The sequence below is a fragment of the Sus scrofa genome, chromosome 11 (assembly GCF_000003025.6).
Source record: "Sus scrofa isolate TJ Tabasco breed Duroc chromosome 11, Sscrofa11.1, whole genome shotgun sequence".
NCBI classification, from domain to species: Eukaryota; Metazoa; Chordata; class Mammalia; order Artiodactyla; family Suidae; genus Sus; species Sus scrofa.
The window spans coordinates 78,402,338-78,660,435 of NC_010453.5; the positions used below are offsets into that span (position 1 = coordinate 78,402,338).

The following is a 258,098-nucleotide window of genomic DNA, read 5'->3' on the forward strand; positions in this document are numbered from 1 at the left end:
GCAGGAGGCCCCGCAGGAGCAGCCGCGCTGTCTGGGCCGGAGGACCCGGCCCGCTTCCCTGGGGCGCGGTGCGCAGAACGGGGACTCGGCGTTAGATGACCTTGTGTCCGCCTGTCCACCCCCCACCTCCAGTGGCTCCTCAGCCGTCCATCTGGATTCGTCCGCTTTCCGTCCAGACTCTGCCCTGGTTCAAACCCCAGGCCCCTGGGCAGCTCCGTAGCCAAGCCAGTTCTGGGTGCCCCCTGGTTCTGAGGGTCCAGCGGCCCTGCCTCCCCAGCCCTGCTGCCCTCGGCCGCCCCCTCCAGCTTCCTGTCTCTCAAGATCTAACCTCAAAAAGCACCACGCGAGTTCCCTGGGGCACCATGGGTCAAGGATCCTGCACTGTCCCTGCAGCGGTTTGGGTTGCTGCTGTGGCTCAGGTTTGATCCCTGACCCGGGAACTTCTGCATGTCATGAGTGCACCCCCCAAAAAACAAAAACAAAACAACAACAAACCTGCCACAAATGTCTCATTTCTGGGATTGCGACTGGGCCAGGGCCCGGCCGCCCCTCCACGGCTGACCTCACTCGCTGGCTCAGGGCTCTGGCTTCAGTGGGTGCGGTCCTACACTGGGGGCCTCCTTCCCCCCCAGTCCCTCACACGGCCCGGCTGGGCAGCCTCTGCCGGCATAGACCACACACCAGCAGCCACGGCGAACCGCAGGGACCGCAGGCCAGTGGGGTCCCGGGGCTGCTCTTTGCTGTGGGTGCAGTGTCCACACCTGCCTCAAGAGACCCGAACGTGTGACCTCCCTCTCGCTGGGAGCGGGGGTGGGGGGGCATCTGGGTTTGCGGGACGCAAGCCCTCTGCCCCCTGGGCCCCCACTTGAGCACCACCTCCATTATCGAGCTTCCTCTTTCATGGAGAGATCTTGGAAACATAATTTCTAATCTCTTTCTCGGTCTTCAAGGGGCTGCCCCTGAAACCGCGTCGTCACGTTACCGTCCCCGGGGAAAATGTTGAGCTTTGCACGTTTCTGTCCTGCGGACGGTGTTGGAGTAGAGCAGGCGCGTTTAATCGGCACATTTCTAACTTGGGTCGAGATAGAGTCGTTGGTCCTCACCGGGCCCGACGGGCCGCAGAACCCAGAGGCCCGTCATCTTCCGCGGGGGGAGGACGTCTTTCTTACTGAAGGTTCCAGCGCACAGCCGGTGCGCGGGCCTCCCGCCGAAGGGCACCTCCAGTCGGCCCTTGCTGCCGGGCCCCAGAGCAGTTCACGCTCAGGACCCCACGGCCCAGAGTTCAGGTCGCATCTCTTCCTTCCGCGGCCCGTGCGCCCCGCTGGCCACAGGTCCTGAGAGGGGCCGTGCCTGTGGAGGGCCCTCCCAGTCTGCTTCTGAAAACATCAGCGAGAAACACGGATTCCTGGAGGTGTTACTTATCAAGAGCATTCTCATCCAGAGTTCCCGTCGTGGCTCAGGGAAATGAACCCAACCAGGATCCATGAGAATGCAGGTTCCAGCCCTGGCCTCGCTCAGTGGCTCAAGGATCCAGTGTGGCCGCGAGCCATGGTGTAGGTCGCACTCGCGGCTCAGATCTGGTGTGGCTGTGGTGCACGCCAGTGGCCACGGCTCTGACTGGACCCCTAGCCTGGGAACCTCCATATGCCACAGGTGTGGCCATAAAAAGACAAAAAAAAAAAAAAAAAAGCCTGGAGTTCCTGTCATGGCGCAGTGGTTAACGAATCCGACTAGGAACCATGAGGTTACGGGTTCGGTCCCTGCCCTTGCTCAGTGGGTTAACGATCCGGCGTTGCTGTGAGCTGTGGTGTAGGTTGCAGACGCGGCTCGGATCCTGCGTTGCTGTGGCTCTGGCGTAGGCCGGTGGCTACGGCTCCGATTGGACCCCTGGCTGGGAATCTCCATATGCCGCGGGAGCGGCCCAAGAAATAGCAAAAAGACGAAATAAATAAATAAATAAATAAATAAATAAATAATGACACATTAAAAAAAAAAAAAAGCTTTATTATCCTTTAAAATGAGCCAAACAGGGTCATAATTTGAAAAAACCCTCGTCGGGCCCGTGTTCACTCAGTTTTTACAAGATCCAAAGAGCGGAGGGGTCTTGAGATAAAATCAGGACTACAACTTCTGAGACGCCATTTTAACACCTTTGCACTTTTAAAAAGACCCACTACAAACAGTCTCGAGATAGGAGTCAAACATCAAAATAACCACGGTGCTTTGAGGAGCTGAGACTGTTTTGGTCGTGAAAAAGTACAGTTTCCACGTCTTTATAAACTAGTGAGCAAGACGCACGGGTGTTGTCAGGGCAGGCACAGGCCCGGGACACTGAGTGCATTGACCCGAAACCCTGCTGGTGCCGCGGGCAGTTGTAGCTTGTCTTACCATGGTCAAGGATAGTGGGAGAGAACCACCAGGGGGCACGGAAATGCCCCCCAGGTGCAGATAAATCTGTCTTCTACCACCTGCCCGCCCACTCTGGCACCTGGGGCCACAGCAGCACCGCGGGCCTCAGGCTTAGACACAGGAGCTGACTGGCCCTCGTCCTCGGAGCAGAGGTCGAACGACGGGTGTGCACAGGCTGGTCCCCCTGGAGGTCCTGGTGTAGACACAGCCCCCCACGCCTGCCTCCACTTCACAGGGCCTTCCCCGGTGCCCTTTCTGTAAGGGCACCAGTCACCTTGGGTTAGGGGCCCAGCCTGATGACCTCACTGTAGCTTCACTGTCTCTGGAAAGGCCTTATATCCTAGGGCGGGTCACATTCCGGGGAACTGGAGTTAGGGTCTCAGCATGGCTTGGGGGAGACTCTGCCCCCAGTGGTCTGGGGGGCTCCACTGGGGCCCTGGGTCTGGCTGAGGGGCAGTGAGCAAGCACAGAGGCTATGCCCTGGGTTCGAGCACAGAGGCATGGGAGCAGCAGAGGGTGGAGCGAGCTGACTGTGCTCAGCTGCCCCTCGCTTACAACTCAGGGGCTGCACAGGGACTAACTCAGCGTGACCTCCACGTGGTTACCCTGCGGCGTGGGCTCCGGGGGTCCCCCCTGCACTGGCCGGGCGCTGAGTCTCCTCTGCCCTATCTCGTCTGTCTTCACAGCAGGACTAAGACACTGGAAGGTATGTTCCGTGGCCTGGGGACAGGGCCTTGTCCCTGGTCAGAGCAGCCAGGGCCACGTGGCTGTGGGAATAAAGCCCAGGCCTGGAGGCCTCAGGGCCCATTCTTGGGGCACTGGGGGGGGTGGTCTGCGGGGCAGCCCCACCTTGGCTTCCAGAAGCAAACTTGGAGGAGCCCTGGGGTGGGGCAGGCACTCGTGGGTGACAGGTGACAGTACCTTAGTCCAGGAGAATAGCAGAGGGAGGGTGTCCACTGCTGGCAGGGTCGGGCAAGGTTGCTGCCCATTTGGGAGCTGGTTTGTCCACCAGGCCGCTTCTGAGGGCCTATGTGCGGGTGGGGAGGCCCCCAAGGCAGGGCCCATCTGGCCCGTGTCCCAGCTTGCCCCCCACCGTGGGCCCGGCCTTAGGGGGCCCCTCTCTTCCTGTCCCATCCCTCTCCTCTGCCTTGTAAGGGAGCAGGGCCCATTCCTCACCTCTGGGGTCAGTGCCTTTAATTCAGACTTTTTAATTCAGTTAAGCTTGAAGGGCGACGTTCCCCCCCACCCAAGGGCCATCAGCACAGTGACTAGTGGGTACCTTCCCGGGGCGCCCCCACTCCTCCTGGGGTCCCATCTCCAGGCTGCCTTCCAGCCTCTGGGGGCTGAGCAGAGGCTGGTAGAGCCCACCGGCCGGCCAAGGATGCCCCAAGCCTCACTCTAGGGGGACCCCCTGGGAGCAGAGGTCCCGGGGTGAACTGTCCTTTGCGCCTCGCAGCTCCCAGTTTGTGATGGTAACTTCCTTGCTCCACACAAAGGCTCCCCAGGCCCCGCCAGCCTGAGCTTTTGTTCTGGAGCTGGTCTCCCAGCCACCTGGACCTGGCATCAGCCTTAACCAGTTCCGGCAGCACGGGCACCTGGGGGTCTATCCACCCCCCCCCCCCCCACGGCCGGAACCTTCGTGGGGAAGGAGAGGGGCTCTGGGTCGGCTGGTGTGGCTCCGGGGAGCGGCTCCCCAGGCCGGGGTGGGTGATGAAGGGAGGATACCTGCCCTGGGGCTGATGTGCTTCAGGCTGGCACCCTGCAGCCTGCAGACACCCTGACCCCGTTCCCTGGTTTCCAACTGGCCTGTCTGCATGGCCTGCAGAGCCCCTCCGAGCAGGCCCACGGCCCCTCCTTCTGACTTAGGAGCGAGGAGATGACACTTAATGCCACCTCTCTCAAAGCCTCTCTGTGACCTCGGGGCCGCGAAGCCATGGGAAACGGGGACCGAGGCTTAACAGAGCAGGTCAGGACTCCGCGCTGGCACCACGCTGGCTCCTCTGACCTGTCTTGGGTCTCAGGGCGCCCGACTACACCCACAGGCTCTCCGAGCGTTTCCAGTGGGGCCCCTCCGTGCCCTGTGAGGGAGCCTATCTGCTGAGGGGGTTCCCTTCCTCCACCCTCCTGTCCCCTGGGAGCCCTCCTTCCCACGCCCGTCGCCAGGCCCCTCAGAAGCCCTGCTCTCAGTGGCACCCACCACCTCCCCCGGGGACAGCCTGGCCGCCCTGCCAGCTGCGCCGGCCTCTGCTGGGGCTCCAGGGCACCCGTTAAGTGCACCCTGATTTCCGAGGGGCCCTGGTGGTGCCATGACGCTGCGAGGACCACACTTGAGGAGGAGCAGCCGGCCGCGGGCAGTGCTGCCCCCTCCCCTCCAGGCCAGTGTCTCCCTGGGGGCCTGGCTCAGAGGTAGCGGAGTCCCCCCCACAGGCTGCGTCTGGCAGCTTTATTTACTGCCTTTTTGGCAGGACCCCGTTTCTGTTTTGCTCAAACGGACCTCCTTCTGTAACTCACTGAAGCCCAGCTAAACAGTTCACACCCAGGTCAGCGCTTGAGACGTGCAGCCTGCGCCACTTCGGCTCTCTGGCTTCTCCTCAGGAACTTGTTTCCCCTGAACCTTGGAGGAGCCGAGGAAAAGGCAGGTCCTCTCCCTTTTCTTGCCAACGCGGGCAGGGGTCTAGTCCCCCGCAGCTGGCAGCGCCCAGGGCCCCGGGCCTGTCCGGGGCGCCGCCTCACCCGCAGCCACTGCGAACCGGAGCGAAGTCCCAATAGACGGCGGGCCGAGTCTCTCCGGACCCACGCGCACCGGCACCTGCTTCGCGCAGGCACCGGCCCTCCCGCCCCAGGCGCCGCCTCTGGCCACGAGTGACCCTCCTCGCGGGTCCGTTTCTGAGCGCCCCGCAGGTGGGCCGTTTAGGGATCACGGGGGGGCGGGGGGGGTCAGGGTCTCCAGAGCGACGCACGCGGGGGGGGGGGGGCAGGCGCCCCGGCCCTTGGCTGCTCTCAGCTGCCACCCGGGGCTGCGGACACGCGAGGGGAGGGGAGGGGAGGGGGGAGGAGGGGGGCGGGCTCGGGCTCCTCCCCTCCCCCTCCCCCTCTCCCCCTCCGGCCCCCGCCCGGACCTTTACCCCCTTTCCCTTCCCCCGCCCCTCCTCCTCCCCCGGCCCCGCCCTCCGCAGCGCGACCTCCGCGCCGTCCCCTCCCCCCTTACTCCTGACCCTCTGCCCTCCCCGCCCTCCTGCCTCTGCCCTCTTAACCCTCCCCCCAGCTCCCCTCTCCCTTCCCTCCCTTCTCCCTCCCCTCCCCAGGCCGAGGAGGAGGAGGGGCATCAGCGCGGGCACCTGCGGGCGGAGGACGAGGACGCGGGGAGGACGGTCCTACGGCCGGGCAGGTGGGTGGGGGCGGGCAGGGTGGCTGGGCGGAGGGCGGGGGTGGGCAGGCGAAGGCGGGGAAGGGGGAGGAGGAGGACGACGGAGTCGGGCGGGAGCGCGCGAACTCGGTCCCGGAGGCCCATCGCGGTCTGGGTGGCTCTGATCGCCTCCCGCCCGGCCCGCGCCCCCGCCCCACGTGCTACCCCAGAGAGCCCGGGGGACGCCGGCACCAGGCATCGGAGCGGGGGCGCCGCCCGTGGGTGTCCGTGACCCACCGGGCCGGAGCGCGGGCTCCACGTGCAGGAAGCCCCCCCCACTATTGTCACTGGCCGGGTCCCTCACACCTGGCCCTCTCCACCCGGGTCCCCTCCGCCCCTTCCAGAGCCACACCCCAGGGACCCTGAGCAGGTGCCGGACCGGTGTGGGGACAGGGGTGAGGGGGACAGCACAGGGCGCGTCCACACCTGAACCCTTACCTCCCTGGCGGCTGCAGGAGGCCTGGCAGCAGTCTGGCTGTTTTGCTTTTCAAAGGGCAGCGGAAAAGTACTCGGCAGTTTAAAAATAATGTCCTTTGCTCTTCAGCTCTAAGGGGTATTCTTGCCAGGTTTTGAGAATCAGCACTCGATTGCTCCCCTGGGGTCTAGACTCTTAACTGGGAGCCAGGCCAGGGTTGGGTCTCGAAGGAGGCTTTTTTCTGGAGCAAGTGCAGCCTCTTGACTTTCCAGGAAACAGCCCGACCAGGGCCACGTGGCCCCCTGCCCCTCACCGCTGCCTGCGGGCCTGGACAGGGAAGGGGTTAAGGTGACCCTGAGGCCCAGGCCGGATGTGTGGGAATGGCCGTGGGAGGCCCCAGGATGTGTGACACTGGGAGGGGCAGGGCTGCACCACGAAAATAGAAGTGCTGCTGGTGGTGCGGTGTCCCAGCCCCTCCCTCCCAGCGGGTGGGCAGGGAACCCCAGGGCCAGGTAGGTGAGGGGCTGCTGCCCTGGGGGAGGAGGGTCTTCTAGAACGCAGCTCCCAGGGGATGGCTGGCCCAAAGCTGGTCAGGGGGCCTGAGCTCTGAGCTCTGCCCCAGCCTCCTGGGATGGGCTGCAGCAGGAGAGACGGCCAGCCTGCCTCCTACCCCGGGAGGGTGCGCCCTCGTGGGCCTGGGCAGGGGCCTGGGTGCAGCTGTGGCCTCTGTGAACCTCAGCTCTGCCTCCTGCCAAAGGATGTAGCCTCCCCTGGGCCTGACAGCCGAGCTGTTGTAAAATCAAGGGATTCAGGTGAGAGGCTGCGGCGAGGGCAGAGGGCAGAGGGCCTTGGGCACCGGAAGCCTAGTTATGGCCTCCTGGTTGCGCTTCTCACTTGGGGGGGTGGGTGGAAGACTGGTTATGGTCTCCCCGGTACCGTTCCCACTTGGGGTGGAGGTCACAGGTGGACACTTAGTTATGGCACTTGGGGGGTGGGGGCGGACGACCCTTTCTCTGAGGAGTGATGGAGGCACGGTCTCCCACGGAGACCAGTGGGGCAGGGAGAGGACCGCAGCCAAACTTGTAAAGGTGATGGATTTGCGGGGCTCAGCGCACAGAGGGACCTGTGCCTGAGAGGCAGCGTGAAGTCCCGTCCTTCTCTTGAGTTTGCACCCCCTCGTGGATGGTTGCTGGGCTTCTGCTGAGCTCAGGTCACAACGGTAACCAGTGGTCCGAGCTCAGGCTTTGTGCAACTCCCCCTTTCAGAGGTTGGGACTCCCGTTGTGAAAACTGGAGGTTTCTATCTTTGAAGCAGCATCTTGACAACGCGAAGTGAAATCACAGTCACTTAGAAAGAAGAGCTTTCTGCTGATAGGTGTTTAAGTACTTTTTGTAAAATGGCAGAAAACCTGCAGTTGAAAGGGAGGGAGGAAACCGGAGTGTTTGGTGGGAAGGAACTGGCCCCACGTTCCCATCCGGGCATCTGGCCACCGGTTTCGTCCAGTAGTTATCCTAGGAGGCTCCAGGAGAGGGCGCTAGTGGGGCAGAGACAGGGAGGTACCTGCGAGCGGGTAGCCTCCTGTTCCCTTGTGTCACCCTCATCTGAGCTCACAGGACTCAGGCAAAGCCTTTACCTGGCAGGTGAGAGAACTGGCTGAGCCCTGGGTGGCCCCTGGTCCTGGCCAAGGAGGCCCGGGCTGCGTGGGGTGCCGCCGCCGCGGAGGCTCAGCCCGCTTCTGCAGCAGAGAAGCCAGTTGGCGGTGGGGGGCGGCGCAGGGCGTCTGAGTCTGCCCGCCGGGAGGGTGGGTGGCTGGGCGCGGGGCGCGGGGTGCCTGGACCGCCCAGCCGTGTGGAGGGTCGCGGTGCCTACACCACAGGTCCCAGCACTTCGCCTCGGGGGCAGCCGCATCCTGTTTCCTCGGCCTCCCAAGTAAACTGCTGCGGCCTTCCAGCCCCGGGAGGGTCCTGGACGTTCCGTGGAGAAACCAGTGGCCATCTGGAGCCGGACCTCTTGACTCTGTGGTCAGGGCCTCCCCATAGCCCCATCGGCTCCAGAGTCCCGGGAACCCCGTCCCGGCTGCTCGTCGGGCCCAGGCAGTGCGTGGCTTGGGGCTCGGCGTTCCGCCAGCCTCCAGAGCTCTCAGGTGAGCCGCGGGCAACGACAACCACGTGGGCCCGGGGTCTGGGCTTGTCCTCGGCGCGCTCAGGCCCCCCCCCCGCCCCCGCGAGGCAGCACGAGGCTGGAGAAATCCTCCGCAAGGCGTCTCAGGCCCCTTGGCGAGGCCGCTGCCTGGGCAGCTGGAGAAGTCAAATCACAGTGGAAGCTGGGGGCCCCCCTCCCCAGGCCCCTGGCAGCTCGGCTCTGGGTGGGAGGCTGAGCCCGGGAGGGGCGGCCTGGACCTCGTCCTCTGAAGCGGGGACCTCGCGTTCCTGCCAGGGCAGCTGAAGGACACGTTTCTGCTGCCTTTCAGAGCAACTCACGCGGAGCAGCCTTGGATCTTGCACTTGTGTTTGAGCCCCAGTGACCACTGATCCCCGTGGGACGGCCTTCTTGCTGGCGGCAGGCCTGCCCCAGAGCCCAGGGACAGCGTGGCCCTGGGGACGAAGTGAAGGCAGACACAGCAGGCCTTTTCTCTTCCTTCGGGATGTTTGCGTTCACAGTTAACCTGCCCCTGTTGGAACTTCTGAGTAGAGTTTGGAAGAAAAGAGGATGGGGTGGGGGGGTTGCTTTTGTTTTTAGCCAAGGAAATCTTTCTTCCTACTTTCAAATGTCCAAACTAGAATGAAGCCACCGGAAGTCTGTCACTCTGGGTCAGACTGTGCTCCGTGTCGGCGCCTTCTGGATCGCCCGTCTGGCCGGGTTTCTTGGAAACATGGGGCAGGACCAGGGACCAGGGCTGAGGTCCTGCTGGAGGAGAGGGTGTGGGGTGTGGCTCCTTCTCTCCTGTCACCTGGAAGGTCCCTGTCCCAGGGTTATGCAAGCGAGTTTGCTAAAACATTGCAAAGGCCTGCAGACGTGCCCGGGAAGGTGACCTGGAGATGGGCGCGGGTCACGGCACCTCACTGGCCGGCGGCGGCAGCGTTGATAAAAGCGAAGGAGGTGGCGTGGACGCCAACAGGCTGGGCGGTCTCGGCAGGAGCGTGGGGGGAGAAGATGCCATCTCTTCTAGTCACCTTGAGCCCCCGAGCCTTTGGGACCTGAATTGTGTGTCCCGCCCTGCGCAGCCCCTTCCTCCTGGGGGGGGTGGTCGAGGCCCCGAGCACATCGGAGCCGCTCCCCAGGGGCTGCGAGCGAGGACGGGCCCGGCGGCCACCTGCGTGAACAGTGCTGAGCTCAGGCATTGCGTGGCCAGGGGCTCCGGGCTGACCGGACACCGAGGGGCTTCAGCGAAGGGAGAGAGGGAAAGGCATGGAAACAGGAGGGCCTCTGGGGCCGGCGGCCAGGCGTGGCCAGAGGCAGGACGCGCGAGCCCGCGTGGACAGAGCAGCGGCCAGAGGCAGCCCATCCCGGACGAAGGAGGTGCCTCTTTGTCGTTAAGGACAGGGCCCGGCCGGCTCCTAGGCCCCGGGGGCGCTAATGAGCCAAACACGTGCCCAAGGACCGAGTCCTGAAAGGAGACCTTGGCAACCAACCGCCCACCGGAGGCGACCATTGGCCCGGCAGCCGACGCCACGCGGCCTCGGTTTGAAATAGAGTCACGAGCGGTCTCTTTGAATCCCCGATCGCTTCCAAAACTTGACTTAAGTTTCTTTGCCAGGTTTTCACTGGCGGCATCCGCCGCGCAGGTTTGCTCTGGAGCTGGGCCGACGCCGCTTTACCTGGAGGCCGGGGCTCTTCTTCGGCCACCCTGGTGCCGCACGTCTGCCAGTTCAGTGAAGTCGACGGTGACATTAAAACCGGCAGAACCAGTTGCCTGTAATCCTTGCAGCTGGAGCCCACGTGTCAAGGGGGAAATCTGGGTTTTCTGGGCCGAAGCAGCAGAAGTCAGGAGCGCTTCGCTAGCGCAGCGCTTTATTCCGCCTCACGGGCACGAAGGAAGGTTGCTGGTTCAGCTGCGCATCGACGCAGCAGAGATGCGTTGAGAATGAACTGAATTTTAAACGCACCGCATCCACTTCAGAATAAACAGCGCCAAAGGCCCTCTTAGTGATTCGGGTTTTGTTCAAAGAATCGTCGCGGGTGTCCTTGGGCCGTGAGACCTCATGTTCCTTTTAAAATCTGTTTTTCACTCTGCAGACTCATGTTTGACTGTTGGAGGTTCATCCTGTGCCAGAAAGCTGGAGGTGACACCTGTCCTCCTGAACAAGGGTCCAGGGAGCCCAGAGAGGAGGAAAGTGGTCCTCAGGTGGATGTTTCTGACGTCATCAGGCTTGTCCAGGACCGGGGGGGCGGGACGCCCATGTCCACAGGTAGGCGGCCTTCGCCTTTGGGTCCGTAAGCTGTTCTGGTTGCTCCTCTGGTCCTTGTGGGAGACCGACGGCTCTTAGACCTGGGGGACTGTTTACCCCTGGCTCCCGGGTGCCCGCAGGGGCGGCCGGGTCCGGCTGGCTCCCACCACGTGTGGTGGGTGGTGAGTCTCTGGATGTTGGTCGTTTGGCTTCCTGGCGGCAGACCCGTGAGCTTGGCTCTGGGGTGGGATCAGGAGAAACGTGTTTGGGTCTCAGGGGAGCACAGTACACCCGAGTCCCTGTTCCCAACCTCGCCCTGGGTCCTCGCCCTGGTGCTTGAATCTGATGCCCCGTCAGATTGAGGTGCTGACCGAGTGTGTGCCCGGGCCCCAGGACATGCTGGCAGCGCACGCCGCCCTCCTCAGAGCTCAGCCTGACCCTCACCTGGCCCGGGACGCTGTCTGCCTGTCCCTGGTCACCTGAGAGCTTGCCCCTCACATACTGGGGAAGCGGCTGGCTCCCCGTTCCTACCTTTGCCTGCGTTTAAGTGCCTGTTGCCGTCCCTTCCCAAGCCGGGAAGCGGTTGCCCCTGGGCCAGGCGAGTGCGTGCAGGGACGCCCAAGGACAGGCGTGAGACCCAAGACCTCTGTGCTGTGTCCCCAGGCCGCCTGCTCAGGCTGTGTCCAGGGCTCTGGCCGGCCACAGGCACCTGGGGCGGGGGATGGTCACTGCAGCACCTTGGGAACCCAGTCCTGCCCAGCCTGCTTGTGCAGAAGGTGCCCAGCCTGCCGGCGGGGGCGGCGTCTGGTCCCCAAGGTTCTGAGCTGAGCTCGGCTGGTGGCCCTTGTGCGCGTGAAGACGCTTGGCTGTTTGACCGGCCGGGGGTCCTGCATTCCCAGGCTGATGGCCCTTCCGGCGTCGAGTGGTTTTGTGGTTCGGGCAGGTGATTTTTGCATGTCCATCATTGGAGCCTGCTGCCCACAGGGGCTGGTGCCCTCAGGGCCGTCCTTCCAGGGCCCGTCCCTTCCCGCTGTTGCCGCCTTTCCTGGGAAAGAAGCGAGGAGAGAGCCCAGGTGGGGCGGGGCTGCAAGGCCCCTAAGGGTCCGCTGGAGCCCTTTGACCTCTGACCTGCAGGGCACCCCCCGACCCCATGAGGCCTCCGGCCCCCACCTCAGCTTGTTGGTGGAAGATTGTCACGTCAGCTCCAAGGCTTGAAGCCTGGTCCCCCTCCCGGCAGGGGGTGAGGGGCTGCGGTAGGGGAGACCCCCACCCCGAGCCTCCCCCACCATCCCCACCCCAGGGCCTCCCCCCATCACCCCCTGGCCCCCCACCCTGTGTCCCGCTCGTCGCCCTGGGTCCTGATGCTCCTGAGCGGCTTTAGACACTCTCTGGGATGTGACATCTGATTGTGTCAAAACTTAAGTTTTTGAAACCACTCCGATTTTGAGTGTGGAAAAACGCACGTCACATGAAATTGACCACTTTGCTTTTGAGTGTGGGGTTCGGTGGCTCGAAGTACATTCAGGCTGTGGCACTGCTGTCGCCACCATCACCTCGGAACTTCTTCACCTTCCGGCACTGAGGCTCTGCCCCATCAGCCCCCAGCTCCCGCCCCCAGCCCCCGCCCCACTCTGCAGTTTTTGTATTGAAATGCCACTTTCATAATACCAAAAATGTTAGGAACCGTGGTTTTGCTTTGGGAAAAAAAATGTTTTGAAAAAATAGAAAGCCAGAGTTCCCGCCGTGGCTCAGTGGTTAACGAACCCGACTAGCATCCACGAGGTTCGATCCCTCGCCTCGCTCAGTGGGTTAAGGATCGGAGTTGCCATGAGCTGTGGTGTAGGTCGCAGACGCAGCTCGGGTCCCGCGTTGCTGTGGCTCTGGTGGAGGCCAGTGGCTACGGCTCCGATTCGACCCCTAGCCTGGGAACCTCCACATGCCGCAGGAGCGGCCCTAGAAAAGACCAAAAAAGAAAGAAAGGAAAAAATAGAAAGCCTATAAACTTCGAATTCTGATTGTAATTATTATTATGTCCGTTTTCCTTGGTCTGCATTTGTAGTCTTGCTTTGGCGGCTTTAAAATCTGACTTTGACGCTCGGCCGGGCGGCCTTTCAGTCACTCTTGGGAACAGCATTCGCTCGTTCTGCCGGCCTCCACTGCAGCCCTAAGCGCAGTTTTTCATGGGTTGCATTAAGTAGACCGTGAAATAAATTCGAGATGCCGTACTCCGCTTCTCCACGCTCCACAAGACGCACGGCCCGGAGTTTCTCTATTTCGTTTCTCCTCCTTGGATGTCGAGGCGTGGCTGACTCTGCGTCTTTGATAACTGTTTCTCCTTCTCATAAACAAACAGACCCACCAGGTAATTTTATGTTATGGCCCCAGCATCTGAGGTCGCTGTCGTAAGTTCTGCCACCTCTCCTGACCTGTCCGTCCCCTGTGCAGTCAGGACCTTGTCTGTCTTCTGAGGTTGGAGGCGGGAAGGAGGTCCCCGTACTGGACAGCCGGGTGTTTGAGGGAAGGGTCTGGCCAGCACGCCCAGCGGACTTGCCAGCCTGCAGGGGCAAGCGCCGGGATTTGTGCTCTGGGCAGCGGGGACAGTTTTGAGGTTATCTGAGAGAAGCGTGCTCCCTGGGGAGGCAGAACACAAAAGAAAGCTTCACCCAGCAAGCCCCTGTGCCAGCAGCACATGGGTGTGGCCGCCTGTGCATGTGGCCAGTTCAGGACACCCCCGGGCACCGTGACTCTTGGGCTGAGCTGGTCCCTGGTGTAGGTAACAGATGACCTGATCCTGCAGCCAGCGGGTTGGAGACTCAGGACCAGTGCCTGCAGGGGAGATGCCCTGAGTACAGGCAGCTGTTACCCCGGGGCTGGCTCACGCTGGGGGGGCGTGGGGGGTGGCAGCCTCACCCTGGGAGGGAAGCAGCCTCATCCTGGGGGGGGGGGCGAACTCAGTGGATGGAGGGACAGAGGAGCCCCACCCAGGCTGAGGGACATGGCGCCGTGTGCACGGCCTCTGCTCTGACAGGTACAAAGGGGGACTCACCTGCCAGCAGATGTCAGGAGATGGGGGGAGGCCCAGGTGCCTCACAGCAAAGCAGATAAACCAGAAGCTGACCTGGGGGCAAACCTGACAGTTTGCAGGAAATACTGGGAACAGGCCACGTTGAAGGCCGCGGCCCAGGACCGGCAAACGCCAGACCGGGGGCGCTTTACGGGACCAACACGTGAACTGCAAGAGAAGAAGGAGCTGGAGAAGAACCTGAGATCAGAGGAGCCAGAAACAGCAGGTGTGCGGGGACTTCCCGGGTCCCCGCCCAAACGCACCTTTGTCGACGGGACCTTGAGTCCGCAGAGCTGTCCCTGCGTCATGGCGCCCGAGCGGCCCACGTCCAGCGTGTTTGGAGGAGGTGGTGTCTGGGTTCGCCTTAGGTCTCACGTGGCGGCGTTTAGGCGGTGGGGGGTCGCAGGAAGGATGTGGATGTGACAAGAGAGGCCCACTCTTTGCAGACGTGTGGTCAGAGGAGGGTCGGGGCTCCAGGCAGGTGTTCGCAGGTGGGGAGCAAAGCTGATCAGGGAAGGAAGCCGAGCCAACTTCCTCTGTTGACAGTTAACGACGAGGCGAGAGTGAGTGTTCGCCTGTGGAACGTGTTTAGAGGCCTCTCCCGGCTTTACCGTTGAGGATGGTGGGAACAGTGTGTGTTTTTCTTGGGGCGTCACCCTCGGGGCAGGGTCGCTGAGTCCTGGAGGGTCACAGGCCTGATGCTGCAGCTCGAGGGGCCAGCTCACGCCCTGGGCCCCGGCTGCCCTCACACCGCCCCCCCCACTTTGGCCCCCCGAGACGTCAACCCCCACCTTATGAACAGGCCGACCTTCCCCACGGGCCCCTGGCAGCCCCCGACTTCTCAGTCCGGGGTGTTGATGGGCCTTTGGAAAGTGTGACCAGTTTCCTGGCCCCAGACACATGCGTGTTTGTTTCCCAACAAATACCGGCTTTGGGCCACGTGACAGGGTCACAGCAGCGGGTGGAGGCCCTGCGTCATCCCCGCCCCCAAGGTGCCTGGGTTACAGTCCTGAAGCCAGCACCTCCAGTCGTGGCCTTATTTGGGATCGGGCTGTTGCAGGTGTAGTTAGGAAGGATGAGGTCTTGCTGGGGCGGGCTGGTTCTGACCCAGGATGGCCGGTGTCCACATAAAAGCGGCCACCAGACAGGCTCGCAGGGAAAAAGCGCAGCGCAGGTGTGTGTGAAGACGCAGGAGAGACCCCGGGACGCTCCCACCAGCCGAGGACGCCAGGAGCCCCCAGGGACAGACCCTCCCCCATGGCCTCAAAAGGGAGCAGCAGCGTCTGACCCGGGACCGCTGGCTCTGCACTGCGAGGAAGCGGTGCGTCGTCTGTGGACCTGTGTTAACAGCGGCCACGGGACACGCGTGGTTCTCCTGTCGGCATCTGCCTCTTGATGCAGTGAACAAGCTTTTGGGGAAAGCCTCTGATCTGGGGCTGTTTGTTTGGAGGAAGATGGTTTTGGGGGAAAAGTACCAACAGGAAGGGGTGGGATTTATTTACCGGTGGCGGAAAGTTCATGGACATTTTGTCGTTTACCTCAAACTGATAAAAGATTTCTCCCCATCTGAAAACAATCTGAAATGTGTGGTTCAAAAATGTGTGCTTCAGCTGCTCTAGGAAACAACTTCTTAGGTGTCTCTCGCAAAGGACGGACGCAGGACCCTGATTGCACCTGGAGGTTCCTGTGTTTCTAAAGTTAACTCTTCAAAACTCCAGTTAAGAAGGCTCAAAGGAGTCGAGGAGAACAGCAGGGGACGTGCCCTGTGACAGCCGTTGTCTTGGGCAGGAATGCAGACTATTTTCCTGACACCCTGTTGGATAATCTCACAGAGGCAGTGGCTGTAAAAACCAGCGGCCTTGTGTCCACGGTGGGGGGGTGTCTTGGAGGAAAGGGGCTTTGTTTGGTTTTAAAGGGAAACGGCCACTCTCCTGACCTCAGCTCTGTCGTCCTGGTGTCCACTGTTAGGGTGAGACACCCACCTCTGGTGTGGCTTATGCAACAGCCAGGTCACGCGTCGCACACACTGACGAGCCCGCCTCCTCGCTGGCGGGAGCCCCGTGGGGGTCTTCCTGGAGCAGGGGTCCCTGGGCCTCAGTGGAAGCCGAAAGCTGGAGCCCCGATTGGGGGCCGGAGATCCAGCCCCTCTATGAGGACAGAAGGAGCCACAAGCACAGAAATGACAAAGTGTCAGCAGCCTCAGCGTCTAAGAAAGAAAAATCACGCACGTGGAAGAAAGAAAAGTGTCACCACTGAGTTTCAGTTTCTAGGTGCATCTGCGAATGTCAGTGAACAGCAGGTAGAGAATTTGTTTTACGCTCTGAGGAAAGTAAGGTCAAGTCATGTCATTTGAGGGGCTGCACCCGGGAGCCGGGCGGGAGGAGCAGGCGAAGATCGGCGGGGTCCGGGGGCTTTCGCAGCCCCAGCAGTGCCGAGAGCGACCGCTCTGGCCTCTGTCTGCTTGATGCCGGCAGCGCTGAGTTGTGACCACCGGAAAGGTCTCCTGCCGCTGTCTGGTGCCCCAGGTTGGTGGCAAAATCACCCCCAGGCTCTGATAAGAGATGAGCCCCCAAAGCAACCTGGCTGTGCAGGGCGGGTGGCGTTGCCGAACTAGGGCCTCACGCCTGCACCCGGGGACCCCGGCCCGGAGCCCACCAGAGGCTGCGTGGGCGAGCTCCCAGCCGGGGTGGGACTACCAGACAGCCTACGACCGCCTGCGACAGAGCTTCCCTTGCAGGCCACCCGCAGCTGACTTGCAGGTCTGTCAGGTCCCTTAGGCAAAGATGTCGTGGCCGGCTGTCTCACATTAAGCGTTACAAGCACTTCGAAAGCTCATGGTACCCTTCCCCATAGATCCCGAAGCTCTTGGGTTCCCACCGTGAGCGACTCGTGGATTATTTTGACACCATTACAGAGGCTGTCGCAGGTCAGTTTCCTGATTGTCTATCTGGGGCGCAGAATGTCCTTGGTGACCTGCCTCCCACTGACCACCAGGCGGTTGCCATGGACACTGGCATCTCGCGGGCGCCAGGGGATCCGCTGGCCTCCAGGGCCGGCGCTGCCCGTGGTCCGCTGTGGGTGGGGTTCCTGATGTCCCCGTGTGTCTGTCGACGCTAGGTCGGCTCTCAGGGGTTCGGGCAACGTGAAGTAGCCTGACTTATTATGACTTTGAAACCTGTGTGCTAGTATCTGAACATGCAAACAGCAAAGGGAGTTCCCGTCGTGGCGCAGCGGAAACGAATCCGACCAGGAACCATGAGGTTGCGGGTTCAATCCCTGGCCTTGCTCAGTGGGTTAAGGATCTGGCGTTGCTGTGAGCTGTGGTGTGGGGTCGCAGACGCGGCTACAGCTCGGATTAGACCCCTAGGCTGGGAACCTCCATATGCCGCGGGTGTGGCCCTAAAAGGACAAAAGACAAGGAAAAAAAAGAAAAGAAAACAGCAGAAATGCTGCTTGGTCATGTGTAAAATGCAGGGTTTCTGGGCTCGGAGACGTGCACTTGGATCGTCCCTACTCGACGTCCCAAGGGTGCAGGACAGACGGTGCTGGGTGCGGTTGTCCCCTGCAGGACAACCTGAAGCTCCAGTCCCCCGGCCGCACAACCTGCACACGCCAGCAGGTGGTGCTGCTGAGCCGGCCAGGCTGGACCCCTGCGTCCCTCCCTGTTGGCGAAGGGAAAGTCGGCTGGAGGCTGTGGCCTCTCAGGATGATGGGCCACTTCAGGCCAGTGCAGTTTGGCCCTTTGGCCCAGGGCCGCCAAGCCTGGCGGACCTCGGGCAGGCCTCGGGGACTGGCTTGTGCACAGCGCGGGAGTCACGCAGGTGAGATGACCTGCAGGCCGGCCTCCAGGTTGCTGCACCGGAAGCAGGAGGGAGTGACTGGTGGGGAGCTTGACCCTGTCCAGGGAGGGCTGGGGTGTGTGTGGATTGTCTGGTTCGCCATTGACTTTATTTTCCCTAACGGCGCTATTTGGGTGTAACTTGTGGACGCTCAGGCTTAGAGACGTTGCGGGTTCGGTTCCAGGCCAAGGACAGTAAAGCACCACCTCTATCAGGCGAGTCGCAGGCGTGTGTTGGCTTCCTGGTACGTGTTCAAGTTACGTTCACGCTATGCTCTAGTCTGTTGAGTGCAGGTAGCATTATATCAAAAAAAAAAAATACGTAATTCAATTTAAAAATGCCTTACTGCTGAAAAATGCCAGCCCTCCCCCGACAGCCCAGGGCGGCCACAGACCTTCACGCTGTAAAAACGCAGTATCTGCAGAGCGCAGTGACATGAGTGTGCCTGTTCGTCACTCCTCACCCTCTCACGGCCGTCACTGGTTGTTCGTAACTCCGAGGTGGCAGCCCCACCACCATCTGATTCTAGACCTTTCTTTTCTCCAAAAGAAACCCCCACCCGTGGGCTTTCACTCCGCCCCTCCGCATCCCCTGCAGCCGCTGACCTGCCTTCCTCCCTGTGGCTCTGACTGTTCTGGACGTTTCTTATCTGAGGAATCCCACACGCAGACCTGTGTCTGGCTTCTTCCCCTTGGCGTGTTCTTGGCGTGGGGGGGTGTTGGGTGGGCGTGTTCTCAGGGAGGGTTTGTGTTCTCAGTGGGTTCGTGTTCTGGGGGGTTGGGGGGGCGTGTTCTCAGGGGGGCGCGTCCTCAGGGGGTGTGTTGAGCGCGTCCATGAGCCTGCATGGCTGGGCCTCGCTTTCCCGTCAGCAGGTGGGTGTTTGGGTTTTTTCTGCGTCTCAGCTGCGGTGGGCACGGAGGCTCACCCGTTGGCTGTGCCTTCGCCGCTCTCAGGCGTGGACCGGGGTGGGGGGGCTGCCATCACGTCGCCCCCAGCAGCCACCCCTGTCGCCTCCGGCACCTCTCCGTGCCTGCCCAGCCGCCCTGCCGGGAGGGAGGAGGTGTCTCCTGTGGTCTGAAGTGCTTTTTCCTCCTGACCCACGAGTTTGCCAGGGCATGGGCTGGAGGCTTCCTCAAGGTCAAGGGCCCCTTTTATGTGGGAAACTGAGAGGCTGCCCCCTCGGTTGTCTCAAGAGTTTTCCTGACTGAACTCACTCGGGCCAGGGTGAGGAGCGCATCAGAGCCCAGTGAGTCAGAGGATGCTTTTCCCTGACCTAACTTTAAAGATGAACCCACGAAAGCCCACGTCCGGGAAGGTGGAGCAGGCCATTCCAGGTCCCACCAAGCAACCCCTCTGAGCTTCACACGTGACAGAGGTAACATGATTCCAAGGAGGAGACCAGCCAGGGACCCCAGGGCCCGGGAAGACACAGCGGCAGGTCCCGGGTCTTCTTCCTCAGGAACTGCAGGTCAGAGCTGGAGGGACCAGCAGCCAGAAACACCAGCAGGAAAAAACCTCAGAAAAGCCCCCACCAAAGCCTGCTCTTGCCGCCAAAGCCAGAAAAGGAAGGACAGAAACTTCTGGATGATGCCTACTCTGCCCCAGCCAGACACCACGGGAAAACTGCGGCCCCCACTCTGGCTCCGAAGGCCGTGGAGCCTAGACCCCTCCCTGAGAAGCGGCCTGGGCGCTGCTGTGGTCTCGGGGTGGCAGAGACCAACTTCCACCCACCGGGTGGTGACGAGCCCCATGCCGACACTTGAGGTTGGCGGAGCCCACATAGGGGGGACCGCGTGAGAGGACCACGTGGGCAGACAGTGTGTGGGGACCTCGTGGGCCCTGGACGCCCTCCCCGCTGTGGGACTCAGAAGCAGCCTAGTGGATCCAGGACTTTCATCACCCCCCCGGGGGACGAGGCCACCCCACCACAGTCATGGTGGGAACACTTGGGGAACAGAGCAGGACACCCCAAACCCTCCCGGCCTAGCGGGTAGCCAGGACCCCTACCCTCTGCCCCAGCTGTCGGCGGGGCCCTGAGCATCAGTGGCGGGAACCCGGCTCTGTCCCCTCCCTGCCCCCCCCCCGGGGCACCCGAGGAATCCAGCCAGAACAGCAGGTTTTTAAAATACAGTCTCGTAACATGATACGAAAACGTTCACGTTTCCACTGAAAACCAGTCTCATCAGGAACCAGGAAAATCGCAAGCTCTGTGAAAAACAGCAGATGCAACAGAGAGGAGAGGGCTGGCAACCCCGTCTGGCACGGGGCTGAAGCAGCCACCACGGACGCGTCCCCAAGCGATGGTAGACCTGCTTTAAAAAGGAAAGCGATTCGACCCCTGGCCTGGGAACCTCCACATGCCGCAGGAGCGGCCCAAGAAATGGCAAAAAGACAAAAAAAAATAAAAAAATTAAAAGGAAAGCGAAAACAAGACAGCTCAGCCACGAAGTAGGAGAAGAAAATGAAATTTCAGAAACGAAAACTCAGTCACTGAAGTAAAACGTCTCCATCAAATAGAAGGACCTGGGGCCTCAGCAGCCGAAGAGCGAAGAGCAGGCGGTCCAGCCAGAAAACAGGAAGCAGGTGAGCAGCGCGTGCTGCCGGCGGTGCAGCCCCGCCAGGTGGCGAGTGGCTGCAGATCTGCCCCTCACCTGGCAGGGCGGTGGCACTAGAGGATGGCAGCGCCCGGTGCCCAGCGCTGGCGAGGATGCTGAGAAGCTGGGCGTCTGCGCTGCTGCTGGGGCTCCAGGCGTCTGGAACCGACCGCCAGTGTCTTTTCAAACGGACCTGCAGCTCTCCTCCGACCGGGCAGTGGCACTGCTGGGCGTTTATCCCAGAGAAAGGAAAACCCATTCGCACAAATCCGCGTGCATCAGTGTTCAGATTCGTTTTATTCAGAGGAGCCAGAATCTGGAGAGGGTGGATGGTCAGAAAAGGCTGTGGTCCCTCTACTCCGGGGACGCGAACTGCTCGTCAAGCAGGTTCACGAAACCCCCGGGCGCGTCCCGGAGTCAGGCTGAGTGAGGGCCAATCCCATGAGGTTATGAGCATTTAGAGAACATTCTTGAAGTGACGACTCTATGGAGGTGGAGGACAGACGCCTGCTCGCCAGGGTTCAGGAGGGGGTGGGGGAGGCGGGTGTCCGGGAGGGGACCGTGTGGTGATGGGGAGGCCTGAGTGTGGCTGTGTTGGCGTCCGTGTCTGAGTTGTGACATCCTGCTGTCGTTCTGCACCTTGTATCGTTGGGGTGGGGGGAGAAACCTCTCTGGATTATTTCTTATAGCTGCCCGTGACTCTGTGTTGTCTTTTTAAAAAAGGAAATTAATCCCCAGCCCTCTTTACTCACTGCCAGGAAGCTCCCACACACGTGCTGCATTGGAAGGGCTCTGCCAAGGTGCGGCGTCGTGCTTGAAGTGGGAAGGAGGGAGGGAGCCTTCCTTTCAGGTAGCTTTGACCTTGACTGGCTTAAAATAAGGATTCGCTGCAGAGTTGCATGTCCCCAGAGTTACTTTTTTTTTTTTTTTTACCATTTCTTGGGCTGCACTCACGGCACATGGAGGTTCCCAGGCTAGGGGTCGAATCGGAGCTGTAGCCACTGGCCTACGCCAGAGCCACAGCAACGCGGGATCCGAGCTGCGTCTGCAACCTACACCACAGCTCACAGCAACGCCGGGTCCTTAACCCACTGAGCGAGGCCAGGGCTCGAACCTGCAACCTCATGGTTCCTAGTCGGATTTGTTAACCACTGCGCCACAACGGGAACTCCCGACCTTCATGCTTAAGTAGATGTCCAGGTAGGTTAACCCAGTTTCAGTGACCTTGATGGTGCGCTTGGAAAACACTGCCTCTAAGTTAAGGCTTGAATAAATGACATTTCTGAGATTGGATCGGGTGCGTGTGTAAACAGTCGGCACCAGACAAAGGAGGAGGAGGCCCCGCGATTCCAAGGCCACGGCCACTGCTCCCATGGGAGCCTCGGCAGGGGCTGGGCGTGAGCCCCCTGCCCTCCCCGCCCTCCCCCGCTGCCCCACGGTGGTCGGTGCTGCTGGTGTCACTTGGTGCGTTTCACATACACACCGGCCTCCGGGTTTGTTTCCTGGAGGGCTCGGCCATGAGGCGCTTCCTGCGTCGTCTTTTCCTGCCGGGTCCCTGGGGAGAGACGTGAGGAAGCCCGTTTTCCTCAGGACGCCTCTCCCGCGTCCCAGCCCAGAGGCTCTGGGCCCAGGGACCCGGGTCCTGCAGAACCTGCGCCCGAGCCCCTCCTCCGGGCCGTTTCTGTTTTGCGGATTTGGGGTGCGGAGAATCGGAAAACGTAGGCTAAAATCAAATTTAAATGTATTACTATTAATTTTCTAAACAAAGGAATAAACCCACTTCCTAATTACAGCTTGGCGCGTCCTCCAGTGTTTGTGGTTTTGGACCAAAGTCCTGCAGCGCCGGAGTGTAAACAGCCGTCTGCCCGCCCCGCCTGGTGCCGCTCAGAAAAGGCCCCTTATCGGTCCCATCGCAGCCCTATTGTTAGCGGCTTCCTCTCCACTCAAACGTCCCATCCACCTCCAGGGAGAGCCCGGCAGGCGACAGTTACACGCAGGTCTGGGGCGCAGCTTGTGTCCTGAGGAGCAGCTGACCCCTGGCGGGCGGAGGGGCCTCGGTGCCAGGGGGGTGGAGGGTGGGGTTCAGGATCTGCCCAGCGCCCAGGCTGAGAGCTCTGCTCCGTGCACGTAAAACCATGTCAGGGCAGGGCTCACGCGTTCTTACCACAGTGAAGGGGCCACAGGGAGCTCGGTGTGAGGGCTGTGCCTGTCCCCACGCGCTCACGTCATGCGGACTCGGCGCTGAACTCATTAATGGTGCGGTTCGAGCATCTCAGCCGTGTCCCCGGTTAAGCCGTTTAAAAAGGGAATGTGTGAGGCGGTCCCGCCTGGCGCAGTGGGTTAAGAACCTGACTGCGGTGGCTCAAGTTGCTGCAGGGGCGGGGGTTCCATGCCCAGCCTGGCGCAGTGGGTTCAAGGATCCAGCATTGACCTAAGTCGCGGCTGTGGCTCGGATTCAGTCCTTGGCCCAGGCACCTCCGTAGGCTGTGGGCGTGGCTGTTAAAAATGTTTAAAAACTAGAAAAGGAAAAGCGAAGTAAGAGAGCAAACACTGAAACGCTGTTGGTGGAGCCTCTTTAATTGTCACCCTTCCTCCGACCCTCCTGATCCGCCGGCCTCATCTGGAATCCACAGAGGCCGCGTGGAGGCTGGTCCCCTCTGACCACCGTTCTCCGTGGCCTGAGCCTCTCCCCGCGTTGCCCACCCCCAGACTCTGGTTTGGGGGAGCTGGGCCTCAGGAGGGGGGTGCCAGGCTCCTGGGTCTGTGTGCTGCTGCAGGTCGGGCACCCAGCTTTGCTCGTATCTGCCGGCTTGTGTGAGGAGGTGGTCCTGGGACCCGTAGAGCTGCGCTGTGTCACACCCACTGGGACCTCTGTGCCTGCCGAGCCAGCGCCGTCTGGGGGCCTTGCTTCCTCAGACCTCGGCATCAAGGGGACACGGCCATGACCTGGGCCTCGGACATGGAGGCTCAGACACGCGCTGGATAAATGGACCCACAGGCAACCTTGCATCCCTGCCGGGCCTCGCCACCATGGGTCAGGGGAGCCCAGGGCCCCTAGGACACCCTGAACCCGGGGACACGGCCAGCAGCGTGTCCTGGCTTTTGTGGCTGACTATGGGTATTACACGCTTGTTAATGTGGACACGGTGGGTACCACGTGCCAGGCGCTGCTCTAACCATGTCCACGTATTTAACCCTCAGAACGACCCAGGGATGGAAGAGCATTGCGGGCCCCATTTACAGACGGGGAGACCGAGGCAGGGTGTGAGCAGTGATTTCTCCAAGTCACCCACCTGGAAGTAGCCAAGCTGGGACTTGAGCCAGGTAGCTGACTCTGGGACCCAGCCCCTGCCCCACGCTGCCAGGCGGAGTCTCCACAGGGCCGTTCCCGTCCCTGCAGCCCTTCCAGCGCGCGACTTTCTGTGGGGAGGGTCCCTCTGGAGGCCCGGATCCAGGCTCGAGTCTGGGGTGGCCCACACACCCTGACGTGTGGGCCTCCGGGGGCACAGGCAGGCGAGCCCCAGGGCCTCGGAGAATGAAACCAAGTCGAGCTCCAGAACTGAGCTGGACACGGCCTCGCGTCCCAGCCGGGGCCCCGCCAGGCCCTCCGAGTGTGTGCATGGTCTCACCCGGTTTCTTAGAAGGGATCTGAGATGAAGGAACGCAGCCGATGCTGCAGCCTTTTGATCCGTTTTCCTCCTTCCAGGGGGCACGGTTACCGGGGCGAATGAACAGCCAAACACAGGCGCGGGGTCGTGCCGCTGGCGCTGTGCCCTGACCCCGAGGGTCGGAGTCGCTGCTCTGATGGGAGGTTCTGTCCTGAGACCCTGAACTGAGGTTCCCGTGACGAGAGGAGAGCATTCAGCATTTTGCCTTTTAGAACTGCCACGTCTCTGCCCGTGCTTCCAGACACGCACCCCAAAGCCCGAGGGTGCATCACAGCTGCTTACGAGTCTGTAACGCCCTTGTTAGACCCTGGTCACCTGCCTACGTGCGTGGGGCCGCGTGACAGCCGCGAGTGACCTGGGCGTCGACTGTCCTCCGGCTGCCTGAGCACGTTCCTTGCACAGTGTCTGTGGCTATTGGGCTGGAGAAGGTGGCACCCAGGTGAGGTGGGGCAGGTGTGTCGGGACCAGGGCTCCTGGGAAGCCAGGCGTGCTGAGCCTAAAGCCTCAGCCCACCTCATGGCTCTGACGGCGGGCGCATGTCCATCGAAACAGGACACCTGACACTTAAGGAGTTTTCCTTAAGTGCCTGGCTTGTCTGCTGGGCTCTCGTTTTCTGTGCTTTTGTGTGACATCTGGGGATTTTGTCAGCTCCCAGGTGGGTGGATCCTGCCATCCTCACACCAGGCAGCCTGGTCACACTGCCCTTCGGGGACCTTATGGAAGCATCGCGCTCGGGTTCCTTCTCTCACCCTCGGCAGCCGAGTGACACAGGCCTCGTGACAGCCGCTGTCCCAGGGGACGGAGCAAAGAGGACCTGTGGTCCAGGAAAACGCAGCAGTGACCCCAGGCACCAACGGGCTGGCCGCAGGCTGAGAGCTGGGACTGAGGGGCTGCTCTGCTGCTGGGGGCTCTGCTCCCGGCCCTGGGCGCCTTGCTCCGAGCTCCGGCTCTGGCGGGTGTGGCCATGCCCATGGCACGCAAGTTCCCAGGCCAGGGATTGAACCCGCCAGCCCACCAGGGAACTCCCCCGGTGACTTTTTGAGTCCTGAACTTGTCTATTATTTTTTGTCCTTAAAGTAGCTGCAGTTCAGGAGTTCCCTGGTGACGCAGCAGGTTAAGGATCTGGCATTGTCACTGCTGTGGCATGGGTTCAGTCCCTGGCGTGGGGAATGGTAGGCGTGGCCAAAAAAAAAAAAAAAAAAAAAAAAAAAGCCTCACTTGAATTTCCCAGGCTCAGTTCTGGTTTTAGAGTCAGGAGTCAGTGTCCCCCTCCCTCCCAGCCCGGGGCTCCCTCTTCCCTCCCCAGGATCTCCCTGGGTGGGCCAGGCCTCCCATTGGGGCCCCACTTCTAGCCGAGCTGGTGGCTGCCCTCCCCTGGAGCTTCTGCACCAACCCCGGCCATGAGGTCCCTGCCCCCATTTCGCCATTTGCCCGTGTGCCCTGCCGCGTGGCCCCGCCACGTGGCTGCGACATGCTGGCTCATCCACAGGCTGCCCGTGTGGCCCCGTTCGCCTCGTGTCTGGGAGCCCTGCTGTGCAGAGCATGTCTCTGCAACGGGGCTGTGTGACCCCTGGACGCTGTCACAGCCTCATGTCCGTGTCCGAGGGATGTGCCCACCGCCGAGCCCGTGCCATCCCCTTGGGGCTTGCGTTCTTGTTGGCGGTCAGCCCACGTGGAGTGAGCCCCATAGGGGCCGGGACCCCCACCTGCTCAGCGCTCTCCCGGAGTCAGCACCCAGGGGGACGTTGCCCACGAGAGGCGGGTGTGTCCTGAGGCCCCCAAGGGCCCCAGTATGTCCTTGTCAAAAGGCCGCTGGCCCTGCGCCCCAGCTCACAGGCAAGGCTCTCTGTCCAAGGCCGTGGCTTTTTTCCGGGCGTCCTTTCCAAGCCTCGCCCTGTTCCCTGCCCCCGCACGGGACAGGACGCCCAAGAGGCAGCTGCACCGGGCCTGGCGGCTCCCGTTACCTCCCCAAGGCCCCACCTGTCTCTGGAGGGTGGCTCTGGGCCACCGGCTTCTCAGAGACCAACTTGCACACCCTGCAGCTCTCCTGTTCTCACCTTCCTTTCAGGGCGGACTTTCCGGAACGGTCGCTAAGAGGATGTGTTTGGTATCCAGGGATAACGTTACTTCTGCCTCCCCACCTGGGCGCCGCTGCCTCTGCATTCCAGGATGGGCCCCTGCGCCTGGGCCACGTGGGCCAAGATTCTGGTGCCATGGGAGGCTTGGGACCATACCTGTCTCTTTTTCAACCGTAAGGGACTGGGGGCACGACATTCTCCTGAATACATGATGTTTCTCTAAAGCTAACATTTATTTTTATTTTTAAAAGTTATTTATTTTGGCTGCACCTGCGGCACCTGGATGTTCCAGGGCCAGGGATCAAACCCACGCCACAGTCGTGACCTGCACCACAGCTGCAGCAACGCCAGATCCTTAGCCCACTGCACCACAGGGGAACATCCCAAACACTTGCTTTTAGGTCTGTGTTTATAGGCTTTGAAGTTTGAATCCTGCTTCTGCCACCTTACCAGCTGTGTGACCTTGTGCAAGTTACTGGACCTCTCTGTGCCTTAGTCTATAAAACAAGGTAGCACTAATGCCTGCCTCCTAGATCCTTGGGGAGGTTAAATCAGTTCACACTGTGTAAAGTGCTCAGGAGGCCCCTGGTACCCAGCAGGCGCTCAATAGTTCTGAGTGGGATTGTCATGATTGCCGTACTTTGGGCGACATTATATGGTTTTTAGCAAGATAGCACCACGTGTGCTGAAACTTAAGGAGCGAGAAGAGGTTCATTGTAGACCGGGTGAGAGGAGGAAGGTCAGAGGGGTTGGCTCTCGGGATTGTGGAGGCCGGCAAGTCCCAAGTCTGCAGGCTGGGGCCCCTGGAAGAGCTGACCCTGCGGCCAAGTCCGAGGGCGTCTGGAGGCAGAATTCCCTCTTCCTCGGGACCCTCAGTCTCTCCCTCTTCAACTGATCGGACGAGGCCCACCCGCAGCGGGAGGGCGGTCGGCTTCACTCAGAGTGTGCTGATCTGCAGGTGAATTATGGCTCCAGATCCCCTCAAATTACATCTGGGTGGTTTGAGCAAACACCCGGGCACTGAGGCCAGCAGCCTCCGCCCTGAAGCAGCGCTGGACTTAGCGGCTTGGTCCCAGAAATGCACCAGCAGAGAGGCTTCAGGGAACAGAACGGATGACACGGGGTCGAGGGAGGGAGGCTGGGAGGGAGTGGGGGCAGCCGACTGATGAAGGGAACCGGAGTTGGTGAGCGCGGCACTGCCGGAAGTTTCGCCCTTTCCTTCGTTTTGGTTTTGGTTTAACGATGGGCTGGACTCTGACAGTGATTCTCAGGGTGCAGCCCACTTTGAGCACCTGGGATCCTGCTACGAATGCACATTCCCGGGACCCCTGGACTCCTGATGGGAACCCAGGGGGCGGGGGGCGCTGGCCCTCTGGGGTGAACAAGCCCTGGGGGGGATTCCAGTGCAGCTCAAGTTTGAGCACTACCTGGGGCCTGAAGAGGGGGCGGCCAGGCACAGGGGAGCTGTAGTGCCTGGGAGACAGGCGGCTCGCCCAGGTGTGTCTGCCAAGACCCCAGGGGATGTGGCCTGGGGCCAGTTTGACTGAAGACAAGTGTGGCTGTTGTTGCCCTTGGACCCGCGTGAAGGCAGGTGCACCCCTGCACTTTGGGGGCGCAGGCCAGGTGACCGAAGTCGGAGGTAGAGGTCGCAGTGGGGAGGGTGGGAGGTTGCCTGGGCTCGCCGGCCGCGGGCACAGCTGGGGTTTGCTTCAGGTGCAGCAGCCCAGGGCATGTGTCCACAGGGACAGGCCCACCGTCTGCCCTGCGGTCACACCGTTGGGACACCCCCCACCCCCCGCTTCGGGCTCCCCTTCGGACCACACAAAACTGCTGGCATTCAGTGGGTATTGATGTAGGAGGGAAAGGCAGCCAGTTCTTGGTTTTACCCCCACTCTCCACGGGCGGCCGTCACCTCCACATCGTGCAGCCGTTGGTCTGCGTTTGTCTGGGGGGCTCTGAGCTCTGGTGCCGACGCTGTTCTTCTCCCCCCCCCCCACCGTCATCCCAGCCTGCTGGGTGCTGACAGACACCCCCCAGGACCTGAGCAGGGTCCACCCGGGGTGCCTGCTTGAATTTCCCAAACCACCTGGGGAACTGTGTCCTCCTGAAACACTTCTGTAAACCCAACGGCAAAGGCTGGCCAGACCCCCCGCAAGGACAGGCCCCTCAGGGGGCACAGGCTGTTCTCGCGGGTCGGGGGATGTGGCCGCCATGGCTGTGCACACGCATGACTGGCATCCGCGGGGCGCCGAGGTGTCGAATGTGCTGGTGGCTTCGTGCCAACCCTGGTGAGGTCGCAGGGCCCCAGCCTGGGCGCGCGCTTACTCCTGCGCCTGGCGGCGCCGCGGGGGGAGTGGCTGGTGCACCGCCGCCACCTGCGGACCCACCGACCCCCTCCCCGGGGCGGCCCGGCGACATGCGGCGGCGCGGGCAGGGCGTGCTCGGCTGCTGCAGCCTCTGCACCTGCCCCGGGGCGGCTGGAGGTAAGGGCGGCGGGCACCCACCCTCTCCCCCGGCTCCCCCTTCCTCTCCCAGGAGGGAGGGCGCAGGACTGGGCTGGAGGGGCGAGCGGCGCCGGTCCTCCGCGGCCAGGGGGATGGAAGCGCTGCAAGCCGAGGTCCCCGCGGAGGAATCTGACCCGCTGCCAGATGGCCGCGGAGGTGCACTCGCCCAGCGCCCTGGTCACCGCAGGGGTGCGCACACGGGCCGGTCACCCGCACTCTGGGCTCCCAGGTGACCGCGGGGGGTGCACTGGCGGGGCTCCCAGGTGGCCGCAGGGACGCACCGGGCGCGTGCAGCTTCCGCTTCCGCCAGGCAGCCCCCACCCCCACCCCACGCAGGGCGCGCCCCCTCGGCGGGGCTCGGGGACCAATCCTGGGAAGGCTGCGCTGCCGGGCCCCCTCCCCACGGCTACCCCACCCTAAAGCACCTCTGGTGCGGAGGAAAGCGGGGCTGCAGGACCATCCCGCGCGCAGCCGGAGGATGAGGTTCTGGCTGAGAAATGAAGAGATGGCCCTGGAGGAAATGGTGCAGCGATTAAACGCCGTTTCCAGGCGCACTGGTAGGAGGAGCTGCTGCCCTTGAAGCCTGCGATCTTGAGCTTGACATGTGCTGAATCTAGGGAGATGCGTGTCATTTCGGAGTGGCCGCCGCGTTTCTTTTCCTAAGCAGAAGGATGGCGTTGGCCAGGCAGCTGCCAGGCTCCCTGGCCGGTCAGCATGAGCCCGTTTGGCCTGGGGAGGTGAACAGAATTGCAGATTGGTGAGCTTTCTGGGAGACCCCAGGTTTGTACGTGGAGCCTTGTCTGAAATCTGCTCGGCCTGCATTTCGGCTGCATGTGCGGTGGCTGCAGTGGAGAAAGCCAGAAAGCGTGCGCGTTTGTGGATGTGGAAAACAACGCACGCCCGGGGCTTTTTGAGCTGGTGTGGGGCTGGTGGAACGTCAGAAGCGCATTTGAGAAGGGAGAATCCGGATGTATCCGGTAGCTCTTTTCTCCAGATAGAATTTAAACGTTCGAAAGTGGTCCATGCAGGGCGGGAGGATGGCGTGACTGGCGTGCGTTTTCCGTGCTAACCAAAGGATGACTCGCACTAAGCTTTGCGGGCAGTTCCAGCGGGGCCTGCACTGGCCAAGCCAGGCACCTGCATTCGGCTGGTCCCTTAGGAGGCTTTCGTGCTGTGTGCGCAGGGCACCTCGGCCTGGGCCGGTTTTCCTCGAAATGGAGGGAAGCAGTCTGATGTCACTGAACACGGGTGGCCAGGGTCTTGCCTGATGTTGCTGTGCTGTGTTACGGGCCATCAGCTCGTTGTCTAAGTGAGACTCAGATTAGCTTTGGCCGGTACGTGCGTTAGCCGTGAGGGCCCCTCCCATCTCTCTTCTAAGTGTGAGCCCCCAGCAGCTTCTGAGAGCAAAGCAGTGACTCAGTCAGTGTCAACATACCGTGTGTGATGGTCTCACCAAGACTTTGGGAGACATTCAGTTTCCATGGTGATTTCTGTGGTTAAAGCTACTGGATTTATGGTAGATTTATGGCTCAAAATCGAATAAACCCATTTTATACCATCTGGCCCTTGTTCTTAGGAAGGTGGCTCTGTTTTCTGCAGCTCCAGTCACGTTTTGCTTGGTGCAGGATGTGGCGTGAGGCTGAGGACCGGGGAGCGCCTGCCGGGGGGAGGGTACACCCCATGCCCTCTGCGCTGGCGGAGGAGGTGACAGAGCAGTGGGAACTGCTCCAAAGAGTGATGTCATCCCTGGGTTTTGGGGACGGAGGCTCCTTCCTGAGCAGGGAGCTGCGTCTGCAATTTGAATGGTGAGCAGGCTGCCTCCCGGGGGCAGGAAGGCACCGGCCACCCACCGAATCGTGTGGCAGGCCAGGCCCTGTGTGGACCACGGTCTCGCTCTCAGCGGCAACCCTCGTGCGTGTCCTCCGACGTGTCTGCCAGGATTTCACCCAGCCTCTGAAATCCAGGGGACCGACGCACGGCTGGGCTGGGGCGAGGCTCCCTGCTTCCTCCCATCACCACTGCTTCCTCCCCCCTTCAGCTCAGGCCCACTTTTCACTCAGGCAGCTCCGGAGGCTGGGCGACATGGTGCTGGCTGTGTGTCACGAGGTGTTGACACACTGCTGCCCGCTGAGCGTGGGCGGCCGCACAGGCTCCTATGGGGATGGGGTGCAGGTCACGGAGACCACCCATCTCTGATCCACATCCGTCCTCAGAAGAAGCCTCGTCTGTGGCTGAATGGCTTCTGCCTGGCGGTCACAGTGGCCACCGGGACGTGGGTCTGCTTGCTGGCGTCGTGCTTCAGGCAGGGCTGCGGAGCTGAGGGTTTGCGGGGCTGCTTCAGGGCCCAGAGCCGGCCCCCCTGCACCCCACCCCGGGCCAGCAGTGTCTTACCTCCGTCTGCTGTCTGGATGCGCTGCCGCCTGGGTTTAGCTTCAGGTTCAGTGCTGACCCTACTCCTCCCGGACACGCGTGATCTGGCTTAGGTGCCTCTGGAGGGTAAAGCTCGCTGCCCGTGGGGTCTGTGATTCTGCATCTGTTGACCTTGAAAATTTAAATCCCCTGTACTCTCGAGTCACAAGGCCGGGAGCCCGCTCCAGCGGCCAAGGTGCCCCCTCTACGTGGTACGGCTCCTTTGCCAACATTTTCATAATTTTGGTTTTGTCCCTAGATTTGCAGTAAGTGGTGAAAGAGCGGGAAATACTTGAGAGACAAAGGCCGACGGGTCTAGTGAGCACTCGCAAAGGCAGGAGAGCAGCGCCTCAAGCTAGAGCACCTGTATCCTCGGAGGGGTCATCACAGCTTCCGGGGGGGGGGGCAGGGCCTGGGAATTCGCATTTTCAAGTTCTCAGATGAAGCAGAAGGTGCTAGTCCAGGAACAAAACTTGGAGAACCACTCAGTGGAAGAATCTGTAAATCTGGTGTCACCTTCTCCCCTGATTGACCTTGAGGGAAATACTAACTCCTGGTATGGAGCGATGGGTGGGTGGACGAGGATGGACGGGAGGATCGAGGGACGGGTGGGTGGGTGGTGGGTGGGTAGAGGGAGGGATGGGTGGGTGGGCGAGGATGGACGGGAGGATGGAGGGATGGGTGGGTGGATGGAGGGGTGGGTAGCTGGAGGGATGGAGGGGTGGGTGGATTCAGTGGATGGAGGGATTGGGGGATGGGTTTGAGGGAGGGACGGAGGTGGATACATGGATGGCAGAGGGGTGGGTGAGAGGAGGGATGAGGATGGCTGGGTAGGTGGGTGGCGAGTGGACAGATGGGTGGGTGGGTAGGTGAAAAGATGAGGTTGCTAACAGACAGTGAAAATATAAGCTATATCCTATTTCAAAGTTTTCTCCCTCCTGAGAGGACCAACCCCTTTCAGCTCTTTGCACGTTGAAGGAACGCATCCTTGTCCGCCTTGGGAAGTAGGTGATGCCCCCCCCCGCACCCGGCTGCCGTCCAGCCGCGGGACTCGGACTCTCCTGGTCTTCCTTCCCGCCCATCTGGCCTCACCTCCTCTTTTACACTAACTTGACCACAATCTAGGAAGCTAGATGTGTCAGACGCTGGCACTGCCCTTGTCCTCTCTGCTCCCTGACATGCGCCCTCCCCGCCAGGGGCTCCTCTCCTCCTGCGTATGGGGGCTGGGATGGGGGGGCTCCCTCCCTCCATGTGGCCCGTCCATGCTCACCCCTCCCCCGGAGCCCTGCTTGGCGCCCATGCCCTGCAGTTGGCATCTCCATGCTGCCCTCCCCTCTCCCTGCATCAGCCAAAGTCCTACACCTGTGAGGAGCCCCCCACCCACGTCAGCTGCTGCCAGGCGGGAGGAGTGAAGGTGTCTCCTCGCGTCCAGGGGGCAGAGCCAGGAGCAGTGAGTCAAGGAGGAATATAGGAAGCAGAGTTTGACTAAAAGGGAATATTTTCCCAAAGACTCCAGAAGCGGCACAGCGCTAGGCACTGGGGTGCAGCTGGCAAGGGCAAGGAGGCCCTGCCCAGAGGGAGCGCCCTCCTGGGACCCACAGGGGCTGCTGGTATTGCTTCCCTGCTCCAAGTGTTCTGGGACAGGCTCGCTGAGTCCCAGTCCCACCGCGTGGGCATCAGCTGAACCCCTGCTGGTAGAGGCACCCATGTGAAGAGCAATGGGGCCCGTGCACGTGGTCTCTGAGCTTCGAGCACTGCCAAGAGGCCGGCTCTGTTCGGATTTGGGGAGATGAGCCACACGCGGCCTTTGCTTAGCTTGGCTGAGTAGCCCTTGTTTAAGCAGAATATAGGACTGGTTCCTTCAAGTGGGTCGTGTGAGCTGCTGCCAGATCAGCGAACCAGCCCCTCTTGTCCTGTTGTCAGCGCCCTCCCGCTGCTGCTGCTCCTCCCTCCCAGGTCTGACTCCCGCTCCAGCCCTGCGCCTCCCCTCGCAGCCCTGAGGCTTTTCATCGCGAGCTGTTGGCGTGTCTGCTGATGGCTTCACAGCCACCTTGCCCTCGACTGCATGAGATCTCCCTAAGAGCGGGGACCCCGACCCGGACCCTGCGTCCCCACCCCAGGGCCATGGCGCTAAGTCCGCCCAGAGCACCCAGGAGCCCTGCGCTTTCACTGCCGCCATCGCGCGGACGGCCCGTCTCCGGACGGCCTGCCTGGGGCTCGCGACCCCGCCTCCCGACAGGAGGGCCTGGCTCTGCGGCCTCTGCACCAGCTTCAGAACACGATTCGCCCCAGAATCAGATGCTGGGGCCGGTGAAAAGCACAGAAAACGACCCGGGAGCTCCTCCTTTGTTATAACCGGTGGCCACGAGTAAACTTGGCAATGAAATCTTCCCGAGCCTCCTCCTCCTGGGGAGCGGCTGCTGTGCCTGGCACACAGTTTCACCAGGAAAGGGTAATTTTCAGGTCACTCGGGGCCCGCTGGTTCTCGCTTTACCCCGGCATCGCAGCACTGCCGCCTGGCTCGCTGCACCCTGTTACCCCCCATCTGGGCGCTCCTTGCATCCGTCTGGACCCACTCGTCCCCCAGCACCGCCGTCTCCGAGAGGGGACACCTGCCTTTCCGCGATGGGATCTGTCCTGTGGGAGGTGGTACCTTCGCACTTCGGTGTTTCTGATCCTCTGAGGATCACCCGGCCGCTTCTCTTGTGCACCTCTGGCTGCGGAGAAGACTTGTTGTATCTTGCAGAATGTTTGCCAGCCAGTTTCCTAAAGCATCTAGTAGCTTCCATTAGAATTAAGTGGAGAGAAAATGCAGCACCTGGGGTGCCCTTTGGGTGACATGTGGAGTGAGGATTTCTACCCTGGGGCGAGGATGACGGCGCGGTGGCCCTGGTCCCAACCCCAAGGCCAAGCCCATCAGCACGCAGGGCCTCACCTGCCCCCCACTGTGGAGCGGGTAATGTGAGGCACCGCTGGGGAGCGCCCGGCTCAGGGCTCGGCACCTCGACGCCGCTGTTAACGTCCTAACTGCATTATTCAGCTGACGCTCCGGTGATGGGGAGCTGGGCCTCCTCCAGAAGGGGAAGGGGAAGGGGAAGGGGAAGGGTGCGGCCCAGGGAGAGAGGGACCGGGCGGGGGCCCCGACGGGCTCCTCCGAGGCTCGGCCGGTGCGCGGAGAGCAGGCACCAGCCTTGCAGGACAGGCGTCCTTTCTCAGCCCAGACCCAAGGCTCAAAGCATGGAGAGGTCCGCTTTGGGAGAAGGCTTCCGAGACAGTTTCAAGTGGAAAGTACGGAAGAGCCCATTGTTCCTTCCGGTTTTCGAGACAAAGCGCCTTTTGTGCATCTGCGCTGGGGCTTCGGCGGGCGTTCGGGCTCTGCTTTACTTCATTGTTAATCGTGGGACAGAAGGGAGTCGGTCCCCAAGGCACGACCTGTTTCTCATCTTCGTTATCACACCAGCAGCTGTGACACTTAATTCCCTGAGGGAAGGAAGCAGGATTTCGGTTCATCGATGACGTTTGGCGCAAGGTTTTAGGGCCGCACGCCAGGGCCAGCGCGATGCCCTTTGGTCAGGAGCCTTTGTCTTTAAAGACAGACCTGTTCCGTGGCCAGACGCCTGCTCTTTAGGAAGGGTCACGTCATTTGATATTTAAATGATAACGAAATGTGGGAATTGTCCGTCGCGCATCAGTTTCACAGCGTCCTGCCGCCGCAGCTTCCCAAAGGCCTGACGTCTGCGCCCCTCTCCCGTCTGGGCCTCGCGCTGCGGGTCGACGGGTTGACGGCGTCCCTCCCTCCCGTGGCCGCGTTCGTCACTCACACCCTGGGGCTCGGAGAGCAGAGCCCAGGCGGGGTCAGCACGAGGAGGTTCTGCCTGGATCGGAAGCTTCACGGGACACGGTCCCCCGACACGACCCCCGCGTCCCGTGCCAGCGTCCGCCTGAGCACTTGGCGGGCTGCACGCCTGCCCCCAGCCCGGGGAAAAGCCTCGTGCAGAGCTGGGCCCAGCCACGTCCCGGTCTGTCTTGGAAAGGGTATCACAAACACAGCCTAGAAGGGACCTTGTCGCCCGTCATGTGTGTTTCAAGAGATTTCTAAAGTCGTACGACCGGGGCGAGGGTGCCAGACGTTGTCACGACTGGTCAGCTGGTTGTACTGTAGCCTTTATTTATTTTTATTTTTGTCTTTTTTTTTTTTTTTTTGCTATTTCTTGGGCCACTGCTGCGGCATATGGAGGTTCCCAGGCTAGGGGTCGAATTGGAGCTGTAGCCACCGGCCTACGCCAAAGCCACAGCAACGCAGGATCCGAGCCGCGTCTGCAACCTACACCACAGCTCACGGCAACGCCGGACCGTTAACCCACTGAGCAAGGGCAGGGATCAAACCCGCAACCTCATGGTTCCTAGTCGGATTCGTTAACCACTGCGCCACGACGGGAACTCCTGTAGCCTTTATTTAAAGAGACCAAGCTCCTCACTCAGACAGCTCGTTTTTAAGAGTAACCAGTCCCAGATTCTAGAAAGGCCTGTTTCTCCACAGTGGCTGAATTATTGCGTTGCAGGGGCCTCGGAGTTTTAGATTTTCTCTCCATTGATCGTCCAGCTCCCAGCGCTCCCCTCGTTAGACAGACGGAGGGGCGGGCCCTGTGACGGGCCCTGTGGCTGCCTCGGGAGCGTCACCTGCTAGGGCCACAAGGCGGTGGCTGAGGCAGCGCCCGGAGAGGGGGGCTGGGACCAGGCCAGGGGGGCTGGGACCAGGCTGGGCACGAGGTGGGGGGCACGTCCAGTGTGTGGCTGCCTGTGGACCTCAGGGCTCACCAGACATGGAGACCCTACCTGGGAGAACGGGGCACCCATGCACAGCTGCAGGGAACCAGGCACCAGGTGGAGCACACAGCAGGAAAGGCCGAAGTGGGAGCTCGGCGGGCTGGGCCGTGTGGGGGAGGCGTGCTCGCTGGCCGAGGCCCTGGGAAGAGAGGGGCGCGCTTCTTGCGCCTGCGTTTTGAGCGCGGCCCGAAGCTTCACCGCTGCTGCCACTGCTGCTCCCGGTCACGTCGCCCCAAAGGGGTGGGATTTCAGCTCCCCGCTTGGCTCCAGACCTTCCCTGAGTGACTCCCTGCCTGGCATGGTTGGCTGAGGCTCTTCCTGCCGGAACCCACGCCGACAGGAATTTCTTCGTAACGCGAGGCCACGCTGTGCGCAGAGCTCCCTGGGTCCAGGGGCATTGGTCCTGTTCCCGAAGGGCCTTTAGCTCCCTGGCCTGGACGGGGACCCGCAGACCGCGAGGGGGGCCCTTGTGCCGAGCCAGCTTCCGGACAAGGTTTCTGTTTTATTTTATTTTATTTTTTGCCTTTTTAGGGCCACACGCCCGGCACGTGGAGGTTCCCAGGCTGGGGTCGAATCAGAGCTGTATCCACCGGCCTACGCCGTGGCCGCAGCAACACAGGATCTGAGCCGCGTCTGTGACCTACACGACAGCTCACAGCAACACCAGATCCTTAACCCACTGAGCGAGGCCAGGGATCGAACCCGCGTCCTCATGGATGCTAGTCGGGTTCATTAACTGCTTAGCCACAGCAGGAACTCCCTGGACAAAGTTTTAATCAGTAACACTGCTCAGCGTTTAGATATTTTAGGAGAAACTGATGACCCCCAGCCCCTCACATCACAACTGCCTGCACATCCTGACTCACCAGCCCCCACGGTGGCTCCCAGGGTCGGGAGCACTACATGCCCAGGCGGGGACAGCCAGGCCCACGGCTCCTGGCTGATTCCAGTCCCCCGTGGTGGCTGCTTCCGTGGCTTCGTAGGGCTCCCTTTTCCACGTGGCTGTTCCCAAGGCACCGCGCCCTGGTCTCGGGAAGGAGCCCGCGTCCCGGACACCACATCAAAGGCGCCATCTGTTTCCTCCGGATTGTGGGCTGGGACAGCCCGTCGTGGAAGCCGGCACGAAGGGGAGAGAAGCGAAAGTGCGGGCGGCCCTGCTCAGGCTTGGGTCTGGTCCCGGACACTCTCAGGAGGGGGGCAAACAGGCATCCTCGTGCCGCACCGTGGGCCATCGGGGGGCTCTCAGCATGCGATGCGGCACTTCATCCTCCGGATGCCCCCGTGTTGCACGGCTTAACGGGTGCGAGCTGAACTGCCAGGCAGCTGCCTGTGAGCCCTTGCGACGGGAGGGCTCCCGGCTGTCATGGAGGAGATGCAGCCCCGGGACCGTCCTGCGGCTGCGGGCGCGAGGCGGGCTCAGCCTCTCTGTGCAAAGTGTCGCTCGCCAAGCCAGGCAGCATCTCCGTTTCCTCTCCGAGCTGGACAGCAGGCAAGACTAATAGCCGGAACTTCCCAGTTTATTTCCAGGGAGCCGGGCCTCCCGCCTGCGGTTGTCCTCTGGAACATAAGGCTTCCTGAGCTTGGAAGGTGTGTTTGGCTCGCAGAGTCCCCGAGGCCGGGGGTGCAAAGCCCCCGCTAAGGAAGGAAACGCCCAGGACTCGTGAATCGATGGGCCAGGCCCTCGCCACACAGGGGCCGTTGTCTGACACACAGCCGGCTTCTCCTGTGCTGAGGCCTGCGAGGGTGCCAGGCGGGCAAGGGCTGCAGCGGCCTCTGTGGTGTGCAGGTGGCAGGAGGTGGATTCCTCTGCCTCCCAAGTGGCCCGTGGGTGCCGGGCGTTACGGGGACTGTGGCCCGGACAGTCCACTCGGGGTCTTCAGAAGCCGTGTTGCCCGCCTAGCGTGCAGCCAGCGCCCGGGGCCCCACCCCACGTGTCTGGAATCTGCCCGGGTCTCAACTCCCAGCGGATCCCTGCTCGTGCCCTCAGATCGGGTGTGGCTGTTGCGTGAGCCTGTCCTGAAGACCCAGAGCCTCTGCTGCCCGTCCTGGTGGGAAGACGACGTGATGGCCAAGAGGGGAGCATCTCCAGGGCCCCCCCAACGGTGGCTCTGCCTGTTGCCCCCACTGCGGCGCTGGCGGCGCCGGGAGGCCTCGAGGGGCCCACCGCCGGGTGAGCCAGGAGGGGGTGGCGCTCTGTGGGGTGTGGGGACAGGCACCTGGTGTCCCTTGGCAGGCAGACACCTCCCTGTATATTTCATTCGCCAAAAACTGCTTGCCGCTCACAGGACGTAAGAAAGGTTGGGATAGAAACGCCGCGCTCTGAGGCTGGCCTGCAGTCTCACGGCGTTGACCTTGTCTCCTGTCCTGAGCGCCCTGCACTCTGCAGGGACAGCGGTGACCGGGGGTGGAGGAAGCAGTGAAGGAAATGCAAGATTTTAGGAAGTGCCTTCACTGGAGCAGGGCCTCCTCGGGGCCTGTCTCTCTTCTGCTCCTTCGGCCTAGGAGCCGCCCTCCTGCGGGGACCTGGAAGCAGGGACCTGCTGATGTGGGGCCACAGCCGGCTCTGACCGCAGCCACGCAGGGGACACGTCAGGGTGCCAGGGTGGACTCTGTTCTCTGGACAGACATCTGTGTGTGCTGCATGCGGGACGTCAGAAATGACAGGTCGGAGCCGGTGGTCAGCACCTGGGAGGATGCGCGTGGCCGGTGCCCGGGGGCGGCTCAGCCGCACGCTGCTGGCTCTGTGACTGTGGTTCTGGGTCAGCTCCTCAGCGCTCAGGACTCCAGGCCCTGCACCAGGTCCACAGGCTGCCGCCCTAACTCAGCACGAGGGGCTGTCACAGGGCTGCGTGTGACCCCGCCTCCTGCCTCTGGCGTCCCCCTCCCAAGCCCGCTGTCCCCCAGTTACCTGACCGGACACGCCCCGGCCTTGGGGGTCTGAGCTCTGGGTGTTAGGGTGGCATCCAGGACCCCTGACCCTGGAAGGACTGAACTATCCTGAGGCCTCTTGGGGGCGGGGGCGAGGCCGGGGCCTGATCCTGCCCCCCACTCCCCAGCAGTGTGTGCAGGGCAGGGCATCTGGGGCTCCAGGGCTGTCCCCTTACTGCCAAATGGGACCCAAAGCATCCTCTTGCTGAGCGGGGGCTGCAGAGACGGGGGTGGGATGGCGTGTGACCAGAGCAGCTTCTCGCGTCCTCACGCGCCTGGCAGACGCCTCGTTCTGTGCTCTGCCCGTTGGTCAGCAGGATCCGGGGTGGATGCTGGGAGTTAAGTTCTTTGTGACCTATGTGGCCTTGGTCAGTGTGGTTCCCTGTACCCCACCTCCTGCTCTGTCCCCCCACCTCCCTGCTCTGTCCCCCCTCCCTGCCCTGTTTCCCCCACCTCCCTGCTCTGTTCCCCCACCTCCTGCTCTGTCCCCCCACCTCCCTGCTCTGTCCCCCCTCCCTGCCCTGTTCCCCCACCTCCTGCTCTGTCCCCCCACCTCCTGCTCTGTCCCCCCACCTCCCTGCTCTGTCTCACCTCCTGCTCTGTCCCCCCACCTCCCTGCTCTGTCCCCGCTCCCTGCTCTGTCCCCGCATTTCCAGGCTAGGTTTTCTCTACCTCACTTTTTCCTGCTCCAGAAGCATCCCTCTGCAGCTTTCCTTCCTGCCCGGGAGTTTGTCCTGGTTCCTTCCTCGCCACCCCACCCCCCCATCATTCCTAGGTCAGGCTGGCCTCTGCGTCCCTGCGGACATACCTCCCACCACTTTCCTTTGGGTGAGCGTGGATGGTTCGGGTCTGTTCCCAGACTTCCCTCAGCAGGTGAGGGCCCAGGGAGAAGCGCGGCTGCGAGGCCGTGGTTTCCTTTGCCCGCCAAGGGGACCTTCCTGCTGCCTCCAGTGTGTGTGGGGGGCCCTGCTTTGGGGCGTTTGGGACTGGGTCTCGGCAGGGCAGGAAGACCAGCCGCAGGACTCAGAACTGAGGGTCTTTGTTGGAACGTGTTTCTGGTTATCAGGGACAGTTTTATACAGAAGTGGAACTGACGTTTAAAAAGCAGGATAAGCGGGAGTTCCCATGGTGGCTCAGTGGTAACGAACCCAACTAGGATCCACGAGGATGTGGTTCCATCCCTGACCTCGCTGGGTTGAGGGTCCAGCATTGCTGTGAGCTGTGGTCTAGGGGGTAGATGTGGTTCGGATCCCGCATTGCTGTGGCTGTGGTGGAGGCCGGCGGCTACAGCGCCAATTGGACCCCTAGCCTGGCAACTTCCCTGTGTTGCGGGTGCTGCCCTAAAAAGACTAAGTAGAGGAGTTCCCGTCGTGGCGCAGTGGTTAGCGAATCCGACTAGGAACCATGAGGTTGTGGGCTCCATCCCTGACCTCGCTCAGTGGGTTAAGGACCCGGCGTTGCCGTGAGCTGTGGTGTAGGTTGCAGATGCGGCTCAGATCCCGCGTTGCTGTGGCTCTGGTGTAGGCCGGCAGCTATAGCTCCAATTAGACCCCTAGCCTGGGAACCTCCATATGCCGAGGGAGCGGCCTTAGAAAAGGCAAAAAGACAAAAAAAAAAAAGACTAAGTAGATATATAAAAAGCAGATAAATAATACACTTGAGACACGCAGGTGAGCGAGCGGATTTGCTGCAAGCGGACACAGAGTTTCCCTTGGCGCTTCCTGGCAGCTGATGAAAAAGAGGGAACTGTTTGAGCACAAGGTCACATGCAGGAAAAAAAAAGGGTATTTCTGGAGGAAAGCAGCCGATCAGCTGTCTGGCCCAGAAGCACCAGGACACAGCGGGTGATGCCTTCGGACTGTTTCTTTTCTTTTGGAAAAGAACATTGAAATCAGCCCTGAGTTTCAGTGAGGCCCTTTCAGAGCCTGAGGCAGCCGCGTGGTTCCAGCGTCTGCTCGGGCTCTGCCACCTGTTCCAGGAGAGCCCAGTGTGAAGACCTGGCCCACTGTTCCTAGCACGCCACCATCCTTGCTTAGCTGGACCTGCTTGGGACACCAGGTCTCAGGGCGCAGGGCTGCCGTTCCCATGGCCCTGGGACCTGTGTCTGTGCCGAGGCTAGAAGTGGGCGGCCAGGGCCTTCTCAGAGCGGCTGAGAGCGAGCCCAGCTTTGGGAAGAGTCGACACCGGCCCTGGGTCCTTTGGGTCTCGCCCATAGCGGGCACCATCTTTTCGGGAGTAACAGAAAGTGGGGGCACCCTTGCCCTCCCTGTGGCTGTTCTGCTTGGCTCTTGGAGCTCGGCCGAGCTGGTGGCGCCCTGGACAGAGAGGTGCCCTTGCGGATAAAGCGCCTTGGGGGGAGAGGGCTGCCTGGCGGCGTCTCGTTCCGGGCTGCGTGGAGCCCTCTGGGTAAGACGCTCCACAGTCTGAGGGTGTCTGGGGATGCTCGTATTTTTATTATTTTAAATTTCAGGAAACTCGATGGAAGTCACTGCTCTGACTGCCCCAAGCTCCCCGATGCCCCCAGACCCGAGGAGGGTATCAGGCGGGGCTCAGGCGTCTGTGGGTTCTGGGCTCCGAGGAGCCCTGGGGCTCTGCCCCGCCCCCGGCCCCCAGGCCCCGTGGTCTGAGCAGCTTGGACTCCAGCACCTCGGGGAGTCTTGCTGGGCATCTGCTGGTTGGGGTCTGCAGACTCTGCCCCGTGACCTCTGAGCCCTGGCCGAGGGGCTCCCCTTGGGCCCCGGAGGGTCTCCAGGTGGGGCCGAGGCTTCACAGCACAGCCTGGAGGGGACGTCTGGAGGGGACGGGAGGGGGAGGGGAACCCAGCCCCCGCGTGCCCCTCGCTCACCCTCCTTGAGCAAACACGGCCTCCGCCTGTTTGTTCCTGGCTCCAGCAGACGGGACGAGGCAGCGGCGTGCTGCTGCTGGCGGTCAGTGCCCTCTGATTAACGTTGCCAGCGCCTCCGGGCGGCCTGGAGCGTGAGCCTCGTCAACCTCCCACCACTCCCCGCCCCCCAGAAAAAGCACAGGAGGCCTCGCCCGCAGAGGGGCCCTGGTGCCTGGACCCAGGGCCGGGCCAGGCCGCCCTGCCCGTGTGTAAACGCGCGGGGTGGGGTGACAGGCGCTGGCCATGGGAGCGTCACTGCCCACGATGCTTCATCCGGGTCCGGGGTGAAGTGAAAGTAAACCCCACGGGCCCAGGCGGGTTTTAGGAGCCAAGTTCAGCGGCTGGGGGCCGATGGCCGCGGGGAGCAGCTCCGTCCTTGGGAGACGGGCAGCTGCCTGGATCTCTGTGGCGGAGATGAAAAGCTACTACATTTACTGCGAGTGGTGCTCCTGGCTGCTGTCTGTCGCCGAGGGTGAGTCCTCCAGGGTCACTGGCGGCGGCGTATTGGGACGGGCAGGTGGCGAGGTGGCCGCTGTGCGGCATGAGCACGGTGCTCCTGGGTGTCCTGGGTTGACCGGGGAGGGCGGCCCCGTGGTCCCGGGTCATCTGCCTCCCCTTAACACTGTGTGAGCCTCTCACCCGCTGTCCCTGCATGGCTGTGTCGGCTCCTCTGACTGAGCCTGGCACAGCCAGCACCGCGCCTGTCAGAGCTGCAGCCCGACACCCTCCAGGGGGCTGGACGGCGGAGGCCCCCAAAGTGCAGAGCGGAGCCATCAGCTCCGTGGCACTGACAATCCCGTGACAGTGGCACAGCCGGTGACTCATTGGAACTTCAGCTGTCTCGTACGTCCAAGGGTGATTCGATGACAAAGCTGCTTTGGGGTCACCCTCCTGGCGGCTGCAAGTCCCGTGGACCCTCCTGGGCTGTCCTGGCAGGACCTGGTCCACCGCCGGCCTTGGGTCTCCTGTCTGTGAGGGGGCAAGGGGCGGGGACGCTGCTGCCCTGGGCTGAGTCCGTCCCCTCTGTGGGGAGCACCCTGGGCCACTGTGACCGGGACTGGTCCCAGCCAGGCCTGTCGCCGCTGGCCCTGGCTCTGAATCTCATGGCACTTAGAGCTTTGCTTTTGTAAGCCTGGCGTCAGGGCGCCCACTTCACAGGCGAGTCGGGCAGTCGTCAGAAGCAGCATCATTTGTCCTGCACAGTCGGGGCGCAGCCAAGGGCAGCCCCTCGGCCCCAAGTGTGAGGTGTGAAGGTCACAGCATGGAGAACGGTTCTCGTACCAAACCGAACTTCTGGTCACCACGGCACCGGGTGAGCCGACCTGGTGTGTGGTTCTGTCCGGACGCCTCCCTGGGCCGCAGCCCTGGTTCCCTGGAGGATGGCCACCGCGGGGGCGGGGACGGGATGGTGGAGGGGCTGCCGTGGGAGGGGCCTGGGCCTGGGGGCGCTGCAGGGTCTCTGCTTGCGTCTCATCCAGGTGGAAACTCCGAGCTGTTCGCATGGAGGGGTGGACGCCGTGGCCGCGGGGCGGGGTGGGCACTGCCCCAGACGCAGCCCAGGTGCCCCTGAGGCTCCTGGCCTGAGGTTCATCCAGGCAGCAGCTCCCGTTTGGATTCTTTTCCCTCTTTTGTTTAATGTCCGCCTCCTCCTCCGGCTCCCTTGGGACTGCTGCTCACGGGACAGCAGCACCCACAGAGCGGGTGTCCTCAGCTAAAAATACTCAACTGGTGACTGAGAACGGAGTCAGAGTGGCCACGGGGAAGCGAAACTCAACCTCTGGGGCCTTGGGGTTGAGCCTGAGTCTCGGAAAGCTCAGCTCTGCCCTGAAACCAGGCGGCCCCGAGGTGGTTGGACGCGGCCCTGCTGGCGGCAGGTGGGCCCAGAGCAGCGGCCGGGGGCTCAGAGCTGCTGCCGAGGCGTGGAGGTGGGCGCAGGTGCGTGGGGAGGGCATGGGCTGGCAGGGCAGGGGCGCCAAGGGGACCTCTGTCAGACGGTCCCACGTCCCCCCGCAGGCGCGGAAGTGGCAGAGGTGGCGGCTCCCAGGAGTCTGTGTCTGGGGGGGCTGCGGGGGTGTGAAGCGAGGCCAGAGCTTCCCAGAAGGTGTGCCTGTGTGTCTGGGGTCCACACCGCGACTCCTGCTGGCGCTGCTGCCGCATCCGTTCGCGGGCTCGGAGGACACCTGGCAGGCCGGGCTGTTTGCTCTGCGGGCGGGGCTGCTCTGCACAGGGTGTGGGGTGTGGGGTGCTTTTCAGATGCTTTACCTGCCACGTCCACCGTTCTTCCTAAGGTGACAAGGGGGCAGAAAAGGTTGTTAGGGACAGGGTGTGGGGTGGGTCTGTGCCCTAAAGGCGCGTGCCTGAAACCTACCAAAGAGCAGGGAGGAAAAGCAGCGGGAGTGTCACCTGTGCCTCAGCGCTGGGGCCTTGACTTAGAGCCTGGCAGGTGTGTCCTGCAGGCTGGCTCTGTGTGTGCCACAGAGCCTTGAGAGGGCCCTGGTGCCAGGCACTTACCCCCACGGAGTGACCCCAGCTGCCCATGCCAGCTTCTCCTGAGCTGGAGGGGCTGTGGGGCAAGTGGGCGCCTCGCTCGGGTCCTGCCACTCACCCGAGCTGGATGTGGGGCAGCAGGAGGCGCCCCTCCCATGAGGTCTCTGCCCCTCCCAGGTCCCAGCCCTCCTCCTGCCCCACAGTGATCCTGCGTCCCCGCGGAGCTCAGGCTGGCCCAAGCCCCCAAGGATGTTTTAGTCAGGTTCTGTGCCCTAAACCGTGTTCAGGAGCTCTTGCTGTGGCTCGGAGGGTTAAGGACCTGATGTTGTCTCTGTGAGGATGTAGGTTCCATCCCTGGTCTTGCTCCGTGGGTTAAGGATCCGGCCTTGCCGTGGCCCTGGCTGTGGTGTGGGCTGAAGCCGCAGCTCCGATCCAACCCCTGGCCTGAGACCTTACAAATGCTGCAGGCGCAGCGTGTAAAATAGAAATAAATAAAACAAAGCATATGTTTCCTTCAGAGTTTAGCAACATAAGCGGAGTTTTCTTTAACCCGCTGTGCCGGGCTGCCGATCGAACCTTTTCCCGGGTTCCCGGTGGCCGAGTAATGACATCCCAGCTGAGGGTCCCCCACCGACACATCCAGCTCCTCCCGCAGTTTCCCCCGTGCCCCCACGCAGACCCTCATACCTACCCCCGGACCCGCGCGTCCGGATCTGGCGCCCGCCCCACGTTCCCCAAGCCCCCGCCCACCAGCCAGTGCCTTTCCACGTCTTGGCACCAGTCAGACGGGCCTCCTGCCTGGAATCTGAGCCGCCACTTCCCGCCCACCACCCCCAGGAAGTTCAGACACGCCCGCCCTGGGCTCAGGCGGTCCCCACCCCACACCCTGGTTCCTCCTCGCCCGGGGCCCTGCCATCCTGTGAGCGTGTGGGTTGTGAGCCCCAGAGGGCACATCTCCTCGTCCCAACAGCTTGGTCAAGAGGACAGACCAGCTCAGGGGTCGGATTTAGAGTCCAGCATCCCGAGAACACTGTCCAGCCCAGAAAAGTGTGTCACTTCTGTACCAGTCCCAAACTCCCCAGCCAGAGCCCCTCTGCCCCCAGGTGTGGGCGGGTGGGGTGCTGCTGCCTTTCCTCTGGGGGCAGAGTGGCCCTCTGAGCCCTGCGCCCCAGGGCGTCCCTGAACCAGGTGTGGCCAGCCCAGCGTCCCCGCCCATCCTGGCTCAGGTGGCTCTCATTTAACCCAAGGCCCAGCTGTGTTTGCTCTCTGCCCTGCACCTGCCCTCACGCGGCGTGGACTGATCAGGTTTGTGACACAGAGCTGTGGATCTAGAAGGACGGGCCATTTCTGTCCAGGTCACAGCTTGTGTAGAACAATCAGAGCATTGTCCCCGCCCGGGTGGAGGCGGGGAGTGATGGGCCCCGCCCGGCCCGCCCCCGCCCCGGGAGGCAGCGATGGTATCTGTTTTTCCAATCCGGCAAGAGATTCTTCCTGTTTCGCTCCTGGAGGTGGCTGGGCCGCTCAGCCCTGCTCCTGGCCCTGCGGGCGGTTCCCCTGTTTCCTGAGCTGTGGGAAGGGGTCCTGAGCCCCTCGGGCTGCCCTCCCTCCGTGTGGCCCCCGCGGGCCTCCCTGTGACTCTGTCCTCTTTCCGCCCCTGGTCCCTGAGGCCAGCACGGAGAGCGTTAGGGCACCTGTGGTGGGACTTTCTGCACAGTCACTGTGCAGCAGGAGACACCAGCCAAGAGTCAGCATAGAGAGCGGGCCTGGAGCACAGCCCTCTGTGACCCCCGACAGGCCACCCCGAAACGGCTGGGCTGTCCCTGCCTGACGGGGTCAGCAGATGCACTAAACTAGCTGGAGCGCAGGGCACGGAAGTGCAGGAAAATTCCTGTCCAGTGGTGTCCAGAGGGAAGGCGGCTGGGCGGCCCTGAGGGACGAGGGACTGGGGGTGCAGCCCTGGACAGTGATCAGGCACCAGAATCGGGTCGAAGTCACATCTGAGGGACACTGGAGAGAAGCGGCTACCCTGGCTAAGGTGCTGTGGTCCAGCTGGGCCCCGTCCTGGGCTCACGGCACTGCCGCAGTGGTGCCGGACTGCAGGGTGGCAGGTGGTTGGGTCTTTGTTGCTCTGGGGCTACGTTTGGCCCCTGATTTCACGTGTCCCATCTGGGGCTGCCCATGACTACGTGCACCTGGCAGAAACCAGTCCTTCCCACGAGAGGCGGTCAGACCTCCTGATTGCCTTGGCGCTAGAACCCACAGACCGGGGTCGGTCGGAGCCCGTATCCAGCGCACGTCCGCAGCCTCTGTGACCCCCACGTCACAGGAAGCACGTGTCTGAGGTGTGCGGGCTCAGGGCCAGCCAGGCGCCTCGGTCTGGAGCTCCTGGCCGCGGGCAGGCGGGGGAACCCAAGGTGCGGAGGGAGCGGCCGCAGCAGCCGTGAGCCTGCACCCTTCACCCAAGGGGCCATGTGACCCGGGCCACAGCCTGGTGGCTGCCCTCCTGGCACGTGCCATGACCACATGCCCACATCCCCTCATCTTTGGCTGGCTCTCAACTCTGGCCCAGAGGGCGCCTTGGGTTGAGGACGAGGAAGAGACGTCCTTCCAGGGTCCGAAGTACGTGGACAGGGCTGAGCGCCGGCGTGGGGGGCGCTCGTGGGGGTGGGCGGACCCACCTGCCTTCACAGGAGACTGTAGTCCAGGCTCCAGACCAAACCAGGGGCATTGGGGAAGCCTCAGGGTGGGTAACAGGGTCCAGAGGGAGGGACTGCGTGGGGCCTGGGATCGGGCGGGACCCATAGACCCCGAGCCGGGACCTGGGACCTGGGGGTGGGCAGGAGGGGGTGTCTTCCACGAGCACTAGTTTAAGACTCGAGTGGGCAGCCGCAGACCCGCTCGCTGGGTACAGGGAAGCGTGGTGCCCCCATGAGCTGACTGCTTCCCCGGGGCCCAGCTGCCCACGAGCCCTCGCCTGGTGGCCGCCCAGCCTCCCTTCGAGTCCCGGGGTTAGTGGCACGTGGCCCAAGGACAGGGCTCCAGCATGCCTTGCTGGGGTCACAGTGTTTTGTGGCTGGAGCTGGTGTGGAAGCCCGGGAGGGATGGGCAGTGGTGTCCAGCCAGGAGGGACCCCCGTGCTGGGTCAGCTCCTCAGGGCCTCCCGTCACCCCAAAAAGCTGCTTCTTGTCCTGTGACCACAGGTTGACCTTGGGGGCAGGGATGGTGTGGTCAGCTGAGAAGAGCCGAGTGGACGGGGTGCAGGACCCAAGAAATAGGGCGGAGCCTCAGGGGCGGGGGGGAAGGGGACGGTGACAGAACATGGAGGGGAGGGGGAGGAGACAGAGAGGACGGGGAGGATTTGGCAAGGGGACAGGGAGGGGACGGTGACAGAATATGGGACGGGGAGGGGACAGTGACAGAACATGGGACGGGGAGGGGACGGTGAGGACAGGCAGGGGCTGGTGGCCAGCAGGCATGAGGAGGACCGCTGTGTCCAGCTTCCCTGCCGCCCGAGGTTTGCTGAGCAGGGACACCTGTCTCACTGTTGCCATGACGATGAAAGAGGGCCAGGTGGGGAGGGAGGCCTCAGCAAACAAGGCGCACCTGTGCGTCAGGGCCAGCCCCTCCCACTTTGTCGCCTGTGGTTGTGGCTGGAGAGCTTGGCGCCTTGGTCCTGCTCTCTGCATGGCCGGGGGTCTGGAGCCTACTAGAAGGTTCTACAGGTATTTCTCTAGGGTTCGAGGGAATGCAGTTTCGCCTGCAAGGAGCCTGTCGGATGCCTTGGCCAGCGCCTCTCGCCTCCCTGACAACGAGGGCCTGTTGCCGGGTCCTGCGCTTGTCCAGGACCAGCTGGGGAAGGCAGGTGCAGCCAGGGTGCGGCCGGGCCCACCGTCTGGCTCGCACGGTGCTGATCACGCTGTGTCCTCAGCATCTTGTGACCTAGATGCACTTTCTCGGGTAAACACGCCCATCACAGCGGCGACTCTAGCTAAGGAAGCCCCTGCGGGTCACAGGGACCCTGGACCTCCCTGTGCGCCAGCTCCTGGGGGCAGAGGCCTGCCCTCCTCTTGGGCAAACAGCCTTCAGGCCAGAAGCCGTTTCTTTCTTTCTGTTTTGGACGGAAGCATAGTTGGTTTCCGGTGCTGCGTTCGTTTCCGCCGCGGAGCAGAGCGCACATTCCCGTCCACGTTCTCTTCCAGGGAGGCTCATCCCAGGGTGTTGACTCCAGCTCCCTGTGCTGGACGCAGGACCTTGTCCTTTATCCGTCCCACGTAAACCAGGTTGCCTTTGCTGATCCCAAGCTCCCAGTCCGTCCCTCTGCCACCCTCACCCCTGGAACCAAGGCTGTTCGCCACATCTGAGTCTGTTTCCGTTTCATAGGTAAGTTCAGTTGTGTCATTCAAAAAAAATTTTTATGGCCACACCCGAGGCACATGGAAGTTCCCGAGACCGGGATTGAATACGAGCTGCAGCTGCAGCCACATCAGACCCTTTAACCCACTGCGGCTGAACAGGGATCAAACCCGCACCTCCATAGCAACCCGAGCGTCTGTAGTTAGATTCCTAACCCACTGCACTGCAGTGGGAACTCCTGTGTCATATTTAAATTTCACGTATAAGTGATGTCATGTGGTATTTGTTCTCTATCAGACTCACTTCACTTAGTACGAGATTCTCTGGTTCCATCCATGTTGCGGCAAATGGCATTATTTTGTTCTTTTTTATGGCTGAGTAGTATTCCATTGTGTGTATATGTACCACAGCTACCTAATCCAGTCCTCTGTTGATGGACATCTGGGTTGTTTCCTTGTCTTGACTGTTGTGAGTAGTGCTGCAGTGAACCCAGGGCTGCAGGCATCTTTCTCCAACTATAGTTTTCTCCGGATGGAGGCCCAGGAATGGGACTACGTTCCCACCAGCAGTGTAGGATGGTCCCTTCAGAGGCCCTTTCTTCACTCACCGGCCACCCCTGCAAGGCCCGTGTCTGCCTGGGCCCATGGTCGGCAGCTCCCAGGTTCCTGCAGGACCGCCAGGACCACGTCCTCCCTTCCCTGCTGTCTCTCCTGCTGCGGCTTCTTGCTCCTTCTTGCACTGGTTGCGTGCGTGCCTGTACTGCTGGGTGAGGCCGTATAAAATTACCCTTTCTGAAGGTCAAAAGGTTTGAACATCTGCAGAATCACCTGACCTGACACCTCGAGGACGCTGAAGCGAATACATCCTGGCCCAGCCCTGGCTCCATACTTGGGGCACGGGGCCTGGGCGAGCTTGGGGGCCTGAGCTGGCTCCACGGTGCATCTGCCGAGGGGAGGTGTGACGAGGTCTGGGACTTGGCCCGTTTTCGAGGCAAGTGACCAACTGACCATCAGCTGATCAGGGCTGATGTTACAAACCCCTCACCCCTTGCAGCGAGCTGCCCACCAGCCTAAGAGCCCCGTGTTGGGTGTGTCTGGGCTCCACTCTGGGCTCCGGCTCAGCTGCCCCAGTGCCGTGTGTCCGGCAGGCTCTCCAGGGCACTGGCTACAGAGCCGTCCCCAGAGCAGCCGTCAGCCCCGCGACTTCGGGGAATGTGTGTGCGCCCTTCGTCCCCTTGCTTTTCGAACCCCCCGCCCCGTGCGTGGCCCACTCTCCAGAGCACAGCACCGGGTGGACGTGAAAACCAGGGATCGGAACGCATGGTCCTGAAACTGTCAGCGCAGTGAGAAAACCCCGGTGGGCTGCGAGGGGGAGGCAGCCCCGGTCTGGGGTGGAGGCTGTGGCCCAGGGCCACGTGGGGAACCAGTGGGTACGCAGGCATGGGAGCAGAGACCCCAGGCCCTAGAGAGCCGCCCAGGTGGACCTGTGGCCCTTCCTGCCCCAGCCTGAGTTGCTGTGGGCACGTCCCCTGGGCAGGTGGCCAGGAGCGCCAGGCAAATGTGGCAGCCCCTCCAGACTCGGGATGTGAGCGAGCTTCCCCGGCAGAGACCCGCCGTGCCGTCCCCTGCGCCAGCAGGTGGCCCTGGCTCAGTCTCAGCGGCCATGTGGCTGCTGTCGCCTCCTGAGAACAGAGCCTGCATGTGGTGTGACTGCCCGAGAGACACGCGGTCTTGGCCTCAGAGAGACTGCGGCGGCACAGACACGGGGCATGGAAAGAGGGGGGCAGGGGGCGGCTTCCGTGCCCTCCCTCTGCCGCGTCCTTGGTGAAAACCACGCACTCCTGGTGAAAGCGAGTCGGGTCCCTGAACGATCCCCTCTTGGGCTGTTGGTCACTCCCTCAGCAGGCGTCCACCAGCAAGGTAGAGGCACGAGGTGTCCCTGGAGCTCCTGGGGCAGGAGGGCCAGCCTTGGCCGTGTGGCCTGTGGGTCCAAGAGGTCGGACCACAGCCGCCCCGAGGGTGACTCTGGAGGCTGTGCTCAGGACGGGATCTGCCCGTGCTGTGAGCGTCAGGCGTGAGCACCCGATCTGCCCGGTGTTCCCGGGGTGACGGCACAAGGGCTGTGCCTGTGGGATTCGTGTGCTCACGTCAGTGGGAGGCCGCAGAGGAGCCAGGGAGACGCAGGAACCGTCCAGCAAAGACTGGGTCAGACCCAGAGCTGCGCGACAGACCACGGGCGTGTGGATGCGGTGCGTCAGCCGCCACAGGGACCCGAGCCCCCGGCCTGAGCCGCAAGCGCCACAGCCTCCACTCGGGTTCGCGGCCGGGGCCCAGGCTGGGTGCGAGCACGTCCACGACGTGTTCCCGGGATGGAGAGGACAGGCCGTGTTCGCGGCCGCCCAGCCAGCCCTGGCCCAGCCCACGGTCGGCTCCTGGCTGGACCCGCCCCTCGGGTCCTTCCCGGGAGAGCAGCCTGGCGTCCTCTCCTCGGAGTCCCCCCAGAACCAAACCCTGCATTTTAATGAGGTCCCCCGGGACCCCCTCGCCCGTGGCCACGCCCCCTTGTCACATTTTCCTTGTTCTTGCCCCCCGGGGGCGGCGCTCCGAGGTCTGGCTGTCAAGGACCTGCCGGCACCCAGCACGGCGCACGCAGCCCCGCGGGAAGGGCCTCCGGGCAGCGCCGCCGGGTCCAGGCAGCCGTGCGCCCTCCCCGCCCTCCGCCGCCGGCTTAGTGGAGACGCGCTGCGCGGGGCCCGCGGGGGCTGGGAGGGCGGCCGCGGGAGGGAGCGACGCCGCGGGAGCCCCGCCACCCCGTCCCGCGGTGAACCGGCCGCGGCTGCGGCCTCGGGGCGAAGCCGAGGCCCCGGGGAGAGCGGGGAGCGCGGCCCTCGCGCTCTGGGCGGGCGGCGCAGACATGGGGCCCGGCCGCCTCCCTTTGTGCGCCCAGCACCGGCGTTCCGGGAGGCAGGTCGCCGCCTCCTGACGCGGCCGCGGGCGACAGCATGACCTTAAGCCTCCTCTCCCTGCTGGCGCGGGACCTCTCAGCGCTGTGGCTGCTTCTGAAGACCCGCACAGGTGCGCCAGCCGGCGGGGGATGGTGCTCGAGGGGGAGGGGACCTTGGGGGGACAGGGGACCTGGGCTGCGGGCTGGGCGCGAAAGGAAGCCTCCCGGGTGGGCATGCGGGCGTCTCCCCTTCCTTGCCTGTCCTGTCCTCGCTCCCATCCCTGTCCTCCTCCCTGGAGCTCAGTCCCCAGCTCACCCAGGGCCGCTCCTTTGTTCTAGAGAGGGACATGGGGGCGGGGGGGGGGGGGGGCGGTGCTGTGCCCAGCGGAGCGGGGGGTGGGGGTGCCCTGGGCGCCCGTGGACGCAGGGCTGGGCAGACGGGGTGCCTGGCTCCGTGGGCCTCCCCTGGGTGGCCTCCCCTACCTGCCCGGCTGGGGGAGGGTCAGGGGTCTGAGAACAAAGACGGGCCCAGGAGGGACGCCTGGTCTCCCTCCCGAGTCCCTGTAGGAGGCTGGGAGTCATCGTCCTAGTACGTTTTTCCAGTAGGTGCTTCTGCCAAGGATTGATGAATAATTCATTAAATAAGCGTTTTGTAAATTTTAATGAATCAGCCGCACCTTAGCTTTTGGTGTGTGAAGTTTCTGATTTTGTAACAAGGAGACTGTTGTGTGGGGGGGGTGCGTGTGTGGGGGGGGGGTGCGTGTACACATGCGTGTGGGGTGCATTTACATGTGTGTGCGTGGTATGTGTGCATGGGGGATACGTGTGTGTGTGTGTATGGGGGTGCGAATGTGTGCGCACGTGGGGGGGTGCGTATGCGTGTGTGTGAGCATGCGTGGGGGGGTTCATGTGAGGCGTGCGTGGGCATGTGTGCACGTGGGGGTGTGTGCGCGCATGTGTGTGTAGGGTGAGTGGTGAGACCCTGGCGCTGGGAGCGCCCAGGCATCCAGGTTGGAGCCTCTGTGGCTCGCGTCTACACCCGGACGTGAGCTCTTGTGTGTTTGCTTTGTGATGGAGGGAGCACCTTGGCGACTGGACTGGAAGGTCCCTAAGTGGACTCCGGATTCGGGGGCTGCCCTGGCATCTGCTGGGGTCCCTCCTGCTGCCGCCGCGTGGTCTTACTGTGTGCGACCCTCCCTGTGGCCTTGCGGTCACTGCAGACGCTGCTCCTCACCAGCTCCGGCTCTTTGCACTTTCCTGTAAAAATCCCAGGTGTTCCTCCCTTTTAAGATGAATGAGCTCTCGGATAAATGGGCTTGGAGGGCTTCTTCCCTCACCACCCCCCACCCCGCCACCCCCGGTCGCTAGAATCAACCTGCTGTTTTCCTGCCAAAAAAAGCATTTGTCCAGTTTCCCAGAGTTGTTTACCCTGTGATGTAAACTCCTTCGGAGAAGCTGTGGAACACCTGCCGAGGGGGCCCGTTACCTGCTGTGCTGACCTTCATTAGCGCCTGCTGTTTACAAACAAGGTCACTCCTCAGGCTGCTTTGGGAGGAGGCGGGAGGCTGGCGCTGCTGAGCTGGAAGCTGGGCCTCAGCAGACCGCTCTGCAGATGAGGGCAGCGTGGCGAGCCCAGGCTCCATCCCCCTCAGAGGCTGAGCCTCTCTCCCAGGCCGCGGCGTCAGGGCCTTCTGTCCTGTCACTCGTGAGATCAGTGAGGGACGTGCTGTATTCGATGCGACGCTGCCAGCCAGACCCCTAGCCCCTCTCGGCCGCTCCCCTCCTTTCTCCCGCCCTGTCTCCGTCTCTCTCTGTGTCTCTCTCTGTCTCTGTCTCTGTCTCTCTGCTCTTCTCCGTCTCCCGTGTTGTTGGTCCCTGAAGGGCCTGAGCCTGTTAGGGAGCCTCCTGGGTGAGGCCCATGAGCTGACCCCGGGTGTCATTGTGTCTGGGGACATGTTTGGGAAAAGGTTAATGTGGTTCCATGGTTGGTCTTAGATTCATGGAGTTGCCGGTGCTAGAAAGTGGGGTTCAAGTGCACGTCTCCCGTCGGCAGGGGGTCGGAGGGCTCCTGGGATCCCTGGGGAGCTTGGTGGGTGTTGGGGCCGCGCTGCCTCCCTCGTGGCCTGTCTTGTGGGCCGCGACCGAGGGCAGATCTGGAGGTGCCCTGCGCGGCCCTGCCCACCTTCTGCCCTCAGAGGAAGAGTGGCCGAAGGAGGTGGAAGCCCCTGAGCCTTCCCAGAGGCATTGTTTTCCTGCTGTGGATGAGTGCTTATTTTAAAAAAAAGCTATCAAAAATCTCCTTTTTTCCAAACAGCAGTGTGTATCTCTGGGGTGTGTGTGTCTCTGTGTGTGCTGTGTGGTGTGTGTGCAGCGTGTCCAAAACGTGTCAGCCACACCTGCTACTTTGAAGGCAGTGGAGGTGCAGAGGCCCAGAAGGCCGCGAGGCTGCTGGGTGCGCCAGCTCCCACGACCCCAGCCCCATTCCAGCTCAGCCGGCCCAGGGCAGGGGCACGGGGGCCCGCGGGCCGCGTGGCTCCGCCCGCCGCGGTGTCACCTCCGGGGCTTCGTGGGCGATGACCTGCCCTGTGCGGGCGACCCGGTCCGGGCAGGGAGAAGGTCACGAGGAGGAGCCGCGCGGACGGTGAGGGTTCCCAGATACCCCGCGCGGGGACTCCACGCGGCCCCCACCCCGATGCAGCGGCTTGGAGGCTTCAGCCACGACCCCCCACCCCCTGGTCCCCCCCCCCAGCTTGTTTCCTGGCCCACACGTGGCGTCTGGGGCTCTGGGTCCTGTCACCCGACACTTGGAGACGGACTTCGGAGACCTTGTCGCCACATCTGGGTTTCCGAGCGCACACGGCGCGCACGCAGCCCCACGGCCGGGGCAGCAGCGGGTCCTCCGCTGAGTGAAACAGGAACGTGGGCCTGGCATGGGAATTTCGGCCGAGGAGGTCCCTGCAGTCCCTTGGCCTCTGCCCCGGGTTGACTCGTCGTCTCGCATGGGTGATGCCTGCGGCCGGGAGGACCCCGCCTGCAGGGGGTCCGTGAGGAGAGCGGGCGAGAGACCCCGGGCGGCCAGGCGGGAATTAGCAACGCACGGGGCGGCCGACCCCGCCCGGAGCACCGGGCCACAGGCACAGAGGAGGCCCTGCCCATGCAGGCCATCCCTTCAGGTGCTCCACGGTCCCAAGGCCCCTTGTCGAGGGGCCCCCCAGGCCCCAGCTGCAGGCCCCCGTGCCATCCCAGCACGGGGCCCCAATCCCAGCTCCACCCAGGGCAGCCCGGCTCTGCGAAGGGAGGGGCAAGTGGTGCGGCACCCGCTCCCCCCCAGCACTCTCTGGTCCACAGCTCAGGTGAGACCCTGGGCTGGGCCCTGCGGACCCGAGCCGCTTGGAGAGGCCCCAGTCAGGTCACGCGGGGCTGCGCTGGCAGCTGTGCCTGCTGTGTGCCCAGCGGGGTGGCCATGTGGCCCGGCCGCCCTGCCTGCTCTCAAAGCTGAGGGGCAGGGAGGGGACCCGCCACACGTCCAGGCGAGGCCTCTGTGTGTTGATTCTACACAAGCCTCGCCCAGGCCCCCAGGAGCTTCACCCCCACGCAGCCTGAGCTGCAGACACACGGGTGTGGGCTGTGGCCTCGAAGGATGCAGGTCTGCGGTCTGCCCGTGGGAGGCTCTTGGGCCTCGTCTGCACAGATGGTGCCCACAGCTGTCCCACGGGGCTTCCTGGGCTCCGCCCAGGGTCCCCCCTTGCACCCACGCAGGGGAGACCCCTTGGTTCCTGCTGGGTCTCGCGGGATGTGGGAGCCGAACCCTTGGTGGGGATGCTGCGTCTTTTCCTAAGGAGCCTTTTATTTTAAAATACGTGAGGATTCGCTGTCCGAGATTAGGAAATCGGGGAGAACATGAGTGAACTGAGTTAACTATGTGTTGCATGTGCTGTGAAAGGTTCGTGCTAAGCCAGTGGCAGAAAACCCGTTCAGGACGCCCAGAAGGGGCTGTGGGGAGGATTCAGCCCCAGGCAGGCCAGGTCTCCAGCCGCCTGAGCGGCTGACCCCCGGGGCGCCGTCGACGCTGAACAGCCGCAGAGTCGTCTCTCCCGCCCCGCGGAGGACTCTGGGAGCCGACCGGTCCCACCCTCGGGGTCATCTCTCCGTCCCTCTGCACACGCGCTGCTCTGGTTTGGAGGGTCCTGCGCGGGGCGCCGGGGGTGGGGTCCTGCCCCCGTGAGCTGGTGCAGCCACCCCTCCTCCCGCCGTGGGCTTGAAGGGCATCACTGCTGTATTTTGATGGAAGATAAACAAAAGCCTGGGGTGTGGACGTGCAACCGTGTGTAAACGCGGAAGGGAATTAGCTCGTAATAGCCTCAGCAGCCTCGCCGCCCGGGCCTCTCAGCGGCCCACCCTCCTCACGCTCCCGCCTCCCCTCAGCGAGATCCAGGGTCACTGGCAAGACAGGGACCTGCCTCCAAACCCAGGCTCCAGGCTCCCGCGGGTGCAGTGGGGCTCCCTGACTGGACCTCCGCCACCTGGACACACGTTCTGGGGTCCCAGGCGCTCTGGCCCAGTCCCCGCGTGCGTTCCCCGCCTAAGGCTGCAGGAGCAAGGGTCCAGGCCAGAGGCCCTTCCCATGGACGCGAGGGCTAGACACTACCTGCTCTGCACACAGAGTCCTCCTGGAACAAAGCAGATCCTCCGTCCGTTTGCGAGAGGGAAGAAGTCTGCTAGGGAGTCTGACTCTGCGTCCGGGCGAGAAGGTGCAAAGATGAAGGAGCCCCTGGGTCCCAGACAAGGCAGGGTCCAGGGGACGGCGTCAGCATAGGCTCCTGCAGGTGGGGTTCCTGCCCCTCTGTCCCCGTAGAACTGAGCTGGGCCCCAGGACGGCTGAGACACCGTGAGCCCAGCAAGGGGTAGTTCCCACTGGCCCCCGAGCGGGTGCAGCGTCTGTCCCCTGCAATGCTCAGACAGAGTGGCCTTTCCAGATGGGCTCCCGTGCCAGGGGACAGGGTTGGCTGGCAGGCCCCCAGCCCCCACCCCTGCAGGGGGGCAGAAGGGAAGTGCTGGCCTCTGCCCTGTACCCTCTGACCCTCAGGGTAATTGCCTGGAGACTCCGCAGAGTCTGGCGACAGGAGCCTGGAACTGGTGGTTATCTGTGCGGCATTGTGCTCGCACAGAGCTGGCCTTTGCTGACCCTCGTGCTGAGCTGGCGGGCAGGGCGACCCCGCTTCCTGGCCAGACCTCTGATGGACGGGCGGCCGGATGCGTACACGGGGCAGGCTGGGCACCCCCCTTCCTGCTAGGCCAGCGGTCGCCTGCAGCTTGAACGCACGATTTAACGCAGGGCCTCAGGGCCTCGGTGGGAATGAAGAAGTGCGTGGAAGGGACGCCAGCGTGCCTGCCGTCCGCGGGAGGGTCACATGGCCAGCGGCACACGTCCCCACCTGCGTGCAGGCTGGAAACAGCCCTGGGAGGGGCGGCCAGTGAGCGTTTGGGATAACTGAGTTTGGGACAGTCCATGGGCACAATGCACACCCCGCATGAAGGAGCCCTGCTTTTGAACCTTAACTGGGGAGTTTGAGCTCAGGCACGATATTAGATTGGTTTTGCTCCCAGCAAGTCCACAGGGTCAGCAGCCTACACCCACGGGGCCTGTGGCAGGCGGAGTTCTGGGAGCAGCCTGTGTGCAAGTCCACCCACTTTGCCGAATTCGGCAGACTCTAAATGAAGCTCTGGGGAGGCATCTGAGCTTCGATGGCTCAGCCCAAGCTTCGAGCTCCTTCCCTGGGCTCAGGCAGCCGTGGGGGCCACGGGCGGTGAGGGCTGCAGGATGCTGGGGCCCCGCCAGGCTCGAAGCCGGGAGAGGCCTTCAGAAGAGCAGACATGTCTGCTGGGAGCTGAGTGAACCTGGACCAGCAGGCGGAGATGGGGAAAGTCACCGAGGGGACAGCCTGGGCAGAGGCCGAGAGGCTGGCAGGACCTCAGCCCATCGGGAACTCGAGGAATGTGGGGGCAGCCCGTGGCTGGAGAGGATGGTGGCGGCGGCGGGGGGTGGGGGTGAGGCCACAGCGCCTCCCTGGAACCAAGTTCACGTGGACAGTGGCCAAGCCAAGGGACGGTGACCCTGTCACAGAACGTGCAGGGTGGTCAGTGGAAGCAGCTCTGCCCTCGCACACGCAGACTCACCCTCTGCCATCCACAAGCTGGACATGGAGCAGAGGCCAGGCCATGGCAGCAAGGCAGCAAGGTCAGGACGCACGGGGTGGGCTGGCAGAGGAGCCACCCTGAAGACCCTGTTTCTGGTCGATGACTCCAGGCTGTGCCCTCCCCCCCCATCTAGCATTTGCAGCCTCTTCGGGATCAGTGTCAGACAGGGCGAGGCCCGGCGTCCGTGTCGGACCCGCGGCGGTGGCCAGGTTTCTGCTCTGACAGCAGGTGAAGGCTCAGGGGCGGCGCTCACAGGCCACAGTGGGTCTGCCCCCAACCGCTGGTGTTGGGGGCCAGTCCCCCAGCTCCCAGCCCTGCTCCACTTCCTGGGCCCCCTCCGCCTGCCTGTCCCCCCTTCCCTCCCCCTCCCTCGTCTTTCTCTCTGCCTCTGACTCATGCATTTAAATACTAGTGCATCACCAGCCTTTTCTGCTCTGAGAGAGAAAGCAGGTTTCTGCCCTGGAAGCTGCAATCCTTGGGTCCCCTCGGTGTCTGCGGTGGGGCTGACCCGGGCGGGGCGTGCGGGGCGGCGTCCCCGAGTCACAGCGTGTCCTTCTGCCCCACTCTCCCCGCAGACGAAATCATGCACCAGGACCTCAGCCCGCTCTGTGCAGCCGACATCCAGGAACAGCTGAAGAAGCGCTTTGCCTACCTGTCTGGTGAGTGCAGGGCGGGGCAGAGTGTGGGCGTCTGCTCAGGCAGGTGGTTGGCCTCCCTGGGCCTCGGGACCAGGTTGGGGGGCTGGGGACATCCAGGGGCTGCTGTCTGCTCTGCGGCACACGGATTCCCGTGACAAGGAGCCCCGGCCAGTCGGCCGGCACCAGCCAGACGTCACTGGGTCCCCAGGGGGCTGCATCCTCAGTGCTCCTGGCTGCCCCCTGGATTCCAGAGCCTTCAGGGACAGGGGAGTAGGCACAAGTGTGGCACAGCTGCCTTCTTGCAGCACCCAGGGCCGGGGGTCTGGCTTCTGCAGCTCTGTCGGCTGGAAGAAGGCCGTGGGGTTCAAGTGATGAAGGCAAGGGGCTGGCACTGCCCTGCCAGCCTCTCCTGGGGTCACTTTGTGTCCCCGGCCCCTGTCCACCGGCCACCTTCCCCTGGGGCCCAGGTTCTGCCTCTGCTCCATGAGGACATCCTGCTGTTCTGTCCTGCCTGTCCAGCCGCTGGACATGCTGGCGCCTTGTGCTGCAAAGGCGTGACCACTGCAGGAGGGCCCTGCCCAGAAACAGCATGGTCACCCTCGGTTGAGCCGACCTGCCTGCTAAGGCCACCATGTGCCGGGGGCCCTGCGGGCGAAGTCTCACATCCTTCTCTCCTGCCTGCCTGCTGTCCCCCTGGTGCCAGAGCTGCTCCCCAAGCCGGGCCCTGTGTGGCTCTGGCCCATGTGCCACCCAGCGTGCACCCATGCGTGGCTCGGGAGGAAGGAGAGAGTGCAGGGCTTCCTTCAGAGAAACCAAAGTCCCCCACGAGACGGGTCCCAGCCACGGCAGCGAACTCATGGCCTCGACCTTTCTCCGGGTGGTCACGTCGCACCTCCAGAGCAGACCCAGGACACCCCGACCCCAGACCCGCCTCTCCCGTTATTCGGAGGCGGAGGACGCTCAGGAGGGCTCTGCAGGAGCTGCCTCAGGGGCTGTAAGGCCACGGTGCGTGGGGCCGACAGACCCCTGAGCCCTCAGAGGCCCAGGCCCTGCACGAAGGGTGCCCAGGACCAGGGAGGCGATGTGACAGTTTCCCGTGCTGGCCTGGGCAATGGAGGGGTGCCGGGGGAGACCCCAGTCCTGCAGCTGTGGATGCTGGATGCTGCCAACCCAAAGGAGCCTGGAGGACGATGCCGGGCCCGGGGGGCTCACAGGCCAGGCCTGGATCTCCGCCAGCGAGGCCCGGGGCAGAGAACCTCCGAGCCAGCCTCGACGCCGGCCTGCAGATGGAGAGCTGCCAGGCGGAGCTGGTTCACATCGCCGAGTTTGGGAATCTGTTAGAAGACCCCACGCCTTGAGCTTAAATGTGCACGGCCACCCTGGAGTGTCATGGGTTCTCAGGGACCCCGAGCCCTTCCCAAGCAGAGGCCGGAGCCCCACGGCCCCTCCGTACATGCGGACACCTCCCGTTGTCATGGTGCCACTGCCCGCCTGGCCCAAACAGCCATCACCCTGCGCCAGGGGTGCCTGAGCGGGACGGTTGGTGTGGGGGCTTCTCAGCCCTGTACCGCAGACATTTGTGGCTGAACAGCCCCCCGTGGAGCTGACCCACCCTGCAGCACCCTCCCCTCCACCCACTGGAGGCCAGCAGCCCCACCCAGAGTGACCCCCAGAGCTGTGCACATGGCCAGTGGCCACCAGAGCGCCAGGCATGGACAGAGTGAGAAGGCCCGCAGGGTCGGTGGGGCCTGCCCTCGAATCGGGGGCCCCGGGTGTTCGCCCCATCGCGCCATCTGCCACCGGCCGCCTGTGGAGGTTCACCGTAAAATTTCCACCTGCAGGAGTTCATTTCCTTGCTTTGAGCTCTGCGCTGTCACTCGCGTGGTGACCAGCTCCTAAGCGGGAGCTCTGTGGTCTGAGGTGGGCTCAGCTCTGACCTGCAGACCAGCCCTGGGGTCACGTGGCATCGCCCCATTCCCACGATGGCCAGAGCAGGCCGCCAGGCCAGACCCGAGGAGGGAGAAGTGGACCCACCCGGGAGGAGCAGCGGTGGCCGCCTGCAGCCGCCCAGGGGACCGCCTGTGCTGTCCTGGCCTCTGCGCCGCAGCTCCGGGTTGGCTGTGAGGCGGCCCGGATGCGCCCGGCCCTGCTGGCGGCCGACTCGGTGAAGCCGCGCTCACCTCCCCAGAAGCCGGCGCTGCCTGGTGGTTCCTCGTGAAACGTGTCAGGTGCGCCTTCCCTGGGAAACTCCCCTCCACCTGGACGTCTGCCCCCGATGCCGAAGGCTGACTCCTGTCGGAGGGAACCGTCTGTCCTCCCGGGCAGAGGCCGAGGCCAGACTGTAGCCAGAAGGCACAGGCGACGTTCAAATGACCGTCACGTCATCTGCAGAGCTCACACCGTTAGGAGGGAAGCAGGACGCCAGCTTTCTGTCCCCACGTTCCCAGTGACGCAGAAGGGTGCGCAGGGGGCGGGGGGTGCGGGGATGTGCCCGCACAGAGGCCCAGTCGCAGGTGCCTGTCCAGTCCCGCTCACCTCGTCCCACCTGCTTCCATCACCAGCACATGCTCCTCCCACAATAAAAACCTGGAAAGCGCGTCTCTTGGTGCTTCTGGGAAAGGACTGTCCTGCTGAGACTCAGGCGCGCCCCCCGCCCGGCACTAAGTGCTGCCCTCTCTCCCCAGGTGGGCGGGGGCAGGACGGCAGCCCGGTCATCACCTTCCCGGACTACCCGGCCTTTGGCGACGTCCCGGACAAGGAGTTCCAGAATGTCATGACCTATCTCACCAGCATCCCCAGGTGCGTGGGAGCGGGGACGGTGCCTGTTTTACTGCAAGCGGAACGAGAGCCTGTCCTCCAGGAGGCAGGGAGCCTCCTTTGTGTCCCACGCCGTGCTGGGCAGTGTGGCATCCAGAGCTGAGGGGCGGGGGGCTGGCACCGTGCAGCCCGGGTGTTGCCTCCACACACCCCTCAGAAGGGGTGAGGCTGCAGACCACCACTGGGGATCTCGGTTAGCCCAGGGCACAGCCCAGCCTGGCAAACATCGCTGCTCCTTTCCATGGTCCCAAGAGAGGGCGTGTAGGGAGCAGCCTGCAGCGCGAGGATCGGCCTGGGCGTGGTTGGCACTGTGCCTCCCGCGAGTTTGAGCGCTGGATCAGAGCTCCCCAGGGCAGCTGGTCTAACTAGGAAGCAGACCACTGACCCCTGGCCTCGGAAGCCCTTCACCCCTGTCAGGGTCAGAGGGGGAGGTCACGTGGCAGAGCAAGCTGGGCGCTGCTGCTGGTCGCGTCTCCGACCCTCTCGGTACCCGACTCCCTGGGGCAGGCTCTGGGCAGCTGGGCTGAGGGGAAGGCCGGCCAGTGTCCCGGAGTGGGTAGCCGTCCTCGGAGCCCTTCCTTAAGGGCCCTGGGGGCTTCGCGAGAGGCCTGCGATCCTGCAGTGCCCTACGTCTCTTTTCTCCCTCGGCCCTTGAAATTACGGCCAGGAGGGCGGGTGTCCTTGGACGGGGTCCCTGGACCTCAGGGACATGGCTTGAGTAGGATCACGGGTCTGGAGACTGGCAAGGAGGTGGAGGGGTCCCTCGTGGAATGGCTCTGAGGTGGGTCCTTGGGGTGGAACCTCGCATGGGGCCCAGTGCTTGGCACACCCAGCAGTGAGTGCAGAAAAACTGCAGGGCCCTGGGGAACACGAGAGACAGGCCAGCAGGAGGGCGGCTGCACTCGGCACTGGTTTCAGGGAGTCCAGTGATTCAACAAGGTGGCAGCGGGGCTGTTGGCAGGTTGGGCGCCCCAGGCCCTCTGGCTGGTTCTCCAGAGGGCAGCCTTCGGGCAGCTCCCCAAGAACCACTGCCATGGCCTCTCCCAGGGGTGGGCGTTCCACGTCCAGGAAGGGCATGGCCCTTGTCCTTCCCGTGGCGCCCTCCCCCGACGGCCACCCCCCGACCTGTCTCAAGCTGGGCATTGGAGCTCAGGGCTCAGTGAGATCTGTGGACGCTGCACGCAGAGTGGTCAGAAGTCACTGTCCTCAGTCTAAGCCTGGGAGCTGTGATCAGGGCCGGCCCTGCCCTTCAGTGAAACCTCTGCCAGTTCCGTGTCAGAGACCACAAGGAGGCCAGCAGCCCCTCGCTCCCTCCTGAACCGTGAGTGATAGAGTCAGAGGCTTGAGAGGCGTGCGGAGGGCTCTGTGCCTGCCCTGGGGTCCAGCCCCGGGCCCCCCTTCTCTGCCATCTTCCCACCCCGTTCATGGACCTACAACCCGAAGCCTGAGGTTAGAAGTTGCCAGGAGCTGTGTCTATAGTTAGAGCCACAGTCCCCAGCCCCGGCTGAGTTGGTGGACAGCCCTGGACTCGGTGGCCCGTGGGTGGCCTTGCTTCAGTGGCCACTCAGCACTGGCTGAAAAGCAGGCCTGGGGACCACAGGGGCTGTGCGCCCACCCCCGCCACCTAAAGTGGCTCAGAGGGGTGAGCCCTTCCTTGCCTGTGGTTGGAACCGCAGGTTTTCAGGTCGCTCTCGGCTTGAGAAGGTCAGCGTCGTTCCAGCAGCAACTCAGAAGTGAGGCTGCTCCTGGTTGCCCTCTAGGGTCACCCCCCTTCAGGGGTCCTGCTGGTCCTCGAGCCTCCTGGCCTCAGGCCTTTGCACTTGCTCTGTCAGCCCTGGTCGCTGGAGATGGCCGTTCTCAGGCTGCAGGCTGCCTCCTCCAGGGTGCCCTCCGTCCTGCCTCCCACCCCAGGCCCAGCCCACCGGCCCCCCAGCTTCACAGGCTTACCCGGAATGTCACCGGCACCTGACAGCTCGGTGTTGGTCTGCCTGCTCTGCACGCAGGTCCCCAGAGCAGCATGTGGCCCCTGGGTAAACATTTCCTGGACAAATAGGCTTTGTCCGCCGGTGCAGGCCATGCGGTCTGGCGGGGCGGAAGCTCCCTCTGCACCCCTCATCCGGCACACTTACCCCCTCTCCGGTAGGACCAGCGCCTTGGGTTCTCTTCCGTGTGAGGGTTCTTACCCGGCAGAACGGAGCCTCTCCAAACCCCGATGCCAAGGTCGCACGCGGTCCTGCACGAGCGCGAGGGCAGGAAGCGGGGCTCCCTGTGAAGCTGGGAGGGGAGCACGTCACTTGCGTTTGGAGGGGCTGTGCGGCCGAGGACGTGGCCACCGGGCGATTTGAATGTGTGCGGCCCAGACCCGTGGGCCCCGACTCCGGGGCCCTGTGTGCTGTGACAGTCAGCGTGTGCTTTGTTCGGGCGTCGCCTCCTCCGGGTGCAGGTGCTGGGGTGCGGCCTGCGGACCCGGCGCCCTTTCGTCCGGACAGAAACTCCCACGTGGTACGCGCGCCCCGGTTTCACAGCTCGGAAGGGCCGGCGGGGAGGGCGGGGTCCCCAGGCCGGCAGGGACGGGGTGCACCGTCGCCGGATCCTTGGGGTGTGGTGGGGGTCGGCCTCATGAGAGGGGAGATTTGGGGGACCTCCTAAACAAAAGTGCTCTCGCCCAGTGGCGCGTGCACACTCATGTTTCTAGAAGATGCAGCGCACGTTTAAAAGGTGGGGGCGAAACACTCGGTGTGCGGGTGAAGCCACCGGCCCTGCCCGCGGAGGGTGGGGGAGCCCCTCCCGCGGGAGGCTGCAGACGCTGGGGGCCGCCACCTGGTGGGCACAGCCAGCGATCCTGGCCCAAGTCCCCCGAACCCCTGGAGGCAGGAGGAGGCAGGGAGCTGAGAAAGGGGCTGGGTTTCCCTGCACAGCCCGGTAGCAGGAAGCTAGACCTTTGGGCAGGGGTGCGCCAGGGCTCAGACCTCACCGCAGGGCTGCTTCGAGGGGCTCGTCGTCGCTGACCCTGACCCTTCATCCTTCCAAACGTGGGCTCCCCACCTGAGACCCCCTCAGTTGTACGCGCAAATGATGGGAGCCCCAGTTCGGCTGCTCCAGCTGATGAACAATTGTGGGTCATTTAGAAGCACTTTGGCGCATCAGACGCCCATGGGACACCCGGGCTGGCTTCACACAGGTGCCTGTGACACTGCAGTTCCCTTGGGGCTCCATCGCCACCTGCCAAGCTGGTGTGGGCAAGTTCAGGGCATGTGACGAGTGACCGTGAGCCACATGCCCTGCCCAGAGGGTGGCCGGGACCCTACAGAGCTCGTGGGACGGGCGAGTGGGAGGGAGGGGCTGGGTTGCATCTGGGAGGAGTGGCTGGACACACTTGAGACCCGGCGGGAACAAAGGATGAAACCGTGCATCCGATGTCCCAGTTAAATAGTTCCCGAAGGTGCGGATTGTGAAATAGGACAATCGGAGAGAAAGGAGCCCCGAGGGCGACTCCAGGAGGGAGACCTCCGTGACGGGGGACGGTGCTCGAGGACCCCGGGGGGCCCTCAGTCCCAGGGGCAGGAATTAAGTGTGGCCTGAAGACTGGGGGTGCTGTCACCTGGAAGGGAATGGGCAGGTGGGGCGCTGTTTTGAGCTGTCAGATGGTCTTCAGTGGGGGGCTGCCTCGTCGAGGGCAGGGTCTCGGATGGGGTCTGTCTGGGGACAGAGCAGGGGGCTCCAGCTGGGGGAGGGGTCTCGGGCGGGAGGGGCCTCTGGGCCTGTGGGCCGTGTGAGGCTCCCCAGAGTTGAAAGGTGAGTGGGGGGACGTTCCACCTGCAGCCACTTACGTCACCTCCCCTTCAGATGTCCCACCCAGACTGTTCCCTGGACGGTCACCTACTGATGGGCCAAGTAAGGTGAGGAGGAGGAGGGCGGGGTCCCCGCACCCAGGCCTTGGGGTGAAGGGGAATGCTGCCGGGCGAATCGCACAAAACGCATGGAGAGGGACCTGAGTGGAGGCAGAGACAGGGCACCCACGAGGGGTGGGTGGCATTTTCTTTTAAGGTGAGAGAGAGAACGGCGTGTTTATGCTGATGGAAGTTACCCGATGAGGAAAGCTTGTGACGCTTCTTTCACCCCTGCCTCGCGTCTGAGGGCAGGGCCCTGGGTCCAGCACCAGGCGCACTGCGAGGGAGACACAGAGCTGCCCGGCCGGATGCTCGGGCGCGGGTACACATGGAGGTGCACACACCACACACATGCACATAAAGGCATGTGTACACTTCGCCACGCACGGGCCACACTCGAGCATGGGCGTGAGCACACTGCATACCTGTGCATGCACACCACACACGTGCAGTTTGTATGGACTGCGTGACAGCGGAAAGCAGGGTGCGTGTGGATGGCACAGGGCTGTGAGGCCACTCCTAGGCTCCCAGCCACCCGTTTGGGGACACGCCTGATGCGTTAGTTCTGGGAGGCCCCTGCAGTCAGGCCGTCATGCTCGCTAAGCTTTAGACGCACCCTGGCTGGCAGGGCTCGGCAGCCCCGCCTGCTCACGGTGGCTGTGACTTCCATGCGAGGTTTCAACTGACTCTTGGTTCAAAGATATAAACGTGGCATGAGGTGCACCGAGCAGCTCAAATGTGCCTGCAAGAGCAGAAGCTTTCACGCCGCCCCCTTCCCTCCCCACGGTAACCGCAACTCTGTTCTTGTGCAACCACCCCCCCCCCCGCAAACAGGGCAGCACAGACGTCCCGCCACAGCCCTTCCTAGTGGACAGCATGTGGCAGGCAAACCTGTGGACAGCGCCCCCCTCGTTCTCCGGTGGCTGCATCCCAGCGTCTGGTGTGGACCAAGCAGGGGAGCCCGGTGGTCGCCTCACCAGCAGCCCTGTTCCCGGCCCAGCGGGTCTGGTCCTACTTGTAGGACCGGACACCTGGCAGCCAGTCCTGTGTGTAAAAGCTCTCAGATGCTCTGGCTGCACAAGCCTTTTTCCGCTTGGGGGCATCGGCGGCTGAAGGGCTGTCCTCACCGCATGCTGTCTGGTGGCCTCACTTAGCCCGTTGCCCCACGTGCTCTGAAGCCCAGGGACCCTTGCCCACTGGGGCGACCTCCTCCACCTGCGTCCCGATCTTGCTCTCCTGGGGGAGCTCATCTCAGATGCCTCCTTTGCTGGAATGATCTTTCTCTGTCTCTGCCATCCAGTAGCACAGCCACTGGTCCCGTGTGGCCATTTAAACTGAAAAATTAAAACTAAGTCCATGTAGAAGCTCAGCTCCTGGGCCAGGCGAGCCGTCCTTCAGTTCCCGGGCCAGCAGCTGACCTCCTGGGCAGCTCAGACGTGGAACGTTCCCATCTGTGGGGACGCGCAGGCTGGCATGGGGCAGGAGCCACATAACAGCTGTGCCCTTCATCTGCGGAGAAAGGCCAAGAGACCAGGGGTGGGGGGCTGCTTGGAAATGGTGACAGGTCCCTGTGCAGGGAGCTCAGGGATGGGTGAGCGTGGGTCCCTGGAGGGACCTTGTCCGAGTGGAGTCAGACGGCATTGGTCCCTTTGCGTCCCTTTGTGTCCGGCCTCGTGCCCTGAGCGTGGCGTCCTCCTGCTTCAGCCGAATGGTAGGGGTGTGGGATGGCCTTCCCGTTTCAGGCAGGACAGCTCTCCGTCGCCCCAAGGACCGCAGCACATCCATCCAGCCTCTGCTGGAGGAAGCCGCGTCTCTGAGCCGATTCAGGTCAGTCTTTGAGAACCTGCTCAACAGTCGAGTTCCTTCCCTCACAAGGCGGGTCCCCGGCCCAGGCCACCTGCCAGCCCCCCCAGGGCGCACGCACGGCCCCTGGCTCCACCTGTGTCAGTTCAAATGCATCTGAAGAGCGTTCATGGTGACACAGAGAAAGACAACTGCAAAGAGCGAAAAGTCTAGTTCTCAGGCTCTTTGGAGGAGCCTCTGTGTTTCTGTAGGAGGCGCGCTGCTCCCCTTGGGTTGTGAGGAAGGGCCTGCTGTGTGGCCGGGGCTCCTGCCCAGTCCCCGCCCCTCCCCGAGCACGTGGCCGCTGCAGCCTTGAGCACAGGCCCATGACACTTACCAAGGGGGGCAGTTTTCAGAGAGTTTGACGCTTTTCTCGCCGCTGTGCTTCAGGGATGAAAAGCTGACCAGTGTTGGGAAAAACGTGGCACAGGCGACACGGTGACGGGTGACGCTTTTGAGTCCTAAGCGGGACGAGACAGCCAGGAAGCAGAGGTTCAGGCCGGATTGCACAGGCCTATGTCCAAGGTCACGGGGACGGGTGCCAGCCTGTGCGCCTCCTGCAAGGCCTGCCGGCCCCACGCTGGGCAGGTCCCCTCACCCCAGCGCCAGGCCGGGTGGGCCTCCTCGAGGCAGCGCTGAGCCCTCACATCACCCCGGTCCTGAGCCGCCGAGGCGTCCCGTCTGCTGTCCTTTCCCACGGTGAGGGCCCCACAGGCAGAGCGAGGCCGGGCCCAGGTGTGCTCAGAACTGCTCCCTGCCGCCCGCTGTCCGCTCTCTCACGCACCTGCCGCCCGCTCTCTCCTTGCTCTGACCTGCGGATGTTTATTCTGGAAAACCGCTGAAGGACGCAGACCTTGCTCGGCTGTGCTGGACCGCGGGTCCTGTCCCCCTCAAGGGCTGGGCCCTGCCCTGGCCAGCAACAGGCTCTCCGTGCAGGGAGGGGCGACCCTGAGGCCTGGAGAGGCTCCGACTTCTGAGATGTCCACCCCTGGAGCCCCTAAACCAGCCCAGAGCAGGGCCGCCGCGTTGGCCTCCTCTGGGTAGGAAGTGGGTTGATACATGCACATTTATTCTGTTGATTAGAGACTCTGAAATAAGCAATGACAGCCCCATGTGAGCAGCAGCCTCAGAGCAGAGGCAGACTGCGGCGCTCAGCACACGACGGGGAGCACGGCACCCCACCCTCGAGGGGCTGGGCAGCCGCGGGGGGCGGTGGGCTCTGGCCAGCTCCCTTTCGGGGTCGGCCCTGCAGCTGGGGCCACGCAGGAGACGAGGCTGACGTGCCCACTTCACCGTGGTCCTTGGTTCATTGGCTGCGCTGGGAGCCGGGCCTGGGCCAGACAGGGTGCAGCCGGGGGCGTGATGGGGGAGGTCAGGGGTGAAAGCGGGGCTCTCAGAGCCGACCCTGGGTGACCGTGGCTCCCGGAGTTCAGGGTTCCTGTAGCAATAGGCCAGCGGGCCTCTGGTGGCCGCAGAGGTGGTGACCAAGGGCCCCCCCTGGTGCGGGAGGGCAGAAACAGCTCGGTGCATGGGGTGCTTCCCCAACGCCCTACAGCCCAGGGCGCGGCCCACCCGGGAGACCCTCCAGCGGGAGGGAGGCCAGTCCTGCCCAAGCTCTTGCAGGCAGTGGGGCCCCGACTCCTGACTCCGAGATGAAGGCGGGGCCAGCCCGGGGCTGCTCTGTGACTGGGGGTGAGAAGCACTGTCTCTCGAGCCTCAGGGTTAAAGCTCCCCCACCCAACCCTTTGGCAGCCCCTGGGGCGCAGGGAGCGGGGACTCTTGGTGTGGGCAGGACTGGGGAAGGGGCAGAGCCCCCAGCAGGGGGGCAGGAGAGGCCCCGGCCCAGGGGTCCCTCTGAACTCGCCCCACCCCTACCCCGAGTTCAAACCCAGGCTGAGCAGAAGATCCGTGCCCACAGCAGGGACTCCCCCCAGAGCTGGGCTGACACTGCTCTGCCACTGTCCTGGCACTTGGACCCCTCAGCCCACCATCCTTGGTTCATCGGCCACGCTGGGCGCCAGGCCTGGGCCAGACAAGCTGCAGCCACGGGGGATGCAGGGTGGTCAGCCCCCTGAGTTAGAGCCTCGGCTCTGAGCCCGGGGTCCATCCCAGCAGGAGGGGACCCTGCAGCACGTCCAGGGCGAGAGAGGGTTGTGGGCTCCCCAGCTCACTGTCCCCACCACCTCGCTGACCCTACGTTACTGCACACGAGAGCCAGCCTGCCCCCCATGCCTGTGGGGCACCCCAGTGCCCAGGTCGCACTGGGCATCCGTCTGTGACTGCGGTGGTCTGACGCCGACGCGCCCTCCCCCTTGCTCCTGCCTCTGGTCACTGCTACAGGACACTGCCCCCCAGATACCCAAATCCACAGGCGCTCAGGTGCCGCCGCAGGTGGCGGGGGGTCTGCGTGCACCTTGCATCGCCCCCGTGTGCTTTAAAGCCCTCAAACCACCGCTCGCCGGAGCACAGTGGAAGCGCAGTACAAACGGTTGCCTGCTCTCAGCAAGTTCAAGTTTTGCTTCTTGGAACCTTCTGGGTTTTTTCCCTGAACATTTTCTGAGGTGGAATCCACGATGTGGAACCCTCAGATGCAGCAGCCAACTTACTTAATTTATTCCTACAATGAGCACACAGCACGCCCTAAACTATGCGTACAGCCGGCTCTGAACCCCAGGCTGTGGCAGGTAGCTGCCCTGCTCTGCCTCCTGCAAGCCTCCTGGAAAAGAAAGCCGTGAGAAGCTGTCAGGCCCGGCCCCTCCCAGCCCCACAGCCCTGCAGGGAAGGGGCGTCCCCCCACCTGCCTGCTTACCTGGACACCCGCCCCTCAGACTTCTTCTCAAGGGCTCCTCCTCTGAAACCACCGTCAGCCCCTTCTCCCATCAGCCACCCACGGCTCACCTCCCCTCTCCACCCCCAGCATGAGCCCCCAGACTCCCAGGTGGCCTTCCATCTGCGCCCTTGGCAGCCCTGCTGTCCACCTCGGCGATGCCTCCTTCCTGGGTGCAGGAGGAGGGCACGGCCCTCACTCACTTCCTCCTGACCCTGCCCAGGGGGGACCTGCCCCCAGGTCCGACCTCCTCCCAGGCTCTTGCTCTGGGGCAGAGGCGCTGACGTGGCGTTTCTCTGATCACAGAAGGTCCTCAGGGCTTGTCTGTGGGACCTGCCACTCCCAGTGGTTCTCAGACCAGCAGCACCAGAAGCCTTGGGGACTCGTGAGGCCACGCAAGGGTCCCCACTTGGGCCTCCTCGCTCCAGTTGGTGTTGAGCAAACCTCGGGGGACCCCGGATGCACTCAGGTGCCCCCCCATCACCTGGTTCTCTGCGTCTCTGCCCACCCCACTCTGTCATGTGACAGGTCTTAGAACAAGATGCAGCTGGACCAGGGATGGACGAGGTGACGGCGCCCTCAGGCCGGGTAGCACCCTCTCCTCGTGCCTGGACTCCGCATGCTGCTCCTGCCTGGTGATGGGGAGGTCAGACCACAGTTAACCGGGCCCCCAGACACCCAGGGCCACCCCGGAGGTGTTAGCAGGCCTGGGCTCTTAGAGACAGCACCAGTGTGTGAATCCCACAGCCAGAGTGAGACGAGCTCTGTGCCTTTTTTGGTGATTTGGGCCAAAAGTGAGCTCATCGGCCTCTCAGCTACCGGGCAACCATCCAGGAGGCCCCCAGCCAGCTGCTGGGTGGCTGGGGGCCGCCCTCTGTGTGCAGGGCACTGCCCAGGGTCCTGGGAGCAGGTCTGCGTGGCCGCAGCTTCTGAATCATTTGCTCCAGAGTCTGCATCTACCATCTCCGCCCGAGGCCTGGAGCACGGTGGTGGGGGAGCCGGGGGACGGCCTCTTGCGAGATCCTCGAGTGAGCTGCCCCCTCTCCCCGGGCATGTGGGGTCAGGGAGGCGGCGTGGGGGGCAGGGGCGGGGGGAGCCCAGAACCTCTTTAGCGAGGTGGAGAGGGAGTGAGGGGCCCTGGCTCCTGGGGGAAGGGCAGACCCAGGGACTGGCTCTGGGGCTGCGGTTGTGGGGGCAGAAGGGCCTCCCTGCTGTTGCATCTGTGTGCCCCTGAGTTTCTGTTCCCAAAATGTGGGAGGCACAAGGGGCAGGGCAGAGGGCTCTCCGCCTGGGGTGCTTTGCTGTTTGTTTCTGAAGAGGAAAAGCCCTGCCTGGCCCCACTCGGGGGGCGGCCCAGGGGTGGGTGGACAGGAGAGGCAGCTTCTTCCTGCAGATGGACTTGGCCTGGGGGGTTTGGAGTCAGAGCCAGACCGTGTGGCTCACCCGCCTGTGCTCACCAGCTGTGTGACCCTGGGCAGGCGACCCAGCCTCTCTGTTCCTCTGTCCCTGGACTCTGTGCCTGCCTCTTGGGTTGTCATGAGGGAAAGGAGAGCAGCCCAGTGTCAGGGTGGTGCCCACCAGGAGAGAGGGCCCCAGGCTGAGCCACTACCTTACCAGGCACCTTCTGGGCAGCAGCAAAGTGACCGCAGAGCTTGGAAGCACGTGTTTTCAGGCACCAGGAACCGGAGTTGCTTGAGCGACAGCGGCCTCACTGGGAAACCGCCATCTGGGCCACCCTCCCTTAACTCTAAAAGGTCTCGTCTTTGGTGGCTCTGCCTGTTCGCGCGGTCGCGGTCGAAGCTGCTGGCGATGCTGGTTGTCCTGCTGCATCATGACCGGAGGCTCTGGTGTTACGAACTCCTTACCCTCCAGGGTTCAAATGCACAGATCGAGTTAGAGATCCCAAAGGGAGGTGTGGCAGAAGCCATGGAGGCCATGCGGCGTTGGCGCAGGAGGGAGGCCCTGGACCGCAGCTCGCCGCGAGTGCCCAGGCTGCCGGCCCTGCCTGTGCCTGCGTTTTGCATAAACGTAACCCACAGAGGAGAGCAGCAGGGTCCGTGCAGGGGCCACCCAGCCAGGCTCCCACGTTTGGGCACAGAGAGTGTTCCAGCTCTGAAGCAGGGGTGACGCCATAAGGAGGGGATGGCCCCTGGCCCCACAGCGTTTGGAGCTCAGCTTCCAGGAAGGGGTGGAGCGTGGCGTTTGCGGGAAGCACGGCTTTCCCTCACAGCTGCCTGAGGGGTGGGCGCTATTTGGGTTCCCATTTTTGCAGAGAAGGGACTTGAGATGGTTCTTGGCTGAGTGGCCTGTCCAGGCGGCCCTGAGAAGGAGCCCCAGCCCAGCTGGTGAAGACAGGCCTGCATCCTCCCCACACGTGGCGGGCAACCCTGCGGGCAGGCAGCCTGGGAGCCCTTCTCAGACCCTTGTGCCGGCCAGGCCCACGCCTGCGGGTGGCCGTGAGCTCAGTGGAAACCCGTCTCGTCTCTTCCCCTGTAGAAAGAGCGAGACCCGGGGGTGGGGTCTCAGCCCCCGACTGGCCCCCCAGTGTGGACCACGGGGTCTCAGCCCCCCAATGTGGACCACCAGGCCACTGGCCTGCGAGAGGGAGGGAGGCGGTGAAGGTGGGGAAGGTGCAGACTCTGGAGAAGGCACGTGTGGGTGGTGTCAGGGGACAGCCTGTGACCTGTCCCCTCGAAGGAGGGGAGCCACCAGGAGGGATGTCCCACAGAGCGCAGGCTAGTGGACAAGACAGGCTGCCTCTTTCCGTCCAGTCCCAGGCTGCAGCCGAGCCTGCATGGGGCCCCAGGAGAGGCCGTGTGCCCGCGACACTGAGGGGCCTGGCTCCCGCACCCGCCCAGGCCAACCCTGGACCAGGTTCTGCACCCGCCCAGGCCAACCCTGGACCAGGTTCTGCCCGGCCCAGCTCCCCACGGCCCACCTGGCCTTGAGCCAGCCCCAGCCTGCTCTCCGTGTTGCGCCCCCTGCTGGGGAGGGGGCGGGGAAAGAGAGCTGTGATCCCTGGTTCCTGGCACTTACACTCAACTTACCTCCCTGAGAACCGAGCCAGACCTGAATCAGTCCTGTCAGGGGCGCCCGCACAGCTGCCAAGAGCCATTGACTCGGCGGTGTGTGTGCACGCGCGCGGGGGCTCGGACGTGGGCCCAGAGATGAAATGTGTGCATTTACCCGGAAGTCCTGTGCCGTTCCTGGACCTGGGTACCCGGAACAGGTGGAGGCCTTCTCTCGCACAGGTGCATGAGGACTTGCAGTCAGGTGCACACAGGTGTGCGGCGCCCTCACAGGTGTGACTACGCATCTCCAGCCCCGGCGCCGCTGCTCGAGAGTCTGCTGGAACTGGGGCTGGCACACCCTGGCTTGGCTGTGTCCTGTTCCCGGCAGGCAGGGCACCTCACAGTCTGCAGAATTGATATGTATTCCGCGTATTTCTGGGCTTTATTTAAGCCCAGAAGTGCTGCCTTGATTTGTTCAGAGACTTGGAAATTAGCAATTCAAGTCAGAGCTGGGTTCCTTCCTCGTGATTGGCTGGCACGGGGCTGCTGGCGTCGCACAATTGGCTGGAGCTGGATTGTCCAACGGAAGCACCTCCCGTTTCTCCACCGTGACTCAGGCGCCCGCGTCAGGCTGAGCGGACGAGGCTGTGGCTACAGGGCGCTCAGCGCCTCCTCTCACAGATGCTGCCGTTGCCAGAAGCCTCGTCTCCTCTCCCGTCTCCAACAGATGCCCATGCACCTCCGGGCGCCTCGGGGGCTTGCGCCCAGAGTTGTGGCAGTGCCATCAAGAGGGATTTGATAGCGTGGATGAGCGAGGGGGCCTCAGATGCTAGGACTGAGGCGGCGTGTGGGTCGCAGGCTTACTTTGAAGGGCTCAGCCAGCTGGTCCACGTGGAAGGAGAACTGCGGGCTCTGAGCAGAGCCGCTGAGCTCTGGGGAGGATGAGCTGTGCCAGGACCTCTGCGCCGTGAGCTGGTGGGTGTCAGGCTGCGGAGCAGGCTGCACAGACACATCCGCCCGGCTCAGTCAGGGCGAGCTCTGGGAAGTGCCTGCAGTCGGGGAGCTGGTGCAACTCGCTAGATGCTGTCCTGGCACCGGCTTCCTACGCGGTGCGGGAGCCGCCTGAGGATCACAGGAGGAGCCGGGTTACCCAGGCCTCCTCAGGGCTGGTGGGGAGGCACATGCTCCAGATGCCCACGCTGACCACGGCTCTCTCCTCTCAGCTTGCAGGATGCTGGCATCGGCTTCATCCTGGTCATCGACCGGAGGCAGGACAAGTGGACCTCGGTGAAGGCATCCATCCTGAGAATAGCAGTGAGTGTTGGTGTTGGTGCCGGCCCGCGCCCCCCACCCCTGCTCTGGGCTGGGCGACACAGTCTTTCCTGCCTGGTGGCACTTCGGGTTCTGGCCGGTGCTGTGCCGTGGGCTCCGGGCTGCGGTGGGTGCCAGCTCGGAGCAGCAGCCTGGGGCCAGGGGTGCCGGGGAGCCCACACCTCCCTGGGCTGCTCCGATGGCTAGGGCACGTGCGTGTGCATGTGGGGGTGTGTGTGTGTACACGTGTGTGCATGTGTGTACATATGTGCGCATGTGTGTGTGCATGTGTGTGTGTGTGTGCATTCTCAGATTGTAATTTGAAGGCAGCTCTGGCAGCTGCCTGTTTTTGACACTGAGAGCGTGAGGCGCCCAGGGCCACATGCTCCTGCTAAGCAGGGCGGTGAGAGTGTCACCAGAACCTTCAGGCCAGAAGCTGGGAATTAAATCCAATAGCCTCTTCAATGCGGCCGTCTCCTTTGCTAATGGCTGTTTGTTCTGTGGTGTCCTGATGAAGTCAGATGCCTTAGCTCTCCTTGGTGGCCTGATGGCCTCGGAAGTCACCTTTCTGTCCTCCGAGGTGCTGACTGGGCTGCCCTCCAGGGCCGAAGAGCACGGCTTGTGCGCGTTGCTGGCTGTTTTTAGCAGGAACCGCTGAGGAAGGAGGGTGCAGTCAGCACAGAGCTCCCGTCTCACTGGCAGTGGCGGCTTCCACCCCCGCTCCCCAGCTGGGTGTGAGCGCGTCTCCCCGCTCTGTCCCACCCACTCTCGCCACACGGTAGCCCGAGGACCAAAACAATCGCTCTTCTGCACGTAGGGCGATCGGTGGCAGGGGACCTGGGCTGTGACCCTGCCCTGCCCCTGACCCCCAGAGTGAAATTCCCCCTCCCCCTGCCCTGGGTCCTGTGTTCAGCCGACAGAGGTTGCTGGTTTCCCGGGGCTGCGGTGCTGGGGCAGGGGCGGGGGGGGACCTGGCCCCTCATGATGTCGTCCAAAGGAGAGCTAGAGGCTCAGGGTCTGCTCTGACCCTCCAGCCTCGTGATCCTGTGCAAACCTGCCAGCTGTCCGGTCCTGCCTCGGTCTTTCTCACCAAGCGTCTCCAGGGGCAGGTCCTGTTCCCTGTCCCCCCCACCCCCCGCCATCACGCTTCTGAGACAAATGAGAACACTACAGAATGTTTTAAAAGAAGCATATCACGCTGCATGTGGGTTAGTAATCACCTTTCCTCAGGGTGTTGATGCCTCATCATCAGGTAACAGCCAGAGTGTCTGTTCCAGAGAGTGTCCGTTCCATTCTTTTTAATTTTAAAATGAATCTGTGGGGTTCCTTTGTGGCTCAGCAGGTCAAGGACCCAGCGTCATCACTTCAGCGACTCAGGGCGCTGCGATGGCGTGAGTTTGAGCTCTGGCCCGGGAACTTCCACGTGCTGTGGGTGAGGGCAAAAAAGAAAAATAAAAAATAATAAAATAATAAAATAAAATGAGTGTGTACGTGATGTTAGGTGGCAGGCTAGATTAAGAATTAAATGAGGTCAGAGGACTGACAATAAATATTTCCTGAATCAGTTAGTCCTGGAGTTCCCATCGTGGCGCAGCAGAAACAAATCCAACTAGGATTTGTGGGATTGCGGGTTCGGTCCCTGGCCTCGCTCAGTGGGTTAAGGATCCAGCGTTGCCATGAGCTGTGGTGTAGGTTGTGGCTGTGTCTTGGATCCTGCATTGCTGTGGCTGTGGTGTAGGCTGGCAGCTGCAGCTCCGATTCGACCCCTAGCCTGGGAACCTCCATAGCCGCAGGTGTGGCCCTAAAATAAATAAATAAATAAATCAGTCAGTCCTGGGCCGGATGCCAAGAAGCTTCCGGCCAAGCCTGTTGCTGTTTTCCACGGTAACACTGTAATAGTAACAGTGTCTCCAAATCTAACGATGCGCCCAGTTCTGCATCTGTCACTGGTTGACCTGCCGCCCAGGTGCTTCCTGGTGTGTGCAGCCCAAGAGTCATGGCATCCCTGGGGGTCCTTGCCGGAAAGGGTTTCAGTGCCGTTGGCACACACGCCGCCCCAAGAATGCCCCCAGCGCCCCTGCTTGACCTGCCTTCCTGGAAGTGCACGGTCGCTGCGTGCAGGCCGTGGTCCCAAAGGCCAGGGCCAGCCGCGTGCGTCGTTCTGTGGCGGCCCCCAGCCTGTACGCATCTCTCCAGCTGGTCAGTCGCCGCTGCTCAGAGCAAGAGATCCTCAAAGGCAGGGTTTTGTTCACCCCCGAGCGGCTCTGAGACGGCCGAGCCGATGGCAGAGTGGCCCGGGTCTGCAGCTCTCACGGCCGCATGGAAACACCGCTGCTCTCCTCCTCGGCTTCATAATCAGATGATTTTCCAAAGAGATCTGGCTCATCTTCAAAACTTCGTTTTGTGAAACTCGTAACTGAAAAGTTAGAGTTTTGTGTTTGCCTGCTTCTTACACAGTAAAAACGTGGGGTTTTTTTCCCTTAAGACCTGGTGCTCCGCAGTACTGCTTTGGAAACCTCAGAAGTTAGCATTTTTCGGCAGAATTGCCAAAAATTCTCTTTGGGAGTTCCCATGGTGGCTCAGTGGTTATCGAATCCGACTAGGAACCATGAGGTCTCGGGTTCGATCCCTGGCCTCACTCAGTGGGTTAAGGATCCGGCGTTGCTGTGAGCTGTGGTGTAGGTTGCAGACGTGGCTCAGATCCGGTGTTGCTGTGGCTGTGGCGTAGGCCGGCAGCTACAGCTCCGATTCGACCCCTAGCCTGGGAACCTCCATATGCCGCGGGGGCGGCCCAAGAAAAGGCAAAAAGACAAAAAAAAAAAAAAATTATCTTTGAACTCCAATGCTTTTTTTGTGACAAGAATTTACTGATAACATTGATAGAAAAATTCTGTTTATGTATCAGACACACTTGCTGACACCCTGCTGTGCGCCTGGCACCAGGGGGCCGGGGGCCTGGAGCTAAGCACTGGGGACCCAAGTGTGGCGCAGACGGCTGGTGTCGCAACAGGGCGCTGTCGCGGGGGCAGGGAGGTCACCGTCTCCATCCCGGCTCTGAGGTGGGGGGAGGGGGCACTGGCACACAGATGCCCCCCGCTGTGGACCTGAACCACCAGCCTTGGCTGGCCAGTGCTTTCAGTCGAGGGGGCTCTGGGAGAGCACCTGGCCCTTGGGGGCATGCCTGCATTCCAGCCTGGACGACCCCACTGGGCCCGGGCCACCTTGGCTGCAGGTGCCGCAGAAGCAGGCCTGTGCCAGAGAGGCTGTGTTTATCCAAACGTGTTTGGCCACCCGTGAGCCTGGCGCTTACATAACGCGCTGTGATTCGGGGCTATTTTAAGCCCCCTGCGCTGTCTCATGCACCAGGCTTGCTGTAGTCCGGGGTGCTCTCTTTCTTTCTGGGATCCTTCAGCTCGGCTTGGAATAGAAAAACAAGACATTGGAGGGTCCAGGGTCCCTAAAATCCCCGTCAAGAGTGGGGCCCGAGTTGGCTCTGACGGGCATCAGCACGACGTGCGTGTTTGCCTGTCACTGTTCACGGTCACAACTGGCCACAGGACCCACAGCTGAGGATTTAGCATCACTCTGTGTCCAGCAGCAGGTCCAGGGTCTGGACGGTCCTTAGATGGGTGGACCTTTCATAAAGTGCCACGTACGTTCTTCCGGGGTTCTGTGAAGCACCTAAGAGGAAAGGGCTGGGCGTCACCTTGAGTCCAGACCCCGTCCTTCCAGAGCACACCTTCCATGAGGTGTGATCAGGGTATGAAAACTGTGCTGCAAGTTGGGAAAGCGTGACCCTGTGTGGCCTCCAGAAAGAGACCCGAGGAGGTTTCCCTGAAGTGGGGAGGCAGCACCCGCCTGGGCGGGGTCCACACGGCCCTCCTGCTGCTGGCACCCAGGGCCCACCCTCTCGAGCTTCCTGCTTTCCACGTCTTTTCTCTGAGTTGACGTCTCGGCTCGGCTCTGTCCACAGCACTGGGCAAGCGCCAGGTCAGCTGCGGTCCCCCAGGGCTGTGATGGCGGTGCCCAGGTGGGCACCCCTGAGGGCTGCAGGCAGGAGGGCACACGCCCCCAGCCCCTCTGAAGGCAACATCGCTAAAGGCTGAGCTGAGGTGCAGAGAGGACCACGGAGGGGCCGGCAGGCAGGAGACGCCGCTCAGAGCCATGGCTCAGAGCCACGGCGGGTGCAGAGGGGCTGGGGGAGGGGGAGGAGAGGCTGGGGGTGGAGTTGCTTGGCCAAGGACCCCCCGGCCTCCGAGCACTGAGCAGACACAGGGCGGCGTGTGGTTGACTCGCGGGATGAAGCTCCAGTGGGGGGATTGAGGGCCCAGCATGGCCTGGTGAGAGCAGCTCCAGCTCGGCTGTGGGGAGACCCTGGGCAGGAGGGTGCCGGGCAGCCGTGCATAGGGCTGCGGGACCCGACGGCAAGGTCCAGCCTGGGCGAGCACGGTGTTTGGAGACGGGGGTGATGAGGCAGGGCTCCTGGAGAATACGCACTCCCTACGGAGAAGCAGGGTGGCTGCCCACGGGTGGTGGGAGGGCGGGCCCTGGCTGCATGGGCACGGGGCCTTGCATGTCAGGTTCGGGGTAGGTGGCGGAACCCTCAGGGTGGGGTGGGCCACGGCCAGGCTCCGAGGCCCCTCTCACCCAGCGACACGCCAGGCAGGGCCCAGAGGAGGGAGCGACGGGTGTGAGAGCCAGGTCTGGGCGGGCGCAGGGTCAGGGGCCACCGCAGGCCGTGGTCAGGACTCTGGGTTGGTCTTTGGCGAGGGGGGTGCTTCTCCGGATGTTCCGGGCAGGAGGGCATGGTGACCAGCGGACATCCTGCGGGGGTCACGGTGCTTCCATGGCACGTCAGACAGGGCCGTGCGGGAGAGGAGCAGGAAGGCTCCGGGCCAGCTCGAGGGCCGGGGCCCCGGCTGCGGGCAGAGCACAGCCAGCACCCTGGCCCTTGTCTGTGCCCCCGAGAGACCCTGCCCTCCCCTGCCAGCCAACCCGGGCCAAACGGCCAAGGCCTGACCAGGGCCCACCCCGCGGCCTCTTTCTCCTCACTCTTCCCTCACATGAGGGACTTGGTCTGGGTGCTGGATCCGGGTTGGGGCCCCGGGGGCTTGCCGCGCACCCGCCTCAGCCCCGGTCCAAGCAGGGCCCGAGCGTCAGGGAAGCAGGGCACTTTGTTACCCGTTTGCGGACTGGGAGACCACGGCCTGGAGGGTCCGCTTGTCCCCAGCACTGCCTTGTAAGCACCTGCATGGCCAGTGGCATCTGATCCTGTAGCCACACCGACGCTCATCTTCGTCTCGTTTTAGGTCGCACGTAAGCACGTGTTTATGTGGCTTTGTCCTCACTGGACAAGGACCTTGGTTTTCTGGGGTTGTCGTAACAGGCACCGCAGACTTCAGCTGAAACAAGGAAATTCTTGTCTCTCAGTCACACACAGAAGCCTGAGGCCAAGGTGTCAGCAGGCTGGTCCCCCTGGGGCTGTGAGGTAGCATCGTGGCATGGCTGCCCCCAGCGTCGGGGGCTCCTGGAGACCCCAGTCCTCACGCAGCATCCCCTGTGGGGCTCCACGCCCAAACGTCCCCTTTTATTTACAAGGATGCGGTCGTGTCTGGTTGGGGGGCTGCCCTGGTGACCTCATCTTGCTCGGTCACCACTGTCAGCGCCCTGGGGACACTGATGCACCAGGGGATTGGACTTCAGCCTGAGAATCTGGGGGCACAACTTGGCCATGACAAGAGCTCCAAGCTTTTGACCTTGAAGTTTATGAGCAGCACAGGGGCTGTAGCCAGCAGGACTTTTCCCTTTTCTTTGAGCAACGGCGATGCTCGAGCCGAGCCCAGCGTCTGCCCTAGCCTGACGGTGGCTGTTGGAACCGGGGAGCCGCAGGCCAGACCGTCTCATGGGGGCTGCGCTCAGCTGGGCACCCAGGCCGCCTGCCGACTGAGCCGCGCCCTTGTCCCCACAGGCATCCTTCCCCGCCAACCTCCAGCTCGTCCTCGTCCTGCGCCCCACGGGCTTTTTCCAAAGGACCCTCTCCGACCTTGCCTTCAGATTCAACAGAGATGATTTTAAGATGAAGGTGCCGGTAAGTGGCCCCGCTAAGCTCCTGCGGGAGCAGCCCAGGTCTGCTAGGGGGTGGGGGGATCAGGGGAGTGGGTGCAAGTGGCCCCCGGGTCACAGAGAGGCCCCTGCCTCCTCCCGCCAGCATGGGCAGCCCTGGCGTCTGCCAAGGTACCCAGAGAGGGGCTGCCAGGTAGCGGGAGGTGCCAGAGGGACAGGACAGAGGGCGCTTTGCCCAGCAGTTCGGCGGCCTCCATCCTTGGAAAATGGGTGTTCCCGTCGTTTCTGGGGTGTCATGGCCTTGTTTCTGACAGTCCCATCCTGGGGACGAGTCACGACAGACTGAGGAGGACAGGGCCTCCCTACTGCAGGTGCTCCCGACATTCTGGCCACCAGGCTGCTCCCAGCAGCCCCCTGCCCTCCCCCCGCAGATCCACCTCCCGGGCGGCCACGTTTCAGGGCCCCGGTGAGACTGTGACGGGGGAGCGTGCGGTCTTTGCCTTTGTTTGGCACGTGACCCTCGCCAGCCGTAGCCCCTGTGTCAGAGGAAACAAGGCTGGGGTACCCGCCCCAAAGGGGCCGGTTGCCCTGCGTGGGGCCGCGGCCAAAGCTGTGAGTTCTTGAAGCCCGGCCTCGTGGGCTCCACGGCTGGTGTGCCCTGGGCACTGGCCACCGTAGATGATTCTTGATTCCAGAAAACATCACCTCGGGAGGGCTGCCGATAGCGCGGGTGGTGCGTGGACCTCGGCGCTGAGTAGGAAGTGCTGAGGACGGTGGATTCTCGCCTTTTCCGAGGTGGCTCGGGGCACGCAGAGCAGGCGGGAGTCACAGGGCTCCTCAAGCCTTGGATCTCGAACGGACCCGTCTTTGGTCCCATTGGCTGCAAGTCAGGGCGATCGGGCGAGCAGCCTGGCTGGACGGCAGGGCGAGGGCAGACCACCAGCGTTTTCTTAAGTGGAGGTTACGTGGCAGCCCCTCCCCCACGCTGTGACAGTGTGGACTCCAGGTCAGATGTCCCCTGGGGCAGGGCTGCCTGGGAGCCCCGGTGAGCAGTGTTTAATAAAACAGGAGGTGTCCAGTAGCACGTGGGCCGAGCCTCCCAGGACCAGGGGCAGTGCCTGGCAGCTTGCAAAGCAGAGGCCTTGCTTCATCCAGCGCTCACGGATGGAATGACCTCAAGGGCAGGAGCAAGACGGGGAGTAAAACTCGTCCCCATGCAGAAGTGTCTCCTGGGCCACCCGCCTCCACCTCCGCACAGCCTCCCAGATCCCAGCCGCAGTGTGGGCAGGCCGGCGGCTTTGGGGTCTGTGCAGCTCAGCCCCATGACCACACGGGCTCCCTTACCTGGCAGATGCCAGGTGTCAGGTGCCAGCTGTTGGCAGTACGCCCAGCTCCACCCAGGGCTCTGCTCGCCCAAAGGCTGTCACCCGTGTCACGGATTGGAAAGCTGAGGCCCAGGCAGTGCCCTGCCTGATGGGGTGGCCTCGGCCCCTCCTCCAGGGTCTGCGGGGCGACCTGTTGACACAGCGCTCTGCCCCCAGGTCATCATGCTGAGCTCAGTACCCGAGCTTCAGGGCTACATCGACAAGTCGCAACTGACTGAGGACCTGGGCGGGACGCTGGATTACTGCCACTCCAGGTGGCTGTGTCACCGCACAGTGAGTCCCCCAGGGCCACCTACAATCACTCCTCTTGGGGACTCTTGTTCCCAAGCCCTCTTCCCGTTTCCCCGAGTTTATCCCCAAGAGTGAGCCGTGGTCCCTGTGGACCGTAGCTGTCCGAAGAGGTAACAGGAGTGGCTTGTGCGTGGCTTACTCTGGGCTCAGGGACAGGCAGGGAGAAAGGGAAGCGGAGCCGGGTTCGCGGCGCCCTCGTCTCGGAGGAGGAGGAGGAGGCCCCGGCGGTGGGGGCCTCTGTTCCTGCAGAAGCCGCCAGGCTGGGGCGGGGGGCAGGTCCACCTCTGTGGACCAGGCGTGTGGCCTGGCCTGCGACGATGCCCCAGCGCTGGCGGGCGCGGTGCCCGCGAAGCTTCGGGACGATGTTTTCCTGCCTTCCAGGCGATCGAGAGCTTCGCCCTCATGGTCAAGCAGACAGCGCAGATGCTGCAGGCCTTCGGGACCGAGCTGGCCGAGACGGAGCTGCCCAACGACGTCCAGTCCACAAGCTCCGTGCTCTGTGCCCACACGGAGAAGAAGGACAGAGCCAAGGTGCGTCTGCGTGCGGGGCGGGGGGCGCCAGGTAAGACGGAGCCCAGGAGGCCCCAGGTGCGTTCCAGACCCCTGGCCCCCGGTGGCAGGCGGGGGGTGGGGGGCTAAACCGGATGAAGGGGTTGCTGCAGGTAATCTGCTTCCTGATAAGGGCTGGCACACGCGCTCCCCAGGTGGGCCACACGCTGCAGCCCTGAGTTAGTGGAGGCCATGACCGCTGCTGGTCCTGGGGGCCGCCCCCTCCCTGCCAGGAGAGCCCCTCGCCCCTCTGACCCGGCCGCAGGAGCTGGTTTCCTGTTACTCCCCCTCGACCCGCTGCCCGGGAGACCCGTAACCCAAGCTCTGGCCCATCACAGCGGGCAGAGCGCCTCCCCACGCCAGCCACCTCCCCCGGCGCCCGGAGAGCAGTCAGCGGACGGTCTGGGAGGGCGTCCCAGACTTCAGACTGGCTGTCACCCCTCCTCCCCTCCCAGGGCCGGGCCCCTCGGAGCCCATGACCTGCCCGGTGTCTGGGGCCCGGCCCTGGGAAGGTGCGCTCTTCCTGCAGGAGGACATGAGGCTGGCGCTGGACGAGGGGCGGAGCGTCCTGGAGAGCATCCGCGAGCCGCTGGCCAAGAGCCCGGAGCAGAGCCTGAACCAGGACCAGCTGGACAGTCAGACCACCGTGCAGCGGTGAGGCCGGGGGGCCCAGGGCAGGATGGGGGGTAGCTGGTGGCCCACAGCAGGTGCAGTACTGCTTCCTTGACCCTGAGCTGAGGTTGTCAGGAATAAGCCCAAACCGCTACCATCCCAACCTTTTAAAACAGCACCCTCAGCTCAGCCAGCAGCTCTGAGCCACCCAGCATGAGGGGTGAAGGCAGGGCCTGGGGAGGCAGACCTCAGTCCCCCCCAGGTAGAGACCAAGCCCCCCACCCCCTTGGTGCTGCGGGGGGTGGGGGGCTCGCCGCGCCCCACCCAGCACGGCCGTCGCCTCTCCTAGGCTCCTGGCCCAGCTGAATGAAACCGAGGCCGCCTTTGATGAGTTTTGGGCAAAGCATCAGCAAAAACTGGAGCAGTGTCTGCAGCTCCGGCATTTCGAGCAGGATTTCCGGGAGGTGAGTGGCCCGAAGCCTGGGGTGGGGGGACCCTGCAGGTGAGCCCCTGGCTCCCCATAGCAGGAAGCCTCCAGCCCAGGGACCCCGTGACTGCCATCAGTCACGCGGAGCCACAGGACCCGGGGGAAACGTGTGACCGCCGAGTAAAGCGTTAGCACGATGTCCGTCGGCTGCGTTACTTGTGACCGGATCGGGGAGCCTCGTGCCCCCTTGCGGCCCCTTGTGTGCTCTTCCTCCAACGAGGGTGCCCGCGGGGCCCAGGCACGGGGTAGCAGTGGGAGGTGCACCCACCCTGCGCTCTGCTCCGCGGGGTCAGACGTCGGCTCTCAGGGCAGCTGCTCACTCGTTCGCGCTGGAGACGCGCGCTGAGGCCTCCCCACGCGAGGCCGGGGGCGCCCTTCCCACCCAGGCTGCATCTCCCCCAGCAGCACCTCCATCTCCGCGGCCCAGGGCCGCCTTCACTGTTGCAGTTTGCGTGTCCTTTCCGTGCTCCTGACCCCAGTCCGTCGTCGGCCCGTGGCTTGAAAACATCTTTGGCGTCTCTCACTTGCCTTCCTCCCTCTCGACAGGGGTTTTCACGAAGGAAGGTTCTAAAGCTGGACTAAGTCCGGTTTGCCGGTTTTTCCTTTTAGGATCACACGTGTGATGTCAGTTCTACATTCCAGGTCCCAGATGTACTCCCCGAAGCCCTTTTTCCTGCAAGGTTGTAGCTTGGCACGTACTTCCATGGTCCATTTCACGCCTAGTTTTGCGTCAAGTGTGAGGATTCGGCCGAGGTCTGCCTTCTCCTCTCCGGGCGCCCCCAGCATCCCTGTTCAAAGGCGGTCTTTCTCCGCGGGGTTGTTTCCGCTTTCGTCAGACGTCAGTTGTGCACACTTGTTTGGGTCTGGGTGTAGAGCCTGTCCGTCTGTCTGTCCCACGGTCCTGCTCCGGCAGCTGTGCGATGCCTTGAAATCCGGGGGGCGGGGGGCTGGGTGAGCCCCTCCTGCTTCCTTCTTCGCAGTTGTTTCGGCCATCTTGGTTCCTTTGTCGCTCCGCCTGAGTGTCCACAAGTCCATCCGGTGGGCATCTGGCCAGGGGTTGTGTCGACCTGGACGTCGGTTTGGGGAGGATCAGCACGGAACACAGCACGCGCCTCCGTTAACTCAGAGCGCTTCTAGATTTTTCACCAACGCTGTGTGGGTTTCATCAGTTCAGTACATATGTTTGATTCACACACATGCGCTGCGTTCTTTACGCACTTGTGGATGGTGTTGTGTTTTTCCTTTTGGCATCTGCACGTTCACTGCTCACATAGAAATACAAGAGATTTCTGTAGGTTTATCTTGTCTGTCCTCAAACCTCACGGAACTCCGTCTGGGCGCTGCTTCTTGGAGTTTCAAGGGCTTCTTTCCACATGGACGTTCAGGCCGCATGCAAACAGGACCAGCTTCATTTCTCACTTTTCCTTCTTGCTTTTTCTTTTTTTGGGGGGCGGGGGGCACACCTGTAGCTTATGGATGTTCCCAGCCTAGGGGTCAAATCGGAGTGGCAGCTGTTGGGCTGCACCACAGCTCACAGCAACCCTGGATCCTTAACCCACTGAGCCAGGCCAAGGATCGAACCTGCGTGCTCATGGTTACTAATCGGGTTTGTCACCACTGAGCCACATGGGGACACGAATTTCTCGATTTTCCACCTGCAAGTCTTTGTTTCTGTGTTTAGGTTTTTGCTCTACCGCCCTGGACACCGGCTCCACTGTGGGGGTGATGGTAGTGCAGGGGGCTTCCCAGGCTGGCGGGGGGGTGGGGGCGGCGGGGGCGGTGTTTCTCACCCACGTGGTACCTGAAAGGAGGGCAGTGGGAGCCTGGGTCTGCTCCTGTCAAATCCACCAGCTCCCCTCCAGCCCTGCTTCCCAGAGGAGGTCCCTTCTCCCTGCACCCCAGTTCTAGGGTGTCTCCCCTTCTTCCCACAGTGGGGGCTGCTCTCACTGCCCCGTCTCTCCCCCCGCCTCTGTCACAGGTCAAAGCCGCTTTGGACGCGTTGGCCCAGAAGGTGGCAACCTTTACGGACGTGGGCAACAGCCTGGCACACGTGAAGCACCTCCTGCAGGACCTCACCAGCTTCGAGGAGAAATCCAGGGTGAGGGCGGCGGCCACGGGGCCCCTGAGCCATGTGGGCAGCAGTGGGTTGGCAGTCTGGCCTGCTCGGATCCCCCCCCACCCGCTGCATCATGCCCCCTCCTCTGACTCACCTCCCTGTCACCCCCTCCCTCCATCACACCCTCTGCCTGTCACGCCCCTCCTCGCCACTCCCCCCACCTGCCCGCCACGTCCTCTCCCCCAGCACACTCCTATCCCCCCCGCCCCACACCCCTCCCTCGCCGACCCCAGCACCTGGAGGTGCACTCTCTGCCCCAGCACCTGCACTGAGCTGGGCCTTGTCGCCGCAGGCAGCGGTGGAGCGGGCCCACGCCCTGTGCCAGGCAGGTGAGCAGCTCATCGAGCACAAGCACTACGCCGTGGACTCCATCCGCCCCAAGTGCCACGAGCTCCGGCACCTGTGTGACCAGTTTTCGGCAGCCGTCGGGCACAGGAGGGGGCTGCTGAGTCAGTCCCTGGAACTGCACTGCCTCCTGGAGGCGGTAGGTCCTGCACCCCACCGCCCCACCCCTCGAGGACCGAAACACCGGCACTGTTTGGAAAATGCCCCCAGCCCCTGTGGGCCTTTCTTGTGGCCCAGACAGCCCGGTCCTGGCGCAGGGGCCTGTTTCTAGGACTCACCCGCCACAACGGACTGTTTCTTTAAGAGGCCCAGAGACTGACCGTCCAGCCGGTTCCCTGTCCTCAGTGTGCACGTGTCCAGACCTGGGCACTTCGCTTGGTTTCAGGCCGAGCCCCCCAGGGAGCCCTCTGGCCATCGTGCCAGGACCTGGACCATAGGTGACAGTCCCACAGCACAGGGGTTGGCGGGCCGCGTGCACCCGCCAGGTTGGCTGCTAATGTGCCTCCTCCCCTCCAGTCCATGAAGTGGTGCGATGAGGGGATTTACCTGCTGGCCTCGCAGCCCGTGGATAAGTGCCAGTCCCAGGACGGCGCCGAGGCTGCCCTCCAGGAAATCGAGAAGTTCTTGGAGACAGGGGCGCAAAACAAGGTCCAGGAGCTCAGTAAAATCTACCAGGACTACGAAGCCATTCTCACCCAGGACCTGCTGGTGAGGAGCCGAGCTTTTCACCTGCAGCTCACCTGTCCTGAGGCACTCTGCCCGGGATGCCGGGGCACACCGGACACGCGAGGTGGGGGTGACGGCACCCGCCTGCCCCAGCGGAGGGCTCCCTGCAGGGCCGGCCTGTGCTCATGCGGGCAGCCCTGGGGCCCTGCTTCCCGCCAGTATCGCCCCCTCACGGCCCCTTGAGCTGCTGCGCCCGGGGGCCACGGGGGCTCTGGGAAGGCGGCCTGCTCACCAGCCGCCACCCGGCCCCGCAGGAGCACGTGCAGAAGGTCTTCCAGAAGCAGGAGAGCACAGAGGAGATGCTTCACCGCCGGCAGGCCAGCCTCAAGAAGCTGGCGGCCAAGCAGACGCGGCCCGTGCAGCCGGTGGCCCCCCGGCCAGAGGCGCTCACAAAATCGCCCTGCGCCTCCCCAGGTGCGTGCACACCCCGTCGGGCAGCCCGTCGGTAAATAAAGTTCTTTGGGCTTTCCTCGCTCCTGCTGCCCCCTTGCTGTGGCTGACCGGGCCCGTCACCCACGTCTGAAGGCCTCCTCCCCAGAGCCTCCGGGTCCCCAGGCGCAGCCCCTCTGGAAGGCAGAGCTGGACCCGTGGCCTTTCCCGAAGGCCCTCCTGTCACCTCCCGCCCCTAAACATACCGTGCCCTGCTGGCGGGTACAGCGCGGTGCCCGGCGCTGGCTGCAGGCTGGCGAGAGCCCTTGAGCCCAGCGTGTGGGGCCCAAGCGAACGTTATTCTCAGGCCCATGCAGAGGCCTCTGGGCGCGGAGCTGTCCCCATCACCAGGAGCAGGAGCCCCGCTGGGAATGACCCCGCCAGCCAGCCCCGGAGGCGCCCTCGCCCTGTCCCCCTCCTCGTTTCCCTGCGCCTTCTGCACGCTCCTGGGCTGCTCTCCGCACCTCCTCCAAGAGCCGAAGAGAGCCGCGGCCCCAGGCGCACGTTCTGCCTCCGGGCAGAGGGTCACGCCCGCCTTCTCCGCTTCTCTCCAAACCAGGCATCCGGAGAGGCTCCGACCACCACAGCACCGAGGGCAGCGCCCTCCGGAGGGGGCCCTACAGAAGAGCCAAGGTGATCCTGCCCCGCGCCCACCCCTCCTGCTCCCCCTGCCCCCTCGGCCCCCCTCGTCCTGCCTGAGGGCCTCAGATCCTCTCAGACGGGGACGAGAGGCTGCGCCTTCCCAAAAGCTCGACACGCTGCCTGCTCTTCTGTCCGCAGAGTGAGGTGAGCGAGGGCCGCGTGCGGGGCAGCTCCGCGGGCGACGAGGAGGAGAGCCTGGCCGTCCTGCGCAGGTGGGTGGGCTGCCTTCCCCCAGCAGCTGTGAGGACAGGCGCCACCACCCGATCCCGGCCCCGGGGTCTGAATGTAAGGGAGGCAAAGGCGCGGGATGGCCAGCCTCACCCACGGCTGCAAAGCGGGAGCGGGGAGGCCTCGCCCGTGGCGCCCCCAGCAGATCCCCACGTCCGCGGGCACGTCCACACCTGAGCAGGGAGAGGGCCCCCGGAAAGGCTCCGTTTTGCCCTGGCTTTCTGCCGGGACCCGGGAAACTCCAAACAGCCGGTCACCCCTCCCGGAGCCCAGGGGAGAGGACTGGTGCCCGCCCTGCCCAGCCCGGCCCTCCACGGGGACGTCCGGCCCGCCAAGCCCCTCCACCCCCACCCTGTGTGGAGCCTGGGCACCTTGAGCTGCACCAGGACCTGGTGACATGCTGGCCGTTGTTTGCTGGACGGTCCCGACCCTTGGCTCCGTTTTCTGTGTGTGAAAACGGGCAGCTTGGCCGTGGGTGGGGAAAAGCTGATCCTTGTCCATAAAGCGAGAGCTGACCCGCTGGTTTGCGAGCCCGCCCCCTCCTGGGGGTCCGGCCCCCAGAGGCTCCCTGCAGACCCACTGAGTGCGGGAGGGTGGTGCCTCGGCTAGAAGCTGCTCCTGGGGAAAGGATGTCGGGGGGCCCGGGGGAGGGAGGCCGGGAGTCGGGGCTCCTCTGAAGGGGCCTCTGAGCCCGGGGTCGGGGAAGCTGCTCCTGCATGAGGCCGTGCCCCTACAGGCACGTGATGAACGAGCTTCTGGACACAGAGCGGGTCTACGTGGAGGAGCTGCTATGCGTCCTGGAGGTGAGGGCCCAGGGATGGGCCGCCCACGGCTGTGGCCACCAAGCAGCTTATGAGGGAGGGTTCCTGGCTGCTCTGCGACAGCCCGGAGCTGGAAGACGCTCTGCTGCCTGTGCACAGGATGGGGCGCGTGGGTGCAGGCGCATTCGCACCCGGACAGCATTTGCAGCAGAGAAAGGGCGGCCACTGCGTGAGCGCATGCCTGATCCAGGCCCAGAGGGTCTTCCGGGTGCTGGGATGTTCTATCCTGGGACCTGGGCCTTGGTTGCAGGGGTGCAGGCAGCAGCAACCCACAGATGCAGCCTAAGGCGTTCCCTTCTTGGAGATGAGCCGAAATTGAAAGGTAGTCAGATGGAACCCTCCCCCAGTAATTGAGGCTGCTTATAACTCACTCATGTTTGGGAGTTCCCGTGGTGGCGCAGTGGTTAACGAATCCGACTAGGAACCATGAGGTTGCAGGTTCGATCCCTGGCCTTGCTCAGTGGGTTGAGGATCCGGCCTTGCCGTGAGCTGTGGTGGAGGTTGCAGACACGGCTCGGATCCCGCATTGCTGTGGCCCTGGCATAGGCCAGTGACTACAGCTCCGACTGGACCCCTAGCCTGGGAACCTCCATATGCCACGGAAGCGGCCCAAGAAATGGCAAAATAATAATAATAATTCACTCATGTTTGCGGTGCTTGTCCAGAGAAACGCCCTACATGTGGTGAATGAATTTGAGGTGGATTCAATTTCTGAAACCTGAGACGGTGTCACTTTCCCACATGGTGGCCACGTTGAGACCCAGCTTCCGTGGGGGGGCCGGCAGGGCTGCTGTTCAAACAGCCGCAGCCCAGGAGCCCGAGGCCACTCCCTCCCCACAGGGCTACGCCGCTGAGATGGACAACCCGCTGATGGCACGCCTGGTCTCCACCGGCCTTCGGAGCAAGAAGGACGTCCTGTTTGGAAACATGGAAGAAATTTACCACTTTCATCACAGGTCGGGCCTCTTTCCGGTCGCCCGGGCTCCACCTGCCGAAACCCGGAGGCCCAGCCTGTGCTTTGCCGGCAGAAGATCCCTTCCTCCCTCTCGAGGGCGATAAGCAGATGGGCAGCGGGTTCGGGTGGGACGTGCCCAGGGTGGCCCCTGGCGCGTGGGGGGTTGCGTAGGGACCACCCCCTGGGCTTCGCTTTGGTGGCACTGAAGCCACATCCCTAGCGAGGCCCCTGCCAAGCCATCCTTGTAAAGGAAAGCAGCACAGCAAGTTCCTGCCTGCCCATCCTCTCGGTGGGAGCCACCTGTGGCCTCTCTGTGGCTCTGGGGGAGCGTGTGTGGTCCTTCCGGGACCGCTCAGCCCTGGGAGCACCTAGGAAACATGAGCAGTGCCCGTGGAGCCAGGGACGCAGAAGGCTGGCAGGAGTCTGCGGCCTGAGGAGAGGCCGCTGGTGCGGATGCCTCCCTCGCTGCCCGCAGGCCCGGCCCCTCCTCCGCTGGGCTCCAGGAGGCACTGGGCTCCTGTCTGACCACGTGCGCTTGGCCTATCATTAGCCCCGATACTGCCCACTTAGAAAAGAGGCAGCAGGTCTCAGCTTGAACCGCAGCCGGATCCCTTCCTTGGGGATTAGAATGAGCTGGTGGGTAGGTCCATCAGCCTGGCCGGGGGTCTCAGCCTGGCCTTGGCCTGGCTTGGGGCACGCCCGGCAGGATTTACTGGATGGGCAGGTGCAAATCAGAAATCTAGACCCAGGCAGCACTGCAGCACTGCAGGAGGAGGGTCCCGGAGCAGAGCCAAGCCCTGTTAGGTCTGCAGAAAACCCGCGAGGGCTGGGGTCCTGGGGCCTGGAGACGCTCCGGCCTGCAGCCCCTTTGCCCACGTCTCTGTGTGACGGAGCTCTCCCAGCTTCTGAGTGAATGCCAACGCCAGAAACAGCACCCGCAGGGCCACAGCTGCCCAGAGCTGAGCCCGGGGCGGTCGGCGCATCGGATGGCACAGCCCCGCTCGCACTCTCCCGTCCAGAGGCAGAAGTGTTACCTGGGAAAGAACATCCGTGATTTGTGACCAACGCCTTCTCAGTCTGGTGGTCGTTTGCATGACCTAAGGCAACTTTCTTTGTCTAGAATATTCCTGAGGGAGCTGGAAAACTACCTTGACTGCCCAGAGCTGGTCGGAAGGTGCTTTCTAGAAAGGGTATGTCTCTCAAACACACACTTGGCCACACCCAGCTTCTTAAAGTGACTCCTTCATGCAGCAAGGGCTTTACGTTCCATTCCGATCCCATCCAACCCGCCGAAAGCACACGCTCGCATGTTCCCCGTTTGGCTGAGGTGTTGTGATGCTTTCTGGTAGCGCCCGAAGATACGGTTTTGTCCAAAGCCCAAGAACCAGCTCAGAAAGGAGAGAAAGCACCGGAAGGGTAAAGCAACGAGGTTTGGGCCGCCGGTGTAGACGGGGCTGACTCTCCCTCTTGCTGGTGTTGGTTTCATGCCCGTGAGGACGCCCTCCTTTACTCGCCGACCCTGGACGGTCGCGCGTGCTCTGAGGTGGATGGGCTCCTGCCGGCGGGACGAGCCCCAGGGTGGGAGTGGGTGCCAGGAGCAGGAAAGGGCTGCTGCCTCTTGTGACCCTGTTGGGGGCTGCCGGGCTCAGCAACGCGGAGACACATGTCTGCCAGCAGCAAAAGTTGTCCTCGCAACACGCCAGAGGCGGGGCCCATGGGGCCCTGGGGGTGGGGCGGGGAGCGTCCGCTGTGGCTCCGGGTTGTCAGCAGCATCAGCACCTCCCGGGGACCTGGGACCAGAGCAGGTTCTCAGGCCCCCAGGTGAGGCAGCCGGGGCTCTTCTGACACCCACGCGGGTTTGAGCATCGCAGCAGAGCTGAGCCCTGGCGAGTCTTCTCAACATCTGGGCGGGTCCTGTGTTATTTCCACTCTGCTATCTCTGAAGCCAGAGCCACATGGAGCTGATCTTTATAAAAGAGGTGCCAGGCCTCGTGCAGCCCTGAGCACCCAACTTCTGGGGGCTGTTGGCTGGCTGCCCCCCAGTGAGAGCCATGGCATCTGGGGGGAGCCCAGATTCGGGGAGATGGGCTGGGGCAGGTGCCAGGCCCGGGGGAGGGGGTGACCCAGCCTGAGTCACCCCTCCTGCGCTGGGCGCTGAGGCCCACGAGAACGCCGTGTGACCCGGCCTCTGTCCCGCCCAGATGGAAGAGTTCCAGATCTACCAGAAGTACTGCCAGAACAAGCCGCGCTCCGAGAGCCTGTGGCGACAGTGCTCCGACTGCCCGTTCTTCCAGGTGCGTTTCCCGGCCCCGGAGCGCGGGCGTCCCCCAGAGCTGACTGGCGACAGGGTCTAAGCCAGCGGGTGGGCTTGCAGGAATGCCAGAAGAAGCTGGACCACAAGCTGAGCCTGGACTCCTACCTGCTGAAGCCCGTCCAGAGGATCACCAAGTACCAGCTGCTGCTCAAGGTGAGGGGGCCCCCGGAGCCTTTCCCACCCGGGGCCCTCCTGGCTGCGCCCCATCCGGTGGCGGCTACCCCCGCCCATCCCTGAGCCGTGGTCTCCGGGCACCTTCCTCTCATCTCCGCGAGGCCCTGGCGCTTTGCTCCCCTTTGTGGAGGGCCTATTGTGCCTGCCCACGGTCAGGGTCAGGGACACGCGGCACATGCTCCCCAGGGCCTGAGGGAGGGCATGAAGAGCTGTGACAGATGCCCGTTTGGGTCAGAGCTGGCAGGACACAGTAACGGTGGAGATGCAAGAGCCACACGGGGCTGCTCAGCCGGCCTGGCACCACAAGGGGTCCTCATTTGCCAGGCTCCAGGGACGTCCCTGATGTGCTGGGTGGGGCCCCAGGGGGTGAAGGCAGCTTTCTGGGCAGACAGCCCCTCTCAGGAAGCTTGTGAGTGCCCGTGTGTGGTCTTGTCCCCGCTGGTGACAGCTGCGCAGGGAGCCACACTCATGTCCCAAGGGAGCGTGCGGGGGCACTCGGGCCGCCACGGCGGGAGTGGTGGGGCTCAGTGTCTGGCGGCGGGACCTCCCCCAGGAGATGCTGAAGTACAGCAAGAGCTGCGAGGGGGCCGCAGACCTGCAGGAGGCGCTCAGCTCCATCCTGGGCATCCTCAAGGCTGTGAACGACTCCATGCACCTGATCGCCATCACGGGCTATGAGGTGAGGACCGGAGGGCGGCTCCCACCCCACCCCCACCCTGCAGGAAGAGGCCCAAGAGCCTGGCATGGGATCAAGGTGGCCAGGTGAGGCCGGCCCATCGCCCGTGCTGGCTGTGCCCGCACATCACCCAGAATCCTGTCAAAACCCAGTTCTGGGAGTTCCCGTCGTGGCTTAGTGGAAACAAACCCGACTAGGATCCCTGAGGATAGGAGTTCGATCCCTGACCTTGCTCAGTGGGTTAAGGATCTGGTGTTGCCCTGAGCTGTGGTGTAAGTCACAGAGGTGGCTCAGATCCTGCATTGCTGCGGCTGTGGCGTAGGGCGGCAGCTGCAACTCCGATTAGACCCCTCGCCTGGGAACCTCCGTAGGCTGCAGTGCAGGCCTAAAAAAAAAAAGAAAAAAAAAGAAACGCAACGAAAACCCAGTTCTGACTCAGTGCCTGCAGCCTGCCTGGGGCTCAGCGAGCGCACAGAGAAGCAGGAGGTTGTCACCCGCGGACACCTCCCCGTGCGGACCTCACGCTGGTCTCTCCCTGATCCCTTCGCTCTGCTGCTGCCCGGGGGCGTGACAGCGACTTCTGTGCGTCCACACCAAGGCCTCCTCCCGCTTCCTTTCCTCTGAGTCCACTCGGCGCTCCTCCTGTTTGTTTTATACTGATAGCCTGGTTTGGGGAGTGGTTTGGGGTTCATGGCAAAACTGACAGGAACACCCAGGGATCTCCTGCACATGCCGCCCACCCCCCACCTCCCCACGAGAGACGGGCATTTGTCACAGTCGGTGGGCCTCCACTGACCTGTCGCCTGGAGTCCACTGCGCACGCTGGGTCACTCTGTGGGACTGGGTGGATGTGACCTGTGCCTGCCACCGTGGTGTCACACAGAGTCGTCCCCTGCCCTAAACATCCCCACAGACCCCGGGACCCCCGACCTTTTCTGGCTCCGTAGATCTGCTTGGCCGCGTGTCAGGCGGCCAGACCCCACAGGATGCAGCCCAGCCTCCCGGGCCCGGCCTTTGCCTGCTCAGCAGCCCGCGCCGAAGGCCCCTCGTGTGCTTGGGGCTAACCGCGCTCACACCCTTATTTAGGGGAACCTGAGCGACTTGGGGAAGCTGCTGATGCAGGGGTCCTTCAGCGTCTGGACGGACCACAAGAGGGGCCATGCCAAGGTGAAGGACCTGGCCAGGTTCAAGCCCATGCAGCGCCACCTGTTCCTGCACGAGAAGGCCGTGATCTTCTGCAAGCGGCGGGAGGAGAACGGCGAGGGCTACGAGAAGGCCCCGTCCTACAGCTACAAGCAGTCCCTGAATGTGAGTGTGCGGCCCGGCCCAAGGAGGCCCAGCCTGTCCAGCCCTGACGCCCACCCCTGGGGCGAGGGGTGCCTCGGCTGGCGGCCCACCGTCCTCTCCCTGCTCCCCCAGATGACGGCGGTCGGCATAACGGAGAACGTGAAAGGGGATGCGAGGAAGTTCGAGATCTGGTACAACGCCAGAGAGGAGGTTTACATCGTGCAGGTAGGCCTAGCGCTCCGGGCCAGGCCGTGGGGTCCGTCCGGCCCCTTACAGATTCCTGGTGTCTAGAATCTTCAGGACGTTTTATGCCTTGGAGGCCGGGGCTCTGCTCTTCTCGTGGGGCTGCCCTGGGCCGTCGGTAGCTGAGCTGAGCCGGGGAACAGGTACAGGGGCACTGTTGTCTGAGCCACGCACGCGACCCGGCTCTCCTGGCGGGAAGCATATGTCCTCCTCGCCTTGCGGGGCTGGAGCTGTGAGCGCATTGTGAGCGGGCAGGTCCCTGCCCCGTGAGGCTGCGCCCGTGGTGGAGGAGCCTGGCCTGGTGGCTCTTCCCAGCTCTGACGCCCTGATGGTTTGGACCCAGGCGACCCTGAGGCATGCGGGGCCTCCACAGCCTGCACCGTGGTCACAACACGCAGGCCGGCTCGGCCAGCGAGGGGCCACAGAGGAAAGTCAGGAGCTGCCGGGGCCTCGAGCTCATGGAGGCAGGACAGCGGCCCCAGCTACACTCGTTCACGCCTGGGATTCCAGGCTCCAGTGTCCCTGTCACCTAGGGCGACGTCAGCACGGCTCCCCAGAAAAACCACTCTTGGGGGCAGTTCCTGCTACGGGGTTTCCCGCCGAGTCAGACCTCAGAGACATGCAGGGTGTCGGCCTGGGGGTCGGTGCACGTTCCCCCAGGCCTGCCCATCGCACCCTCGCCCGAGGGGGGTCCCTTCTGTCTCAGACTCGGTGCGGTCATCACCGATTCCTGAGTGTCCTTGGGCCTCTCCGGAGTGAAAGTGTCCTTAGGGACGCGGGCCCTCACTGCCCACTTTGCTTCCGGCTCAGGCACCGACTCCGGAGGTCAAGGCGGCGTGGGTGAGCGCCATCCGGAAAGTGCTGACCAGCCAGCTGCAGGCCTGCAGAGGTGAGGGCCTGGGAATTCCTAACCCTCGGGGCAGCAGAGCATCTGGACGGCGGGTGCTCAGTTCAAGTCCCTGAGCCTCGCTGGGCCCTTGTCCCCGCAGAGGCCAGCCAGCACAGAGCCCTGGAGCAGTCCCAGAGCCTGCCCCTGCCCACGCCGGCCAGCACCAGGTGAGCAAGCCCGCTGGGAAGCTGCTGCGGTGGAGGGTCCCCAGTGGGACAAGCCATGCCCCTGAGTCATGTGGCCCTGGGGTCTCCAGGTTAGCCGGGTCCCTCGAAGTCTGCCCAAAGGCCCCCGGAGCATGTGCCCTGGAATTACAGGCCGGCAGGCCAGCCCCAGCGGTCTGCATCCAGGCCCAGGCCAGCCTCTGACGGTTACCGTCTTGGGGAGTTTCTCATTACAAGCAGCGCACAGAGCGCGGCTGTTCCAGAAAGCGGTCCAGCGTCAGCATTTCAGTGTCGGCAGCGCCCCAGGTAGACAGGACCCTGGCCAGGGGCTCCGGGCTGCACTTGGGGTCCTCAGACAGACGGACGCGGGGGCACATTTCGTGTTGGCCTCGGCCTCAGCACGCCTTTTCTGCCCTTTTTTCCTCTCTGTTATTTTATTCGGTCCCTGTGTTCTTCCTGTTTCTTATATAAGCCACTCTGACCATTCACGGAGTAGGATATGGCCTAAATAAACAAACCACAGAACAACAGCTTTTATGGAGAAAGGACGCCCTCTCCAGGGGGCCGGGGGGTGGAGACCAAACCACCTCCTACTTAAAAGCAAAGGAGGTGGGTTTGTTCTCACCGGCTCCGCTTGGCTCCATCTAGGAGCAAGTGACCTCTGCCACCGGAGACCAGCCCTGGGGCTGCCGGAGCTCGGGGAGGTCCCACGCCCCGTCTTCATCCTCGGAGAGCTTTGCAAACTAACTGGGCAACTTTTTCCTTCTTTTTCGATGCGTCTGATGTCACCAGTCCCTCAAAAGGGAACACAAGAAACATCAAGAAGTTGGAAGAAAGAAAAACGGACCCGCTAAGCCTGGAGGGATGTGCGGGACAGATGCCATTGCCAAGGCCCCCCGAGAAGGCCAAAGGTGGGTGTGGGGGCCGAGCCCGGGGGGCCGGGAGCTGTTCGCAGGGCCCAAGGCAGCCTTTCGGGGCCGCAAGCCTCCCTCGGGCACAGGGAAGGTCCGTGAGTGTTGGCGGGTCCCAGCCGCCTGCAGGAGCCCTGGCGCGGGCACAGCGGCCAGGGGACGCGCCCTCTGCACTGTTCCTAATTTCTTCCTTGTAGATGACGCGGTCCCTAGCTCTACCTCCGAAAGCGCTGCACTTTCCAAAAAGCGCTTCGCTCTGCAGAGCTTTGCTGCCCTCAAAGGTCAGAAAGGTAAAGGCGTGCCCAGCGGGCTTCGGGCCAGCCCGGCGCCTGGACGCCCAGCCACGCGTGCCGCGCCCATCCGAGCGGGCCGGCTGCCTCTCGGGGGGGAGCAGCGGCCTCCAGATCCCCCAGGAATCATTTTCCACTGAATCACTCTGTTACTGAGGCTGGTGTGTCTCTCACCGGTGCGGCCAGGGCCCTGCTTTCAGGGCCTTTTCTGGGGAAGGGGGCGGCGAGCCCTTCTCCCCAGGGCCTGCCCGTAAACTCCAGCTGTCCATTGGTTTGTGGTCCTGCTCCTCCCAGGCGCCTTCCCTGCGGGCATTACTCCCCCTGCTCGGGTGCGTGGCCTCCCCCCGCCTCCAGGCGGGCGCATGTGGGAACAGAGCCCCGGAGCTCTCCGAGAGCTTTGCCTCTGCTCCCGGCATGAACATGCAGGGGTACGCCCAGATAGCGCCCGGGCGAGCCCCGAAGTCTGGGCAGGTGGGTAGAGGGCTCCCCTCACCCCCGGCACAAAAAGCCCGTCTTGTCTAGGGGTCTTTTCATCAGTGAAAAAAACTGGAGGTCTTCCCCAATTTATAAAATGCTTTTAAGCTGGCCTCAAGCTACAGCAAACACACAAGCAAAAGCAGATGGACAAATCTTGGCACTTTGTCCTTTGCCGGGCTTGGGTCACACGCGTCCTGTGCAGACTTCATGCAAAGCTCAGAAAACAAACCAGGAGGCTGCTTCCTAAAAGACACCAAAGGCCTGAGTCACGCCCTCCAGTCTCTCCCCTCCTCCTCCGTCCGGCCTCCCCCTGCACCTCAGGGGCCCCTCGGCCAGCCCGTTTTGCTCCCAAGAAATGGCTCCTTGAGTCAGTGGAGAGCAGCCGGGCCGCTGCGTGTGTCCATCGCATGAGCCCGCCCCCCGTGGCCTCGCGCGCGCGCCGCCGCCGCCTCACTCTCCGCCTTGTGTCTCTGCCTCTTCCTCCTCTGCAGCTTCTCCTCCCAGCCCTGACAAAAAAGCTAAGCGACACCAAGTAAAGAGCGACCCAACGCCTTTTGGTTTACGAGGTAGAGTGGCCCAGCTCTCTGGACGTAGCCTGACACCGTCCCCGTCGGGTTAGGGACCCTGGCCTCCCAGCTGGGGGCAAAGTCACTGTTTTGTTCAAAGCCTGACCCTCTGGCAAAAGATGCCATGGTGACATCATGCTTCTCGGTGCGCGTCCTCAGGCCGGGTCTGCCCAGGACCTGCAGAGCTGCCCATGGGCCACGAGGTACAGGCCGGCGAGCCCTGGCTGGCACTTGGGTTGAGCTGTGTGGCTGCGGGGCTCCCGTCCCAGGCCCGTCCGTCCCATGGCACCACTGTCCCCGCGCTTCTGGGTCCGACCGCGTTTCCCAGGACCCAGATGTGCAGACAGATGGGGCCTGGCCTCTGGCCCCTCCTCTTGGGAGAGACCCGCCCAGCGGCAGGTCTGAGGTGCGCACAGAGGAGCTCGTTTCGTGAGCATCCCGAGCGTCCCAACAAGGTGAAGCTCCCCAGGGCGCAGCCGTGCCGGACCCTCTGCACCTAGAGGCCACCCGGGGCCAGTCTGCGCCCTGGGGACCCAGGCCACACCCTCCCGCTGCCCCAGCTCGAGAGCCATCACCAACAGTGCCCGCACTCAGTCCTGCGAGGCCCCGGGTGTCCGAGAAGAGCGTCCCCCTTGACCGTCTCCTGAGGGGGGCTGGTTTGGGCCATTTTGGTTCCTGCTTATGACCCAGGGGTGCCAAGCCCCTCCCTGCTCTGCCCACTCTCCTCCCTGGAAGCTGCCCCCTCGGCTCAGCTTCTGCCGCCTTTGAGCCCAGCTGAGTCACCTCTGCAAGCTCCCCTGTCCACCAGAGAGACTGGGCCACTGGTGGCAGTAGAGGAGTGTTAGGGCCTTGAGCCAGCGCCACCCCTCTTTTCCCTCCTCCTCCCCCTCCCCGCCCCCTCCTTCCTCCTGGCTCCCCCTGCCCCCACCCTCCCCATCAATCACTTCCATCCATAGCAGGTGACGGTGAGCTGCAGGCCCTGGCCAGCACTCTTTAAAAGCCAAGTGCTTCCTCAAGGCTCCAGCAGCCTGTTGTTTTTCAGCGTCAATGGCGGTGACTATTTTACAGGACCTGCAGGTGTCCACGTGCACAGTCACCATGTGGCCTAAGGGCCTCAAAGCCCCCAGCATCTGCATGCATCTAGAGTTGGCGAGGGCCTCAGGGTCTTCTGGTTACTCCTGGGTCTCTGTCCTGGCAGGGACACTCAGGCGGTTACAGCAGCGTCACCCAGAGGCCAAGGGTGGACAGACCCCAGCTCAGGCGCTGCTGTGCGGCTAGAAGGCCTGTTCTCTGGGCCCGCAGCTCTCATCAAGGGCTTCCGTGCATCTGCCCGGCCATCCTCCTTCAGACTTAGGCTTTGTTTTGCTGGAAGCCCCATCTTATTGGTGCTGGACTGGAGCGGCCAGCCGTTCGTGGCCAGCTGCCCCGCGCCGGGGCCCCCGGTGGCTCCCACTCGGTGTCCGTCTGAGCGTTCCGTACTGGGCAACTGCAAATGTGCCCAAATCAGGCAGGGAGGTTGGTCTGTGGCTGGAAACCCTCTGCTCCCGCTTCCTGCACAGACACGAGCAGCCCCCATGAGGCAGGGCCAGAGGGTCTCCAGGTGTCAGGCCTGGCGTGGAGCCAGGCTGCTGAGGTCACACGTGTTTCCTTCCAGGCTCAGCGCTCTACGGCTGGGTGGGCTTCTGAGTCCCAGCTCCCTTTGCTGGGAAGACAGAGGTGGCCCCTTTAACACAAGCTTGTCACTGCTGACCTTGGCAGCCGGCCTGTTAGACAGCTGCCCCTTCACCCCGACGGCTGGGGTAGTGGGGACCTTCTGCTCATGTCTGTCCCCAAGTCACACTTCCAGGAAGACGTGTGCTTCCGGCCGGAGCAGGTGTACCTGGGAACTGGGTGTGAGCATCTGGCCTGGTCCCCTGCCCTCTTGTCCAAATGCCACTTAGCGCAGAGCAGCGGCGGGGACCCCAAACCACAGCCGTGTGGTTTCAGCCTCACACTTCCTTTCTGGATTTGGTGTGTTGGTTAAGAATCAGGACTCCGTCCCCTCCCATCCCCCCAGCACACACCCATTCTCCCCCCAGTGGGAAATGCAGTGGCTACTGTGGGGACACAGGACGGTAGGGAACGCCGGTGATGGGAGTTGTGAATTGTATGAAGCCCAGGGCGGCATCTCCCCTTTGCTGGCCCAGCGGAGGTGGAGGTAGGTGTTGCCTCTGGGGCCAGGTGGCCGGCGTTGGCATCTCAGCCTCGCCCTGTGGCCCTTAGTGCCAGGGCCACCCCCTTACCAGGCTGGAGCGCTCTCAGCAGGCCCAGCGTCACGTGAGGAGCTGGTCTGGCCAGCTGATGGGCATTGACTGGAAACACCTCCCCCAGCCCCTGGACAGTCTGCCCGGTGGCGGCAGACATCTGCAGGTGTCCTGCCTGTCTCTGTGCACCACTGGGAAGGGCAGGCTCCCCCAAGCGGCACATTGTGGGCCACCCTTGACGTTGAGGCTCAACCTTGAGGAGGTCCTCACCAGAGCCCGTCCCTCTCTAGGTTGGAGCAAAACATCTCACCCCTCAGAGGGCCCTGAGGACAACGATGGCTGGTCCAGCGCCGAGGATCCAATTAACTCCTCAGACGCAGAAGAAGAGGGCGGAGTGGGCCCCCGGAAGCTGGTAACCTTGGCTCCCGCCAGCCTCGCGTCACCAGCACTGCTGGTTGGGGGTGGGGTTCCAACAGCTGCACCTCTGGGTCCTGGGGCTCCCGGGGCCAAGGAAGGGACCCTCAGGGGCCAGGTGTGTCCGCAGCTGGTAGGTCACCATCAGGCCACCTCACAGCAGGAACAGCGCGCACCTCCACGCTTCAGATAAGCTTTCTTAAAAGTGGTGTGTGCACCTTGGGGTCACTTTTCAAGAGAATCGCCCCGTCTGGGGTATGGCTTTGCCTTCTAAACAAGTCCTGTTGAGCGTGAGCAGCTGAGACAAACCATTTACATCGTAAGTCATCAGAGTCAGCGTCGTACTGACAGCTGTTTGCTACCCTGTTCACACCTGGCTCACTGCAGCAAAGAAAGCACCCAGAGTGGGAGGGGCAGACACGGGTAACCGAGGAAAGAGGAAAGGGAGCCTCGAGCGCCAGGCGGCCTTTCCCCAGGAGGCCCGAGAGTGAGAAGAGCTGGCCAGGGTATTGGGGCACCAGGGGGAGACCTGGGCCGGCGAGCAGGGAGGCTGGACAGGCCCCGGTGGGTTTGCACTGTGCTCTCGGTGTGGCCGGGGGTTGCTGCTCAGGGCCAGTCAGGGCCAGGGCGGGGCGTCCAGAGAGGGTGTGGCTGCTCCCATGAGGATGACGAACACTGGCCTGGCAGCCCCCGGTGCCCCGAGAGGCTGGAGCCTCCACACTCCAGCAGAACAGCCACCCAGCTCAGGGTTCGCCCTGTACAGCAGCTTCACGCACAGGTGTGCTGAGCACCTGCTGTGCGAGGTGCTGAAGGCAACAGGGCACCAGGTGGACCAGAATCTCCCCTCTCATAGGGCAAAAGACTAGGGAAAGGCAGAGAAAGTTGGCCGAGGGCAGGGGGCCATCCAGGAGGAGGGAACAGCAGGTGAAAAGGCTCTTGGGTCAGAGGAGCTGGGTGTGGTGAGCCCTGGGTGCAGCCAAGGGCCCTGTGCAGGCTGGTCAGGTTCTTAGTGGTCTCCAGGTGAGACCTGGCATCTTCCGGGACTAGGCGACCCTCTCCGTTTCTGGCCATAGTCACACCGGAAGCTCCTGGAATGGTAGGGTTCTCATCTTTCCCATGTAGCATGTGGACACTGGATGCTGGGCCCACGGAGGGGCCAGCTATGTGCTATGTGCCCTGCTGTCCCCTCCCCAGGTCTCTGGGAAGTACACGGTGGCGGGATTGGAGGAGAAGGGGTCTCCGGACGCGCTGGCCCTGAGAAGCGGGGATGAGGTGGAGCTGCTGCAGGAGGGTGACGAGGGCCTCTGGTAAGACCGCCTGCACAACCCGAGGGGAGCCCCGCGCGCTGGCTCCGCACCCTGACCACGCCCCTTGCAGGTATGTGAGGAACCTGAGCTCCGGTGGCGAGGGCTGGGTGCCCGAGCAGGTCCTGTCCTCGCTTCTCGGCCAACGCAGCTCAGCCGGGTGCCTGAGCAGCCCAGGTAAGGTCCCCTGAGCAGCCCGGGTGAGGCCCCTGAGCCGCCCAGGTGAGGCCCCCAGAGCAGCCCAGGTAAGACCTGCGAGGCCCGGGGCGGAGGTCGGGGCTCACCGCAGCCGCTCACCTGCTTCTCCGCAGAGTCCAGCGCCGGGTCCGCCTTGCTGAGCGCCTCGTCCAGCTGCAGCGAGAGCTGCCCGGCCCCCCTCGCGGACCTGCAGGCGTAGCCCCGCGGCCGCAGCGCCGCGGCCCCGGGCGCTCAGAGCGCTCCTTCGCTCGGGCCGGCTGCGCGCGGCGAGGGGGCGGTGCCGGGGGCGGCGCCCGGGGAGAGGAGGAGCCGCGTCCCGCCCCGCCCACGGGACCGCCCACGAGACTCGGCTGCCGCGGGGGCCCCAGACCCGAGGAGGAGTCAGGCCTGCGGCCTCTGCACCAGGACGCCGCCACCCCGGCTTCGTCGGGGAAGCGGGACCGCGTCCGCCCCCTCTGGCCCCGCCCGGCCGCCGCTGCGCTTTGGTTTCTGACATCCCGGTCTGGTGCTTTCTGCAGGAACACGCGTTCTGTGGAACCGCTTCCGAAAGAAGTGACCGATTCACTGACCCCACAGCTCGGGGCGGAGGTCGAGTTTGTCTTCTACAGATTTTTTTAAAAGCAGGGATTAATCCTACGGCCATCTTTTGTGGTACTTTGGCCTCTAACCTTTACCAAGAATCACTGTGTTTACATGAAATGACAATTTGATACTGTATTTGATATACACCTATTTTTTGTTACCGGGGTTTACATTGCGCTGGATGACCTGGGGCGCTCTCCCAGGCCCACCTGGTCACAGGTGAGCGAAAGTCCGTCCCTGGACAGAATCAGGCAGCATTTCTACAAACACAAGCCGTCAGAAACCAAGGAAATTCCTCCACCTGTGTAGGTTAATTTTCAGGAGAAAATTTAAACTATAATTTAAAATCTTAAGCTTCTTTTCTACAGCAAAAAAATGGGGGACTCTTGTTTTTTTATCACACTTCACCGAGTGAGGGTATTTTTATTGTTTCTACGGACTATGTAAAGATACAGCTTTTGTGGGTGTCATTGGAACCATACAGTCACTGGAGCCCGGGGAGAACCTGCGCTCCCGGCGCCCCTCCCTTCCCGGCCTGCGTCTCAGAACTGCCCTGTTCCAGCTGCGGGAGCTGCCTGAGCACAGGAGCAGTTTGCCTTCACGTCCAGGCAGAACTGGAAAGGAAAGTCTTCCGTTTACTCTCGTGTTTCGGAAGCAAACTCTGTTCTTCAGCTGCGCTTCTCTCCGTCGGCGGGGCAGGTGTTTCCCTGCGTGTGTATATATGTTCATGTGTGTACATAGGCACCTCCCTACCGGGTCTATTTATAGCCTCCATGCTGCTGGCAGTGTGTCACTTTACAGCCCTCCCTGCGCCCACCACACAGGCTCCCGGCCGAGAGCAGGGCCAGGCCTCTCCAGAGTGTGTCTTCAAGGGCGTACAAGCACCGCAGCTTCTCTTCTGGTGAATAAGTTATTTGGGAAATGGTGTGTCACCTCATTTACTTAATACATTCGTTGTTCAGACACCCCCCTGCCACCCCAACCCGGGACTGTCCGTCATTTCTCTGATCGCTTCCTCATAAAGGCACTTTAACACCTCGTGTTTCAGTCCCTGTTTCTTTTCTCTTTTTTTGGCCCCTTAACTGTTGATTAAATAGAATTTAAAAATAGGAGTTCGTATTGAAGTGTGGCTGGCGTTAGAATAAACAGCAGCAGCCCCCGCCGTCTGCCTGCAGCTGTGACGGCGCAGGAGCCCTGGGCCTGCCGTTCCCAGCCGGCCGCTGTTTGGTTCTGCTCGTCTGCGCCCACGTTAGAACCAGGCGGGCAGTGAATGTGGCCTGGCTTATGTTCTGTACTCTCATCTCATCTGAAAATGATGAGGATGAAGTAACAGGCTTACGCATCTCCCCCGTGTAAAGGTAGCCACAGAAATGGGACGCCACATGCTGGTCAGAGCAGTAGTGCAGGTGGGACGGTCTCACCGGAAGAGCTGGAGAAGAAAGGCGGGCGGACGGGGAGAGGGGAATCACGAGGAACGGGAAACACAAAATCCGGTGCAAGAGGCATCGTTCCTCGTGCACGACAAACCTAATGATGTTAAACCGACCGAAAGAGAGCCAACGAGTGCGGCTGTAATCGTGGCTGAAAGGTACCGCGAAGTAAGATTATCCGAAGTTAGAAGGAACATTCCCTCTGTGGCACAACGGGATGGGCGGTGTCCCTGGAGCGCTGGGATGCAGGCTTGAGTCCCCGGCCTGGCGCGGTGGGTTAAGGATCTGGCGTTGCCACAGCGGCCTCGTTGGTTATAGCTGCCACTAGGATCTGATCCCTGGCCTGGAACTCCATGGCTTTGGGGCAGCTAAAGAAGAAAGAAAAGGGGAAAAAAAGGAAAGAAAGGGGATGTAACAGATAAACACCAACCAAAAGGAGGCTAGGATAGCAGTATTGGTGACAGGGGAAATGGGGTTTGGGAGAGGTAATAGAAGCGCACTGTGACAGCAACAAACCATAGGCATCTAACTGTCATGCTCAAGATACAGAGCAAAAAAAAAAGGCCATTATGGGTGAGATTCTGAGTCTCTCTCACAGAAATCGATACTCATTTTTATCCCCCAAAATAGAATAATATGCATTAATTTCCAACACATATAGAACATACACGAAATACTTACAGAGCAAGGAAAAAGAAGGTCTAAGAAGTACCTGGAAATCCAAAAGATTTCTAACACAGGGGTCAGAAAGGAAACGTCACCCGGAAGTGTATTTGGCCGGGACAGAAATGCGCGTCGGCGCAGGTGCCTGTGGGTCAAGCACAGCTCGAGTGCTGTTTGTAGCCCAGCCTTGGTTCGCTTTTCACATGACAAAATAAATGAGCCAACCGTTTAAAGAGGCCAAAAAAATAAGACCCATATAACCCGAAGAAAGTATAAAGAAGGAATTCATGTAATTGAGAGAAGAAAACAATAAAATCAAAAGAAACCCTTTGTTCTTGAAAAATTAGCAATAGGCAATTTATAGAAAAACTGAGACACTTCACCACAAACAGAAAATTTTGAATGAGAGAAGCAGCTCCTGCTGTGGCTCAGTGCTTACAAACCCAGCTAGTATCTGTGAGGATGGGGGTTCGATCCCTGGCCTCAATCAGTGGGTTAAGGGTCTGGCGTTGCTGTGAGCTGTGATGTAGGTCACAGGCACACAGCTTGGATCCGCAGTTGCTGTGGCTGTGGTGTAGGCCGGAAGCTGCAGCCCCGGGTTCTACCCCCAGCCTGGGAACCTCCATGTGCTTCTGGCAGCAAAAGCAAAAAGAGCAAATAAAATGAGAGAAATAAACAACTTTCTGCCAATGGGTTTGAAAACTGATTGAAGGGGAAATTGTTTAAGGAGTAAATTGTTTAAATTAATCTAAAAAAAAATAAAATACTTGGGTGAGTGAATAACAAAGAAATTGAAATGCAGTAAAAAAAAAAAAAATTTTTTTTACCCTCACACAGATGCCAGACTCAGATGGTTTTATAGTTTTAATCATATCTTTAAGGTAAATATCTTATACCAAAATATTTGTACAAACTATTTCAGAGAATATAAAAAGGGATTTGAAAGCAACTAAACAAGTTTTATGAAGAAGTTTTAGTACCAAACCTGACAAAAATGATACAAGAAAAAATAAAGTTATGAACATAAATACAAGAATTCCAGATAAATGGTAATCAAATAAAATCCACTATGTTATAAACAAAAGTAATATGTTCTAACCAAATGAGTTTGCCCTAGGAATGCAAGGATGGTTCAAAATCAGGAAAGGATTGCTAGAATTTTCCGTATAATACACTAAACAGGGAAGAGGGGCACAGACGACCAGCTCAGTAAATGCAATTTAATATTCAATTTAATAAAATCAATAATTTAATAAAATCAATTTTTATTCAATATTTATTTTTTAAAATGTATTTTATTGAATAGTAGACTTACAATGTTGTGATAGTGTCTAGGTTTCAGTATAGTGGTTCAGTTACACCTACGCAGGGGTTGCTTTTAATATTCTTTTCCATTATAGTTTGTCGCAGGATATTGAATATAGTTCCCTATGCTACACAGTAGGACATTGTCGTTTCTCAGTATATTCATTTATACAATTTACCCAACTAGGAGTAGAAGAAAATTCCTATAACCTAATGAGATGTATCTGACGAGGTCTTTAGAGCAAAACGTTTAGGTATCTAAATAGAATCATCCCCACTGAAGGCAAAACAGTCAGGCTGCCTTTTCCTACTCAAATGTATTTGCGGGATGTGCTTGTGATTACAACAGCAAAGGGAAAGAACACGCGGCCTGTGGATTGGAAGACAAATTTCCATATCTAGAAAATCAGACTTCACAAGTGATTGGAACCATTAAGAGTCCCCAAGAGAAACCCACAAAAAGGCATTAACATTCCTAGCAATAAAAATTGGAAAATGCTGGCGTTCCCGTCGTGGTGCAGTGGTTAACGAATCCGACTAGAAACCATGAGGTTGCGGGTTGGGTCCCTGGCCTCGCTCAGTGGGTTAAGGATCCCGTGGTGCCATGAGCTGTGGTGTAGGTCGAAGACACAGCTCAGATGCGGAGTCGCTGTGGCTCTGGCGTAGGCTGGTGGCTACGACTCCGATTAGACCCCTAGCCTGGGAACTTCCATATGCCACGGGAGCAGCCCCAGAAAAGGCAAAAAGACAAAAAAAAAAAAAAAAAAAAATTGGAAAATGCTATCTTAACAGCAACAAAATGGTGAAATACTAGAACTAAAATGTAACAAAATTTGTAAACAAAATCGTGACACATTATAGAGGAGAATACAAGGAGATCTGAGTAAACTGAGAGGCGTTTCCATATGGGAGCACTCGGGCCACAAAAGGGCGCGTCTTCCCCAGGTTGCTCTGTCCACTCGATGCATTTCGACACAAGTCCAGCAGAGTTCTCCGTGGAGCTAGGGCATCGACGGGAGGGCGGACGTGGAAGAATGAAGGCCTACGGGCAGACGCAACGCTAGGGAGGGGAGAACGGCCAGGACTCGCCCACGGGACGCCAGGACTTGTTGTGAAGCCTCGGGCCAGCCCGGAAGGTGGGGCCCAAGCCAGGCTGGATGGTCAGAATGAATCGTCAGAATGACGATTCCCAGGAAGGCCTGGGCACAGAAGTGCAAAGAACCAGCAGATGAAGAGTGGCCTCACCTGTACACAGTCCCAGCACCGGGCACCTGAGAAACAGGATATATCCTCACTACCTTTGGGCGGGATGGACTCCTGACAAGAGACACAAAAGCTACCCTCGGAGGAAGAGATGGATGACTCCGAGTCTCAAGCGGCAGTCTCTGCACACCCCGAGGCCCAGGAGTCAACGTGGGAGCCCCCGAGGGAGGAGAATCTTTCCTTCCCCACCCCCACCCCGGCCACCTCTGTGGCACATGGAAGTTCCCGGGCCAGGGATGGAACGCACGCTACAGCAGCACCCAGAGCCACTGCAGTGACAGCCCTGGATCCTTAACCTGCTGCCCCACAAGAGAACCCCCAGTCCTCTGTTCCTGAGATGGAAAAGGTAGAACCGCACACACTGGCTCCAGCAGTGACCACGCAGACGTGGCTGCCATTAGAACCATGGGGTGCTGGTCAGCTACTGTTCCTGGGGCCACCCTGAGGTTCTGATTCCTCAAGGGGGGTGTCTGTGGGCGTGGGCGCAAGGGCCGCCAGACACTGGAACAGGGGCAGGGGACAGACGGGGGCTTGGGGGCTGCTCCAGGGAGACATTTGGAGGGTTTAGTATCTGGATCTCGGGGTGACATTGGCCCAAACCCATGGATCAGAACCCAAGGAGCACGTCTCCCTGTGCCGATGGTTGCCTTAAAGACAATCACTTTGGCTCCACGTGGAAGGGCCAGAGTGTGAGCGAGGCCACGGCAGGAGTCCTCGGTGTCCTAATGGGTGGGTGGGGCTGCAGCCAAGTGGCAGGACCAGCAGCACCTGCAGGCGGCCATAGAGGAGACAGGGAGCGGGGACGGAGGACCCCAGCAGTGTCACAGCCTGCCGCTGCTGCCCACGCAGGCTTGAGAGTGTGCCTACTGGTGTGCTAGGAATTCCCAAAGGCCTGTCCTCACGGGGCTTCTCTCCCCCGCCCTTGTCCTGGCGCCTCTGCAGGAGGGCAGGCGGGCCAGGGCCTGGGCGAGGAGCCAGGCTGCGCCACCCCTCCCCTCCCCTGGGAGCCCTTCCCCACGAGGCCCTGTGACCCCCCTGTCAAGACCAGAAACTGGCTGCTGGTGTTACGGTCCGCCCTCACTGGAACGCCCCCCACCGCGGGATGCCAGTGTGTGCGGAGGGGCGCGGGGCCGGCGAGGGGGCGGGGCTGTCCCTGAGCCACGCCCCCAGGCCTCTGGCTGGCCCTGGGGGTTTTCACGAAGGCTTCTTCCTTCTCCTCCCTGGACCCTGGTGCCGCGCCCCCCTTCCCCCCTCTGTCAGGGTGAGCTCTGCAACTGCATCTGGCCACCTGTCACTAAGGAGAGAAGGTCGCCTGGGAGAAATGGCACGTGTCATTGGGCACAGCGTCTCCTGAAAGCCACGGCCCCAGGGACCTGGGGTGTCTGTCCTCCCCATCTCTGACGAGGACCCTGAGAGCCTCTGTCCCCTGCACTGCCCTTAGTCATGCTGACACGCTGCGCCTGGCAGGACGTTTGCAGGAACCCGGTTCCATAGTGATGCTTTGGGAAGCCGCGGAAGTAAGGGCACCTTATCCCCGCCTTATCCCTGGCCCCGCCCCCGGAACCCTGCCCCCCACCCGCCCCTGAGCCTTGTCCCCGCTGGGCCAGCGGTCGGGATGGCTCTCCCGCGGCTCCAAAAAGCACAGGCACAGCCTTGGCCCCAGTCAGGGGAAACCAGGGCACAGGGCTGAGGGCGAGTCGGCAGCGTCCCTTCCGCAGGAAATCCCAGAAGGCGACTCTGCTTGGAAACAGGGTCATTGCAGGTGTAATTGGCTAAGATGGGGTCGCAATGGCGTAGGGCGGGCCCCTAGTCCAATGACTGGTGTCTTATAAGAAGGAGGAGATTTGCACACAGGCGCACAGACACACACCGGGTGGGGGTGGCCGTGTGCCCGGCCGTGGCAGAGACCAAAACACCAGCTCTGCATGGTGGGGCATCAGGGGCCCCCCCCCGGAGCCCCAGGCGCTGGAGGAGGCAGGAAGATGCCTCCTAACTTCAGACAAAACATGGCCCTCAGACAGCTTTGTGTCCGGCTTGAGGCCTGCAGGCCTGGGGCAGCATGGATTCTTTTGCTGGGAGCCCCGTGGCGGTCCTGGGTCCCGGCGGCTGGAGAGGAGCTGGAGGAGCCCAGTGACCATGCTGCGCTCAGTCTGAGGAGGCCAGGCGGCCCTGGGGTGGGAGGGAGGCTGGGCACTGGCCTTCCGGGGCAGCCGTGGCGGCTGGCATCTCCGGAGCCCTCATGGGACAGAGCGCACCACCAGGCTCCCAGCGGGATGCGTCAGCCCTGCTGCTCCGATAAGAAAGTGAGGCTTGAGGGCAGGAGCCCCTTCCTCACCAGGCCTGAGGCCAGGGCTGGTGGGCACATGTGTCCCACAGGGGCTGTGAGAGGCCCTCCACCGCCTCCATGAATAAATTCCTGAATAATGACATCCCTCAGCAGTCGAGCACTTAGAAATCCCTCGGGAGATCAGTGAAACCTATTGTCCCCTGAGGACTAAGTGTCCAGCTTCAGGAGTGGAGCTGGGACCCACAGGCTCGCGGGGCCTCATGGCCCCCCTCTGAGGAAAAATGTGCAGAGTGGGTGTCCTCCACCTCCACCCATTCCTGGAAAGGAGGCTGCTTCCAGAGGGCGGAGGCCAGGTAACCTGGCAAGGTAACCGCCAGTCCCAGGGGGCCCAGGACTTCCCTGCTGCAAAGTCCAGCATCCTGAGAAACCCTGTGCCTGGCAGCCCAGGACAGTGGGTCACCCCAGCTTGTGGCCTGGGCGGAGGCGGGTGGGAGCGGCAGGGCTGGCTGCCCGGGGCTGAGGCAGAGCAGCAGCGGCACACGCCCATCTCCCGAGCTCCCGAGCGGCTCTCCCGCTGAGAAGCCAGGCCTCCCGCGCACAGAGCGGGCCTGTGCGTCTCGGCAGCAGCTGCGGCGCTCTTCAGGATATTACGGTCACACCCCAAACAGGCTTTTTCCCGTTACACCACCGCGGGGTGTGGCTTCTCACCTGCTGTTTGCCTCTGTTCCCCACTCGCCTCTGTGCCAAGTCCTTGGGCCTTCAGAGCTCGGAGCTGCATTCCCGGTGCAGCTCCCAGACTCACCCCTCACCCTGCACCTCAAAGGAGCCTGGCTGGGTGCAGCCTGGATTCCCGGTGGCCCGTCCATCTGTCCCTAGTCCCCTGTCCGGCAGCCCTTGGCCCGGGATCTCACGCCCGCGTGTGTGGGAGGCCTCCCTCCCCCCGCCTCTGGCCCTAAGAGACTTTGCCCGCCTCCCCGACCGGGAAAGTCAACAGACGGCGTGCCCCGCGGGCCTCGCCATGGCCTCCCTGCGGCCGGCCCTTCTCTGCCTCCTCCTCTGCCTGCAGGGGTCCCTGGCGGCAGGTATGTGGGGGTGAAGGGCGGCCGGCCTCCCAACCTGGCCCACGTGGCGGTTTCCTGGGCACCCGGAGCGTTTGCCGGCAGCATTTCTTTCCTTCCCGAAGGCAAATGGTGCCTGGGCGCTTGCCCACTGCGGGCAGAACGCCTTCAGTGCGATTATTTTCCAGACTTTTGGGAGCGGGAGCGGGAGTGGGGCACTTTCCCGGCCGCCGTGGGGTCCCGCCCTGGCAGATTGGGCTCGGACTTGCACCCACCTCGCTCTGCGAGGCCAGCCAGGGACAGTGGGGGATGCTGGACCGCACTGCTCTGCCACTGTAGCTGTGATGGTGCCCTCCTCTGCCCCCACCCCTCTGGGACAGCCCTGTGAGCTGTCATCCTGACTCCGGTACCAAGTGGCAACCAAGTGCCCACACTGCCCCTAAAATTCCGTTCATGCCGTCCTCAGATCCCATGGCTGGACGCCAGCCTGTGGTCCGAGGGACAGTGTCGCCGCCCTGGCTTCCATGCTGCCCCTTGCCCCATTTACATTCTCTTTTCACCTAACGTCACATTTTGGGCATCCCTTTCCTGGCAGTGCGGATGCGGGCGTTTTGTGTTTCTGATGCGTTTTCCCGCAGCTTCCCTCACTGGTGTGTTTCTGTGCCTGCCTGGGGTGTTCCTTGGGGGGCATTCCCGGAGGCGAAGTGACCAGCTCAAAGGGCATGCCAGCTGCTCTAACTCAGTGGACATCCTCCTCCTGACGCATCTCGCTTGCGCAGCGCCGCCTGTCGGCGGCTGTGAGCACTCCTGGCCCTGGTTCAGCCAGGCCAGGGGCAGGTGCCCTTTGACTCCCATTACTAGGGGACAGGTGGCTTGGATGCCGGCTTGGCCTCGCGGGCAGGCCGTTTCACGGGGCCCATTTCTCAGTTTTTGTTGCCCAGGAACAAGCCCACAGCCTCCTGCACAGGTTCCGGCGCGCCAACTCATTCCTGGAGGAGCTGTGGCCCGGCTCGCTGGAGAGGGAGTGCAGGGAGGAGCAGTGCTCCTTCGAGGAGGCCCGGGAGATCTTCAAGAGCGAGGAGAGGACGGTGAGCTCGGCGGGACGCATCTGCGCCCTGGGGGGCAGTGGGTGCCCAGGTCTCCAGGACCAGCACAGCAGCAGCAGTCTCTCCAGCCCCACCAGGCATCCTCACTTTCGCATCAGAAGATGAGGAGCTCCCGTCGTGGCGCGGTGGTTAACAAATCCGACTAGCAACCATGAGGTTGCGGGTTCGATCCCTGGCCTTGCTCAGTGGGTTAACGATCCGGCGTTGCCGTGAGCTGTGGTGTAGGTTGCAGACGCGGCTCGGATCCCGCGTTGCTGTGGCTCTGGCGTAGGCTGACAGCTCCACCTCCGATTAGACCCCTAGCCTGGGAATCTTCATATGCTGTGGCAGCAGCCCCAGGAAAGGAGAAAAGACAAAAAAAAAAGAGGAAGATGCGGGGTGGTGTGCCCCTGACTTCCCAAGGAAGGCCCCCGACTCCCAGGCATGGTCCACGCCCCACAGGGGGGCCTTGGGCCAAGCAGCCATCTGAGACCCTGACCTGAACGCCTTCTCAGGGAAACTTGTGCAAAGAAGCACTGAGGGAGCCATGGCCTCGTGCCTGCCCCCCGCCATGTGGCCAGAGTGGACTTCATTTCCATGTCACATTCGGAAAGATACACGTTTAAACCGTATCCCGTCCCCTTGAACCGTCAACAGGGCTGAGGGTCAGGTTACATGGGGACAGGACCACATCCCCTCACACTCGCAGGACACACTTGTCTCACTCACAGGACACACAGGACACATCCCGCTCACAGGAAGCAGGGGGGTTTGAGACAGAGGCCAACACCTCCGTTTCCAGGTGCGCCAGGCCAGGCACCCTTGCCACTTGCACTGCATAGTTGTCGAAAGCCTTTCAGCAGTTCCCATCTTGCTTTATTCTCACAGCAACCTGTGGGTTTTAGTTCATTGGCCCAAAGGTTGCTCAGGAATGAATTTTGGAGACGGAGACTCTGCAGTTCAGAGAGCACCTCCGCCTCCCCTTCCCGCCTTCTCCACGGTCAGCGGGTGTCTCCACGGCCCACAGCATCATGGGAGGAAATGGGGCTGGGGGCCTGGGCGTGTGGTCCAGGGTCACAGCTCCAAGGTGGTGGGGTTGGGGCTACACTTGTGACCTCTGGTGGCCTTAAGGGGGACCACGGGGGGGTGGTCATAGGAGGGAAAACTCGCTTCCTGGGATGAAGCCACTTCATCTCCAGAAGGCAGGTCTGGCCTGCAGACCCTCACACAGGCCGAAGCGCCAGGACCCGCTTCCCCCAGGGAGGCTGCAGGTGCTGCTCCTGGCGCGGGGCTCACGCAGTTTCCTCTTTGCTTCCTCAGAGGCAGTTCTGGGTTTCCTACAACGGTGAGTGGGTGACCGGCCGTTCGGACCCGCCTGCAGCCGCTGCGCAGCGAGTTTAACCCCGTGACTCACTCACAGACGGAGACCAGTGCGCCTCGAACCCCTGCCTGAATGGGGGCTCCTGCGAGGACCAGCTCCAGGCCTACATCTGCTTCTGCCCGGAAGGCTTCGAGGGTCGGAACTGCGAAACCAGTGAGGAAGGAAGCCCGTGGGCCCCGGGCGGCTGCTGGGCGCAGCGTGGGTGGGGCGGGAGGTCCGTCTGGGCGGCCCGAAGTTCCCTTCAAGCAGGGTCTTGGATGGGGGTGCTGGCAGGGCCTCATTCTCCTACTCGATGCCCCGCCCCCTCTGGGTTCTGGCTCTGGGAAATTCTGATGCAGCTGGAGAGGTCTTGGGAGTCACTGGGGCCCCACGGTCAGGGAGGTGACGTGTTGTTGGCCTTCTAAAGATTGCCATATGGCAAAGCCCAGGGCTCCCTGAACCGTCCTCAAGCTCAGTCACCCCCTAGAAAGACTCAGCTCTCCAAGGGCTGACACTCCCAGTGAGTCATTATGGCAAAAGGACACAGGTTACAGCCAGCCCAGGGGACAGCATCTTCTTCCCGGGCCGCGTGGACCGTTTCATTCCCAATAACCGTGTGGGACAAGACACAGAGACTCACCCGCCTGGACGGTCCCCTGAGCCTCGGTGCCCAGAGACCCATTGGGCGGTTGACTCTGTCTCCAGCCCTTCCAGAGGCAGAGCTGACACTGGTGGCCCAAGACCCCCGGGAAAACACGCTCATCAGGCAAATTAATTAAGTGAACAGTTTGCTCAGAGAGGCTGTCGAGTGGGTTCCAGGAGCTGAGGGGAGGCCGGTCCCTTCTTGGGCAGACCCTTTACCCCGCCTGGCACAGCCCGCTGCCCACGAGCTTTTCTGCACAGAGCAGAGGCCAGAGGGGGCTGCCCACCTGCTGCCTGGGGCTTTGTGTGAGCTCACGTCCGGGACAGGCCTTCCCGCCAGTGGTCCTGGAATTGCACAGCAGCCAACCCCAACTCCTAGCACAGAACTTTTTCAGAGGCAGGTCGAGCGTCCCAGCTGTCCGAGCCTGTGGTCAGCCCCGGCCCAGCTCCCTGGCACCACGGCCTCGTTGTAGAAAAGCCTCATGGCTCTGACTGCTCGCTGGCAGGCCTCCCACTAGGACACCTCCGCTTTCCCCAGGCTGGGCCGGGTGGTGTGGAGGCCACCACACGTGGACCCTGCATCCCCAGTGGCTACGCTGCTCAGACTTGGAGCCCCCAGAATCCAGGTCTCACCCTTCCAGGTCTGTCCACAGAGCAGGGTGGCTCCTGGCTCTCTCTGGAGCTGGCAGCCATGTGCCACCTTAGCGCAGAACCCTGGCCTGGCCCAGGGAGGGCTGGCCAGCGGACTAGCTCTCCCTGACCCGTGGAGGCCCCCCTCGGCTGTCCCCTCTGTCCTCAGACAAGAAGAGCCAGCTGATCTGCATGAATGACAACGGGGGCTGCGAGCAGTACTGCAGCGACCACGCGGAGGCCGGGCGCTCCTGCTGGTGCCATGAGGGGTACGCCCTCCAGGAGGATGGGGTGTCCTGTGAGCCCACAGGTAACAGGTCCTTGGGGACCAGACGCTCCCTGCTCACCTCCACTCCTGGCCCGGGCTGTACATCACTGCCCCCGGGTCAGGACTAACTGCAGCACCATTCTGGATTCCAAATCTTCTCAAAGGCAAGCTCTTTCAGAGAAATGGAAAACGTCTCCAAACCACCCTCACAGGAACAGGGCTGTAATTCCCCCGGCGGGGGCACCCCTGGCCCCGGGCCTCTTCGGAGGAGGAGGAGGTGGTACCCAGCTTTGTCTAAGAGGCCTGAAACTCAGCCACCGCCTCTCTGTGCTTTCTTTCCCGGCTCTGGGGCCTTCCTGGGGCAGGATGGGAAACCAGGAGCAGGGGCAGAGGAGCAGCAGGCCCGTCCGAGAGGCTGGTCGCCTGACCGGAAGAGCCTCAGACTCCCATCACAGCCCCCACCCCGGAAAACGAGCAGGACCCAGTTTCAAGAAGGGGGCCCTCTGTTGCTGCAAAAGGAGCCCCTGCTGTCTCCCCAGCTGCTCCCCCTCCCACAGCCCCGGGAGGAGCCGAGGGAGGGCCAGGGCCCCAGGGCCCGCAGCCCCACCTCCTCACCGTCCCCACGTCCCGCTGACTTTTGTTTTACACAGTTGAATATCCGTGTGGAAAAATACCTGTTCTGGAAAAAAGAAATGACAGCAACCCTCAGGGCCGAATCGTAGGTGGCAAGGTCTGCCCCAAAGGCGAGTGTCCCTGGCAGGTAAGGCTTCGCCGGGCCCAAGGGAGGGGTAGGGGTGTCCCCGGCAGGGAAGGCTTCAGGCATATTGGGGCAAACTTGTAAACGTAGCCTCCACAGAGCCCCCCCCCAGGCAGCAGCCTTCCAGCATCTGCCGTGTCCTTGCCAGGCCATGCTGAAGCTGAAAGGGGCGCTGCTGTGCGGGGGCACCCTGCTGAACACCAGCTGGGTGGTCTCTGCAGCCCACTGCTTCGACAGGATCCGGAGCTGGAAGGACCTGACGGTGGTGCTAGGTAGGTGTGTGGCTGCCTGGAGCTGGTGCTGGGGGGTCTGTGGCTGCCTCCTCCTGACAGAGCAGGTCCTCGAACCATAACGACGAAGGTTCGGGGCTTCGAGCCACCGACTTCCACGACCAGCGAACTTCTGCAAAGGAGCAGGGGGCAGCGTGCAGGCGGGGCCCGTACCCGCAGGGCGCTCTATGCACCCCCCCCAGCCTCTTTCCCACCCAAAGACGCCCCCGCCTGTCTCTTGTGGCCCAAGAGCCCCAAGCGGGTGCGCTTCCCAGGCCACGCTGCATGGGCCTCCGCCTGGTGGGTTTATGTCCAAAGAAGCGGGGAAGGCCCCCTCCCCCGGCCCAACACCCCCCGCGCCCGCACCTCCAGCACCCAGTCCCCAGGCTCCCCCGCCCCGCCCGGCTCTCCTGCCCTGACCCGCGGGTGGCCCGGCGAGGCCGCTCAGCAGCCTGGGGTGGGGCGCCAGGCCCCGCACCCGCACGTGGCCCGATGCCTGCGGGAGCGGGGGGTGGGTGCGGGTGCAAGGTCGTCTCCCCTGCAGGCGAGCACGACCTCAGCAAGGACGAGGGCGACGAGCAGGAGCGGCCAGTCGCCCAGGTCTTCGTCCCCGACAAGTACGTCCCGGGCAAGACGGACCACGACCTGGCCCTGGTCCGCCTGGCGCGGCCCGTGGCCCTCACCGACCACGTGGTGCCCCTCTGCCTGCCCGAGCGGAGCTTCTCCGAGAGGACGCTGGCCTTCATCCGCTTCTCGGCCGTCAGCGGCTGGGGCCGCCTCCTGGACCGCGGTGCCAAGGCACGCGTGCTCATGGCCATCCAGGTGCCGCGGCTCATGACCCAGGACTGCCTGGAGCAGGCCCGCCGCAGGCCCGGCTCCCCCAGCATCACCGACAACATGTTCTGCGCCGGCTACCTGGACGGCAGCAAGGACGCCTGCAAGGGCGACAGCGGCGGCCCGCACGCCACCCGCTTCCGGGGCACCTGGTTCCTGACGGGCGTCGTCAGCTGGGGTGAGGGCTGTGCGGCCACCGGCCGCTTCGGGGTGTACACACGGGTCTCCCGGTACACGGCCTGGCTCCTCGGGCTCATGAGCGCCCCGCCACCGCCGTCGGAGGGCCTCCTCCGAGCCCCGCTGCCCTAGCGCCGGCTCCCGGCCCACCCGGCCCACCCACCCCCCCGAATAAAGCTGGGCTCTGGCGCCAAAGCCCCAAGTTCTCCTGTGGTTCCTGGGCAGGGGAGGGGAGGTGGACACGGAGAGATGGAGAGAGAGAGACAGAGACGGAGAGGGAGGCGGAGAGACTGAGAGAGACTGAGGGACGGAGCCCGAAGCTTGGGTGCCATCCTGAGGACATGGAGACGGAGGCTCAGAGACAGCAGACAGAGAGCCGAAGGGGCGACTCGGATGGAGGCCGACTGGGACGGAGGAGGCGAGAGGCAGGAAGGGCCGGGGTCAGGGACGCACAGCAGAGAGATGGGCCCGCGTGCTCCCCCACCCACGAGCAGCCGAGCCTCCTCCGTGCCCCTGGCTCGTCAGGCGTCATTTTCGGGAGACGCCGGGGTCTCCCTGGAGCTGGTCTTCTTCTTCCCAAGTAGTAGCTCTGCCAACAGGAACCTCTCACGCGAGGCTGTTTCCAAAGGCAAGAGCACCTGTGGATCTGGAGCCTGCCATTCCCAGCCCTGGGGACTGGGTGTCTCTTCCAGCCGAGGCCCCGGGGCACCTGCCTGAAAAGCACAGGGATGCCCCCAACATGCACGTTCCCAGGTCCTGCCCAGCTCAGCGGGATGGCACAGGGCCTTTGACCTTTGCTCTTACCACATCCGCCAGTGATGGCTCGCAGGCCTCAGGCGGGAAGAATGAGGAGCTGGGGACCAGGGCTCCAAGGTGGGCAAAGAGCAAGCCCCAGGGGCTCAGGCTCCCTCAGGACTTGCCCAGGCCCTGGGACACCTGCTCGGGGTGCTCAGCTAGACAGTCGGCCCCTCTCAAGCTGAGTACCCAGGGCTCCACCAGCCTGGCCGCGTGTTTGGGAGGGAAGGTCACAGGCATGCCCACTTCTCCCGGTGCTGAGTGGCTGGATGGGTCGCCCAGCCGAGGAGACCACCTGACCACAGACCTCCAGGGCTCACCCCCCGGGCCTTTGCACAAACACTTTGCAGCCCCAGTCAGGCCGTAACTTATACTTCTCCGGTGCACAGAGGTCAGGAGCCACAAGCCTGGCCCCTCCTACGCTCGGTCCAGCCACGCCCCCGACCCTCTGTGCCCACCCCCCGTTCTGTCTGTAAAGTGGGACCCCGCCCCAGTGCTTGGCATGAGGATGAAACCAGTGCAGGTAAACGAGGCGTCAGGAGACGGGCCACACGGCCTAGAGCAGCAAAGCTCATGTGCTGCCATCCCGACGCCCCAGCTCGACGGCTCAGGCTGCAGACGCTCGCGAACCCGGCAGCCAATGCCCGAGGTCTCCCGAGCCCAGCAAGCCTCCTGTCTCTTCCTGGAAACAAGCTGGCTGCCCTCCTCCTGGAGAGCAAGGGGAGGCCGGCGTTCAGCGGCTCCGGGCGGGCCCTGCTCAGCCTCGCTTTCCCCGGCCGTGACCGCATGGGTCCCCTCCACCCCTGACCCTGGGTGCTGGGGCGGGGCCCGGCTCACAAGGAGCCGTCTCACCCACGTGCTGCCCGTGCAGAGCTGCAGCAGCACAGAGACCAGGCCGGGAGGGCCCAGGGACCAGCTCTGCATGTCACACCCACAACCTGGCAAAGGACCGGCCCTGGCCTGGGTGCCCAGCAGGGGCGTTTCAGGACAGTCCTGGTCACCGGTGTTTACTGAGCACCTGCTGCGTGCCAGATACCTCTCCAGGTGCTGGAGACAGCAGCAGACAAGCCAAGTGACCATGGGCGTCGGACGGTCAGGTGAGCTCAGCGTGCGGGACAGAGCAGGGCCCACACGCCACCGGTAGTTCCCAGGCCTTGCTCCCCGGAGCCTGGCCTCTGGCCGCAGAGCTGGGCAGCTGAGGAGCTTGGCCGTGTCCTGCAACTGTGGTGCCAGGCAGTTCCCGGCTGGGAGGGCGGCCAGGGCCTGGCGTGGTGCACACCCCTCCTGCCCAGACCTGAGACCGAGGTCTGTTCTAGGTACACGTGGCCCTGGCGCTGGGGCCTCCCAGGCAAGACTCCTGCTCAGATGCCCATGCTGAGAGGGTGTCCCAGGCCCACCGTCCTCCCTGGCCTCCCTGAGGGAGGGGCCTGGACAGGCTGCAGGTGAAGGCTGGGGACGAAGCCACCACCAATGTCGCCTGATGACCTGGGCTGGGCTTTGCACAAGTGAGAAACAGACTCCACTGGGAGGCCTCCGACCTCAGGGCTCCTCCCCCTAAGCAGCCCCCATCTGGCTGCTCAGGTGACACCTGTCTGGGCCACCGTGGCTTCATCGTGGGGCCAAGAGGCTCATCCCGCAGCCCCTCCTGGCACAGCCCCTCTCAACCTCGGGCCAACATGTCCTGTAGTCAGCGGGTCACACGCGGCCCTGCAGAGCCCCTCCCCCAGGGACACCGCCCGGGGTGCCCCTGCCGAGTGCCCGCGGGAGCCCGTGCGCAGCCCCTGAACTTGGGCATGATGGCACAAGCTGACTTGCGGGTGAAGGACCAGCGCCAGGACAGTCTGTGATACCAGCTGGGGACAGAGTCTGTGAGCAGGATGGTCTCAGACCAAGGGAAACGGAGAACACGGGGGCGCAACGCCCTGGGTCCTGACCCCACGGCAGCCCACAAAAGGCCATGGGCTGACGCTGCAAGTCTCTCTAAACCCCAGTTTTCTGTCCTAGAGAGAAGATGGGGAAATGACATGGTAGTTGCTTTCGTTTTGGCTTCACTCGCAGCACACGGAAGTTCCGGGACCAGGGGTGGAACCCGAGCCACAGCAGTGACTCCAGATCCCTAACCCGCTGAGCCACCGGGGAGCTCTGGTGCTCAGCTTTTACTGTGGGTGTAAGGATGAAATAAGAGCTGGATGAAAATACCTGCAAATGATAAAGTGATGCGTTCACTCTTTCTCCCAACAAAGAGCTTCTGTGCCGGCAGCAGGCCCTGGACGTGGCTCCTGAGCCGGACGTGGTTGGGCTGGGACCTCCCCAGGCTTCAAAGGCCAGGGTGGCCATGCCCTCAGTGCAGTCACCTGCCCCTGACTGCTCCCTCCGCCCCAGCAGGCCCAGGCTCCAATCAGGAGGCCGTGATCAGCAGGACAACCAGCCCCCCTCGGCCCCGGTGAGCGAACCTTGCCCCAAGGCCTGTCACAGAAGGGACAGAGACACTGTCCTTGGCCACACCATGGTGGGCCTGCCGAGCCTCGTCCTGCTCAGCGCCTCCCTGGCTGGCCTTCTGCTTCCAGGGGGAAGTGGTGAGTGCCCCTCACCCTGCCGACGGCAGGGGTGGCCAGGGAGGGGGGTGGGAGGAGCCCCCTGAGCCAGGCTGGCATGGGCTGCCGGGCTCAGTGATTCCAGCCAAGGGCAGCAAGGGCCAGGTATGCCTCCCTGTGCCATCTGATGGCAGGTCACAAAGACAGGCAGAAGGGGGGGCGGGGCAGGGGGAGGGGCAGGCAGAGGAGGAGAAGCCCCCTCCTCCGCCCTAGGAGAGGAGGAGTGTCCACCGCAGGGGAAGAGCCAGTGCCTCCCTTCAGGCTGGCTGGGCCAGGGGAAGGGGCTGCCCAATTTGAGGCTGGATAGATTGGGGGCCCCTGGGCTGCCCAGGAGGACGCCAGAGAGGGAAGAAGCAAAGGCTGGAGAGAGCAGAGTGGTGGCCCCCAGGGCCTGCTTGCATTCTGGGTGAGGGGGAGTCAGGAGACTGGGGTGGTGGGAGAAGATGACAAGTGAGGAGAAAAACAGAGTGAGGGGGCGGGGGGCAGGGGACCAGGTGGGTGAGGGTGCAGGAGAGAAAGGATGCCTGGGGTGTATCTCAAAGCAAGAGCTTTCCAGAGGAGCGGACGTTTGGAGCAATGGGGAAGGACTCACAGAGAACAGTCTGGGAAAACATCCGTCCCTAAAACAAAGGGGGCCTTTGGAAGGGAAAGCAATTTGAGGTTGCGAGGAAACTAACACTTACTGAGCACCTAGTGTTTACCAACTAAGCACTAGGACTTTTATACACTCTTGAAAACAACTCTAAGAAGCAGGTATCGGAACTCCCATTTGCCAATACTCAGGAGCAGGGGACCACGGTGTCCTTGCCACTGCAGACAGTGGATTCTGCAGTTCTGCTTTTTAGTCTCATTCATGCAGCATCTGGAGCTCTGGGAGAAGGGGAAACATCCAGTGCGGTGAGACAGCAGCCAACACAGCTCAGGATGAAAGGTCAGACTAGAAACATCTACCTGGAGTTCCCATTGTGGCTCAGCGGTTAGCGAACCCGACTAGGAACCATGAGGTTGTGGGTTCGATCCCTGGCCTTGCTCGGTGGGTTAAGGACCCAGTGTTGACGTGAGCTGTGGTGTAGGTTGCAGATGCGGCTCGGATCCTGAGTTGCTGTGGCTGTGGCGTAGGCCGGCAGTTGAAGCTCCAATTCCACCCCTAGCCTGGGAACCTCCGTATGCCGCAGGTGCAGCCCTAAAAAGACAAAAAAAGAAAAAAGAAAAAAGAGGTCAAGAAAGCGGAGCCAAGAGCCAGGGCCTCCCACCTAACAATGAAAGAGGGAAGAGGTGTGGGTGAGACAGAGCAGACAGTGAGAGGTAGGGACAACTCAGCACTTACCATGGGGGGACCCAGAGACACATTTTACTCCACAGGTCATGACTCATGTGAGTCACGAAATCAATTTAGTGTTTGTTTTTTTTTTAATGAAATAGAACAGAATCAAATAGAAAATTCTGTAATAAGTACTACTTTGTAGAAAATGGTTCTAGGTACCTCTTCTTGAAATTTTTGTTTCAATCATGTGTATGTCTGTCCGGGGACTTGATATAATCCATACTGTTAATTGCGACCGTGCCCAACCGTGGCATGACCCCCCACTTAATGCAAAGCTCAGACCTGGAAGTGTGGGTGGGGCTGGGGTGGAGCAGGGGTGGAGGGGACACCCCTCCTGAGCCAAGGGACAGAGGGGAGGGGCCCGGGGCGACAGTGACCTGGAAGTCCTCCGAGAAGGGCGACTTCCAGAGAGGGTTCGAGCAGACCTTTCCGTGTAACTCTGGAGGCGTCGTGAGGGTGGTGACAGCACGAGCGACACACTCCTGCACGAGGGTGGAGGAGGTGACAGCGTGCATCCTTTCCCACCCCAGTGTTCCTCCCCCGCGACCGGGCCCACAGCGTCCTGGAGAGGGCCCGGAGGGCCAACTCGTTTTGGGAGGAGATGAAGAAGGGCAACCTGGAGAGGGAGTGCCTGGAGGAGACCTGCTCCTACGAGGAGGCCCGCGAGGTCTTCGAGGACCAGCAGAAGACGGTAAGGGGTGGGGGCGGGCGCGTGGCACGAGGCAGTTACAGGGCTCCGGCAACGGCAAGTCGAAAACACAGAACGTTCGCCCCAGCCTTGCCGTTGCCTCGCGGGACGGAGCCGCGCAGGTCACCTGGGCCCGCGCCCAGGCGGCTCCTCCTCCCCCCCCCCGCCCGGCAGCGCAGGGCCGGCGCGCAGGCGCAGGGAGGACACGGCCGCCAGGCCCCGCCCCGCGCTTGCGCAGCAGCAGCCGCCGCAGCAGCAGCTGCCTGACCCGCGCCATCCGCCCCGGAAGAGGCGGGGCCTCGGAGGCTACCCCGGAAGTGGGAAGTCGCTGAGAGGCTTTCGCCACCTGCCGCGTGGGGTCAGGCCCTGAGGGCGGGTAACGCAGTGCAGCCAAGGTGGAGGCTGATGACCTCCAGCCGAAGCTGAGGCGGAGTGAGCTGAAGACACTTCAAGGCTGGGGAGAAAGTGGAAAAGGAGGCCAAGCAGGAGCCAAGAGACAGCCTGGCCACGGACAGCGGACCTGTCCTCACCCGGGGCAGCGGAGCCGCCCACGCCTGTCCACACCGCAGGCAGGCAGTGGAGCGTCCAGCTGACTCTGGGCGCTGGGGGGCCGAGCCACAAAGGCTCGCATACAGCCTGCAGCCCACTCGCTGCAGCCTGGACCCCACCAGGCCGACCCACCTTAAAGGCGGCAGGTGGCGTCTGGAGAAAGCTCATCTTCTGTGCCCTTGGGGACGGGTCAGGTTGCAAGTCTCGGCCAATTCAAGAGAACGTAGGAAGAGTTGCCTGATATCAGAACAGGCCACCGTGGGGTGACAGGCATAGTCCCAGACGATCCTGGAAAACCAAGAAGGCCACACAAAGCATCACTCTCCGGAAGCCCCGCTGCGGTCTCCTTGCTCAGGAGTGCACCTCATCCCCATTTTGGCCCAAAGACAGGGAAAGGCAGTATCATTGGTGATGCTTGCACTTGAGCCTAAATGACTTTGTGAGGAAGAAACGAATCATCCACACTAAGGTCATTACATATGGAAGAAGTTTCTTGGGTGGATTTGGGTTCCTAGCCCTGTGATAAACGTGGCTTCAAGGGGAGCTGTAGCTAAGCTTTCCATCCCCTGCCACAGCAGGCTGGACAGGAACTGATGGGTAAGAACTGCTCCAGGACCCTGCTGTAAGATGCTGGTAGTGGGCGGCCTGGACCAGGTCTGGGATGTTCCATCCCAGTTCCATGTGCTTTGACTTGAACTCAGCACCTGTGAGTTTTACCGAGTATGATCTCACGAGATTGTGGATAATATATCAGGGGTCATGACCCATATCACAGGCAGTTACAAGGTCACCCCCCATCCAGATGGCCCAGCAAGCCACATCCCTGAGATTGGCCTCATCCCACCCTTGCAGAGAATCAGCAAAGTAGAAGAGCTCGAGAAAGCCCTGGGGTGAAGCTGCCAGAAACTAACCTCTTCAGAGCTGAAGAAACTAAAAAATCATAGATGACACAGCTGTGTGGCAAAAGCTACTGAATATCCTCCACCTCAGACCACAAAGGCCCCCCCGCCAAGGGCCATGCCCAAGGCATATGGAAGTTCCCAGGCTAGAGGTTGAACCAGAGCAGCAGGTGCCAGCCTATGCCTCCACCATAGCCTCAACAATGCAGGATCCAAGCCATGGCTGCAACCCACATGACAGCTCACAGCAATGCTGGATCCTTAACCCCCTGAGCAAGGCCAGGGATCGAACCTGAGTCTTCATGGATACTAGTTGGGCTCATTAACTGCTGAGTCACAATAGGAACTCCTCAGTTTGTTTTAGATCAGCATCAACCTGATACCAAGATCCACAAAGACGAAAGAAAGAAGGGAGGGAGAGAGAGAAAGAAAAGGAGGGAAGGGAAGAGGGAGGAAGAAAGAGAAAGCTGGCATTCCTGTTGTGGCGTAGTGGTTAAGGAATCCGACTAGGAACCATGAGGTTGCGGGTTCGATCCCTGGCCTCGCTTAGTGGGTTAAGGATACGGCGTTGCTGTGAGCTGTGGCGTAGGTTGCAGACGCAGCTCAGATCCCCCATTGCTGTGGCTCTGGCGTAGGCCAGTGGCTACAGCTCCAATTTGACCCCTAGCCTGGGAACCTCCATATGCCGCAGGAGCGGCCCAAGAAATGGCAAAAAGACAAAAAAAAAAAAAGAAAGCTATATAACTGTCACTCATGAAGCTCTCAAAAATTCTCAACAAAGTCTTAGCAAATTGAATAGAGCACTATAGTGAGAAAAGATGACTACATAATGACTGCATCGGTTTACCTAGGGCACACAAAGCTGGCTCAATATTTGAAAATCAGGGCTGTAATCCACTGTATTAACAAAGAGGAAAATCCAGGGGGTCATATCTACGGAGGCAGGAAAAGCACCTAACAAAATGCAACATCCATTCACGATAAAACCTGTCCGCAAACTACAGTTAAAAGGGGACTTCTTAGCGTCCCCTGTGGCACAATGGAATTGGTGGTGTCTCTGCACCACCAGGATGCGGGTTCGATCCCTGGCCCGGCACAGTGGGTTAAGGATCTGGTGGCAGATGGGCATGGGTCACAGCTGCAGCTTGAATCCGATCCCTGGTCCAGGAACTCGACGTGCTGCGTGGCAGCCGAAAAAGAAAAGGGAACTTCTTCAACCTGATAAAGATGATTAACAAGGAGCCTACAACTGATATCGGACTTACAGTACAAACTGAATGCCTCCACCCCCCCCCCGAAGGCTGGGAGCAAGGCACGGATGTCCGTTTCCAGTAGTCCCTGTTCTGCATTGTGCTGGCACTGAAGCGCTGGCATAGGAAGATTTAACAGTAAGTCAAGAAGAAGAAAACTACCCCTGTTTGCAAGTGACATGATTACCTATGTAGAAAGTCCCATGCAGTCTGAAAAAAATACTCCTAAAATGTATCTGCCAGGCAAGGCCACAGAATACAAGGTCAGTACACAAATGTTAATCGCATACCCATCTAGCAGCAAGGTAATTAGAGACATAAGTATGTATGTTCATTTCCACTGAGCCGCAATGGGAACTCCCCCCAGAATACTTAACGCCACTTAGTATGGCTCCAAAGGAAGATAGCGGCGTAAGTCTAATAAAGCACGTACAGGGTGTGTATGCTGAAATCTGTACAGAACGCTAATGAAAGAAATTAAAGAGGACCTAGGGAGTTCTTGTCGGGCGCAGCGGAAACGAATCCGACTAGGAACCATGACGTTGCGGGTTCAATCCCTGGCCTTGCTCAGTGGGTTAAGGATCTGGCGTGGCCGTGAGCTGTGGTGTAGGTCGCAGATGTGGCTCAGATTTGGTGTTGCTGTGGCTCTGGCGAAGGCTGGTGGCGACAGTTCCGATTGGACCCCTAGCCGGGGAACCTCCATATGCCGCAGGAACGGCCCTAAAAAGACAAAAATAAATTAAAGAAGACCTAAATAAGTAGACATAGAATGTTTATGGTTTGAAAGACTTAACTATTAAGATGTTGATTCTCTCCAATTTGATCTATAGATTTAATGCAATGCCAATAAAGTTCCCATTAGTTGATCCTAAAACTTGAAATACAGTAAAGCAAAGGAATTGGAATACATAAAACTATTTTGAGAAAGTCGTACTATGCAATTTAAAGACTTACCATAAAGCTGTATTAACCTCAGAGATGGATTGCCCATAAGCAGTGTTGGTAAAGGAATAAACACTTCGATCAACAGAACAGAATAAAAAGTCCACACGTGGGAGTTCCTGTCATGGCACAGCAGAAACAAATCCGATGAGGAACCATGAGGTTGCGGGTGCGATCCCCGCCCTTGCTCAGTGGGTTTAGGATCGGGTGTTGCCACAAGCTGTGGTGTAGGTCGCAGGCGTGGCTCAACTCTGATGTGGCTGTGGCTGTGGCATAGGCCGGTAGCTACAGCTCTGATTCCACCCCAGCCTGGGAACCTCCGTGTGCCAAGGGTGCAGCCCTAAAAAGACAAAAAAGCCAAAAAAAAAAAAAAAAAAAAAAGCCACATGTGGACCCCACACTAACATGGCCAACCGATGTTTTCACTTTTTTTTTTTTTTCTTTTTTTTTGGTATTTCTTGGGCTGCCCCTGTGGCATATGGAGGTTCCCAGGCTAGGGGTAGAGTTGGAGCCATAGCCACCGGCCTACGCCAGAGCCACAGCAACGCGGGATCCGAGCCGCGTCTGCGACCTACACCACAGCTCACGGCAACACCGGATCGTTCACCCACTGAGCAAGGGCAGGGACCGAACCTGCAACCTCATAGTTCCTAGTCGGATTCGTTAACCGCTGCACCACAACGGGAACTCCGCAACCGATGTTTTATAAAGGCTTAGGGTCCACCCTGACCCAGTACGATTTTATCTGGATCCGTAACTACATCTGCAAAAACCCTATTTCCAATTCAGGTCAAATTCTGAGGTAGATTGAGGCCTGGGGGGAGACGCTAATGAACCTACTACAATAGCAAATATATATATTTTAAAACTATGAACATTTTTTTTTTAGTGTTAAATAGGCTCTTGATGTCCTTTAAAAGGTAATTACCAATTATCGTTTTTCTCAAGTAACATAATGATTATTCTCCAGTTCTCTGATCCTTCATTGAATCTTTGACCTGGGTCGGCTTGGGGTGTGAAATAGAGCAAACCATTTGTGGTACAATCTGTTTCTCTCCCCCCCCCTTTTTTTTAGGGCTGCACCCACAACATGTGGAAGCTCTCATGCTAGGGGTCAAATTAGAGCTGCAGCTGCCGGCCTGCAGTACAGCCACAGCACCCAGGGATCCGAGCCACATCTGTAGCCTACACCACAGCTCATGGCAGCACCAGGTCTTTAACCCGCTGAGCAAGCCCAGGGATGGAACCAGCATCCTCATGGGTACTAGGTGTGCATGTGAGATGACGGAGCATGGTGTCTGGAAAACATGCTGTAACATTAAATGATTCTTATTAGGAGTTCCTGTTGTGGCTCAGCAGAAACAAATCTTCAGCATCCATGAAGACGCAGTTTCGATCCCAGGCCTCGCTCACTGGGTTGAGGATCTGGTGTTGCCGTGACCTGTGGTGTAGGTCGCAGACATGACTCGGATCCCGAGTGGCTGTGGCTGTGGTGTAGGTCAGCGGCTACGGCTCTGATTTGACCCCTAGCCTGGCAACCTCCATATGCCACAGGTGCGGCCCTTAAAAAAAAAAAAAAGAAAAATGTGTAATGATTCTTATTAATCTTAAAGTGATATCCATGTAGGGCTAGATACAGTATGGCGCTGATTCTTTACATAAAGGCTTGAGTGTGTGTGTTGGTTTAAGTCATGGTAGCAAATTATTATATGATAATGATTTACATGATGAAATTAATAAAACACTCTGTAATATTTAGCAATTACAATGATTTGTCATGATGAATGTATTACAGTGTTTGAACCCGATACATAAAGTTTTCAGTTTGCTTCTGAATCTAAGTAATTGCTTCAGGGATTTTACTTCCGTTGCTATTGTCTCAGCAGTTTCTTCAAACAGAAATTAGTGAAAACCAAACAGGACTTATATGAACTTACATGGTTCAGGAAAGAATAACATGAAATTACTTACACTTGGTGCAAATTATGTGAAATTCCTTTCTTTTTCTTTCTTTCTTTTTTTTTTTTTAGGGCCACTCGTGCGGCACATGGCAGTGCCCAGGCTAGGGGTCAAATCAGAGCTACAGCTGCTGGCCTACACCACAGCCACAGCCACACCAGATCCGAGCCGCATCTACAGCCTACACCACAGCTCGCAGCAGCTCTGGATCCTTGACCCGCTGCGGGAGGCCAGGGATCAAACCCTCGTGCTCATGGGTGCTGTTGGCTTCATTACTGCGAGAGCCCCACTGGGAGCCCTCGGTGTGAAACGCTTGATTGTGATCACGTGATTAGCGGTTTGCTAGCATGCAGGCTAGCAAAGGAAATTCAGTACTATAAAGTGTTTCCCAGATGCTATGATCAGTTGTGAGCAAGCAAGAAAACGGATGCTAGGCGGTTTGGTGATGTGATAATTCACTATACAGACATTTTTTTGGAATGATGATCAGAGCCTCCGCTTTACAGATGCGGAAGACTGGAAGAACTTTCCCTTTTAGATTGAAGCGTTCTTGAGCAACGTGTTCCAGGAAATGACCTCTGTTTGAGAAATATCCCCTTCAGGTTGAGTCACTAGATTGTGGTTGGTGGTGGTGTAAAATGTCTGTTTTCCTAATCATTTTAAACGCTTTTTCCCTTTTAGGATGAATTCTGGAATAAATACAAAGGTGAGATGCTTTCTGTTTTAACCCTAAGTGAAAGGGCTTCACGGGGTATTTAAATTGGGAAGGACTGTAGTCAAATGTTGAAAACGTTTCCTGAAATTCCTTTCTGCTCCTGTTTAAATTTTACTCCTTTAAGATTCTTCCCCTCTGAGTGTTTCCATAATAGTCACTGTAAAATAGTTTCTTCTAATAGCTTTATACAAATTCTGGTTTGGTTGCTTGCTTAACAAGTTTATTCTCAGGAATCAACTGCCACTTTTAAAGAGCCGAGAGCAGGAGTTCCCCTTATGGCGCAGAGGAAAGGAATCCCACTAGGAATGACGAGGTTGCGGGTTCCGTCCCGGGCCTCGCTCAGCGGGTTAAGGATCCGGTGTTGCCGCTGTAGGCGGCCAAACACAAGGGCTGTCCCACTCGGGAGGACTGGGACACTGCCCTGCTCTTCTGAGAGGCTGTGGTGGAGCTCGCAGACGCGGTTGGGATCTGGTGTGGCTGTGGCTGTGGTGTAGGCCAGCAGCTGTAGCTCCGATTCAACCCCTAGCCTGGAAACCTCCGCATGCTGCAGGTGTGGCCCTAAAAAGACAATCAACAAATAAATAAATCACAAAATAACTTCCTTCTCCTTCGAGGGTACCAAATGCCATGATAATTTTTTAAATCCAGGCCTACTAGGTACAAACAAAAACTGGGTCTGAAACATTGGGACCTCCAAGAAGGGACCCACACGGAATGCTGACTGCGTCTGAAAGGGTGTTAATCATGACTCGTGTTTTGTTTTGGTAACAATATCCGAATTTCTCTGAGTGTCACTGCACAGACACACTCGGAGGTGTGCGGGGCCACCGGTGCCGGTGCAGCCAGCAGCTCTTAGGGTCTGCTTTCCCCGACCAGTGGAGAGGGGGCCCCGACACGCCTCTCGTGTACACCCAGCCCAGAATCGGGTGCCCAGCAGCCCCCCGTTGTCCTTCCAGCTGCCCCCTCGTGGTCCCCAGCCCAGGGCTTCTTACCCTGATGTAAAAATATGGCCTGTGATTGTAAAAACACCGTCCAGCGTCCTGGCAAAAGGTGGAAAGCTCAGTCAATAATCCAGTTAGATAAGGACATCACGTACCCAGAGCCACCAAGTCCACAGAGGACAACTCGATTCCTGGAAACAGGAGGCCCCATCCAGGTCGTTCGGGTTATCCAGAAAACATGTGCCAAGATCGATGTGGCAAAGTCGTCTGCATGACTGGGGAACTGCCCGCAAGCTTTGGTTTCCGAATTTTCCTTTGCAGACGGCGACCAGTGTGAAAGCAGCCCTTGCCAGAACCAGGGCAAGTGCAAAGACGGCCTCGGGGAGTACAACTGCACCTGTGCCGAAGGCTTCGAAGGCAAAAACTGTGAATTACGTGAGCTCCTCCTCTTGGGTACCTGAGGGTCAGGGTGGGAACGACAGGACCTAAAAGGCCCAGGAGCCCTCCCCGCTCCCCTGAGGGTCAGTCTGGCCACCGCTCCGGGCGCTTGCTGCAGGGCTCGTCCCCGAAGGCCCGGCCGTCCACTCAGCGTGGGAGGACCCGGACAGCGCCCTGCTCCGCCGAGAGGCTGCGGAAGGGAGGGCCGTTACCATGGAAACGAGCGCTGCGTCTCCCTCCTTGGAGGAGGCTGTTTGTCCTGGTCCTCGGGGTCCTGGGGTCCCACCGATGTCGGTGCTGAGTGCGCAGGACTCTCCGAGGACAAAGCGTTGATACAGTTAACTGCACATGGAGCAGTCCCTGAGTTTTCCTAATGCGGTGACTAATTTTTAATAAAAAGTAGGTTAGCATCAGACCAGGTTTCCCTGAGGAGAGATATTTGCGTTTCTCTTTAAACCCTTAATTTCTAAGGTTAAGAACCTGCCCTTACACTGGCCACTCTGGAATTTTCCTCCACGGAGCACCATCCAGAGAGGCCTCTGAGTGCAGTTCGGCCGCCCCGGGGCTGCTGTGCATTTTATGACGTTCCTGTAATGTTGACCTTGGCCGTGACCATCTTCCCATCCAGCCAGATGGGAAACGTAAAATCAGCTGCCAGGCGGCCTCACTGGTGCGAGGGTGGGGTTGGTGCCCCGTGGGCCCTGGGAGCATGTGATGACTGCTCAGCCCGCCCAGGAGGCTCTCTGGGGGATGAGTGGCCTCTACCGCTTTACAAGTGAGAGCGCGAGCCGAGGGGCTGGACTAACTCACCAGATTGCACAGCTAGACTGTGGGGTCGGCCGGAGTCCGGCTGCTGCCCCCGCTTCCTGCCCCGCGGGAGCTGGACCCTGCATCCCTTCGGCCACAAGGAACCCCCTCTGAGTGGCCACTGCACCCCCGCACTCAGGGCCTTCCGCAAGCCTGGTGCCCAGGGCCTTGCCCCCGCGTGGCCGTGGTTCCCTGTGGCATCGGGACCGCCCTGAGTGCCGTCCAGTCTGCGGTCTGTGGGGACCAGCCCTCTGCTCCAGCGGGTGGGGGGCTTGCAGGGTGCCTCTCCCTGGCCACAGCCTCAGCTCCCGGCCCCCCACAGTCACACGCAAGCTCTGCAGCCTGGACAACGGGGACTGTGACCAGTTCTGCCGGGAGGAGCAGAGCTCGGTGGTCTGCTCCTGCGCCAGCGGGTACATCCTGGGCGACAACGGCAAGTCCTGCATCTCCACAGGTAGGTGGGGGACACGTGCCACGCGCGGGGCATGAGGCACGTGTCCTGATGGGCTCACGGTTCACAGGCAGACCCTCGGTTTTGTGAAGGGCTTGAACCCGGGCCGAGTGCCCTCAGCACTGCTGGGGGAGTGAGGCCAGGCAGGTGATGCTGGGCAGAGCCGGGCACAGGGCCTGGCTGTGGCAGCAGGTCCTGAGCGGCCACGGGGGCTGGCCTGGAGATCCGAGGCCACCCAGCTGCCCGTGGAGCCGGAGGCGGGCCGAGGACCCTGCAGAAGTGATTTGGGTTCTGTGGGCCCCGACGGTAATGGCACTTTGTTCCTTGATGAAAGCCACGAGTCTGGTCCAGAAGCTTAAGGGAGGGCTGAGTGCAGGCCCAGGTCCCGTGGGTGGGAGGCAGCCCCCACCTCACACCCTTGCCTGGGCAGATCTTGGCCTTGGCACCCCTGGGGCGGGGCCGGGCACTGCAGAGGTGGCCTCCATTGAAGTTAAGCCCCTCGGCAGGCAGAAGATAGTGAGATTTAAGTGTCTGTTGGTAATGAGATTTTAAACAAGCTGGGTCAAAAATATTTTAAAAGAAGTAATTTGTTGACACATTTGCAATTTTTTTTTTTAATTCCAGGAATGATCACAAATCAGTTTAAAGTTTGAGGGAGTTCTTGCTGTGGTTCAGCAGAACCCGACTTGTATCCATGAGGTTGCGGGTTCGATCCCTGGCCTCGCTCAGTGGGTTAAGGATCCGTTGTTGCAGTGAGCTGTGGTGTAGACGGGCAGCTACAGCTCCGATTCGACCCTTAGCCTGGGAACTTCTCCATGCTGCAGGTGCAGCCCTAAAAAATGATATAAAATCAAGGTTGATGTTTGAGAGTAAAATCAGGTAAATGAATTCCTGGTGTACAAAGCTCTAAGTCAGGGAGCAGCTGCTGTAGAATTTCAGGGGCAGTGACTACAAACACCAGCCCAGAACCAGCTGACGCGAGGCGAAGAACTCTATCGCCTGCCAGCAGCACCCAGGCCACTGAGTGCGCGTTCCCCCAGGCCCACGGGGCCACCCAGACCTGTGTTGCTGGTCTGATTTAGATAAACACCAGGCGCAGAGAGAAGCCCCCTGGGACCCACCTCAGGCCTGCGGGCCCCCAGCTCTCCCTGCCCTGCTTTGCCCTTTACCGAGGCTCCCGCAACGAGGCCGGCACGAGGCTTTTTCCACGTTTAAAGACAGCTATCCTTTTTTTTTTTTTTTTTTTTTTTTGCTTTTTTGCTTTTTAGGGCTACACCCGCGTCATACGGAGGTTCCCAGGCTAGGGGTCGAATCCGAGCTGTAGCTGCCGGCTACACCGCAGACACAGCCACGCCAGATCCTTAACCCACTGAGCGAGGCCAGGGTCGAACCCGCATCCTTACGATCGTGGCGGGGTTGTTTCTGCCGCGGTGCAGCGGGAGCTCCCCAGCTGCCGTCCTTGGGCGTTGTCTCACAAAGCTCTGCCAGTGCTCCTCTGCCCAGATCACGTCTGTTTCTCCGGCGTTTCACTAGGAAGCGTGTGGAGCACAGAGCAGGTTGACAGACTTTCCCAGGGGCGCCGCAGCCCCAGCTCTGGCCTCCCCTCTGCCCACCCTTGGCCGCCCCATCTTGGCACACGCGGTGGACCCCAGGGGCCTCTGACCATGGGCTTGAGCACCCAGGCCCCCCGCCCCCACCTGGCACGAACCCCACCCCACCCCCGGGGACGGCGGCGCGGTGCTGAGCGGCGCCCTTCTTGCAGAGCCCTTCCCCTGTGGGAAGCGCACCCTGGGCCGCAGCAGGAGGTCGGCCGACCACGGCAGCGAGGCTGCCCCTGAAGCCGGCCGGTCGGAGCAGGAGCCCGGAGACCTGGGCCCCACCGAGGGCCCCCTGCACCTGCTGAGCCTCAACGACACGGAGCCCGGCCCCGAGGAGGACGAGGACGAGAGCAGCCTGGTCCGGATAGTGGGCGGGCGGGACTGCAGAGAGGGCGAGTGCCCCTGGCAGGTACCCGCGGGCCGGGAGCCGCTGCGGCGGAAGGGGCCGGGCGGGGTGAGGCGGGGGTTGAGGGGAGCCCCGCCGGGGCCGAGGGGCCGGGTGGCGAGTGGCGGCCGCACCCCCGAGGCCGCGCTACGTTTCATTTCGGATGTGGGAGATTTTTACCCCAGCACCTGGGTCCTACCGAGGCAGATGGCACCTTAGGGAAAGGTGTACCATGTTGTTTCTGAAATCCCGCTTGGTTGGTGATTTGCACTGAAGTTGCCAGGTTAGCAAATGAAAACAGACTTCCGCTTACATTTGAATTTCAGATGAATAGTGACTGATTTTTAGCGTAGGTCCCAAATACCACAGGGGACTTACACGAAAAATGACGTGCCATTTCCCTGACGCAGTGACTGGGGTCTCTGCTCTGCTGGTGGTCCTCCCTAGAGGGCCGAAGCTGCCAGTGAGCCCAGAGCGGCCCCAGGAACCCCGCCAGCCGGGCGAGTCCGGATTGCCGCGGGGCCCGGGAGGGACGCTCGTCGGGGCCGCCCTGGATGTCACACGTGCGGGGCCTCTTCTCCCTGTGACACTGTGACCTGGGAAGGGAGGTGCGACCCCTCAGGCATCCCAGCCCTCGCTGCTGGCGTGGAGTGGGGCCAGCGGAGCCTGCGAGCCCACCCGGTCGGTGAGGGGGCGGGGAGGGCCCCTTGCCCGGCTGCCGGGCCCAGGCTCAGCCGGCTGCCTGGGGTCCACCGTCGGAAGCACCGCCCTGTCCAACTCTAGGAAGACTGACCCTCAGCACCTGTCACCTGTCAAGTGGGGTTGTGAGCGGATAAATTTGCACAGAAGGGCACACACGCCCCTGCTTCATGCAGGATGAGGATGGGCGGGCCCTCAGCGTCTTCGAGTCTCTCAGGCTTAACCTGCCCCTCGCCCCCCTCCCCCGGCTGTTCCTCAGAGAAGGGCCCGGGAAGGGGGGGCAGAAGGCCGTCCACGCACTGGGAAAAGGAGCGTCAGGGCGCTGCCCGCCCCTGCTCCCTCCCAGCCAGGCTCGGGCTCAGGGGCCCCTCCCCAGCCCCACGCCTTATCAGGGAGCAGCCGACCGACCGGATCCCCGGGAGACCAGCCACGGGCTGGCGGCACCCCGACGCGCTGCACATGTAGTCGGGCCGTGAATCTGGGGGTCCGTGCAGAGCCGGCTCTCAGACCAGCCCGTGCTGGGGGTCGCCGGCCGGAGCTCGTTCCAGCCTGAAGACCCTGAGGCCCGGGCCTCGGTCCAGCCTGGGGAGCTGGGGGGCTTGGATTAACCGTCTTTGCGGAAGGTCAGGCTCTACCCGGGCTGCCCCTTCCCCTCCCGCCGCAGGCCCTGCTCGTCAACGAGGAAAACGAGGGCTTCTGTGGCGGCACCATCCTGAGCGAGTTCCACGTGCTCACGGCGGCCCACTGCCTCCACCAGGCCAAGAAATTCAAGGTGAGGGTAGGTAAGTGCCACCCCCCAGCTGCCTGGCAGGGCCCTCCTGCCCTTGGAGGCCACCAGACCGACCAGGCGGGTGGGAAACAGGAGTTAAAATCCTGAAGCTCTGCGGGGAGGGGCTGGGGGACTTTTGCAGAGGAAGGGGGAGGGGGCGCACGCAGGGTCCCTGATGCCTCTTCAGCGGGAAGCACCCCGGAGCCCGAGCAGCCAGCACGTCTGCCCTCGCGCTCAGTCCGAGGCACTGTCCTGTGTCTCCCCTTCTGTCAGACCTCAGAGCTGTCTGGTGGGCCCCAGGGCAGCCGCCAGGGCGGCCACAGCTGTCAGTGGAAACTTTCTCGTCAACAGCACTTTTTTTTTTTTTTTTTTTCTTTTTTGCTTCTTAGGGTGCACCCACAGCATATGGAAGTTAGGGGTCAAATCGGAGCTGCAGCCACTGGCCTACACCACAGCCAGAGCCACGGCAGGTCTGAGCTGCGTCTGCGACCTACACCACAGCTCAGGGCAACGCCAGATCCTTAACCCACTGCACGAGGCCAGGGATTGAACCCACGACCTCATGGACACTAGTTGGCTTCGTATCCTGCTGAGCCACAACGGGAACGTCTAGTTAGTACGTTTTTATTGTTCATTTTTAAGGTTATAGAGAATACTCATTTTAGTGATGTATCTGGTTACCCGATACGTCCAAAATATTTTGCCTGTTTTCTGCGAGATCAGATTCTAAGTGCTCAAGAGATCTTTTGAGTCGTTCTTTCGTCCTGAGTCTGAGCTGTGACCCTCACCGCACGTGTGGGTTCTGGGCGGTCGGTGCCCACCTGGCCCATCAGGAGCCAGGCCTGGAGGTCAGACCCTGTGCCCGGCCCCTGCCCACGGGGACGCAGAGGGTTTCCCTGGCCTCGCTGTGCCTGCCTGTGCCGCCCACTTTCGAGTGGCCAGGCGCCCGTCTGTAATCGGGAAAGAGCCGTAACTGCTTTAAAACGTCAGCGCAGCCAGGGCCTGGCGGCCCGAGCTGACGGCGCGTCCCGCCCTCAGGCGACCGCAACCTGGAGAAGGAGGAGGGCGACGAGGCAGCGCACGAGGTGGAGGTGACGGTGAAGCACAGCCGCTTCGTCAGGGAGACCTACGACTTCGACATCGCGGTGCTCAAGCTCAAGACGCCCATCACCTTCCGCACGAACGTGGCCCCCGCCTGCCTGCCCGAGAAGAACTGGGCCGAGGCCACGCTGCTGACCCAGAAGACGGGCATCGTCAGTGGCTTCGGGCGCACACACGAGCGGGGCCGCCCGTCGTCCACCCTCAAGATGCTGGAGGTGCCCTACGTGGACAGGAACACCTGCAAGCTGTCCAGCAGCTTCCTTATCACCCCCAACATGTTCTGCGCCGGCTACGACGAGCAGCCCGAGGACGCCTGCCAGGGCGACAGCGGCGGCCCCCACGTCACCCGCTTCAGGGACACCTACTTCGTCACCGGCATCGTCAGCTGGGGCGAAGGGTGTGCGCGGAGGGGCAAGTACGGCGTCTACACCAAGGTCACCAACTTCCTCAAGTGGATCGAGCGGTCCATGAGAGCCAGGGCGGAGGCCGGGGCGGAGCCGCACCCCCAGTAAAGGTCTCGCTGCTGCGACCCCTCCCCGAGTGGCTTCTGGCCCCACGGAGGCAGGGATGGGACTGGGGGTTCCCGGCCGCTCCCCTTCTGGCCGGGGCGGAGGCCTCGTTCAGCCCCCGCCCCGGGGTTTGGGGGCGCAGGGGCGGGGGCTGCCCCCTTCACCACCGGGAGAGGCCAGCTCCCTGGAGAGGGGGGCCGGTTTCCCAGAAACAGTCGAGCTGGGGGGCCCACGTCTGTGTGTCCACCCCTGACGGCCTCAAGGGAACCCTCCTGCAGTCAAGGCCAGGGCCTCTGTCCCCAGCGAGCTGGGGGGGCTCTGCACCAGTGGGAACTCGGGGAGCCGCACAAATAACACCCGCTTTGTGTCACACCTGTGTCTCACGTGGGTACCTAGGCCATGCGTCAGAGGCAGGGGAGCTGCCTCACCAGTCTGGTCCCAGCTGGGGCCCCTTAACAGGAGGGAGCCCCGAGATATGGGATGTGGGGGGAGGGCAGGAGAGACCGACGGAGACACAGAAGGACAGAGAGACAGACACAGAGATGCAGAGACTGAGCAATGGAAACACGCAGAGAAAGAGACTGAGGTGGACAGAGTTGCAAGGCGCGCAGGTGCTCCCACGCTGATCGCCCGGCGGGGGGACTGCTGTCCCCAGCAGCGCTCCGAGTACCTGCCCCCCCGCCACCCCCTGCTCCGCGGGGCTGAGCGAGGTTCTCACCCAGCCTGCCCCGGGCCGCTCCCCGACCTGCCCTCAGTGCCGTAGGAAACCTGGTCTCACCGGGAGGCAGTGCCAGGCTCCCCAGCCCTTCACGGAAGCCCAAGTCCTGACGCCCTGCGGCATCGGGCTCTGCCCTCAAGGGTCTTCCTCAGCCCCGGCTTCGCCACTCGGGGCCGTGTGTGGACAGACCGTCCTGTCGGCCCAGCATCCGTTCCCCCAGGCGGCCCTCCCACGTACCCCCAGGAACCGCCCAGCTCTGGGTCCCTCTCTGCCGAGGCCTTTCATTTCTCTGCCTTTTCCCTAAACAGGAAAATACCAGCCTGAAGCGAGTATTTAGAACGCTTAAAATATTTAAAGTATTTAAAATACCCAATAAAACCAGTGTCCCCTGTGGGTAGCCCTTCTCCATGGGGGTGGGGTGGGGGTGGTGGCCCGTCCCACTCCTCACCCCACACCAGTTGAGCCGCCAGGTGGGCACATGCCTGACCTGGGGAAGGGGATTTTTCCAAGAGCTGGGGCAGGGGGACACCGCGTGACCAGCATGAGCCTGGCTCCCAGCCTCTGCCATCTGTGACAAGCATGTTGGATGAGACCACAGGAGCAGGCGTGAACTCGAGGCTGGGGGGCTGCAGCCTCAGGTGCAGAGCCCACTCTGGAGAGGGGACCAGAAGACCCCAGCCCAGCTGGCCCTTTGTACCCTGCGGCTGCTGGCCACATGGTCACATGGTGGACCCCGAGGGGTGTGCTGGGCCCTCAGAGCCTTAGCGACCCTGCGGACGAGCCGTGGTCAGGGCACAGCTGCTTCTGCTAAGGTCCCCAGATGCAACTAAGGCTACCTAACCAGTGTTGACTGTGACCTCAGGGATCAGTGATGGGGTGACAGCTTTGGAAGAGCCACTGTGAGTGCTGGCAGCCCTTCCCTCTGGACGCCCTGTCTGAACGAGCCCTGAAGAGGTGGGAGTGCGCTGGGCAATGAAAGCACAGCTGCCAGCCACATGCGGTGGGTCCGAGGCCACTGGGGAAAAACAAAAAGTTGCATGAGCAGTGTCTCTGGGGCGAAGCATCCCAGTGACCCGTGGCTGTGCTCGTCCACCACCCGTCTGGAAGGGTCCAGGGGTGGGGTGGGGTGGGGGTGGGTCTGCAGGGCGGGGACAGTTTAGAAGGCTGGGAAGCACAAGGGGCTGGAAGGCAAACCACAGGCCCCTGCACAGGCCCCATCACCTCCACTCAGAAGCAGGACATCCTGGGGCCCTGGGGGCGGGACGGAGGGGAGGGCGGAGCAGGGCCTCGTGGCGAATGAATTCTGGGCCCGCGTGAGGCTGCAGCTTCCTCAGGAGCAGACAGGCCAGTCCCAATCCGCAGGCTCACGTGAGCACCCGGATGAGCCGTGCATCTCCAGTCATTTCCTAAGTCAGGAGGGGCTCGGAGGGCCCCAGGGCGGCCCCAGCTCCAGGCCTCCTGCCAGCGCTGCTGGAGAACAGAGCACTTTTTAAAGGGGCTTGAGAGTGTGACTTATCCATTCTTCTGATTGGAAAACGGGGAATTTAAACATATTCAGATTTTTAAGTTGAACGATTCGTAAGACCAAGTATCCTGTGCCTTTTTTTTTTTTTTTAAGGGCCGCACCCGTGGTGTACGGTAAATTCCCAGACTAGGTACTGAATCCGGGCTGCAGCTGCAGGCCTACACCACAGCCACAGCCAGATCTGAGCTGCGTCTGCAACCTACACCACAGCACACCGCAACGCCGGACGTTTAAGACACTGATTGAGGCCAGGGATTGAACCCGCATCCTCATGGATACTAGTCGGGTTCTTCACCACTGAACAACAATGGGAACTCCCTATTTTTTTCACTTCTGACATTGTACTTTAACCCCAGAGTCAAAACTCTTCTTGGCCGATCACAAACGCTCCAGCCCGCTCTCTAAAAGGACCTTTACAGGAGTAAACACACGAACCTGCAGGAGATTCGTGGAAAGGGCGGTGGACTTGCAAGTGTTACCAACATTCAGCTGTATTACTTTCAAACTGCCTCTAGGTCATCAGAGCATGGCTTTAAACAGGTACGAAGGATTTAAAATCCAGCAGATAAGCAGGGCCAGCTCAGAGCCCAGGGCTGATGCCATCAGGGGGTCACACGGCCCCAGGAGTAGAAGCTGGGGCCCCACCGCAGACCTGTGGGCAAGCCGCAGCACCCTGTCTCGGCCCAGCCCCGCGGCTGGGGGAGGTCTCCTGGAGAAGGTGGCAGCAGCCCCGGCCCAGGGTAAAGCAGCCTTCAGACCCCGCAGCTCTGCCAAAAGCAGCTACAAGTGGTTGTGAGGTCTCCCTCCTTCCTAAGTTTTGCATAAACAGAAGAAATGTGCATATTCTGAAAAAGCACTAGAAAACCTGGAAATTTTGTTTTTTTGTGCTTTTTAGGGCCATACCCGCGGCATATGGAGGTTCCCAGGCTAGGGGTCCAACACGAGCCATAGCTGCCGGCCAAGCTGCAGCCACAGCCACGTCAGATCTGAGCCATGTCTGCGACCTACACCATAGCTCATGGCAACGCTGGATCCTTAACCCACTGAGCGAGGCCAGGGATCGAACCCATGTCCTCACGGATACTTCATTACCATTGAGCCACGAGGGGAACTCCCAAAACCTAGAAATTTTGAATCAAGTTAAGTTCAACTTGAAAAAGAGGCATTAAGTTAACGAAGCATTTTGATCACACAGACACTCAGAATAAACATAGAACACGTACCCCAGAAGCCGGGGTACAGGGTCTGCCATCCGCACAGGACTGGGACGGCCCCTTTACAGAAAGCATTACGGAGCCAGCTTCAGGAGCCACACGAGAAGCAAGCCAGTGGCCCTGGAGACCACGTCCCTCCCTGTGGAGCCCCCGCCACAGGCGAGCCGACAACGGGGCTCCCGCTCTGGTCGGGTGGCTAGCGCGGCTGCGGTGACGGAGGCTGAGGTCCCCCGAGGGCTGGCCAATCTGGTCTCCGCACCTGGGACACGAGCCCAGAGATGCCGTGGTTCTCGGCGGGAGCCGGAGGGCTGCCCGTGCTCAGCACACGGTCGACAGCGGGGGGAACGGGTTCTGCTTGCTGACCACCAGCTTCTGATGCTGATGTGATATGTAGCCTTTGATGTGACCCTGCGGAGAGGGGAACAGCTCAGGGCCGCGCCCAGGCTCCCCAGCCGTCATGCAATCAGCACCAGGAGGACGAGGCAGAGGCACACCCGACAGGACGGATGCGGGGGTCCCTGGGGCCGCTGCCGCCCACCGCCCCCCCGGCCCTCTGGGCCGCGCGACACCTGCTGAGGCCACGCGCGTTCCAGGAGAGCCGCCCGCACAGAAGCTCCCGCCCTCGCACCATGTAGATGAGGTTGGCCAGGAGGCACTGGACCTCGTCGATGTCCACGTCGTCCACCTGCATGAACCTCAGCGCGACCAGGAAAGCATCCAGGGACAACTGGTGTGTCCTGAGTAACAAGTACCTGGAGGCGCAGAGGGACAGGAGTCACCCACAGAGCCGGCGCCGCGTCGGCGGGAGGAGGGCCCCACCAGGCGCCGCTCGCTCCGCGGGCAGGAGCCTCTGCCGCCTGCTGGAGTCGCCAGGGACAGAGGAGCGTCTAGGCATCCCGCCCATGTCCCGCTTGAAAAAGACTGCAGGACCAACACGCCTGTCAGTCTTCCTGGGCCTCCCCTGAGCCTCGATGCGCGTGCGGCCACGTGCTCCCGTCCCTGAGGTCGGCGGGCCCGACGGCAGACGGTGTCTTAGAGGTTTGATGCGCATGGGCCTCACAGCCACAAAGCGTCTGGCTTTGTCTCGATTTGACTGAGCTCCTGGCGGGAGCAGGCCTCAGAGAGGAGCCAGCTCCCGGAGCCACGTGGAGGAACAGACAGCTGCAGAGGAGCTCGCCTCCCGCAGGCTCAGCGGCTCCCGCCGAAGGAGCGGGAGGCAGTCCTGCGGCTCCGACAAACCCCGCAACGCCTGGTCCTTGGGGCGGCCGTGAGACACCTGTTACACAGGCCCCTCTCCAGCACGGCCGAGCTGCCCCCCGGTGGCCACAGAAGGAGAGGACAGGGCAGCCTCACCTGCTCAGACGCCAGCCCTGCCCAGACGACGGCGTCCGTCTCCCAACCTCAGCACCCAGCGCAGGCGGCTCAGCGGCCAAACCCACGAGGAGGGAGCCCTGCACTTACACTTTCGCGCGTGTGTGTGTGTGTTTAGGGCTGTACCCGCAGCATGTGGAGGCTCCCAGGCTAGGGGTCTAATCGGAGCTGCGGCCACAGCCACGCGGGATCCGAGCCGCGTCTGCGACCTACACCAAAGCCCACGGCAACGCTGGGTCCTCGGCCCACCGAGCGAGGCTGGGCATCGAACCTACCACCTCCCGGCCCCGTCGGCCTCCTCTGCCGCGCCCCGACGGGAGCCCGCACTCACACTTTCTTGAAGAGATTCCTGCAGGTGATGATCTTCAGCTTCTCGAGGATGAGGAAGATGCCGCAGCGGATGAAGAAGGCCTCGTGCTTGGCCAGGGCCTCATTCAGCAGCAGGAGGTTGCCTTCGCTGGGCCACGGGAGGGACACGGTCGGTCACGAGCAAGCCCCGGGCGGGAGCAAGGCGGCTCCCGCGTGAGGCACCCTTGCCGACGCTGCGCCTGAGGAGCCCCCGCGAGCGGGACACTCACCTCACAGCTTTGGTCACTTCAGCAAACTGCATGAGATGGTACCGCTTCAGAAGCTCGATGGTCGGCATGTGACCCTAAGACGAAGTCGTTTTCCAGAATAAGAACCTTATACTGTTAACAGAATCGTCTCTGGTGAAACTCCTATCAAGTAAAAGAGTTTTAAAACCTTGCAACCTGGGTTCCCACTGTGGCTCAGAACCCGACCCGTTTCCATGAGGATGCGGGTTCGACCCCTGGCCTTGCTCAGTGGGTGAGGGATCCAGCATTGCCCTGAGCTGTGGTGCAGGCCGCAGCTTTGGCTCCGATTGGACCCCTAGCCTGGGAAGTTCAGTGTGTGTGGGCGAGGCCCTAAAGAGCAAAAGCAAAAACACCCCCAAAATGTGAAACCTGTGTTTCTTGGACCGTCTTCTGAAGGAGCTGAACAGGAACTGAAAGCAGCCTGACACCTCTGCAGACAACGCCACTCCCCGCCCTTCTCCCTGCCTCTGTCACTGTCCTGGAGGCAGGTGAGAAGGCGAGGGCTCGAATGGGAAAATGGGGACAGCTTCCAGAAGAACCAGCTGAGGAAGCCCACTGGCTGTGCCTACAGAGTGGGGACGGGACGCCGGCTCTTTCCTTTACGAGCCGCCCGAAACTAGTGCTGTTTTAACTACGTGTGTGTGGTGCTTTGGTAATTTTTAAACACTTTTAAATGGGAGGAGAGGAAGCTCTATCGCCTTGGGGTTGCTTTCGTAAACGAATTTGCTAGTGAGTCACTTGTCATTTCCTTATAAACATCAAAAAACAAACAAACAAAAAAAACTTTTGGTGACCAAGTAAGACAGCCACAGACAGGCTGGGCCAATCCTTTCCCTTCTCAGCTCACCCGTTTCATCAGCTGAGAGTTTGAGAGGGAAGAGAAATAATACGCATTTATTCTATCTGTCCTCCACGCGTGAAACTCGAGTCAGACAAAAAGCCTTTCTCGAAGGACCTGGGAGTGTCGGCAGTGGACACAGGGGTTCGAGTCACACGCAAGGAAGGCTTGTTCCTCCCTGTCTGGGGGTCAGACAGGACCCAGCACCACCAGCTGCCGTGGTGCAGAAAGCCCTCGGCCCCGCGTGCGGGGCAGCCCTTACCAGGAGCATCTTCACGGGCAGCAGGTAGATGAGCACCAGGCGCTTGTTCCTCTGGCTGGAGCGGTGGCAGTGCTGGAAGGCGAAGGACAGGTACTCCTCGGCTGCGGGGACGCCGGGCAGAGTAGCCGTCAGGCCGCGGCCCACGGCCCCGCCCACCGACGCCTCGCGAAAGGCCCTACGGGGTCCAGAAAGGACGGCTGCGTGCCGCGAAGGTGAGCACGCCAGCCCGCGCCGTGTCAGGTGTTCAAAGAGCCGGCTCGATGAACACGGAGAGGAAACCCAGGGCAACCCCTTCAGAGACTCCCCTGAAGGTACGGCTGACCCTGAAACAAGGAAGGTCTGAGCCGCCCGGCCGCGCACACGCGGGCGTTTGCCACAGTGACCACGACGGGACCACGAGGTCTGCGGCTGGTTGAATCTGCAGATGCAGACGACCTGTGGACACGCGAGGGCCAACTCTCAGGGAGAGACAGATGCAGCCCCTGCTGGGGGTGCTGACAGTCCCTTCAAAGCGTTTACGCCTTTGCTATTTTAAGGGAAGAAGAAAAGATGGCGGGGACAGCCAAGGCAAGCTCTCCTTCGAAAGCCACGGCTCCGGGAAAGACTTCGTGAAAGGAAATGACAAGTTGGTCTGTCTGACCCCAGGGAATAAAAAACTGCAGTTAAGAAAGAGCTGTTATTTTTGCTATCAGAGCATCCGAGGCTATCGACACAGGAGAGACAAGCAATTTCCGTATCGCGCGTGGCTGAAAGTCACAAGGCTTCGCGTGCAAGGGACCACTGAAGGAGTGAGTTTAAACAGTCTGGCCTGAGGACACGAGAAGCAGCAGAAAGAACCACTGCATGCCAGCCACTCAAAAGGTTCAAAAACAACCACCCAAACCGGCTCCCAGTTCTCGAAAAAGCCGAAGCCACGAGCCCCAGAACGTGATTTCATGAAAGCGCAGCCCTCATGTGGCGCCAGCCCGCCACCCACAGCCACAAGCCCCAGCGCAAGGGCAGGTCCACGGGGCAGGTGCACGTGGGCCAGGCTGCGCGCAGAGCAGCCATGCATGGCTCCGTCCCCAGGAGGGAGTCAGGTGACTGCCTCCCAGGCCATGGTGGGTCAAGAAACCTCGGACGGGATGTTCCTTCACGTAACCACTTAGTCTCAAAAATTTTAAAAGACCGACAGCCTGGATGCGGTCACCACCTGCACTCCCCTTTGGCAACGAGGGCGAGGGCCGCTGGCGCACCTTGCTGGAAGTCGCTGTCGAACATGGCCTTCCGCCCCACGTAGTACCTGTAGGTCACCCTCTGGGCAGTGCTGTAATCGTCTTTCAGGTTGGAGCTGTCGATGGCTCTGATGAGCGGCTTACACAAGTGGAGCTTGTTGATCTGTAACAAACAACAATCGACGTGCAACACTGTTTCTAAAAACAGCCCGGCTGCACGTCACCCCAGGGTCCTAAGGGCCTCCTCAAGGTAGGATTTACAGCATCAAAAGCGACTGCTGCTCACATGGACCACCCGCCACCCCCAGCTCTGGGCGCAGAGCACACGTGTGCACGGGCGGCAGGCCTGGGAGTGAAAGCCCAGGCTGCTCCCCGCGTTGGCCCCTGTGCCCGCATTGTCGTCTGGAGCTGGAGCCAAGGTTGTGCCTCCCGGGAAGATGGGCAGAGGGAAACAGCATGCACACAGAAAATACCTTAAAATAAATCTTGAATAACTGGTTCACCAGGAAGAGCATGCCCCACTTCTTAGAATCCTCTATGCCAGCACGGCTGCAGAAAGAGCTTACAGTTACACAGTTACAGAGCAACAATCCTGGGTCTAGATCACAAAACAAACGTCCCGAACAAGCCACTCTCTTGAGATAAGATCCCCAGTTGAAGTCACGTTCCTGAAATAACATAATCACACGAGAGGTGTCTTCTCTGACTGAAGAGACCATGCGGAGAGTTCTAAGAGCAGTTAAGCATTGGGGTGACCCCCCGGCCCGGCAGAGGAAAACGGCCTGGTGTGCAGCATATTGCGTAAAGGCTGTTAGAAAGCATCTGTGAGAAGTGGGAAAAGCACTTTTACGTCAGGACATCGTGAAGCCATGAAACACAGCACGGCTGCGCCCTGGAGCACGCGCCGGGTGGCCTGGTGAGTGTCACAACAAGCAAAGTCCTGCCCCGGCGGGAGGAGGGGACCCTACAGCTCAGCAGGGCCAGGAACACAGGGGCGAGGACTTGTCGGCTCAGCCGGGCTCCAGCTGAGGTCTGTGGGCCTCACTGCCTGTCGGTTTTACCCAAGACTCAAGAAACAGACATGTTTGGGGGAGAAGTTACTGAGGGACACAATTACCTCTGAAACATCTCAAAAGAAGAGAGCAACACAACACTAACAGATGGACAGACGGACAGAAGGGGAGACCCAGGAAGAGCTGCAGAGCAAGTGCAGGACACGATGCTGGATGAAGTGGGGCGTTCACAGCGTCCAGGTGCAGCCCCTCTAGCTTCACTGCTGTGTGAGTGTTTCGACCATGCGTCACAGAGCCACGCAGAGCCGAGTCTGTCCCGGCCCTGCCCCAGCGGGACCGCAGGCCCTGAGGCCAAGCAGCCGGAGGCCGAGGCGGGAGGCCTGGAAACACCAAGACCAGCCCCCCCCTCCCCCCAGCAAGAAGAGCCCCCGAGGGGAAAAGGGGAAAGGAGCCGTGGCCACAAGCTGGGGAGACCACTCCTGACACTCAGATGCTGTGAACAGGAACTCGGAGCGACAACGCAGCCGCACTCTGCCATCCCTGCCGGCTCCCGTGCGTGCCCCGCACAAGCCTCAGCCCAACGGCAGCCCCAGGGCGTCCTTTCCTGCCGCGAGCAGCAGAGACGAAGGGCAGCAGTGCCGCCCCCAGAGGGTGTGAAACAGAAGCGAGAGCACCGGCTGGCTCAGCGCCAAGGACCCGTCCCAGACGGGACAGAGCAAACTCTCAAAGGCGGGTCTCAGCTTGGGGCTGCTTTGGTCTCAAGGGTCTACTCCGAGGGTCGTTCGGTCACTGCACACTCCCTGAGGGCCTGGCGACCGTCCTGTGGGGGCCACATCCCAGGGGCCCTCTCCCGCCACTGCCGCTGCAACCCACACACGTGCGTCTCCCGCTGACCAGCCACAGGCCACTGCGCCGTCCCCTGGACTCGTGCGCTCACACCCGCAGCCTCTGGGCACTGATCACCGGCCCTCTTCCTGTGGAGCCGTCAGAGCCTGAGCAGCACGCTTACTTCTTGCAAGCATTTCCCCATGTTCTATGGTCCCTTTTTTCCTTCTTTAATAGTATCCTTTTTTTTTCAAGGCCGCACCTGCAGCACATGGAGGTTCCCAGGCCGGCAGCTGTCGGGGTCTAATCAGAGCTTCAGCTGCCGGCCTACACCACAGCTCACAGCAACGCCGGATCCTTAACCCACTTGGCGAGGCCAGGGACTGAACCCGCGTCCTCATGGATGCTAGTGGGATTCACTCCCGCTGAGCCATGATGGGAACTCCTCGAGAGTGTCCTCTGAAGCACCAAAGTTTCAAGTTCTGAGGAAGTCCAATTTATCTATTTTCTTTAGTTACTCATGATTTTGCTGTCATAACCAAGAAAACCACTGCCAGATCCAAGGTCAGGGAAGATCACTGCAGGAATACACAGGCAAACAGAATTCCAAGCGCCCTTGAGGTAAATATTCACTGAACGCCACCACGGTGAGGGCAACGGGCGTGCCCTCGCGGACCCTGGCATCAAACCATCCCCGGAGTTACTTCCCCTGGGTGCAGCAAGCAAGGGGCCAGTCTGCAGCAAGGACACGTGAAAGGAGAGCTCTCCAACTCCCAACTCTGAGGTTCGGGGCCGAGAGGCACAGCAGAGGCCGACAGCTTCAAAGTGAGCGCAGGCGGGCAGGAAGGGGTGTGCTGGGCAGAGGACAAGGTGCGGGAAGGCCTCCGTGGGGAAGGGTCCCGGACACTGAGGACCTGCTCCCATCCAGGGCCGAGGGACAGGGTGTGAGAAGCTGGAACACTCCCGGGAACACCCGTGGTTGGTGTACATGGGAAAAACCTTATTTTCCTTTGCTTTACAATTTCCTAAAACTCCCCACCAAACAAGTAGCCATGATTTTATAATGAGGTGGATTTGGGCGGAAAAATGGAAACTCTAATGTAGAATCGGATGGAAAGTCTAGAATAAGCGACGGCAGAGTTAAAAACGGTGGATGAGAGCCGCCAACTTGAAAGCAGGTCAGTGTAAATGAGCCAGAACGAAGGAGAGGAAAGAAGACTGAAAGCAAGCAGGGCCCCAGTGCCCCGCGGAACAGCCCCGAGGTGAGCACACAGGGGCAGGAGTCCAGGAGGGCGAACGAGAACAGGGCCGAAAAGTGGCTGAAGGATGAATGTAAACGTTAAATCTTAAAAATGCAATGAAACCCCAAAAAACCCGTCAGCTCAGAGATCCCAGAAACTCAGTGAACCCCGAGGAGCAGGAGGAGAAAAGCCCGCGGCGCGTCAGTCAAGGTCCTGGGCCCAGGGGCGCACCGGGCGGCAGAGGCAGCGCCAGCCGTGCCCTGGAGAGGGGGCCCTGAAGGGAGGGTCTTTGAAGCGCTAACAAATGGCGCGCCCAGAAAAGTGGCCCCCAGAGAGGGCAGGGCGCAGCAGAGGCTGGAGCAGAAGGGGCCCCGGGGAGGGGAGAGAGCCCGGATGCAGGAGCCTTGTGCCCCAGGACGGTCCCTGGCCACGAAGGGCACTCACGTGTCACTGGCGCAGACGCGGAAGCAGCCCATGAGCAGCTCGGCCGCCTTCTCCAGCATGTCCCCGACTCTGCCCCGGCCCTTCTTTGCCAGCTGCTGATCCGCCTGCGGAAGGTGGGGGAGCCGTTCTCTCTACTTCCTCTGACCCCTCGCTTCAGACGACCGTCGCCAGGCAGCCAGCAGGTGCTGAGAAGCACGAGGTGCAGGCGCGGCCGCTGGGTCTGGGCTACGTCTCGAAACGAGGCGCCCGCAGCCTGTGCTGCTCGCCCGCAAACCCAGCCCCTCCTCAACCAGCTCACGCTGCCAGGCCCCCAAGCCCTGGCCTGCAACACGTGTACCTCGTGTTCCTCGGGATGGCGCCGGACGGGCGCGGGCCCAACCAGGAGTCACCGAGCGCTCGGCCCAGAGTCAAGCAGGGCTGCGGCGACCCCCAGGGGAACAGCCCCCTAGGTGGGGACCTTCGCCTCCTCTAACCCGAGCCAGCTCGGCTGCGGCCTGGGTCCACGTCCAGGTGGAACCGGTGAGGCAGGCCACCCCCTGCCGCCAGCCACACGGACGCCACCAGCCCGTCCCCAACGCGTCTTAAAAAACTGACATGAAATTGAGCAACAGATGGATCCTGAGTTTGGGTTTCATCAATAGTGACGGGATCAGAACTTACGTTATTGGCAAATATTCGGAGGTCAAGGGCCACGGCGTACATGACAGGCAGAGCCCTGCGGGCGAGAAGAGGCTCCGAGGTCAGAAGCTGTGTCTGCAGGACGGTCACCCCAGGGCCACTACCCTGATGGCCGTCTCCCTCCCCACAGGCCTTGACCTCGGCCTGGCGGCCCCTCGCCACACTGGCCCAGGACCGCTCCGTCCTGCAGCTCCCGCCCCGACCCAGACAGTGAGGTCAGCCGTGCTCAGACTCCCTGAGCTGGGCCAAGGTGTGTAACGGGCAGGGCGTCATCAAACAACTTCAGAACTGCACGTAAAAAGGAGCTTTTTCCTATTTATCCTTTTCTTAGTAAAAGGTATTTGCAAGCCTTCAATTTCATTAAACAAAATGTCAGTATTTACCTAGACTTGTTAATAGACCACAAAGTAATTAATTTATCAAGGAATTAAAAGGACCCAATTATTATATATTCCATCACCCAAGTGAACTGCAGTTGACCTATATCTTTTACCCAAGTTTAAAACCAAACATAAGTTCGGAATTCACAATTAAAGGAAAAAAAAAAACTTGATAAATACTTGGGGGCCTGGAAGGGCTGAAATAAAAACGACACTTCCTATTTGTAGAAACACACTGCAAACAATGCGGCTGAAGCGCCATTTAAGTCCACACTGACTATTAAAACTCCGTTATCTGTGCTGATGTTCTCCGGTGTCATATCTAAACACCAACCCAGGAAACACAACACACGCTGACTGAGAATAACTTCTTTGTCTTTTTTCAGCTGCACCTGCAGCGCGTGGAGGGTCCTGGGCCAGGGGCTGGATCAGAGCTGTAGCTGCCGGCCTACACCACAGCCACGCCAGATCTGAGCCGCATCTGCACCTACACCGCAGCTCACGGCAACACCAGATCCTCAACCCACTGAGTGAGGCCAGAGATCACACCTGCATCCTCACAGACACTATGTCGGGTTCTAAACCCACTGAACCACAACACAAACCCCCACGTTGAGAATACATTTTTTTAAGAGGTTCTGCTTTCTAAACAGAAGAAAGCCATTTGCTAAGTCCCAGCTGTTTCGGTTCATACTCACCAGTTTTCTTCTTTGTGGGCCTGAAATGCCCGTAGGAATGATGTGCTGTGTTAAGGAAAGTCGGACATAAAGATTCAAGCAATGGTAGACACGGGAGAAGAACCAAGAGCTGGGGCTCTGGGTGGAGCGGGCCGATGCTGCCACGTCGTGTGCGCGTCACTGAGCTGGTTTTGCAAGGGCAAGAACACATAAGCCCACGGCACAAGGACCCCAGTCTCACTAGGCAGAAGCACAGCGAATGCTCTTACTTCATACGCCTTTTCCCCACGGCAAGAGACTACTGCTGAGATTTTTTAAAACGGACAACTTCACACCTTTTTAAGCTCCTCTGAGCCCAGACGATGACGCATTATGTGTGACGCACTTTAGAATCTGGGATGGGACGTTTACCTCACCGATTACAGAACTCCTGAATTCAAAGGCGCCTCAGCTGGTCAGCGACGACGCTCTTCGGTGAGTGTTAGATGGGTGGGGAAACAGCGAGCACCTGGGGTCTGGGGACACGGACACCAGAGTGTCACGGATGAGGGCCTCGGCCACGAGGCTTGCTTAGGTATCAGGGTCCCCGCGACCGCAAGTAAGTGCCCCTGTGCTGCACTGAAGGCTTTAAAGGCCACAAAACACTCCCCGCCACCACGGAGTTAAACACAGTCCTTAATCGTAACCAGTGTCCCTCCTCCTGGGCTGAGACGGGGCCAGCGTCCACGCTAACTCTAAGCACCTGAATGAAACAGCTGAGTTTCTCTTCCAGCAGGTTTCAATTCCTTCTTCCTAAAGCTATGAGTAAAACTGGCCCCCCCTCAAGTTCCTAACCCCCAGGTAACGCACTGTATCTGTTAAACGCTACACAGGTGCACATGACAAAAGATATTGCACGATGACGGTCTGGCACTTGTAGGCCTCAATGAAGTCGTGGTTGCCCACTGCGTACGTGCACCTGGAAAGGAAGCAGAGGAGCCTGAGGCCGGGGTCGGGGCGCCCGTGCTGGGCACCAGACGTGACTGGGCCGCACGCCATCACTGGGCCCTGCTCTCAGTGGAGCCTGGGGGAGGTGGAGCCCCTGCTCGGCAGAGCACAGAGGAAGCACAAGTGGCCACCCCCGCATGAGAGGAAATCCCACCTGCTCCTCCACGTCCGAGGAAGCCCTGCTGCAGGTTCCACCAGGACTCGGCCTCCCCAGGCAAGGCTGCCCTGACAGATGCCTGGCGCAAAGTCCATGTTGGCGGCCCCTCCCCAGCTCTGGAAGCTCATTGCCTGGCGCAGAGCCAGGATGGTGCTACCAGGAACACAGTGTGCCCTGAACCGTCCCAGAGCTCTCCCAGGGCCCCCAGGCCTGCTCCACCTTGAGCCCGCCGGCTCTGGGAGGCCAGAGAAACACAGGCGGAAGGGCGAGCGGAGGCCAGGCTGTGGAGGAGAAAAGAGCAGCCCTGCCTGTGCCCAGAGAGCAGCATTTCGTCTGCTCCCCGCCAGTGTCCTTCCCAGTAGGGCAAAGAGGTTACAGACAGATGTTTCCATGAGAAAAATGTAAGCTCTCTACCCTAGTGAACAAAGACTACTGTTCAGCCAGCAGGATGCTTTTCATAGCATTACACAGAAGACTCAGCATCACAACTGCACTTCAAGTTTTAAAAACATACATGATCCTGGAAACGAAAAGGTTTATTATAATTTTCAAGTATTTTAAGCTTAAGATTTTCGTAGGTTTTATCACAGTGAAATTACAAACATTTCTCCCTTTTCCAAAGAAATTTTTCACTGCTTCAAACATGCGATGATGCTCAGAAAAACAAGCCAGTGCCTGTCAGTTCAGCAACTGCCAGATTCACCTGCTTTCCTGGCTCATCCACAGATTTACCTTAAATGAGCTGCAAACATTTCATCATAAGGAGGTTCCAAAACCTGCTGACACTTCTCTTCTGGAGACGCTAACTAAATGAGAAGAAGAAAGACGGAAAAAATAAAATTACTTGGGATGGAAAGAATGTACTACGTAGAAAGAAATTTAGACACGCTTTTGTTCCCGAGTCTTTGCACTTTAAGCTGACGGCGTTCCCTTCCCAGCAGAGGGCTTGTCACCCCCACGCCTCTCTCCAGCCCAACCTACATACGGGGCAAAAGACGAACGGGCTCTGTTTCGTCTGCCGCGGACCAGGAACCACTCCAGTCGCATTTGTATATCCTAATATATCTTAATAATATTTAACAGCCAGTCAGTCAAAAAAGGTTTATTAAGCAGCTACCATGTACCTAACAAGCGAGGGGTAGAGCGCGTCCCCTGCGTGAGGCTGGGCGACCCAGAGACGAAGCCTGGCTGGCGGGGGTGGAGGAACCGCCCCTCTGTGCCATCGCCCCTCTCTGGGTCTCGTGAGACCAGCAGACATTTCCTTCTACCTCTCCCTTCCTTCTCAGGGGCCAGACCTTAGGCAACACGGGCATCCTGATGGGTCATCAACACAATGCATTTAAAAGGGCCTCCACGACCCCGCACCCACACAGCAAGCATATCTGTGTCCCTAAGATCGAGAGGAACAGTGACAACACGAGAAAGATCCGCCTCCGCCGTCCCCGACTCAACGGTCAGCCAACGGCCACCAGGGAAGGGACCAACAGATGGAAGGCTGACGAAGTTTTTTAACGAAGGGACCAGCCTCAAGTCTCCAGTGGGCTGCAGACGTGCACCAGGGCAACCCGCCAGCAGGCTAAGCCCGAGTCCCATCCATTCAGAGCAATGGTCTCCAATGCTGGCTGCACACTGGAAAGACCGAGGAAACTTTTAAGCCAAGACACGCCTCCTTCTACTCCAGAAACTGGTTTACGTGTCTGAGGTGCAGTCCATATGCTGCCACACAGAGCCACCAAGGTAGAATCTCCCTTTCCTCGCAAAAGAGGGATTAAGCTCCTCGGGCAGGAACACGCTCCAACGTCATCATGGGCATCAGTGAGGAAACGGGCAGTTACGAGATGTCAGCAACATTTTCTAGGAAGCTATTGCTTGGGTACCGTTTATCCTCTAAATCAATGACATGTGAGTTCAGAGCAGGGCCCTAGCAGGTGTTTCTACAGAAGGCCAGCCAGGAAACGGTGCCAGCTCTGTAGGCCTCTGGCCACTGCCCACCTCCCCAGCTGTGCCCTGTGGAAGGCAGCCCCACTGCCGGCGGGAAGCAGTGGGCATGGCTCTGCCCCAGTAAAACCTCGCTCACAGTCACAGGAACCACCTTTGGGCTTTGGGGACGACAGGCCTGTCCACTGGATGACCTCACCGTGCTCCTGCACTTCTCTGAACCCCAGAGAGGTTAGGTGTTGTGGAAAGTAAACGCAGGAAAATGAGCGTGTGTCTCAGGACAGTCTCTGAGACTTGGTGTTCAGCTACGGTTCAGCAAGTGGCCTAGAATCAGACGAATCGTCAAGGAACTCCGCACGTTTCAGAGAGGAGTGGTGACATTAGTTTCCTTCTCTTAGGAAGCTGGTGACCCTGCAGCGCCCTGGGACACCATGTGCATGGCCCCTCCACTGACCTGAAGCCGTGGGTTGGCAACATGAGGGTGCTTGAAGGACACCAGCTCTGCACAAGACGCCCCATCTCTGGTATCAATTGCTTCGTACACCTGAAGTGTTTGAAAAGAGAAGAGCTATGAGGACAAAACATCTATCCCAACAGAATCTAGACAACACACAGCATATACCCTGCACTTCACTTCCCCTACTCTGGGGGAGTGAGAATAATCCAGATACAAGTCAGCACTCTCCTTAGCGCACAATCACTACATCTTAAGATGTGATCTGAAGGCAAAAAGTGAAAAAGTGGAACAAGCCAGTGTTTATTACTTGCTTTTTAATGAAAGTGGATTATTCTAATTTTATTCAGCCATGCTAACAAACATTTGAAAATCCACTTATGCAGCTTATGAAGAAGAAGAAAAAAAAAAGCTTGAAAACCACATATATCCAAAATGCAGAGAGCTTTCATTCAACCTTCACATAAAATAAAAAGGGAAAGATAGTGACAAAATAAAACGTCACGGTCACACAGCAGGGTACTGAGTGTCGTGAGAATCACGTACACCTACTTAGAGCAATGTGGAAAAGTGTCCACAATATGCTTTTTGTCGATTTTGCAAAGTTAGTTGTGTGGCATGTTAGCACAGGAACAAATGCAGGGCCCCATGCCACACCAGCTGACCCCTGGCCAGTATGGTGAGAGCTGGGCAGGGGGGTGGGGGAGCGAGGAGACTTTGACTTTATATATTTCTATACTGGAGGCCTGGGTAATGGCAGATGATTTATAACTAGCAAACCAAATGACATTTTAAAATAATATTTATCTGGAGTTCTTGTTGTAGCTCAGTGGGTTAAGAACCCAAGAGTGTCCCTGAGGATGCAGGTTCCATCTCTGGCCTCTCAGTGGGTTCAGGATCCAGAGATAATGTGGCTGTGGCTGTGGCTGTGGTGTAGGCCAGCAGCCGCAGCTCTGATTTAATCCCTGGCCTGGCAACTTCCATATGCCACAAGTGCGGCCCTAAAAGAAAAAAAAATTGTCAAAAAATGACAAATTTTTGTACATCTCAAATGTCTGCGTTCTTGTTTGACTTTATTTATTTTGTCTTTCTGCCTTTTCTAGGTCCGCTCCCGCAGCACATGGAGGTTCCCAGCCTAGGGGTCTAATCAGAGCTACAGCTGCTGGCTTACACCACAGCCACAGCAACATGGGACCCGAGCTGCATCTGCGACCTACACCACAGCTCACGGCAATGCTGGATCCTTAACCCAATGAGCAAGGCCAGGGATGGAACCCGCAACCTCATGGTTCCTACTCGGATTCATTAACCACTGTGCCATGACGGGAACTCTGTTCTTGTTTGACTTTAAATAAAAACTGATAGTGAAAAATGTTAACTCTGCAAAGCTAAGGCCAAAGTAGACCTGTTCTTAAAGAAAAGGTCTTAGGTCTCAATCAAATGATTGGAAATGAACATATCCTTTAAGTTAAGATAAAAGCATGGATCTGTTTTTTTTTTCCCCCATGATTCCTATCTTAACCAACTTTCTCAATTAACTGAACAACTAATGGTTCCAATCATGTTACACTATATTCAACTGCCAAAGAGATAGCTTGGCTTGGTTGTCAACAGATGCCTCCAACTCAACACGGCCAAAACTACACTTATTTTTCCTTCCCAATCAGTTCTGCTCACGTGTTGCCCAGCTGGAAACCTGGGAATCATTCTTAATTCCTTCCTGTTTGTTCTCCAACCACACAGCCTTATTCACCAAGTCTCCGCAATGTCTCCATATATTCTAAAAACCCACTCTCCCCCTTTCCCTGTCCTGATTACCACGGTTCTAGTTCTGCGAAATAGCATGGCTCAGGGGAAAGACTACAAGCTTCGAATCCACAAAAACATATTTGCGCTCTCCCGTTGCATTTGGAGCCTGTTTAGACAAAACTCCTCAGAGACACAAATCCCAAAGGACATAGGTACGCCGAGCGCCAACACAGAACCCCCTTGCAGTCGAACCACTTGCTTTCCCCGGCTCCTACATCCACCACTGCCTGTCCCCCGTCCCCACACGCCCCTGAATTGAGGGCACGGCCGCCGGGGCTCCCGAGCCCCCAGGGTACACGGTGAGGGCGCCTGCTTCCCGTCTGGCGGCCAAAGGCTCCGGCGCAGCCGGCGAACGGACCCGCCCGGGCCCCAGCCCGCTCCGGGCCGCAGCTCAGGGAAGCGGGAGGTCAACCGGCAGGGGGCCCGATGGTCGGCGAACGTTACCTGCTGCAGGTACTGGTTGAGGGTGATGTGCGCCATGGCCGCGCCTGCAGTGCGGCGGAGCTGCGCGCCCGTCGCCGCCTGCTTGCGTCACTTCCGGGCCGCGGTCCGTCCCGGCCCCGCGCCCCCCGCCCTCCGCGCACCTTGGTTCCGGAGGCAGCCTGTGCGCGGGAACGCGAGCCCCGGGCCGGCATGGCGGCGCGCCCGGGCTGAGGCGGGCTGGGGGCTGCGCTGCGACTCCCCGAACCGCTCGCGAGGCCGCCTCGTCCGCGCCCCAGGTGCCCAGGCCCGCCGGCCGCTCGCCTGCTGCGAGGTTCCACACGGACCGCGGCGGAAGCGGACTGCGGCGCCCGCGAGCTCGGGGCCGGGTCGGGCCGGGTCAGGTCGGGTCGGGGTCCGGCGCGCTCCCGAGGCCTGAGGCGCGCGGTCGGCGTCGGGATCCGGCGGTTGGACCGGGCCGGGCCGGACCGGGGAGCGCAGCCGGGGGAGCGGACAGGCGGGCGCGGGCGGAGGCCCGGGCGGGGCGCTGCGGCCGCGGCCATGGCCGACGAGACCCCCAGGAAGGGCAGCTTCTCGGCGCTCGTCGGGCACACCAACGGCCTCACCAAGCCCGCGTCCCTCGCCGCCGCCGCCGTCACCTCCAAGCCCGGGGGCAGCGGCGGCTCCAAGAAGCTCGTGATCAAGAATTTCCGAGGTGGGTGCGGGGCCGCGGCGGGGCGGGCGGGGGTCGCTTTCCCTCCGCGGCTGTGTCGTCGGGACGGAGGGTTCGGCTGGAGTTAAGTTCGGCCAAGCAGCGCAGGTGTCGTGGTTGGCGAGGCCGAGCCAGAACGAGTGGCAGCCCCTGAAGCGCTGGGTGATGTCGCTTAATTTAATTACTTTCTCCGCTGTCACTGTCGTTATCTGGGAGCAAGCGTCTTCGTCCCACACAGACCTCCCTCCCGACGTTGAGTAATTTAACTCAACTTTAAATCTGGTCGGGGCTTAACTATTCCATGTTTGTTTATTTGTAACGTCTCCTTACTTAGAAGACTACATGTGTGTGTCCTAAGTATCAACACTGCAAGTATTTACCCAGCAAAAGAGAGACATTGTGGTCACATAGTCTCTAAGCCAAGGAAGGTGTAAACACAGTGCTTCCTTTGGGGAAGAGCTACTGCCCGTATTCGTCACCTAGGTGTCTTTGAGTCCTTTTTTGTAGAGTTTTTTTTTAAGGTGTGTGACTCTTGGCATGATGCCCTTCCCCACTCACTGTCTCTGGATTTACAGACAGACCGAAGTTGCCTGATAACTACACTCAGGACACCTGGCACAAGCTTCACGAGGCGGTGAAAGCCATACAGAGTAGTACCTCCATCAGATACAACCTGGAAGAGCTCTACCAGGTAAGACTCCACCTTTGCAAACAGCGGGGCTCCTTAGGATTCTCACCTAATTTCTTCAGGGAGAACGTCCAGGCCTGGGGGCCAGCATCTTGTTTTTCACTTACCGTTTTTTGCAGCTGTCCAAACCACACGGTTGTGCACTTCCACGAAATGTGACACGGGTGCGGATTCCGTGGGCCTCAGTATTGTCTCAGCGAAGGAAATACTAGAAATCCAAGTACAGGCCTCCGGCAGAAACAGTGGGAGTTCTGCGAGAGGACGTCCCCAGGGTCAAGGAGGATTTTCGGGTTTTGGCGCTTGTGGGATTTTTATTTTCTTTTCAGGCTTCAACTGTCTAGAAAGGCATTTAAAGTTAATTCATCACAGGAAAGCCATATGTTTCTGTGAGCCATGCGACTCTGTTTTCCAAATATGCAGCAAATGTTATTAAAATTCCAAGTTACGTTATATATAAAATTCTCATGACAGTTTCACTTGTAGATTTTCCCTGTCTTCATTGTACTTTGTGATTAATTATTGCGGTTAAAATGTGCAAACAGGTTTTGTTTCATTTGATTTAAATTAATGATGTTCTTGTTCTAACATAAGAAAAAATGGTCGAAAGTATGTTTCACGGTTGGATATTCCACTTACAAGCAGACTGGTTTTTCTTTTCTGGTATCTTAAAGACTAACAATTTGTCAGCTGGGCCTAATATCACCCACGTTTTAGGTAATGACAGTACAATTTCTATTAGGAGACTTGGATTTTAAGTTTTTTCTTTTTCTGTAAGTGATTACATTGTAAAATTATGGAAACTATAAAAAATACAAGGAAAACAATTGAAAACCAACAAAATTAGAAACCGTTGTTGTGCAGCGGAAGCAGATCTGACTAGGAACCATGAGGTTGTGGGTTCGACCCCTGGCCTCGCCCAGTGAGTTAAGGATCCGGCGTTGCTGTGAGCTGTGGTGTAGGTTGCAGATACAGCTTGGATCTGGTGTTGCTGTGGTTGTGGTGTAGACCGGCAGCTGCAGCTCTAATTTGACCCCTAGCCTGGAAACTCAAGTATGTCCCACGTGCAGCCCTAAAAAGCAAAAAAAAAAAAAAAAAAAAAAAAAATCACCTATTCTCCCACCACCCAAAGAAAACGTTGACAATTTGAGGGACATATGTCCCTTCTTTGTCACAAGTTTGTGTGAATTTATTGTATTTTTTTTAAACTCTTTGAATTTTATTGTATTTATAGTTGTATAACCATCCTTAGAGTTTTTGGTGTTTTAATCACCTTTAATAAGGTAGAAATATGTAGTTTGTTAAGTTTTAGCAGGTGTACCCCACAGTCTAACCAGCAGCACACTGGGGACCACAGTGGGTGTTTCCATCATCCAGAGTTCCCTGAGGCCCCCTTGAATTCAGCATCTCCCTCACCCCAGTCCCTGACCTCACCGCCCTCCCTCACCCCCGTCCCTGACCTCACCGCCCTCCCTCACCCCCGTCCCTGACCTCACCGCCCTCCCTCACCCCCGTCCCTGACCTCACCGCCCTCCCTCACCCCCGTCCCTGACCTCACCGCCCTCCCTCACCCCCGTCCCTGACCTCACCGCCCTCCCTCACCCCCGTCCCTGACCTCACCGCCCTCCCTCACCCCCGTCCCTGACCTCACCGCCCTCCCTCACCCCCGTCCCTGACCTCACCGCCCTCCCTCACCCCCGTCCCTGACCTCACCGCCCTCCCTCACCCCCGTCCCTGACCTCACCGCCCTCCCTCACCCCCGTCCCTGACCTCACCGCCCTCCCTCACCCCCGTCCCTGACCTCACCGCCCTCCCTCACCCCTGTCCCTGACCTCACTGCCCTCCCTCACCCCAGTCCCTGACCTCACTGATTTGCTTTCTACCCGGCCTGTTTTACCCTTTCCAGCTCTCATCGCAGGGGAAGCAGGCACTTCCCAGTCGTTTGTGCCTGGCTCCCTCCGCCTAGGACAGCGCTCGTGGGGTTGGTGCGGCTGTGACTCTGGCGACCACAGTCGGTTACGCTGATTTAAGGGACATCTGGGTTTACGGTTTCTGGTTGTCATGAGTAAAGCTGCTGGAAACATGAACAGATAAGCCTTTGTGTGGGCAAAAATCTCATTTCTCTTGCGTAAGTGTCGAGAAGTAGGTTCTCAGAGTCATGTGGAAAGTGTATACTTAACTTTACAAGACGTTTTTGCACTTTTTCAAAATGCTTCGCCATTTTGCCCCTCTGCCAGGTGTGAGTGCGGGAGCATTGCAGCTGCTGTGTCCTTGCCAGCGTTTGGTGTAGTCAGTCTGTTTGATTTTTGCTCATTTTGTAGACACGTAGAGGAAGTTCGCTGTGGCTTTCTGTGCATTCCCTGATGGCATTCAGCAACTTTTCCTGTGCCCACCGCCATTCCTGTACCTTCTTTAGTGAGTGTGTGTCCAAATGTTTTGCTCCTGTTTCTTGTTACTGAGTGTTTGAGTTTATTTTGTGTTCTGAGTGCAGGTCCTGTACCAGGTATTTGCCTTGCAAAAATGGTCTCCCAGTTTGTAGCTTGTGTTTGGATTTTCTGAACTCTGGCTCTCAGAGAGCAGACGTTTTCAATGTTGATGAAGTCTTTTATGGATTGTGCTTTTTAGTGGCTTTCTGAGAAGTCTTTGCCCAGTCTAAGGCAGTAAAAGTTTTTCCTTGTCTTTTCATCTGCACATTTTAGAGTTTGGAGTTTTGCATTGAGGTCTGTCATCTATTTTGAGGTGAATGCCTGTTGTGAGGTATAAATCTAAGTTACAGGTTTGTGGCTTTCCCCGCAGATGTCCAGTGGGTCAGGTGCCATGTGTCGAGGCGTCTGTCTTTCCCCCGGGGAACTGCTTTTGGTCCTTCGTCCAAAGTCATTGTCTGGACGTGTAATAAGTTTCAAAGTCTGGAGCCTAGGCCCTCCAGCTGTATCTTTTCTTTTTTTTCTTTTTAGGGCCACCCCATGGCATGAGGAGGTTCCCAGGCTAAGGGTGGAATCAGAGCGACAGCTGCCGGCCTGCACCATAGCTCATGGCAACGGTGGAGCCTTAACCCACTGAGCAGGGCCAGGGATCGAACCTGCATCCTCATGGATACCAGTTGGGTTTGTTACTGCTGAGCCACGACAGGAGCTCCGAGAACTGCTGTCTCACGGCACTGAGTTCGCCAGTACTGCAAAGGACAGCCCCGCCCCCGTGGGCCTTGGTCTCCACAATTTCTGGTCCCAGTGCACAGGCCTGGCGTATCCTCTGTGCCGTTTATCCCAAAAGCATTCCCCGTTTGTGCCCGTGTTATAAGTGGCAGTGGAACCCTGAACGTGTGGTTCTTGACAGTGTATAGACACGGATGAGTTTACATATTGATCTTGTGTGCTGCTGTCCTGCTCATTCCACGTAGTTCCAGTAGCTTCTTTGGACCCCATTGACTGTCTGTGCCCAGCGCGTCGCCTGTGAGCAGGGCCTCTCTCTCTCCTCCGCTTGCCTTTCTTCTCTTGGCCTCGTTGCACAGTTTAGCGCCTCCAGGGCAAGGGTTGATGGAACTGGGAAAAGCAGGCATCCTTGTCTGTTCCTGCCCTCGGGGGAAGCTTCAGTCTTTCGTTGTTGAGTGTGATGCCAGCTGTGGGTTTTCCACAAATACCCATTAGCAGGCTAAGGAAGTTGCTTTCGGTTCGTGGTAGTTTCCTAAGAGTTTTTATCAGAAATACTTGTTGAATTCTGACAAAATTCTTCTGCAAATGTTGCGATGGTCTTACGATTTTTGTTTTTTAGTTAATGACATGGATTGATTTCTCAGATGTTAAGCCAGTCTTTCATTCTGGTATAAATCCTACTTGGTGATGGTGTATCTTCTTTTGGTGTAGTGTCGGACTCAGTTTGTTGGCATTTTGTGTTTTTTTGCCTCTGTGATTGCAGAGAATAACATTGACGTATTGTTTTCTGGTAACGGCTGCAGCTGGCTTCGGTGTCAGTAACGCTGGCCTCATAAAATAGGTTGGGAATACTCTTTTCTTTTCATTTTCTAGGAGACTTTGTTTAGAATTGGTGTTGTTTCTTCCTTAAATGTCTGGGCGAATTCCCCAGCGAAGCCACGTGGGCTTTCTTCATGGAAAGAGGGTCCGCTCCAGACCGTGTTGGTGGATGCAGACCTACGCGGCTGGCCCGCTGCCTTAAGGTCACTGATCTTCCGCGCCGTCGAATCTGCCGTTAATCCCGCCCGGGGTCGTTTTCTCTCTGCGGGGTTCACCTTGAGCCTTGGCGGTAACGTCCCTCTCTGACTTCCCAGCACGGGGAGCACCGTCAGGGCCCCACGGTCCCTGTCTGCTGGCTCCGGCATCTCTCAGTTCCAGGTTGTTATGGACTGACTGGTGTTTTCTCCTGGTTTCTTGGCATGTCTGACAACTTTGGATGCAGCTTCGTCCTTTTTGACGGGGCGGTAGATGCTCTCATGTTCTTGCGGGTGTTCTTGAGCTTCCTTCTGGTCGTGGTTAGGTCCCGTGGCGGCAGTTTGACCGATTGGAGGCCTGTCTTTAAGGCCTGCCGAGGTGGAGTCTGGGCCAGGGCTCCTCACCCCACTGCCCAGCCAGACCTGCCCGCGTCCTGCCGCCCTCGCCCGACTGATGGGAGGGAGTGTGTGAGCACCAGGCCCTGTGGGCTCGAACTTTGCTGGTTCTCTCCCTGCCCAGTGCTCCGCTGGACACTTGGAGGGGGCCCTGCAGACCCCTCGGACACCTCCAGGCCCCTCTCTGGCTGAGTCTCCCCTCCGGCCTGCGTCTTGCAGACCCCGGCCTCAGCTCAAGGACCCATGCTCTGCAGCCCGAATGCTGGGTGTGGGAGGCCCAAGTGGTCAGTGCCTGTCTGCGTCTGCCGCTCGGAGCCTGGGGTGCAGTGCTTGGGAAACTGTCCCTCGTACACTGTTCCAGGCAGAAGAGTGAGCCTCGCTCCTTTCCTGGGACCTGGGACCAGGCGGGAGTCCCAGCAAGAGCCTGAACTCTCCTAGGTTTGAATGTAATAAACTGTTCTCTCTCACAGCCAGGGCTGCTTCTTGCTCTTCTGCTGGAGATTTGACTCCCCGGTACTGACCGCCTGTCATTTCCCAGTAGAAGGGCTTTGCTGGGCCCACCCAGTGAGGTGCCGTCACAAACACTGTGTCCAGGTGACCTGGGGTCTGTGGATGTCCGTGGATGTGTCCTGAGGTCCCGAGCACTAGGGCTGGCACCGCCCACTCCAGGGGACTCAGGAGGGCCCATGTGGAGTCAGTGTGTTGGGGGTGTGGACTCAGGCAGGCTCCTGGCCACTCCGAAGCGCCAGCCAGGCCAGGGACGTGGGGGGGTGCGCCATGCCCGCAGATGGCCTGGCAGCAGATGGGTAGGGCTGGGCAGTGGCGCCCTGGCGAGCTGGTCTCTGCAGGGGTGGACGGTGCCCTTGACATGGGGCTTTGGAATGGGGCTGTGCGGTTTATTCTTTGCCCAAGAAGCGTATAGGAAAGTAGCAGTGCTCACCAAGGCTTGGAAGGTTTTCTTTGTTTGGCGGGCGTGTTCGGGAGTATTTGAAGGAGAACTTCCTGTTTGGATGTTTCTCGCTCTCCCCAAAGGGTCTTGCGTCTCCCTGTCCAGGGGGCCCAGCCTGTCTGCCCAGCCTGCCTGCTCTGTTTCATACTTCGATTTTGTTTGGTAAAAAGGGGTCTTCAGAGTACGGAGATGAGAAGCTCTGGAATGCAAGAAGGGGGATATTGTGAATGCATAGACCTTTGCTGTTTTTAAAAACCTGAGTTTTGACCTGAAATCTCAACTGGCTCAAGAAAGCGTTATCTCTTGGTGTCTTAGATCTGTATGTCTTAGTCCTGCTTGTCTGCTTAATGGGACAACAGAAGCTGACATTCTGGAGAAGGGCTTTGGGGAAGGCTGTCTTGGTGTCACGCTAGTTGTCACGCAGAGGTGCAGGCGCTCCTGGAGAACCTGCGCTCGAGAAGAGCCGAGCTGCTCCTCTCAAGGCTGGGAGGACCTGTCCCCGTGATACCCTCCCACTGCGAGGGGCTGTCAAGGGAGGATGGGTGAAAGTGGTCAGCACATGGGGAAAAGCCCAGAAAATGGGAGACAGGGAGACACCGAGGGGCCAGTTTGAGAAAGTAAATTAATTTAGAGCGAATTCAATCCCGAAGTGATGGAAAGAGACCACTCAGCCTCATGTGCATCAGGCCCAGTAGAAAGGGTCGCGTCCTTCCGTGGCTCTGGGCACTCGGTGAGCTTCGTCCTCTGAACCTGGGCGTCATGCCCGGCCTCGGGCCCCGGGGCTGGGGGCTGGGGACTGTGTCGTCCTCAGAGTCTTCCTGGGGAACCTCCCCTCATGCTGGTCCCGCGCTCAGACCTGAGTCATTTATTTTTCACGTTGCTCTTTCCTCGTTTCTGGGGGGTGGGAACCTGGGGGGCAGGTGGAGTCCCCATGTGACGAGCAAGTCGCATTTGGAGCAGTCATGGGGACCTTGGCGGCCAAGGTCCCCAGCTCTGCGGGAGATGCAGGGCGTGTCCGCAGGCTGTGGTTTCCCGGGGCCGTTGGTTTCGTTTTCCCTCTTGTTCGCGATGTAACTCGGAGCCTTGCCTGCCTTGCCCTTGAGGCCTCGGCCCCCAGGTGCCCCCTCCCCCCAGCTGCCACCCTGTGGTGGCCTTGCAGGCGTCCCTGCTGAGCCCTGAAAGGTCCTCTCGGGACCTTTACCACTTGTCTGGCTGATGGAGATAAGAGCGCAGGAGGGCGTGGTGGCCTGAGGACGCTGATGGAGGGCAGGGGCCACGGTGCAGGAGGGCAGCTCCACCCTTCTAAAGCCCCGGACCCAGGCGCCTCCGTTCCTGTCCCTTTGCTGCGAGGACCAGCCGGGAGGAGGCATTTCCGAGTGTCCCCGTGGGCCTCCTGACCCCACGGTGGAGGAGCCTCCTGTGCTGCTCCCCCGGCGGCACAGACCGTCCTGCAGCTCCCTGGCCCTGCGGGGAGGAGCGGGCTGGCCTGTCCTCTGAGGTGACAGGGTGCCTGTAACATGAAGACACCAACAGTGACTCAGCAAAAGGCCTGGAGAAAGGACGTGGCCACGGTGAACCCGGGTGCTCCAGGGCTTGGCCAGTGGTTTCACAGGCTCCTCAAATTCTCAATTAAAAAATAAATCCCAGTGGGCTTCGTGTGAATAGTAAGCGTGTGCCAAATCGGACACACAAATTCAGCACAAAGCCACGAGTCGGAAAGAGTGTTTTGAATACACCAACACCCAGTTCCAGACCTGAGCTCCGAAAATGGTTCTCAGACGTCCTCCAAGGAGCCCGAACTGCCGGCCTAGCTTGATTCTTACCAAAGAAAACCCCTGTCTTCATGCAGTGTTTTCACAACTGATTCTGTAACAAGCACGCCTATAACGACTGACCGCTGGAGCAGAGCCTTTGTTAAGAGGTTATCTTGGGTTTTTTTAAGGAAGACGACGACAGTGTGTCTTTGACTGAATTATAAGAACATGGAGAGATGGAGAAAGGAGGCAGGGATGTGGAAACAGCCGCGGGCGGGCTCCCTGGAGAGGGAGACGGCACGAGGGAAGGTGGGCTTCGGACTCCCTGCGTTGGCGCGGGCGCGCTTGCGACCTTATGCCACTGCACGTGGCCTGGGCAGTCGGGGTTGCTGTGTCTCTCTGCAGTAATCATTTTCTTAGTATCTACAAAAATCGAGGTCGCCCTGTTTTCCCCTTAGACATGCAGTATTTGAGATTCAAAGTTTCTCCATTCTGTATATTCCCCATACTTTTTAAAAATAGTTCAAAAACACACAGCAGAAAAACTGCATTTCTCTTTTTAGTATTTCACATTTGGATTGAATGAGAGGCTGGTTTTGTTCATGACTTTTGGGAAAAGAGCTAGTAAGACTATACAAGCGTAATTTCTTTGACGTGGATACAGATTTTTCTGCCTCAAAACTGTGTTTCTTTGTTAATTTAAGGCAAACTTCAGTGACTCCCACATCCGGCCTGTGGCACCCGGCTTTGGGGCTTTTTCAAAACCTCAGCTCATTTTGGGCAGAGTCGTCAAACTCATGGGAGTAAAAGGAGCTGGGTTTCTGTTGCTGTTGTTCTGACACTGGAAGGTGTCGCCGAGGGTCCCCCGCCCCGAGGACACGTGGTCGTCCCCAGGGTGGACCACACACTGCGGTGCCTGGGGACTGGTGTGCAGCCAGGGGCGAGGGCGCACAGGAGGGCCTGGGCCAGCCCGGGCCGTGCCCTCTGCGCCCTGTTCACGGCCCTGCGAACTGTTCTTACCCACCTCTTAGTGGGTTCCAGGGTCCCAGCAGCCACTGCCCTGAACGTACCCCCGTGTCTATCGGTAGGTTACGTGAGTGTGGGGCTGCCTTTCTGTCATGATGACAGCTCTTTTTACAAGTAAATTTTTGTGAAGAACTAATTTTTCATTCATGGAGAATAATTCACTTACTCCTTTGTTTTCAGGCTGTTGAAAACCTTTGTTCTCACAAAGTCGCCCCAACACTCTACCAGCAGCTGCGTGAGGCCTGTGAAAGCCACGTGCAGGCCCAGATTCTTCAGTTCAGAGAATATCCTTTTCTGGCTTAGGAAGTGCCTGTTCGTTACCTAGATCTTGTGACACTGAGCACGATAGGGTGAAGAGCCAAGGAGTATCCTTGATGCTGAACAGAAGCTTTTAAGATCCCCTTTCTCTGGGGAGCCAAACGCCTAGATGTATGTCGTCCGGTGGAATTTCACCACTTGAGTGACTTTGCTGATGGCATTAAAGTGAGAGTGCCCGTTCCCGAGTCTGGTTAGGAGTAGTAAGGAAAGGCTCTGTAAAAGGCCTTGAAGTTGGAGCTCTGCTGCTGTTTGTTCTTGTTTTTCTCATTTTCTGCGACATGCAACCAGTCCCCACAAACCTGGCAGCTCCCAGTCTGCGGGCCAGAGGCGAGGCTGGCTCAGTGGTCCTCTCTCCTCGCTGGCGGGACCCAGGCCTGGCCTGTGGGCCCCTGAGCCCAGGGTCCCCCGCCACGCTCCTCCAGGTTGGCAGCGGTCCGTGGCTGCAGGCCCGCGGCCGCTCTCCGACAGCGTGGTTACTTGTTTCCTCTGGGCCAGCAGGAGAACCTGCGTTTCTGGCCTGCTGGGGGAGGGCTGTGGGTGGTGTGGCCCGTGGCCCTCACAGCTGCACGCATATTCCAGGCGTCTTAAGAGTCGTGCCGCTGTGCCCTCCAAGCCAGGCATCCAGCAGGGCACCTGTGAGCGCCTCGGCCTCCCTTCACCATGTGGACTCCCAGCCCCGTGATGACTAAGAGCCGAGATGCAGGGGTAAACGGTGCGGTAAACTGGCTGATGTTTCTCAAGTTTTCCTTAGCAGGTCTGCACAGACTCACTAGATAGCGTTTTCTTTTTAAAGAAGATTAACACGTGCTGGCAAGATCACTGCAGACAAATGGTAAGCGTCCTGACCGTTTTGCTGGCACTGACTTCACGCGTGGCGCTCCCTCCTCCCCCAAACCCCACCGCACGTGCTCGCCCCTCTCGGGCCTCGTGTCCAGCCCTGGCCTAGCCGCACAGGAGGGCAGATTCTGCCGGAGCCTGCGGCCTCGTCCTTCTTCCCCACCCGAGGCAAGGTCGTGAGCTGAGGTGGGAGGCCGTGTTCCCTTGGGTCGGATGCAGCCGTGGTGAGCTCTGCCCTGCGCGAGTGGGGCCGGCTGCGGGGCTCGTGGTGCCTCTGAGCTCCGGCGGGTCTCTGAGCTTTTCCTCCTTCTCCATGTATGCTGAAAACGGGGCCTGAATTCCGGGGCTTTGCTGTAACCAGCCAGCCAGTCTCAGACTTGGCAGACACACGGGTCCTTATTTGTCTCGATGAGTTGTATGTGACTTGGCTGAAAATGATGCTGGAGAGAGAAAGGGTCGTGTCAGCGGCTTTCCTGGTGGGTTGAATTGTTTCCTAAGTGTGGTCCATGACCGTGCACAAGGCTGTTTCTACCAGCCGGCTGGATGATAGAAACAGACAGATGTCTGATGGGCGGTTCGCGTGGGGAGCCGTGACAGGAGATCCTGGGGCCACCACGTGTCCCAGCCCTGGGGCAGCTGGTCAGACGTGCTGGGAACGTGCTGGGAAGTCCAGCTCAGGGCATCTCCCTAGTCCAGTGAGTCTGGAAGAGATGCGTTTCAGGTTTGAGGCTGTGCCGTCACATCCCTACAGCAGGTTTTCCGGGTAAAAGAGATGAGAATCAAACCCCAAGGGAACAGATAATTTTAGGGAAAGTCAATCATGAGTCTTTTCGTCAAGAGGGAGCCATGCTGCGGATCTCAGGCTGTCGCTTGTGTGTGGCGTCGGGAACGTGGCAGGGATGGCGCTCTCCAGACCTGAAGCAGAGCCTCACGCGCTCACACGGGACGGGGAGTGTGGGGTTGGCAGACGCAAGCTGTGGCATTCCGGGTGGATGAGCAGTGAGGCCCTGCTCCGTAGCGCAGGGGACTCTCTGCAGTCACCGGTGACGGGCCACCGTGAGAGAATATGCATGTGCACGTACGACTGGGTCGCCCTGCTGTGCGGCGGAAAGTGCTGGTGAAGTTTTCCACGGGGGTCGTGTTAGATCTGAGACCGCAGCCGAGGCACGCAGTTCAGGGCCCTGACGGCGCGGGAGCGGCTGGCGGGACCTGCGGCTGAACGGCTGCCTTTCCGCCTCCAGATCATGGTCAGAAGCATCTTTCTCTTTCTGGACCGCACCTACGTTCTGCAGAACTCCCTGCTCCCCTCCATCTGGTGAGTGTCCCAGGGCCGGGTCGGCTGCTCTGGCCGGGGCCGCCCGTGTCTGAGCCCGTGTCTGTTCCTTTGGTGACTCGGGCGTTTGTCCCCGTGAGGGGGCGGGGCGGGCCCAGAGACAGGAGTGCCTTCCAGCACGTTCTCCAGCTGGCACTGAGTGTCCCCGGGTGGGCAGGCAGGCCCGCGAGGTGCCGAATGAAGCCTGTCTCTGTAACCTCTGCTGTGAGGGGCAGGCCGGGCGCTGGGCCTGGCTTCAGTCTGCGCGTCATGTGTTGCGAGCCCCACGCCCACGTTGTCCTGGGTCCCCAGTGTCACCCCCAGGAGCTCTGCCTCGGTGACAGAGCCTGTCCCGATCTCGCCCTCGGTCCTCCTGGCTTCTGTCCGTGTGGATGGCCACTCTTCACTCAGGGTGGTGAGCCCCGCCTGTCACACCCTGTCTGTTTTTTAAAGAGGGGTTCCTTTTCCGGCTTCTGCACCATTTACTCGGACCCGAGGCAGTGGGATGTCTCCTCTTAGTGCAGAGATTGTTTCCCGTGACCCGCGCATTGGAGCAGATAGACGGTCAGAAGTGATTTTTTAAAAAAGGAGCTCTTGGCACCTGGACTTAGAGTTGGCCCGGGAGCCGCTGTGGCTGATGCCCCCGGTGCAGCGGGGCTTCACCCAGACCCGGGAACTGCCGCTCAGAGGGCCTCGGGTCTCGCTCTTGGCGCAGGGACATGGGCCTGGAGCTCTTTAGGAGCCACGTCATCAGCGACAGGATGGTGCAGACGAAGACCATCGACGGGATTCTGCTGCTGATCGCGCGCGAGCGCAGCGGCGAGGCCGTGGACCGGAGCCTGCTGCGCGGCCTGCTGGGCATGCTCTCCGACCTGCAGGTGAGCCCGGGCGCCCAGGCCCAGGCCGAGGCCGAGGCCGGGCGACGGAGACGCAAGTGTGGGGTGTGGACGCTGAGAAGCATTCGTGTCTTAAACCTCCCCCTGCAGAGGGAGTGAGACCTGGGCCGGCACGGCCCTGGGAGCGGGAAGAGGAAGCGGGCCTCACTGCAGGGACCCAGGCTCCAGAGGGAGCGCGGCAGGCCGGGTCCTTGGCTGGGCGGGCACAGGCGGCAGCTGCGGGCCCCTCTGCCGAGCGCCCTGGACGTGAGGTGCGTCAGCACCTCGGGTGGAGAGGCGCCTTCTTCACTGTGATCGGTCGGTGACTCTGCTCACTTTCTAGGTTTATAAAGACTCATTTGAATTGAAATTTTTGGAAGAAACTAACTGTTTATATGCTGCAGAAGGCCAAAGATTGATGCAGGAAAGAGAGGTGAGACAGTGAAACGTTTCTGAGGCGCTTCATCCCTGTAGGTGCGCGTCTAAGTGAAGTTTCTAAATGTTTGTCTTTTCACATGTGCAGGCATTTTACTGCACATCTTCCGAAAGCTGCAGTCTAGTTTAAACCCCCAGTAATGAGCTTTTTCCTTACCGTGTTAAGGATTAATTTTTTCCTTTAATTGATTTAGGATTAATTTTTCCTTAATTTCTTTTGCCCCCCCTCCCCCCAGTTAAAAAAACAGTAAGATAGCTTCTGAAATACAGAGGAACTCAAACTGAAACAAGAAAATGAGCGTTCCCATTGTGGCTCAGTGGAAATGAATCCGACTAGCATCCGTGTGGCTCAGTGGGTCGGGGATCCAGCGCTGCCATGGGCTGTGGTGTAGGTCGCAGTCGTGGCTCGGATCCCGTGTGGCTGTGGCTGCGGAGCAGGCCTGGGAACTTCCATATGCTGCGGGTGTGGCCCTAAAAAGCAAAAATGAAAGAAAGAGCGAAAGCAGGAGGCGAGAGGCTGATCGCCTCCAGGTCCGGTTGAAGGAAGCCTTCGGCCACGTACCCTCCCCACCCCGCCCCCATTGGTCTCTGTTCATGTCGGGCCTAAACATACGTGCTGCTTTTACTTTCTTCTCAGTGAGGAAGATAACATTTCGGCCTTTTGGTTAACATTAAGGATGCTTTTTGTTACTGTGTTTCAACGTTTTGTTTGGAAGGTTCCGGAGTATCTGAACCATGTAAGTAAACGTTTGGAGGAGGAAGGAGACCGCGTGATCACGTACCTAGACCACAGCACGCAGTGAGTACCCGCTGCACGCTCGCGCGGCTGTGCGGGTTGACCCGGGAGCCCTGCCTGCCCGGCCCCGGCGGGGCCGGTGTGGGGCCGTCCCTGTCTGAGAGCGCTTTGCTCCCTGCACAGCTCTCCTCCTGTTGCTTTTAAGGTTTGTCGAAGCAGAGCTGATTCACGGAGTTGTGGTCTCCTCTGTCGTGTGACTGAGGGGTTCCGCTTGCTCACACACACGTGTGTTCTTTCTCAGTTCTCCCCCCCCCGCCCCCCCCCCCCGTGTAACTGCTTGCTTCGGGCTGGTTCGGCACCTGTCGGCTCCGCCAGGTGCCCCGTGGGCGTTATTGTCTGAAGGGAGGGCATCAGGCTGGGACACGTGGCTTCTTCTGACAACTTGGAGTTTGCTGTCCACGTGTCCCAAGTGTGCGGACGTGTGTGCCAGGGCCGGGTCGTGAGGCACGCGGGCGTCCGAGACAGTGGTCACGTCCCTTCGTGGTGCTCAGCCGCCTAGTCTCCTTTCGTCTCGCGTTTCTTTCCTCTAAACCTGAGGTTGACGAGTAACGAGGGTGAAGTGAGAGGGGAGTTGGGGACGTCTGTGTCAGACGTACCGCGTCTACTCGAGGAGGAAGATGGGCGCAGAAACGTGGGAGACAGATGTTTGAAGAGAAAGGACTGGATGTGCAGCGTGTGGTGACACGCAGCAGGGGGGCGGGGGGGGATAAAAGGAAAGGACAAGAGCTGTGACGGCCGTGAGCCCAGGCTGCTCTGGCACATGGAGGTGGGGACACGGGGCGTCCGTGGCCCACGTGCGCTGGAGCCAAGACAGGTGCCAGGTCCGTGGGCAGTGGGGGCGGGGGGCCTGCGGGAGGCATCGTCGGGGGTCTGCCAGGGACTTGCCCTGCTCTCCTCCTTCCTCTGTGTGGGGCCCCCCGCTGTCTGTGCCTGTGCCGTGCGTGCTCCCCCCACGCACACTCACACACACTCACACGTGGGGGCTCCGCACTGTCTGTGCCTGTGCCGCGTGTGCTCCCCCCCACATGCACACGAATAGATGCACACTCATACACACGCGGGCGCGGGGGGCTCCCACGCTGCTCTCTCTCACACACACACTCACACACACCCCCGTCTTGCTTAGCAGTGTGTGGAGTCAGGCAGGGGAACCCCGGAAAAGGGTGGATCCGCCTGGCTTGGGGTTTCGAGGAGCACAGGCTGAGGCGCCTTCTCTGGTGTGGGCTGATTCCGAGGCCACAGGGTGAGGAGCGGTTTTCAAGGAAAGGATACTCGAGGGGCTCCAGTCCTGGGCTGGGCTCCAGGTGCCCCTTCGAGTCCCTGGCTGTGGTCAGAGCAGGCGCACAGTGGGGCGGGCGCCCACACTGCATCTGCGCTGTGCCCCCTGCCCCCTGCAGAGCACGTGACACTTTGTGGCAGGTGGCTGGGTGGCTCTGCCAGGGTCGCCTCTGGGCCCCCTAGGGTGGCCTCCAGGCCGAGTCCCAAGGGACCCACTGGCCTGTTGTTACTGGGTGCTGCGGCGGGCACTCTCACGCCACAGAAGGTGGGCCGTCCTGTCGTTTGTGCGGTCTGGAGACGTCACAGGGACTGCCCACGGCCGCCCAGCTCCCAGTGCCCCTGCGTGCTGGGCCAGTGGACATGGTTGCTCTTGGCATGACAGCCGTGGCTGAGCGTCTAGGCCTGAGTTGTCTGAGCTCATCAAGGGCCACTCGGCATCATCAGTCATCAGGAAGTGCCGCACCAGTGGCTGGAGCTGGAAGGGAGCCAGGGGTCGTGGGAGCCCGGCACCCTTGTGTTGGCGGTGGGGGTGCAGGCTGCTGGCGGGGCTGCAATAGTAGGTGGCACCTTGGTGAAGCTGCCGAGGGGGAAAGCAGCGACTGGCTCTTCCTGTCACCTCAGCCCCAGCCTGCGGCCCGTTTTATCCTCTGCGGGCCGCAGCGCATCCCTCGGTGGGTGCTGTGAGGTTCCTGGGTGGGGCGCAGGACACACCTGTCAGTGCTGCGGGGCAGGGAAGGGGCTCTGCCTTCCAGAAGGAGAATGGAGTGGACAGCAGATCGTGAACCTGGGGGAGGGGCTCCGCGCCCGTGTGGGTGGCTGTCACTGCCGACTTTCAGATGGACAGAGGCTGTTCTGGGTGACATTCGTGCAGATCCATGACAAGTCAGATTGGATGAGTGGCATGAAGCGGGGAGAGCAGAGGAACAGCTGTGGGCACAGGAGGGGGCACGGGGCCTGGGGGGGAAGGGCTGAGCCGAAATCCACGCGGACGGGAGCACCAGGCTTGCCCGTGTGCACACGCAGGCCGCCTCATCCCTGGACCCTGGGGGTTGTTTCTTGCAACTTCAGAGTCTGTGTCGGCAATGGGGGTGACCGACCACCTGTGCAGGAGGCGCTCGGGCCCTCTGCTGACCCCCCAGGCGCGCCCCCGTGGGTGGTCCTGTGCTCTCACAGGCGACCCATCGCCCATACTTCCCGATGCGTTCTCTTTTCTTCCGTAGGAAACCACTGATTGCCTGTGTGGAGAAGCAGCTCTTGGGAGAACATTTAACAGCAATTCTGCAGAAAGGTAGGTTCTCCTGACTCCTGTGTCACTTATGCTGACCGCTCATCCTTAATTCATCAAGGACGTTGTGAGGCTTTGTGAGTAACAACACGAGGACGTTTGCTCTTGTGAAAAGGCAGTCGCTAAAAATCACAGAAGACACTGGCGCTCCTGCCGTGGCTCAGTGGTAACGAAACTGACCAGTGTCCGTGAGGACCCAGGTTTGATCCCTGGTCTCACTCCGTGGGTTAAGGATCCGGCATTGCCATGAGCTGTGGTGTAGGTCGCAGACGAGGCTCGGGTCTAGTGTCGCTGTGCTGTGGTGGAGGCCGGCCCCTACAGCTCCAGTTAGACCCCTAGCCTGGGAACCTCCTTGTGCCTCGGGTACGGTCCTAAAAAGACAAACACACACACAAATTATAGGAAACACGGACATTGGTGTCTCTGATGAGATCCCGTGAAGCCAGGATGAGCCACGGGGGAGGACTCCTGTAAACTGGCTGAGTCTTCCAGCCCTCAGCCAGTTTACAGGAACCCGAGGCTCAGAGCAGCACGGCGTCAGTGCCACGGCTCTTGCCCCAGACAGAGCCACAGCCCGGCGCAGGTTTGGTGTCTCCCCGCTCGCAGCCCCCTGGAGCAGCAGCTGGTACGTTTTCTCCGGAGCAGGGCCTTCAATTACTGTCGACCTCAAACAGAAGCTTCCAGATTCTGCTCGGTGTCTCTTTGGAAGAAAGTACGTCACGTAGATAGTAGACATTTGAGTGATTCGTTTCAGGGCATGTTTTGACAAGCAAGATTGTTTCAAGAAAATAGTGAATCATGTATACTTAAGAACGTAGTCTAATTTTTACTAGAGACCTTTTACAAAATTAAAATCTGACTTTTGAATCCTTTCTTTTTTTTTTTTTAGCTTTTTAGGGCCACACCCACGGCATATGGAGGTTCCCAGGCTAGGGGTCAGATCAGAGCTACAGCTGCTGGCCTTCACCACAGCCACAAAACGCCAGATCCGAGCCACATCCGCAGCCTACACCACTCTCACGGCAACGCTGGATCCTTAACCCACTGAGCGAGGCCAGGGATGGAACCCACACCTCATGGTTCCTAGTCGGTTTCATCTTCGCTGCGCCACTGTGGGAACTCCTGATCTTTGAATTCTTAAGTCATCATTAAGCATTTCAGTAGATAAATTGTAAAATGAAGTATTTGCAGGAGTAGGTCAGAAAGTCATTGAGAGAAACAAGGGGCCTCTGACCCCTTGCCTGGGCGCCCGGGTTGGACGTGTGGGCACATGCGCCTGTTGACAGGTCCCGCAAAGCAGGGACTTAGGCGCCCTCGTGGAGGCTCTTCCGATCGTGTGGTGTTAGCAAACCTTCATGGAGGGGTCATGCCTAGAGTAGTAAGTACCTGGACGCTGCCGTAGGCGGCTGGTATGAAGCGGCTGGGAAAGACCGGATGCACCAGCTTATCCTTTGGCAGAGGCACTTGCCGGCCGAGGGGCTGAATTAGACGTGACCTGGGCTCAGAGCCCCAGGTCAGAGCTGGTGAGAGAGAGCCTTCTGCAGACGCAGCTGCTGGAGCGGGACGGGGGGAAAGGGGACCTCCCCGGCTGCCGAGGGCAGGGGCGGCTCCTGCGTCCCGGGTCACCTGTGACCTCGTGTGGCCATTGTACCTCGGCCGCCTGCCGCAGCCGCTCACGGTGTCGTGTGACCACAGGGCTGGACCACCTGCTGGACGAGAACAGGGTGCCCGACCTCACGCAGATGTACCAGCTGTTTAGCCGCGTGCGGGGCGGCCAGCAGGCGCTGCTGCAGCATTGGAGCGAGTACATCAAGGTGCGTGCAACCCCCTGGCCGCGGCGGGCAGGCGGTGGCCGTCCCTCTTCCAGGTCACTTGTGCACCCGGTTCTAGGGATGGAGGGGGTCCAGGTGTCAGCTGTGCCCGCTGCCCTCGGCGCTCGTGGTCAGCATGAGCACCGGCTTACATCAGCGGTCGTGATGGCCTCATCTCCCGAGCCATGACCTTTGCTCGGGGGCAGCTGCTGCCCGGGTTGGTGTGTCGGGGTGGTGCGGGTGCTGCTTGTGTCTTGGAAATCCAGGTCTGTGAGCAAGCGTGCGCTTTCAGGCGTGTGCGCACAAACACGCGCAGGTGGTTCGCACAGAGGCGGGCGCAGGTGAGACGCCAGCCACGTGGATGAGTTGAGGGCACATGGCAAAGGCCAGTGTCCAGTGTCCCAGTTGTGATGCTGCTTGGTGGCTTTGCCACCTGGTACCTTTGGGAACAAAGGACATGGTCACCGCTTCTGCGTGTGGATCTGTGACCACGCAGGGAGGTTCAACTAAGTCCAAAAGATAAAATAATCTGGCCTGGAGCCGCCGACCAGGGGTCCCGAGAGACCCGAGCCCAGCAGCCGACACCCCAAGCCCACCTGTGTGCTTCTCCGTCTGGGCGGAAGGGCAGTGGTGAGGACGCTGGGCCGGCGCCCGCTGACGGTCTGCAGGGAGGCTCTGGCAGCGCAGGAGGTGTGTTCACGGGTCGGGTGTGCCTTCTTTCAGGCCCGGTCAGTACTGGAGGGAACGGGGGGAAGGGCGACCCACCCTCGCCCCCACCCCCCGTGGCACTGGTGACACTTCACGCCTGTCTTCTCGCCAGGCACCTGCCCCCTCGGGCATGTGTGCGGGTGTGTCCTCCGAAGGGCGGTTTTAAAAACAGACGTTTGTCATGTGGACTGGCAGGTGTCTTCAGTGCCGCTTGGGCTGGTAGCTTGTCTTGGCAAAGGTGAGCTGCAGCTCTCACACGGGCCTTTAAATGCCTCACACAGCACCTGTGAGTGAAAAGCCGGGCTCTGGACCATGGTTGTGAGTGAGGAGCAAGCCCATTAGTCAGGAAGTACAAACAGTGGCGTCAGGTTAGGGGACGTCATTTCTCTTTGACGAATTTGTAAGTAAGAGTTTTTAAAAGCAGCCGACGGTTCCCCAGTAATTTGTAAATTCTTCCAGAAGCAGGATTGCAACCCCAGAGCCTTCTCTGCACATCTGCTTCATTTTTAGGTAGTCGACTGCGTTTGGGAAACTTCTGAAAGTAGTTAGCATGTAATACCAGGAGTGATTAATTTGCACTGACCCGTTGAGAGTGTTAGCAGGAGAGAAATGACGCTGTGTCACACACCCGGTGAGGACGCGGAGCGCTTGTTCTTGCAGACGTTTGGGACAACCATCGTTATCAATCCAGAAAAGGATAAAGACATGGTGCAGGACCTGCTGGACTTCAAGGACCGCGTGGACCACGTGATCGACGTGTGCTTCCAGAGGAACGAGAAGTTCATCAACCTGATGAAGGAGTCCTTCGAGGCGTTCATCAACAAGCGGCCCAACAAGCCCGCCGAGCTGATCGGTAGGGACCCTCCCCCGCCGCGTCCCCGCGGGAGCCCGCAGAGCGCGGGCAGAGGCTGGTCCCCCGCAGCTCACGCTCCTCACGCGGAGGTGGGCCCCTGACGTAGGCGCACACGCGTGTTCAAAACGCGTGCACACGTGCGTGCGTGGATATACTTTAAATGCGTGTGGACGTTCGCGGCGTTTCCATAAGGGCTCCTGTTGGGGCGACTCTGCAGAGAAGTGAGCGGGAGAGCCCGGCCCCAGTCTGCACGGCCTGCAGCTCCGGGGCCGCCCTTTGTAAAGACGAGGCTCGATGCTCCGTGTGACCACAGACAAGTCATTTCCGCTCAGAGACTGGCCGTGTGAGGATAACTGTCAGTCTCCAGAGCGTGTTCCGCATGAGGTGCTCTGGAGTCACTGTCTCCGTGTCCTCCAGGCAGCATTAAAACAGGGTAAAATTGAACGGCATCTCCTAGGAGAGCACGTTTCAGAAGACAGTCTTTAAAAGGTCACTTTGTATAGTTATTTCACGATGACTTCAAAGTGTATTTCAGGATTCATAGAATTTCACTAGTGAGTAGTGTTTTCCAGTTCCAGGAGGCAGAGGCAGAGAAAGGCGATGCAGAATCGGGCTCTGCCGAAGAGGTGGGGGGGATGCGGTGTTCCTTGTACCGGGGTCTGCGTTGGTGTGCGTGCAGGGGGTATTTCACCCTCGAGATCGGGTAGCAAAAGAACCACTAACGGCAAGGCAGTGACTGTGGCCTTCGAACCACTTTGGGGTGTGGTTTCTCTAAAGATGAGTGTTTCAGGAGCCTGGCCCGCCACCCCTCCAAGCCAGGGCAGGTTAGTGTAGCTCAGAGACCAGAGCCCAGGTAGAACTAACTGCTCTGGTCCCTGCGTCGTCACCCTGGATGTCACCTCCCGCAGCCCGAAAGCGGTCGCGCCTGCGTGAGTCAGGCATGGCCCGTCCTTCAGACGGGCTGGCCCGGTCTCTGGAGCAGGGACGCGCCCTGACGCCCAGCATGTGATCGGTGTCTCTTCTCAGGCGCCCTGAAAGCGCGGGCCGTGGAAAGCTGGTGTTGGCCTTGTCAAGCCGCAGCGTTCTCTGGGAAAGGCCGCGTCCAGTCTTTGCTTGTGGAAGTGAAAGATCTTCTTTCTCCATTTAGAACATGTATCACATAGTGGCGCTTACCTTTCAAATAATTTTAAACTCTTACAGCAAAGCACGTTGACTCAAAACTGAGAGCGGGTAATAAAGAGGCCACGGACGAGGAGCTGGAGAGGATTCTGGACAAGGTCATGATCATATTCAGGTTCATCCACGGTGAGAAAAGCCCGCCTCGCCCTCTGCTGTGGGCGCGTAGGAACACCCTTCGCCCAGACGCCCGCCTCCCGGCCGTCTTCCGAGGAGAAACGGCGCCTGCCCCGCGCCTGTGCCGGGGGCGGCGGGGGGGGGCGCAGAGCGGCCGCAGCCCCGGGCGCTGGTCGTGGGGAGGCTTAGCTGGGGTCTGGGTGCCCAGGGCGGGCTGGTGGCCGAGTGGGCGCCCTTGGGGTTTCCGGCAGGTGGGGGACATTTGCACATCAGCTGCCTGATGTCTTCGTGACTCTTGTTGGCTTAAAACAGGTAAAGACGTCTTTGAAGCATTTTATAAAAAAGATTTGGCCAAAAGACTCCTCGTTGGAAAAAGTGCCTCTGTCGATGCCGAGAAGTCGATGCTGTCGAAACTGAAGCACGGTAAGGCCGGCGGACGGCGGCGGGCGGGCGGGCAGCGGGCGGGCGGGCGGGGCCTCGCGCCGTCCGCTGTCCCGCGACGCCCGCCCCTTGTGTGCAGAGTGCGGCGCGGCCTTCACCAGCAAGCTGGAGGGCATGTTCAAGGACATGGAGCTGTCCAAGGACATCATGGTCCACTTCAAGCAGGCAAGTGGGGGCCGCGCCCTGCGGCGGCCCGGCCAACGCCCCGCGCCGCCAGCAGCATCCCCCCGAGAAACGCACGCCAAAACCGTGACCTAAATGAGCTCAGTGGTGCCTTATTTGGTATGAAACCAAAGAAGAAGAAATATTTCTCGAGACTTGAGAACCGGGGATGTGGCTTCAGTGGAATATTGTCCAGGAGCAAAGAAAAGCACATTAAATAATATTTCGGAAAGTACACCATTTACCTTGTAAGGAACAAATTATTTCGATCATGTTCTAAGAGAATCCTCTTGTCCTGATTTGCTCTGTTCTCAGTACATGCAGAACCAGAGCGACCCGGGCTCTATAGACCTGACGGTGAATATTCTCACGATGGGGTACTGGCCGACCTACACACCCATGGATGTGCATTTAACTCCAGAGGTGAGTGTCCGTGAGGCTCTGTGTCCTTTATTGGTAAGTGGCTGGTGCTGCCCGGGCATCACAGGCGTCCCCCTTGTGACCTGGTGCCGGGCAGCCTCTCCCCAGAAGGCTCTAGAGCCCACGCTCAGAGAAAACTTCAGCCTCTCCGTCGTCCCTGGAAAGCTGTGCCTCCACGTTCCCAGCTCCCTGACTTACTGTGTCCACCAACTGGCCGTCAGGAAGGCACTGGCACAGCCCTGCCTGCCCGCAGCTGTGGGCCTCCCTGTCTGGCTTCTCCCCCATGTCAGATGCGAGGGGCCGCTGTGTCCACATCACTTGGGCGAAGAGCCGGGGGCCAGGGGGCCAGCTGTGTCCGTGCCACCCGAGCAAGGGGCAGGGGGCCGGCCGGCTGTGTCTGTGTCACTCTGGCGAGGGGTAGCAGGGAGCTGTGTCCATGTCACTCTGGTCTCTCGGGACGTGCGGGCGCCAGGGAGGACCCTGGGCTCGGGTCCTTAAGGTCCCTCGGCAGTGACACGGAGGGCCCGGGCACGGCGTGGTGCCTTCCAGGAAGAGGCGGCGCCGCAGCGGCCCTGGGGCCAGAGACCAGCCTCCCAGCGGCTCTGCCCTTCCTGAGACCGTGTGTCTTCTTGGATTTTCTTCTCTTTCTGACCCCGCTGGTCGGCTGGTCGGCTGCCTTTGTCGTTTTCTTCTTTTCCTTCCCGTGTCTGGAGGGCTGATGTTCCCAGAAGGGCCTGGCGACCGTGGCTACATGGCCGCCCAGGCTCAGCACCCCTCCCTGAAGCCCTCCATCCTGGCTCTGGAGGCCAAGGCCGTGGGCCCCCACCTGCTCGTCTCCTGCTCCCAGGCCTGTGTGCGGCCCTCTGGAGGGAGCCTCTTCTCCAGAAGCCCGAGGCCCTGCTCAGCACAGCCCTCACGGCCTCGCTTCGCCCCCACCCCGGCCGCGCTGCAGGCCTTTTCAGGCCCCCTGGGATGGCCCCCACGCCTTTCACTCTCCGTGCTGCGTGGGCGTTGCCGAGGGTGACTGGAGCACCGTCAGATTCCGAAAGCTGACACGGATGTGACTCCTGCCCACGTGCGGCCGTGCTGCCCTTCTGCTGGTTGTCCCGGCCCGGTTCTCTGTGGCGGTTCCTCTGGGTGCCAGGCCAGGACCCTCGGTGCCGGGACCTGCGCCCTGTCCTTTTTCGTCGTAGCAGCAGCACGACCTTTCCTTCCCTTTGTGATGCTGACGGTGCAGGCCACGTCCAGCCAGAGCCCTACGCGGGAACTGTCGTTTCCTGACTGTATCTCACCCAGGGTTGCCCCCCGTGATCGTGTGGTTGTCAGCCAGTTGTTACAGGTGGAGTCTGTCTTACATTTGAGCCTAGAATGCTAACTGGCCCTTAGTAAACACCCAGTGTTAGCTGCCCTTGGAGTCATGTATTTCCAGTCCTAGGAATTAACCTCCAGGGAATACGCTTTAGAAGGATGTCGCGTTGTTGATCTTGCCCTGGGTGTGCCGGGACGCAGTAGACGGCTTTGTCCTCTGGGATTCGATGGTTTTGAAGGTGGTCGTGGGTCTGTGGGGTGACTGCGACTGTTGAGCTGAGTTTTGAAGTATGAAGAGGAGTTTGCCAGGTGCTGGCCCCGGCTGCCCCTGGGACAGAAGTCCAGAGGCCCTGGACGTCAGCCCCAGCCCGGGACCTGTGGCCTTCTTTCCCGACACCTGGGGCAGCAGCGCGGAGGCCAGGCCTGGCCTTGCCCCCTCGCCCTCCGCCCAGTTGGAGCAGCCGCAGATCCGGCCGTGGGCAGCGAGGGCAAGAAGCCCACGGAGAACGAGGCTAGGAGGGCGCTCTGCTAGGGGCAGAGGGCCGCCGGAGGACTGTCCTCTGACCCGGGACGCTGGGGCTGGCGTGGGGCTGGGGACAAGCCCACAGGACCGTCTGACCCCAGAGGACAGGAGGCTTGGCGGGCGTGCCCCCAGGGTCATCTGACAGGTCACTCGGAGCCCAATGAGACCGGTGGTGTTGGCGGCACCGAGGCAGGTGATGCCAGCCCTGGGGGGCGGGGGGTGGGGGCTGAGGAGCCCCCAGGCTCACGGCAGAGCCCAGGCAGCCACGTGGCCAGGCTGGGGGGCTGGGAGGGCCCGGGGGCCCCCCTCCCGGGAAGGGTTGCAAAGCACACGGGCTGCGTCGGCCTCCGGAGAACATAGTGGTCCCCCAGGGCAGCAGCGGCCCGGGGCAGGCGGGTGCTGGCAAAGCGGAACTGACCTTTCGTTCAGCCGGGCGGTACCGGGAAGACTGGGCACGGAACGGTGGGCGGGGCTTAGACCTAGGTGTTGGGCATAATTCAGCTTGTTTTTCCTGTGCTTGACAGATGGTTAAACTCCAGGAAGTGTTCAAGACCTTTTACCTGGGAAAGCACAGCGGCCGCAAACTTCAGTGGCAGACGGCCCTGGGGCACGCCGTGTTAAAAGCGGAGTTTAAAGAAGTAGGTGCTTTGGCTGCCGTGTTTCTCTCAAGCGTGTTAGTAGAGTATTTTACAGTTGTGATGGAACCTCGGCAACACAGAAAGGAAACGCTTCTTCAGTGTAACTCAGCGCTGGCCTTTCACTGGCCAGTGCAATTGCAGTTGAAGGATTAATATTCTAATTAATAAAAATAAGAGAAAGCATTTACCTGATTAAAAACAGAGCCAAGGGTATGAAGAGGCAGGTCCTAAAAGCACCGTGTCTGTGAAAATGTGCCACTTCTCTGCCAGTCAAGGAGTTACAAGTTAAAAAACAAGGAGTTCCCACTCAGCAGAAACGAATCCAACTAGGATCCATGAGGTTGTGGGTTCGATCCCTGGCCTCACTCAGTGGGTTAAGGATCCAGCGTTGCCGTGAGCTGTGGCGTAGGTCGCAGACGCAGCTCGGATCTGGCATTGCTGTGCCTGTGGTGTAGGCCGACAGCTGCAGCTCCGATTCAACCCCTAGCCTGGGAACCTCCATGGGCTGTGGCTGCGGCCCTAAAAAGATAGAAAAGGAGAAAAAAGAACACTCGTTGCAGCGCTGTTTTTAAAAGTGATCACTTAAGCCTCTTCCCTGCTGCCGCCGAGTCTCCCGGAGTCTCAAGATTCAGCCTCACCTCTGACCACAGCCACAGCTGAGGGAGGCATTGCTGCTGGGGAGTAATGGCGCTCATGCTCACGCTGCTCTGCCAGAGGCCCTCATCCCCACAGCCCAGCACACGGAAGCTGCCAAAGCCTTGGACAAGCGCCGAGCCTGTCTTCGAGCGCCTGGACCCCACGGTGATGAGCCGACGCGTGTCACGTCGGGGGGGTCCTCTGCTGAGCTCAGATCAGCCCGATTAAGGGCGATGACAGCAAGAGCCAGGGGGACGGGTGGGCCTCTGTGAACCCCGTGTGGTTGCAGTGAGCAGTGGTGAAGGACCACGGCACAGGGTCTCAGGCCAGGGATGTCGTCGGGGAGTACGTCAGATGCAGGAAATGGGCAAATGAAAAAAAACTGGCTCTTGGAGTTCCCGTCGTGGCTCAGCGGTAACGAACCTGACTGCTCTCCATGAGGACATGGGTTCAATCCCTGGCCTCGCTCGGTGGGTTGAGGATCTAGCATTGCTCCGAGCTGTGGTGTGGGTCGTAGATCGGCTTGGATCCAGCATTGCTGTGGCTGTGGTGTAGGCTGGCAGCTGCAGCTCCAATTCCACCCCCAAGCCTGGAAACCTCCATATGCCTCGTGTGTGGCCCTAAAAAGACGAAAAAGAAGAGAAAATGCATCTAGTATTTATAAATGAAAGAAACATTTCATAAAATAGTCCATATTTGAACTTTTCAGTTTTGTAAACAAAATTCAATTAGATAGTCAGCCAAAAAATTTAGAAGTTATTTTGCTATTATATTTCCTATCTATACGTTTTGCATAAATTACGTGCACAGACATATAGTTTACACATAAATGATACACGGTTCCTTCTGTGTTACTGCGCCAGGTGAGGTATAGAAAACCACATACCACGTACTAGTCCTTCAGGTACCACAAGAGTCCGATTCCACGGCCACTTACTGGCCGCTGCGCCCCCCGCCGGGCCTGGAAGCCCTCACACAGGGGGCCTCTGCTGCCAGCTGGACTTGGTGGGCTGGAGTGAGTGGGAATCGAGAGCTGCCAGGCACACCACTGAGACAGGGTATCACAAAGGGGTGAGGCCTGGCCCTTGGTGTGTGAGCGTCACGACGGAGAAGACGGTATAGGCCTCGCTTTTCCAGCACTTCGCTGCTGGAGCTCCTGCTGTGGCACAGCAGGCTGAGGGTCCAGCGTGCCGCAGCAGCGTCTCCTTGGCCGCATGGGTTCAATCCCTGGCCTGGGAACTTCCACTTGCCTCTAGTGCAGCCTGAAACAGAAAGAAGGAAAGAATAAAAATCCTTCTTTGCTGAAAACACGCTGCCCATCACCTGAGCCTGCAGCAGCCAGTCGTGGTCTTTTCCTGGTGGAGGGGCCAAACTGTGAGCGTCACGACGCAGGACGCAGACGCCAAGGGAGAGGCGCTTGGCACGGGGTCGCCCTGACCCCGGTCCGCACGGTCCCAGAGGTGTGACGCTGCGCCTGCTCCACCCTGGTTCCGTTCACTCCAGTGCTGGCGTGAGCTTCCCTCCCCCAGGTCCTGCCCCTGTGCCTTCTGCTCTGCCCTCGGTGGTGTCCCCACGGCCGTTACGAGGACCTGGGCGAGCGTGAGGCGCCGTCGGGTCTGTAGCAGTGACCTCGGGCCTCACAGCCCCCATCGTTGTTGGTGAGCACGGCTCACCAAAAACCTTGCCTGCTGCGCTCAAGCTACGTCGCGAGGAGAATTACGCGCAGTCCGGAGTCATTTCATTCTTGTACAGTCAGTAACGTCACTTCCGACTCAGCGGGCAGCGGGTGCTTTCCTACCACGGCCCCCGACGGCCCGAGAGCGAGAAGCCGCCGCTTGGGAGTGTCCGCCACGGCACGCACACGCCTGACGGGCGGCGCGTCTGCTCTCTTGCAGGGGAAGAAGGAGTTCCAGGTGTCGCTCTTCCAGACGCTGGTGCTGCTCATGTTCAACGAGGGCGACGGCTTCGGCTTCGAGGAGATAAAGGCGGCCACCGGCATAGGTATGGGCGCCGCCCGCGCCGCGTCCCCGGCCCGGCCGCCGCGGAGCTGGCCTCCCCGGGGCGCAGCTGCCGCGGGCGGCCCTGACCTGGGCTGCGCTCTCTCCCCGCCCAGAGGACAGCGAGCTGCGGAGGACCTTGCAGTCCTTGGCCTGCGGCAAAGCTCGGGTTCTGATCAAGAGTCCCAAAGGGAAGGAGGTGGAAGACGGAGACAAGTTCTTTTTCAACGGGGACTTCAAGCACAAGTTGTTCCGGATAAAGATCAATCAGATTCAGATGAAGGAGACCGTACGTACCCTGCTCCTCTTACCCAGGCGGCGCGTGGGCCCCGAGACCGGTAGCCTGCAGTCACTTCTCCCTGGGTCGGACGGCGCCGCGGTGCCTGGGAGAGGAACGTCGGTTCCCGACAGGCTCACAGTGGGAGTGGGAATCCGAAGGAGGGGCACGTCACCGAACGGTGCGATCCGTCAGAGCCTCGTCGCCGGGGTTCTGTGAGCAGCCAGCCCTTGGCCTCGGCCGGGCTCCTGGGGTGGACGTGGGAGGGTCCTGCCACTCGGCCCACGGGTGTCGAGTCTGTGACCCGCATGGATGGAGCGTCTGAGCTTCGATCAGACACTCCAGGGTTCGGCTCGGAGCAGGTTCTGGACGGCTGCCGGGGCCCTTCCCGAGGCGGAGCCCGGCGCACCCTGGAGCCCCTCAGAGCAGGTGTCAGCTGCCCCTGGGACCTGCAGCACAGGAGGTATGGCCTTTGGAGCAGGGGGTCGGTCCCAGCAGGGCGGCGACTCTGATGGTCCGAGGTGGGGGCCGGTCCACTCAGGTTACGCAGGAGGAAACACAGGAGGCCAGTAAGTGCAGCAAATGCACCTGGATGCCTGCGCTAGGCAGTCATTTCCCGTGTCAGGTTAAGAGAAGGTTCTCTTTCTGGTCCATCAATTTGGGAAACGTAAAGTTTGATAATATCCCAAGTGGGCAGCGACATGAGGAAGCAGCTTTATGTGTTTATTTTTTAAGAGCTGTTGGACGCGTACAGCGCTGCTAGTGGGTCATTTGACACGTCTGTGAAGGTTTAATGCCTGTGGCGTTTGTTCCGTCTTTCCTTTTTTTTTTTAATCTTTTTGTCTTTTTCCAGGGCCGCACCTGCGGCATATGGAGGTTCCCAGGTTCCCAGGCTAGGGGTCTAATTGGAGCTATAGCTGCTGGCCTACGCCACAGTCTCAGCAACGCAGGATCCAAGCCACATCTGCGACCTACACCACAGCTCACGGCAACGCCGGATGCTTAACCACTGAGCAAGGCCAGGGATTGAACCCACAATCTCATGGTTCCTAGTCGGATTCGTTAACCACTGAGCCACGCCAGGAACCCCTGTTTCATCTTTCCTACGATAGCTACCAGAGTGATCAAAGGGCGTGAGCTTCTGGACTTAGCGTTCCGAGGTGGGCTGGTCTGTCCTGCCACCTGTTCACACTCAGCCTTTTTCTCTGATGTGTGTGCGAAACCCCTCTTCCTGTGCACTCTCTGCACCGTTCCCTGCACCCTGTGTCGCTCCTTGTCAGGCGATGCCCTGGGCCTCCTTCCGTGGCAGGGCTTGGTTTTAAGGGTGTGGCAGAATCCACCGGGCAGATCGGATCAGAGCATCCTCGGGGCTCACCCGCAGAGTTCGACGGGACCCTTGCTGAAAGGCAGCTGCGTGTTTCCGTTTCCGGGAAGACGACTGTTTTGCGCAGACACTCCTGTGCCCCTGGTCGGCTTGTCTCCTGAGTGGAAGCGCAACTGAGTGGAAGCCTCACGGGGTCCCGCCCCCGCCCACCTCGGCCCACCCCACTGTCACAGGCCCAGAGTACTTCTGGCCACTTTCGTGTGGCTTTCCTTGGGTCCTGGGGGCATCTGTGCGCCGTTGAGCTGCTCGTACAGATGAGGAGATCTCTCTAGTCCTCGACTGCTCCCCTTTAGAGCTGGTGTGACGCTGGCCGGGGCTGTGAGCAGTCGGGCTGCTGACGGGAGGCGGCTCAGCACGTGCTTCTGGGACCCGCTCTTCAGCCTGTCCCAGGCCTTTCTTTTGAAACCTTCCCCACTGAGCTTCAAGGCGAGTGCGGACTTCTGTTCCGCCTCCCTTCGGACCGTCTGTCCGGATGAGCAGTCGTGGCGCGACCCCGGGATCCTGTCCGGGAGCTTCACGAGGGCTCGGGGTGTCCTGACACTGAGCCAGGCCGACGCGCCTGGGGTCCGTCCCATGGCTGCTGGGCTTTGTCCTTTCTCTGTGGCACCACGGGACCTCAGCCAGGATCGTATACAGTTTATAACTTTTTAGGCGCAAAAGCTTGTCAAGGTTTGGCTCCGAAGTTAAGCAGTTTTACTAGAACAAACCAAGTGCACAGCGGGGCGGGATTGGTGCGCAGTTGGGCCTCTCTCCTACCCGGAGGCGCAGCCGCCCCAGCACAGGTGAGCACGCCTGCGCACCCTTGTCCCGAGCAGGTGGAGGAGCAGGTGAGCACCACGGAGCGCGTGTTCCAGGACCGGCAGTACCAGATCGACGCCGCCATCGTCAGGATCATGAAGATGCGCAAGACGCTGGGCCACAACCTGCTGGTCTCCGAGCTGTACAACCAGCTGAAGTTCCCGGTCAAGGTAAGGCCGGCGCGTGGCCAGCTCGCGCGTCTGCCAGACACCTGCAGAGCACCCGCCACTCGCCCCAGGAAGCTTCTGTGTGCGTCTGCTGCGGCCAGCGGGGCCTCACCCAGACGCCCCTGGCTGTGACGTGCTGCTGGTGCCCCAGAGCCTGCTGGCCAGGGCAGGTCCCCGCCGGGGTCACTGTCCTGCCCGGCGGGGGGGTGCCAGGCAAGCTGGGGGCCAAGCATCCCCCTGGGAACTGGCCCATCAGCCGGCCACCGAGCCCACCACCCGCGCTTCTGGGCGGGAAGTTCTACGACCCGGAGTTGTCCCATCCACGTGGCTCGGGGAGGACGCTGGGCGGTGCTCTGTGCTCCTGGGCGGAGGGCTGGGGAGGGGAAGCCGCGAGGACCGGCTTGGGGCTGCAGCCCTGCTCAGCGTGGACGAGGGGGGCGCTGAGGGGAGCCTGCGCCCTGAGAGGCAGCAGCCAGGCCCCCCACACCCGTGCTGGGCGCGTGGACTCCCTTGCCTGTCTGGAGAAGGAGCACACGGGTCTGGTGTCTCTGTGCCCAGAGCGTGTGCAGCAAAGACAGGTGACAAATACAGCAACTGGGGAGAACTGTCCACAGAGGTGGACACGCCCAAGGGCCTGAGTCCCCTCCAGACACGAGTGAGGGCCAGGCTCTGCGGGTGACCTCAGGGCGTTCACCTCTGAGCCGCGTCACCCGCCCGCGGAAGGAAGCCCTTTGCCCACCACAGGACATTGGCGCGCTCGCATCCCGGGAGATGCGTGTTTGGGGGTGCCGCCGTCCCACGCCCACGCTCGCCCCCTTGGCGTGGCCGCTCTCATCAGGGGTGTGTTTTTCTTTTCCAGCCCGGAGATTTGAAGAAGAGGATCGAGTCCCTCATCGACAGAGACTACATGGAGCGGGACAAGGACAGTCCGAACCAGTACCACTACGTGGCCTGAGGCCCGGCGGCGCCGCCGTGCGACGCGAGAATGTATCTTCAGGGCAGAGACACTCGGTGCTGTTGCCAGGGCTTTCTGGGCCTGGACAGCACGGCTGCTTTGGGACTGGAAGGAGGGGGGATTCCGGGACCGCCCTTCGCAGGCTCAAGGGCTTGCATAGGGCGCGTGCATCTTGCCTGCAGTTCTTCCTCCTGCTCTTTTAGGCGTTTTAAGTGCGGAGTGACCCTGACGGCTTCTCTGTGAGGTGGTGTTCTTGCGGCAGCGCCGAGCGTTGGGCGTGTGTGTGTGTGGCCTGCATGTGCGGGGGGCAGACCCCGCATGCTGCCTCCTGCAGCCACGGGCCACCGGGTGTCCTGCAGACATGCCGCCCGCGCTGGCGAGCACTTAGGCGACCGCGGGACCCTCAACTGGTAAACGTTAGGGAGGAACAGTCAGTGTTAAAAACTGGCTAATGATTATGCAACCCGAATGCTAGCACCTGTTTGTTTCGTTTCTTTTCAAAAAGTTTTCAACTTTGATGACCGATTTCTTTTACGATGAGGTTTCTCGGTGAGATCTCCGCTGTGCCAAGAGGACCTTGTGTCTGACGTGTGTGATGCCGCGAGCGCGTCAGCGTCTTCGCTGTATTTCTGCTAAGTTACTTGGGAATCCCTGTTGGAGGGTGGCAGGGGTGGTGTGTGTGTGCTCTTCTCCGATTGAGTCTCGCGGGCCCCGGCTCCCACGCCGGGGTGACTGCCGTGTGAGTTTTTTCTAACTGCAGGATTGGTGAGAGTGCGACAGTCAAGTTTGGTTTTGCTTCCTCGGGCCGGGCGGGGCGGCTGTTCTCTGCTGTAACCACGGAGGACAGGGGCCCTCGGGACGTGGGGTCTGGGGGTTCACGCTGTGTGCGTGGGGCAAGGCGGACGGGCGGCGGCAGCGTGGTGACGAGGACAGAGATACTGCTGTGGGAGCGTTGAGAAGGTCTTTATGTTTCACATGATAGCACGTTTCACTTTGATTAAAAGCTGCCAAAGGAGTTTTGATCATGGTGTAAGTGTCGAAAGCAATATTTTCTGGAACATCTACCAAGTTTATATCATTTGACTTTTGTGCTAAATTATTAAAAGATTCTCCCTTTTTGAAACATGCGTGCTTAAAACACACCATCTCACGTGTTTCCATGTGACAGTCCTGACACTCTCTCGGGAGCACCCTTACTTCTAGAGGTGTACGTTCTCATTGGTGAGCTCTGTGCTGTGTGGCCAGTAAGAGGCCGAATAGATTCTCCTTATCTTAGGCTCTAAGTCCACTGTCTCCAGGTTGTTAATGCTGTAATTTAACGCAGACTTACTCTGAATAAATTCATTTAATTGGCTTTAAACTTAGATTAATAAGCCTGTGGGTGCAGACAGCACCCTTCTAACCCTGGGCACCTGCAGCTCCTGCAGGACAGGAGGGCAGGGCGACCACGTCTTGTCACAGGCCACACCTGGTGACGCCAGGGCAGCCTGGCCTCTGACCTCTCAGGGTCATTTAAGGGTTTAGTTCAGCTGCGAGGTGTAGGTCGCAGGCTCGGCTCGAATCCTGCGTGGCTGTGGCTGCGGTGCAGGCCGGCAGCTGTAGCTCTGATTCAGCCCGTAGCCTGGGAACCGCCACGTGCCGCGGGGGCGGCCCCGAAAAAGAAGAAAAAAGCTACTGTTTTCTGTCAGTGAAAGGTCGGTGTGGTAAAGCAGGCAGTAAAGAGGAAGTGATTACAAAGGAAGACACTTGACGAAAAAGCTACGAAATGGGAAGGAAGACGCTGAAATTTATTTTTATTTTTTAATTTTTTTTTAGGGCCGCACCCACGGCATATGGAGGTTCCAGGCTAGGGGTTGAATTGGAGCTGCAGCTGCCAGTCTGCACCACAGTCGCAGCAACGCCGGATCCGAGCCGCGTCTGCCACCTACACCACAGCTCCCAGCAACGCCGGATCCTTAACCCACGGAGCGAGGCCAGGGATACTAGTCGGGTTCGTTACCACTGAGCCACAAGAGAAACTCCGTAAGATCCATTTTTTTAAAAACAGTAATAAAATGACATTCTTAAAAATCTACATGGGGGACAGGTTTAAAATAAAAAACTGGCAAATTCGGGGGTAAAACTAAGTGCAGAGTGCTTTTGTGTGCACATAACTAAGCCAGGCAAGTGCAGCCAGGCCCTTGGTGGGTTTAAGAGTTGGAGCTGGGGACACGACCAGTGAGCACAGACCAGACCCAAGAGCCTCGGGGGAGGGGACATCGGGCCCCGGCTGGGGGCCGTAGAAGTGCGTTTGCAGGGCCGCCATGGCCCTTGCTGGGTCTGGACTGGGGGCTGTGTCGGGGTCACGGCTGGAAGACAGAAACTGGATGGGTCAGGAGAGGGGCACTGGGTGACAGACGCCGAGCAGCGGGAACGCTTGCCTGGGCGGCCGAGCCCTACCCCAGCCCCACTTGCTGGGCCGCAGGGAGGCTGGTGCCTGCCAGTGGGGTGGCTTCGCTCCCGGAGCTGCCCCCAAGTGGTCCCGTCTGCTCTCTGGGCTTCGAGCACCCGGGCCCAAGCAGGACTGAACTTAACACTAAAGATGCCATGGGGGAGGCTGCAGCTTTCCGATGAAGCTGTTGACATAAATACAAGGCAGTCCTGCCGTGGTGCAGTGGCCAGCCCCTGTCCTTGCAGCTCCCCTCGCCCCTTGGTCCACCCCCCAATTTTAAAATAAAAGTATAGCAATTTTGAGTCACTACTATTGACCAAAACCCCCACAAGACTTGGCTCAGCGCGACAGTTGGGTTTCTTCTGCAGGAGGCTCCCCCCACTGCATCCAGACCCGCTCCCTCCCCGGGTCCCCCTCGCCCTGTCACCACAAAGACCCTTCCCTCCGGGGTCTTCTCCTCGGGACCCTGGCCTGAGCCGTTTGGCGTTGGTGCTTGACGGTCTGGCTGCGCCTGAAACTCGAGCTCCAGACTGGAGGCTTGGCCCATCCCGTCTCCAGCTCTAAACCCTGATGTCATCTTGTCACTAACCTGGGTGTTTTACGCACAAAACTTTTGAAATCTGCCTCGGGTTCTGTTTCTCGAGACGTGTGGTGCGGGCACCGGCTTCCCTTTTCCTGCCGGGACCTGGCGCAACGCTCCGACGCCTCCCTCCCCAGGAACTGTCCTCACTTCTCGTCCTCGGGGCGCCTCCCTGGGCTGCCTGCTCTCATTTTCTGTGGTTTTTTGGTTTTTTTCACTTTTTAGGGCTACAGCCACAGCAACGCCGGATCCTTGACCCACTGAGTGAGACCAGGGATTGAACCCACTACCTGGTGGGTGCTAGTCAGGGTCGCCTGTGCCGCGCCACAGCAGGAATGCCTGCGCTCACTTTCTTCACGAGGAATTTTGTTAAGCAAATAGGCCAGAGGATCCCGAATGAAAACCCACAGTCCCCCCGTAAACTTCCCACTTCTCTTTCTGGTCGGTCGGGCAGTGGTCTCCGTCAGGTTGTCGCTTCCTGTTTCCTGATCACCCAGTTTGAATAGACTTGTTGGCTGCAGTGCCTTCTCGAGATCTTTATTTTTTATTTTTTTGGCCACACCCTCAGCATGCGGATGTTCCCAGGCCAAGAATCAGGCCCACATCACAGCAGTGACCCGAGCCACTGTGGTGACGCCAGATCCTTAACCCACTGCACCGCGAGGGAACTCCAGGCATCCAACTTTTTTTTTTTTTTTTTAAAGGGCGCACCTGTGGCATATGGAGGTTCCCAGGCTAGGGGTCAAATCAGAGCTGTAGGTGCCAGCCTGTACCACAGCCACAGCAACACCAGATCCAAGCCACAGCTGCAGCCTACACCACAGCTCACAGCAATACTGGATCCTTAACCCACCAAGCAAGGCCACGATTGAACCTGTGACCTCATGGTTGCTAGTCAGATTCGTTTCTGCTGAGCCACGACGGGAACTCCAGGAATCAACTCTTTTAACGTTCTTTTCGGAGTTCCCATTGTGGCTCAGCAGTTTAAGAACCCAACTAGTATCTGGTGTGGTGAGCTGTGGTTAAGCATCTGGCATTGATGTGAGCTGTGGTGTAGGTTGCAGACAGCACAGATCTAGAGTTGCTGTGGCTGTGGTGTAGGCCGGCAGCTACAGCTCTGATTCGACCCCTAGCCTGGGAACTTCCATGTGCCTCGGGTGTGGCCCTAAAAAGACAAAAAAAAATGGACACAGAGGGAGTTCTCAGCCACAGCCCTGGTGTCAGCAGACAAAGAGTTAGGGGCTGAGGCTTTGTGGTCAGGTGGCCCAGGGGTCAAGCCAGACTGTGACTATCTGGGTGCCCTTAGGAAAATTACTCAAATTCTCTAAGCCCTGGCTTTTATCTTTTAAAAGGAGGTAAGAGTGCTTATCAGCCGTAGGGCTATTCTTGGTTGACACAAAGGTCCTTAGCGCCCACAGGTGCAGATGGCAGCCACAGGACAAACGCACCCACAGCACGTGGAGGTTCCCAGGCTAGGGGTCGAATCAGTAGCCACTGGCCTACACCACAACCACAGCAACACCAGAGCAAGGCCAGGGATCAAACCTGCATCCTCTGGATACTAGTCAGGTTCATTAACTCCTGAGCCACGGTGGAACTCCCATTGTAATCTTTCTTTTTCTTCTTTTTTTAAGTCTTTTGTCCTTTTAAGGCCTCACCCTCGGCATATGGAGGTTCTCAGGCTAGGGGTCTAATCGGAGCTGTAGCCGCCAGCCTACACCACAGCCACAGCAATACCAGATACGAGCCACGTCTGCGACCTACACCACAGCTCATGGCAACAATGGATCGAACCCACAACAGGGATCGAGCCCGAAACCTCATGGTTCCTAGTCGGATTTGTTTCCGCTGAGCCACAGCAGGAACTCTGGTAGTGTTTCTTAATATTTCCATCTCGGATCCTAGGCTTTTGTCATTAAGAGCAGACCACCCAGCTGAACTGGTTAACACGACCAGGCAGCCTTTGTGAGGAAGCCACAGTAGCGAGTGCAAGCGCTTCCTGCAGCTCTGCAGCCACCCCTCAGCCCTGGTCAGCCGCCAGCCCTGTGTCTGCCGCCCTCGGGACCCCGAGGTACGGGCGCGGAGCCGGAGGGGGCTTCGTGCGCGCTCCAGGTCCCGTTGCTCCCCCACGACGAAGAGGAGCCTCTGCACGGCCACGTCTCGTTTCTCAAACTCCGGCCCAAGGTGTCGGCACCAGGCGATGGCCCCGAAGTCACGCAAGTCCTTGCAGACGACCTGTAAGCACGTGATCTCATCTGCTTTCTAAGAAAGGAGTTTTGGTTCTTTTCTTGTGAGGGTTCCTCTTTGTAACCTTCTAAAAGGACGACTCCCTGGTTTAAGGAGGTCACGGAACCTGTGGGAAGGAAGTCACCGCAAGAGCCACGTCTAAGACGCTCGCGACGGCTTTGTGTCGCACAGCGAGTGTAAGCGACCCAGGGCCCAGGGAGAGGCTGGTTTTCAAAAGATACCCTGTGAGGGGAGTCGCGCTTCTTTCCCCATCTGATGGCATGTAGTTCAGGTCAAAGCATACTGTTTTCTGTTTTTCTGACACGTCACTGAGACCAGTCTCACGGTTATCAGCCGCGATTCTCTTACCTTTTGTTTCATTAATGGACCAAAGGTAAGTATTCTTTTGTTGTTCTTTTAGGGCCGCGTGTGCAGCATCCGGAAGTTCCCGGGCTAGGGGTTGAACCGGAGCCGCAGCTGCCGGCTTGCACCACAGCCACAGCGTCACCCGATCTGAGCTGCGCCTGTGACCTACACCGCAGCTCACAACAACACCGGATCCTTAACTCACTGAGCGAGGCCAGGGAATGAAGCCCTGTCCTCCTGGATGCTAGCTAGTCAGGTTCATTGCTGCTGGGCCAGAGCCCCAGTATCATTGAGGTTAGAGGGCAAGAGAACTGGAAGAGAGAAGTGAGAAAGCTCAGGCCTGGGTTGTAAGCGATACCAGGATGTGGTGCAGAACCAGGTCGGCCGGCAGCCGAGCAGACCAAGCACCCAGGGCCCCCCTTCCTCCAGGCCCGCTGCTGGGAACTCCAGCAGCTGCAAACAGCAGTCCCTTCTGCGAGGACCTACCAGCTGGTTCTTGAGCAGAGAAAGAGTCGTGAGTAAGGGGTAAAACAGAAATAGCAGCAAGTGATGGAGCTGCGTGACGAACAGCCGAGGGACAGGTAAACCATTGCGCCCTTTAATGCTCACGGGGCGGGGGTGGGGGGACAATGGCGCATGTGTATTACATGTGCCGTCACTGTTTCCGAGTCTGCTTCATCTATGGGGGAAATTAGTCTCCAAGAAAATCAAAAATTCATCCTCGGAGTTCCCGTCATCGCGTAGCAGAAACAAACTCAACTAGGAACCATGAGGACGCAGGTTCAATCTCTGGCCTTGCTCAGTGGGTTAAGGATCAGGCGTTGCCGTGAGCTGTGTGTAGGTCGCAGATGCAGCTTGGATCCCCCGTTGCTGTGGCTGTGGTGTAGGCTGGCGGCTACCGCTCCAGTTGGACCCCTAGCCCGGGAACTTCTGTGTGCCACAGCTGTGGCCCTGAAGAGCCCCCCCCCCAAAAAAAAATTCATCCTCAAGATATTTATCCTGTCATTGGTGAGATAATAGAAAACATATGGGCAGGTCTCAACCCCAGGTCCTGGACGAGGCCCCTGAGCCCCTCGGAGGATCCTGACGAGACAGCAGGAGCATCTTTTGCCTCAGTGTTAGGTCTCCGACCCTGTTCCTGACACCGAGCCCTAAACCCCTTGCATTTCCTGCTGACAGGAGCATCTTCTGTGCTCATGAGGCGACTCTGGGCTTCCGGGCGGCTCCAGGTTACCAGGAAGACCAAGCCATGGCTGGAAGCGCGTACTTTGCCCCCTCCCTGTCTCAGGAGGGAAGAGGGGCTGGAGTTTGCGATGGGCGCCCCCCGCTGGCCCCGCAGTGTCCCTGCCCAGCCTGGGAACCCGCGGGTCCTGGGAGCCCCTCCATTCCCCCCTCCCCCGCCATGGATTCCAGAAATTCTCCAGCCACCACCACCAGTGCTGCCAACACGCAGCCCGTGGGACCCTCACGTTCCCCCTCCCTCCCGTGGCTTCTCTTCCTCAGCAAGAAACCTGCACATGCACCACCTGCAAAACGCCTGCCTCTGCTGACACAGGGAAACAGGTGGCTTCAGGACTGCCACCCAGCCCTCGGTGACAAGCTGACCAGCAGCAGGGCAGTGTCTGAACAGCTCCCCAGACCCTCTCGTCCCCACACAGAGCTCCTGGATGGTGGGGGCGGGGAGATGGGGGGGTTGGGGGGAGAGAGTGCCTCCTTCCCGAGGTTGCCACGTGACCCACCCTGTACTGTCATCTATGTCACAGACTCTCACTGCCTTGGGTCCCACCACATCCTGCTTGATAATTTTTAAGTTAACATACATGTCTGGAGTCTAATATCCAGCACAAATGGCTTGAAGAACGGGGCTGGAGCAGGACAGAAAACCATGGTGTCAGGGAGTCTTCAGTCAGGACGGGGAAGGGTGGACCCTCCTCACGGTGGGCAAAGGGTGAGCCTTTTTTGTTGTTGTTTTTGTCTTTTTAGGGCCGCTTTCCTCGGCATATGGAGGTTCCCAGGCTAGGGGTCGAATCAGAGCTGCAGCCGCCGGCCTACGCCAGAGCCACACACAGCAACACGGGATCCGAGCCGCGTCTGCAACCTTCACCACGGCTCACAGCAACGCCGGATCCCTAACCCACTGAGTGAGGCCAGGGATCGAACCCGCGTCCACATGGATGCTAGTCGGGTTCATTAACCACTGAGTCACGACGGGAAGTCCAACACAATGAATTTTTAAAATGTGACTTGTATTATAAATACCTCAATCATCCAATAGAAAAATGGGCCAAAATTGCAGGTAACTTGATGAAAAAATAATAAAGCATATGAAAAGGTATTTCACCCCACGCACGAGGAGAATGCAAATTAAAACGAGTGGCTCAGGGGGTTAAGAAGCTGACTGCAGCGGCTGGGGTGGATCCAGGGGCGAGGGTTCAATCCCCAGCTCAACGGAGCAGGTTAAAGGATACTGCGTTGCCAAAGCTGCAGCGTAGGTCACAGCTGCGGCTCAGGTTTAATCCCTGGCCAGGGAACTTCCATGTGCACCAGTCTTTCAAAAAAAAAAACAAAACTGCAGAGACGTAATTGCTCACAGGTCAGGGGTCAGGCTGCGGGCACAGGCGCTGGTGGGGCAATGGGGGCAGCCCACGTGGCGAGGAATATCACAGGGGCTTCATGCAAAAGGCTGCACGACCAAGACCAGGCAATTTTAACTTCAAAATGAGAACTACAAAAAATGGAAAACCACCAACTATCAAGGAGTCCATGGTAACACAGCACTTTTGCAAACGGGATGATTCACTTTTAAAGTTAGTAAGCTGTTTCTCAGACCAGTTTCAGGATCCCCGAGAAACAGTGAAGAAAACAGTGTTGTCACCTCCCCGGCTCCCCCACGGAGCGCGGGCCTAAGCTGAGGACCCTAAGCTGAGGACCCAGCCTGACGGCCTGACGCGGCACCAGCGACGGCGGGGCTCACGCCTGGCGCTCACTTGTGGAAGCTGTCTGGGCACCGAGTTCCTGCTCAGAAACCGGACCAAAGCGCCTTCCCCGTTTTGAGGCGGCAACGGGCCAGGAGGAAAGGTCCTCCCTTGGGGCTGCGCCCGCTGCTCCAGCTGACAGATGCAAAAGGAGACGGAACCGCCGTCCCCAGGCGCCAGGCCACCTGGGATGCCCTCCAAGTCGCCCCGCCAAGGTGCCGGGGGCTCCAGGATGGATGGGTGGGGCCCCGAGGGAAGGTGCGGGGCCTCTCAGGTCTCAGACGCAGCCCCAGGCCTGGCCGACGTGCAGGTTCCCACTCAGTGGGCCGACAAGGGGCCTGAGACGCTGCGTTTCTAACAAGCTCCCAAAGGAAGCCAAGGCCGCTGCCCCCAGGGGCCAGCACCACTCGTGAAGCTTGTTGCCGGGGAGATGAGCCTGATCCAATCAGGTCTCTGGGTCAAACTGCCGGTTACCCGACGGGAGAAGGCTGCTGTCGGAGACTCACAGGCCAGGCCACGCCACAGTGCGGGGTGTCCTGCGGGACAAGTGACCTAGTTTCCCCAACAGGTCAATGGCCTGCAAACGGGGAGGGGACTTGAGACATACCATCCAAGGCCACGGACAGACTCGCTGCATCCACAGAGAGCAAACTGGCTGTAGAAAGCTGGTTTTGAGACAACCGGGGAAACGTGAACGTAAACTGGAAATTAGCTACTAAGGAATTGTTACACTTTGTTTTTATATTACCTAAAATAATGGTGTCACGGTTATGAAAAAGTATTTACATGTGTCATACAATGTCTGGGGTCTGTCTTGAAACACTCAAGCCGAAAAAGCAAACCAGAACGCAAACAAGTGAGAACAGGAGGGGAAATGGTAAAGGTGGGTACAACAGGATTCGCGAATTAAACGATTTTTGTTTTTATTTATTCTTTAGAAAAAGCTTCGCGAATTAAACGATTTTTGTTTTTATTTATTCTTTAGAAAAAGCTTCCTGAAACAATTTTATGTTTGTCTCTTTAGGGCCGCACCCGCGGCACATGGAAGTTCCCAGGCTAGGGTTCAAGTTGGAGCTGTAGCTGCTGGCCTACACCACAGCAATATGGGATCCGTGTAGGGTCTGTGACCTACACCACGGCGCACACCTTAATCCCACTGAGTGAGGCTGGCGATCGAACCCAGCACCTCATGGATACCAGTCAGATTCCTTTCCACTGCGCCACGATGGGAACTCCAGCTCGCTAGCTTCTCTCTATCAACCACTCCTTATCTCATCGTGATTCCATATCCACCCTCCCATCGGCACAAGCCTTTGGGGACACAAACCTTCCAGCACTGGAGGCTTAGTCGTTTCACCTGTGAACCAGACTCACCCTGGCTCATGGGGAGCAAAGCAGTGTCCCCAACCTCGCTCCTCAGCTGGCAGAGGTCCCTCCACTGCCTGCCCCCGCCGCTTCGTTTTCAGAAGGCGCGATGCCGTCTTGTCTCGGGCACGGTTTTCCATCTTTCCCTCAGCAGACCCGCCCTCGTGAAGGACGCCAGCAAAAAAGACAGCCAGCCAAACAGAAAATCCCACATTACTCACCTGCTCCATGAAAGTGTACCATCAGAGAATGTTCACTAAATCTTTCATTTTTTAAAAAAATACCTCGTTCTTTTGCTGAGGCAAACTCCTTAAAAAGATTTTAAGCTCTACCTGTTCGGTGGTTGGACTTGGCAAAGATGGGCTCTGATGGTCCAAGCAGAAGCATCACCTGCTCAAAGGACTCCGAGCAGCTCAGGGAATTTCCCGGAGACGCAGAGGGGCACTGGCGACGCAGCAGGTGGGAGGGAGGGCATGGCCCAGGCCGAAGACACGGGGATAACCCAGCTGGCGAGGTCCCCAGCGGTGCTGGCCCTTCCGCACTGCCTCCAGAAACCCCACTGAGCTGTGGAAGCAGCTGTCACCACCAGCCAACACCACGAGCCTGGGCGGCTGACTTCTCTGCCACCTTTAGCCCCTGGCCCGGTAGCAAGGGCTGCGCTCTGGCCAAGTTTGTGCAGCAGCTGTTAGGAAGGCTGGGCAACTGGTCATCTGTTTTTTTTCTCGCCTCTGCTAGGGGCTCTGTCTGCCGCCCATATCCGTGGGGTGATGTGTTCTCTCGACATAGGGAGAGGCGGGACCTCTGTGGCCCGGGAATTGAGAATCAGCTCCAGCTGCTGCTGTGGCCTGACTGGGAATTTCCACATGACACAGGGGCCACCAAAACAAAGAGCACAGGAAGGGGCTTCAGAGGCTGGAAGGCACAACTCATGGGTCCTCCCCCTGGCTGCCCCTCAGCATATGGAGTGACCTGGCCAGGGGTCACATCTGAGCCCCAGTCTCAACTTAAGCCACAGCTGCAGCAACGCAGGATCCTTAACCCACTGGGCCAGGCCAGGGATCGAGCCTGGGTCCCAGCGGCTCCCAAGACACTGCTGATCCCGCTGTACCACATCAGGAATGCCTCATAGGTCTTTTTGGTTTTATATTCAAGGTTATTTATAGTTTCTTAGGATCAGAACATTCAGAACAGAAATATTTTAGAATTTTTCCAATTATGTCTGAACCTAGCACGCTACTTCCAAAGGACCACTCAGGCATAAATATCACTTTAACACACTGAGCAAGCATCATGTTAATGGGCTGTTGCTGAGAAAGGACATCCCAGTGAAAAAGCATAAAGAGACAGCACACCCAATAACTGGACAGCGCTTCTCCTTTTTCAAAAAAATTTTTATTGGAGTTGATGGAGTGCACTTCTCTCTCTTTTTCCCCGTTTTTAGGGCTGCACCAGCAGCACATGGAAGTTCCCAGGCTAGGGGTCGAATCTGAGCTACAGCTGCCGGCCTACACCACAGACACAGCCATGCAGGATCCAAGCCACATCTTTGACCTACACCACAGCTCACAGCAACACTGGATCCCCGACCCACTGAGGGAGGCCAGGGATGAACACTAGTCGGATTTGTTTCCGCTGTGCCAGGGGCAGCACTTCCCTCAAGTGGAGTCTTGCAAAACTTGTCCCCCACCTGGAACACCAATAAATTTGAAAGTCCAAAAAGAACTCTAAAAACCTAAACAAGCTACCACCAAATCTGCTCTTTAGTAACAACAGATTTTTGCCTCCAGAGCAGAACAAACCCGAGCGCCTGGGGCTCTGGGTCTCTGCTCCCCTTTTACTTGCAGTTCTATTAAGTCTCGTGACTTTCTCAGCTGATTGTGTTGTAAGCTGGAGAAGGGAAGTGAAACTGATCAGGAAAATAGGCCAGGAAAGAAGACAAAACCTACAAAAAGTAAACAAATTTAAGAGCTAAAAACCCCCACAACGATCAAAGCCTCTTCAGTAGTGACAGGTAGTTATCAACAAACCTGCCCTGAAGAGGCTCGAGGCAGGCTTCCGGAGGAGGTGGGGTTGGAAGCGGCTCCACAAAGCAGCAGGCGGGGCCTGCGAGGCCAGAGGGGTCAGCTTTCTGCAAACCGCACAAGTGGCCACAGCGTGCAGCAGGCGAGGAAAAAGACCTGGCAAAGCCTCGTGGCAAAGCAGGAACTGGGAAGTTCGCGAGAGGTGCTTCAGGAAGTTTCTGGAAGCAGCGCGGTGGCGACTTTTCTGAGCAACGTAGGGAGTACGTGACAGGCTCGAGCGTTTGTGAACCTTCTGGGCAGGTGCCGCCCCTTCCCCTAAAGCATCGGAGTGGCGTCACAGCCGGCAGTGACCGAAACCCTTATGCCCCTTCAACTGAGTCTACCTTTAAACCCTGTGCTTTGTGCGGCTTTCAGGACCGAGTGGCACGACTCGGTACCGTACCTACGTCCCCTCCTTCCTAATCCCTCCCGTCCTCCTCGAAGAGCCCCGAGGCTGAGAAGCGCGAAAGCCTCGGTGTCCCCGCAGAAACATCCGCTCAGCTCCGTGGGGCGGTCCCCGGGAGCTCCCACCCTCGGCCCGCGGCAGAGAACCGAAGGTCGAGTCCAATCCCATCTTTTCCTCCGCCGGCCCCGGGCTGGTCCCGGGGGCTCCGACCTGAGCGGGCCACTGGCCCGCCTTCCGTTTCGGGCGGTCGGAGACTGGGCAGGGGGTCTGAGATGCGAGTCGTGTCACGTGACGCCACAATCACGTGTCCACTCCAGGTCACGTGCGAGCCGGGAGCCGGGTGTAGGGAGGACGCCTCAACTCGCGCCCTCTCGCGAGATTCACGGAGGTCACGTGGCGGCGCGGGCGCAGCGCGGCCTCACGTGACGGGCGCCGCCGGCCGCGGGGTCTCTTTCCTCCCGCGGGCGCTGCAACGGGACCAGCTTCCCTCACGCCGGCCTGGTCAGCCCGCGGCCCGCCCGCCCCGGCCCAACCGCCCCCGACCCCACCCGGCTCCCGCTCGCGCCCATGGCGGCCCCCGGCGGCGCCTGGCGACGGCCGCTCCTGCTGTTGCTGCTGCTGCTCGGTGAGGGGCCGGGTCGGGGTGAGGGGCTGCGCCGACCCCGAGGGATGGGGGCGGTGTGAGGGGCCGGGGGCCATGGGGGGCTCGGGCGGGAGGCTGCGGGCGCTGCGGGGCTGAGGGTCGGGCCGGGCCCTGGGCACTCCGGGGGTCGGCGAGCCGGCGAGTCGTCCCTGCACCAGCCGAGGGGGCTGCGCGGGGAAGGGGTGGGCGGCCCAGGTGCCGAGCCGCGGCCGAGGGAGGGCGGGGCGCGGCGCGGTCCCTGGGCTCCGAACTCGTGTCGTGGGTGAAGTGGGCAGTGACTTGGTGGTTTCCGAGCGGCGTGGTTCGCCCCTTTATCTTGGGGCACCGGTGGCCGCGGAGGGCTGCGTGCGGCCTGGGCCCCCGCCCGTCGCGGATCTCCCCACAGGAGGAAAGGGCGGCGCGGCGACCCCGGCCTTTAGAGTTCGTCCTTCGTGCTTTAACCTTCGCCCCTGGCAGGGTGGCGTGGAGCGCTGCTGCCCGTGTTTGTGTCGCTGGGGGATTTCGTTACGTTGTAAGGACTTGAGTTAAAGGGCGCCCGCAATGGGCAGAAGGTCGAGTGGGCTCGGTCGGGTCCCCCAATAGCCTCTCCGTGTCTAGTGAGCCGTGTTGAGGAGCGCTGCTCCTGCTCTGTGTGCACCGGGCCCCGGGAGTCGGAGGGGGGACTCCGACAGCCCTCCGAGCTCAGGAGCAGCCCGTGCGGGCGGGCGTCGTTGGATTTATCGGTTGTAGTGAGGAGGGAGTGCGTGCTGACCGAAGGGAACCACAGTGTGGCTTGATCTGGGGGCTCTTTGCCCGCCCGCGGTTCTTTGTCACCTTGTTCCCCGTGATGAGGGGAGGGCCAGGATCTGAAACGTGCAGAACGCAGCTGGTGGGAGCGCCGCTGGAGTTCAGGAGACACGGAAAGAAACTCGCGTTCCCCCACTTAAGTGCGGTGAATTCTCTGGACACCTCTAAGTCTCATCCTACCCGGATGTTCTGTTCTTGAGACGAATGGATTTGGGTTTCAGGTCTTCCTTTTGTCTGTGGTGTAGAATGAGTTCTTTGAGCTGCAGAACAGCCACAAGGGATGACCTTATTCCAGCAGCGTTTAAACCCAAAGCCTTGCTCTCCCACAGCAGGTGTAATTAGTCAGGGGACGAGTTGCTGGAACAAGTCTTGTCATGTAGGAACAACTCCTTTATTAGAAGGGCTCACATGCGTTAGAACTTTCATAATGGCTTTGTTTCATGTTTTAAAACTCACCTGTGGGGGGTGAGGGGATGGGCTGGCAGTTTGGGATGGAAATGCTATAAAATCTGGTCACGATGATCATTATACAACTATGAATAAAGTTCTTTGAGTAATTTAAAAAAACTCACCTGATCGAAGAGAAAAATTCATAAGCTCTCTACATTCCATCATATCTTTTAAGTTTTCTGTTCAGTTAAAATCTAGCTTTTAACAAAGATCTACTAAGTGTTTTTTTTTTTTTTTTTGTCTTTTGTCTTTTTTGCTGTTGTTATTGTTGCTATTTCTTGGGCATAGGGAGGTTCCCAGGCTAGGGGTTGAATCGGAGCTGTAACCACCGGCCTACGCCAGAGCCACAGCAACGCGGGATCCGATCCGCGTCTGCAGCCTACACCACAGCTCACGGCAACGCCGGATCGTTAACCCACTGAGCAAGGGCAGGGACCAAACCCGCAACCTCATGGTTCCTAGTCGGATTCGTTAACCACTACGCCACGATGGGAACTCCTACTGAGAGTGTTTTAATGCACAATTCCACCACAAAGCATCTTTTCTAAAAATATTTCAAACTTGTAGCTTACAAATTCGTCCTGTGTTGATAATTAGAAAATTAAAGCTTTTGTGTTTCAGCAGTTGGTAGAAAGCGCAGACAAACGTACACTCAAACCTTTTGGTCCGTATGTGTAAGTCTCTGGCCTGACACGGCCCTTCGAGCCGTTGGTGTCAACTAGATGATCTCCTTCCTCTTTCCGAATGAAGAACTGTCACTTAGGAAGTTGGGAAAGTTTTACACTGACGAATGTCATCCTCAATTGTGGGAGTTTGTCCATTACTCATATCGGTGACTGAATTTTTTTTTTCCTTATAAGAGCCACGCCCATGGTACTTGGAAGTTTCCAGGCTAGGGGTGGAACTGGAGCTTCAGCTGCCGGCCTACGCCACAGCCACAGCCGCTCGGGATCCAAGCTGACCACAGCTCATGGCAATGCCGGATCCTTAACCCACTGAGTGAGGCCAGGGATGGAACCCGCGTCCTCATGGACCCTAGTTGGGTTCATTAACTGCTGAGCTACAATGGGAACTCCTGGTGACTGAATTCTTGCCTAGATTTGAGGTCAGGATATTTTGGGTCCATGATTGTGGGTTTGTATTGATGGATCCACTCCGGGCTGTATTCTCTCCTCCTGGCTCCTGCGAGACTTGACTAAGAGGCACGTGCAACACGTGCTTCCGTGGGAGCATGGGTTCAGCCACATCGTGCTTATTTTTACACGTGTATCTTCATTGTCCCCCAGCCCCCTCGTGCCTCACCCATAGTCAGCGCTCATGCAGAGGCTGCACATGAACAGCACTGGTCCCTAAACAAGCACGTCTGCCAGCTGTTGAGAGGTGTGCAAACTGCTCTCTAGAGGTTGTGATGTCTGGTTTGGTCTTGTTTTTCCTTCCTTTGCGCCTTCGTGAATGACTGTATCACCGGTTAAGAAGAAAAATACTGGGTTTAAAAGAAGAAAAGAGAAATTAGAAAGTAATTTCTTAGATGTTAATGGTTTATTTTTATTTTATTTTATTTTATTTTTTGCCATTTCTTGGGATGCTCCTGCGGCACGTGGAGGTTCCCAGGCTAGGGGTCGAATCGGAGCTGTAGCTGCCAGCCTACACCAGAGCCACAGCAACGCGGGATCCAAGCCGCGTCTGCAGCCTACACCACAGCTCACGGCAACGCCGGATCGTTAACCCACTGAGCAAGGGCAGGGACCGAACCCGCAACCTCATGGTTCCTAGTCAGATTGGTTAACCACTGCGCCACGACGGGAACTCCTGTTAATGGTTTATTGACTCGTTCTATAGATGGCAGCCTCATTTCAGAAGGGAGTGTATTGTAATGTGAAGCACACGCGCTTGCTCACCGAGCGCTGGAGAGAAAACGTGGTTCAGATGTGGCAGACACGTGCTCTGACCCAGCGGACCTCGTTCCAGACCTGGCTCTCCGCTGTCGCTTCGCTTGCCCTGTGACTTTGAGCAGTCAGCTAACCTCTGGTGCTCTGATCACCGCGTCTGTAAAAGGGCGTCGTCATAGTGCCTGTTAAAGCTGTCTCGACAGTCAGGGTAACTGCACAAGCAGTACGGGTGTCGGTTAAATAGAACGCTTACTTGATGCTTTGCTCAGGCGGTGAGGATTCGGTGATGAGCTTGGTGGGTGAGGGCTGTGAGGCACCGAACAGTGAATGGTAGCGGCCAACGCTGAAAGCAGCCTGATGCCCGGTCCTCATCACTGCTTGCTTTGGCGCACTTGAGGCTCTCACAGCCCTGAGATGTCAGTGCTCTTATTCCCACCGTGCAGGTGCCTAAAGCCAGGGCTTGGTGGTTCCTCCTGGCCCAAGGTCACGCAGCTAGTTTGTGGTGAGAGGTCTGTCCTAGACCAAGATCCCCTACCTCAAGCAGGCAGCTTCCTGCAGCTGCCCTGGTGTAGAGGAGGGAGTGTTCGGAGGCCCGAGCCAGCCTCTCCTCTGTGACTGGAGAGGGGGCTTAGGGGAGGGGCTGCCTGGGAGGAGCAGTGGCTTTGGCTTTCAGAAGGGACACCCCTCAAGTTACTGCCAACAGTTTAACTAATACAAGGAGGTGATTTTTTTTTTTTAAACCAACTGCCGCTGTGATAGACTTTAAAAAAACAACAACTTTTGATCGTTAGCATACATACCTTTGTCTTACAGTTTTATGTTCCAACATTCTTGTCGATATTTTTCTCTTGACCACTGCTGACTTCTGGGGGTAAATTTCTTGTTTTAATAAGCAAAAGTTTCTGGGAGTTCCCTTTGTGGTTCAGCGGTAATGAACCTGACCATTTTCCATGAGGATGCAGGTTCAATCCCTGGCCTTGCTCAGTGGGTTAAGGATCCAGCATTGCTGTGAGCTTTGGTGTAGGTCGCAGATGTGGCTAGGATCTGACGTTGCTGTGGCTGTGGTGTGCGATTCAATCCCTAGCCTGGGAATGTCCATGTGCCTCGGGCGTGGCTTGTAAAAAGCAAAAATATAACAATAGTGCTTCCTATTTTATTTATTTTTGTATGATGATTTTTACTTTTTCCTTCATAGCTGGTTTACAGTGTTCTGTCGATTTTCTACTGACCTAGTCACACACATATACATTCCTTTTTCTCACATTATCATGCTCCATCAGAAGTGACTAGATACAGTTCCCGGTGCTCTACAGCAGCGTCTGATTGCTTATCCATTCCAAAGGCAAGACTTTGCGTCTGTTCCCCCCAGATGCCCAGTCCACCCCGCTCCCTCCCCCTGCTCCCTCCCCCTCGGCAACCACAAGTCTGTTCTCCATGCCCATGATTCTCTTTTCTGTGGAAAGGTTCATGTGTGCCCTACATTAGGTTCCAGATAAAAGTGATATCATATGGTATTTGTTTTTCTCTCTCTGACTGATTTCACTTAGTATGAGAGTGTCTGCTTCCATCCGTGTTGCTGCAAAGGGCACTTTTTGGTGTCTTTTCCACTGTGTGTATGTACCACATCTTCTCAATCCAGTCATCTGTCGATGGACATTTGGGGTGTTTCCATGCCTTGGCTCTTGTGAGCAGTGCTGCAGTGAACATGCGGGTGCGTGTGCCTTTTTCCAGGAAAGGTTTGTCTGGATATATGCCCCGGAGTGGGATGGCTGGGTCTTATGGTAGTTCTGTGCGTGTTTTTCTAAGGTACCTCCACACTGTTCTCCATAGTGGTTGTACCAGCTCACATTCCCAGCCACAGTGCAGGAGGGTTCCCTTTTCTCCACACCCCCTCCAGCATTTGTTATTTTTAGACTTATTAATGATGGCCGTTCTGACGGGCATGAGGTGGTACCTCAGTAGTTTTGATTTGCATTTCTCTAATAATCAGGGATGTTGAGCGTTTTTACATGTGCTCGTTGGCCATCTGTACATCTTCCTTGGAGAAATGTCTGTTCAGGTCTTTTGCCCGTTTTTCCATAAGGTTAACCCGCCAGGAAATTCAGAAAGTTGGCAGTCAGTAAACGTCAGAAAATCAGTGAATCGATGCCATAGCAGTTCATATGGGAACAAAGTCACAATGACCATAAAGAGCAAAGCACAGCTATGGACAGCTGGGTCAGAAGATTTCGTGAAGAAAGATCAAGTGAGAGGACCTTGCCAAGAGGCCTCCTGGGCTGAGTACCTGAGAGTGCCAAGTCCAGCACAACTCGTGGACACACTGCAACATCCTGGCAGGAGTCACAGGGAGAAAGGAAGCCACTCAGCCTGGCAGTGGTTGATGTGCACTTGTGACAGGTGGCCCATCTTAAGATGAAGGACGTGTGTTGCCCACATATGTCAGTGTGAAAATAAGCTAAAGATGGACAGGTTACAAAACCCTTTGAATAGTATGATCCCATTTTGTTTTTAAAAATCACGTGTTAGGAGTTCCCATCGTGGCACAGTGGTTAACGAACCTGACTGGCATTCATGAAGACACAGGTTTGATCCCTGGCCTCGCTCAGTGGGTTAAGGATCCAGTGTTGCCATGAGCTGTGGTGTAGGTTTCGGACTCGGCTTGGATCCTGAGTTGCTGTGTCCCTGGTGTAGGCTGGTGGCTACAGCTCCGATAGGACCCTTGGCCTGGCAACCTCCATGTACCGTGCGTGTGGCCCTTAAAAGAGAGAAAGACCAAAAAAAAAAAAAAATGAAAATCACATATTGTCTGTAAACATAATAATCTTGAGATGTGTACATCAAAGTGTTGACAGTGATTTTTTTTCTTTTGAAAGTCTATGTATTTTACAAAGTCCATGTATTGATTTTACAATAAAGGAATAAATGAGTTCCTTTAAAAAATAATAGTAATATTCAAAATTTTCTGGGCCTCTCCAGAATAAATATGACCCTCTGCTGCTGCTGATGCTTATTTTAAGTTTGTTATAGTAATTCTTCATTGTCTTTTGAAAGGTCAGGACCCTCAGCATGCTACTAAGTGGAAAAACTGATTGAAAAGTTGCTTAATGTGAAATGTTTCATAATGAAGGGTTTTGAGCCAGTAGGAAGCTTTCTGGTGATTTAGGGAACTGTTTTACAGACAGCAGCTTGGTAGGAACTGACCCTGCTCCCATGGGAGGCAGCCCCCTGACCTGCTGGGTTGGGCTGGCCTGGTGGCGTGTGGCTCCCACGGCCAGGGAGGGCGTCCGGCCTGGGGTGGCCTCGTCCTCTGGTTCCAGCGCCCAAGGCTTTCTCTGCTGCTGCCCTGTGTTCGCCTTGCAGGCATCTCTGGCTCCTGCGCACGCACCCCAGCTCTCTCAGAGGCATGTCTTTAAAACCTTCACAGTGTCGGAAAAGACTCAGGGATTTTCTCTAGGTTTTTAAAAGGAATGTTCATTTCATTGGAAGTGATTTTAGTGTGATCTTGCTTGAGGGTGCTTGCGGGGGTGGGGGTCAAAAATTTGCAAAACAAGCGTTTCCTTGTCCCCTTCAGTTTGCTTCAGTCTCCTGTAGCAGCTTTTCTTTCTTTCTTTCTTTCTTTCTTTCTTCCTTCCTTCCTTCCTTCCTTTTTCTTTCTTCCTTCCTTCCTTCCTTTCTTTCGTCTTTTTAGGGCCACACCTGAGGTATATGGAGGTTCCCAGGCTAGGGGTTGAATCAGAGCTGCAGCTGCCGGCCTACACCACGGCCACAACAGCACAGGATCCAAGCCTTGTCTGCGGCCTACACCAGAGCTCACGGCCACATGGATCCTTGACCCACTGAGTGAGGCTAGGAGTCAAACCGCGTTCTCATGGATACTAGTTGGGTTCGTTACGGGTGAGTCTTTTTTTGTTGTTGTTGTTGTTGCTATTTCTTGGGCCGCTCCCGCGGCATATGGAGGTTCCCAGGCTAGGGGTTGAATCGGAGCTGTAACCACCGGCCTACACCAGAGCCACAGCAACGCGGGATCCAAGCCGCGTCTGCAACCTACACCACAGCTCACGGCAACGCCGGATCGTTAACCCACTGAGCAAGGGCAGGGACCGAACCCGCAACCTCATGGTTCCTAGTCGGATTCGTTAACCACTGCGCCACGACGGGAACTCCCCCTTTTTTCTTTTAATTAAAGTCTAGTTGACTTCCAGCACTGTTGGTTTCTGGTGTACAGCAGAGTGATTCAATTACACATTTATTTCTCTCTATAGATATACATAGATCTATATATAGATAGATGTGCATGTATATTTCTATAGACAGATATACGTATAGACACACACACACATTTAACTACTAAGTAGTAATTATATGTATCTTAATCCCAGCCGCCGTATTTATTCCCCCCGCCCCCCGCTTTGGTAACCATGTTTGTTTTCTATGTCTGTGGGTCTGTTTCTTTTTTTAAGTGAGTTCATTTGTTTAGGTTCACAGTTTAGCTTCCGTATGTAAGTGCTATCATATGATGTTTGTGTGTCTCTCTCTGACTTCTTTAGTATAACTGTTCTGGGTCCATCCATGTTGCTGCACGTGGCATCGTTCTGTTCTTTTTTATGGCCGAGTAGTTCTTTTTTATGGCCGAGTAGTATTCCGTTGTGTGTATGTGCCACATCTTCTTGATCCCTCCTCAGTCGATGGACGTTTAGGTTTGCTCCATGTCTCAGCTGCTGTGAACAGAGCAGCTGTTCTCTGGGAGTGAGGACTTCGGTCTCCCTCGACAGAGGCCTCCGGGAAGATGCGTGGGGTCTCTGTCTCTACCCGTGGCTTTAACAAGTAGGAGCTGCTTTGAGGATCTTCCTGGTGACCGTCCTGAGGGTAAGGTGAGCTGGGCTCACTGTAGCCATTCACCTTGACCTTGTCGGGGACAGGGTTTCAGAATGCCAAGCTAGTTAGGTGTCCTCCGAGGGTGCCTGAGAGGCATCGTAGCCAGGTGTGTCACCACGTGGTGAAGGGCACACAGGGGTCTGAACAGGAACAAGGGACCAGGTCCTCGGAGCGGCCGGACCCAGGGCTGCCCAGTGGCTGCTTGGCTTTGGAACTGTCACAAACACCTGGTTTTGCCAGTCTCTCTCTGAGAGCAGCATGGGCTTGGGCACAGCTCCCAAGTTCCCCTCTTCTCCAGGGGCCTCAGGACCCACCCTGAGGACTTGGCTCGGAGCGCCGGCCACTCCCCCCGCCCCGGCTTCTTAGCGGAACCACCTGGAGGGTGGGCGGTGTCCCAAGGCTGCCGCCGCTGCCATAGGTCGCCTGCATTCCAGCCTTTCTGGAAATGGGGCAAGAGTTGAGGTCTTTGAGTCCCTGGCTGTTCTTGCCACATGACCCTTCCACCCCGCGGGTGACCGTAGGTCAGTGGTAAGGTTGAGCCCTGCCTTCAGGACCCCACCCCACCTCCCAGAGATTCCGGGAAGGAGCGTGGGGCGGCCTGTGCCTGGGTTGCCCGGAGTTGACCTGTGATTTCCCTGTAAGTGTCCTGAAGTGAAGCATTGAAGAGCTGATGGCAGGTCGGCAACCTGGAGGGCGTTTTTAGAATCGCGTCCCGGAGGACAGAAGGCGGGCTGACCCCAGCCCAGGTCCCCGCGCGCCTCGGGCTTCAGTGATTCCAGGAGGCCGGCGCTCTCTCCTGAGGAGCCCCGCAGCGCTGGGGCCGTAGGCAGCCGCCTTCGAAAGGAGTGTTTTCAAAAACGCGTCCAGCCGTCTCTTTCTCCTCTGGCCCCGCAGGCCTCGCGCGTGGCGCCTCGGCGGTATTCGTGGTGAGCGACGGCAACGGGACCGCCTGCATCATGGCCAACTTCGCCGCCACCTTCGAGATCAGCTACGACAGCCGGAGCGGCGCCAAGGTCGGCACAGCGGGGCTCGCCCGCCGCGTGGGGGGCGGGTGGCTCGCCTGGCCGGGCCTCTTCAGGGGCTCGCAGCGCACTTGGCCGGTTTTCTCGTGGGCGTTTTCCCCGTTTTCTTCTGGACGACCCCTGGCCGCCTCAGGGTGGCACCTTGTCCTGGTGCCACGCTGATCATCCCCTGCGGCTGGGCTCTCTCGAGGTCTTTGTGTGCCCGGGGTACAGCCTGTGAATAGAGCTCTGCTTTAGGCAAACTCACGCCCAAGAATTGCATGTGAACAGTTGTTCGAGGAGCAGAGCCACGGAACTAGATGGATTCAAGCGTCCCTTGTGGTTTTGTTAAAACCATTTTACGCTTTTTTACGGTGGGGAAGGCTCGCGCGTCTACCAGATTCCTGACAAATAAGCAGCATTTGTTACTTCTTTCTCTGTTCGTTCCTTAGTGGGACCAGTTCACTCGCTCCTATTTAACACGTCCTCTTGTAAATATAACCCTAAACCAGACCTGAACTGCATGCTTCCTTGAAGCGTGTTTTCCCTGCCGTCTCCACGTGGCAGATGCCGTAATGCTTCTTGGGCACTGGGAGGGCAGCCGGGCCCAGGGCCGAGGGAAGACCCCCGGTTCTGTCTCTGCGCCCCGGCCTTGCGCCCAGCTGCTTGGCCTCCACGTCCATTTGTCCCGTCTCTGTGCACATGTGGTCTTTGGCAAAGCAGCGGGAAGCCGGGGCGGTTTTGTTCCACAGAAGCATCTCCAGTTTTAAGACTTGTCCAAGCACCTTTCAATTTCTGCTTCATTTTTTTGTTTGGATTTTAAAAATACCGTTTCATCGTATATGAATTATGTTACACAAATGGGATTGTCCCCCTGCTGTTATGTGCCTTCCCACTTCACAAAGTGTGTCTTTGTCCCGGACGTGGCCTGTCCAACAGGAGAGCTTATCACCGGTCACTCTTGGGGCCAGTTCATCACGACGGGTTCTGGTGGCTTTCGGGTTGCTTGTTTTACTTGTGGTTAATTCAGACAGTTCTGCAGTAAACTCCCTCTTCTCTTTGATTAGGGAGACATAGTCTGAACTTTTCTTTTTTCTTTTTTTTTTTTTTTTGCTTTTATCTAGGGCCGGAGCCACGGCGTGTGGAGGTTTTTGTTTTGTTTTGTTTGTTTTTGCTTTATCTAGGGCCGCTCCCACAGCATGTGGAGGTTCCCAGGCTAGGGGTCGAATCGGAGCTGTAGCCGCCGGCCTACGCCAGAGCCACAGCAACGCGGGATCCAAGCCGCGTCTGCAACCTACACCACAGCTCACGGCAACGCCGGATCCTTTAACCCACTGAGCAAGGCCAGGGATCGAACCTGCAACCTCATGGTTCCTAGTCAGATTTGTTAACCACTGCGCCACGACGGGAACTCCTGAACTTTTCTTCAGCAAAGAAGTGGCCGTGGCTTTTTTGCAAATAAAAGCATATAGCTCATCTTGAAGCCCCAGGTGAATTAGTTCAGTTTTCTGAGATAACTTTAGTTTTAATTCTCTTGTAAATTAAAATTATATTAATGAAGAAAAATTTTAATTACATGAAGTCATCTCCTTTTTTTGGCTGCACCTGCCGCATGTGGAAATTCCCAGACCAGGTATCAAATCTGAGCTTTGGCCTCGGCTTACGCCACAGCTCCTGCAACGCGGGATCCTTAACCCTCTGCATCAGGCTAGGGATCAAACTCGCGCCTCAGCAGTGCTCTGAGCTTTTGAGACAACACTGGATCCTTCAGGTGCTGCACCACATGGGAACTCCTGAAACCGTCATTCGTACCCTTGAATTACTTTTTGGTCTGTTACTCGTCATGTAATACGGACTCTTTATGGTTTTTGTTTTTATTGGAAAGGGGTGTGTTAGTAGTGACCCCTGAGACGGAACTGGGGTCCGAGTTTCTGTCAGACTCAGGATCTTTCCGTGGTGTCTCGGAGTCCCTTCAGTGACCCTGTTCCCCTGCGTGTTCTAGAACACGACCTTCAGCCTGCCAGCCAGCGCCCAGGTGTTAAACAGCAGCTCTTGCGGTAAAGAGAACACTTCCGACTCCAGTCTCGTGATTGCTTTTGGAAGAGGACACACACTCACCCTCAGTTTCACAAGAAATGCCACCCGTTACAGCGTCCAGCTGATGACGCTGGTTTATAATCTGTCAGACGCAGAGTTCTTCCCCAGCGCGAGCTCTAAGGGTAAGGCCCCAAACAGGCCAGTTCGGGAGTGAAGACAGTTGGGCTGAGGACGGGGTATCTGCAGCTGCTTTTCACGAAGCGCTTCCCGCAGTGAATCACCGCCCCTGTGAACGCAGGCACCAAGACGGTGGCAGCCAGCACCGACATCAGGGCAGACCTCAACACCAAGTACAGGTGCGTGAGCAACAGCCAGGTGCACCTGCTCAACGTGACCGTCACCCTCGGCAACGCCACCATCCAGGCGTACCTGGCGAACAACAGCTTCAGCCAGCAAGGTAGGCCCGCCCTCGCCCAGCGCTGAGAGTCCGCCTCCCGTGGGTGCCCAGTGGCCTGGTGCCGTGGAGGGTGTGAGCCCTTGTTACCGTGCGGCCGCCCGCGTTGGAGAGGGTGACCGCTTCAGATGCGGGGGATTAAAGCGGGAACGGGGCAGGGCAGGCCCCCCGTCTTCCCTCTGAGAGCGGGTGAGGTCAGGTCACAAGTGTCCTTGAGCTCAAGCCCGCTGTGTCCACATAGACTCTGCCTTCCCTCAGTCCAGCGCAAGGGGGCCGAGGCAGGTGGCCAGCCTCCCCACGTCCTGCTGGGTGGCTCACAGGCCGCGGTCGCTTCCAGGAGGGGCAGGGGAGTGTTTGAGCCTTGACCCGCAGGCTTGGCACTGCGGAACCTGTGGTCTGCAGGCCACCCGTCAGCCTCCTATGTGCCTGGCTGCCAGGGCCTCCAGTCTCTGCATGGCCAGCAAGCTAAGGGTGGTGTTTAGGCTTGTGAATTTAAGGTTAAAAAATCAGAAGAACATTTTCTGACACGTGAAAACGATGTCATAGCTAACGTTTCATCGGACCATAGCCACCACCGTTCATGTGCCTGTTCCTGTGGCTGCTCTCGTGCCCACGTAGCAGAGCCGAGGGGGGACAGGCACCTGGGCACCAGAGTCTGCCATGGACACAGCCGTCCACAGCGAAAGCTTGCTGACCCCTGAGGTGGAGGAGTGTCAGCCGCGGGGCTGGGCCTGGAGGGGAACCCAGGTGACAGGGAGAAGCACGGCCGAGGTGGGGTCCCCAAGGACCTGGGCGAGGCCCTTCCACCAGCCGCCCCTCTCAGCCCGGCGTGGGCTGGGGGAGCAAGCCCCTTCTAGGACCTGCTGGTGCCCTGGCCCAGGCAGCGGGTACCAAGCTAAGGCTCGGAGTGGTCAGCCTGCGTGGTCACGAGGCTCACCAGGGTGTCCAGAGCAGACGCCCAGAGGTCGTGATGCGTGGCCTCTGAGTTGCTGGCTCTTGCAGTGACTCACCTGCCCCACCTGCTGCTTCCCGATGGGGGCACCTTCACGTATTGGTAGACGAGAGGCATGGGGGTGGGTCTGTCCCCACATGAGCCCCTGCCACCAGCACCTCCCCGAAGGCATTCTTGTGTCCCACACGGGGTCACCAGGGTATGGCTGGTTGTCTGGGTTAGCTGGTCAGAAGCTTGGTCACTGTGCTTTCCTGGCCTTGGGTGGGCCTGAGACTGGACCACCTCCCCTCGTAGTCTGTGACTGTCCCATGACTTCATGCCTGCCCACCAGGGCAGGTGTGACTGCCTTCGAGAGGCCATGGCACCCGGAGTAAACCCTCTGGGGAGGAGAGGGCCTGGCGCCCTGAAGTTAGAGAGCCCCCTGCCCCCATCAGTGCCCCGGGCTCACCTGCACCCTCCCCACGAGGAGGGCCCTGTGGGGCCGGGGCACGTCTTGTGGCTAAGTCACACCCTGCACAGTCGTCCCTGCACCCGTAGAGCTGGGGCCAGACATCAGGACTGGCCAAGGGCAGCTCCTATCCCTCCGCCCTGACTTCCTGCCTGACCTGCTGTCCCACGGGACCTGGCCTGCAGTGGCCTGGCCGTGGGCTCCCGGCTCAGCAGTTGTGCAGAAGGGCCCGGATTGGACAGAACCTTCTCCACTGTCCCAGAAGCCTAGGGGCTGACAGTGCCCAGGAGTGCCGCGTGCCTTGGAGCACAGGGCACTCACTGACCTTCGCGGAGGCGTGTCTGTCTTGCTCCTGTGGAAGTCGCCTGGTTACTTCTCCACTTGGCTTCAGACGCCCTTGCTCTTGGGTGGCAGTTTTGGGTGGATCAAGTTCAGGGGGGCAGCGGGGAGGTTGGGTTCACAGTCACAGCGTGTGCCCCGCCGTCCCCCCCTGGGCCGTCCCTAGGGAGTGTCCATCGTGTCCTGCGGGCATTGCCTGCTGCCCCCCTGGGGCCCCGTGCTGGTGGCCCCAGCTCCCTCTGGGCCCCGGTGTCCGTCTGTCCCTGTTGGTGCTCTGGGCCCCTCTGCTGCTGGCCCTGGGACTGTCTCCAGCCCCGGGCCTGGCACGTGGGTTTCAGGTGACCTGTGGTGACTGTCCTGGTGGTGTGGTAGGACCAGTGGTTGTGTGGGAGGGGTCTTGGTGGGCAGGGGGACACCTGAGGCTGGGCTGGAGCAGCTGGAACTGGCACCCAGGCGGGTGGGCGGGTCCTCTTGAGACGGTTGGCTGGTGTCCACGGGTCCCTGTGGTCCAAGGCAGCAGCAGGACTAGCCACCACCGTCCCTACAGAGACGCGATGCGAGCAAGACAAGCCCTCACCGCCCACCCCGACGGCACCGCCCACACCCACCCCCACCCCAGCACCCACGAGCCCCGTGGTGTCCAGATACAACGTGAGCGGCGCCAACGGGACCTGCCTGCTGGCCAGCATGGGGCTGCAGCTGAACGTGACCTACAGGACGAAGGACAACACGGTAGGCCGCGGCCCCAAGCCACTCCCAGGTGCCGCCCCTTGGGCCGCGTGGACCACAAGTCCAGGGACAGGTCCTGGCTGGTGTGTCCTGAGCCGAGGGCCCCCTCCTCCTAACGGACCCCGTCGTGTCTTGTCTGTCCCCACGGCACGGGGGTGTTGACCTAGGAGAACCTTGCGTTGTCTTAAGTACTTGACCTCGCAGGCTTGGGGTCGCCTCTGGACCCCTCCTCTGAGGGGTTGGGGCCCCTTGCCGTGCTGAGCGTGGGGAGCGGCCTCCCGAGACGGAGGAGCCTGCATCCCACGGGGCGGGACGGAAGGGAAGCCGCCTGCGTCATGTGTACTTTGCCTGCGGGTTTCAGGCGCCGTGAAGCTGGCCCTGGGGAGCGTGGGGCCGCCGGGTGGGGGAAGGCTGACCTCTCGGTGCTTCTCGCCTAGACCGTGACCAGGGGGCTCAACATCAATCCCAACAAGACCACGTTCGGCGGGAGCTGCTCCGCCCAGCTGGTGACCCTGGAGCTGCAGGGCGAGAGCCTGCGGCTGCTGGCCCTCCAGTTTGCCCTGGTGAGGGTCCTGCCCCTCCGCCTCCGCCCAGAAACCCTGCCCACAGCCGGGCCTCCCACGTTCGCCTGTCTCTTTGGGCCCCCACTCCCCAGCCCCTGCTCCGGCAGCCGCTGCTGCAAACACCACATTCAGGAAAGGGGTGACCTGTGGCCTCGGACGAGGTCCTGGGCTGGCTTCTCTGCTTCCTTCTTTTTTTTTTTGGCTTTTTTAGGGCCACACGTGCGTCATATGGAGGCTCCCAGGCTAGGGGTCGAGTCAGAGCTGTAGCCGCCAGCCTACACCACAGCCACAGCCACGCCGGATCCAGGTCACATCTGTGACCTACACCACAGCTCACGGCAACACCGGATCCTTAACCCACTGAGCAAGGCCAGGGATCGAACCTGCGTCCTCTCGGGTGCTGGTCGGCTTCTCTGACCACTGAGCCACGACGGGAACATCCTCATCTCTTTTTGTGCTTGGTGGGAAGATGCAGGTTAGCAAAATGACGGGAAAAGCAGAGGTGGGCCTTGGGGTACACGCAGTGCGTGCGCCTCGGAGCAGTGGGCTTTCTCCTGACGGAGTTCCGCTTTTCGAACAAGGTGACCTTTTTAGAACAGGCCCCCTTTCGGCAGGAACCTGGCTCTGTATCAAGGCCTGTCAGGAGCTCATTGGGATTTGTGTTCCTGAGGTGGAGGCCTTTTGGGGACCAGCCCCCAGTTTTGGTCTAAAGCCAGGGCCGTGGGAGGCCACGTTGTCACCGGAGACCCTGGGGTCTGGCGGTGACTGATGACTGTGTGCTCTCTCAAAGAACACGAGTTCCAGCCGGGTCTTCCTCCAGGGAGTCCAGCTGAACATGACTCTGCCGGACGCCAGAGGTAAGAGCCCCCCGCCCCTGCGCCCACCCCCCGCCCGCCCCCGTGGGTGCCTGGAGCGCCGCCTCCGCTGCCTGTTTTGCAGACCCCAGCTTTAGCGCTGCCAACAGCTCGCTGAGGGCGCTGCAGGCCACCGCCGGCAACTCCTACAAGTGCAGGTCGGAGCAGCGCTTGCAGGTCACAGAGGCCTTTGCCCTGAACGTGTTCCAAGTGCGGGTCCAGGCGTTCCGCGTGGACGGGGACAAGTTCGGGCCCGGTGAGTAGTGTCGGGCGTGGTTCAGGCCGCTCTGCTCGGGAGCAAACTCTGCTGCCCGCGGGACCTCGGGACCTTGCCCCGAGGGCCCAGCCCAGCTGGGGGCTGCCCGCCTCCCGCTCCGCGAGGCCCTGCTCTGCGGAGGCTGTGGGCCCTTCCCCTCGGGAGCAGGTGGGTGCTGCCCAGGCGCGGGAGGAGGTGGCAGCTGCCTTGTCTCCGCAGCGGAGGAGTGTCAGCTGGACGAGAACAGCATGCTCATCCCCATCGCCGTGGGCGGCGCCCTGGCGGGCCTGGTCCTCGTCGTCCTCATGGCCTACCTCGTCGGCAGGAAGAGGAGCCACGCCGGCTACCAGACCATCTAGCGCCCGCCGCGCCGGCAGCCTCGCTGGGCTTAGGTGGCTGTCAGGGGCACCCTTGTCTCGCAAACTGGTTTTCACATCTGCTTTTTCCAATGTGAAGTTCATCCGGCAACATTTACTATGCACAAGAGTAACTGCGGAAATGACGGTGTTAATTTTGCTAACTGGGTTAAATATTTTGCTAACTGGTTAAACGTTAATATTTACCAAAGTAGGACTTGGGGGGGGGGGGCGGTGAGATTGCTTTTCTAAACTGGCACTGGCTCCGCTGTCATCTGGCTGTGAGGTTCCGGGGTTCGTTCTTTTCACTCTACCTGGTTTAAGCCTTACGGAGGGAGGGTCTCTGGTCTTGACGCTGTGACCCGTGGTGGCCGGGAGCGGAGGCTGCCGCGCCGGGGCTGGGGCAGGGGCGGGGGCGGGAGTCGTGGACAGAACGAGGAGGGGGCGTGTGGGGGGCGCCCGTGAAGCTTCAGCAGCCAGCGTGCGGCCCTGCGGCTCCCTGTGCTCTGCCACCTGAGAGCTGGCACTTTTTTAAATAGAAAAATGGGTGTTATTTTTATTTACTTTTTTGTAAAGTGATTTTGTCTTCTGTTTGAGGTTTGGGGTGATCCTTTGCACCGTGTACAGTAATTGTTCACTGATTGACGCTTGCAGCTCAGTGGCTGTGCGCTGAGGGCCCGTCCCTTCCTGGGACGTGTTGCCGTAACGATGCTAATAAATGTCTCTTCGTTTGTCTGCCTGGGCCTCGTGCTTTCGTCAGCTCCCAGGGGAGGTCCCAACGGGGGACGGTCCCCTGCACGGCGCGTGGAGCCTGTGGCTCAGTCTCCCGTGGGAGGCGGGCGCTGGCCTGACCTCCAGGACGCAGTGGGGCAGGGCGGGGCTCAGGCGCGGAGGCAGCACAGACCTGTGTCCTCAGGGCCGCAGGCCTTGGGGGAGGCAGAAGGCAGCTCCTGTGGTCCCGGCCACCACCCACGTGCCAGTGCCCAGGGCCCCCCGAGGCTGACCCGTGGGGCTGGGGTGGCCCCGTGCAGCCTACCATGCAGCCGTCTTTTCAAGCCAGGTGCTGGGAGTGGGGCCTGCAGGGGACACAGTGGTGGGCGGGACCTCGTGACCTTATTCTGTGGGCTGCACGGGCCCCTCAGCAGAGGCTCGGCACGGCAGACGACGGCAGGAACCCTGCTGTGTGTCCTTTGTGCGGCTGCTACAGGCCAGAGACTGGCAGCGGCCAGGACACAGGGGTCAGGCCCTTGTAGGCGTGTGGGCTCTGCAGTATCGCCCAGCTTAAAAGGTTCAGACACCCACACAGAAGCCACCCGTCTGCCTCAGCACAGCTCTGGGCAGGCGGGGCACCCCAGGCCCTGGAGGTGCAGCTAGCTGCTCAGCCTCCAAGAAGGGGACCCTCTTGTCACGTGGGTTTCTCCAGGGAAAAGCCCACTCGTCCCCGTGGGTCCCTTCCTCCCCCCAACCCCCCCACCCCCGCGTGTCCTCTGCAGAGCACAGCCCCCCAGGTGGGGGAGGGACACAGGGGCAAGGGCGCAGGTCCGGGCGCCTCCCCCGGCAGGGGTGTGGGACAACATAGCTGATTAGAGCCCGTGGGCCCAGATCAGACGCAGTCCCCAACCCTCGCTCTCGGGTCTGGGTTACTTCGCAGTAACAGGTGACCTGAGTCCCAGCTTGCTTTTCCACAGACCCCTAGCGGCCAGCGCTCTGCAGCAGGACACGGCCTCAGGCCACTGCTGGGGGCAGTTTTCACCGGCAGACAAGCCCGTGACCACAGACGCGTAGGTGTTGACTTAATAACAAACCACACAGGCTCATGTTTTATAGGTTCTCCGTGTCACAGGTAAAAATATATTTCTAGAAACATGGCTGTACAGCCCACAATGAGGAGTTAAGAGTGTGCGCTTGAACCCACTCTTTGAAGACTCCGGGCTGCAGCGCAGCAGCAGCTCGGAGCCCTCAGCACTGGGGGAAGCCACGCAGACGGGTCACCCCTGCGCCAGCAGCTTAGCCCGGCAGCGCTCCCTCAGCCTGGTGATGTGGGCCATGGACAGGCTCCCCGGCTCCGAGAATATTTTCTGGAACAGAAATGGCACGAGTTTAGAACTGCCCGCAGTTTAAACTCAAAACATGAGTTCAGAACCTGGTTGGCGCTGGCCCAGCTGCCGGGCAGCGTCTCATCCACTAGTGGACGAAGAAAGGTCACCAGTCTCCCTTAGACTTTTTAAAACCGGAGACAGAAGGTGACAAAGCTCAGGGTCTGACCCAGGACGGGTGGAGTGGCGCCGCGGGTGCTGGGGGCACCTGCCAGTGACAGCACGCAGGCCCATGGGGCCTCGGCTCCAGGCGATGGCGCGGGGAACCTGGTCACAGAGCCCCAGGGCAGGCGCTACCTCCCAGGGCACTGGGCTCGGCCCCTCCGTGTGGGGCACTCGTGTGCCTGGGTCACACTTCCTCATCCTCTTTTGTATTTTAAAAATTTTGGACCAGTCCCATAAAGTAAATGTGTCAGATTCTGAAGTCGGGCTCTGAACCCTCAGAATTAAAATCGGGTAACATCTGGTCCAATTTGCACTGAGTGTTGTTTGTTGTCCTAGAAGCCGGTCTCCCATTTCCACCTCCTAAGTGTATATACCGCAGGGCAGCACTTCAGCTCACACGCTGGGCAGCAGATCTCCAGAACCTTCTCGTCGTCCCAAACTGAACTCTGGGCCCTGACACCCATCACCCTCCTCCTTTCTGGCTCTGACTCCAGCTCCTCCAGGGGCCTCACAGACGTGGAATCAGGTTTGACTCCTTTGTGCAAGCCACTGAGCGCGAGGTCCTCCAGCCCCATCCTCATAGTAGCAGGTGTCAGAGCTCCCTTTTTTCAATTTTTGTCTTTTTAGGGCCATACCCACAGCATATGGAGGTTCCTAGGTGAGGGGTCGAGTCAGAGCTACAGCTGCCGGCCTACACCACAGCCACAGCAATGGGGGATCCAAGTCACGTCTGCGACCTACACCACAGCTCGTGGCAACGCCGGATCCTTAGCCCACTGAGCGAGGCCAGGGATCGAACCCGCATCCTCATGGATATTAGATTTGTTTCCACTGTGCCACAACGGGAACTCCTGTTTGTGGTCTTTTTGACGATGGCCATTCAGACAGGGGTGAGGTGTCCTCTCGTGGTTTTCCCTGCATTTCCCTGCTGGTCAGCTGAGCATCTTCTCACATGCCTGCTGCCATCCACACGTGTTTGGAAGAGTCTCTCCAGGTCCTCTGCCCATTTTTCAATGGGCTCCTGTTGGTTTGTGGTCTGTCTGGGTGCTTACCCCCTACCAGGCGTGGTTTGCACACTCTCCTGTGAGTTGCCTCTTCACTCTGCTGCTGGTTTCCTTTGCTGCACAGGAGCTTTTAAGTTGGATGTGGTCTCAATTTCCTTTTTTGTGGCTGCCCCCACAGCATGCAGAAGTTCCCAGGCCAGACACTGAACCTGTGCCATAGCAGCGAGCCAAGCCTCTGCAGTGACAGCACCAGGTCCTTAACCTGCTGAGCCACCAGGGAGCTTCTGGTCTCGCTTTTCTATTTTTGCTTTTGCTGCCTGTACTCTGTTCTTTTATTATTTATTTATTTATTTTTGTCTTTTTAGGGCCGCACTTGTGGCATATGGAGGTTCACAGGCTAGGGGTTCAATCGGAGCTGAAGCCGTTGGCCTACACCACAGCCACAGCCATGCCAGAGCCGAGCCGCATCTGCGACCTACACACAGCTCAGGGCAAGGCTGGTTCCTTAGCGCACTGAGCGAGGCCAGGGATCAGACCCACACCCTCATGCATCCTGGTCGGACTGTTTCCACTGTGCCAAGACGGGAGCTTCCCGTGCTCCGTTCTCTCAGTGTCGACCCTGTAACTGCTGACCCCACAGTGGCTCTGAAGCCAGCCAGGGCCGGCTGTGAGCAGACGTTTAAGTAAAGGAAGAAACCAGATTTGGAAAGTGGACACCGGGAGAGATGCAGACTTGTGTCTAATATGAGAGAGGCTGCCTCCCGGGGGAGCAGGAGGTGCTGGGGGGGAGCCGGCGGCAGCCTGGGGACGCACTTCCGAGGCGGCCCAGCCCCCGCGGCCCATCGCGCTGCTCCAGCGGCAGCTCCATCACTGTCTCTATTCTCTGGGACACTGCGTGCGCTCACAGGGCTCGAGAGCCGTCTATGCGGGAGCTGCCGTTTTGCTGAAATACACACACAACCCTGCAGAGACCACCGAGAAGATGAGGCCAGGGCCACGTCCCGCCAGCCCCTAAACAGCGGCAGCACACGGCGGGGTTACTGCCGTGCAGAGTCGCCCCCGCCTCTGCGCCTTCCCCAACCGTGTGCCGCTCGCGGGCCTCACAGCAGTGGTGCTCCCTGAGCCCTGACTGCGGGCGGCGCCCCGCTCAGCGCCGACAGGCTCTCCACCTCGGAAGCACCTCGGTCCCACTGTCCAACTCCAGCTGCATGAAATGTCCAGAAGAGGCCAATCCACAGAGGCAGGCAGCCTGCTGGGGCCACGGTGTGGGGGCTGCAAGGCTCCCTTTGGGGTGACTCTGGCTGTGACGGGGCCACACGAGCTGAAGAGAAGCTACTCAAGACCCTGAAGTGTCGCGTTAAAGGGGGAACTTGGTGATTTTTAGAATTTCTTGAGACTTTTATCACAAAAGACCTCTCAACACTGGGCCCTAGGCAGGGCCTGTTCCCTCCCCCCATCTCCCTCCTGGAAACAGTCTCAGGATCCTGCCGGCAGCTGCACAGGTGAAGCAGGTGCCAGGCCCCACGTCAGGCAGGGGCTGCAGGTGCTGCCACTGGGGCTGGAGGAGGAGGAGGAGGCCCGGCGCTGAGACAACCCTCAGAGGCGCCAGCTCCACCTTCCTGCCGCACCTCCCCCACCTTGGATGCAGCACCCACTTCATTGTCTACACAGCCTGCAGCAGGCCCAGGACCCAGCAGGGAGGCCCTGGCCTCCGCGTGGGACAGACCACGTCCATGGCTGTGGAGCTGAGGTGCAACGGGGGCCCCGGGTAGACCCCTGGCTCAGGAAGGGCCCAGGACTGGGGGCGGCCACCTCCCAGGCCCCAGAGAAACCCAGCTGCAGACCAGGCAGGGCTGGCCTACGGGGCGGGCTCCCCGGCCACATGCGCCCCCTGACTCGGGCTGACGGGGGGAAGGGGGCGGCTGGTGGCCGGGGTGGGGGGGGGCCCAGCTCCGGGAGAGGGTGGGCCTGGAAGGGCCAGAGCCCTGGCGGGGGGCGGACACCCACCTGCATGAAGGCGTGGCACTCGGTCACGAAGCCCCCCCTGGTGATCTCCTTGAACCGCTCACAGATGTCGGGGACGCTGGTGGCCTCCAGGATGAAGGCCTGGTGCTGCTTGATGAGGGTCAGGGCCACGCGGAAGATGATCTTGGAGCCTTCGCTGAACAGACAATCCCAGACGCGGAGCACCGTCTGCGGGGAACAGGGTCGGCGTCCGCGCGGCCGCCCCCACCCCGGCCCCGGTCCCGGCGGGGAACCCTCACCTCCACGGGCAGCACGTCCACGAACAGGCAGATGAACCAGCGCGACACGACCAGCGTCCACAGCACGCCGTGCCCGTCCATCAGGGCCGCCACCGCCGGCAGCTTGGTCCTCACCAGCTCGCCGAGCACCTCCTGGTCCATCCGCAGGCCCAGCATCGAGGGGCTGTAATAGTCTGCCGGGCAGGGGGCGCTCAGAGCGGGAGGGAGGGGCCGGGGGCGAGGCCGCAGGGAGACCCTGGGCCAGGACCCCGGCCGCGGCGCAGGTACCCCTGGAGCGGCCCCAGACCGGCTGTCCTGTCCCTGGACAGCGAGGCCTGCGGGCGGGGACACTACCAAGTCCCCGCCATGGACGGATGAGAAGCAATCCCGGCCCCTCCCCGTGGTGTGTGTCCTCTCCCATTGCAGAGGAGAGGACCAGGGACACGTGACGGTCACGGGCCCGCCGGCCGCCGCTGAGGGGCCTGCTCAGGCCTCCCGGGGCTTGGATGCGGCTTTTCCCTGAGAAACCCCCACACGTGCCCGCAGTGGCGATGGGCTTGGACCCCCTTCACTGGTCACCCCACTGGGCCAGCAGCACACACGCGTGTGCCCACGTGTGCAGGGTGCCACCTGCCTGCGGCCCCTCCCCAGCCTCCTGGGTCTCCAACTTTCCCCAGGCATTCTGGAAGGAGCCACCGTGCCCCCACGCCCAACAGCCAGGCAGAGGCAAGTCTGGAATTTCCTGTTCACCCAAAGGAAGGCTGCCGCTCGGTTTGGTAAAATCAAACAGGAACACTTGGCACACATTCTGTGCCCGACAGGCACCAGGTCCTGCTGCCACACGTGGCCTGGCAAAGGGACAGATGTCCCTGGTGAGCATTCTGGGAAAAGCAGGACCGCCGTGAGCACTGACGTGATGCCAAGGTCACGTCGCTGGTTTTCGGGGCACACACACCACACACTCACTGCTCCACGGAAGGCCCTGGAACTCGGTTTAACAGAGGCCCATTCGGTGCTAAGTACCCGGGATGGAACGGCGTTCCCTCACGGCCCCTGGCCGCCCGTCCCTGGTAACTGAGTGGCGCCCTGGCCCTCGGGGAGAAAGGAGCACAGGGCTGTGTCCCACAGGATCCTGAGCCCCACGGGTGCCCCCCGGGGCAGGTTAAGCGGGAGAGACGAGTGGACTTGCGAGCTGTGTGGACGGTCTGGCCTCGGTCTCCGTTCCGGGGCTTAAAATAGTCAAGGTCACAGCCCAAGCCTGCGCGGCTGGAGCCAGACCCTCCCGCCTGCAGCGTGGCCTCCTCGCGTCTGTGCCTGGCCTCACCTCCCTGGGGCCCAAGTCAGGCCTCTCCCAGTGTCGGTGTCATCACACTTTGCCAACAGCACAAGGAGGGTGAGCCCTGCACCCCCTCTGCCAGCCGAGGGGATGCCCTCAGGCCACACCTTCTAGTTTCAGGGCGTCCACCCCTGTTTCAAAAGGGTGAACAGGCCAGACCAGCTCACCAGGACGTGCACACATGAGCGCACTAAGCCTGACCCACTAGTGTGATAACCTCGGCTCCTGGGCGGGCGCTGGGGGGAGAGGCCCAGACCCAGACGTGGGCGAAGCCATCTAGGCCGCGTCCCTCTGATCGGAGCCGGGCCACCAGGCTCACCCTTGCGGAAGAACTGGCCTCCGTAGTTTGGGATCTTAAGAGAACAAAGGCAGGTAGGACGAAGCAGCCACGGCCAGGCCAGGGAGACACGGAACCGTTGTGAGGGGGTGAGTCAGCTGCAAAGACGGCAGCTTCCGTCTCCAGGGTAACAACTAGCCTGAAGCGCATGGCTCAGCTGGTTCAGGAATCAACCAACCCGCTTGCGCTCCGCCACTTGCCACTCGCCTGGAACCAGAGGGACGATGACGTGGGCCTTTTCTGATCTCCTAACTTCAGGACTCTGACCTTGGCAGCGATTCTGTGCTGAGGCCCCTTGAGGGCACCCTCAACTTACAGCACCCCACACCTGCTACTGGGGACACCACCCTGGGAGGGTCCCCGCGCCACCTGCTGCAGGGATCATAAAACCCTCCCGCTCGGTGGCGCCACGTACACCACAAGGGGAACCCAGTTTTCGGGAACAGCATGTCTGGACATTGTTGGCCAGAGACCTGCCGACTTGGGACAGCAGAGGCCTGTGAGGTACAGGTGAAATCCTGCAGGTAACCCTGTGACGATGGAGCAGTGACACTGACTCCACTCCCCAGGGAAGTGGTGCCTGAGGGCTTGGTCCACGGCCAGAGGCCAGTGCAGCATCCACAAGACCTGTGATTGTCACTTTGTTCACACCGTCCTTCTCTCTGCCTTCGGCTCCCCCTTGATTCAACTGCTCTGAAATTGGGGCAGCTGGTCCCAGGGCAGCGTCCGGCGGCCTCTGACATCCTGCTTCAGGGCCAAGACCCGGGCGCCCTGCTCACCAGACAAGGCGGGTGGCTGCTCAGTTTCCTGTTCTGCAAACTGCCTATTAGGCGTATTCTCTTTTTCTGTCTTTTGTCTTTGGGGGGGCCGCACCTGCAGCATATGTATGAAGGTTCCCAGGCTAGGAGTCCAATCTGAGCTGTAGCTGCCGGCCTACACTGCAGCCACAGCAACGCCAGATCCAAGTCGCATCTGCAACCTACACCACAGCTCACGGCAAACGCCAGATCCTTAACCCACTGAGCAAGGCCAGGGATCGAACCCGTAACCTCATGGACATTATGTCAGGTTCTTAACCTGCGGAGCCACAGTGGGAACTCCTGAACTTCTGAAAATAGAATATGTCTGTCCGTTTTTGGTACAACTAACAGAGAAACAGCTAAGTATGACGGAGGTGCTGAAGTGACCGGGTTTGTGCCACCAGAGCTCAGAGGACACAGCACATGGCCCTGCCACTCCGGCAGCCAGAGACACCACACACACCCCACCCAGTCCTGACTGCTTATCTATTTTCTTTTGTTTTTGAATCAAGACCTGTTTCTGTTGTATGTCAGTTTGACTGAACCTTATAATGATCAGAAATGACATTTTTATGGACTTAAGAACAAGTCTATGTAGTGTCGCGGGGAGCAAGCGGGAGCCCCGCTTTTCTGTCTCTCCAGGACGGCACTTACTGCCCCGACACCGCACACGGCCACCTGTTCATCCCGGCTGTGCTGTCACCACCAGGCTTTTAGGCTTTGTTCCCTGATGTGCCCCTGCCCGGAATCGATGGCAGCTGGGGACGTCCGTCGTAACACGGCCTCTGGCGTAACTGAAGCAAACGCCTCCCGGCTGCCTCTGTCTCCTCTGACAGCAGGTCAGACTCTGGGGCAGCCCGGGCAGCTGGGTCCTCCCCACCGCTGCCCCCCAAGCACAAGGAGAGCACCCTTCTTTCCGGTGCCACGCAGGCTCACTCTTCCTGGGGGCGCGGCGCAGGCTCGGAGCCTCCCGCGTGCTCAGCCGGGACACGGATCAGCGGTTGGGGTAGGCCTGGAACAGCTGCTCCAGGTGAGCTTGGGACCCACGCATGCCCCGGGCTCCCCCGCTGGGTGGGCACACGGAGCCCTGGGCTGAGCCCCCCATCCCCAGGAGGCTGGGGGGGGGCAGGAGCAAGGAAATGGGGGGGGCAGAGAAGGCCCGAGTGCCCGGGGCTCGTCCTGGGGCTGTCAGAACCCCATCCAGTCACGACCTCACCCCCCGGCCTGATGTCACATCTGCTGAGTCCTCCACCACCCAAGATGGACCGGCCACGTGTCCCCAGTGGGTCCTACTGTCTACACTGCATCACAGAGACCAGCGGCTGTCTATTAATTAACTTGTAATTAAAACAATATTCATTAATACACAGAAAGTTAGAAACAATGAGATTTTCACCCTGAGAAAAGCTGTGTCGCAGCGGACAGGAGCCGCGCGGTCAGCCACGCAGGCTCAGAGACACGGCGCCCGCCCGCCAGGGCCAGGAGAGGCCACTGCTCCGACTGGAGCCCAGCCTCTTATGTATGCATTTATTTTTTTTTTTTGCCTTTTTGTCTTTTTAGGGCCGCACCTTTGGCATATGGAGGTTCCCAGACTAGGCGTCAAATCGGAGCCACAGCTGCCGGCCTCCACCACAACCACAGCCACGCGGTATCCGAGCCGCGTCTGTGACCTACACCCCAGCTCCCGGCAACGCTGGATCCTTAACCCACTGAGCAAGGCCAGGGATCGAATCCGAATCCTAATGGATACTAGTCGGGTTTGTGATCACTGAGCCATGACAGGGACTCCAAGCCCGGCCTCTTGAATGCTCGTTTCTTTCCCTTTTTGGCTGTGCCCGTGGCACATGGAAACTCCAGGGCCAGGCGCGAACTCGCACCAGAGCAGTGACTCACACCGCAGTGGTGTCAATGCTGGAGCCTTAACCCACCGAGTCACCCGGGAGCTCCTTAGTTCTTGTCTTTTCAGTTCAAATGCAAGATGTTCAACCTCAACCCTCAGACAGTTTGTTGTGTTTGGTCACGTCTCAGCTGGAAGCAACAGTTAGGGGCTCGCCGCAGGGTCAGCGTACCCGGAAGGATCCTGCCGACGAGGGCGTCCAGCAGCCAGAAGGCCTCCTCTTCGTTCTTCGTGATCAGAATCAGATACCCCGCTATGAAGTTCATGCCCTGGAGTCAGACAAACGGGAATAAGGCCCCCACGCATGTAACCCCCCCAGGGTCCGCGCTGAGTGTCAGCCCCCCTGGATCCACGGTGAGTGTCACCCCCCCAGGGTCCGCGCTGAGTGTCAGCCCCCCAGAGCCCACGGTGAGTGTCACCCCCCCAGGGTCCGCGCTGAGTGTCAGCCCCCCCAGGACCCATGGTAACCACCCCCCCCAGAGCCCACAGTGAGTGTCACCCCCCCCAGGGTCCGCGCTGAGTGTCAGCCCCCCCGGATCCACGGTAATCGCCCCCCCAGGGCCCACGGTGAGTGTCACCCCCCCAGGGTCCACGTGAGTGTCAGCCCCCCCAGGACCCATGGTAACCACCCCCCAGAGCCCACGGTGAGTGTCACCCCCCCCAGGGTCCACGCTGAGTGTAACCTGCCCCCAGAGTCCTGCTCGCCTGACTCCACTTTCCCGGCTCTTCCCCAAAACCTGCCTGACCCCAGAACGGCCGTTTATAGGAGCTTCAAAAACCAAGGCTCTGCCATCCAGTGACACCTGCAGTCGAGCCCAGCGCCTCCCGCCTTAGGACAAACTGAGGCCTCTTGCTTCAACTACCAGCAACCGTGTGACGAAATCACAACCAGCTCCCCCAAACTAACCTAATATGCTAACGGCCAGAGTCTCTCTGTCAGAGGAAACCACGCCAACGGCCACACCCCCGAGAACTGTCAGGAGGGTCAGAGGCAGAGGGACCCTGAGGACGCCTGTGATGAAGCCCGTCTGGGGAACTCGCAGCACACCCGCCAAAGGGCAGATGCTGCCACAACACATGGCGAAGGTGACCCCCGGCTGGGAGAACAAGGGGACTCGGGAAGCGGGGCCGGCGCCCTCCGGGTGACCAGATGTCAGACCAGTTTTACACGCCCTTCTCTGTTGCTTGTCTACACCTTCTGAGACAAACACAGGTTTCTCCAGGAACAAGGGGGAAATCCAGCTATGGACAAGACAGACTTGGGCCCAGAGACATCAGCACAGAGAAAGGCCACGTGAAGCTGAGGCTCCGCCCCCAGGACTGAGACCAGACTCCGGGCTGGCTCAGCATCACGGCAGCCACGGGACGCTCATGTGTGCGCGTGTACACGTGTGTGTTTCCCAAAAGCCAGGAGAGCTTCGGCATCAGGCTAATATTTAAAAGTGAGTGGGTTTTTTCTCTTTTCCGGCCGCACCCACAGCGTGTGGAAGTTCCCTGGCCAGGGGGTCAAATCTGAGCCTCCGCTTCCAGATCCTTAACCCACTATTATGGGCTGGGGATTGAACCCCCACCTCCACAGTGACCCCAGAGGCTGCAGTCGGATTCTTAACCCACTGCACCACGGCAGGAACTTTTTAAAAAACCCACCAGGACGGTAAGCAGGAGGGCCCGAGGACAGCTTCTTGGTCGGCCTGGCCCCCAACCCCCGGAGGTCAGCTCCTGTCCCAGGGCAGTAGGTCAAGGAAGTCGCAGCAGCTGACAAGGACGGATTCTGTCCAAGGACAGTCCAGCCCAGAGGCCTCTTTTGGGAGGAGTAGCCGGAAGACACAACCCGGGAGCCACTCCGGCCGTCAGAGGGCGTCCTCGAGCACCCTCCACCCCTGGGGACGCCAGCCTCCAAGGCGGCCCCGAGCAGGTGTCCATCCACACGGTATGGGGTGCATGTGTCACATGGGCTCTGGCCCCCAGCCTCTTGGGACACTTTTGGCTGAGCCTCAGCGCAAGGGCCTCGCACGCGGGGGGAGCACGCCCTCCTCACCCGGTGCCCCCGCCCCCCGCCGAGGGCACGGCTCCTCCTGCTTTCTGGGTGGTGACCTAGCGTCCCCACGATGCTCCAGATGGAGGGTCTCCAGGGAGGAGCGAGGCTGGGGTCCTGCCCCCGAGCAGCAGCTCCACCCAGCAGGTCCAGAGCAAAGGGCTGTCCCTCCCACTGCTCCAGAAACAGGGCCCGAGGGCACCCCCGCCGCCCAGGCATACGTGGACACACACACACACACACACACACACACACACACACACACACACACACCATTTGCTCCGAGGCCACCGGGGCTGGTCGCGGGAGTCCAGTAAACACAGCCCGCATCCCCTCAAGCTGTTTCCCCGACCCCAGGCTCGGGGCTGGCAGCCGAGGAACCCCTCAAGCACCCGTGCTCCGCTCTGCTCGCTGGGCGGCAGCTGAGTGGCAGCCTGGGCCGGTCGGACCCGGGAGCCTTGACAGGGCAGGTGTCCTGCTCACCTGGCAGTACCCCACGCCGCGGTTGTGGTGCCCGTAGGCCAGCAGCACGTTGTACAGGGTTCTCTGCAGGCAGGGCTCGGCGCCCTTCCGGAACCTCACGTTGTCGGGGAAGGTCCTGGTCACGTCTGCGGGGAGATGGACGCACAGACTCACTCACCCGGGGTGGGCACGGGGACCGCCCTGGCCCCCAGGGGAGGCGCCCGGCTCTGTCCGGGGTTCCGGGAATGGCCTTGGCCTGGCTGGTCACCCCAGGAGGGCCTGGCCACCCTTCCTGGAGGGCAGAGGTGCCCCCGCCCCCCTTCTCTGGCATCAGCCACCAGGATGGCCTGTCTTCCCCGCAGTCCCCACAGCCCCCTGGGGAGGGCGAGGGGACAGGTGACCAGCTTACACAGAATTTTGGAAACGGTTCCCAATCCTGAAGACTGAGGCCACGAGGAGGTGGGAGACTCCCTGGGAGAGGGTCACAGCTGAGACGGCGACAAGCGCTAGGCACGGCAGGCGCGGGCTCTGTCTGCAGGAGGGGCCGGGCCCCTGCCCGCGACCCCAACATAAAGAGCCCTCAGCCGCAGCCAAGGAGGGTCCCAATCACCCCTCCTCTGACTCCACGGCCCCCGCCGGGGCCAGACCAGCCGAGCTGCTGCCGTGTGGGTGCACCTCCGGCACACAGACAGACACAGGGCTCGGGGGCCGCAGGGACCCTGCTCCAGAGGGGCCCAGGCCCAACCTCCGCCCTGAAGAGCGAGGCCTCCGCAAAGCAGCTCCCTTACTGCTCAGGGCATGTGTTTGTCATTGTATGTTTTTGTAACCCAAAAGATTGTTTTTCAGGAATTCTGAACACTCCCCAAATAAGAATCGGTCAGGAGGAAGTGGTGTTTCTCACCACTTCGGACCAGAGACCAATGGCGCTCATTCTGGGGTCGGTCTTACTGGGACGCTTCTCTGGGCTCTGCCTCTTTCTACCTCCCGACTTCCACTGAGGCAGACGCGGAGGGACCTGCCGTCAATGCTCACGTGGCACAAGGCACCCACACTGCTGTCCCTATAAAATGACCTCCAGACGCCTCCAGAGAGACACTGAATGACCGTGTGACCCAGCGATGCCCTTTCACCGCCAGCGCCCCCAAACCTGAACTGGGTCCTGAAGAAACACCTGCCCGCCTGTGTTCATAGAGCAGAATTCAGAGCAGACGGAAAGCGGAAGCTACCCCAGGGTCACAGACAGATGACGGACGCACAGACAACCGGGGTCTACACCCGCAACGAATATTGTCCAGCCTTCGGAAGGAAGAGAATTCTGACACCCACCACACATAGGTGGGGACTTTGTCCTCAGGGAAATAAGCCGGTCACAGAAGACAAATACCGTGTGATTCCACACGAATGAAGCCAGATTCTTAGGGACTGAGAGTCTTGGGGAGGGGGGGTGGCTGGGGGAGGCGGTCAGTGGGGACAGAGCTTCGGTTTAGAAAGGTAAAATGGCACATTTTATCATAATTTTAAAAAGGTATCCCAAAACTCTGGCACTAAGTAGACCCTTTACAATTCATTTTTCAAGCAAACAGCCCCATCCAACCTTCTTTACCGGCATCGGCTGTCCCCCAGCCCTAAGGTCCCCTCAGGCCGGAATCGGCATCTCCGGCCCTGCGGAGGGACGCCCCGTGGGCTGCGGTCACAGCCGCATCTGCTCTCAGACCTTTGGCCGGGGCTGTTGCGTGATCCAGATGCAGCAGGCAGGCTCCCCACCCCACCCCAGCTCCAGCCCTGGGTGTCCGAGAGCCCCACTCTCTGTGCTGGGGACACATCACCTTCCGTCACAAGACAACCTCTCAGAAATGTCAAGTCATCAAATTTTTTAAGTTGTTTGTTTAAATTCGTAGTTCTCTCGTGGTGCAAGGGAAAGGGATCCTACTGGGAACCATGAGGTTGCAGGTTCGATCCCTGGCCTCGCTCAGTGGGTTGGGGATCCGGCGTTGCCGTGAGCTGTGGCATAGGTCGCAGACATGGCTTGGATCTGGTGTTGCTGTGGCTCTGGCGTAGGCTGGTGGCTACAGCTCCAATTAGACCCCTAGCCTGGGAACCTCCACATGCCACAGGTGCGGCCCTGGAGGGACAAAGGACAGAAAAGAAGGAAAAAAAAAAATTCATAGTTCTTGAAAGACATTAAAATAGAAAGGCATAAGTATTTCCTAACAATCTAATTACCCAATACAGATTAAACATTTTTTTTCTTGGAGTACTTTGAGCTTTTAAGAGCCTGCGACCCTACGCCTATGTGACTGGTGAGGAAATTGGAGGAAAAAGAAGTCAGAAACGCAGGATGCGAGCCTCCCCATGAGGTCGGGGGAGACGGGCCCTGGGCTGAGAGCAGCCTGTCGGGCTGAGCACGTAGGTCGCGGCTTCTCTCTGGCACCTCAAGGAGAAAGTTCACAGCAGGAGCTGAGCTCTGCGGGAGTGAAACGATAAGGTGACCCTCCGTCACTCCTGGGGTCAAGGAGCCCTCCCTGACTCCACACGCACAGCAAGACCTAGGGGTCAGAGAGGGAGGGGGCGCCAGGTCGTAACACGCCCTGATACCTCCTGGTAACCTTTGCTCTGTAATCCATCTTTTTTCTCTTTTTAGGGTCACATCTGAGGCATATGGAGGTTCCCAGGCTAGGGGTCGAATAGGAGCCACAGCCACTGGCCTACACCACAGCCGCAGCAACGCTGGATCCTTAACCCATTGAGCGAGGCCAGGGATCGAACCCTCAACCTCATGGTTCCTAGTCGGATTCGATGCCGCTGCGCCACGACGGGAACTCCCTGAAATCATTTTCTTACCACCCAGCTAGACGCTCAAATATTTGCTGAACCAACTCAAGACACTGCTCTCCCCTCAGAATGCCTACGTTCTGATTCTCCTTTGAGAAAATCAAGATCAGTTGGCGCATCTTTAACAAGGGAAGTTCCCTCATGGCACCTCGACTTTGAAGGCAGGGTGCAAACAGGCTCCCTTCTGGGGTGCGGCCCACCCGCTCCAGGGCCTCTGTCCACCTGAGGGATGGTCGCCGCGCATCACCTGTCCTGATGGCCTCCTCCAGGCTGTCATTCCTCTCTCCCTGGAGGAGACGGTGGTAGTAGCCGGGGTTCCGGTCCATCTGGGCCTGGGCTCCGCTCACCCCCATCCAGACGCGGGCGCGGTGCTCCAGCGGGACACCCTTCCGGATGTAGCGCTTCACTGAAACGAGGGAGGGGCAGCTTCAGACAGACGGGCATGTCCTGAGGTCAGAGCCACAGGGACGGCCCTGGGCACACGGCATCTACAGCCAATGCGTTCAGCTCCGCTAAAACCAGGAAATGAGACGTAAAAAAGATGCAAAACTTCCTGGGCCCCCCCCAAACTGCTGTTCACACTCATACAGAATTCTGCTCTCCCCCCACACCCAGGACAGAGCGGGGCCCCTGCACCCGACCTCCTGCCTCCGGCTCAACACAGATGGGCTGCGAGGGTCACCTCCAGCCCCCTCCCTGCCCGCCCTGCAGCCTGTGCCGGATGCCGCGGCCGTGCGCATGGGTCCGCCGCAGCCAAGGCCGCAGCTGGACTCAGAAAAAGACGGGAACGACAGGCCTGGTCACAGTCCAGGAAAACACTGGCTCCAACCTTACCGACTCCAGCCCCAAGGGAGCCTCAGCGGCCGGTCATCCTACGCAAGCCCCTCAGAGGGAACCCCGAGCGGCCGCTGCTGGGAGGGACGCGGGGGCAGGAAACCCACAGCCAGAGGAAGGAAAGGACAGACGTTCCCTCCATCCGGCAAAGGCAAAGAAAATGCAAGAAACCCTCCTCGGCAGCTTAGCAACACCTGGGGATCGGGGCTCGGCCGGAACATCCCGGGCAGCAAGACCCGCTCTGCTCCTCCCACTCTGTGCACTTTTACCGCAAAGGCGGACCGTTCGGCCCTTCCTCCTCCAGTTTAGGGTGACTTAAGACGACCTCAGGGGCCGCGTGACCCGGGAAAGATGCCCCGAGCGAACCCATCCCCCCTGCTGCGCGCAGGGGCAGGGGCTGTTCCACCTGAGACGCAGCCAGAGGAAAGGGCTGCGAAAGTCAGCGGTTCCCACCGCGGCGCACTGGGTTAAGAATCCGCCTGCAGCGGCTCGGGCTGCTGAGGAAGCTTGGGTTCGATCCTGGGCCCTGGAAAGTGAGTTAAAGGATCTGGCATTGCTGCAGCCGAGGCTCGGATTTGATCCCTGGCCTGGGAACTTGCAAAAAAAGAAAAAAAAAAAAAATCAGTGGTTGCTCCAGGTACAAACAGAAACAGCTGAAAGAAAAACAGGGAGCGCAGTATCACCACAGCACCCACAGAATAAGGACAAACGTGGGTAAAAACCGAACAGAACGTCTCAGTGAAGGCGACAGGGCAGGCCCCGGACCCCCTCCTGCCACCCTGCCCCGTGCGGCCAGGGCCTCCGCCGCTCGCCCTGGCTCGGCCCCCAGGCGGTCAGATAAACAGGATCGATCTGGAGCGACCCTGGACCCTGCTTCTCACGGGGTTACGTGACTGTGCATCTGAATTCACAGAACCAGGTGACAAGAAGCGTGAACGCCACTGCACTGCAGGTTTTAAAGAATTCATATAAAGTATAAAAAGGAAAGGGCACAACAGTTAAGCCCCTGGACTCAGACGGGGCTCTGCGGCGGCGGCTCGCGGCCCAGGCCCCGAGGCCCCGTCTGCTCACTGGTGAGACGGGCAGAGCACGGGCCGGGCCCCGAGACGCAGGAGGGCGGGGACTCCAGACGTCCAGCACAGCTGCAACAACACCCCAAAGTTTCCGAGAGTAAGGGCTCCTCATGTGGATCCGCTAAGTGCTTTGGGAGGGCAGGGCCTGCCTGTCCCCAGAGCCCGACAGGGTCCCCAGGGCAGGGCCGACCTCCGCTGTCCTGAGCGAGTGCGAAGCGGCCGGGAAAGGCTGCCGGGGACCTTCACATTCGTCCCAACAAAGCTGAGCAGCATCCCGTTTTTTTTAACACTTGTCTTGGAAAATACACTTCTGCAGCTTCACTCCAAGGCGGTGCTAAAGGCTAGCCCGGGAGGACGCCGACAGGGACTCCTCGCCCCTCCACACCGAGAAGGGAGCAGAAGGGGCCGCTGGACTCGGCCTCCGGGCCCGGCACGTCCACAGAGGAGGGAGGAGGAGAGCCTCGTTGGCGTGCACAGCAGCGTCCCGACCACCGGCGGGGGCTCTGAACTCCTGATCTGTAGGTGACGGACCCCTGGACACAGGAAGATAGTGGCACGGACGGAAGTCCTCGCAAAAAGAGGCGGAACGCAGTAGGGCCACAGGGCAAGACCGGCCGAGGAACAGGACCCCGGGTCGCACAGGTGCACCGGCTGGGGTCAAGGCCAGGCTTCCAGACTAGGCCTGTCGCACCTACCCACACAGGGGTCCTCCACCCCAACCGTGCCCTCTTCCCTGGGGTGTCACGCACCCAGTGACACTTACAACCACACACCCGACCACGCTACAGTCAGCCTCCAAAGTCCGGCAGGGAAAAGTTGGACTCCCATTTCCAGGATAGCACGTCCACTCCTGTTACTGCCTCTCTCAGGCGCCATGGGTGCCACAGGCTCTCTGGCCGTCACACCCGGAAACCACGCTAAGCTCCCGCTCGACAGCCTGGACCACGGAACTGGGGAGGCCCACACCCTCTGGCCAGATGAATCCGTGTCCCCATTTCCTGGAAGAACGTCAGGCCACCACGCTCTCCCGTTCACCTCGACACTGAATCCCATCTCCAGGCCAAGGGCTCACTAGGAATCAAATGTATTTGTTCCTAAACCTGTCATGCCAACCATACTCGTTGCCATAACTACACAGCCGAACAAATGTTACATAAGCAAAAAAATGAAAGCACAAAAGCAGTGATGACGACGTCCATAAAACCCAGTTAAATTTTCAGAAAGAGCAGACAGAGACAGGCGCTCCAGAAAAGCAACAGCAAAACCTCTCCAAAGGAGCCCGACAAGAGGGAAGATGGGGGACCCGCCCCGCGTTGCCGCGGCTGCGGGGCGGGTCCAGTCCCGGGCCTGGGAACCTCCGCACGCAAAAAACAATGAAGATTGGGAAGGGTTCCGGATCCGGACTGCTGTTATTCTCGGCCCACCTGGGGGGACCCCGACGCTGGACAGCAGACACAAGGCCTGAGGTAAACTGGTGGGCCCACCAACGACAGGACAGACTCACGACAAAACCAAAGGGGAAGGAGCAGGCCCCGTGTTTTCCGCAAAAACAAAAGTGCGCGGGCCCGTGACTCCCTGCATGCACGCCCTGACCTCTGGGTCCACGTGGACACGGGGCTTCTCCTGCATTAACGCAACTGCACCCAAGGGCACCCCGTTCTTGGGAGGGGACATGGGACAGGCACTGGGGGTCGGCTCATGGGACCGGGGCCTGCGCAGGAGGGAAACGCAACGACATGCCACGTCTTTGCGCAACTAAGATGTTTCATCATGTGCAAAAATTGTGTTTGTTTTTACACACCAGTAGGAAACGTTTAAAATCAGATCACACAGGGCAATACGAAGGCAGAGGCGCCGCAGGGAACAGGTTAACATGAAGGAGCAGCGCTGGGGACGCCACCTTCACCAGGACCTCGGCTTTGGGCTCTGGACGCCAGGACGTCCCACCTCTGAGGTCCCCGCAGGCTGACTTAGGAAGCGTTCCCTTACGGGTGTTTTACTAAGCTCTCCTGGCAGTCACAGCCCTGGCAGAGGGAGAGGCCGGGGCGAACCTGCCCACACCAGTCCCTCCGGTATTTCCCAGACACGGCCTGCGGCTGAGGCCGGCCCTCTGGGATCTATCCACCAACCTCTTTAAAAGCAAAAACTGACCTGTCGCCCCCTTGCTTAAAAACTGACTGCTCTCTGCCTGGTCGCGGGCCGGCCGTCTGCCCACCTGTGCCCGGGCAGGGCCTCAGCTCCGCGCCAGACCTCCTCCCAACACTCTCCTGCTCCCTCACACAGCTCAGTCCCTCGTGGGTCGTCATGTGCGGAAGCCCCCTCCGCCCTCTGCCCCTCTGCTTGAGCCCCCTGACCTCCTGGGCACACGTCTGCCCTCACCACCTGCCGGGCAGGTGCCCCTAGTCTGGCCTCTGTCTAGGCAGCATGGGCAACAGTGCGGGCAACCCCTTCGTGCGTTCATTCATTCAACAAACACTGCAGCGATCGCTCCCAATCCCGCAGGCAGGCAGGAACCAAGGATAAAATAAGTAAGCGAAAGGCTGCATAGACAGGAGCAGGAGACAGGCAAGAAGGCAGAAGTGCGGGCCTGTGAGGTGTGACGAGAGGGCCCGAGGGCTTCAGGAGGCATGAGGCCGGGAGCCGGCACCGTGGGCGGAGGAAGAGGTGCGGGTCCACTAAGGACCCGCCTCTCACTCGGAGCGGGCGGGGCGCTCAGTCCAGAGGTGTGCAAGCGCAGAGCCGCGGCCACGCTCATCCTGAGGAGCGGGAAATCAGGTTTCTTCTGGAAAGAAGGCCATGGTCGCCATCCATCTCGAAGGGAAGATAGGAAGCCCTCGCTTCCTGCACAGGCGCATCGGCCTCAGCTGTGAGCCCGCAACTCCTGCGTCAAAGGGCTTCCCGGCCGCCTCCCCCAGGAACCCCGACCCCCGGGGGCACCCTCGGCTGTGACTTGAGCTCCGGGGAGTGGGGGGGCGCTCAGGCTCCGAACTCACCCGTCATACTCTTCTGGACACCACCGCCTCCCTTGAGAAGTTTGGACCATTTTATGGCTCTTCTGGTGAGTATCACCAGGTAGGCGGAGAAAAACTCTTCATAAGCTGCATAATCAAAGTCTTCAGGCCTTCAAACCCGTACGGATCAACCCTACGGCACAAGGAGGCCCGGAGTAAAGCTCCGCGCGCACTTGGGACGGGGACCTGCCGTGCGGAGCTGCGGGCCCGCGTCGGGGGCGCAGGAGGGGGCGACGGGCCGAGCGCGGGCGCGCACGCAGCCCAGGGGCGCGCAGGCGCGGGCACCACCGCACCGGATCCGCACCCGCGCCCGCGCGCCTACCTGGGGACGCGGTCCCGCGCCGCCTGCGCGCGCCCCGCGGTCTCCATGCGGGGAGGGCGGCAGGGGCGCCGGGGCGCGGGCCCGCGGTGCCAAGTCCACCTCCCGGGACTCCCGGGACTCCCGGCGGCTCGCGTCCTTCCGCCGGGCCGCGGGCGCCGGGAGGCGGGACTGGGGCGAGGGGAGGGGAGGGGAATGGGGAGGGAGGGGTGGGAATGGGAGAGGAGGGGAGGGCGGGGCGGGGCGGGGCTGGCGAGGGAGCGGAGGGGCGGGGGGGGAGGGGGAGAGCGGAGGCTGCACCTGCTCCTGCCGCCCCTGCGCAGGGCGGCGACCGGGACTGTTGGAGCCGGGAGCCTGGGAGGGGCCGCAGCCCTGCAGGCCGCCCGGTCCGCAGGCAGGAGGGAGGAGGCCGGTGGGATGGGGGATGGGGGGCCCGGGGGCGGGAATGGAGCTCAGCCTGGCAAAGCTGGCTGAGCAGGTGCGGCGGGGACCACCCCTGCGCCCCACCCAAGGGCCTCCCGGGGCCTCCGGGCCTGGAGCAAAGGTTGGCGATGAATTTGCTGTGGATTCTTGCGACAGCCTTTTGAACCTCAGAACCGCGCAGGTCCAAAGGCCAGAGTTCTGACCCGTGACCGCTGTTTTAATATTCATTGGGCAGAAAAAGATTTTTTCCCTTGCTCTCTCTCCTTCAGCCTTCTCTTCATTCCTAATCCCCGCAGCCCCTCCCCGGGGACATCTGACTCTGGCGGGAGGGGTCCGGTCCCCCACCCCCCCACCCCGTGCCTTCTTCCAGCCTCCAACCAGGGGCCAGGCCTTGGAGCCGGGGCTGCCAAAGTGCTGCTGGATGTGGCGGCCCCAGCCCGCAGGTAGACCGTGGCGCGCCCTGCAGGGCTGCCAGCTGGAGTGACTTGGGGTTAACACCCCAGACGTCTGCTGCTCCCCAAAGAAGGCAGAAGCGGGGGCTTCCTCCTCCGCCACCTCTTCCCACTTTTGTTCGGGAGCACGAGGCGACTCTGGCTGCCTCCGAAGGAACAGAAATGCCTTTTGCTCTGAGGGCGTGTCCACCGTCTCCTTGGGTACTGCAGGGCGGCCTGGCTTTGAACGGTGGCTTCTCCTGGTCGGTCATCATCACCCTGTCTGGACATTTCGATATCGTGGCATGAAGACCACACACCAACTGCTTGCCATATTTAGGAGGCCGTGGAGAAATTGCCCAAACTGCCTGAGAAGTTAAGGTTCTTGAAGATAGGAGGTGCTTTTGTGGCCTCAGCCTTCCACCTCCCAAGGGTCCTTTCTAGAAAACGGATTCAGGACAGTCAGCAAACCAGGCAAAGCGGAAGGACACCGTCCCTGTGCAGGAAGCCCAGCCCCCAGGGCCAGGCCCTTTGGGGAAGATGCCTTTCTCGAACTCCAGACGTGCTCTCTTGCAACACACACCTATGGCAGGTGTGGTGGAGACGGTTCTGCCAGTGTCCGCCGCAAGGCCACCTGGGCTGTCGTGAACAGCCTGCTCCTGACATGGGTTTTTCAGGAACGTTCCATCTCAGGACTGAGCAAGGAGCCTGGAGGTCGTTTGGGCACGTCCGGCCCTGTGTCTGTCCGTTTCCGCGGGAGACTCTACGGAATTGGTGGTCTGCTGAGCACGACCCCAGATGCCCCCTGTTGCTCTGGGAAAACCTCCCAGCCTTCAGCTCAGGTCACAGCATTTTGCTTTTGAGACTCAGTGTCCTTTTCAGAGACCCTGCTCTGGGCCACCTCCTTGGCCTCCCCACCAGGCGCGTCCATCAGCAGACCCCAGTCCACAGTCCACTCGCCCTTCGACCGGCTCAGGCCTCCCGGGCGCGCGCTGCCTCCACCTGTGCTGCTCTGACAGCCACAGGCACGTGCCCCCCCCCACCCCGTTCTTCCTTCTCCTTTCCTTGCGGCTCCTCGGCCGCTCAACAGGGCTGCTGCCAATGGAAGCAAATGACTCCCTGATCTCTGTCCCGTTCTGATCTTTCTTTGGGCCCGAACCACGTTTCCCCTCCCTGTCCCCATCCCCAAGAGCATGTCCAGCACGGCTGCCCCCCTTCTTTTGTGCCCCAGCTTGCAGCCCTGTTGGCCGCAACTGCCACCAGCCTGGCGGGCCTGGCAGACGCTTCTTGCTCCCTCATGGCCGCTCACTCCTGCCCTTTCCAGGCAGATTCCAGCCGCTCTGCCCCGCCACGTCCTCACAGCCCCCCGGTCCCGGTCCTGGTCCTGTGGCTGCGATGCCCTGACAGAGCACAGACCGCGGACGTGTGCACTTGGACTTGAGCGTGATGGCAGTGCCCCCAGGGTAGTGGGGGCCAGATGGACTGGGGGAGAGCGTTAGGTAAGGTTGGGCCGCCCTCCAGGGAGAGTGGAGGCAGAGACAGAGGCCAAGCCAAGGGAGGTGGTCAGGAGCCAGAAGGCGGTTTCAGAGCTGCCGCCCTGCCCCCAACCCCTGCCCGAGCTCCCCGCTCAAGAGCCAGAGGCGGCCAGACCCCTGTGTCTTCGGTGACCCTCTGTCCACCTCCAGATGCCAGGGCACCTGCTCCAGCCAGATGCCCCGCCCACAAAGCCAGCGATGGTCCCCGACGGGAGACCCACGTGGAGGAAGGGAGCAAACTGTGCCTGACCCCCAGAGCCAGTGTGGCCCTCGCTGGGGCAGCTGGCTCTGGTGTCCCCGAGCCTGCGGTCAAGCTGTGTGAGGACTCCACACCCAGGGCCCGCTCCTCTGGGAGGCTGCACTGAGGGCCGCCCCAGGCCGCTGTGCGGTGGCTGTCGGCCACCCTCTCCCTGCGGGAACTCCCCGTTCTCGATGTAGGAGCTGCTGCCCTTGGGAGTGGGATGCGCTGTCAGAACACTGCGGCTCCGGGGCACCCGCCCCGCCCAGGCTAACAGACCGTCCAGGCGACATCATCAGGCACCGTGGGAGGACCATGGTGACGACATCCAAACCTGCAGGTCATCACGGCCACAGGTGGACCGGCCGGGGGCGCTGGAGGGTTGGACTTGGAGCAGCGCTGCTCCAGCCTGACCAGGAGTGCTCTCCGGGGCCCCTGGAGGCGTCGGTCCCAGGGGTGGCTGGGAGCTGCCGTCCGCAGCCCCAATGTGGGGTGCGGGGAGCCCCACAGCCACCGCTGTGGATGAAAAGTGCCTGGAGAGACAGAGGCAGAGGCATGCAGCGGTGCCAGGGGCCAGGAGGGCCTTAACGGGCCTGGGCGTCAGGGCGGCTGCTCTGCCTCTTCCACATGTTCATGGAAACGGACTGTTGACCTTGCTGAGCCCCTATTTTCTGGACATCAGCTCATGCAGAGAAGCCGCTGCCATGGGGCTCAGGTGGTCTCAGTGCCCTGTTTATCCAGGACAACAGACAAGCCCCCCCCCCTTTGCTGTGTGTCTGCTGATCATTGGCCCGGCTTGCCCCCGACCCGCCACCCAGCCCAGCCAGCAAAGATCCCTCGGAGAGCAGGCCACCTTGGGGACCCAGGCTGGGCCAGGGCTGTGGGGATGGCCGCTCAGCGCTCAGGTGTCCTCACGAGGCTGCTTGCTCTTCCGAGTGTCCTGCCCTCCCCGGGATGCGTGCAGAGTCACGGGTGTGAGACTGGGGACCCAGGGACATAAAAAAGATGCACATGGGGGGACCGCAAGGCCTCCAGTGACCCATAAGATGCCCACTTCTCCACAGGGAGCCGGGCGCTGCCACAGCAGGTGCACGACCCCGGGCTCTGAAGGCGCTTTCATCCAGATGTGTCCCATCCGTCCTGCCTCTTCCTTGTCCCTGAGGCCTGGCAGGGACTGTCCCAGGAACCCCGGGCCGTGTGGTCATCTTGCATGGGGGCCTCTCCTCGGGGAACCGCCCTCCCCAGGATTGAAGGCAGGATCAGGGTCCAGGAGGCTCCCCTTCGGGTGGGTGGCTCTGGCTGGGCCGTGTCACCTTGTGCTCAGGACTTGGGGAGAAGCCAGGGGCTTCACTGGTGCCCAGAGTTGCTCAGAACCCCTCCACCCCATCTCCTCCTCCTCCAGGGGCCCGTGTGCCCTGCAGGAAGTCACTGCCATGTCTTTCTTCCCAGAAGAAGAACAGCCACAGGAGACGGCCGGTCAGCATAATGACAGGTGTGGGGAGGCTGTGGACAGAGAGCCGATATGGCGCCAGGAGGTGGGTTTGAGGCAGCTCATCAGACTCCTGCTGTTTGTTTTCCTCCCTGGATCCTTGAATACAGGTTTCCGAGTGTCAGACATTCTGTTCGCAGGCTCCGGACATGGTAGGAAGAAGAGGATTTGGAAGAGGAGACAGTTTTTGTTTTGTCTTTTTGTCTTTTTAGGGCCACTTCCCATGGCATATGGAGGTTCCCAGGCTAGGGGTCAAATCGGAGCTGTGGATACCGGCCTCTGCCAGAGCCACAGCATCGCGGGATCCGAGTGGCATGTGCAAGCTATACCACAGCTCACGGCAAGGCCAGATCCTTAACCCGCTGAGCACGGCCAGGGATCGAACCCGCAGCCTCATGGTTCCTAGTCGGGTTTGTTAACCACTGCACCTCGACGGGAACTCCGAGGAGACAGTTTTGTACGAGTGTTTCCTATGAGCAAGATCTATTTTTACCAGATAATACGAGCATCTTAACAAAGGTTGTGAAACCAGTGGATGTGTAGTGACCACAGTACGGTTTTGTAGGAGACGCTGCGGCAGGAGGGAGCAGGTGCAGGAGGCCCCTCAGGGGAGACGGGGGTCCACCTTGCAGGCACCTGGGGAGCCCCCCAAATGACAAGGGACAGTCAGCCCTCAGGACGGTGTCCCCCCTCCTCCGCTTCCTTCTGTAACCCACGCCCGGCCCCCCTCAGCCTGTGCCTACCGCCCTACCCCCACCTGGTCTGCGGCTCAAACAGCAGAAGTCTCTCCCTGACCTGGGGGCTGGCCCCTCCACGGCCACCTCCTCCCTGTGTCCTCACGTGGGCTTCCCTGTGCACGTCTGTGTCCTGATCTCCTCTTATTGGGACACCAGTCCTAAGGGATTAGGGCCACCCCGGTGACCTTCTCCGACCTTAATCACCTCTTTAAAGCCTCATCTCCAAATATGGTCACGTTTCGGCTCTTGAAAATCGCCAGCACTGTCAACTGTGGGGTTTAAGAGCAAAAATATAAAGATCACACGCTCCAGGTTCAGGATGTGAAAGTTACACGTCCAGAGAGACCCGCTTCACTTGCCCTTGAAATTGGGCTGGCAGATTGTGCAAAGAGCACACACACACACCCCCCACACACACACACGCACATTCGGGCACGTGGTACGGGACATACCAACATTAGGTGATGCCTGCGAGGGTCGGCACTTCAGCTACAGTCCTGGCCTGAAAGCTGTGAGACTGTGACCCCGTTTCCTTTGAACAAGATGTAAGGAGATCCTTTTTCCTTGAGAATTTTTCTAAGTCTGATTCTTCTAGGATGAACAACAATGTTCTCTGTGTCTGGGCTTTTTTCCTCTGAGTCTCTGACGGTCTGAGCACGGCCTCTGTCACCCACAGAGTAGACAGCACCTCAGCCTTAGGTGCAAAGCGTGTCCCACTTGCTCTTCAACGGGGTCCCAGGGAGAGTGGCCTGGGGACATCCGAGGCTCAGCAGTGGTGAGGTATAGCCCTTTCAAACACGAGCAGATGCCTGAGGAATCTCTATGTTCAATCCGTTATCACCCGGTTTCATTGAAGATGCTGCGATTGCCATAAGGGTAACTGCAAAACTAAAACACAATTTTTTTTTGTCTTTCTGTTTTTTAGGGCCGAACCAGTGGCATGTGGTGGTTCCCAGGCTAGGGTCGAATCGGAGCTTTAGCCGCCGGCCTACGCCACAGCCACAGCAATGAGGGATCCAAGCCGCATCTGCAACCTACACCACAGCTCGTGGCAACGCCAGATCAAATCCTTAACCCACTGATGGAGGCCAGGGATCGAACCCGCATCCTCATGGACGCTAGTTGGGTTCGTTAACCACTGAACCATGACGGGAACTCCTAAAACACTTGTTAATTAAAATTCTCCGGTGAGGGGTGGATTGGGAGTTTGGGGTTAGCAGGTGCAAACCATCGTATATGAAATAGATCAACCACTGGGTCCTGCTCTGCAGCATGGGGAACTGTAGTCACTAACCTGTGATAAGCTGTGATGAAAGAGAATATTAGGATGTGAAAAGAAGAATGGAGGAGCTCCTGTCGTGGCGCAGTGGTTAATGAATCTGACTGGGAACCATGAGGTTGCGGGTTCGGTCCCTGCCCTTGCTCAGTGGGTTAACAATCTGGCGTAGGTTGCAGATGCGGCTCGGATCCCGCGTTGCTGTGGCTCTGGCATAGGCGGGCGGCTACAGCTCTGATTCGACCCCTAGCCTGGGAACCTCCATGTGCCGTGGGAGCGGCCCAAGAGATAGCAAAAAGACAAAAAAAAAAAAAAAAAAGAATGGATACATATGTATAACTGGATCATTTTGCTGTATAGCAGAAATTGACAGAATATTGTAAATCAACTATAACAAAATTTTTAAAAAATAAATACTGCCTTAAAAAACGAGAGAAAGAATATTAGGGAGTTCCCGTTGTGGCGCAGCAGAAACAAACCCGACTCGTGTCCATGAGGATGTGGGTTTGATCCCTGGCCTCGCTCAGTGGGTTAAGGATCTGGCATTGCTGTGAGCTGTGGTGTAGGTCGCAGACGAGGCTCGGATCCTGCGTTGCTGTGGCTGTGGTGGAGGCCGGCAGCTGTAGCTCTGATTCGACCCCTAGCCTGGAACTTCCATATGCTGCACCTGCAGCCCTAAAAAGACAAAAAATAAATAAAAATGAAAGGAAATTTTCCCCGGCGTGAAGAGGTGTGTCCTCCCTCTGTGAGAGGACGTGTCTCTAAAGCTCTGGGCAGGTTTGCATCCATGAGGAGATTTGGGGCTGCGGGTCTCTGAGGCCTGAGGGCGGAGGAGGCCCCGTCTGGGACGTTGCCCCGGGGCCGGCCGCACCTTCTTCCTCTGGTGTCCGGAGGGATGGGGGCCTCGCTTCCCCTCGGGCAGGACACCTGGCCTGCAGTGCTGCCGTGCTGGGGTCCTCCTCCTGCCCCAGCTCGCTGGGGCTCTGGCCAGAGCTCCGTGGAAAGGGAAACTTTCTTTACCCTCCGCCCTGCTAGACGTTTTCGGGGCTGGAGGGGGTCTGGCCAAAAATTCTATCCTGAGGCCAAGGTGTGGCTCAGCCCCGTCGAGGGCGGCCCCGCCCCGGGAGCACCGACTCCTGTCCTGGGAGGGGGTCCCCTCCTGAAGCCGCGCAAAGCGCTGAGCCGAGTCCTTCCTGAATGACCTGCCCCTTTCTGGGCGCTAGTCCTGTGTCTCCCACAAGCAGGACACCCGAGGGCCTCCCGCTCTACGGAGATGCGCCGAGCTCGGCTCCTGAAAGCCCCATGCTCCCCGCCCCTGCCCCAGCTCCTGTCCTGCGGCCGGGCACCACCTCCCCCACCGCACAGCCAGCCTCCTGGGGCCGCACCCCAAACACAGGAGTGTGAGGTCATGATGTTCAAAGGAAATGAGGTCCCGCAGAATCGAGGCAAGTGGGGGGCTGAGTCTCCGCCTCCTCTCCCCTCATTTCCAGGGGCTCCGACATGTTAGACTTTCATGCACGGTTCCTTCTGGACTTTCTGTCCTGTGCTGGGAATAGAACAGCTCGTACATGTACACACACACATACACATGTGTGCACACACACAAGCACACAGTTGCCACACACCGTAATGTAACCTGCACACACACACACACGCACGCATGCACAATACACATGTGCACGCACTCATACACATCTGCACACCCCCCACATGCCTATGTACACACCACACACATACATGCACACACCACACTCATCATATACACCTGTACAACCTGCATGCACGTATACACACACGCACGCACACATCTGCATGCGCACATACCCACGTGCGCACACAAGAGCACACACCCCGCATGCACGCACTCTCATTCTACAGAACACTGCAGCCATCCTGGAACCCTCTACCCACCCTGGCTCAGTGGCGGGGATCCTCCCCTTACCACCTCTAAGCCCGAGAATAGATGTCAGATGAATTCCACTCGAATCTGGAGTTGACCGCGTTGTGCCAAGTAGGAGACCCCCCCCACCCCAGAGTCTGTGCTTCGAGACCCATCTGTGAGGCGTCCGAAGATAAGGGTCTAAGCTGCTGGATAGAAAGAGCAGCAGTCACCGGGGGGCGCGACGCCCTGTGGGGTGGAGATGGCACAGGCGCCTTGGATGCCAGTGGCACACACGCATGCGCAGTCACGGGCCGCGGCAGCCCGCCGAGCCCAGGCCGGGCACACAGCTGCAGCCTGGGCACCACGGTGGTGCAGTGCCCTCTGGTGGCCCTGGTGACGCGTCCCTCCCAGAACTGAGCAGTCTGTCGCAGCCCGCGAGCACTGGACCCGGGGAACCTGGTCACAGGCGGGGCCCCCATGTCCAGCAGGAAGGTGTCCTCCGTGAGGGCTCCATCACTGACCCCACCCAGCCCTCCACCCGGTGGCCTCAGCCTCGCAACTCAGGGACGGAGACCGGACGTCGGGTCCCAGGGACACGAGCAGGGCAGCTCCTCCTGTGTCCTGACACCTGCAAACGAATACAGTGTCTCCGAGGCGTTAGATGAATTCAGAAAACGGTGGTGCAGGAAGACGCTAAGAAAGTCCCTGTAATTCCCCAGGTACAGCCGCGGTGCCGGCGCCCTTGGAGGTCGGATTTCAATATTGTCATCCCATGGAGGGAGCGAGCGAGCGAGGGAAACGGCCTTTATAGGTCCATTTCTTCAGGCTTTGCTTCTGAAGGATGTAAGATTCTCTGCTCCCAGGCCTCTTCATCTGGCCGCTCGCTTGGGGCCCTGGCAGGGAACTGCTGACATGGCAAGTGCTCTGGGAGCCGCTGCATCAGCACCCACCCTCCCCCGCCCCCGGGGTGGGGAGCCCCAATTTACAGCCACGCAGCGGGAAGTGGAGCTGAGCCTGAGTTCTGGGGTCTCTCTAGCCCAGGTGGGCAGTGTCAGAACTGACCTACCTGCGGGACCCCAGGTGGAGTTGGGGAGCTGGGGGGGCCGCTGTGGAAAACCGCATTCCACTGCCCGAAGCCTTGGGAGACATAACATTCATTTTCACGGCACAACCAGGGGATTTAACCTTTTTCTCGGCGGGTTGGCCCCTGCCCTTTCGGTGCCTGCTGTGCGGTGACCAGACTGCCTTGTGAGATGACCTTCCCTCTTAACCTGTGGGGTCACGACGGCCTATGACCCACACCGGCTTTGTGAGGACCTGCATGTGAAAAGCACCAACAGGTCATCCGAGTGCGGCTGTGCTTTGGCCTCCAGCGGGAGACTGTCCTCTGGGTTACACGCCCCGGCTGGGCTCAGACACGTTTTCCATTTCTACCTTAGACCAACTATTGATGGTTTGTTGTCGACCTCGGAGAACCGATTTCCTGCAGGCTCTTTACTGCCGGAAAAGACGCCCGCTGCTGTCCTGGTTGAAGGTGGATTTGCGGACCTGGTGCCCAGTGGGCTCCCGCCTGGGCCAGGCACCCCCGGGCGTCCGAGAATCCCACAGCTCTGGGCCTGGGTGGTTACATCAGCTCTCATCAAGCATCCTTCTTGGGCAGGAGGTGGGGGACGTGGTGACCTCACGTCTTGGGCCACCAAGGCCACGGCAAGAATAGAGGAGCCTGGACGCCTCGCCCCACGGGCGACCTCAGCTCCGGGAGGGGCTTGGCATCGCGTGGACTCCCCCTGCCCTGACGTGGAGCCGCAGGCGCTGCTCGAGCCCAGCAGCTTCCCTGGATCTCTGGGGAGAGTAGGCATCGGGAGTGGCCAGGCAGGAGCCCCCTCCCACCCTCCGTGTGACATCTCCTTGGGTCCCAGGAAGGGCCCTGGCTTTGCCAGAGCACAGCCGCAGGGCTCCCCTCCCAGGCCTCGGCAGGGATCGCCGCACACCCAGCCTGGGCTTGCTCCTGGCCCCACAGCTGCTTCCTAACGGGAAATTCCACCTCCTTTGTAGAGACCCTCAAAGAGGCGAGGAAGGGGTGTGTGATGAGCAAATATTTTATTTTTTTAACTTATTTCCAGCTGAATAAAATTAGTAAAGATTCAAAGGAGAGAATACAACAAGATATAGTCCGTAATTTTTGTCTAATGAATCCTTTTATACTTATTTGCCTACAGAAGAGGATGAGAGAAGGAAGATTGGATCAACAGCAAATCGCATATTAACTAGAAGATCATGGCCGGAGCGCCCGTCATGGCTGGGGCGCGGTGGAAACAAATCCAACAAGGAACCATGAGGTTGCGGGTTCGATCCCTGGCCTCGCTCAGTGGGTTAAGGATCTGGCGTTGCCGTGAGCTGTGGTGTAGGTTGCAGATGCCACTCGGATCCCGTGTTGCTGTGGCTGTGGTGCAGGCCGGCAGCCGTCGCTCTGATTCGACCCCTAGCCTGAGAACCTCCATATGCATGGCTGCGGCCCTAAAAAGCAAAAAAAAAAAAAGGTGATGCTGAATTTGTAAACTTCCGAATGCTGCTGTTCCTGAAGGAACATCTGAAGCAAAGACACTCTCTCGTGAACCTGGCGGGTGTTTTCTCCCTGCGTCCCACACGCACACACGCGTGACTCACAGAAGTCTGTGAACAGTCGCAGTCGTGAAAGACTGAAGCCAGGTGGCCGTGGACCAGCTACGCGAGACGGTGAGTGTCAACTAAAACACCAACGTAAATGCCCCTTTGCTGTGGGTTTTATGTAAAGTGCCCGCCATCTGGTATCCCCCTTGCTCCTGCAACAGTTATTTCAACCCAGGACGGTCGGAGAGTCTTCCTTTTGTAGAAAAGACAGCCTCACCTGTGGTGCCAACACTTCCTCCCATGGCTGTCCTCCGACTGGCACGGTCAGTGTAGCCTGAGGCAGGCTGACACCCGGAAAATCACCCTAGTCTTTCCCGAGGGTTGTTGGGTCTGTGCCCTCTGGGGCACGGGTAACCCTCAGCTGTGTGTGTGGAATCGGCGTGCAGGGCACCAACTCGCTCTGCACCTGCCGATGTCCCGGGCACCCCGGGTGCGCCTTCTACAAGACTGCGACCTCAGCCAGATTCTGGTCACGTTTCCCTCCCTTGAGGTGGTGCCACGCACTGCATCTCCAGTGGACATTCTGGTCTATTTAAAAATAGCAACAAAACCCTCCTGCTTCTTATTTTACAAAGGGAACACCCAGTGAATATATTTTTATCTCCTCTGTCATCACCTTCTTTGCCAAACACCGCCTCAGATCCTTTCCAGAGCAGGGTGTAAATGAAGACGGTGCCTCCAGTGCAGTAGCGGGAGGTCGCCTTCCAGCTCCAGCAGGTGGAATCCAGGAACCAAGAAGGCCCAGCATCGGGGGCTTTGCCGCTTCCCTTCCCTGTGGGAGTCTCATGAGCCTCCTGGCTTTTGCAGCACCAGGGGGCCAACCCCAAGTCTGGTGCATCCTTCCCAAAAACCGCAGGGCCAAGGGCACCAGGAACTCCTGGCCCATGTGCTCTGACCCCCTCCTCCAGGTGGGCCGGCCCGTAGCCAGCCCCTCAGTCCTGTCTACACTGGCTCTCAACTGGTGGGAGTGAAACACAGCAGGTGAGGGGCCTGCCCCTGGCTCCCCATTCCGGAAGCTGGGGTCCTCACCCAGGTGCCCAGATACTGGACATGGGAGCACTGTGTGTGCTGGTAAGTGTCGTGTCTGGGCCCCAGCCTGCACTATGGAGGGACCCAGCTCCTCCCAGGAGCTCCCGGGGCCCTTGGACACGCTGAGGATTGGCCTGAAGGAAGTTTCTGATCTGCTGGGTGTGAAATTAATTGCCGGGGAGGGGGCATCGAACGAGCCCTGCCCTGGACACAGCACAGCCAGCCTGCAGGACCTCGAGCCCCTGCCGAGCTCAGGGCCACTTCGGTCACCGTGCTTACTCAGCAGCATCACAGCTCGGGTCAGAAATGTCCTGTCTCCAAATGAACACGAAGTCGGAAAAGCAGAGGCGGGCCGGCACCTGGCACTGCAGCCATCACGGCTCCTCAAAAGCAGAATCCACTCTCCGCAGGAGAGCGGGCAGGGGAGAGCCCCACTTGGCTCGGCCTGGACGCCCTCGGCCCCTCACTCTGAGCCCCACGCGCCAGGACTTCAGGCCGTGTCGTGGCTGCTCTGGGACGAAGGTTCAGAGACTCACACGGCCGTGCCCACGTGTCTGCTGCGGGATGGAGGCTGAGGCCAAGCTTGGAGAACGAACGTGGAGACAGGGCAACGTCACCTTGAGGCCATGGGGTTTCGGGGTTTGTTTCCTCTTTTATGCTCCTACAATATTCAAACATTCCAGACGGAGAGTGCGCCGTCTCAGCAGTGGCGGAAGCCCGAGTGCTTTGCAGGGCAGCAGGCCCAGAGGGGGACCCTTGCTACTGTCCGGGATCCCAGCCGGACTTGCAGGCCCCAAGGAGGCTGCTGTGATGACAGAGACAGACAGGAGGCTGGTGACAGCTTCCTTTCCTCCCCAGTTTCTGAGCAAACGCTTCCGTGGAATTGCACGCTGGAAACGGCCTCTGACGGTCTGAGGGTCCCTGTCATCTGGATGGACTCCAGCATCCCCTCCCGCGTCTGCTGGCCCTGGTCCGGCCTTCCTGAGCAGGGACTGAGGGGCCTGACCCGGGATCCCAGCGTCCCCTTGACTGTCACACGGCCAGGTGGTCAGGGATGCGGGCCTGCCTGGGACTTGCTACATCCAACAGAAGCCTTCGGCCAAGGCTTCCAGGCTGAGCTGGGCTACTTAGGGCCACTCACCACCCCACTGTGTCCGATCCAAGAGGGGCCAGTGACCCCCAAAGCTGGAGCCCCCAAAGGGGAGGGGACAGACACACAGGAAGTTCAGCACCAAAGGTTCAAGTCTAAACACCTGCTCTATGCAGTCAGGTGTGAGCCTGGCGGCTGCCAGTGAGCACGCCAGGTGTGGGCGACGTGTCACCAACATGGCCAGAGTGTGCTGGCCATGGGGCTCACATCCTCCAGGGTCACTTAGGGACAGAGGAAGCCACACAGGTGCCAGCGCTCAGAGCGAGGTCGCCTGGAGGAAGGAGCGGATGTGGGGGCTCAGGCCTGCCGTTCCGGGCAGGGCCTCACTTTGGAAGAGCGAACGTGTCGTTGGCCCTGATGACCATCGGTCTAAACGACAGCTCGAAGGACCTCTGGTCGCTGAAGCTCTGGGCTCTGTACTTGGCCAGGTGAGCCGCCCTTGCGCCATGTCCGCGTCCGCGTGTGCCTGTCCCTGCCCTGGCGGGGTCCGGGGGCCTCTCCTGGGCAGGGGTGAGGGGCGCCGTGGGGCCCTGCCCTGGCTGGGGGCTGGGGGCCGTCAGGCTCTCCCCTTTCCCACGTGGTTTTCCAGGCCCACACTGGCCGCCTCTGGGGTCTGGTCTCTGGGACACCCCACTTTTGCCTATGGCGGGTGCCACCTCTGCTGAGCCGCCAGTAGGCTGGGCCAAGTCGAGAGGCACCACCCTGCTGGGCGGGGCCTGTGCCCAGCCCGCTGGGCTCCCTGACAGGGAGGAGCTTGGCTCACTGCAGCCTGGCCCCAGTGTCCTTGCCCCCGGGGAGGGCCCTCTGTGCCCCTCCCCCGCTGCCCCGCGGGGCGCTCTGGGCCTTTCCCAGTGTGCAGGCTGGTGGCCTCTTCGGGGGCTGCAGCCTCGTCCAGGGCCCGGCTCGCAGCCCCCTCTGCTCCACCCCAGCCGGCCTTCTGGCGCCAAGCAGCTTCTCCCCTCCTCCCGGGACTGTCCAGACTCACGGGTCCCCGCCCTCCCTGCTCACGCCCTCGAGGACTTCCTCTGCTGCCCAGGTCAGCTCCTGGCAGCTGCCTGTGCCCAGCCGTGACTTCCCCAGGCGCCCGGAGGTCCGGGTGCTCCTGGGCTGCACCGTCCACCCGCTGCCCTCCTGCTGCTGTGCACATCGGTGGAGGCTGGCGGGAAGGCCCAGCGCCAAGGGGAGGCTGTTCTGCAGACAAGGGGCGCGCCCCGCCCTCCGCCTGCTGGTTCTCCAAAGGCCTTGGCCTCGCGCCCCAAGCGTGGCCTCCCTGTGGGGCTGGGCCATCCCAGGCTGGAGTTGGGGGCTCAGGGCTGCCCCCCGAAGGGCTCCACTTCATGGCACCTACAGTTCCACCTCCCGTGGGCCCCTTCGTTTTGCCTGCAGCCCATTCACCTGACGCAGGCACAGGGGGCTCGACAGGCAGGCCTGGGGCGCCCAGGGCCTCCTGCCGGGGGCTGGGCAGCGACCCTGAGGCTCTGCATGTGGGGTGGCCGCGGGGCAGGCCAGCGGGCTCCTTGGCCACAAGAGCTGGGCCTGGGGGCTGCACGCCCCGCCCCACCTCCTGTCGAGAGGCCCGCTCTTCGGCCGCCCTGTCTTGGGGGCGCAGGGTGTTCCCTGTCGCTGGGGCTGGGGGACCCTGGGGGGCTTTTGCAGCCGCCGCCTGCCCAGGGGCTCTGACGCTGGGCTTCGGTCGTTCATTTAAGGAGGTCACTCTGTTCTCACCAAGGTCATGGCTGGCGCTCCCTTCAGCGGCCAGTAGGGGCCAGGTCGACTCTGGTGACGACAGGGGCCCCCTGTGTCTTCCCTGCTCATGCAGGGGGCTCTTATCCGCTGAAGCCAGACCTTCGGGCTTCATCCTGCCCTTGGCTGGGGATGCTGGCCATGTGGGGATGTCCGTCTGGTGCTCCCTACTGGGGGCCTCGGGCACTGGTGCTTGCTGACCGCCAGGGGCACAGCTGGCGAGGCCCCTCTGCTGGCTTTCTGAGGGCTCGGAATGATGTGGTGGGGTGCGGGCGTCCCTGGCCCACCTGTCCAGCCGTTCTGGCAGCCAAGCCTCAGAACTTAGTTGGGAAGCATCCTGTCCCCAGATGTCCTCATGCTTCTGCAGTTTGAGTGACACCCCAGGGCTGCCTTTGGTTTCCTGTCCTCCAGGGCCACATCTCTGTGGTTTCCCTGGGGGAACTGCCTCAGGGACGGCTGTCTTGGGGACACCTGCTTCAGAGACACCTGCCTTGGAGAGATTGGTTTTGGGGACACCTGCCTTGGGGACACCTGCCTCAGAGACTCTGGCCTTGGGGACGCCTGCCTCAGATATATCTGCCTTGGGGACACCTGCCTTGGGGACACCTGCCTCGGAGACACCTGCCTTGGAGAGATTGGTTTTGGGGACACCTGCCTTGAGGACACCTGCCTCAGAGATGCTGGCCTTGGAGACACCTGCTTCAGAAACACCTGCTTTGGGGACACCTGCTTCAGAGACACTGGCCTTAGGGACACCTGCCTTGGGGACACCTGCTTTAGAGATGCTGGTCTTGGGGACACCTGCCTCAGAGATGCTGGCCTTGGAGACACCTACTTCAGAGACACCTGCCTTGGGGACACCTGCTTTAGAGATGCTGGCCTTGGGGACACCTGCCTTGGAGACACCTGCCTCAGAGGCACCGACTCTGGGGACACCTGCCTCAAGGACACCTGCTTCAGAGACAATGGCCTTGGGGACACCTGCCTTGGGGACACCTGCCTCGGAGACACCTGCCTTGGTGACACCTGCCTTGGGGACACCTGCCTTGGAGACACCTGCCTCAGGGACACCTGTCTTGGGGACACCTGCCGCAAAGATGCCAGCCTTGGGGACACTTGCCTCAGAGACACCTGCCTTGGGAGCACCTGCCTTGGAGACACCTGCCTCAGAGACACCGACTTTGGGGACACCTGCCTTGGAGACACCTGCCTCAGAGACACCGACTTTGGGGACAGCTGCCTTGGAGACACCTGCCTCAGAGACACCGACTTTGGGGACACCTGCCTTGGGGACACTTGCCTCAGAGACACCTGCCTTGGGAACACCTGCCTCAGAGACACCGACTTTGGGGACACCTGCCTTGGGGACACTTGCCTCAGAGACACCTGCCTTGGGAACACCTGCCTCAGAGACACTGGTCTTGGGGACACCTGCCTTGAGGACACCTGCCTCTGAGACACTGGCCTTGGGGACACCTGCCTCAGAGATGCCAGCCTTGGGAACACCTGCCTTGAGGACACCTGCCTCAGGGACACCTGCCTTGGGGACACCTTCCACAGAGACGCCAGCCTTGGGGACACTTACCTCAGAGACACCTGCCTCAGAGACACTGGCCTTGAGGATGCCTGCCTTGGGGACACTTTCCTCACAGACACTGGCCTTGGGGACACTTACCTTGGGGACACCTGCCTCGGAGACACTGGCCTTGGGGACACCTGCCTCAGAGACACTGGCCTTGGGAACACCTGCCTTGAGGACGCCTGCCTTGGGGACACCCGCCTTGAGGACACCTGCTTCAGAGACACCTGCCTTGGGGACAACTACCTTAGGGATGCCTGGACCGCCGTGGGCAGCACCCCGCGGAGGCACGGGTGTTGGCTCTGGCCACAGGCCCTGCTGTGTGGGGCCGGCTGTGGTGGGAGGGGGGACCCCTGTGTCTCCACACACGCCCTCCCCTCCCAGACACCAGCCTTGGTCTCGATGGTCGTGGGGACCGTTTGCCCTCTGCGGGGTGGTGGGAGGGGGCGGCATTGTGTGGACGACCGGGAGTCGGACCGTGACCTGTGGGGGCTCCATGGCTGGCTGTGTGCGCCGCGCGGCCTGGGCAGCAGGCACGGCAAGCGGAGGGATCTGCCCTGGCGCTGTCTCTTCGGGGAGATTCTCCTGGATGGCGAAGAGGGGTTCTGGCTCTGTGTCTGCTGTCGCTCCATCGGTTTCATCCTCCGAACAGCAGGCCCTCAGGATGACGTCAGGGGCAGCCCCTGCTCCCTCCCCCACAAGCCCCGGCCATGGGCCCAGGCCTGCTCCCCTCGCCCCCGGGGCATCCCCCGTCCTTTTGCCCCCTGCTGCCCCGGCGCACCCTGGGCTGGCTGGCCCGAGTGGGGCCGTCACAGGCTCACAGCCTCGAAGGGCTTCATCCCTGGGGGAGGCAGGAGAGGGGGCAGCCCTGAGGATGAACTCGGGCCCCGAACTGGGGAACACGGTGTCCAGGCTGTCCCTGGGAGCGGTCGTCCGGGGTGCGGGGGGCTGCGGGGGCTGCCCCCATCCTGGTACTTGTGTCCCACTGGGCGCCATCGCTCCTGTGTGGAGGGACGTGCCTGCTTCTCCTCGGGGCTCTTGGCCCACATCCCTGTGGGTGACTCTGGCGCCGCGGGAGAGCCAGCTCCGGGGGCCGCAGACGACGGTGGCGATGCTGCAGGGGAGCACGGGCTCGGCCGAGCAGGCCAGGAAGCGGGCGGGGGGTGCCCGGACACAGGTACTGGCCCAGGTGGCCGTGCGGAGCACACGGAGCTCGGGCCGGTGCAGCTGCTTCTGGGGCAGGTGCTTCTTCTTCCGCTGGTCCAGGCGCAGGGGCAGCACCGCGGCCTCGGCGCAGAGACCGCCGCTCTGCTCGAACTTCTCCTGCAGCTTGGTCAGCGCCAAGCTTCGCCTGCCCCCTACCTTGGGCAGGAGGCCCTTGGCGGCCTTGGGCAGCTCCGAGAGAGGCTTCTCCTGAGCTTCCTTCTCCTCCGCAGCCAAGAACGCCTTCAGGATGTTCTTCACAGAGCTCCTCCCGGCGGGGGGCCGGGCTTTCTCACGCTCCCGGCCCTGCGCTGGGCCCTCGGCTCCCGCCCCGGCCTTCTCCAGGAGCTTGTGGATGGTGGCCGTCACCAGGCCCTTTCCGGGGCCCTGCTTGTCCTTGAAGATCAGCCTCCCCACCTCCCTGGTCCTTTTGAGGCGGGGCTCCCGGCCAGAGCCCATGAACTTGGCCTGGAGGAGCTGGAAGCGCGTGGGCCGCCGCTGCGTGTCCTGGGGCTCTGGCGCGTGGCTCGCCCTGCTCCCCGTGGCCGGAGGAGGCCCCTGGGGCCCTACCTCATGGTCAGTGACATAGAGCAGCAGGTTGCTGAGGATGGCCTGCACCCCGGGGTCGCACGTCACCCTGCTGACCTTCTTTTTCAGGGCCTGGACGTCAATGGGTGGCGTCCCGCTGCACATCTTGCTGTTCTTGGGGCTGCAGGAAAAACAAATTGATTGTCACAGACTTGGTTGTCATTTCCCCCGAGGATCCACCCATTTCAAGCACCGCGAGACGCCCAGCAACAGAGGACCCGGAGCCAGGACTCTGCTGCAGCCGCCCTGGAGGCAGGGACACCCAGCACCTCCCTGCCACTGTGTCCTTCCTATCAGCTGGCCGCTGTTTGCGCTGGGTCCGTGCCCGCCACCGGCCTGGTGATGGCCTTCCGGAAGACTGCTCGCCTCTGTGAGGCGCTGACATTTTTCCCGCGGGCAAGTTTTGCTTTTCTAACTCCGGAGAAAGGAGCGGAAAGGAGGCCCGTTCTCGGTGTGGCCTGTGCGTCCTCCAACTGCTGCTTTCTATCCAGACACGGCCCAGGGGGTGGTCCCCAGAGCCCAGACTCAGAGCTGCACAAGTGACACCCAGGCCTGGGGCCGGAACTACGGGGAGGTGGTCCCCAGGGCAGGGGTGGGCTTCACCCTCAAGGCAGCGGTGGCGGGGGAGCTGGGGACACCGCCAGGCCTGCCTTCCCCCAGGAAGACCCTGAGACCGAGCCCCCCCCCCCGAGGCTCTGTCCCCGAGAGCCCATCACCCCAGCCACCAATGGGCCGTGAGCTCGCAGGGCTCTGGGGGTGGGTCTCATGGCCCAGCATCCCCTCCCTGGGGAGGCGAGACCAGCTCTGACTGTCCAGGCGGCAGTTTTGCTGAGCTGTGCCCAGAATCCCAGCCCGGCGCAGGTGACAATCACGGCTCAGAGCCAGGGCCTGTCACTGCAAGGACGCTCACAGAGCCACCCTCAGTGGCTGCCACCAAGCCTGGGGGCAAAGTGAGGAAGCCCTCTGGACAGTGAGAGATGCAGGCTCAGGACAGACTGCCGGGAGAGAGGCGAACATGCTTCCCTCCTGTAACGGGACATGTTTGTGTGGAGAAGAGCTGCTGCTTTTAGAAGCTGCCCACAGCCTTCTCTTGTGAAGCTGTTAGGCGCGCTCTGAGCTGCGCTGACAGCACCCGCCGCCCCCGCTGGCCTCGTCCCTGAGGTCACCGAGCCCTGTCCACTGCGCGGGACTGGAGCCAGGCCTCAGATCCGCGTCTTGCCAGGAGTGAGAGGGCTGCCCACAGAACCATGGACTTCTGCCTCCCCAGGCCCCCGGGACCCTGAGTCCACCCCACGCAGAGTGTGGCTGCTTCCGCGACCCGCAGAAGCCGGAAGACCTGGGCACCGGGGCCATGCGGCCCCCCCCCCGAAGCCCCCGCCCAGACGTCTCAGGAGCCCGACACCTGCATGTGCAGCAGGTCCCCTGAGTGGCCCAAGCTCTGGCCCAGCGGTCACCACTGTGAGAACCCTGGGATGGAGCGAGCTCTTTCCGGCCTCAGACAGCCGTGGATGTGAAAGCCGACGCTGTGGACAAGGCTCCTCAAGCAGACCCACACCTGCTAAGCCACAGGCGGTGTGGGCCTGCTTGGTGGCAGGGCGACCACGGCCGAAAACACCAGCTGAGCCAGGGCTGCAGAAAAGCCTGCGAGGCTCACGCTGTGCTGGACACCAGCCTGCGGGGACTGACCCTGGGACCCACCCCCCGCCCCCCTCCCCGGCTTTGGGCAGCGCGAGAGCAGGTGGGGATCAGGACAAGGACGGCAGAAGTCAGGCGTGCGACCTCCGTCCACCACTTCAGGGGCCTTGCCGAGGCCTCTGAGCCCCTGAGTTACAGCCGAAAGTGGACACGGGGCTGGCGCCAACCTCCTGCTGCCTGGAGGTGACAGGAGGAAGGGGAGCCGAACCAGCATGGGACCCCTGGACTCTCCCTCCGCCAGCCCCAGGCATGGCTGCCACGCTGGAAGCACAGTGGGGGCTTCCTGGCGCCAAGGGCACCCCGGGCCGCGTGCTGGCTGGACGTGCCCACGTCCTGCCCAGGGCGCCTGCAGGGGCTGCCCCGCTCTTCACGCTGCCCCCTGGCCTGCTAGGCCCCACGGCCTTCAGGCACCAAAATGACGTCGCAGACCTGCCCGCGCCTGTGATGACAACCTGCCTCTACCTACAGCCCTGGGTGGAGCTTCCGGAAGCTCCAGGACAGTCAGGCTTTCCCGGGCTTTCCAGGCCTAGGACCAGGGTGTCAGCCGGCCCCAACCTTCTTTCTTAGACGAGTCAGGCCTGTCTGGGTGGCCTTGTCCACGGGCCAGCAGCCCTGAGGACGGCATCCCAGGGCTGGGAAACGCTCAGGGGGCCACACGGCCACCTCAGGACATCCGAGTCCAACACCCTCGAGAAAGGCCGCTGCACCCAGAGCCCGGCCCACCCGGTCCCTCGGCCGCCCCTGGGGACCGACAGGGCTGTGCCTGCAGGACGGCTGTGGGGCAGGTGCTCCCCAGGCCCTCCGCGTCCCAGTGACCCCCTGAGCCATGTCCACTGTCGCTGCAACGACAGGCCACCCCTGCAGGGACGCCCTGCCTGCTCTCTCGGCCCAGAGCTTGGCGGCCTGGCCCTCGCCCTCTGCCCAGGCGCCTGCCCTTGGACTGGCTTCCGGCTCGTTCCCACCCCAGGGCCTTTGTAGCCTCTGCAGGGCGACTTGTGTCCCCTCCCAAGGTCCCTGTGGCTTACGCAGCCCCCAGAGCCCCCGCACATCCCCGGGAAAATGTTCTCAGCACTGGTCCCCGTCTGAGATTCGAGCGCTTCGTTGACACTTTGGACATGGTTTTGCGTGCCCCCCTCCCGCCCCCAGCACACAGGCTCCCCTTTCCCCAGGCGCATGGTAGCACCTGTGGAAGGGCCCGGGCCCCCTGGTGAGCCACTGGGCGCCAGCTCCCACCGCCAGCCCCGCTCTCCTCCACGCCCAAAATTCTGTTTCCTGGCTGTGCTAGGCTCTTTCCCAGCTCCAGGCTTTGCCCACACTGAGCCTTCCGTCCTGGCACAGCCGCACTCCTCACGAGCTCCTATTCATCCCCACTACCCAGTTCTGATGCCTCTGCTGTCCTAGTGGCTTGGATGTGTTGCCCCCACTGGCCCTCCCAGGCCTCTCAGTTCCCCACTGGGGACAGTCTCAACCTCTGCGCCCTGAGTCACTGAGTCGTCATGGCTGGCAGGGCGAGTTCCCCGGAGACGCCGTCCCTCTGTCCAGCCTCTGCATCTTCCTGTCCCGCCAGATTAAAGGCAGGCCCTGCACGTGCTTACTGGGCCTCCTGGCACCCGGGACACCTTGGGCCTGAGATGGCAGCTCCCATGCATCTCCGACTTGTCAGCGCTTCCTGGACAAGCGGCGGGCCTGTGGCTTTGTGTCCAGCTCGTGGGGGGCGGGGCGTGACCGAGCCCATCCCAGGACGGCCGTGGAACGTATGGAACATACTCTCAGGGGCCTATGTAAACAGTGGGGCTGCAGGAAATTTTCCTAACTGAGTCCTGTCAGTAACTCTGGCTCCCAAGAGGTCACTTGAAAACACGGGAGCACCAGTGTCACTGTTGGCAGCACACCCTGTCCCACCTCGGCCACCAGCTGGACCCTCCCAGGTGGGGCAGGGTGCAGACCCTGCCTTCCTGGTGGAGTTCCTCCACCCCTGCCCTCATCCTGAAAAGGCAAGCAGTGCCTCCAGGGACGTCCCCTCCACGAGCGCCACCTGTCTTGCTTTACATTGGGCCTGGCTCTGCCACTCATCACCACGTGTTAGGGGCAATGACCGGACGCCCCCTCCCCAGGTCCCTGCTAGGATATGCGGTCCCCTTGGGGTGACTCACTGTCCCCACAGCTGCAGGACCCCAAGTGCCCCCTCAGGAGGAAGGAAGAGGGCCGGCTGCCCGCTCTGCCAGGCCACCCTCCCCCACTGCGAGCGCTGCAGTGGATCCTGAGGCAGAGAAGCTGCTATTTGGAGAGCTGGGCACCCACAGCCCCTCTCCCTCCTCATGTCAGACCCGCCTTCTTAGGACAGCCTGGGGCAGGGCCTGCCCTCCTGCCACCTGCACCCCTACCCCCTGCACCCTGAGCCCCCACCAGGCTGGCCCCCTGCCGCCAGAGTGCAACCCTCTCCCAGGACACGTCTGGCCAGGAGCTCCCATCTGCTGGGGAAGCATGCGATCTAATGCGACACGAACACTCTCCTCCCCAGATCGCAGCCTCGGGGCAGGGGCTGGGCCAACGGTGCCCTGCTCCTCCTCCCAGCCCAGTTCTGGGCGGCTCCTGTGGGGCAGGCGGGCAGAGAGGCCCGCACACCTTTGCTGTCGGGGCTGCAGCTCCACGCCTGTGTTCTGCCCCTGCACCCGCATCCCCCACCTCGACCCACCCGCCGCCTCCTCCTGCACTCGGGGCCCTGCGCACCGCAGGTGCTCAGCTGGCCTCCGCCTGACTTTAGAGGCCCCGTGGGCTCCGCAGAGGCGAGCAGGAGGAGCGGGCTGGCCGGGTCTCCGCAGGGACAGCCGCCATGTGGCGTCAGCCTTGAGCTGGTGGCCTCATCGTCTGGAAGGATTTCCCACTAAGCATGAGGACTAAGGCCTGTGGACCAGGCACCAGGAAGCTGACGGCCGAGACTGTGCCAGTGAGTCACATCCAACCACCTGGACCTCCACGTCCTGCAGACGAGTCTGGGTAGAGCAAGGTGGGTGGCGTTGGGCGGAACCCACGGTCTGGCACCCGCACCTCACAGCCTGACCCTGGCAGTGGCGGACGCGGGCCCTTGGCTCCGCCCCCGATCCCCAAGGGCTGAGTGTCGGAGGCTGTTCCGGGGCCCGAGGTGTAAATGGTCAGCCTGCGACGACTACGGCTGTGTGTCTGCTTCTCTGTGTGTGTCTGTGTGTCCGCATGTGCTTCTGTGCGTCTGTGTCTCTGCTTGCGTCTGTGTGTGTGCGTGTGCGATCTCCTTCCGGGCCTGAAAGCGCTGGGAAGAGGACGTCTCTCCGCCAAAGCGTTTGGGGGTGGAAATCAGCCCAAGTCATGCTGAGGTCTGGCAACTCCCTGCAGTGCAGGGCCTGCTCCGACCGAGGAGCCACGGGCGGGAGCCACGCTCGTCCCTGGGATGCAGTGGGCGCTGCA

General features: G+C 60.3%; 8 protein-coding genes across 34 annotated transcripts; 5 read left to right on the forward strand and 3 right to left on the reverse strand.

Annotated features, from left to right (window-relative positions):
• MCF2L (MCF.2 cell line derived transforming sequence like) lies at positions 5,188-103,158 on the forward strand. Of its 26 annotated transcripts, XM_021065972.1 has the most exons (34): positions 5,188-5,310; positions 5,715-5,797; positions 10,467-10,639; positions 57,970-58,053; positions 60,717-60,831; positions 73,643-73,733; positions 79,699-79,818; positions 81,335-81,451; positions 81,851-82,000; positions 82,548-82,672; positions 82,980-83,094; positions 85,096-85,215; positions 85,526-85,717; positions 86,095-86,286; positions 86,559-86,718; positions 87,293-87,366; positions 87,514-87,587; positions 88,340-88,406; positions 89,265-89,380; positions 90,500-90,569; positions 91,581-91,673; positions 91,754-91,846; positions 92,421-92,546; positions 93,630-93,851; positions 93,963-94,055; positions 94,884-94,962; positions 95,063-95,129; positions 95,919-96,037; positions 96,235-96,327; positions 97,296-97,370; positions 99,904-100,025; positions 101,222-101,334; positions 101,405-101,508; positions 101,643-103,158. In XM_021065972.1, exons 3-34 carry the CDS (start codon positions 10,471-10,473, stop codon positions 101,726-101,728), a joined length of 3,636 nt encoding a protein of 1,211 aa, XP_020921631.1. In that variant the 5' UTR covers positions 5,188-5,310; positions 5,715-5,797; positions 10,467-10,470; the 3' UTR covers positions 101,729-103,158. The 26 variants fall into 26 exon arrangements, 24 of the variants coding, with proteins under 24 accessions (XP_020921631.1, XP_020921626.1, XP_020921618.1 ...); XM_021065954.1 differs by lacking the exons at positions 5,188-5,310; positions 5,715-5,797 and adding an exon at positions 6,640-6,742; XM_021065955.1 differs by lacking the exons at positions 5,188-5,310; positions 5,715-5,797 and adding an exon at positions 6,784-7,042.
• Positions 110,052-116,331, forward strand: F7 (coagulation factor VII (serum prothrombin conversion accelerator)). The gene is given in 8 exon segments (NM_001044591.1): positions 110,052-110,141; positions 111,045-111,205; positions 112,523-112,547; positions 112,623-112,736; positions 114,004-114,144; positions 114,753-114,862; positions 115,008-115,131; positions 115,673-116,331. Coding segments are annotated over 8 exon segments (1,338 nt in total). The 5' UTR covers positions 110,052-110,077; the 3' UTR covers positions 116,272-116,331.
• F10 (coagulation factor X) lies at positions 119,423-135,919 on the forward strand. Its single transcript, NM_001044592.1, is given in 8 exon segments — positions 119,423-119,510; positions 121,383-121,543; positions 127,821-127,845; positions 129,117-129,230; positions 130,363-130,494; positions 132,254-132,498; positions 133,838-133,955; positions 134,981-135,919. Coding segments are annotated over 8 exon segments (1,440 nt in total). The 5' UTR covers positions 119,423-119,440; the 3' UTR covers positions 135,556-135,919.
• PCID2 (PCI domain containing 2) lies at positions 138,941-154,447 on the reverse strand. 2 transcript variants are annotated; one of them, XM_021065973.1, is made up of 15 exons: positions 154,338-154,447; positions 152,085-152,174; positions 150,425-150,498; positions 149,441-149,506; positions 148,570-148,611; positions 147,474-147,528; positions 146,814-146,917; positions 143,764-143,839; positions 143,312-143,453; positions 142,077-142,177; positions 140,959-141,032; positions 140,712-140,837; positions 139,636-139,761; positions 139,577-139,578; positions 138,941-139,417 (listed from the first exon to the last, which is right to left on the reverse strand). In XM_021065973.1, the coding sequence occupies exons 1-15, from the start codon at positions 154,371-154,373 to the stop codon at positions 139,206-139,208; spliced, it is 1,326 nt and encodes a 441-aa protein (XP_020921632.1). In that variant the 5' UTR covers positions 154,374-154,447; the 3' UTR covers positions 138,941-139,205. The 2 variants fall into 2 exon arrangements, with proteins under 2 accessions (XP_020921632.1, XP_003131150.1); XM_003131102.4 differs by lacking the exon at positions 139,577-139,578 and having other exon boundaries at positions 139,638-139,761.
• CUL4A (cullin 4A) lies at positions 154,693-186,627 on the forward strand. The gene is made up of 20 exons (XM_003131101.4): positions 154,693-155,028; positions 155,601-155,716; positions 164,178-164,281; positions 165,078-165,147; positions 166,394-166,467; positions 167,180-167,342; positions 167,683-167,772; positions 168,491-168,573; positions 171,069-171,136; positions 172,829-172,947; positions 174,313-174,505; positions 175,706-175,810; positions 176,111-176,221; positions 176,319-176,404; positions 176,717-176,824; positions 179,177-179,290; positions 181,822-181,927; positions 182,040-182,212; positions 184,400-184,552; positions 185,409-186,627. The coding sequence occupies exons 1-20, from the start codon at positions 154,875-154,877 to the stop codon at positions 185,502-185,504; spliced, it is 2,286 nt and encodes a 761-aa protein (XP_003131149.1). The 5' UTR covers positions 154,693-154,874; the 3' UTR covers positions 185,505-186,627.
• On the forward strand, positions 198,481-215,250 carry LAMP1 (lysosomal associated membrane protein 1). The gene is given in 9 exon segments (NM_001011507.1): positions 198,481-198,538; positions 207,451-207,569; positions 209,560-209,776; positions 209,893-210,051; positions 212,335-212,519; positions 212,954-213,079; positions 213,870-213,936; positions 214,019-214,189; positions 214,409-215,250. Coding segments are annotated over 9 exon segments (1,242 nt in total). The 3' UTR covers positions 214,549-215,250.
• GRTP1 (growth hormone regulated TBC protein 1) lies at positions 216,383-235,165 on the reverse strand. The gene is given in 9 exon segments (XM_021065974.1): positions 216,383-216,623; positions 219,818-220,003; positions 220,075-220,247; positions 224,596-224,692; positions 226,942-227,066; positions 230,000-230,158; positions 234,653-234,784; positions 234,787-234,803; positions 234,993-235,165. Coding segments are annotated over 9 exon segments (1,026 nt in total). The 5' UTR covers positions 235,040-235,165; the 3' UTR covers positions 216,383-216,533.
• Positions 245,180-253,067, reverse strand: LOC110255782 (collagen alpha-1(I) chain). The gene is made up of 3 exons (XM_021065405.1): positions 251,560-253,067; positions 251,339-251,383; positions 245,180-251,232 (listed from the first exon to the last, which is right to left on the reverse strand). Exons 1-3 carry the CDS (start codon positions 253,065-253,067, stop codon positions 248,490-248,492), a joined length of 4,296 nt encoding a protein of 1,431 aa, XP_020921064.1. The 3' UTR covers positions 245,180-248,489.

Bases quoted from the DNA above. Each gene is read 5' to 3' on its own strand.
- MCF2L (XM_021065947.1), top strand. From the start codon at position 37,270: ATGGGCCAGGCCCTCGCCACACAGGGGCCGTTGTCTGACACACAGCCG. The intron at 82,673-82,979 runs GTGAGGCCGGGG...CGCCTCTCCTAG, and splicing joins AGTCAGACCACCGTGCAGCG to GCTCCTGGCCCAGCTGAATG. The intron at 87,588-88,339 runs GTGGGTGGGCTG...GTGCCCCTACAG, and splicing joins AGCCTGGCCGTCCTGCGCAG to GCACGTGATGAACGAGCTTC.
- PCID2 (XM_021065973.1), bottom strand. From the start codon at position 154,373: ATGGCGCACATCACCCTCAACCAGTACCTGCAGCAG. The intron at 150,499-152,084 runs GTCAGTGGAGGG...CTTCTCATTTAG, and splicing joins TTGCCAACCCACGGCTTCAG to TTAGCGTCTCCAGAAGAGAA. The intron at 143,454-143,763 runs GTATTTTCTGTG...TGTTTGTTACAG, and splicing joins TATTCAAGATTTATTTTAAG to ATCAACAAGCTCCACTTGTG.
- CUL4A (XM_003131101.4), top strand. From the start codon at position 154,875: ATGGCCGACGAGACCCCCAGGAAGGGCAGCTTCTCGGCGCTCGTCGGG. The intron at 155,717-164,177 runs GTAAGACTCCAC...CTTTGTTTTCAG, and splicing joins ACCTGGAAGAGCTCTACCAG to GCTGTTGAAAACCTTTGTTC. The intron at 166,468-167,179 runs GTGAGTGTCCCA...CTCTTGGCGCAG, and splicing joins TCCCTGCTCCCCTCCATCTG to GGACATGGGCCTGGAGCTCT.
- LOC110255782 (XM_021065405.1), bottom strand. From the start codon at position 253,067: ATGTGCAGCGGGACGCCACCCATTGACGTCCAGGCCCTGAAAAAGAAG. The intron at 251,384-251,559 runs GTGTCTGGGAGG...TCTCTGAAGCAG, and splicing joins GACCATCGAGACCAAGGCTG to GTGTCCTCAAGGCGGGTGTC. The intron at 251,233-251,338 runs GTGTTCCCAAGG...CTGTGAGGAAAG, and splicing joins GGCAGGCGTCCTCAAGGCAG to TGTCCCCAAGGCAGGCATCC.